The sequence below is a fragment of the Fundulus heteroclitus genome, chromosome 12 (genome assembly GCF_011125445.2).
Source record: "Fundulus heteroclitus isolate FHET01 chromosome 12, MU-UCD_Fhet_4.1, whole genome shotgun sequence".
NCBI lineage: Eukaryota > Metazoa > Chordata > Actinopteri > Cyprinodontiformes > Fundulidae > Fundulus > Fundulus heteroclitus.
The window spans coordinates 366,651-652,968 of NC_046372.1; the positions used below are offsets into that span (position 1 = coordinate 366,651).

Here is a 286,318-nt window from a genome sequence, read left to right on the forward strand (position 1 = left end):
ATTCAATGCCACTGACAATGTCAGCAAGCGCATGAAAAAGGGTTCTCTGCTCAGATGAGCTGAAAACTGAACTTTACGGCCTTCGTGCAAAAACACTGCGTGTGGCAGGAAACTAACGCTGCACACCACCCTGGACACACCATGCATAGAGACAGCATAGACAAAATGTCCTTTCTGAGCAGATAACAACAATATGACATTTTATTTGTATAGCACACTTTAAAATCTTGCGACTTCTCAAGGTGCTCCACAGTTCTAGAATAAACAAGGTTTAAAGCAATCTAGAGTAGCAAATCCTAAAACAACGAAGACTAAAAACATGTTAAATCTAAAATAATAGTATTAAAACATGGCCAACAATTGCACTTTAGAACAAGGAAATCATAGGGGAAGTCTTATTTGTTGAAGGCAGCATGAAACAAATGAGTATTCAGGCTGCTTTTGAAAGTCATCCTGACTGATTCAGGCAGCGGACTCCACAGCCGAGGCCCCAGGGAGGAGAAGACATGGTCACCCGTGGTTGATAGCCGAGTATGGGGGACAGTGAGGAGAATCTGGGTGCCAGATCTGAGTGACCGAGATGCAGACTGGAGGAAGGTTAGGTCAGTAGACCAGGAGAAACCTAAAAGTTATCCGCTGGTTGACAGGAAGCCAGAGGAGATCATATTAATAAAGAGTGCACCTAAATTTAACACTTATCCTGTTGCAGGGAACTCTTGTTTGAATCTTTCACATTTCCTCCAGTAGGTGGCGGCATAATTCAACTATATGAACGCCACTAAAGAAAACAGTGTTACACTTTTGAGTTTCACTCTACTCATCTAATCATGTAGTTTAGGTATGACAGTTCTTAAATTTAACGTAAGACAGTATAACCTTTAGATTACCGTATGTTTACTTTAAAATCTAGACTATTTTTAGGAAGCTGTTCCAAAAACCTCTTCCGAATTACATTTTTCCAATACATTTGGATATTTGTGGGTATACATACTTTAAAAGGAAAGTAATTACTGTGTGCCTGCTTTCCTACAAATTAGTGTGTGCAACACCCAATCAGCACAAAAAAAACAAGTCTGTGTTTTTTCAAAATTACAAAGAGCAATACATGTTGCTCACAATTTACGTGACTAGGTCCAAGTAATCTCAAAGATGAGGTCGTCGTATAAGTTACCAAGTTACGGTTGTGAAATGAAAGCACAGCATCACTTGGAAGAGAACATAACTTTTATTATACTGCATATGTTCAAAAGCAGCACAGACTGCAGAGCCTGTCTTTCCAGCGTCTCGCCGTCTTTACACAGGGATTCGTTTTGGCAAATGTCACATTTTCTCTTCTTCACACACTTTCAAACCGCTGAACACACCGCTCGGTCGTCCTCTGAATGCTTTCACGATAACGTTGACAGCTTTATTCTCCACGTACGTTTGACTACCTCCATGAAATGAATCAACACAACTTACGAGAGAGATACATTCACATTATTTCCCCAACAAACTGAAAATGTTGCCTTCGCCTTTCTGCCAGGAAAACCTTCACAGCAACAACAGAGAGGTCAAAACTAGTGAACCTTGGAGGGGGTCCTACAAACATGCAAGTTTTCATACACACTCACACACACACACACACACACACACACACACACACACACACACGTACAACAGAGATACGGGACAATAAAGGGACTATCACCAGGAGACACATTAATCAGAGGAAGCTTGCACACATTTAACTAAGAAGTTCACATATATTAGCTTTGATATGTACAGAATATTTACATTCATTCATCCATATGGAGACACAAACACTCCCACACAGACACAGTTTGCTCTGTTTCTGCCAGTCTTACGACACACACATCCATGTACATACGCGCAAATACAGTACATTTAGCTTTTACACCAAATACCTCAATCCAGGCAGGTAATAAATATATAATTCTTCCCAGTACATCCCATCCCATCGGCCTGCTCTGCCAGGGAGGTTTTGATATGGCCACAGCCTGGCAGGTCATCATGTCTCACGTCTATGCTACAGCTAGCAGTCAGCAGGGCTGGGCATTAGTGATTGCGTTTTATGTTGAGTTTTTTTGTCTGCTATACGCTTGGTTCAGCAACAGTTTCAAACAAGGGCTCAAAAAGCTATTGGCTGAGCAACAGCACTATACTTCATCATGTATGATCAACCCATTTTACAAAATAGAGAAAAATGTGAAAGGTGCACAAATAAAAGTTCACAAACAATAGTGTTTTTTTGTTTGTTTTTGTTTTTAAGTGGCCGTGAGTAAGCCAACTTCAGTGAAGGGCAGCCTACATCTAAAGCACAGATACCACAAAGACCAAGGAATGCTGGGAAAAAGAGGAATACAGAAAATAGAGCTCACAAGCACAAATTAAGACTTACACGTAGCAAATTAGGAGAAATATCCACGTACCTCACGATTAAAAGAAAAAAAACACGTGGAAGTTATACATTTGTGGAGTTTGAAACTATGAAAACATTTAGTTTTATTTATTCTCAATGTGTTACTTGTTTATATTTGTCTTCAACAGCGTAATGAAGGTGTTAGCATTGAATAAAAACAGGACAAAATAATGTAACGTAATGAGTTTTACAAGTTTGTTGCATTTTTAAAGGTACATAATGGAAACCGTCACAACAAGCTAGTTAAAAATGAACAAACATATAGATAAAATGTACAGTGCCTTGTAAAAATATTCATCATTGCAGCGTTATCTTTTTTCTTTTACATACCCAAACCTCACTGGGACCAACACAAAGTGGTGAATAATTATGAGGTGGAGAAGAAAAAAAAGGCTTTCAAACTAAACAAAATAAAAAAATCTGAAAAGTGTGGCATGCTTTTGTCTTCAGTCCCTCCTCCTCTGATACACATAAAATTACACACAATTAAACCTCTGCCCTCAAGAAGTCGCCTAATCTGACAATTGAAATTAGTCCACCTGTGTGTAACCTGAGGGGTTTGGTTTTTGTTCACACAGAAAACTCCAAGTGAACCAACCAGGCCAAAGCTAAAGAATCTGAATGAATCACACTGACCGTAAAAAAAAAAAAATGGCATCAAACATTGGGGGTGCTTTTCTTCAACAGGATGGATGGGGCTAATTAGAGAGCAATCCTTGAAAAAAAAGAAATCTTGCAAAAGACCTGAGACTGAGGTAGATGAGCAAAGCTGGTCGAGACACACCCTAAAAGACCTTTGCACCTGCAAAGAATTGATCTAGGTGGCTAAAAACATACAAATAACACACTTTTGCTTCTTTTTGTTTAAATAAAGCATCATTTCCTTTCCACTTCACAATTATGTGATATTTTGTGTCGGTCTAGCATAGAGAACTAACACTTCTGCAAGCCACTGTAAATAGAATAGAGTCTCCGAGTCAGATAAAATAAATAAATACATTGATAATTTAATAAATAAATACATTGATAAATAAAGTAGGAATAAGTGTAACTAGTAATATCAACATTTCAACAATAAGCACATTTTCAAACTCCATGGCACATATTTGATATGGGAAAAAGCTTGAGGATTCGTGCATCCATTTACTCTCAGGTATAATTTCTGTCCGTGTCCTGTAACCTTGGGACAGCACAGGACTACGGGCAGAATGCTCCTGTCAAGGAGAGGCACGTCTTAAAAAGGCCATTCAGTATTTTTTTTTTTTTTTTTAAGGAAATGACAGGAAAGGTCACAGAGAGAATCAGGATTCAACACAAAACGTAAATCAGAAAACGAGCTCGTCTTAGAGCCTTTTCTAAAGGGGTTTAAGGGCATTAAAAATACCAATATCTGGGGTAAACTATTTATCTTTTCACCATCGCACACCAGGAAATAAAGGCGTCACCCTCACATTTACATTACATTACCTACATTTAATGGTAGAAGAAAATATATTTTATACTATGGCCTTTTTTAAGTCTAAATTGAGTTCATGCAAATGGCTTGGTTTCCAAAACACATTATCCACTCTCAAAAGTCTGAGCATATACCATGTGACAAAATATTAAGTGACTCAGGTTGAGAGATGAATAAAAATCCATGTGAGTATGTCATATGTTTGTTCATCTTACACTGTTTTCAGCAACCTGTCCTGTAATCGGAGTGTGGGTCCTGTGGGTGAGCCAGCTGTCAATGAGTCCTCTCTGTCTGATCCTGAACTCCCACCGTAGTCACACAGCAGCTTGGTTTCGCTCATTACAGCTTGTTTTTCACTCTTCTCCCCATCTGGCCCGTCTTAATAAGACGGTATCAATATTGAAAGCCTCGAGCTTCTATCATGGGCTGTCTCTATGCATGGTTGCGACTGGAGCTGGCGGCTGCAATCAGCCCAAAAAAAAAAAAAACGTGAGCAAATGTTAACCTTAGAAATAAAATAAAAAATAAGTCTCCCAAAAGATGTGATTTAATGCTGAGTGGCTTTTAAAAAAGTAAAGCACCATGCAAAAGTACTATAAAGCCTTGAACCTTTTCAGATCTGGTCACATTCAGGGACCAGAACTAAGCAAGGGGACGCGTTTCGTTTCTATGCTCCTGTAATCTCCTATAATCTGGAACAAACTCCCTAAAAACCCGAGATGTGCAGAGACGGTAGATTCTTGGGTAGATGTGAAAGTTGCTTTTCAGACACTTTCCATTCAATCTGACTGAGTAGGAGCTGTTTGGCAGCCTCTAGATCTGCTAAGCTGGCAGAGGCATACCCAGTAAGACCTGCAACTGTAACTATAAGGACTGACCACACTTTTCAGATTTTCAGTCGCAAACACAATCCAGAACCATGAATCCCTGTCCTTCTACTTCACTAACATACTCAACTTTGTGTTGGTCACACAAGGTCCGATAAACAAATGAACAGTTGTTATGAGATGATGAAATATTTAAAACGGCGTGCAAACCCATTGTCAAGGCATTACTCATGAAATGTTGTTAAAGATACCATACTGAAGACAAACCAAGCCACTTGCACTCCTACTGAAAAGCTCTTTTTGGCCTTGTTGAGAACTCAAAGACTCGAAGATGGGGTTACATAAGGACATTTGCCCGAGTGTCGGGCAACCGCAGTCCGACCAGCCCTCCTCCAACAAGCACCGAGGAAGCCATGAGGATAGGGACAGCCTTGGTGATGCCGACAAGTGAGCCAAAGATCAGGTTCCCCAGGACAGCCGCCAGCTTACACAGGGCGTTACAGAAACCAAAGCCTGTTCCTCTGCAGAGACAAGCAGCAGGAAGGAGAGGTAAACAAATGTAAACTGGGAAAATGTCTTTGATCTATCTGGCTGTCCGTCATGGATGAACGCCGCCACTCACCTCCTGACCGTGGGGAAAGACTCTGTGGTGACGACATCAAGGGAGTTCCAGGCAGAAATGCTCAGACCGTTGTAAAGGCACAGCATGAAAATCATCATGGACTCACTGGTGCCAAACCACAAGAAGAAACAGCTGATGCCCGACAGGATCATGGAGCCGCCTGATAGACAGATCGGATAAAAGAGCTGGTTTAATGGCAGAAAGTAAAAAGTAGATTATATGCCCTATTATCCAGTGTATGTAAATATCTGGTTTCAGCTGCACCAAAAGAATGAGCAACCAACCATACATTCAACCCATGTTCCCACCTAACATGGACAAACGTCCAATTTTGTCCATTAGAAGAGCAGACACAATGTTTCCAGGAAGAACAGCCAGTGTTCCCAGAAAGTTGATGAAGTAAACCCAGTAGGCACTGTAGTCGTCATCGAATGTCATCTGGCAGCCCGTCTTGTTGTGGGTGAAAGTGCTGTTGATCATCTCAGTGCCTTCTATCAGCTTAGACTCGTCAATATCTGCAGAGAGAACGAAACACAGTCAAACTTGTTTCGCCACAGAAATGGCGAAGCAAGACAAAAGACCCATTCTTGTGCAAATGTTCATTTAAAAAAGTGCTGTCAGCTTGTCATTAACTGGATAGTTGTAGTTATAGCTGCTCAGACACGTTTCTGTGTTAAAAACTGTGTTAGTATAAATTTAATTCCATGATTTTTGTCATAAAACAACTTTTGGACTTGTTTTGTTGAGACATGCAAGACGTTTCCTGAGAGCGTCAACATCTAGAACACAAATTCTAATGCTCTAAAACTTTAAAGTTGAGCATTGATATGTGCAATTACCCGTGGCATTCGCAGTGGGGAGTGGTAGCTTTTACAAAGATGATCTATGTCCATTCATATATATTTGCATTTTGGAAGTATTGTGGTCTTTTTTATCCCAAAAACATACAACTAATGCAAAAAAGTCCAAAATCAGCATTTACTCCTGGCATGGCCCACTCCATGGTTTTAGACAACCGCCTTAACTTATAGCGTTTCAGAAAAGTGGGGCGTTAAGAAAAAGAGGGATCATTGACCATTCCCCTTTGTGTGGTTTCTATAGAATGTCTTTTCTTGCAATCTTTTCTTTATCTCCCTCCATTAGTTCAGGATTTCAGGATTTAGGTCTGGGTCCTGAAGTGGCCATGAATGAAGGTTGATTTTGTGTCTGCTGAACCATTTCTGGCTGCTTTGGCCACAGTTTTGTGGCAAATTCACTGCAGGGTCCAGTGGCGACGATACCATCCACTCCAACCAGGATCCCAGAGACGTTAGGGAGAAAATTAACCATGAGCATTCCAGACAACAATTACTTCACACCAAACCCACATGGAATAAAAACAGCTTTTTAGCAAACTCCAAATGTTTATATTTGTGATGCTAAGACAGGAAATGATTTTTTCTTGACAGGCCTCATTAAAACATTGCCCTTTAGGTGGCGTTTAATGGCTGCAATCAGGACTTGGTGACCCTAAAGTCCTTCTGCAGATCTCCAGCTAGGGAGAGTTTTCCTTATTACATTACTCACTGTTCAGGGTGGTACAATAAAAAATCGGAAAGCTCGACGCATATGTGCATCACAAGTATACCATGTTCACCTATCTTCCCAATTTTAAGGAGTGGTTGAGAAAAATAAACCTCTGTATTGCAGGAACAGTCATGGATTACTGATAAAAAGTCAAGCCAAACTCTCATCAACGTAAAATAGTGACGTATAGAATAAAAATATGCTTCAGTTAAACTTTTCTCATAGGTATTGGGAAGAATCGCAATTAGCGTGGGACCGTAAGAAAGAAAGAAAGAAAGAAAGAAAGAAAGAAAGAAAGATTTCTAATTTTATAATAGATGAACTGACTTAAATAATGAAAAGTTCTCACCTGTGTTGAAGAAGTATGTGTCGATAAATGTGCAGTTCTTGAACAAGGAGCCCACCGATGTGACGTCGTCAAAGTAACAGTGGAGAAATGTGGAGTCGATGAAGGTGACGGACTTAAGCTTCATATTGACGAACCTGAATAATAATAATATAATATATAATGAGCATGTTAATCTGCATTGATACAGTGCTTAACACATAACTTAGTTTACTGATGTGTACAGTGGTCATACAAGCCTTCCCATACACAAATAAAACTACTTCCTAAAGATTTTGCATGGAGTGCTCCTGTAGTTGCGTTGACATCTTACTGGTCATGAATGAATATGCCGTTTCTGTGGATCTGGTTCTCCAGGGTGAAGTTGAAGGTGAAGCCTTCAATGCGTTCGTTGTTGTGGATCTGCACCTTGGAGGCGTATTCATCCGCCTGAAGGTGTTTGATGACATCGGGGAACCAAACGGACAGACCATAATACCTGCAATCACAAAGACACCGCTTGTACAACACGCCAAGTTATCAGGTGAGGTTAGAATGAGGTCTGACGAAAACACAGACAGACCAACAGATCATATAAGGCTCTTTTTTTTTCTAAAGGTGAGTTTAGGGTTTTTATTTTTTACGTCTTTACGACTCTCCAATGGATCTTTATCGACCTGCAGCCTGTGATTGATCTCCAGGTCAGGCAACGTTTGCACAGCAGACAGATCAAGATGACAGAATTGTGATGTGGCCCTGTAGCTATTATCTGACCCCCCCAAAAAATAAAAAAATAAACAGTTGTGTGTTTTTTTTTTTTTTAACAAAGATCAGGTGAGAAGGACATTTTACCCGAAGGACAGCGTGAACCACACTATGGCCAGTCGCGTCATGTTTTCCTTCATAGGGTAGTTGAAGCACTTCATGAGGTTTACATATATCTAAAAGAAGTAAGAAAATAAAACAAGATTATGTTTTACATTCATATCGGGACAAAGGCATTAGAGAAGAGGCGGGTGAAATGCAAATATATTTACCCCGTGTATTTCAGATTTCATCCTGAAGAACATTTTGGAAACTGGATTTCCAGACCCCGATTCCATTTCCACCAATTCATCCAGCTGTCTAGGGATTTTTATCCTGTTCACCTGTTAAATTAGAAATACAAAGTAGCAGCAGTGGCAGTCGTAAAGATCTACAGTATCATAGTTAAGCCCGGGTTTGTACAATGGTCCTTGCATTTTTCACATCCCAAAAAGAAAAATATTTTGCAGTTTTATTATGAAGGCTGAAGAATTACAAGAACAATCACTATTTCCAAATGTTCTGATATAATTATGTCAAGTATAAATGTATTTGAATAGAACATATAAATAAAACAACCACGGTTGACCAAAGTGTTTTGCATAGTAAAAGGTCAACAGCTAAGCAGCAAAAGACAATCCAAATCAATACCACGACAAACACACAGATGTCCTGCTGAACTGGAGTTGAAAGCCGTTGTAAAGAACTGGGTTTTAGCCAGAGACTTCAACTGACCAGCAGCTGCTGCATTTTCTACAGTCTGCAGACGCATTAGCAACGCCTGATCGAAGCCAACATGCAGTGAGTTACAGTAATCCCAGTGAGACGTAATGAATTCATGGATTGCTGTCGCAAAGTGGTCTGGGGGGTATGCAGGCCCTTGATAATGTTGTTTCTGCACGTTTGTAAACCAAATGACTGCAGGGAGGACGGGGGTTAGATGAGAGTGTAACACAGGTCCACCATCATGGTTTGTAGTTCAGGGTTTGGGACGAATTCTTCTGCACAAACCTATTTGTTTGCCACAGATTCCACCGAGGTCTGGACTCTGACTGGGCCATTCTAACATATATGTATATTCCAATGTGAAACCATGAAAAAACATATTTAGGGTTGCTGTCCTGTTGGGAAGTGAGCCTCTACCCTAACTGTTTTTCTTCCAGCTCTTTATTTAGATCTGTGACTTCTGACCAGCATCCTTGTATCCTTATACAGTATCCTTATACAGAAAAACCCTATAACTAGATTTAGGTGTCACTTTATACATCTTGTATTAAATAATACTACAGTACATATTTTTCAGTGATGTTATCAAGGTGTTGGTTGTTTGTACCTGTGATACTTTTTTGGTTGGGTTTGCTTTTTATATCTCTCTCTGCAGGTGTAGAAACAGACTTCTAGGATGTTATTTTTTACTCTCTTTTTTCACTACTTCCTCTACTCTATCACCTTTTCTCACACAAAGGAAGAGCATTTCAAGGCATCTTCTGAAGGCTTGTTTGGTGTTTCACTATTTCAGGGTAAAGACAAATGTCTGCCACATTTTTATTAGTAGTAAAAATAAAAAAATCCTTTAACACTCATGTTTCATTTTCCTTCCTTAGCTATCCACTACCTTTTCTTAGTTTATCCCAGAAAATCAAAATAAGAAAAACCTAATTCTATGTTTGTAACAGGATTTTTGCAAAGCAGTTTACATTTCTCCCACTTTCTAACCTAGTTATTAGACAGCAGGCTGTTGGATATAGGTACAAATGTACCAATTACCAGATTTGTGAGATTCCCATACAGTAAATTTACTTGTATCCACGAGACTGAATTCAGAGCATCAGTGTAAAATATGCACGCGTAGTGCAGAATTAATTCAGGAAACTTGTCTTGACTAAGCAGCTTTCCCAAAGTGCAGCTCATGCAGCAAATAAGTCTGAATGACAAGAAACGGCTTTCAGACCCCGTCGTAATTCAGACATGATCCTGCTCGGTGAAAGAACTCAAACCTGTCCCTGCGGTGGCAGAAAATAAGCCTCTTTGCCTCCCTAAGCGTAGGCAAACCCAGCCGAGACTGTGAAACATCCGTAGCAAGCACTCACAGTGAAGACTTTCTCTGGCTGCCCACGTGCTCTCATGTTGGCGTCGTGGATCTGCTTGAGGATCATCCAGCCCTCGTCGTGCTTCCCGACCTGTCAGGGAGGAGAGAAAAAACGGGTGACGGGGAAGATAAAACACGTCTCGCAGCAACACACTTGACATCAGCAATTACTGTACATGAATGCGGTCCTTTGATATCTCGGCGATGGGAGTCACGACAGTGGTGACTCACTTTGCTTCAAAGGATAATGATCCTCATGCAGCCAACCTACTGTCACCGATCTCTATGCTTGTGTTTCCCCAAACACTCAGAAAGCCTTCTTCAACAGTTGTGCATGACTCACACTGTTTTAGTCTGATCAAATATCTCCCGGTACACGTACTCTTCGTGTGTCACCCACACTTAAAACATGTAAAAACATCATTTTAAACCATTGTGGACAGCACTGGTGTGGACATGACTAACACAGTACGCGCAGTGGAGCAGTGACAGGTTCAATACTTGTTAGTAATTCGGAGAAGGCTCGTTACCTCGAGGTAGAATCTGGGGCTTTCTGGCATGAAGGTTAGAGCCACCACAGCGCACACACACGGCAGGGCACAGACAACGACAAAAACCCTCCAGCTGTGAAACTGGTATGCTGAGCCCATGCTGAAGCTCCAACCTGCAAGTTGTAGAAAACAGTGACATTCCAAGTTCAGTTCAGTTCAATCATATCCAATTTCATCAAGTATGAGTGATCAGCACGGACAAACAAACAAAAACAACATGATGGACCGGTGACAGACTTAATCCTGTAAAATAACTAATATACGGTGAAATCAGAAGAAGTCTGATTTTGTCGTTTTCCCCATTTCCGGGGCTGCAACAGCAAGAGCACAGCCTCCTTTGAGCTTCCACTGTTTTTTAGGCAGAAAGAGGATGTGCCCAACAGCACATCTGGGAGAAAAAGGTGAATGCATCAGGATGCAGCAGCGCGGATAGGTAGGATGCGGCAAGACCCCGGAGAGCTTTTAAAATAATTAAAGAACTTTAAAATGGATCCTATACTGTATGGAGAGCCAGCTGAGTGAAGCTGAAATCTGCTCCTTTTTATGTGTGCCGGTTAAAAGACTTGAAACAGCATTCTGTACATTCTGTAGCTGAAGGAAAGCCTTCACATGAAGACCATCACAGTAATCTTGCCAAGTGGTGAAAAAAAGTGTGGATTAATGTCTCTAAATCTTTCAAGGAGAATTGGTTTTATTTTGACCAATCAACTCAACTAATCCAACATCTCCCCTGATCTGACTGTTGAATTTAGCCGCTGTATCCACCTTAACACCAAGGTTTGCAACTCTTGCCTTTGCACGCTGGGATATACATAATCCCCATTCGCTTGGCTTTACAAGACAACAGGCTGAATTCATATCCAGTTAAGTAGAAAAATAGTCAAATTGATCCAGTTCTCACCAGTCCAATCCAGTCATTAAGTTAGTAGCAATTTTCTTGAAGCCACTTCCTGCTTCATGCCATGTTCTCTTGTGCTTCCCATGTTGAAAAGGGGACTGGGTCTCTGTCTCTATTATAATTATATCCTAGGGAAATTTAAGGTTTTTATTGTGGTTTTTTCTTGTTTGTTTATTTTCTACATGTCGTGTCTATCAGTATGGCACTAAGAAAGAGAGACCAACAGATTTACTTTCACAACTGGAGCGTTACTGCTTTCGCCATGGGGCTCAGCTTCATGGAAAAAACTTTGTTGGATATTATTTTGGGATTATTTCAAATTCAATGGACACTGGAACAGAAAGGAAAAAGAGAAAGAAATGAAGAGAAAAAGATGAGGCAAGACATTAAATGGGAGAGAAGGTGACAAAAATAGAGCAGGTGAAAAAAAAGGGAATAAGATATGCTCCTTGGAGTCTGCTTCTACACCTGCAGAGAGAGATATAAAAAGAACCACAAAACAAAAAAAAGTATCACAGGTACAAACAATAATCGCCTTGATAAATACATTGTATTTAGTACAAGATGCATTTAGTAGCAGCCAAAGCTAATTACTTGGTTTATCTTTATACAAGCAAAGAAACGACTGTAGTTTCTGCGGAGGATGAGGAGAGCCCATCTGGCCCCGCTCAACCTCAAGATCTTCTACAGAAGCACCATAGAGAGCATTCTGACCAGCTGTCTCTCTGTGTGGTGTGGAGGCTGCAGTGCCGCAGACTGGAAGAACGTGAGGAGAGTGGTGAGGACAGCAGAATGGATCATCGGGACTCCTCTTCCCTCCATCAAGGACATCTCATCACAGCGCTGTGTGTCCCGAGCCCGTAACATCATCGGGGACCCCTCACACCCCCACCATGGACTGTTCTCCCTACTGCCTTCTGGGAAGAGGTTCCGCAGCTTCCGCTAGAGGTCCACCATGTTTTGCAAAAGCTTTTTCCTTGTTGCCATCAGACTGTTGAACTGCTAGTACTGCTGAAGCCATTTCAATTGTTTACACAAATCGCTGCTGCATCTTTATCCTGAAACTTGCTGCAATTAACTGTGATTTTTTTTCAAGCTGTATGCCAACAAAATTTCATTCAGTATGCACTTTGTGCATAGAAAATGACAATAAAGTTGTCTAAGTCTAAGTCTAATCTGTAAACACCAGGAGCCAAAGACCTACCCCACAAAGCGCCTAGGCAAACACCCGGGAAACCAGAACCCCAGACACTCGAAAGGGCCCCCAGAGCAAAGGAGCTCAAGAAGGACCAACACAGGGATAGACGCCTCCCCCGTCACAGGGAAGAGCAGAGGAGAGCCTCGGGGAAAAAAAACAGCAGCCACAGTGCAGAAGCCCCCCGGTGGCTGCAACAACGCCTCCACGGGCTGCACCGGCAGCCAGCTACGTCAGAGCGGATTCAGCCATGGGTTTAGAGACCCGAGCCGCGAGGGCACACTGCCCCCCGCGGGTCCCCAACAGGGCCTGGGAGCCCCGGCCCCACGAAGCAGCCGCCAGGAGTGAGCCAGCACACATCCGGACACCCAGCCCCAGACACCAAGAACCACCAACACACCAGTGGATCAAGGCACCAAGCACCAGCAGGTATCCTGATGGGGGGATGGGCTCTACACTTGGAGAGGGAGCAGTCCAAAACACACCCTGACAAAAAGACAAACAGAAAACCAGGTATACAGTCACAAACACACGATCCCACCCTAGTGCCCACGCATGCAGACACTTATAACCACACAGAAGAATAGACGCTGTACACACACTTGCACTCACCACACACATCGTATACCCCCATGTCCAGGCACCGATACCCCAGAGGGGCGTCCAGCCCCATGAAGCAGGAGGTGATCCCTAACACCAGGATGAAGGAGAGCAAATCGCCGCAGCCACAAGCCGAGACCAGGGCAGAGCACCGCCCCAACCTGGGCAAACCCGGTCCATGCCCCTACCCCAACAACCCCCGAACCAATCCATCCGGAGGCGGGGCCAACACAATTTGAACGAGCCAGCCAACAGGTGTCCGTGCCATGGTGGCATGACCAGCCGGATCATACAACCCCCACATGGCACAGCCCCCCAGTCAGGCCGCACACTGCCCAGCCCACCCCTCCATGGCAGAACCCAAAGATCTAGCTCCTAGCTACTCTGACCAACCTAAAACAAAGTTAAACAGAAATTTTAAAAATACAGGTTATTGCATTGCCATTACAGGTACATTTTCCAGAGAACATGGGATTTTTCCCTCACTGAATATGTTCTCAAATAAGACTCTGGATATTTAAAAAGTTAAATTGTTCTATGGCAGCAAAGAGAATACTTGTATGTGTCTTTGCAACAACAAAAAACTGTTATATATATATATATATATATATATATATATATATATATATATATATATATATATATATATATATATATATATATATATATATATAAATGTATTATTTTATTTTTGTGCTGATACCAAGCGTTACTTAAATGCCATCTCATGTACTGTGGATAACAATCTGTAGCTTCGCCGTTTGGAGTTAATCTAATACGGCAAAGACAAAAGGACTTGAAATAAAAATGCCACGCTTTGTGACTGAAGCAGAGTGATGGGAACACTCAGAGACGAATGACTCCGCAGGGTAAGCAGAGAAAAGTGAAAAAAACAAAAACAACAACACAGGGACAGGTTAATTGAATGTGTGGGGATAGAATAGTGTTTTCTGCTGAGTAAAATCTTGTTGCACCTGATCTCAGCCAACGGGCACTCTTTCAGACTCATTAATCATTGCAACATGCAGCGGGGAAAGCACACACACACACACACACACACACACATACACACTGGTGCGTGGAAAAGTGTGTGGGTTAACACTCTAGCAGAGAATAACAGCGCAGAAATAAATAATATGGAGAAGCATACAGAAATTATACTGACACACCATAACGGCATGTCAAGCCTCCACCAACAAAAATGCAAGTAATAATATATGGGAGTCATACATTGTGGGCTGTCAGGTTTTTGGGAAGCTTAAGACACCTATTTTTATTTGTACTGCGTAAACCGTTCTACAAAGAGTAGTAAATTACATAAAGCTAATTTACATTTGCATTTTTTTCCCAGTTTTGTGAAGATTCACACCTCTGTAAATGAAACACATGAAAGCTTTGAATTCATTTAATTTTGTAGATTTGCTGTTTTGTCAAACACTTTCAGTTGCATTTTTTTTTTTTTTACCATGGACCCTTAAATGTGAGATTAGGTGTAAAAACAGCCAGGATGAGCTCAAATATGAACAGTCTGCCACACGCTGAGTAATGCGAGTGCTCTTTGGGACTTCACTGTTTTAAAAAAAAATGTCAACAGGGTGCAGAAAAATGGGGGGGGGGGGCTTGCATTCTTGTCGTGACCTCCCACGTCTCTCCACAGATCGTGGCTCATGGAGATAGAGCTCCAAAGGGAATACAGAGCCATTATCCATCAACGGGCGTAGGAGGGGAGCCACGGGGTAGGGAGGGGGTTAATGCTATTGGTTCTGCCAGAAAAACGTCTGTTTGGCATGCTACAGCATGTTAAAATCCAGCTCTCATAGCAGCAAAAAAAAAACAACTTCTATCAAGGGTCGTGACACGACAAAGGCTAATGCCATGTCACATTGCTTTAAAGGCTAATATATTTAGTATTTGGCACAGAATGTACCTACATTTATGTTATATTATGTCATTGAAGTGCACATTTTTGCCCCATATCATAAGATACACATCATATAGCATCGAGTCCATGTTCACCCATTCGCAGAAGGGTTTTTTGAAGGTTATGCTAACAATTTAAAACGTGACTTTTTTTCACAGTTTTTTTGACACATACTTTACAATAGGACAGTTTCAAGTGGAAGTGACCCATCGCAGCAGAATATAAAAAGGTGGGATAAGGGGAAGCCCCTGCCTAAAGGAGACTGGAGATGGTGCAAGCAGTCTTGTTCTGACACCTCTATGCTTTCCTTACACAGGTAACATCTCAGCGAATTAGAAAATTCGTTCTGACAAGGCTTGCATGTCAGATTAAAACTCCCTTTTGAAAACAAAAACATTTAAGCAGGTATTAAATATGCTTTTCATGTGTTTTCATTAGTCGTAAGTGGCAGATCATAATTAGCACAAACAAAGCCCTGAAAACCTCTGTCTGTGTGTAACTAATCTATATGATGTGTTTCGCTTAGTGACCTGAGCTACTCAAATACGCAACATTTTTAATATTCTAATTTGGTGAGATGCAGCTTTAGCCCATGGAGACTTGCAAATAATGTTGATCTTAGCACAGAATGTATCTGGACATACAGTCAGTGGGTGCTGGAAATGCACCATAGTTAAACTGAATTGGGTTTGGTTTATTCACACATGACCAAAACAAAACCACAAATCTGAGCTCCCACACAAGCCAGAAAAGCAGCAGAAATCATGCAATTGTTTGTCTCCTGGAGCTGTGGAACCCTGCTGGTGGGCGTGGCGGACCGACAGCAATTACCCCTCATCTACTGCTGGGGATATAAGGAGCTGCAGAACTATCACTGTTCTCCTGATGATCAACCCATCTGGTAGAGTTGAGCCCTCTGTGTATTTTTCCAAAGCCAGTTTCTCGAGCTGTTTTGTAAGGAAGGTCAAGTTCTTCTTACCTTCTACTCAGTTTCCTTGTGCTTTTGTGCTCCCAGGTTGAGTCGCACCTCCATCCTGGATCTTCTCAATCACACTGACTGTGGCATGTTCTCACCTGAAACCTCACCCCTCCACAACAGTCCGCCGCTGCTCCTCGGCTCCTTCCTCCTCTGACCTGCCTGCTCTCCAGCCTCCAATCCATCTGCTCTCAGGCCTCAGGATTTCACCGGTCATCCTCCACAGAAGCTTCTCGGATTTCCTGGAATCATCTCTTCTTCTCACAATCCGAGGATCACCTCAATTCTCCTCCTCACTGTCTCCAGGCCCAAGAAAGCCGTAAGCCATTTATCACTCAGCCCTTCCTTTCAAACTGCCATCGGGGTCTTCATCGCCACTAACTCCTTTTCTTCCCATCCAGAGATCACTGGTTCTTTGCCTCTTAATGTCTTCACTTGACTTTTACAATCAGTTATCTTCCCGTGGGTTCGGAAACGACCTCAGATCATTTTGTTTTACAGATCGGTTGCTTGCGTCATCGCCAGGCTTTCACTCTGAGTGTGTTTTGCTGCACAACAAAATATCTAACTTGGATCTAGAGCATCCAATTAAAACCTAAGAAAGCCAAGCAAGAGCAATTTGCCCCGAAACAACATTTACTGCAACAAACTGCATTCAAAAGCTGCGTAATTGCTAAATGGTAAACCTTTGCATACTTTAATTTCAGCATAAATGCCAATGTTTTGTGAAGGCCTCAAGGGTTTGTTGGACAACATTGGTCTGGCAGGTCAGGGTAAACTTTTTGGAGACGTTTAAAGCAGGGTAATAAAATATGCTCTTAAGCTCTGAACATCTCACAGAGCACTGGTCAATCCTTCATCTTAAAAATGAAGAGTATAGCACAACTGTAAAACCTACCAAGGCACGACTGTGTATGTAAAATGACAAGCTGGGCGAGGACAGCATTAGTCAGAGAAGCAGCCAAGAAACACATTGTAACTCTGGGGCCACCACAGCCCAGGTAGGAAAGTCTATTGACAGCAACAACTAATTTGTCTTGCAGTCCACTAACCTGAACTTGATGGAAGAGAAGAAAGAAGACCATGAAAAGCCCTGTTTACAGTTTCCTGCAGATCATCTAGAGAGCAGAGCAAAGATATTGAAGCAGATCCTCGGGTCAGATTAGACCCATAACGGTGCACAGAACCCTGAATCCCCACGGTGAAACATGGTTCGATTTGGTTAGAACATTTTGATCCAAACAACTTTTGAGTGCATCCACAGACTTTGAGGCTGTTCAGGCTATGGATGATAATAAGTATGAGTTTTAGGCATGTGCCAGTCAAAAACAGTCTCCTTATAAGGTAGATTTAAGGAGATGTGGATTGGGGGATTGATGTTTTTTTTTTTTTTTTAAGTGAAAGACAATGCCTCAGCCAACAGCCATCTCCAGCAACTCCCCATCATCATTTCAGGCTCTTTAGTATTTATGTCTAGAATGATTCCGATATCTAAGAATAAAAAAGGAGTCTGCATTCAAAAGAGAAAGGAAGAGTTATTCAGCAGTAACTGCCTTTTCTCCTGAAATGTAGCATGACTTCCTGCCACAGACGGCTGGCGGTTCCCTCGTACTACTGTAAATCGAATTACAGGAATTAAGCACATAATTGTCTAAGAATGGCTGAGTCATCCATCTGAGGCCGAGATGGACAGATGAATTAAAGGTGAACGGAGGGATGGACAGATGGATCCAGTCTTTATCTACAGTCTCTGCCATAAACCGGCAAACAAATTTACGTCTTGAGGTTTTATGGGGAGAAGATAAAACGGGTTATACGTATTCCCTTATCTTTTTGACTCTTGCTGTCTTGTAAGAAAATAAAGACACATTTGGGAATTATTGGTCATTATCTGAGGTCATGTACATGTAAAACGGCAATATCTTGCTTTTCGTTAGTCTTGCAGTATGAGACCAAACTGCTCGGCCTTTTAGACAATCAGGAATCCATCCAGTGTATCCTGAGGGTAAGCACTCGCATCGGTGCAAACCTACGAGCTCCAAATGTCTGTAGAGCCAACAGCAGTCACATTAGATAACATACCCTGCAGGTGATGTGCACTTTGTTACCCAGTTCGAGCAGCACTGTGTATTGCTCTGACAGCTTTTAAATGTGATAAAAATTTTATATTCTCAAGCACAGAATAGAGTAATTAGTCATCCAGACAATCAACCCTTCGCTAGGGCTTTGGACTCAGGGCGGGGCTATTTATCCAGGGAACGCTGCAATGAGGGTCCCCAGGAATGTAAAGTTCTATGTTCTCCAATTTGCATTATGTATTGTCATTTCAGCTTTTAACTTTATGTTCTCTCTCTTTTTTTCTTCATAGTAGGTACAGCTGGTCTGACGTTCTGTTAACTGTGACATCATCCAGAGAAGAAAGATCACCCGCTACTACCATCTAATGTAGAACAGATTACTGGATCAATGTGTGCTTCTGTGCTTTTTTGTTTCTCTTGTTGTGTCTCTGTTCTGTCTTCTGTAACCCCAGTCGGTCGAGGCAGATGACCGTTCATACTGAGCCTGGTTCTGCTGGAGGTTTTTCCTTCCCGCTAAAAGGGAGTTTTCCTCTCCACTGTCGCTTCATGCTTGCTCAGCATGAGGGATTGCTGCAAAGCCATGGACAATGCAGACGACTCTCCCTGTAGCTCTACGCTTCTCCAGGAGTGAATGCTGCTTGTCGGGACTTTGATGCAATCTACTCGGTTTCCTTATATAGGAAATTCTTTTGACCAATCTGTATAATCTGATTGAATTTGACTTTGTAAAGTGCCTTGAGATGACATGCTTCATGAATTGGCGCTATATAAATAAAATTGAATTGAATTGAATTGAATTAAAGGAACTTTTTTTGTTCTGAATTTCTAATCAAATAATGTCATAATGAATATCAAGCTGGCTAAATCAAGTAGTTGAGGAAGGACATTTTCCAGCAACCGTAGTGGTGGATGCTGTCTAAACCATTCAGCAACCAATCAAGTTTCTCCCCAAGAAAGGAAAACAAGGTTACGAAAAACGAGAAGAAAGGAAGAATAAAAAAAACTCAAATTTCTTTGAGAGGTGAGCAGAGCACACACTTTGAGCTACGGTCAGCAGGAGTCATCTCAGAGCGAAGGCACCATGCTAGCATTTTGACAACATAGATTAATGATCAGCGTTATTACCACTAGTCATTTGACAATGATATTTGTGGAGGTCACTAACATTTTTGGTAACTTCCTAGTGATCAGTCATGAAACATTTAGTATCAATGGATCCTTTGTGAAACTTGAAAAAATAAACGCTACAAACATCAAAAACTGAAACACCAATAATTAATAGTCCACCATCGTTTTACAGAGGGTAAGAACTGGTCGAGTAAAACAGACGAGATAAATATTCTAACTTTAAGTCAGTAAAAGTGGGCAGACACTGATTATTACACGACCAACTGGTGGTGCATCTGAAACAGATTTAATGCCATAAAAAAACAGTTTGATCTTATAATTGTTACCTAAGTTCTTAATTCAAGGCATTAACCAAAAAGCAAATATTTTGAAGAAGTGCTATGCATCACCGAGGTTTCCACCCTGCATGAGGCCGTAACATACTGAGTAGAATAAATTCCCATAAGGACAGGAGATGCTGAATAAAGAATGACGTGTTCATCTTTATAAACATTGCCTACTAAATCGCTTAGTGCATAGCAAACATGTATATCATTTATGTACATATTAAAGGTTTGCAAGTGGTAGCTGAATTGCTTTTATTTTCTATTATAAAATAGTTTTTACGCTTTCAGGTAGCATTAGTTTTTAACATCCACTAAAAAAAAGAAAGATACAACCATCGACAGCAGGGCGACACCAGAGATCGGGATACAAGTGCAGTGTGATACCGATCTTTTTTTAAAATGCCTTGATCGGGAACTGGAGCTGAAACTTGAGATCCAATCTGGACACTTCTAAATGACCATGAGCATAATGACCCAAAACTGTGCAGAATGGTGCAGGGAGGTACAGAGAAAGTGTCACGTTGTCACGTGACAAGTTAAAAAGCAGGTGAGTAGCCAAGTATGGATGCAAGGCACGCAGCTTCTTCTGAAGAGAGAACGAAAAGCAAAGTAGCGGTGTTAAGAATCAGAGTGCAGTAAGGCGACTAGCATCCATTTGGTATGACAACAACAGATCTGACGACATAGTGACCTCCTAAAGACGCGTCGAGTACCGCTTTTGGAGGGTTATCCTGCTAGCGCTGTAGTATTGTGCTTGCGTCCATCCTTATGGGAAAATAAAAGTCTGCAGCAAAGCTCAGACGGTTGCATATAATAAAACAAGCCCTCAACTAAAGCTCTATCAGTGTCTCTCAGTGTGTGTGTGTGTGTGTGTGTGTGTGTGTGTGTGTGTGTGTGTGTGTGTGTGTGTGTGTGTGTGTGTGTGTGTGTGTGTGTGTGTGTGTGTGCGCGCCTGTCCGTGCATTCTAACTTGACTGACCTCTTCCAGTGTCAGATTTTATTTCTTTCAATCTTCCAAGAGGAAGACCTGTGTGTCTGCTACACTCATAAAATCTCATCCACGCAACGTGTAGCGGCGCATTCACACACAAGCACACACACACACACACACACACACACACACACACTGCGCTTCTGTCTGAATGACGTCACACGTTGGCTAAAGCATAGGCTGGTCATAAATCACTTCTAGATGTAGCTTTGTCCTATTAGAGCAAGGAGAAAAATCTAATTATACTTGATCAAGAAGAACACTCTGCAGAGACGGAGAGGAGAGGTACTAGAGGAAGGAGGGCGTTAGACAGGGAGCTGTGGAGGGAACAAAGCGAGAGGAGACAGCATCCAGTCAAAGGAAGGGACAGCAGGTTTAAAACCAGGCAGGAAATAAAAACAACGCGTGGCCGAGGGAGAGAGACAGGCCCTTTGTTCCAGCAACCTAAACATCTAAGTGGTTTTTCCCTCTCTTTCAACATATTCCAGATTGTTTGTCTTAGCTTTAGTATTAATTAAAATGACGGAAATCAGGAGGAGCAATATCTTTTGTAAAATCATGCAGTAGGAGTGTCCAAATCGTGCTCTACACAAGGACATGCCTGTAACATCCGTCAAAATGGACATGTGTCGTGCTATCGAAAAACTTAATTAACTTAAAATTGAATCCACAAATATTTTAACAATCCCAATGGGCAATTAAGCGTCGCTGTGATAGTTTCTTCAAAGAGTTGTAGCAGATATATTGACGGCTGGGTCTCCTGTTGTGGACACTTTCACAGCAGATCTGAAGTAGAGGTATTATTTGAGCTTTTGAAATGTTAATCAGGTGCCTTGTTGCCATGGTTATACATCACAACAACGGGCCAATAGCAAGAGAAAAAAAAAAGAAAAATCCTTCAAGCTGCGCCGCATCCTGCACCAGAGGAAATAATCATCCAAAAACAAGCAATGGTTCAGCCAGAAAAGCAGGAAGAAAAGTTTTTAAGAAGAATAAAGCCGGATAACGGTGACAGAGCTACTCTAGCATGTTTCCATCCTGAGCGCCGCAGTTCAACTTAGTATCTGTCCCAAACCTTATAAACTACAAGTCACCATGAAATTTAAAGGCTAAATAAAGATCTATCGAACCAAATCAAATCCATCAACTGAAGCTCGATTTGTAAGGAGAAATTAGTAAATCATATTAGGAATTAGAACAATTTGTGTATATTCCTTATCAGAGCTATGGGGCAACAGTCTGGCTTTGAAATACAAAATGCAAGGACCAGCTGTGTTGCATTAAACTGCAACAAAATGTTTTAAGGGATTTTATCAGGGTTGCACATTTGAAATAGGTCACAGAAACTCACCATGTATTTGACATAAAGAACACAGTAAAATGGATATGGGTGGCATTGTCTTCAGAACCAAGAGACAAATAAACCTGAATTCCCCCAGGTGTGTTGGGAATCAATAAGCCCAGTTTTATATCATCCTGGATTTTATGTTACCACTTTAAAAGCTGTCCTAAACGGTGATTACAAGGCCACTTTTAGACGTTTAAAAGCATCATGTTCTTCTCTGTCCTGTCACAATTTTCAGAAATTTCAACAGTTATTCAAGCTATTAAATTAAGCGTTGGTGAACTATTAACAGTAGCCACCAAGGTCGAGGGAAAAATGATCATAATCTGCGACAAACTTTTAAACTGGAGTCTAAAGCTATCACCCTGGTGGTAATAACCATGCATGTGTTACTCTCCTGACCTTTACCTTTCCCAGCGGGGTGACACCTTTGCTGGCAGAGAAAACAAACATCTCAAATAGTGATAATGGACAGAGCTGAGACAGTTTTGTAAGTGTGGTCACTTACCATAAAGTTAAATTAGGTACTGCTAAACTAAATCTTTGAAGTGTGGCTTTCCAACACATGACATGCAGCCTAATTCAGCTTCAGATTAAGCATTCATCATGTAGATCAAGGCTGTTAGCTATTAATCATCTGCTTGTCTTAAAGTGTTTTATACTGAGTTATTTTTATATGTATAAAATGCCTACTTCATCGGTGAACTTGTGAACTCACCATAGTGCGGTATGATGGCCCAAGCCATGGCGGATGCGTAGATCTCTCCGATCATCCAGAACATACACAACCAGCTGAGGTGTTCTCCTCTTTTCTCTCTGGACAACACCTCTGCAAAGAAGGAGAACACGATGGGCACGGCGCCTCCTATCCTGCAAGAATCAGAGAAATAAAAAAAAAATTCAGAGACACTGGAGCCGACATCACCCCCCGATCAGTAAAAGTAGGTCATCTTAAAATCCTTAGGCTTTACAGTGCAACTAGTATCCCTCTTTCATTTGGCTTTCAAACATGAGAACATGGTTATCTGGTCCTTACCAGGGTCATATAAGGAAGGTACGACCAAATAAAGGGCAGCACGTGGCGATATAGACAGAGTGCTCATACATTAGAATACAGCTGACTAATAATATTGAAGCAGAGTGAAGTAATAAACACATTCCTCAATTTAATACTTTAGCATCAGTGAAGTGAACAAATTTGTATCACTGTGATTTCCAGACAAGCCCAACTCAACTGGAGAAACTTGGGTCAAAGCTGAAAGTGAGACAGAGCCCATAATCCTTCTGCTTTTGTTTTTGGCTAAGAAGCTATTGTTGTAAAGCTGTTGATCATTGCTACAATTTGTATCCAAAGTGGAAGGTATAGGAATTGATTTAAAAACAGTAAAGACATGAGGTCAAAAGTAACAACAGACAAGTGTCAAGAAAATATCTTAGTCAGGCAGAAGGTGTGTCTCCCCTCTGTTGCTGGGTAGAATAACAGGGCATTTTATTGCCCCAGGGGTGTGTGTGTGTGTGTGTGTGTGTGTGTGTGTGTGTGTGTGTGTGTGGGGGGGGGGGGGGGGGGGGGGTAAGAAGGAATGGGGGTCAACTACCCTCCCCCTGAGCTTTGCAGGAAGAGCTCTAAAGTTGATAAAAAGAATGTTTTTCCAAAACTTACTTCAGACAGACTTCTCCATCGCGCAGTGAAATCATCTTGATTGGTATTGTAAACTCTGTCTCCATATTTAATTTCTATGAATTAAATATGCATATTACAATGTTTTACCTCTGATCAATGCTTTTCTCATTTATTGTCAAATCTGGAACCAGGATAAGATGGGTTTTCAATAGACATGTAGGAGCAGGCTGGTAAACCCATTCTTTAACACAAGCCATAGAGACTTTAGGTCAGAGTTAAGAATTCAGCAGTTCAAGTTCAAGCTGCTGCTCCGTGGCATCTAATGAAAAGACTGGAGGCGCAGTAGGTTGATCATCTATGAGGTTTTTTCACAGACAATGGATTCTGGAGAAGTTTGTAGGCCAGACTGAATGATGTCTGTGGTGATTTTATTGACTATATTCTATATCACAGAAGCCAGTGTTTAGCTGCCGGATAGATGGATGGACGGATGGTGATCAGCACTTTTGTTCTTTGGTTACATTTATCTAAGGCCTTTTACACACTTGGACATTTCGTATGTACGTCAAGCATAAAGCAGCCATCAGTGAGTTAGTCATGTGTTGTTCTTTATATGTAATTAGAGTTATCTAGACTTATTGTTTCTCATAATATTAATTCTGCAAAGAGTGAATATACTTTTAGAGATCTTTGTTTTCAATACGGTTTATCTCATTCTGTTTTTTCCTCTGCTTGTCAAATTAAAAAGGTCATTTCTGTTGTTTTCTTCTTTGACCTGTTTTCATACAACATCACAGAAAACAATACTGAAAGAGGATTCCTCGTGATTCAGGGACACGTCTCATTCTGGCCACTGCTCCAATTACTCTGAGAGTCTCTGCAGAGAACGATGTGGGTGCAATTACTGAATTAGCTCTTAAACGAACAGCAATATTGCCAACATAATAAATCACAGTCTGTGTCAAGTGTCTGATGCAAGTAGAAGACACGCTCGCTTCCTGAATGTGCCGGCTCAAAGGAGAAACAAGTATTTTTGTAAATATATAAATATTAAAGATGATACGCAGATACATAATGAAGCAAAGTTTCACAGGTTTAAAAATCCAAAATTAAAATACTTCCATTGAGAAGTGAAAGCATGACCAAAGGAAACTGGCCTTTGGTATTTTTTTTTATTGCAAAAACAAAGAGAAATGGGGAATCCCACTTTTAAAACATGTCCCACAGAGACTTAATCTCTGTGATCTCTAAATATCTCTTTTACCTCAGTGTTTCCAGCTATTTCACTGATGTAAAAGCAGCATTTCTTATTAAGTGTCGCTGGAGACTGCTTCATGACATTTCTCCTTGACCTGCACCTTATCAGACTTACCCGAAGCCAGCGACGACGCGGCAGAGAAGGAAGACTCCATATCCCTGGACGAAAGATGACAGGAAGGCAAAGAAGCCGTTGGTGGACATGCAAATGAGCAAGCACTGTCTGCGACCCACTTTGTCCGACATCCCTCCCCAGAAGAACGCTCCAACCATCATTCCCAGGTAAACGATGCTGCCTGGAGGGGAAAAGAAAGAAAAAATTAGAAATTAGACAATTTATATACAAGCAGACCAGCAGCTAAGTTTTATATTTATTAGTATAGCCTATGAAATATATATGGTTAAATAAGTTATACTTCTTCCTGCTCCTTTTCAAAAATATAAATTAAAATAGTATTGTTTCAATTTAGTTTTTTGGAATTCATTTGGTTGATTTCCTCTTCTCTACATGTTTGAAATAAAATGTCAGAATTGTGTTGTTTGGATCGGGGGCCATAATGCAGACAAGAACTGGGAAGCCACATCTTGAAGTGATTAATGATTTATTAAATTAAAAAAATACAAGGCTTTTAAACGGCTTTTCTCCGTAGTGTGTCTGGGCTCTCCCTTAGAGATAGGGTGAGGAGCTCAGTCATCCGGGGAGGACTCAGAGTAGAGCCGCTGCTCCTCCACGTCGAGAGGAGCCAGTTGAGGTGGCTCGGGCATCTGGTCAGGATGCCTCCTGGACGCCTCCCTGGTGAGTTGTTCCGGGCACGTCCCACCGGGAGGAGGCCCAGGGGAAGACCCAGGACACGCTGGAGGGACTATGTCTCCCGGCTGGCCTGGGAACACCTTGGGGTTCCTCCTGAGGAGCTGGCCCAAGTGGCCGGGGAGAGGGACGTCTGGGCCTCCCTACTGAAGCTGCTACCCCCGCGACCCGACCCCGGATAAACTGAAGAAGACGGACGGACGGGCGGGCTTTTAAAGGTTGCCAAAGAAAAAAAGGAACCAAGAACACGACTAAGTAGAGACCAGAACCGGAGTAGCATAGCAGAGGACCTGGCAATCAGTGCAACTGAACTGGCTGACTAAATATTACCTGACTCCGCCAGATAGATTTGCTCCGCATATCCATCTGGAAACCTTCCGTTGAAGTAATTTTGGGAAGGGGCGAAAATACTGGTTAGCTGATTGGCCTATGTTGGTGATAGACGGGCCAAATGAACCAATCAGATTCGTCGTCGCTCGTAACAGAGCGACGACGAAAACACAACCACAAGCCAAGCTACTCTTGCTGCTGCAGGTAAAGGCTCGTTAGCTCAGCAGAGAAATACTCTGTAATTCCGATAAAACTTGCTCGATAGCCACGCTAACGCTAGTTTCATCGGCTGAAGCCGCCATGTTGTTTAGACTGAACTGACGCGCTTCCCGTTGCGTCACACCTCAACCCGCCTCAAAGCCAACGCTGATTGGACGTTCGTTTGGTGAACGGCTCCAAATTTTCTTCAACGGAGAGTATCCAGACTGATCTGCGAGTGAAACCTTGAAAGCTCGCGAGATCAGGATGGTCTCACGAGGCTAGACTAAATAGGAGAGGAGAGGGAAGGGACAGCAGGTGGAGCAAATTAACACAGTGATGAGATTAAAGGGGTTTAGGTTAAAGGAGAGAGAGGGCAATGAGCTGCAGAGGTAGGATGAGAACAGAATCTAAGGTTACATTTACACTGCATGTCTTGATGCTCAGTTTAGATGTTTTGATGCAATCTGATATTTTTCTGGTTGGCGTTCTTACTGCTATTAAATGCGATCGCCATCATACCGCAGTCTGAATGGTTCAAGACAGCTAAGCGACGCATGCGCAGATACCAGAAGGAAACGTCGCACAGCAGCTCATTGTTTACAGGAGTAATGGTCACTGTAACTGTTTCTAAAAGTGTTCAATAAAGATTTGTTTAAAACAATACGCATACCGGCCGTCATCTTTCCTTGTTACTATTAGAAAGCTGTTGAGCAATAGCAGCCGACAATATTAGGATGACATCAAGATAAAGAAAGGTAAGAAGAAAGCAGCACAGATATGAATTCTCTTTTATGGAGCACTTACTGCTACTACTGTGTGTGAATGTGTAGTTGGAGCCAGGAGGGTTACATGACGGATAAAATGTGACATGACTGTGCAGACTGCAGACACATATCTGATACACATCTGAATTAGTACCACTTATGGAAGTGATACAAATCGGATTTTTTGGGGTTGAAAAGATCGGAAATGGGAAATATGAATGGGCCATTCATACTGCCATGAAAAAGATGGATATGGGGGGTATTTCCCTGCAGTGTGAACGTAGCCTAACAGGGATACCTGATGAATGACCAGACATGAAAAATAACCTAACTAACTAAACTGGGGATGGACAGGCAAGAAAATAGTAAAAAAAATAATAATAATAATAAACATGGATAAACTACAGAACACTAACTAGAGACAGAAACAACAATCTACAGGTAATAATTAATACTAAAAGGTGCAAACTTAAAACTAATCAAAGACCTGGGTAAACTGATATAAACTCCTTAAACTTTAATCTATTACATTAAAGATTAAATATAATACAAATATGTTCATATTTGTTGACCATTTATATTTTTTAACATTGCAACCACAAATTTCCTTTAACTCTGTTAGGATATAATGTGAAAGACCAACAAAAAGAATGGTACAAAACGGTGGAATAAATGGAAATGGATACAGTATGTGGGTTTTTACACTGTTGCAAATACAACAATGGAAGTGTTTTGTGGATTTGCATCCAGCCTTCTTAGGTCAATACTTTTGCAGCGATTAGTCTTCCAGGAATATCTCAAAACAGATCAAGCTCAGTTGGTTTGGATGAAGAGTGTCTCTGAACTGCAGTTTTAAGGAAATCTACTCTTATCATTTTCATTTAAAAAGAGGTCTGACAACCGCGCTCTTCCCGGCATTTATGAAATGCCGAATAGTTCAGAAATCCAAACGGGGGGGGTGGAGTATTTGTACGAGTGAGTATGTTGTTATGTAACAACGATGAGTAAACACAGAGCCAAGAGGGCAAAAAAAACAGGCTTTGAACGAGGAAGAGACGAATGTGAACTATAATCCAGGTTAATTTAACAAAAGAGCCCTCGGCTCTATTTTAATCTTAGTCATCCCCGACGGGATCAATGCTCCAACAACAACAGCATTGATTTCTTTCACTGATCATCGTAAATTTGCCCTGAAGAGAGAAGGCCGTAGCGCTGCTTCACTTTCTGTTGTGTGCGTGTGAGTTTGTGCGCAAATGGCTGCAAAGAGCAACACCAGCTGCATTCCTCTCAGTCATTGGATCGCTCGCTCATATACAACATGAGCAATGGTTTACATTCATGAACGACCGGTTATCTTCAGAGATCTGCTTTAGACCGGTTTATCTTTTGTTTACAAATCCATTGCAGTGGGTAACGCGAGCCTAGCTGCAGTCGTCCTGCATTGACTGATAGATTTGACTCAGACACGAGGACAGTGACTTTGTGCGATAATGCAAGGTATTCGTGCAGGACTAAACTCTGCTGTGAGCAGATACCTGTTAAATTGTTTTATTTAGCTGAGCAAGCTGCAAAATGTGCCCTCTTCCTGGTTCTCCATTAGAATCCCCCATTAATTCAATTTCAAATATAAAAGACCGTTTTACTTTGTGCAGTATTCACGTTTGCTTCATTGCCGAGATGATATCCCTCCTAGGCGCAGAGTAAAAAAGCTCTTTGGTAAACCATTCTGATCTATTTACAGTGAATCTCCCATCTAAACAACTGCTCATTCTGTGTCAGAATCCCATTCAGTCGGACCTTTTTTCTGGGCTACAGAGTGGCTAAGAAAACAAGATCTATTTCCTGCCACTTTAAGACCTTTGAGAGGGCCCCAAACAGTTAAGCTGTAAGTACATTGCTCACAGGACACTCAATTGCGTAATGAATTTATTGATGTTCTGTCCCAGTCTAGCTCCACGGTATCTTTCAGCGTGATGTCAGCAGTGCTGGCACCACCGAAGAGGAGACTACTGCACTGTAGCGTAATATAATCCAAAAATAGCACAGACATCCTTTCAGTACAATGCAGTTAGTGTGGAATACGACTGCTGCAAAGATATTCTGCACCATTTCCCCCTAAACCTACCCTACACTTTTATAAGGTTTTCTTGATTCATTTGAACTGTTACTTTTACTGGGTGAGCTGAAAATACAAACACGCCTTTAATGATTTTTGGAAGACAAGTATTTGGTGCACAAGTTCGAATGGATTGTATATATGATTTGAAAATAACAACCATTAAGCAAGTATTTAACCTACTTTTCATTAAGCCTAGATTTCGGTTTTAAAAATGCATTTTTTTTATTGGTTGGATGTAATATTGTAATCTTAAACATCGTGTTTTTATTATATGTAGGCAAAAAAATATAATCATTAACAGAAATAAGGGCATCAGTCTGCAAACATGTAATCTACATCATTTTTTTACCTTAGTTGTGTTACTGAAACAAATTTAGTTTATGATGATATTCAAATTTATCGAATGACTGTATTATATTTCACTTTAACTTTATTGCTATGTATCTTGTTGAGGAGGAATCACATGCTTTTTGAAGTATAATGTTTTGTGAACAACTGACCAGTTAGATGATAGAGTTAGATGATTAATCTCAGGACCTTTCCAGAAGCTCTATACTGACTAGTTTTATCGGCTCCAAGGCCACTTCAGATGTTTGTCTGGGATCTTTGTCCACCTGGAGCAAGCGGGTCAAGCCTTTAACCTTCAAGCTGTTGATTTGAGGTTAGGTTGGACCATTTTATTTTTATCTCCTCTCGTTTTATTCCACCCACTTGTGCAATGTATGAGTGCCACCGGTAACAAAACCATCCTTAGCCATGATGCCACCAAACCAGCTTGACACAACTTTGTTCTCATATTCCAAAGCCACGCCTTAATTCCTCGGATCATTTCTCTTTTCCTTAGGGCCTAAATAGGTCCATGTGTGTGACCTCTTATCATAAACCTTTCTTTAGAGGATCCCAGTCCTTGTTAATGTTAAGTCGCTTCCCCGTGGTGACGCTGGTGTCCTAGGAGCTTCCAGTTTATCATCAGATTGAGCTTTGGAGGTACCTGTGTTGTCCCTGAACATCCTGAGAAACTTCCTTTCATTTGTGAGGAGTGGTTTAAATCAAATGGTTGAAATCTGGACACAATTTAATGTTCCACTCCAGGACAACGATGCCTAACACACATCGAAACTGGTTAGGAAAGTTTAAATTTAACGGAAAAGAAAAGGCTTTTGCAAGCTTTGACTCAAACCCTGTTGGGAATTTACAGCCTGTGCTTTAGAATGAGGCCCACGGTAGGAAACCAACCAATTTAATCAGCTCTAAAAGGGCTTTTTAACAAACATTGGTGAGATTGAATGCATATGCTTAAGGATGTTCAGTGTTGGCCATGTGTGGATTGTTTTTATCAGTTCAACCAAGACCCAAAAATTAAAACCACACTCATTATCATGATAAGTGCATGAAACCAGAAGTCTGATGACACAGGACATGCATGTTTATTGGCGTCGTTTCGTAGGAGACAAGTTAGTAAGATTTATATAGATGAAAATCTCGATACCTCTGCATGGGAGCAGCTGCTTCTAAGATCTTATTAGATTGAGGAATACACCGAACTGTAGAGGTGGGGACACATGTAGTCTGTGAATGTCTGGAGACTTCTCCGTCAGGAAAAAAAATATGGACTATATTGAGATGCCAAAAATATTAATCTAACTCTAGATCTACAATTATAAAGCTGACAAAGCTAAACATCTGCAGATAAAGGACCAAATAGTAGATTTAATATATTGTATACTTAGAATTAAAAGTAAGACCATTTATGCTTGGTTCTTTGTTTTAACAAGGTTTTTTTATTGAGAGTGAGTTTAGTTATGGTGACACATTTGTAAGGAAAATGCTCTTACAAATTAGAGAGTAAATATAACAAGACGTTATAAGACTTATTATCAAGAAGCTTTGTCAAAACAACAGCAAAAAAATCTTTAAGATTTTCTAAACATCAAGGATGAATGTAAGTTAAATATGTTTTAGTCCAAAAGCAGTGAAAGAGTGTCAAAGAGGACAAAAAGGGCAATGGGGGTGCAGTAATTCCCCGTATGAAACAGACAGGAGGGGAGGAAGGGTGAGGGCGGACCCCGGGACGTTGTTTTCTGCCCTGTCACCAAGGAGTCCCCCCCCCCCCCCCCCCCCCTCGCACCGGGCTGCATCACGACCTCCTCTCTGATTTCATGCTTTGATGCTCTTCCCGTGTAGCACAGCAAACCGCTCTGGCATCGCACAAAACAGCCATCCTGTTTTATTCATACAGCAGCGTAGCGGGAGCACCCAGCGGCTTCGCCGTGCTACCTGTACCAGCCCGTCTTTCTCTATTATGTTCTCTTTTACTTATTTTTTTCCCCCTCTTTCTCTTCCACACAGCCTGCTTTCTCCAATTTGTCTTGCCATCTCCACCCAGTTTACATTCCTCTGATCTCCTCTCTGCTTTACAGTATTTGCTTTAGTTTTCCCTCGGCTCCGCCGTCGCCAGCTCCTTTATGCTGAGCAGCATGTAATCATATTTGTACTACATCGTGCCAGTTTGATGGGATTCATCCCTCTGCCTCCTGCCACCTCCGCAGAAAACAACGCCGGAGTGTTTCATGCAGTCGTTGCATAGGGGACCAAATAATGTAGAAAAATGTGGGAAAATGAAGCAGCTAGACATACATACACGTCCACGTTTGTTGGCACCCATAATAGAGATGTGTTAAAAAGCCTTAAACTGGGTTGATATTTCATTGAAGCAGCACAGTCCCACCCTGAACACTTTGTCAAGTCCATTCATTTGAGTTATCTTATTCGGTAAGGAAAACTGCTTGTTAAGAAATAATTGCTTTAAAAAAAACACTGGAACACCCCTGCTGTTCAATATTTGTACTTCTCAAAAATGATTTCTAAACCTCTGGCAGCTGGATAGCACTCGGTTTCTCCTAAAAACTTTGACACGCAATTTAAAGCGGTTCACAATGCTGTGGACTCTAAGAAGGTTACCAGGACCTTGGGAGGAGAAACAAGCCCACAGGATCACAGATTGTCTTTCCTTAAGCCGGGCATACACTGTACGAGTTTTTCAGTCGTGGTACTTATACACATCTCAAACTGTGCGACGGAACCGCAGGGTTTAAAGTTCACAGCTCACAATCTGTGTATGGCGCGGCGCTCGGACGCGACCGGAGTGCTCACACTGTACGTCCGAACGTAGACAGAAGAAGACGAAGACGACGAGGAAGGAGAAAAAGCAGAAAAAGAGGAAGCAGAAGAAGAAGAAGACGGAAGTGTCGATGGCTACTGTAAACATTACCGGAGAGAAACGCGCTGCTTTGGCAATATGTGCAATTTTGTGTGCAGAAAGCCCTAAAAAGAAAAGGCGACGACGTATTTGGACAAATATATAGCTGAGCAAACGTGACTACTACGGTCTGTCAGTTTTACAGAAAGAACTTGAGGTAAGCTGGCGGCCGTGCACATTTAACACCCCAGCCTTTTGCTCTTTGTTTATCAACAATGTCACGATAGTCAGTTAAATCTACTTGTTTGCGCGTGCGCACTGCGCGAGGCTGGGGGAAAAACGGCTCGTAAACTGTCGTAACTCTGCTTGAACAGCAGGATGCGCTCATGAAAACCTCACGACGGCCGACTGAATTTCAAACATGTTTGATTTCAACCGACCGTCCGACTCCTGATCGGCAGGTGGTCGTGAGAAGCCAATCGCCGCTCCTCCCCCCTCTACGATCAAGCTGAAATTCGGCCCGATTCAAAAAATGCTCGCACGACTGAAGAATCGGCCCGAAAAGGGCAAAAACTCATACAGTGTACGCCCGGCTTTATTTGCCATTGGGCGTTAGGTTCTATTCAAGATGTTTCATCTTTGTTTCCCAACAACCTTTGTTGGGAAACGAAAAACAACCTGTGCTTTGTTGCTGAAAAGCTTGATTTTTAGTCTCCTCTGACCAGTTCCTGTTAAAGGGCTGGTAAAACGAAGCAAACCCTCACGTTTACATCAGTGATGGTAGGACAGAAAAGCATCCCACCATGCCTCCCATACAACTGTGTTAGACCCGGTGACCCTAATAAGCTACTCTTAGCACCATTGTTTTGCTCTACTACAGATATGGGGGAGTTTAAGCAGACAACTATTTTACTGTAACCGTTTACTGACTCGTGAAGATTAATGCACATCATCCCTGGACATGTGCTCTTGTCTTGCCAATTTTGAGGAGTTTCTATCAGAATGAGTCCATATTATAGGCTCATTGGCAAGGCAAACCTTTGGCCCCAGAAAACAGAAATTCAGAGATTACCAATTGCAAGTATGTAAATAATTGAAGAATAAATTGTTGGATTTATATCAAAGAGGGGTAAGACATTTGCACCATTGGTGATTTTGACATTGAAAAGCAATTATTTCCTAAAGTGGAAGACTTTCTCTACCACATTTAAATATTTAGATGTTTTACGGTTTCTGTGTGAAGTGATGCTACTAAAATAAAACAGAACTTTATTTTTAAGGCTTTTCCCACATCTACACCAGGGGTGCCACCAAATGTATCCGTGTCTGAAGATCCTTCAGGAGACATTAGGTTTCTTCCACATTTGCACTTAATTACCACATTAAGTCCCTTCAAATACATCCTCTCTATGCCCAGCCCTCCAACCCTTCCAAGATGGAAAAAAATATATATATATATATTTCTTTGACTTTAATGCCATCCCCCTCTCCACACACACTCCCACCCAATCCAGACCTAGCTGCACTATTCAAGCAGTGTAATCTCTGCAGTGACGCTGGGATCTTACTGCAGTTTAGCCATGCTCAGCTGCACCAGGGCCACGCAACTCCACGCAGTCACCCAGCTGGCTTCACAGCCACAGAAGAGGAAAAAAGGAAGAAGAAGAAGAAAAAGTGGAAAATGGGTACAAGTGCTGCAGCAACAGAGCTGAAGAGTAAAGCCGTAGCACAAAAGGGTTGCGGAGGTCAGCTGACACAAGACAAAGTGAGGAGAAATGACAAGCTTTTGCGTTTATGAAACAAAACAAGATGAGGAGAGTTTCAGGAGGGAAAAGACGGCCTTACAACAAGCGATAAGTAATGATAGGGTGACATTTGTGTCTAAGATAATAGCTAAGCCTCTCCCTCACTGGGTCGGTGTTCAACGTACTACCAGTCTCCACCTCGTTGCTTCAGTCCGCCTACACCTCCTGCCCCGTTACTCCTCTCTGACTCGGTAATGTCTGCTCTTCACGGAGGTCCCTGTGCTCCCGCCCTCCCTGCTTTTCCGCGCGTCGCTCCGCAAACGCTTCTTCTTCCCTCGGGCTCCTTTCCTCAACCATAACTCTTTGCTTTTAAGGTATTTACAGCAACCACCCCCTGCAAACCCATCATGCCCCGACTCAGCCGTAGAGACTGTTGTAAATTATCCCGTCTAATTTTAGCGAACTCCACGTATGTGCTGGTGCATGGCTGTTTTTATGGGGAACAGAGCTTCACATGAAGCTAGCTCTGGGTGAGTCAACCAAAGCATTGCAAACACCCAAAATTCTGCATATTTTCAGTGTTTTAAATTCTTTTTGTCCAGGAAAGTGAACAATTTCCTTTGGAATACATTTGTATTCTGCTAAGCTGAGGGAAATCTTTTTTGCCCGCGGCTAACTCTCATGGGTCAATTACCTTTACAGCTAACCCACACACACACAGACATGCTCCCCCTCTCCAACACATGGCATTCCCATCTTCTTATTTTCATCCGCAATAGCGAAATGCGCTTCAAGAAAATGTTCCTCTACACGGTAAATTAATTACATGTAAAATTATTTGGAGTGATTCTAAAAGTATCGAGTGAAAAAGGCCATTATGGCCTGAGAAAGAGCACTTTATTATAGAATAGAAATGTCCTTTATTATCCCCCTGTGGGGAAATCCAGGAGCATCAAGAAGGTTTAAATAAATACAACCCTTTGCAAAAGCAGAACTATAAACACTAATGTACCCAGTATATTATATATACACTGGGCACATGAGGCATAGAGCTGTAAAGCGAGTGGGCAATTGTACATGGTTTTCAAATGTTTATCAATAAAATCTCAAAAGTGTGGACTGCATTTGCATTCAGCTCCTCCTGACTCAATAATGCAGAACCGTGTGTTGCAAACACAGTCGCAAGATTTTTGTGGTTGTGTTTAGAAGTAGCTCAAACTTAGGCAGCATCTGTGAACAACTATTTCTAGTACAAAGTTTTGACTTAGGCAAGGTAAATTTATTTCTATAGCACATTTCAGTGCAAAGACAATGCAAAGTGCTTTACATGATTAAAATGTAGGAAAATAAAAGCAAGTTGGAATAAAATGTAGAAAAATTGAAACAAAGAAACTAAAAGCAAACATTAAAAACAGTTGGACTACAAACATGAACTAATGATGTTTCAGTAAAACAGTTTAAAGTCAAAGGCAGTCCTAAACAAATGTGTTTTTAATCTTGATTTAAAGGAACTGAGGCTTTCAGCACTTTTACAGTTTTCTGGAAATTTGTTCCAGATAAGTGGAGCAAATATGCTTAGGGTTAGGGTTCCTATAGGAACTAAATGCTGCTTCTCCGTGTTTGGTTCGTGTTCTAGGTATGCAGAGCAGGCTGGAGCCAGAAGACCTGAGTGGTCTGGAGGGTTGATACACTGATAACAAGTCTGTGATGTATTTAGGAGCTAAGCCATTTAAGGATTTATAGACTAACAGAAGGATTTTGAAGTCTATTCTCTGAGATACAGGGAGCCAGTGTAAGGACTTTAGAAGTGGGGTGATGTGCTCTACTTTTAGTCTAGGTGAGGACAGGCTAGGCCATTTTAACACATGTAAAATACATTTGTCCAAATAATGTAATTGTAGCTCCTATTGTATGTTTCGGGTCACTGTCTCGTCAACAGGACTTTCTGAAGCTCTCTTTAATCCTCCTTCTTATCTTCCTCCTCTTCCACGTCAGCCATATTTGTAGAGCGCCCTATTCATAGTTGTCCTGTTAATAGATTATCCCACCTTAGCTGCAGATCTCTACAGTTCCTCCAGAGTAACCATGGGTGTTTGTTTTTTTGCCTCTTCTCTGATTAATGTCCTCCTCTCTCCGGCCTTTGGTTAAGCTGAACAGTCAGGTCTTGATAGGTTTGCAGTTATGCCATACTCCGCGCTGGAATGCCGGATTAATTGCTGTATTTTCACTAATGGTTTCTAACAAACCTCTAACTCTTACACCAAATGAAATTTAAATAGTAAAAAGTAGTATTTTTACTTATTATAATAAACAATATTTGAGGTTTTAACACAGCAAAATCTAAAAGAGGAGGGGGAGGGAGGGATGAATCCCCTTTGCTAGGCACTGCATGTGGGACATTGTCGCGATGTTGCGGTTTTACAGTAAACTGGCATATTTCTTAATTGATTTTTAACATTATGATAGATTTATCTGCTGTGGTTTGGATGCTGATCACTAAGTTCTGTTATCTGTGTGTTTTTACAACATCCCTCCGTGTCAATGTAACGTCCAGTCTGCCCTCAGTCACAGAGCAGGAAACACGGTGTTTTTCAAACACACGGTCAGTACTTCCAGCTCAATTAAATCAATGGTGACGGAGGGGAAGCCAAGGACTGAAACGGTCAACACGTTGATGGGAGAACAGACGTCCATGGAATAAAACAGTTTTTTTTTAACTTCTTTGCATTTTGCTTTCATCTTTTTCCAGTTTTCACAATCCGCCAAACTCAAAACGTTAAATCCACAAGACGTCGCATGGAAACCAAGCATCACTGTTTCATTGATGGAGTCTCCCGTTACTCTGCCGTCCTCTAAATCCTCCTCTTCCAGCCATTTTCCCTGAAAGTTTCTTTGCGGTTTATTTATGAAAACGTGCGGTTTGCCACAGACAGACTCTGCACTTGAGTCCTTAACCATAAAAAGGACCGGTTTCTGTTTCTGCTTCATGAAATCCATCCAAATGTGACCCCGTGGCATATCCATGGACAGATGTAACTAAGTAACTCGCTGCTTGTTTCAACGCTTAAACTGCAGCCAAAAAAAATAAAGCAAATGATATTTTATACTACACTCTAGGTACACTGAAATGTAATCACTAAATGGATAGCAACAAGGTCACGGCAATCATGTAAGCACACACACACACACACACACACCTACTGCGATCATCGCCAGAGGAGGGGCCTTGGGGGCAATCAGAGGGAAAAAGAGGAGAAGAATGGGGGAGAACAGGAGATGAAAAGGGAGGCACATTGAATGGAGGATAAGAGCAAAAGGACGGGGGATAAAGGAGCGAGGTACAAACAAGGGAAAGCGGGACAGAGAGGATGAATACCTGAAAGAATCATCTAGGCTGCAGAGGAAGAAAGGAGTTTACGTAGATACTTGAAATCATTTTTTGACGAAGTTGCTGCATAGACATGAAGCGAGACCCGCCTGTTTGTTCCTTCTTGAAATGCTGCACAGTCGTGTACAGTTTTCATCTCATAGTTTTTTTTTAAAAGCACACCAGAAATATGATGATGCATGCAAACGTTTCATAAAAAATGTTCAGGTTTTTTTTTTGCCGGTTGGTGTCTGAGGACCGCGAGTCCGATTTAATGTCCTCTCCACTCGGGCTCTGACACAGAGAGTCAACCTCAGTGCGCAGCTCTGCGGTGATGGATTATACACCTGCAGCTACCGATGGGCCACTGAAACTCCACTTCAGCTCGCAGCGCGCAGGGAATACCAGCTTCCCTCTCAACCACACACACACACACACACAGACACAGAGCAGTGGACCGAAACCCTGCAGGAGAAGCACTGAAAACCGACCATGTGATATTGAGGGTTTTAGCTAATATTTATACCTTCAGCTGTGGTGACATGTAACAGCACTGATCTTGTTTTAGTCAGACGCGTGAGCTCTGGCCACACGCAGCACATGTACCTGATCCAGTTCCAATTACAAACTTCTGTATAGCTTATTGGGTTCACATATGAGATACACTAACATGAATCAGTTTCAAATTGTGAAATGGAATAAAGATGATACAATGTTCTGAAAATGCTCTGCGTTTTGAAAGTCAGTGCTTTGTCCGCAGTTACGGCTGCTGGTATTTTCTATCAGCTTTACATATCTGGAGCCTGAGGTTTTCACCCATTACTGTTTTTTATTTTACCAAACACTCATGGCCAGTGAGACTGCTTGAGTCATTTTTAACTTTGCCACAGATTTTCTTTTAGATTTTTTGCCTGCCTTTGACTGGGTGATTCTAACATTAAGATAGGCTTAAGATAGGCTTTATTGATCTCACATTGGAGAAATTCACATGTCACATCGGCTCAGTAATCAGTAGTCATAGGAAAGAGGAGTCAAGTAGGACGAGGTGCATCAAATATATACAGTGTGTCCTCGTTATACCATGGATCAAAAGGAGTAGGTAAGAAAAAGCAAAAAAAAGAAAAATACAAAAGGAAATAAGGCAGAGGATGCCTTCTGTATATTCACTGTGGCTTATACGCGTGTGTATTGACATATATTCGGGTGTGGTAGCAGCAGAAGTCACTTCTTTCAGGATTATTGCACAGTGTATTAAATAGGATTGTACATTAGTTATTGCATGTTGGTTCTTACAGTTACCGTTACGTGTATTAAATAGAATTGCACATCAGATCTAACATGTTGATCTATCACTGTCTCCTTTGGGTTGCTGGACACCGGCCTTCAGCTGGCTCCGTATTTAGCTCCATCGATCTTAAAATCAACTCTGACCAGCTCCCCTGTCCGTGCAGAAGAAGCATCCCTCAGGGTAAGGCAGAGTGCTTGTTTTTCCACCTCAAATGCACCTGAGACTTTTCAGATTTCAAGCTAACAATGATCATTTTTGTGATAGTTATGTGAGAAAATGTGAGAAAGATCGAGTGGTGCGAATGCTTTTTAAGGCATTTGTCCTGTTAGTAACAGAGTGGGGACTGTTTGCCTGATCCAGGTAGGCTATCAGCAGAATTTACCTGTCAGGTACATCCATAATCAATCAGCAACATCTAAACACAAGCTGTGATCTTACCTAGCCATCCCGAGCTGGAGTTGGGGACACACATGTCTGTCTCTGCGCTGGGGAGGACAAACCCCACCACAAACACTTCCACGCCGTCCGACATGAGCGCCATTCCCAGCACAAAGAACAGCTGCCACTGGAACCTGCCGTGGCCGCACTCCTGCATGATCAGCTCGTACTGCTGGGCCAGCTCCTCTTCATCTGCCTCCCTCTCCTGCTCCAGCTCGCTGCGCTCCCTCGTGGCGTCGGACACCGGCTGTCCCAGCGCCACCTGGCCCTCCTTATGCTTCTTGTCCCCGGCCGAGGGGATCCCCTGGTACTCGCCCTCGTAGATCTCATCCTCGTCGTCGTGACCCTCTGTGGCATCGCTGGAGCCTTCCTCGTTGTCGCGGTATCCCTCTCCGTCGTGGCCTTTCTGGTTGTGGTAGAAATCCTCATCCTCTTCATCCTCATCCTGAAATCGCGTGTAGTTGCGATGAGATGTGTACTGATCGGCGGCGCGGTCCGCCGCCTTGTTGACTTTCTTCGCCGCATGCCGCTTGGCCTCCTTGACCATGACCTTGGCTCCCTTCACCAGAGAAGTCCTGTTATTGTAGGTGTCCTCCATCCTGTTGACCTTTACTGGTTAGTTAGAGGCGGCGAAGGGAAAGAGGGTCGTAGGCAGGAGGATGGAGAGTCGGTGCTATCAGAGGATCTGGAGATGATGCACTCTTGAGTCACCACAGGAGATAACCCTCAAAGTCTCCGGCAATCGCAATCATCAGACGGGCTAAAAGACACAAAGGAAAGATAAATAACAGACAAATTAGTACAAGAGAAGAACAGGGAAGGACAGATTAGAAACGACAGAGAAATAAAGTTAGATCTGCTGAGATTCCTGATAGATACCACCACCCCATCCATAACCGTCTGTCTCTAAAAGATTACTTCCAATAAAAAAAACTCTTAATCATCCACAGAATCTTCTCCATGGCTTTTAAATCATTTGGTTATATCTGAGGGAGTGTGGCCATTTTTATTTTTTTATTTGTACAGATCACTTTTTTTAAATTTCGATCTGGAGAGGCTTTCTCCCTGTTCTATATTTCATGAGCTGGCGTTGGTGCTGAGGAGGTGATTATTTCAAACAGAAGTGCTGAACCTGCTGACTCACAGTTGGGTCTGTGAAGAGAAATGATTAACAAGGTTATGTACGAATTTCAATGAACAGGGTGCAGTCACACGTTTGTAAAGCTTATCACTGAGACGGTATTATATTGTTGTCAAATGTTTCCATATGGGCGTCATAGGCATTCACTAAAGGCATATTTAACAACATTATGTAGAAATGCAGTTACGTCTGAACACGACGGGCTTAAAAAAGTTTGTTCTAGAAGAAGTTCAAGTGTTAATTTTTAGAAATGGTTACTGCAGTAACATGAATTCACACTAAATATATATTTCTTGTAAATCCAACTTTAATTTTAAAACATTTAATCAGTGGAAGGGAGGGAGTCCCACATTTCAAAACCATTTATAAAAGAGTCACCATTACCAAGCTGAAGCATTTCATCAAAACTTCTAACTATCGATCCATTATTCCTGTTTTACTACTGTATGAATATGATATAAGACAGAGGCCCGTTGCTTTTAGCCAGTGGTCAGTAAGCTGGACCAGGAGCCAGGAGCCACGTAAATCTTGTCAGAACACAGTTTGCAGGATAGTGAGAGAAATAATATAAAATAGCAGCGAAGTGTGGCATCTTGTATAACAACCATTAAATGTTAAAAACTGCTCTTCAGTAAGACACATTGCAGTTGGGTTTGGTGTTTGGGAAAGCACCTCACGCTCAATGTCATCGGTGTCATCATTGGCTCTTTCGGCTGTAGAAACCCTCCCTCTGTACGCGTCAGTCTTGAGAAATGTGATTGTCCAAAGGCCACCAAAAGATAGCAGAAGTGGCTGATATGACCAAATCCTACAAGTGGCAAGACCCCAGGTGCAGACCATGCACAGTGGCCCCAGAAAGCATCCAGTATAGCAGGGTGTAGGATTCTAGCAGGGAAGGAATACATGGAACCACCAAGTGGCTGCTATAGTGTACAGAAACATCTGTTCAGAATACCAGCTGTAGACTCTAAGGTCAAAATGGGAGTCAACCCCTAAAGTGGTGCAGAACGACAGAGCTAAGATCCTGTTGGGACATCCAGATACAAACAGACAAAATGGTAATGGCCCACCAACCGGACATTGTGATCATTGATAAGCAGCAGAGGGCAGCTGTTGTGATCAACGTGGCCATCCAGAGTGATGGAAACATCAGGAAAGAAAGAGCACGAGAAACTGGAGAAATACCAAGGGCTCAGGGAAGAACTAGAAAGAGCCTGGAAGGTGAAGACAACAGTAATACAACCCCCACTCTGGAGAAGTGGCTCCAACAGAAATCTGGAGAAACATCAGACATCTCAGTCCAGAAGAACGCAATCTTAGGAACAGCCAAGATCCTAAGAAGAACCTTAAAGCTCCCAGATCTTGGGTCTTTCTGTATGGAATTTGCATTTTCTCCCTGTGCATGTGTGGGTTCTCTCTGGTTACTCCAGCCTCCTCCCACAGTCCAAAAACACAAGTGTTACGTTCATTCTTTTCTCTAAATTACCCTTAGGTGTGAATGTGTGCGTGGTTGTTTGTCGCGTCCATATGATGGACCAGCGACCTGTCCAAGGTGTACCCTGCCTCTCTCCCAATGACCACTGCAGATAAGAACAATTGTCATATTTTGACAAGAACATGTATTCCAGTTCTTGCTACTGAAAACAGACCAAATTATTTCTGAAAATACGAAAGAGTTTGCTTACATCTGTAGGTTACATTATTCCTCATGGATGAAGAGTTCAGACCTCAAGCTATACAGGTGTCTGTGCTGGGAACTAAAAACCAAAGTCATGGCAAAGACTCCGAACATTAAACACTAACGAAGCCCGTTCCTATGCTTACTGGCCAGAAAGAATAGAATTTTATGTTAATATATTGAGACGGGTGTGTCCAAAGGGGTAAAAGTGCTCGTTTGGCCAAAACCATGACTGAATAACATAAACTGCCTATTTATGGGAAGGGTGGGGGGTGCTCAGCGCCGTCCGGTGTCTGCGGTTCCAGAGCGCCTAAGAGCTCCCAGAGCCTCTAATGAACATTGAAGCCCTGTCAGGAGGACACAAATCACAGGACCGTCTCCAGCTTCCATAATGTAATTTTAGTGGGCAAAATGACATTGCTCATTCAAGGTGACTTTGCTAATCTCTTTTGGCCCACAGAAGGGGTTCTGTAGTTACGACTACGCCGACGACTGAAGATCTCTGCATTGATGTTGGTCTTGCACGCTAACAATTGTTGCTTTTTTGCTATTTAAATAATTTTTTCCAAAAGCAAAACCACAGCGGATCAACTTAACAAAAATGCACACTGTTTATTTTTTTTTCTTCTCCTTAAGCAACCAAAGAAGTTTGCCTAAAGATTTTTTCTTTTTTTTTTTTTTTTTTTCTTTTCCCCAGTGTTCTGTCTAGCAATGTGGCAATAAAAATTGATATCTTAATGCCAAATAGAGCTCGACAGATTTTACTTTCACAAGTGGAGCAAACAGCTTTCGCCATAATGCTCCGCTTGATTTGTGCGTGTAAATAGCTTTATTGTGATTCCTGCAGGGAGAATTTCAAATTATATGGACACTACAATGGGAAAGTAGGAGAGTAAAAGAAAAACAAGAAGAGAAAAAAAAGAGAAAGAAGAGGTGAAAGAAAGAAGAGATAAAAGGAAGAGAATGATAAAACTTTCTAAAGATTTTTTCTAAATATTGCTCCATAATGTAGCTTGTTGCGGAAAATCTGATACATGTTGTATTCCTCTGACATCAGAACTTATCTACAATACATGTCAAAGCTCAGCGGTGTCACTGGACTGAAATGATCAATTGTTTTAGAATTAAGGCCTTTTTGCTTTAAAAAAAATAAACACGGCATGCGGTGGATCCTGGTGAACCCTGCCTTTCAGAGAATCAACCAAGTGTACGGTGAGACGTGCTGTCAGCTGTGATGAAGCTCTGAGGACACCCCGTAGGCGACCCGCCCTCACCTGACTGCAGCTGACGAGACCCCGGCATCTCAGACAGCGCCGAGCAATCACAATCAAGCTCTGTGACACCCAACACTGCCAAGCAAAGCAATCGCATTTCTGATTTTCTCTTTCACTCAAACTACATCCTGTTGCTCCTGCTTCTTACAACTTTTTCTCCGGGTTCATTTCCAGTAAATATCGAACGGCAAACCTTTGAGTTTTTAAACATAGCTGCCTCTCGCGTAGTTGTACACTATTGTTTTTTGCCTTAATGTAAGCTTTGTTTTGACTATGTCTATAGTTCTGTGGTCTCAAGCGTAAACCCTAGAGGGATTGGTGTTCAGCAGCTTTTAGATGTGTCCCCTTGCCCTACACGCCTGAATCGAAGGGCAAAACTGCCTCGCTAGCATGCAGCCAAGCTCTACAGAGATCTTTTTGGACAGAAGTCATAGGTTTTTTAAAAAAATAATAATAATAAAAGTGTTGCAGGACAGTGGTTCTGCTGTAAACTAAATGAGCTTGGCTGAATAAAAAAGGCCTAGATTGTAATGACCATCTGTTCAGTGAATGGATGCCCTGCTCTGTATGGGCATTTTATAAATATAAATATAGAAATAAAGAGAAACTTTAGTTCAAGTTTATCATGTGGATTAAACTTTTCTCTTTTGTGAACATTTAAGGCAAATGGTACGATTCTGATTTCGGAGGCTTAGTCATAAATGCCTGATATTTGAAACGGCTTTATTTGCTTCATAAAACTGATCTGTTTGAAAGTCTCTCAGTTGTTTCTTATAAAGATTTGTTCCAAAAATATATAGAAATACAAAATTACCTCACTTAATGTGTGATAGCATCAAGAAAAAGGAAGAAACAATCAGAACAGTGATGGTTGTCGATAAGTCCTTCATTCAGGTTGCCTCCATTTTCCCTACATGTGATAACTATGCCGCTGTAATTAACAGGATAATAGCCTGTTTTAGTTAATGTCCCTCTTTAAACAGGCATTCCTGAACCCTCAGTCAGATCTGATCTATCTTGGCTCTGTCCCTTACAAAGGCTTGTCGAAGTGCTGAGACTGGATGGGCTGCTTATTCCGCAAACATCAGAAAAACCAGATCAGTTGCCTAAGTGGGGAGGGCCGCACGTGATCCCATCGCCACAGAAAGCCTGCGAACCCATCTGGAAGGCGGAGGCAGCCTGGGACATCTTCAGTCAGAGGATTTCATCAAACGTTGACGCCGTTACTGACTCAAGCGAGGAAGGAGAGAGGACAACAATTGTGGAAAATAAAGAAACGTAGCACTGGATGTTCGACAGGAATCACCCAACCCTACTACGAACGAGAAGAGACTTAAATGATTTCAAGAAATATTCCATCATACAGGATATGGGGAGCTCCAGTTTAGGCTGATATTTGTCTTTCTAGAGTAAGATGTGTTACCACGAAATGTGTTTCCTGTCATTCCAGAACAACATTGAGAAATTATGCTTTGAAATCTCCTGATCTAAATCAAAGTTTTAAAAGAATTGAATTAAGAAAAGTAAGTTTCAGTTTTACATATAGATACTGAGTAAAAAAATATTTTTTCACAGCTTCATTTGGACCATCAAAGAGTGAATTGTGGTGACATTTTTAGTCCTTTAAGGGGAATGTATGTTTAACCTTTTCTAGTAATTACAATTATCTCCCTATAGCTTCCCATATTTCAGAGCTTGCACATCATAAAAGAAATATGAAATATAATGTGCTACCCCTATGGACAATATATATATATATATTACATTTTAAAAGACATATCAGTGTATTGATTTAATTGTGTCATCTTTTTTTGCTGTGCGAGAATTTAAAATAAGAAGGAAAGTTGTTTCTGCAGGTTCTCTGCCACTTGTACATTTTACACTGAATTACTGTTGGGGTTTAATACATTTAGGTTTGTTTTCAATATTTATGAGTATCTATTGTGTTGGGTTAACAGCTAAAAGACACTCAAAACATTTATTTAGTTCCATACAACATTTAAAACATACTTGAATAAGAAAATATTTTTAAAAACAAAAAGGTTTTCTCTGCTTAACTCAAACTGATTAATCAAATTACTCAAAAAGATTTCTACTTGTTCTGCTATATAAAACATAGTAACATCTAATGAATTAACTAAGTAAAAAGAAAGCATCTGCACAACTGAGAGTTTAAAAAAGATGACAGTATGCATGTAAAAATTAATCCAGACCGTCTTCCTAGATAGACATTTACAACCTTCCAGCTCAGATCAATCTGCACTAAAAAAGCCTGAGGTCCCAGCTTTACGGCTGCAGCCATTAATTACTTGTTCGTACATTAATTTGTTCAAACAAGTTTAAAGGATCAGGAGATCCTCTCCATCAAGTGAAAGTGGTCAACAACCACTTTCACTGCTTCTTTTATAAAATGGGGGCTTTCCTGTCAGTTAATAATGACAACAATTAAAAATGTGCTTGGGGCAAAACAAGTTCCTGAAATAGACATTCTTTGAAACTTATCCCTAGCTAGGCTCAATAGCAACGACTGCCTCAGAAGCTAAGCTAGCAAGCAAGCTGGCAATGACACGATCACTACAAACTCAAATAATTGCTCCAACACTTCAACTTGACCCTAGTCTTTCATCAGTTCTTACAGTTTAATAAGTTTACATTTATGCATAATACAACCCGGTTATATATTTGACAGCTTTAAGAGTCACTGCTGGACACGAGACGCTCAATGAAGGTGAATAATGGGCTGAACCAACGTCGGCTGTTAAAGTTCAGCCAAAACACTGAGGAAAAAATTCTCACCAAAACAAAGCTGTTGGTGTCTGATTTTAACTATTTAAATCATTATAATTGTTAATAATCCCATGGATAATAATATTCACATTGCTCCTTCTTTTTTATTTAGTTAGATGTGTTGGTGGCTGTGTGAAAGGTAACAACAGTGGCGGTCACAGGATGAAGGGCACCTTGGGTGAACCCTTCCTATGTCCCTCTTTCTTATTTTAATAAAGGTAGTGCATGTTTTACCAACCTCCCATCCACGCAGAGGGATTCATTGCAAGTATAACAAATCTGTATATTGTTATTTCCAGCCTTGACACAATTTAGAGTGACCCTAATGTTAAAAAAAAAAGCTTCAAATAAAGGTCTGTTTTATGTTTTCAGAAACAAGGTGATGTTTTAATAGCTCTTGAACACAATCTCTTTTGAATTAGATATGATCAAATGCTGTCTGAAAGAAACCCCATTCTGGCTAAATTCCTTTGATTTGGCCAGAACAAGAAGGCAGGAGGCTACATGGGGACACAGTTGCTAACACTGGGAGCTAGCAGCAAGAAGGCTTTTCAGGCTTTTCTGCTTGGAGTCTCCATGTTCTCCCCGTGCATGTGTAGACTCTCTCCGATATGCACAAAACTGATGGAAAAAGTATTTAGACTGATTTAATTATTTATTTATAATTATTTATTTTAGGCGCCTCCTAAAATGATGACTCCCTGTGTGGAAAGCCACACCGTCCATCACATAAAAACCACCACAGAGAAAGTAATCAATCAGTGGCCCTCCTGACAGAAAGGAAAATGAAAACTTAAATGAATGATGATTAGAGGACACAGTCTGCAGCTTACAATCACTTTACCCGAAGTTTTTTTTTTTTTTTTTTTTTTTTCATGCTTTCTTTCTTTCTTTGAGTGTTCCCATCAGCGTTAACCCAGCAGGGCTGCTACAGCAGCCACGGCGACGCAAACAAAGCACTTTGCCACAGATTTCCAGTTCACCGGCTGTGCGCCTGTCAATCGCTCTCTGCCTCTTGAGGTGCAATTCAGGGATGAGTCAGTCGCCTGCTCCCACATCCTCTCCTCTTTTGGGCGGCAGCGCAGAGTGCTTTAACCGCCTCGGGGCAGGTGGCTGCGCGGCACAAAAGGCAGGAACGATCCGCAGCCAGCTCCGCTCACGCCACGGATTACACTTCCAGTCTAGCGAGCTGCCGTGGCGAACTTAAAGACCTGGACCTCAGTGCGAGACGAGATATGTTTGCAACTATATAGGTGTTCAAATGGTTTAGTCAAGTAAACGGAGGGTGGAAGAAAAAGAGCATTGAGAGCAATTAAATAGGAAATGCGCTGGATTCTACAACGCGTAATTTCTTCTGATAACTCTTGTCTGCGTTCGTTTCTGTGCAGAAGTTGTGGCTTTGAAAAGCACAGGGAACAACTCAACTTCTAATAAATGTCACTTAAAAAAAACTTAGACTGTTTTCCTGTATCCTAATATTGCTATATTTGGGGGGAAGGAAACGCTGAAAAAAGTGCAAACGTGGACGCGCACCGCACACACCAACTCATGGTCTCTAGGCGCACCATTTGTATAGCTTTAAAAGAGGAAGTCTTTCCTTACCGGACTTATGGCGTGAAGAGTGGACTGAGCTGAAAGTATCCCATTGTAGCACATCCCGCTTTCGCTTTCTGGGAAATAGTTTACGATCTTTCTAGGTTGTTGTTGTTTTGCTATGTTTTTTTTCCCCTATAAGGAGCAGGACCGGAGGAAACTGTCAGCGCACGACAAGGTTTTGTTTTTTTTCCCCCCTGCGATGCAGTCCTATCTGGCTGCATGCAGCACTTCTGGAGAGGAGAGAGTGTGGTGGCAGGAGAGAGGCAGCCAGGGAGGGAGGGGGGGAGAGAGAGAGAGAGAGAGAGAGGAGAGGGCAGTGTAATCAATAATTGTGTTTCATTGAGTGATGCGGGTAATTCCGTCTGATGGAACAATCTAGTTAGGTGACTGACGTGAGAAGCTGCAGCGCATGAATACTGAACAGAAGAGAAAAGGTCTAATTCAGGGAGAGCTGCTGAATCTCTGCTACATATTAAACCAAAGCCCGGTGTTCTGGGGCTACTCTGGGGCGTCACTCTGACGCCAAACTGGAGTTTCTGACTCACGTGCAATGCGCGTCATGTGGTGAAAAAACTAGTTTCAAATCATCCCTGTGGTGGAGCATGGTGGCGGCAGCGTCATGCAGACAAGTGCTGGACAGAGAGGCTGGTCAAAGATGATAGAGATGAAGCTCTATCACGTATCAACCCGAAACACCCCAAAGATACGAGCGCACGCTTTTGTTTGAGAGAGAGAGAGAGGGGGGGGGGGGGGGTGATGGTAGTGGAGCTGCTAAAGGGAGGGGGTTATCCTCTGCCCGTGTGAGTTGCAGGAATAAAAATCAGACAGGAAAACTCTGTGAGTTGCATAAATAGTAGCATTTTGTCCGCATTCTGTAGTTTTCTAGGTCAACCTGAATCGTTTATGCTGAAATCTTATCTGGGGTTCACCTTGTGCTTCAGAAGTAGCTGCAGCTGTGGATCACTGTCCATGGTGCTGACCGACCAACACCTGCACGTTTTAACAGCTGCGGTGTTCAGCCACCACTTCGCTCAAACTCCAGCTGCACTGTTAAATGTTTCACCTGCATCTATAATATAAACGTTCTTTCAAACCAGCCTTTTTCTGAGTTTTGGATAATCTGCTGAATAATATAATGAAAAAAAAAGCAAAGGCATATCCAGTGGGGGAAACAGTCAGCACAATGTACACTGGAGAAAATGGCAAACAGCATAAACATACATTCTACTGATCTATAGTAAATACATATTTTTGTTACCATTCTAGTTGTTATTCTAGTTTTATATAATAGAACTTAGGATATTTTCTGGACAACTAATGACAGAAAAGTTCAACACAATACTGCCTTCAAGTTAGATTTAATTGTATTTCTGGAAGATTTAAATATGACATGTATAATTACCCTTTTATCTCCTGACGATTCACACAAATGTTGAACGGCTTGAGAAATGTGTTGCTCTTTTGAAAAACATAATCGACTTTCACATTACTAAATTTGGTCCCCTTCTTTGTGATTTTTAACAATTCATAAAACCAACATCACCTCTTATTGCTATGACTCTCCAAAAAGAAACTGTGTACTTATGGCTTCAGGCTTGGCTACAACAATTTCTTATTTTAGTAAAAAAAATCATGTTTTTTTCTAACTTCAGTCACTGGTCAAGTTCCCATGAGACACCATTATAAATTATACTCAACTGGATGAGAGCGAGAGAGAGTAAAACTATCTATTGTCACATAACAGAGGTTATACAATCCCTTTTTTTACTAATATTGCATAACCTACACTATACCACTCTCCAGAGATGAGCAGCCTCTTCAGCTGAAGTTAGAAACGGTAACTCCCTTTGTGCCCGGTAAGTCAGATCCTCATGCCTTGAAAACCAAAGAGTGACTCCCAAAGAGAGCCAAGGGAGGGAAATGAGGGAAATAGCTGACTGACGCAACAACCGGGACATCCAGCTCCACAGTATTCATATCATTAAAAGCTGGAAATTACACCAGCACAGCTAGAGACTCCACTGCATTGTCCACTGCAAAAATGTGTATCTGGTTGGGTTATTTCTTGTGCAAACACCAAGCTTGGGGAGAGAGATTGCTTATGCATCATTTTTACTTTAAAACAACACAGGATAGTAAAAAGGCACTGTGCATGGGAAAACACAAAAATGCATTGACCATCCAAAATGCAGCCATCCTATTCCTAAATTTGAACCAGGAAATAGTGATATCGTGTTCAAGACTGCTCTGCTTTTTTTTATTCTGATTGTTTCTGTTGTGAAACAAGCCCCCCTCCAGCCATGAGACTCCATTTACTTCTGCAGGAGCAGTGAGGAGCACTTAGCTTAATGTACACGACAGCAGAATGACTGTCACTCTCACACACACATTCCCATCAAGAGGCAGAGCGCTGCACATGAAAGAAACTGTTCTCTGTTATCTTGGTCACTAAAGCAAGCACACGCAGAAAAAGGATTTCCGGTATTACAATGAAAACACGATTCTAGCATGTATGAAACATAACTGATAAAAGTTTATATCCCAGTTCTACACAGGTTAAGAATTCCTTTATTGCATTTTCCATTATGGAGGGATGGAACTGTTGGAGCTGTGTGGTCTGCAGAGCTGGCCCAAGTCAATAGCAAACTAGGGCCCCTGGGCCAATACGGCGTACCATTATATTCTGTATGTTAGATCTTGTTTTGTCATTTTTTCCAGTGCAGCAAATCAAGAATGAACACCCCTTTTGAATTTAATGTTGCAGATACAAAAAAATAAGTAAATTATTTAAAATTATTCAACATCTAAGATTTAAAGGCATACTATGCAACATTTTTCAGATAATTAATGTGTTCCATACCGTTTTGGATGATTAAATGAGTCATTTCAGGTCGAACAAAGGTTTTCTCGGCCGCCCTGGGGGTCTGTGGGGGAAATACCGCACTTGCAATTGCAAGAGCTCTCGGCCCGCACACACAGAAGTCTCGCTTTACGGCGAGAACTCCATGTGTTTTTGCCCTGCCATTCACTATATGCACGCGCAAAAGCAACAACAAAGAACCGCGTGTTAACTTCAAATAAACATGCAAGTATATCGAGTTTTATTATTATTATTTTTTTTTTTTTATGTTGGCGAGACGCTACCGCGGCGGCCGCCGCCTCGCCGCGGCCGCCGCGGCGAGGCGGCGGCCGCGGCTTGGCGAGGCGGTGGTGTCTCACCAACATAAAAATAAATAAATAAATAATAATAATAATAATAATAATAAAACTGGCGAGGCGACCGCGGCTTGGCGAGGCGGCCGCCGCGGCTGCCTTGCCAAGATAGTGCTGCGAAAAGCCTGATGTTCATACCTTCACTGTGTTAGTCATTGTTTGTACTGCCGTTTTTTCCACTTTTCGTTGCGTTCGCCTGTCTGCTAAGCTCAAAACAACCGCGCCTGGATTGACGGAGAACCCAGAACAGCTGAGCATCTTTACGACAGTGCACTTTTACTTTCGCCCTCTGGGGGGAGCCTCGCTGGAAAATCAACCCCGGTTGCATAGTATACCTTTAAAGCAGCTGACAAACACAGAAGCGTGCAAAGTGACATTTGCAGATTTACTGTGATGTTGCTTGTTTTCTGAGCTGGAGTCACATTTCCTGCACACGGCAACTGTTTGCAAAAAACTTAACAAGTGTTGTACAATTCACAAAAACCGCCTGAAAGCACAACCACTTAGACATGACCATCCTTCCCAGTTCTACTGTGGCTATATATATATATATATATATATATATATATATATATATATATATATATATATATATATATATATATATATATATATATATGTATGTATATATATATATATATATATATATATATAATATATATATATATATATATATATATATATATATATATATATATATGTATATATATATATATGTGTGTGTGTGTGTGTGTGTGTGTGTGTGTGTGTATATTCGGCTGCGTGTCTGCTGCTGTCATTTTGATCCTTGGGAAGGTAGGTTCTAGATATCATGCAGTGTTTTGCTTGTTGACCAATAAAGTACAACTGATATCATCTGAGCACAGCACCTCCGACAATGTTTGTTGTGTCCTCTTCACAGCTTGTGGTAAACTGTAAATTGGACTACTTTTACTTTGTTAAGCAAAGGCTTTCTTCCTGTCATTCTTCAAAAAATGCCAGAATTTTTTAAGGCATTACCAATACTTGTTCTATCAACAGATTCTCCTACTTGAGCTATAAATAATGTGAGTTTTCGCCCAGGATAGTAGGCTAAAAATATTGTTTTTACAGTTAGTTCAATGGCTAGGAATAATCATCTTGTTCTAGCTTCCTATGCTTTTGCCTTTGGTTTAGCTGTTATGGATTGCAGCTTTTTACATCCGACTGAATTGCATCCCTCACTCTGAGGGTTTTCCAGCCTCTGACACATTTTCTTCCCAGGTTGACCGTGTACTTAGCTCATTGCATCAGTTTATCTGTCCCTGTTGGAGAAAACAATTCTCCATCAAGGCTGGTATATTCAGGTTTATGTGTGAGGTTCGTTAGTTTTGTCACACGTCCTGTTTTTCGTTGCAAAAAGATCAGTTTTGGTGTAATTTGTTTGCCCCCCACCTCTATATTATCAAATTAAATACCCAAAGAAAACACAGCAGTTTGTAGTTTTAATGTGACCAAATGTGAAACAAAAACTTAAAAAATACCTTTACAGGTCATTACCCAGACTGACTTACAGAAAATAGCCTTCCCTTATATATATAAAAAAACGTTCTTTGTCTTCTACCAGAAGCAAATGGCAGGTATTTGTAGTCTTGTCTCTGGTGTCATTTGGTCTGTCAGCGTGAAGCTGATCGCAAACTGGACGTAACGCTGCTTCTGCCTGCGATTGATTTTCAGTCAGACATATTCACAGACTGCCATAACTCCTCAGGACAACAACTAATGTGCTGTCATCAATCGTAACATCGTCAACCCATTTTTCTCACATATGAGACCATAATGACTCCTCTCTGAAAGACAGCGGAAGCAGAACATGTTGTAGAGTTATTCGTCGCCGCTTGCTGTTTTCAAATTAGTTTTCATTACTTGTTGATGTAGCAGGACTTCCCCCTTAGGACAGTCTAATCCATCACTTTATTTTTTTTTCTGCCAGTGACACCAATGTCCTTTATTTATAGCTGTTCTTTAAATTCATCATCGGTGATAAACACTGTGCTGTGTAGTCTGGACTTATTTTATACAGTATTGAACAGCAGATGAGCTAGAACCAGGCAGAATATTTCTTTCGTTACATGTGGGCGAGACTGATGAAACGAGATAAAGGGATCAGCCACGGGAGTTGTGTAAAGTGACGTTAACCACGGAGACCTCTTCTGTCAGCCTAAGCTTCTGCCTCCTCAAAGCAGGATTACTGCTGCCAGCTGGATCTGCAGCGTTTCATTCATGTTCTCTGTAAAGCTGTGGGTGCAGGTATCATATTCAGTTTGCATCTTTAGATTGTAGCGCATGCACGATGACGTGAAGGTCCAAGCTGTTGGCAGCATTGGTGCACTGAATCGGTGGGAGCATCCTTCATGTAGAAACCCACACAGACAGGTGAGTTCACTTTATGGCTGCCTGAATCTGGAGCTAATATCTAGAGCCAATCACAGTTTCTGACAGTCTGATTTTTAGAGAGAAACACATGCATCTGTACAGTGGGATCTGCAGTGTCAGCATTGTTAAAGGCAAGTTGATATTAATCAGATATAACACAGATCTGTTGTCCAGACTTGCTGTTAAGGTGGGCTAAGCTTGTATGTTCCTCACCTCTGTTACAGGCCGAGGAAGGTAGTTAACCAAATATGATAAACAATCATTTAAGATTTTTCCAAATGCTATGTTGGAAGTTGTATATTTTTTTACATTTGTTTATTAACCATGAAACTATTCCCCTGAATTTCTGAATGAATCAGAAAACTCTACAGGCACTTTGCTGGGCAAAGATGTTGGAAAACCAATGAGAGATTCTGGAGAAATCTCCTGATCAAAAGTCTACATTTTCTCATATATAACAAGATTTTTGTCTTTAAAGGTGGCAGAACTGATCTTAATTGACACCCACAGGCAAGGGTGTCTTACGACACTCCTACAATGCGGAGACCGGATGCGGCAACAGCGTTGTTTTAAGTTTTCTGAAGGATCCTGGCTATGGTTCAGAAAGTGATCAAAGCCGGAGGATCCAATGGGAGGGGGGGGGGCCACGAGGTACCACTTTACAATAAGACTCTCATTATTGATGAATAACAAATAGTCTATAGTTATGTAATTTATTAATCTGTAAACACTTTATAACTCATTCATAATTGTTTATTATGCAGTATTTAAGGGTGAGCAAGAAAGAGACAAAACGGACCGGTTTCTTGCCAAACAGTGAGCCTAATCTATTCAACTATAAATTCCACCAACAGTTGCTTATATCAAAGATTTCACACTAAGTTACTACCTTGTAAGCACAAACTGGTCAGTTTTGTCACTTACTCGCCCTTTATAAATGCAGATGAAAGACTTATGAATGAGTTATACATTTTTCACAAATTAATTCATAACTTATGTATAAACTATTTATCAACCATGTATAAGGGGAGCCTTATTTTAAAGCAGTACCTTTGGATATGTGAGAGAAGGGTTAATGAAGAAAAAAGTGCCTTAAAACTCTGCCTCCACTCCATTTGTGCTCTGTGAGGGAAAAGATGAAGGATAATTTTCCTCCGTGATGAGAAAAACAATTATCTGGATGGTCCTGACCATCAAGACAGGTAAATCCCATTGGAGATGTACACAGCAAAGAGGTGGAGGCTCCATCATGATCTGAATATATAATATGTACCTACATAGATGTGATAGAGAATTGGTGAACATCTGTTCTCAAGTCTTACCACAGGTTCACAGGATTTACTGTGCCGTGAAAAAGGGGTGGTCTTTTTACAAATTCCTGCTCTTTTTGGTGGGCCAGGCTGGTTTTGGATAGCATTTTTCCCTTAATGAATTTAATCATTTGCAAACTGATTTTTGTTTTTAATGTTTATAAAAGTCATTAACACAGATGATCTAAAACCGGTTTGGAGGTGTAAGTGCAGCAAAAGGTGGTTCCACAAAGGGGAGACACGCTTTTCTGTTTCATTTGTTGAAGAAAAAAAAATTTGATCGTTTCATATCCACGTCACAATTATTCACTACAAAATGTGAAAGAGTTCAGAAAGAGTATGAATACTTTGCATTCTCTGTTAAAAAATATACATTATTGCAAACTTCTCCTCCATCTACCTTTGCAAGGTCCTGTTCGGTGGCTATGTGGCTGAGCTAAAATACCGGAGGGAGGAAAGTTTAATGGATTGTGATTATTGTCCTGGAACAGATTGAACAGTCTATAAAGAAGAATGTGAGCTGAATACATTTCAAACACATAAGCCTAGATGCATTTCGTTTTCTGGGAGAAGGGTAACATTTAAAAAATGAGGTTTGAGGCAGTAATTTCACCTTCAATCTAACAACCTTCTAAACTACCCAATTACTGTTTGTCTACTGTCTGTGGGCATCGAACTGAAGGTGTTCTCTGCCATCTGTGTGTAATTGCAACTCAGATCCACGTTGTTGCTTTGCAGTTCACAAGTAGCCGTTCTACTCAGTTCAAATGATGCTGTGTTAGATACTAAATTAATTAAATCGGGATTCTTTTGTGTCAATTGAGGTAACTTGAAACGGATCACCGTTTCATTCCTAATTAATAAGATGTCATCGGCAGAAACAAAACACGAGTAAAACACAAATGTTGATTGCTTACCATATGATAAATAGAGCTGGCCTGGACGACTTGCCACAACTGATGGAATAATGAATTCTTATCATTAATGGGTTTTTTTATTTGATCTACCGGAAAATCCTGAAGGAGAATGTCCAAGCGTCAATTTGTGATTTTAATAGGCTCAAGATCACTTTTGCTATACAGCAGGACAAGGATTTGAAGTCCCCCTTTAAATGGCTGAGTTTCGATTGAGACGCTGTGGCGTGTACTTAAACAGATATTACTGTTTGCAAACCTTCAGTGAAGCTGAACTAAAGCTATTCCGCCAAGAAGAGGGGGCAAAACCCTCTCCACAGCGATGCAGACGATCCATAACCAGTCCTGACAGACCACCACGGGTGGCACAAGCAGGTTTGGGGGGAAGAGGTTACTTTTTCACAAAGAGCCAGGTTGGTTAGCACAGTTTTTGTAATCCCCTGACAAATGAAGTCATCAGCTGAAAATTGCATTGTGTATTTATTCTGGTTATCTGAGCATTTACATGTTGAAAAAAAAACACTAACGAATCTGTAAGGGGAACACTTTTCACAATGACGCAGAAGAAAATCTAGAAAGTATAAAGTTGTCAATATTGCAGTTATTAAAATAGAAACAATTATTTTAAAAAGAACGCTCCGACGTGTCCTGGTAATGTGATAGAAATATCCCTAAATGATAATTTTACCCAACCTACAGATGTGTGAACGTGTGCTTCCGAAAGGGAAATAAGTAATCTCTGGAAGTTATGGCTTTCTGTCATTCAACAAGAAACCTGCACTCCCCACAGAGCAGCTCGGATTATCCTCACAGTTATGCCTTCAGTTTACAGCCTGCTTCCGCTGTCAACATCAGCAGCAGCAAAAATGTGTTTGCTGAGCTCTACTTGCAAAAAGAAGAAATAAAAAAAAAAGGTTAATTCTGGTTATTCAACAGTGTTAGATTTAAGCAGAAGCTCGCCAGCCTTGGCCAGGTCTCTGCTCCTTGTTTACAGTCATTTTGCAGCTCTTGTACCAGCGCTGACAGGACACCCTCAGACAGTAACGTTCCCCCAGCCAGGTGGCGAGGAGGCTCAAGGCCAACAGCTCCTCTTCCTGCACTGCCGTAGCTGAGAGAGACCATATGTCTCCTCTGGCCGGGTATTCAGGCCTACGCCGCATATGCGCTGCGACGCTTTCAAGCACCTCTTTTGGCAAAAATTCATCAGTTGTAACAAAAAAAGAACTATGAACTGTGTTGCCTTTTTATTTATTTCTAAGTTCATCTTTTTTTCCAGTCATGTTGGGCTTTTCATGACCATGCATCTCCCTTATTTTTTTCACAGTTTCATAAGTTACAACCACTGAATCTTGTGACAAAATTTGAAATTTGAAAAGCTCCATTTGTGTTTAGCCCACTGGCAAGAACTGCACTTTGACCACAGTGAATTAGAGCTGCAAGTCTGTCGGGTGTGTCTCTCTACCCACTTTGCTCGCTTAAGGACAGAGAGCAGCTCTGAAGATCAGCATTCAAGCAACAGGTCCTGACATGAGTCTAAAAGGCTGCCTTAGAGGGGACCAATGCAACCACATGAATAGCTTTGATTTTACTGCAGCTCTGGGCACACGCTGAGGGTCGTTGTTCACCTGGAAGATGAACCTCTGTATTCTTGACAATACTGGTTGTCTTCCAGTATTGTCCTTTTTATTTTAGCTCCATCTCTCTTTGCATCCACTCTGAACATCTTCCTTGTGCAGCGTTAGTTTGTTATCTCACATAGCATCTTTCATGTAGACCAGAAGGTTTAATTGGCTCTCTGATCAGAGCACATTGTTCCACACTGTAAAAACGGAACTAAAAGTAAGTAAAATTTTCTTAAAATTTGTGTATTTGTCCTTGATTTGAGCAGGTAAATAAGATGATTTGCCAATGGAATAACATTTTTGCACTTAAAATAGGAACAACTCATCTCCATCATCTTATTTCAAGTGCAGGATATCTAATTATCTTATTTTAGGGGTCAAAATACTCATTCCATTGGCAGATAATCTTATTTACCTGCTCAAATCAAGGAGAAATACATTAACTTTAAGAACATTTTACTTATTTTTAGATCCGTTTTTGCAGTGCGCGCGTTTACTGTGTCCCCGACATGGATTACTCGCGTCATTCTTTCAACAATGGCATTCTGCTAGAAACTATTTCACCAATGTTATACTTGTGGAGTCCACGACTAATAGTTGTCCTATCATCCTCCCCTCCAGAGCTGTGAATCTCTGCAGCTCCTTCAGACTTATCCAGGGCCCCATGGCTGATTAATGCTCTCTGTATCGGGCCTGTGACACAGCCAAAAAGTGGAAGGGTTGCAGTTGTGCCACTTTCTGTCTGTTTTTAAATGAACATTGTGTGAAATATTCAAAGGTTGCAATATTGATAACCATCCTTTTAGGCTTCTCCAGAACACTCTGCCTGACCTTTCTGTTTGGTTCCTTGGTCCTCGGGATGCTGTATGTCCCCTAATGTTCTTCTTGACAGTACAGCTGGGTTTATACAGAGATTGAATGACACGCCAGTGGACTGTATTTACTCATAAAGCGACTTCTAAAGCCAACTGATTACACTGGGTTTTATTTAGTTATGGGTGTTGAATGCAATTCCTCTCCATAACCTCTAGATATGCAAGGCCAGTGTACCCCAAAAGATTTGCGGCTGCGACTCTGTTGAGAAACGAGGGCTGAACACCTGTGCATGTCAAACTTGTCCGATTTTATCTGTAAAAAAAAAAGAAAAAAGACAGAGAGAGTGAGAGAACAAAAGGAAATGTGTAATGTTGTTTCCTATTAGGGACAGAGCAGACTGTAGTTCTTGAGGAAGCTCAGATCCTTCAGGGTTTGCAGCAGATCTTTTATGAGTCTGTTGTGGAGAGTTGTGGAGAGTCCTGGGGACTCTTCCAGAACCTCTGGAGATTACTTTGCAAAGAAGGATTCTTGATAAAATGAAGAACATTATGGACAACCCCAAGGATCCTCTTCTTCAGACTGTTACACAACAACAGTGTCTTCAGTCTGAAGCTTCTCAAGATCTACTGTAAGACAGACCGCTACAGGAGATCCTTCCTGCCTGCAGCCATCAGTATCTACAACATCTCCACAAAGAAACCCCATAACATGAGTTACAAAAGCATTTAATTTCCCTTTGGGATTAGTAAAGTATTTTTGAATTTAATTAAACTAGGTAATATTGTTTTGGTCTATGAAAAATTTCAAGGGGAATTTTTGCAACATGGCGTACCTGACTGGGTACGATACACTAAGGTCAGACTCAGAATCATCTTTATTTGTCAAATTTATGCACACTGTAAATGAAGGGTTTGACTTGGTTTCCGTTTGACTTTCATGAAGACAAGCCCTTACCATTTTTTAACCATCATGACCATGTTAATACCTGAATCCTTCTGCTTCCATACAATCCTCATACTGGCAGCTAACAAAAAGCTAATCACTGGAGCTACTTTCTAGCAAACAGGATAGGGTTACTGAACATTTTTCCTTTTACGCAGCAGAAGCCGGCGTTGTTCCGCTTATGGTTGCCCTGGAAATGGTTGAGCGAACCAGAAGGGGGCTTGCAGGAGCTGCAGACATATCAGCCAATCAGGGATGCCGTTGTTTGGGAGTCGGTCTATTTGAAACGGCAGAGCAAGCACTTTCCAACTGTCGGCTCACATGAGAACACGGTAGAGGGTTTTAACTTGAATTTTCAATAAAACAAGCAGGGATTTCCGGTTGTAGCGTTATTAGCTAGGCTTGTTAGCCCGTGTTTGCTTGGGTTTTGGCAGAAGCTTTGACTTAGGCGGATTTAACGATAGCCACACGTTCTTCTTTAGCTAATTGTTTTGAAATCTGCTTTAAATCTAACGACTCGGATGTCTTTTGTTTTGGCTTCTGGGTCTTGCAGTAAATATTTCAGCTGGCATGACTTGAACCGCATATAAAGTACAAGTTAACTGTATGTTGTTCTTCTTTGTGTGTGTTAAATCATTTGTGATTTTTATGTTTAAAGTTAGTTCAGTTTCCCCCAGTTAGCTTTGTGCCGGGTTTTTTTAATCATCTGTTAGTTATCTGACCTTTTTGGGAGATTATTAAAAAAAACACAGCAGCTTTTCCCCAATTAAAGTTTAAAAGAAATGGTAAATGAAGTACCCCCTCAGACGTAGGAGTCAGTGTGACCAGCAGGAAGCTGGCCATGTGACGTCAGCAGAGATCTTGCTTCCTGTCAATATGCAACATTTACAACCCAAAGAGACATTTTTATCCTCAGTCCAGGGAAATAAAACTCGTTTAGAGCCGCAAATGTCACGCAACATAAGATGACTTATTCAAGCTAAACAGCTACAAAAAGAAAGAAAAAAAATCGTCATCTTTGGAAAAGAAACACACATCTTATTTGTATTTTTAGGTTTTAAAATTAAAGAAAATTAAACATTTGCAAAAAAAGAAGAAGAAGATGGTTACATTTTATTTTATGTGGTGTTATTATTTGTGGAAAATGACATTAAAACAGAGCATAGTTTGCAACCAATTGACTAGAAAAATAGATCTAATAAAATTAAGATTCAGGCATGTTTTACATGTTGAGTCAGTCATTAAGTCTGATGAATTTTAAGGTAAAATAGTGCCAAATATGAGCTAATTTTATCACAGCTAAAACTTTGGCTGAAACTGAATCTTGGCCAAAATTCCTCCACTGGGATCTGAGAGACTTATTAAGTCATATAAAGACTGTTCCCCAGGTTCTTACTGCTGAACATGGTTGACGGAGGTTTGAAATCACGGGTGCACTTAGTTTTTTTTGGACACAGCTCTTCTACCATGGCTTCCTCTTTGATGGTGAAGACAATAATGATAGTTTGTTTTGCACGCTTGAGATTTTAGTTAAAGACAAAAAAGAATCTGGTAAAAAAAAAAAATATATATATATATATATATATATATATATATAATAAAATAAAACGGGTGCTTTCCTTTGACTGTATACGTTGGTGTGTGCTGGACCTTTGCTTTGTCATTGGACAGACCTTTATGATTCTAGGTAGGAAGCATCTGTCCCAGGAGGTTTTGACAAAACAGCACTTCTGATGGATTTTCACCAGATACTAGCTCGTGATGTTTTATTAAATAAGTGTAATCGCCATTATTGTTTGTTCATTTTACCTAGATGTCATCAGATGAGGAGGAACCAACCAGTCCCGTTCTCCCCAAAGACTCCGACCGGGGCAGCTCTGTGTCTTCTGAGCTTCAGGTTGATCAAAAGAAACCTTTTGTTGTAGCGTTTTGCCAATATGAGCACATTTGGAAGGACACAGCACCATCACGTAGTGCATCTTCACAGCAGAGTTTATAGGACAGACAGTACAAGTTTCTATTCAGATCATGCCTGATTTAGACGTTTGTCTTTTGGACCACATGAAGTATTGTATCTTCCGCACATGGGGATGTTTTTTACGCCATTTACTGAACATATTTAGCAAGTAACTCTGCCGAACATTTAGCAAATATGTAATTGGATGCTGAGAGAACTACAAATATTTTGAACCCATTCCTTATGGCTCCCAGGGGCAAATTTTGTTTATTTCTGTCAAATGAAACGCTATTATTTAAAATTTAAAATAGGGCTTTACAGTCCATCATCCCTGTAGCCATTAGCATATAATGATCACATCGCAAAGCATGCGTGTCAGCTGTAAAAAACTAAGGTAGAGTCCCTCAAAAATTTACTTGAAACGTTTCTGTTATGAATTTGATATAAACTATGTAAAGAATGTTAGTTTTTCTTTCAACTTTTAGATGAACACATACTTTTTGCTGATCCCCCATGAGCAAGCAGCTGTTTTTTTTTTTTTTTTTGCCAAGTCTACTTTATGAACAAGAAAGTTTTAGTACCAGCATATATCTCGTGTGTGTGTTTGTCTCTGTTTTAACCAACAGGATGAGTATGAGGAACTCCTCCGCTATGCTGTTGTCACACCCAAATTTGAGACGCTTGCCAGCACTCAGTGGAAGGGTCCGGGTTCCCAGAGAAAAGATGAACCAAAGGTGCAGCATCTACCAGGTAAGCTCTGTATGTGGAAACCTTTCGCATACAACCATCTTTCTTTAAGTTTCCCTCAGTTTTTCCTGACAGAAACTAAACGTTAGCCACTCCCAACATGCCCCCCCCCCTATCAAACGATCAGCTTTCCAAATCGGGTTTCCCATTTGCGCATGTAGGAAACGGCTCGTGTTCTTCCCCTCTCTCTCCGGCTTGTGTTTCACGTTCCTTTTGTAAGTCTCTCCTCTATGATAGACCGTCTTAAGCAGTCCGCCGGTGCCCCTCCCCAGATCCAGCTCTCATTTAGTGCTTTAGCTGTCACCGAGCCTTGCACGGCACTGCAGCGAGCACAGAGGCTGATGGCTGCTGATCTCCTGGAGCTCTGCCCACTCTGATCTTTAGAGTGCAGGCTCTCTCTTCTCCCTGCTGCAGAATTTAATTAAGATATCGACATAAGTGCATTCTTGGACTGAGAGAGCCGTGCTCATCCTTTTTAGCGTCCACGGCGTCACATTTCCTGATCTTTAACGATCTTCTGTTTTTAGAATACAGCCCTCATCATTAGATCGATCATTTTAATAGGTTTTTTTTTTTTTTTTTTACTTTTTAATGAACAATAAATTTAGATCTGTTTTGCACTCGTCTCCAGATCCTGAAACGGAAGACGGGAGGCTCTCCAGCAGAAGTGTAAGATCGTCCCAGGCCTCCCCTGTGAACGTGGAGCCGTCCACACACTCAAAAGCTCCTCTAGGTAAAATGGGGGAAAAAAATAATAATAAACACGAAAACCACAATTATCTGTGATGAAGAGTTGCATCTGAATTTTCTTCACGTCTTGGATTTCTGCCCCCAGCTGAGAAGACAGCGGGGCAGTCGTCAAGCGGGGCCTCTTTGCTCTCCGATGCTCCGTCAGAGAATCCGCAGACAGCATCCAAGAGGTCGAGGTCAAACAGCCCGGCTTTCTCTGAGTCTTCTGTCACGGAGATGTTTATTTCTGAAGAGAATATTAGCAAAATGGAGAATATTCTTGACACGTGGAGCCTCAACCTGAAGGTTAGGAGTCTCTTCCCACAATCCATCACTCAATTCTGTTTGCATGAACTGAAATATTATGTCGGGTGGCTAAACGGAGGTTAAACGTGGCTCATTTGTAATTACTTTAGTCCAAGTGATAATTATTATCGATACAGACCTGGATGTGAGGGGAAAAACTGAAATTGTGACACTGAAGGGTTGTGTTTTGTGATGCAGCGAGGAATCAGAATCGGCTCATTTTCAGCATAAGGTCCTGACCCTTGACTAGACAGTCGAAAACTTAAAAAAAAATAAAAATTTACACTATTTCTATGTGTCACAACTACAGCTGGACAATATAGAAAAAAAGCATATTGATAAATTAGAAATCATATTGATCGATAATTATCAAAAAATTCAAAACATGTATTTTAAATGCAGCACTGGCCATTTTATGCTGTTGTGTAATGACTTATTTTTAGATAATGAACAAACACTGAATTCAACCTCCACCCTTTATTCAACCAACTTTTTTCCAAACTGCAAGTTAAAAAAAAAACAACAACGTATGCTCTCTGAACTCTTTGAAGGGGGCGGAGCTTGGGGGCGGAGCTTGGGGGCGGAGCGTTCCGTGTGTTTGTGATTGGTTGGTAGGATGCAATGACTGTAGTATTGACCAACATGATAGTCTAGAATGCAAAAGGAAGGAAAACTTTTTGGTGGCCAAGTGTTTTAATTTGGGAGATCAGCCACTTTCTGTATCGCTGATGTGTTTGAAGATGAAGGCCAGAGATGTAGGGAAGTCATCTCAAAGCCAGCTGTTTGTTTTTTTCTGCTGGCTGGTTATCTGGGTTGCTACTTATAGAGTGAGATTTCACCAGATAACAAGAGTAGAGCAATATCGCTCAGGTCTGTGTTCTTGACATTTCTTCGTCTTTCTAAGAACATTCTGGACTTGGAAATGTTGAATGCATTTCTGAAAACTCAGGATCTTCAGTCTTTAGGGAAAACACGTGGAGACTGTTGTTTACTCTTACTAATGCTAGTTGAGCTTTTGCTTAAAGGCAGGATAGAATATCAAGTTTGTGATCATCGAGCTCTATCTATTGAAAGTATTAATAAAACCTGGTTTAACAGAATCTGGTTTCTCTTTCACACGTGGTCACCACTGTTTCTAATATAAATGCTTAAATCATGTAATTAATGCTTATTTTCTATTTAATAATTTTAAAGGGGACCTAGTCATAGCATTTCAAGAACTCACATTAACAGTGTTAATGTATTTAGTAGATATTTAGACAATTTTAAAGCTTTATTAGAAGGGTGACCAAAGGTGTAAGTGAGAAAGACCATTTTAACAATCCTGAGCTTATGAAGGCCTTAATGATACTTTCTTAGAAGGATGACAGCTCCTTTCTTCTCCAAAGTGGTGATATTTTACCCGTACACGTGTCTGCTGGGGGGAGCTGTTTCAGATGAGCTGGGTGAGTTCATGCTGCCCTTTCCCTTGCCTGTTGTACAGCTCACTCACAGAGAGCCTGTGACAACCAATCAGCTGCTAATCAGGGCTGATAAAAGGGAGAGAGAACCCGCAGCCTGTAGGAGGGAATTTCTGGACTCTTTCTGATCTTGAGATTCATTAAATGGGTTCCTGGAGAGGCTCGGTAGTAAAAACGGTTATTTTCCTTTCGTGTAAACACGGCACGCTTACGTCGGCAGATGAAACCTCTGAACCTTGTTTGGGTGAGATCACGTTAGACGCATTTATCAGCGAAGCCAGTCCTGGTGTCGAGCAAAAGCCTCGGTATTGATTTAGGGTAAAGGGGAATTTAGTACAGTCCTCTAGAAGGAGATTCAGCGAGCCGCTGCCCTGTACATGAAGCTGAAAACATGCCCCTGTGTCCTCTTTTCAGTCCAATGTGCTGACCGAGCTCCAGAAGTGGAAGTATGCGTTCCTGGAGCGGCACAGGCTGGAGATGACGAAGGAGAGGGAACGGCACGCGGCCCAGGCGTCTGGCCTGAAGTCAGAGCTCCACAGCCTGAAGGAGCTGCTGCACACCTACGAGACGTCCAACCACAGGAAAGACCAGGTCGGTGTATTGATCGGCTTCCTTTAGGTGACGGCGCGTGAGGAATGGGTTGTGACCTGAAACAACAAAACACACTCCGCTCCAATAATGATGCAATTTACTGCACCGGGGATGACTCTCTGAGGCGGACACCTCCTCCCCAGACGTGGAAGGGAGCTTGTTACACTGAGCGCCTGATGAAAACTGAAGCGTTCCTCTTCTTCTTTTTTTTTCTTTCCGTTTCTCTTCCGTTCTTTTCATTTATTTGTTTCACCAACATGACCGAGTTACCACGATCATAAATGTCCAGTTACCACAGCGAACATTAACAAACCTGCTGGTTATGTTTTAGTAAACGGGTGAAAGAGCGTCTGTTCTTACTAACACAGTGTCTTTAACGCTTGCATCCTTTGCTAATGAGTGGGATGAGGGACATACGGGGGGGCTATTGAGACTGGCGTGCTTACTGTGATGGCGTATCCTCCTGCAGGTGATCAAGAATCTGAGTCAGGTGTTGGACAGACAGAAAGAGAAGCTGGAAAAGATGAGGACCTTCACGCACTGGAGACTGCAGCACGCTGAGGCCAAAGAAGAGGTGAAGATATCTGAGATTCTCACAAGTTTGAAACCTCTCTGCTGTTAGAGTCAGAGGGGTCTTCCTCCTCATCTGAGCCTGTTGTTAAAAAAAATCTCCTCCACACATCCTTCTATTATTAAAGGGTTTCTTTCCAGCAACACAAAGTGACAATAAAGCTCCAAATATTAAAGGATGGTTTCTAACGAGGCTGCATACAGTTGCTTTGCAAAAGCATTCAGTTTTTTCCAGGTTGGGCCACGTTAAAACTTAAACTTCCATGTTTTAGTTGAGATTGCTTGTGATGAGTCAAAACGCACAATTTTGAAGAAGGAAAAATGTTAAATGGCGGTCATTTTCTCCAAAAAAGAAATACTATAAATATCTTTGTAATCGACCTCCTATGTATGGTATGGCTTCATTTAGTCAGCGTTTTCCACAACTTCAGCTGCAACTCTTCTAGAGTATCTTCCTCCATCCTTTGACTGAGCATCTCTGCAGCTCTCCGGGCCTACAATAGACTTCTGGGCTGTTTCTTTGATTAATGCCTGGCCTGTCAGTTTAAGTGGACAGACATGCCTTGGTGGGTTTGCAGTTAGTCCAATACTCACAATTTTTAGATGTGAGATGTTCAGAGCTTCGGTCATTCTTTCATTGCCTAACTCTGCCATTACCTGCTGCACAGCTTCATCCTTAGATTGATGTGGTGCTCCTTGGTCCTAATGACGCTGTCTGTTCACTAATGGTGTCTAAGACACCTCTGAGGCTTTCACAGAACAGCAGAATATGTGCTGAGATTGAAACAGGACGTCTGCATTTACTACTGGGATGACTTCAGAAGGCAGCGGGTCCAACTAGATTTTATTTAGGGCTGAAATTAAGCCTGCAATTATTCACTTGTGAATATTTTACTTCCCTGTTCAGGCTCATGCTGCTCACGTGGCTCGGCAGCACCACCATTTGCAGCTGAAGAAGAAGGTGTGGCTGGCCTGGCGCAGTCTGGTCCAGAAACACTGGAAGGTCAAGGTGGAGCGAGCGTGCCGCTCCAGGGCTGAGGAGGTCTGCTCCCGCCTGTCCACAGAATATGAGGCCAAGCTGGCAGAGGTAAATAAAAGACCAAAGAATTTTCGGCCTGCACGGCTGAATGTATGGTAGATGTTAAAGGGGACATGTCATGCAATATTCAATATTTTAGCCCTTCAATACGTTTGATTGTGTACTTGGAGTCTCTGGGAGTGCAGAGAATATGAATTCAGTCCCTCCATGTACGGCGTAGGCATCTTTAGATTCTGTTTGGCTCATGCCTTTTCAGTTTTCTCTGTTCTCTACTACGTTTTTTGAACAATTGCATCACAGTATTTGCTTTAGAGTTGCTAAATAAGGTCATGAACTTTTGACTTACCGGTTGCGCTAATCTGCCATTTTCTTTTTTTGTTGTTGTTTTTTTCGCTGCGATTTTTGTAGTTCAAGATGAAGGATACCAAATCTACAAGTGGATTAGTGGAAATGTTCAGTTGTTGGGTGTATCACCCCACACAATTCATTACACCGTCCCCCAGGATGCCACAAAAATGGTGGAACGGGGTGGAGTGGAACGCCAGTAAAGTGCCTCTTTTAGATTTAAAGAGACGGCACCAAAACAAGTTGCTCTCAGACGGACCTCAGAACGGAGTTAAAAAAGGGGAAACGTGGCGGTAATTAAATGTTCAGACCAAAGCATTGCAGTTCCACTTCATATAGACCACAACTGGATGATTTTAATGTGAAAAGAAAGGCATTAAGAAACAGGATATATGCCCCTTTGGATCATTTTTTTTGTTGTTGTTTTTTTACAGAATTAAGCCATATAAAGCAAACTATTTTTTATTTCAAAATCTTTTTTAAATAGATCTTAAATGTGCATAGTGCAAGTTTTGAAGTTAAATATTAAAAGTTTTCCTCTATTTACCTCAGTTGCCTCTATTGGCTGGATTAGTCAGTTCATGAGAGAGAGATTCGGCCCGAGTTCCCCGGGCGAGCGAGTGGGTGTGACACGCTGCGCGCTCTCCTTCACCTGGCTACTTTGTTGGGTCTCTGCTGCAATTGACGCCATAGCGAGATAACACAGCCTACTTATAGCTTATAGCTTTCGTACCTCAGATGAAATTACGCCTCTGAAAAAAAAGAGGGAGCAGACATCTACAAAAATTCTGGAAATTGCTCTTTGCTCCTTTAAGATTTATAGAGTCCATTTTTTTGTATGTATTTATGTGTGTGTGCCCCATTTCAGCATCGGTGTGAAGAAAAAACCTACGCTACATTTTTTAGATGTGTTGTTTTTGTTTTTTTTCGTCTGAGCTGTGTAAAGTTGAGTTAAATCAGTGCTTCTTAAATAATGGGAAAGTACTGCAGGGGGTGCAAGAAAAGCCTTGCCCTCTTTTTTTTCCTCCAGAAAATACAGGCCTTTTAAGTTTGAAAACAGCACTCCATGCTGTTTGGTCTGTACCTGCGGTCAGTAATATGATAAATACTCTTAATAAGCTCCTAGAAAAAAATAAAAAATAAATTTAATGTAACTAAAGTTTATCTTTAATATTAATTCAATTTCAATTCAATTCAATTTTATTTATATAGCGCCAAATCATGAAACATGTCATCTCAAGGCACTTTACAAAGTCAAGTTCAATCATATTATACAGATTGGGTCAGATTATACAGATTGGTCAAAAATGTCCTATATAAGGAAACCAGTTGATAGCATCAAAGTCCCGACAAGCAGCATTCACTCCTGGGGAAGCGTAGAGCCACAGGAAGAGTCATCTGCATTGTACATGGCTTTGCTGCAATCCCTCATACTGAGCAAGCATGAAGCGACAGTGGGAAGAAAAACCACCCATTAACGGGAAGGAAAAACCTCCGGCAGAACCGGGCTCAGTATGAACGGTCATCTGCCTCGACCGACTGGGGTTACAGAAGACAGAACAGAGACACAACAAGAGAAACAAAAAAGCACAGAAGCACACATTGATCAATACATTGATATTACTGGCCTAATATTATTAAATAACTACTTAAAAGCTGACTACAGGTACCAGTTAGGTTAAAAACCTTTTATATTGATTTAACTATTATAGAGTTAAAAAGTGTGGTGATGTTGAAATATTATAGTTGTTAGAAACCATTGTTATGTTATAAATGAACCCCTATATGTTAGAAAATTTAATAGGAATTCTTGGTAATCTTCAGAACGACAGCTTTAACGCATAAAAGCGGAAAATGATAAAAGTAAAAATCTTGGCCCATTTTGTTGGGATGGGGGGGGGGGATGAGGATTTGAGAACCGCTGGCCTAAATGACAGAGAAATGATACTGTAGGAAATGTAGTAAATTAGTGTGAACAGCTCTGTCCTGCCATGCCCCATGGCTGAAAGTGGGACGTTAACTACAGGTAATATTCTCAGTATTCTCGTTAACTAATCACCTGCTGGTCTCCTCAGCACTGCGAGGCTTTAGAGAAGGCTCAGGCAGAGATTCGGAGACTACACGTAGAGCGAGAGCGCTACGAGGAGTCCATGAAGAAAGCCTTCATGAGGGGCGTCTGTGCTCTCAACATGGAGGCTCTCAGCATGTTCCACTCCACAGAAGGACGACCAGAGCAGCTACAAGTTCCCCAACCGCACGGTTTGTAGCAACATCGCCCCGACACATTTATAGCGGTCACACTGACCTTCTGAAGCGAGCGACACCTAAAAACGAGCCGACCGTTAGACGCATAGAAAGTACCTGCTAGGGGTGGCTAGCGGGGAATTCATCTTTTATTACAGCAGCATAACTACAGATGGAATAATTGAGAAAAATCTAAGCTCTAATTTAGGAACATTTATTTAGTTGATGGGGGGTGAAGAAGATCAAAAAGGTAAGAATTTGTTTTTGTGGACTTTGGCATGGTCTTCCCTTTTACTGTCTTCTCATCAGCTCATCGCACAGGTTTTCTACTGGGTTTAGGTTATGGTGCTGAGGTGGCAATGGAAGAATATTTATTTGGTGGTTGATGAGAACCCCTTTTTTGTTTTTGTTTTTTATGGATCACTATTTTGCTGAAAAAACCCGTCAAGAGCAAATTTCACTTTACTGGCAGAATCATCCAGTTTATTTCAAAGGTCCTGGTATTTCAAAGCGTTGGTGATGTCATGCTCCCTAACGAGAAATGGGCTCACAGCATCACAGATCCTCCACCATACCTAACTGTGGACATACGGGACTTTTTCCCCACGTAGGATGTTCAATCGAGTACGGTTCAATCTCACTCTCGTCTCACCAAAAGTCTCAACTGGTTTAGCAAACGCCTCATGTTTGCGTTTGTGATTGCCGGGCAGAGAGGTCTTTTTTTTTCTGGAGATACTCCAGAACAACCAGTTGGCATTTATTTTATTAGACCTTACTAAACACTCAGATAAACCTAAAACGGTATAGTGCAATTAAAAACAAAAGTCTTCATTGTCATTTGTTTTTTATTATTAGCGGCACCAACAATTATGCAACCACTGATTTCGTTGAAAACATTTATTTATTAATCAAGCACTTCTCAACTCCAAATAAACTGTAAGACTACGTTTTTATGTTCGTTTGCACATCTTTAAATAAATGTGGCCGTAAATGTGAAGTTTTGCATCTGCTCTAACGGGCCTTGTTGCATTCACTGCAAAAAAGGGAACTAAAAGTAAGTAAAATGTTCTTGAAATGAGTGCACTGGTCCTTGATTTGAGCAGTTAAACAAGATTATCTGCCAATGGAATGAGGATTTTGACCCCTAAAATAAGATAATAAGATATACTTCCCTTGAAATAAGATGATGGTGATGAGCTGTTCCTATTTTAAGTGCAAAAATTATATTCCATTCACAGATAGTTTTGTTTACCTGCTCAAATCAAGGCCCAATACACTAATTTCAGGAACTTTTAGTTCCCTTTTTGCAGTGTTGTTTCCTTTGCCCATATGATTGGCCGAAGGGGCCGGGGCATCTCCACTCTTCCTGAACTCATCTATCAGATGAAATAAGGCTGTGATTTATTAGTGGATGGGTTTGGGTCTTACTTAATGGTGATTTGCAGAAGGAGACAACCTAGATGTGACTCTGACAGATGGATCAGAGGAAGCTCATTACCTCTTGACAAACAACTGGAGGGTGTAAACTGTCCAGAATACCATGGACTAACCTCACTGACTCGGTCCAAAATCTGGTTTGATCCGGTGGAATCCGGTGCTTCACCACTTCCAATCCTGACGCCATGCTGGGACAAAACCGAGCAGGATTTACCAGATTAAGCACACGTTCCACTGAAACTCAAGGCTGCTGGAGGTGGACGTCAATACTATCAGCCCGTTCTAGCACGTTCCGCTGCTCATCCATCTGATCTCAGCTTTAATGAGTTTAGCAATCCATTATCTTACTGTCAGAGCAGGCTGTTAATTTAAAGCTCTGTTCTGATTCTTCGTAGTCTTAGTCAATAATGTGCCACTTTGGCCAACTACATAGGCCTTAAATAATTCACCTTTTGCAAAGCACATGTTTTAGAAATTGTAACTCCGGTAAATAATAATGAATATCCACCTTTTTAATTTGTCCACACAACAGATTTTATTTTATTGATGCCACAGGGAGCCGTTGATAATGTTCTTTTGTTTTTCCTGTAGATTTTCTGCCTCCCCAGGAGGAGCGCGGATCGGCTACGCTGGCTCACCTTCAACCGCTTCCCTCCTCCTTCAAAAGGTTTAGTCCGCTCCACTTTGACCGTTCTGATCCTTCGCAAAGGGAAGCCGACGATAGGGTGAGAGACCGATTATTGCCTGATATGATTTTTGGTACACCTATTTTGTTTAGGCCTTTATGGGTTTCTCTTCATATTTATCAGTTGGCTTCTGTTTTCTTTTCAATGTTCCTAGTGGATCAGCCGGTGTTTGCCCTTCAGAACCTTTTCTATGTGTTTAACACTATAGTTTAAAGCAATATGGTGCATAATTGTGAAGTGGAGGGAAAAACCATTGAAGGTTTTTGCAAACTTTTACAAACACAAAGCAGAAAAGGTAAGAGAAAAACTGAACTTTTTGGCCGACGTGATAGAAAGCTATGTGGCAGGAAAAAAAAACGTACTCTGTAAATTTACCATGACCAAAATGATACACAGATGTGGCGGCATCATGCTGTGGGTCTGTTTGGTCTAGCAGGGACATGGGAGCTTTGCAGAGTTTTGATGAGTGCAAGTGTTGCGAAATACAGGGCGGTCCTGGAAGAAAGCCTGTAGGACACTGGATGCTGGAGGGGAGGTTCACCTTCTAGCAGGAGAACAACACATATATATCACTTACAGATGGAGCTACAGTAGAATAGCTTAGATCAAATTGATTTATAGATATTCATGTGTAGGAATGGCCTAGTCAAAGTCCAGACCTAAATCTAATTAAGAACTGCATTAAGTCTTGAATTGATATTCACAGACTCTACTTTTTCCCAGTCTGACTGAGCTTAAGCTATTTTGCGAAGAAGAAGGAAAATAATGATGATGGGGTCAGAGCAACAGGACGGTAGTCACTGAGGCAGGTGATGGATGCCTGTTCCCAAACAACCAGCCATCTCCTGCGTCAGTGACTGCCGTCCTGTTGCTCTGACCCCATCATCATGTAGCTCTTCGAAAGGATCCTCCTGAAATACGTCAGAGATGGCATCCCTGCTGGCCTGGACAGCCTACAGGGAGAATCGCTCCACAGAGGATGCTGTCTCTTAGCGCTGCACTCAGCTCTGACTCATCTGCAGCATCCCTACACCTATGTTAGGATGCTTTTTGTGGACTTCAGCTCAGCCTTTAGCACTGTGCTGTCTGACATGCTGGCTCTGAAGCTCCACAGCCAGGGATTATCCACACCGCTCTGCTCCTGGATCAGCAAAGTTCCTCACCATCAGGACTCAGGTGGTGAGGATAGTGATACATACATCTGATCCACAACACAGGAACGCCGCAGGGCTGTGTCCTCAGCCCTGCTCTCTTCACCCATGACTGCTCTGCTGTCCACCCCACAAAAATGGTTGTGCCGTTTGTGGAAGACGCCACTGTGGTGGGTCTCATTTCCAACAATGATCAGACCCTGGAGGTCTACAATCTGACACAGTGGTGCTCCAGTAACATCCTGATCCTGAACATCAGTAAAGACCAAGGAGGTGATAATAGACTACAGGAGGTCCAGGAGGACAGAACATGCTCCTCTCTGCATACAGGGGGAGGTGGTTGAGCGTGTGGACAGCATAAAGTTCCTGGGCATTCACATCAAAAAACAAAATCACATCTAAAAAAAATGTCCCTCTGGTGACAATAAAGATTCTTGATTCTTAAAAATGTCAGTTTCTTGGTGTAGAAAGCTGGAGAGACGTAACCCAGCAGAGTTGCAGGTGTGATTACTGTTCATGGTAGTTCTACACAGTACCGACCCACCATGGCAGGCTTTCTAAGATTTTTAATTGTAGAACTACTTGATGGACACGACTCCATGTATGATTTTCCTTTTTCTTCCATAACTGTGTTCCAGCTCAGATTTGTCCAATGAAATGCTCTGAAGTTGACGTGAGAAGACTTGAAAGGGTGTGAATATTTACGCGTGCGCCGTATTCACACACAATAAATACAGAACATCTCATTTTATGTTTACTCTGTTTACAGCACTTAATTTTTTCTTTACAGCCCCTCATAAATGGCAGCGAGGAGGATATAGAATGTCAGGATCTGAAGGCAGCTACTTTCTCCTCTGGTGCATCTTTTCATCTCCAGTTTTTTTGTTTATTCCTTTTTTTCCCCAGCAGGTTGGCCCCAGGGGCCCCACATCCCAGGAAGAGATGCTTCCTTCCACTACAGTGGTGCACAGCTCTCTCCCACTCGGGGGCATTGCAAGCTCCCACAAACAGGTTAGTGCTGAACACACGACCCACTGGTCCTGGTCAGCAGGACCCGAGGTTTTCCTACAGTAGACCTGCACAGCAGCAACGATTCACCGCCTGATTCCACACCCTCCATGCTTCCTCCGTTCACGTCCGACCGACGGCGTAGCTACTTTATGTTAATTAATGAGAACGGTTCCACGTTATCAGCGTGACGTCACGATCGGCGGACCCGCTCTCCGTCGTCCACCGTCAAATCAAGGAACAACTCATATTTTCCGGACAACTGCTATTGTATCAAACATGAAAAAGAACGTCGACAACCTCCGGCTTTTCAAAGTTAAATAGTGTAATTAGAGATCGTTGGCCACAATTTAAATAAAATAAAAAATTATAGTCAGAATAAAATGAAGTGTTTTATTTAAATATCAGATTCAAACCACTCTTTTTGCACTAAATAAGGAAGCAGGTTTGTCTTTTCAACATTTAATTTGAAGCATGGTAATCCTCTCCTAATAGATTTGCATTCTGCTTGTGATGATGATGATGATGATGATGATGATGGTGATGGATAGACGGAGTCACCGGCGCTGTAGTAGGCTTCGCTTTTCACAGACTCAGAGGCGGTCTGGAACGGAGCGGAGGATCTGGAATTACTGGGTCAGGCATCTCACTGTGGGGAATTTAGTCTCTGTGTTTTCCAGGTCTGGATAAGTATTGACAAAGGAAATAAGTGGATTGAAAATTATTTGTGTCCAGATTTAATTTCTTTCCTTCTTCACTTGCATTTGTTTTTCTTCCTTATGCCTTTCCTCCTTCAATTTCTTTTTATGACATACCTTCCCTCCCTCCCTCATCTTGCCATTTTTTTGTCCCACTCTTTTCCTGTTCCATGCTTTACCTGTTTTTCCATTCTTTAGTGTCTCTTGCGTCCTTTTCCTCCCTTTCTTTTCTTCATTTGCTTCCATTGAGTCTCTGTTTTTATTCCCGGTACCATATTTAAGGCCTGGACAGTGTGGTGCACAATTAATATTTTATATTTTAGAATGGCTGTAAAGGACTAAAGTCTTTAAATGGGATATTCAGTCCTTTTTACATTAAAGATGTACGGAAAACCTTGAGAATATCTGATTAAATGAAACCAAAAATATTTTTTTTTCCTTGCCAACATGTACTAGCTGTCTCTTTGTTAAATTCATGAAAAAGTTATTCCTTTCCCCCCGTTTGTCTCTTTAATGCAGCTGTGCCTTCATGTCGTTTCAGTCTGGTGGTCGGTTTGTGACGGCAGGTCAACAAAAACCCTCAAAGACGGTGACGGCTCGCATCACGGCGCGGGCCGACGTCGGGAAGGTCCCCCACGGCGGCGGCCTCCAGGTGATGGGAGTGGCTCCGCCGATGAGCTCTGTGGTGGTGGAGCGCCATCATCCTGTCACACAGGTACGGGAGGTGGTGGAGGGCTTCGCTGGCGGCGCTTACCTCTCAGCTCCGTGAAGCTGTAAAAGTTCTGCTTTTGTTCTTTCAGCTGACTGTCGGACAGGCGATGGCTGCAAAGTTTCCTCGACCCTCGCAGCAGAGCCACGCCTCCACTGCAGGCAGGGGGGCCTCCCGAGGTCACAGCAGCTCCTGCAACGTCCACTCCATCAAAGTAGTGGACTGATCACACATGCAGCGTCTAATTTATTCTATGCAAACAGCCGTAGTTTTGAACATTCATGTGAAGCATCCTGCAACAGATTTACCTCTAACCTGGTGTTTTGTTTTAGTTGGCTTTGATTTTATGTAAAAAGCTCAACAGCTATTTTCTCAGGAAAGTAGTGCATCTGTTATTTTTATTTACATAATTCAGAGCTCTAAATGGACATTTACCTCATATCAAATGTTGGCTTTCAATTATGCTCCGCTGAAGGTGAATGTTGTTGTAGTTAGAAACAATCTAGCAGCACTGGTTGCTTACTTTCTTAAAGGAAAGCCATATTTTATCGATCAGCACATTGCTGTTTTCTAAATAAATAGTTTAAAACCTCTCACAGAAGTCCATGGTTGATGACGGGAGAAATAAAGTTCATAAGCGTCTCGGATCATGCAACGCTGCAACTCTTGCCGGTGTCCTCCGCCTCCAGCCGAATCTTATCTGTAAGATGGAACGATACGTGATCCAACGCTATCCACCGGCACCAAGCATGGTCTCTTTAATCGTCAGTATGTCGGTTTCTGTGAAAAAGAGGAGGAAGGTTACCTGCAGCCTTCCTGTTCCCGATGCGGACCAGCTCCTGGTAGAGCTGTTTAGAGGGACACCTCTGAGCGAGCTCCTCGCCGTGGAGCCAGATCAGCAGCATCCTGTGGCCGTGCTCTTTGTAGCTCTGCTGACCTGCAGGGGACCAGGAACGCCGGTCAATTTGGCCAGAAGCATTTTTTAATAAGAAGGTATTACGTAGTAACCTGACGCCGCCAGATAGATTTGCTTCGCATATCCATCTGGAAACCTTCCGTTGAAGTAATTTTGGGAAGGGGCGAAAATACTGGTTAGCTGATTGGCCTATGTTGGTGATAGGCGGGCCAAATAAACCAATCAGATCAACGAAGCATATGACGTACTCGTCAACATGTTTTCGTCGTCGCGACGACGAAAACACAACCACAAGCCAAGCTACTCTTGCTGCTGCAGGTAAAGGCTCGTTAGCTCAGCAAATAAATACTCTGTAATTCCGATAAAACTTGCTCGATAGCCACGCTAACGCTAGTTTCATCGGCTGAAGCCGCCATGTTCTTTAGACTGAACTGTCGCGCTTCCCGTTGCGTCACACCTCAACCCGCCTCAAAGCCAACGCTGATTGGACGTTCGTTTGGTGAACGGCTCCAAATTTTCTTTAACGGAAAGTAGCCAGACTGATCTGCGACTGAAACCTTGAAAGCTCGCGAGATCAGGATGGTCTCACGAGGCTAATTACGTAGGGCTGGACGATGATTCAATAACAATATATATCGATCCACAAACGTATATCGATGATACAACAAAGTTCAATGGAATAACAGTTTTCATTCCTTTTGCATTGTAGCCATGAAGGTCAATATTACAGTCATCATATCCTCCCAACCAATCACAAACGCAGACCCAGGAACTAAGCTCCACCCCCTTCAAAGAGTTCAGAGAGCACATGTTCTTTTTTTAAAACTTGCATCCATCAATATGATTTCTGTTTCATCGATATGCATTTATTTTCTATATCGTCCAGCCCTAGCATTACGACAGCAGACTTCCTGTGCCGTCTGGGATTTAGGTCTTATTCGGGAATGGAAAAAATAACGTTCGGATAGCAAACCGACTGTTCCCACTGCGGTGCGGTCGCCCTGACATCTGACCCATCCATTTGGGGGCCATCTTTTTTTTTGTTTCTTCCAGTCATTCCTTAATCTTAAACCAACTGGATTTCTTCTCTTGTTTCCTGAAGACGTTTCACCTCATCCTAAAGGCTTCTTCAGTTCTGATAATCCTCCGTCCGTCTTCCTCCTCACCCGTTTGTCCGTCATCCAGCCATCAGTTCGCCTCTCTACCCATCCATTCATCCATTTGTGTGTCCCTATCATCCGTCCGCCCACTCGGTCCTTACATTTTGAGTTTTCTGCTGCTTTTTATTTAAAGCCTAACCTCTGTATAAACATGAGTTATTTCTGATTTATGTCTATTTCTGCTAAAAACGACTGAGTCTGAAGACACTATGGGATCACGATGTGAAAAGTGCCGAGGAACCCTGTTATAGAATGTAACGAGCGGTAATTACATGAAGACTGTTTCCATTTTTAAAGCTTGTCCTGTGTGTGTGTGTGTGTTTTTTTGTGTGTGTGTGTCACCTGTCCATTGATCCTCTACAGCAGACACCTGCTCCTTGGTGAAAGCCCAGCTCTCCGCCAGTCTCTTCCAGTCTCGCGGCTTCAGGAGCTCGTACGCCAGGCGCCAGGCAGTCGAACGGAGTTGCTTGGTTTCAGTCCGGTGGTCCAGCTTAAACGTCAGCGGATGCTCACTGTGAACACTTTCATTAAGCTCGGGGTTGGCCTGAAAGGGCAATTAAATCACGTCAGGGGAGTGATAAAGGCTACCGGCCCCCTGAGAAAACAACGCTACGGGAAGAGATTATTGGCTAAGCCCCAAAACGCACGATTAGCAATATGAATGTCAGAGTTAAGCATTTTTGCAATCAATAATGTCAGGGAATCATGCATATCTTTAATTACATTTCTGGTAAATTGGCTGTCAAACGTTCTTGTTTTTTTTTTTTTTTGTACATGGGATCCTGCTAATGTTATTAAAGGGGATTCAGCTAATGGAGGATGTGTTGGTGCCAAATAAATCATTCCTGATGAATTTCAGGCCCTGAGGAGGGGGGGATACGGCTCATATAAATACTGCAAGCGGGTCGGCTAACATGCTACGTTGTACTGAGATTGTCAAACGTGTTGCATGTACAGCAACGTTTCTTGCTCACCTTTCTCCAGCTGTAGTATCTTTCTGCTTTGATGATCATGTCCACCACCATCACCTCATTCGCTCTGGCCGCCACGCCCAGAGCGGTTTTACCCTGCTGCTCCAGGTCCGGCACGCCACATGAGATCGATACGGTAAATTAGACTACAATAGCAATCCTTTTGAATAAAATGTGGATTTGCTGGTGTTACGGCAATGATGCGTCGTCTGTAGGCCGGCCTTTAGGGTGGGTTAGCCTAGCACACGTGCGTTCTTACTCGGTCCCGGAGGGCGAGATCCACGCCGGCTTTAAGAAGCATTTCCACCACTTCGGTCCTGCCGAGCTCCGCCGAAAGATGCAGAGCGGTCTGGAGTCTCTGTCGGGACACAATGTCCAGGATTATTCGTCACGCTACCTGCTGGCCTGGCATCACGGTTCACGCACTGGATAAGATATTTTCAGGGTGTGAATAAATACAGAAAGAAGTATAAAAAAAGATATTTTCTCTGCCGGTTCAGTTAAATGATGTATTAACAACCTGTATTACTGCTTTCCGTCCATTCACGTTTCTTCCTTTTTATTCTTTTAGCCATTCAGTTCCTTCATTCAAACCAACTGCCCGATTTCATATTTCTTCTCGTTTTTCTTCCCATCTTTGTTCCTTCCCTTTTTCTGTTCTTTCTTTCCTTCTTTCATTTCCTCTATTCCTTCTTGCTCTTTTCCATCCTTATTACTTTCCACGCTTTTTCTTGCATCTTTCTCTCCTTGTCCTTCCATCTGCCTTTTTCTACTTCCTTATCCCACTCTTTCCTTCTTTCCTTCATTTATCCCTCCATATTCTTTCTTTTCTCCTCTTTATTCCTTTCTTCCTTCCTTAGTTAACCCTGTGCTTTTCACTTCCTCCCTTTGTTCCTTCCTACTCTCTTTTTAATTTATCCATTCTTTCTTTCCCTTCCTGTTTTTTTTATTATTTTTCCTTTAAAATTGGCCATAGAAAACTTATATTGGTGTTAGAAAGTTTGTAATTTGGGCATATAACCCCTGTGTTATTGTTGTTGGGAGTTTGAACATACCGTGTTAGCTATGTTGACGTTGCAGCCCGCCACCACGAGACAATGGATGACGGGGATGTGACTGTTCTTCACTGCCAGGTGGAGAGGCGCCTCCAGCTGCTGAGAGCAAACACATTAATTAATGTTGCCAGGTAAGATGCAAAAATGCTGATGTGTGAGAGCGAGGAAGGGGGAAAACGGTACCGTTCCCAGCTGGTTCCTATTTTCTCACCTGGTTCTGAACATCCGTGTGGGCGTGGTGCTCCAAAAGCAGCTGGACAAGAGACACGTCTCCTCGTTCAGAGACCGGGTGGAGAGCGCTGCATTTGGTCTGCGGAGAACAGGAGTTTAGCTGCAGAGCCTCAATGTCCCAAAAAGCATTGAACAGGTCCATTGTTTTAAAAAACAAACAGTGTGAGCCGGATGGAGCTCATTGTTCACATCTGTCCGTGTACCTCTGTGAGGATGTTGGGGTCACAGCCAGCCTCCAGGAGGGCCAGAACACATTCTTCCTGACTGTTCTCTGCAGCCTGGTACAGAGCTGTCTCACCAACCTTTAACACAGCAGTTCAGATTCAACAACTAGTCTTTTAAGGTTTCTTGATCATAAGAATGATTATGAAATTGACATTTCCTACATTGAAGTTACTTGGACAGGTTATTATGCCATTATTTACTAAGAAGGGTGGCCTTGGGGACGTGATTTTACCTACATGCTGGATTACAGAATGTCTCGTTGCTTCAACAGAAAAATGTCCACTAGATCTTAATTAATCCCAAGTAGGACCACCGTGTAGCACCGGATTATCCACACAAACCATGAAAGAGAGGACTTTTACGCTGATTACCCACCGTGTTGACTTCATCCCGAGTATTAAAGCTCTGCAGCAGCAGTTGGACGGCGTCCAAGTGGCCGTTCCTGGCAGCTAAGTGCAGGGGCGTGTCCCCTCTCTGCCAGAAGGGAGGGAGGGAAACGGCTCGCATCAAAGAGGGTTTGACTTTGAGCTTCCTCGCAGGCGCGACACAAGAAATATGCATGCAGACAGTCGTGGGCATAAGCAGCCTCATCTATACGAGGAACAAGATGCACACACATCCTGCAGGAAGCAGAGACACTGACCTTGTTTGGCTTCATTGTGGCCATGTCGTACGGCTCCATCAGTGTTTTTAGCATTTCTACGCTCCCATGTTCTGCTGCCAGTGCAAATGGACGATGTCCTGACTGCAATACAAAGAATACAGCCATACATCTTTTGTTTTTGTGACAAAATCAATCAATTAAATCAAAAGGCATAAATAGTTTCAAAACATTTCCAAGTTCAATTTCTCATGTTCTATATAGCAACAAGGAAAATTTACTAAGGGAGGAAAGTAAAAAATAAAAAGGCTGCGATGACCTGGCTGCATAAATTTGCTCTGCCTTGCATGAATACCTTGACTAAACAATTTCTGACTCGGTTTCAAGCTTCAGTGCTCTTTGATAGCAATCTTTAGTTGTACATTTTAAGTCAAAACCAAGTACAACTGTCAGAATGTAATTAACCTTGACTAAAACCTCAGTTCTGTCTTAGGGATAACAACCTGAGATCATGACACCGCCGTTTGTGACGTTTAGTGTCTGTGTTGCAGTTTTACAACTTAGGTAAACAACGCAAATGCTGAGGATATTCTACTAGGACAGCTGAACTTCATTTTTCCGGCTCATCAGATTCACCAACGTAGAGCAGATCTAAAGTAAACAAGACTGAATGTTGGAACTGGATTAAATGTTCTTCAACAAAGTGTTGTTTTAGTGGTGTGAACCACCTAGTCAACCAGGCTATTGCAGCTTTTTTAATCAGTTTTCTTTATTTGAAAAGTGCAGGGTAAATGTAACATTAAAGTTTAAATAGATACGTATAAAGATTTATTGTTCTATTTATTTTTTTCCTTCTCAAAAAGCTTTTATTTTAACAGGGACTTAAACCTGTTTGAAATCCATCGTACAAATGGGCTGCGCTTCATAAAGAAGTTTTCTGATAATACTGCAAACATGTACCTGATCATCCTTGTCTAATTCTTTCATCTGCATGTCATTAACAATATACTCAATGATTTCGGTGTGGTTGTTGATGGCAGCGCAGTGCATGATGTTCAGTCCTTCCTGAGGAAGAAAAAAACAAACATTTAACATATTTATTTCTTTTTTCACTGCTATCCACTGTATTTAAATAGATAATTCTTCAAAAAACAGCTGTATGTGTGTATTCTGAGTTAAGCCTGGGAATCTCATCATAATTATTTACCTCATTTTCGACCTTCTGCTCAGCCCCAGCCTGCACCAGTAGCTTCAGCATCTCCAAACTGCCAAACCAGGCTGCTAGATGAATGGCCGCCATGCCATACTGCCACAACCAGAGCGCACAATCATGCTTGAATGTTGTAACCTGAGCCGTCGTTCTCTTTGAAAACGTTTCCAACCATCTCACCTTGTCTTTTTGATCCACTTTGACCCTGCGCTGCAGAAGGAACTGAGTTGCGTCCTTGTTTTTGCCAGCTACCGCGTAGTGAAGGGCCGTCCTGTGGTGCTGCGGTAGAATTGTGCGTTTATGGATCACATTATTGCTTTTTTTCTCTGGAAAGTTTATGTTAAGACTCTATTCCTCATGCTACTTTGTTTCCCTCAGAATCAAGAAGACAAACAGGAGCCGCGTGTAACCTAACAAAGGAGCCATTAAAATAATGCTGCGAGGTGCTACTTTTGTCTACCCACCACATTCTTCACGTTGACATTCAGACTCTTTCCAAGAATCTTCATGGTCTTCACGTCATTCCTCTTCGCCGCTTCCATGAACTGCTTCTCGTTGTCGAGCACTGTTCAACACGACGGGAGGTTTCACACAGAAATGTACATTATTTCACATAAGACAAGTAGTCACAGTAGTAAATTCCCCTGTTCCTCAGACTCAACCTTACATAAATACAATTTTAGGTAATAAAAAGTGTATAACGTCCATTCATTTATGTCGCAAAGGTTTAAAGTTTTGCCCAGGCTGTGCCAATCATATCCATCAATATGTTCTGGCTGTTCGCTCATCCACAACGTTAAGATGCGTGGAAACACAATGCTGTGAAGAAAGTACATGCACGACCGTGGGCATATGGGTAGGCCAGGTTGATTTTCACAGTATGGTGAAACTGTAAAAGTCAAGCAACAGAAATTAAACCATAAGAAACTGAAACATTTCTTTTTCTGTTAAAAGCGTAAAGGCCAGACTGAGGTTTGCCAGAGAGAGTGTGGAGAAGCACCAGGACTTGTGGAATAAAGCTCTGTGGACAAATGAGTCTAAAACTAAAGTATTTGACCACCAGAACAGGACAAATGTGGTGTAAACCACCTAGCATACAGCTAGAGAGCCTCACACCAACCGTGAAGCAGCAAGGTGGCGGTGTCTTGGTTTGGGATACATTTCTGCAGGAGGACATGGTCAGATTACCATCACCTAATCCACCGGGACCTACAGCCTTATATAACAAGGATATCTGAGGAAAATGTGAGACTGTCTGTAAAAACATCACCTTTTAAGCCCATGAGCCCTTTTTCAAAGGGGGCTTGAGCTCCTTAGCAACAATAATGCGCTTGTAGCTGACTAACTCTGAGACCGACACACCCTTATTATGTCCAGATCTTCAGCTGAGACTCCTCTACAAAAGTATCTATTTCATTCTAATATCCACTAACGACAGCTCAAACATTGCGTGAGATTAAAGCCAGTTAAAGACAAAGTTAGTGTTTTTGTGGGCCTGGTTTCGACACACATAGCAGCGCCAGACGATGCATTGCTAATGAAAGCCAACAAGACACTGAATCCATCGAAGTCAAACTCATTAGCATGACTCTGAAAACTTTCAGCTGACCTCTCAACAAAGCTTGGATGAGGGTACAAGGGTGTATATATAGCTTGTATATATAGTTTTAGTGTGTGTAGAGTGCTGAATGAAATTAAAATTGTGTTGCTATTTTGTGTTGGCACAGTTTGGTACAGTAGGGGATTTTATTCAATCTGAACATGTATAACTTCTCCCTTGCTTGTTGTGTGGACACCAAACTGGCTACAGATGTAGCCAAGATGTTGTAGTTTCCATGCATTGTGTTTATTATTAAAGGCGGGATTTATTTTCGGGGCATTTAAATCTTATTTATCAGGCCCAGAATAATTTACTCATATTTTCACATCCACATCATCCTCCAGGACCTTTACGTCTGCTTATAACAAGATTAGCAGTTTAGGCGTTGCACAAGTTGAGAGACAAAGCACTTTGCATTATCTCCGTACTGAATTGTGCTATACAAATAAATTTGCCTTGCCTTTGCGTTGAGAGATGCCTTATAAAAGTATGAGTATGCATTTTTTGGAAAATAGACCCTTGGGCTTAAGAGGTTAAAGTGAAATCGAACTAGGAAACATGACCATAATGGTAGTGGTAAATCCCTCAAGGTCTGGATGAGAATTAAGAAATGAGAGGTTGTGGGAACAGTGAAAGCCCAGATCCTCTATGAGATCCTGTTTGGCAACTTGAACGGGCTTTATGAGGACGAAACAAGTTAAACATGATTACAAGCTGTGTTCGACAAGTTGTTCCAACCAAAGGGGCTAGGACTAGCTTAGAGGTCTATATATTTTGTTTAATGAGGAAAGCAAAGTCAGTTTTTGGTGGTTATCTGTAGTTCTATTACTTTCTTTTCCAGAGATAAGTTTAGAAAAGAATAAAGATTTCTCCAAGATACCCATATTTATAACAAAACACTAGTAAAAAAAAAAAAAAAAAAAAAAGCGAAGCAACTGGACAGATATTTGTTTATATATACACAAACTCGATAAAACAAAAGTAAACATAAGTGCATAATCATGAAATTATAAATAAAACATCCCCCAACAGAAAGGTGAGCACAAAATCAGAAATAAAAATGTTTAATAAAAGGTTTTCTTGACCTGAAAATGAAATTTAACTTAATTGTTGACCAAGAATAAAATATTTAAACACAAATGCAAGAATAAAATCACATCTACTTTGGGCAAAGTTTATAACCCACTGTCACATTAACATACATTTCATTTAATAAGAGTGCTGAAAGTTTTTTGCTCTACCACTATGAAATATTTACTTAGATGTGATAAATGCATAGTAATGATGCCATAATTGTTCAAACCTGAAAAACACACTGTTGGTTCAGGAAACCCGTCACGCTATGGTGTGATCCGGCTCCGTTTTTCTTTCACAGGCTTTCACGCTTCTGCAACCTTCTAGTTGTTTAGTTTTCAAAACTGAAACTCCGTCAGCCAACCTTCCAGCGATGAGGGCCGAGGTGGTGAAGGGAGGCCCTGCAGTATGTTTTCCTTAATTAGATTACATCTAAAGTCCAACTGCAAGATGAACTGCATCTTCTGTAAATATGTTAAAATCTAAGACGTCTGATAGATAAAATGGACCGAGACAATCAAGGGCTTTGTGATTTATGTAAAAAGATATTAAATCCAAATTTAAGGCTCAGTATGTTATGGATGGGGATCATTTTGCCCTTGTAGGTGGAATATTTTCATTTCAGGCTGCAGACTGCTCCATCCCAGATGCACAAAGGAGCATTTCCAGAGGTGCTTCCTCCCAGCTGCTGCTCACAACAGACTCAACAACACGCTAATGGTTGCACGGGTTCTGGTCTGATCACGACTCATTTACACAGTCTCTCAGATGCTAATGTCCATTTGCACACACTTTGGCTACTCTGTGGTGTTTACTAGAACAACCACGCTTATTGCACAGTTCTTTTTTTCTCACGTGTAAATCGGCAGCCGTCTTCCTTTATCAACTTGAATATTGCATTTCTTTTGTTATGTGTCTGCGTCTTTCCCCTGAAATATGCTGTATTATCAGTTCATAATCGCACAACCCCCCCCCCCCCCCCCCTCCTCCCATGATAGGTTAATTCTCATTTGCTTTAGAACTTAAAATGAAATTGTTTTATTCATATAACTTAATCTAGTGTGTAATTCTGGTGTCTTCTGTTTGTTTTTGCCACTACCATACCTGAATTTCCCCAGTGTGGGACAATACAGGTATTTCTATTTTATTCTATTAATTCTATAGAGCATACAGTAAACACTGTAAACACAGTTCTAAGACAGGGTTGGCTCTCAGAGCTTTTCGTTTTCCTGTTTTTCTCAGTTTGCTGATGCATACTCACACATCTCGCTGGTGTCAAAACTGCCATCGGTCTCGTTGTCCGACGGCTTGTCGTGTCCCATCTTCTGAGTCCACTTTGGAAGGTTCAGATTTTCCTTCTTGGGACAGTGATCTTTAATCATGGTCCTCACTGCCAGAACTCTTCTCTCCATTTTAACTTCATGTAAATAAGTGCAAGGATCAGAGCGTTTTACCCAGCTATAGACACGGACCGACTCGGTTTGAGAAGTAAAGCAGCAAGACGTTGAACGGAAGCTCTCCTCTGTTTTCTGAAGGTTGATCCATGTTTGCTTTCCCCGTTCCCGCCCTCAAAAAGTCAGCTGATAATATTTAACATTACTTGCGTCGTCGGCTCAGCTGCATGTATGACTAGAGGGTGGCAGAACTATTTGCCGACTACTGAACGTCGTAACAGTAGCAGGATTTAAAAAGATAAACAAAATGCTCATTTTCACCAATGGTTCACATTTAATTAGACTGACATGTTAGTTTAGGTGCAGAATATCAATAAAATGTATTTCTGTTTTCTATTCAAAAAGCAACATCATATAGATACGTCACAAACAAAAGTGATCATTTTAAGGCATTTTATTTCTGTTAGTTTTGAGGATTATGGTGAACAGCTACTGAAAAAAAAAACTATTCTGACAGTGTATGTCTAAGTGCTCTATGGTTTATGAACTCAGTACACGGCTGGACCTCCTTTACCATGAATTACTGCACCAGTGCGGTGAGGTTTTCAGCCTGTGGTTCTGCTGCGGCCCAGATTGGTTTAACAGCGGCCTTCAGATCATCTGCCTTGTTGGTTCTGGTGTTGGTTCTGAGCAACGTTGTCTTTCTTTTCCCTGGTCCACGTAAAACACTTTGGATGTTGCCTCTGGTTTAAAAGAGGCAACATCATAAAAACAAGGAATGCGACACTGGAAGCCTGTGTCCAGTCGTGCTTCTGCTGACTAATGACCTCTTAAAGATCTCATCATCCATGCCGCTTGAGCACCTGGTTCTGATGTTTTCCTTCCACTCAACTTCCCATTACGGTTCATGGGAGACAGTTCACCCTCCTTGTGGAGGGAGTCAGTGACTATCTGCTGGACATTAGTCAAGTCAGCAGTCTTCTCCATCACTCTGTAGGCTATAGTGTACCATTTTTGGAATAAAACTTTTTTTTTTTTTTTTAAGTAATATTGTAGTTTTCTAAGAAACTGAATTTGGGGTTTTCGTCGGCTGTGAGCCATAATCGTTTAAATTACCAGAAATAAGCTTTTGAAATAAATATTTAAATAGAAAGGCTTCGCTTTATCAACTGAAAAAAATATGAAGTAATGGAGATGAGCAGGGATTTCAGCAGGGAGGTTTCACATTGAATATTTATTAAATATATTGTTCATTATTAGGAGCACATTGTAATATTGCAGAAAAAGATAAATAAAACAGGGAACGGCTGAAATTACAAGAGTGAAATAACTTAACAGATTTTAAAAAAATGCAGCAGATATCCTGATCTTTAATTTATCCTTAGGCTAAATAACGTTATCTTCATTGAGAAACAAAAAGTAGAATCTGGAATCAGCAAACTTCATCCTCATTTATAGATCCTTACTTTACTGCAGTTAAATCACTTCCTGTCACCTTTGCTTTTGCCTTTGGCTTAAAAGGAGTTAATCAGTGCAAGTGCTCGGCTTCTTCTGGCAGCAGGAAGCCAAATGTGCGTCCTTGTGTGGAGCAGCCCTGGTCCCGGCGTGAATAAAAACAGTCAACAGAAAACCTTGAGCCGGGGAGAGCTGGCGTGTCTCTTCTGGCCGCAGAAAACGTCTTCACATCGTCCGGAGGCGGACTGACCACCGTCACCTGAAGAACTTGTCGATGGTGTTGGAAAGCCCGAGGCTCTTGGCTTTTTTAGACGGAGGAGAGGAAGGCGTGTCTCGTCTAACACAAGAAATTAACACACAAAAAATAAATGTTTTTCACTGAGGCGGCCATGGAAGGAAATGAGGATCAGTGCCGCTCAACCACAAGGTTCAGTGCCTTGCAAAAGTATTCACACCCATTAAGGTTCTGACCAACAACTTTGATGTATTTTATTGACAGAGCAACACAAAGTAGCACATAATTATGATTAACTAACGAATATCTGAACTGGGTGGCATGTGTCTGTATTCAGTCTCATTTAAGTCTGTGGATCCTAAATAAAAGCCTCATGCAATCAGTCGCCATCAGAAGTTATTTAATAGGAGTCCTAAGTGTAATTTAATATTTTGGATACATAAATGCTCCACTTATCAGGAACAAACTTCCTGAAAGCCTGAGTTCCTTTAAATCCAGATTAAAAACACATTTCTATAGGATTGCCTTTGACTGTCCGGCTGTTTTTAATATTTGTTTTTAGTTTCCATTTTCCTGTGTTTTGTTTTGTTTCAATTTTCCTACATTTTATTCCAAAAGTTTTTTTTATCTATTATTCTGTTTCATTTTCCAGTATTTTAATAATTTAAAGCCTGTGACAGACTGGCGACCTGTCCAGGGTGTATCGCGCCTCTCGCCCATTTACTGCTGGAGATAGGCACCAGCACCCCTCGTGACCCCATGAGGGTTAGACGTGTTAAAAAATGGATGAATAATCATTTTGCGTTGTCCATGTACTGAAATGTGCTACACAGATAAGTCTGCCTTTCCTTGCCTATAAAGCTACTTCTAAAACAGGCGTCCAACTTAAACGGGCATCAGCTTCTGCAGGAACCAACTCATAAACCGTTTATTTTAAAATCGGGTGTTTTGAAGCGGGGTAGCATGTGAAACCTGCAGGATGACGGTTCTGCAGGGCCAGAGCCGACCAGCCTTGGTGCAGCTGAGTTCAACTGAGAATCAACGGCCAGACTTGAAGTCTCTCCATCTAATCTGACTGAAGTTGAGCTATTTTACGAAGAAGAACAGGACACAATTTGAGTCTCAAAAACTACAGAGCAGGCAGAGCTCTACAGCGAACGACATGAAGCTGTAATTGATCCAAATTATTTACACAGGCGGGCTGAATAGACATGTGAGCCACACTTCTCTGGGTTTCATTTAGTGGAAATGTTGAAAACCATGTACCCTTCTCCATTAAACAATGGATTTTGTTGGTCTGTTACATGTGTGGAGTTTGCATGTTCTCCCGTGTCTGCGTAGGTTTCCTCCGGGCGCTCTGGTTTCCCCTACAGCTAAAGACGTGACGGTCAGGTCGGCCATTAGTGGCTAAACCTCCATCTGATCTACGAAGTTTCGTTGTAGGTGCCTTGTATGTATAATGACAAATAAAGAACCTTACCTTATCTAAAAACCTAATTAATTGCATGCAAATGTGTATGTGAAACGACAAACTGCAAAAAAAAAAAAAAAAAAAAAGGTCTGAAATCTTTTGCAAGACAATGAATGGAGAGGATATAAAGGAAAACGTGGGCCGTCCTCACCGTTTGCTCTTGCCTTTACTTGCTTGCCTCGGCAGGAGACGTCCAGCGTCTGCAACAAGAGACAGAGACACACAAGCAGTCACATGGATTAGAGAAGGAAATCCTACGATCGCTTCAATGGACAGAGGCACAGAAGGAGGAGATACACGGCTGCAACATCTCTCCAGCAGCGTACAGACCACACTTCCAGTAGGAGTCCCATTCCACAGAAGAAGAAAAAGAAAAAAACAGCCTCCGGTTCATTGTTGGAGATAGAAAGGATAGAAAGTGATTTCGCCGTTTCAGGGGCCAGGGCCGGGGGAGGGGGGGCCCACGGGGTGAAATGAGATGTCCTTTCTCTGTCGGGATCAATAAGAGCTTCTCATCCAGCGCCGCCGTCAGTAAATAACAGGGTCACGAGGTCACTGGGAGCCCTTTGAAACAAGACAATGCTTCTGTTCGCGCCGCAGACGGGTTATGGGCATTTTTAACGTGCCCGTTCCTTTCCTGAGACTTAGGATCTATGAAGAAGCAAATGGCATACCTGGAGCCCCATTGTACACGTCGGCCGGTGGGCAAATGATTATCTGGCCGTTCAGAAGCAAACAGAACAAAACTCAGCCTTCGGTAGATATACAGGAGCATTTCTCTCTCTCTGCTTTTCAGTGCTAGCTTGTTTATTTTGTTTTGTTTTTACTTTTTCATAACATTTGTTAATCTTTTTTAGGGGATACGATTCTACTATGCCCGGTGTTCTGCTAACACTTTCACTTGCAGGTAGCTCTGTTTACTTTTGTGTTACATATTTAAATAGATATAAACACAAAGATTATTTTTACATTACTTTAAAATCTAAAAACACTGAGGCTCTTCGTGGATTTATCACAGATATTTTACGCTTTTAAAAAAAAAAATCACAGACTATAGAAAAAGGAAGACAAGAAACCAAAGACAACGGACATGTTGGAGCACACATCATTTTAGACAAATAGCAATAAAGTGTTAGAAAGTTTAAAGAAAACGGTCCGCTATTTTTCCCTTTTTCACCCTTATCCTGACCTGGAAAACTCTGAAATCAATGACCGCGCTGTTCCCGACTATTCAATGTTTCCTGTTTGTTGAGTAACAGAAGATGGACGCGTCTCCTTAGGTTATTTGCTGCCGCTTGTTGACACAATTATGCAACGGGAGAAATATTTGACTTTGCAGCTTTTGTGAGGCAAATCTACGACGGAGTATTAGGGCCACACATGAAGAGAAAAAATATTTTTGCCATGACGAGATTAAACTCGCCATGTCGACTTTAAACTCAACATTTCGAGAATAAGGGTGATATATATCGTGGCGACTTTATTCTCGACGTGTCGACTTTAAAGTCGACATTAAACTCGACATTTCGACAATAAAGTTGAAATCAGTTCAAAAATAGTTTGGAGAGAGACGACCGCTGCACAGGATACCTGCACTGAATCCAGAATCAGACAGTGGGCTGACGATTCAACATGCCTTGTGTAGATGATTTGGTCAAATTGTACTTCAGAATCGGGTTTAGCAATAAGGAAATCCTCGGTCTTTTAGGCCAGAACCACAGTGTGATTATTAGTGTAAGGACGCTGAAAGACTAGGAAACTAGGGAAAGACGTTACGTTATTGGTAGGCCACCGCTTCCAGTGATGATTATACAGTTGCAGCACGGCAAAGACTAACTTCATACTTAATTAAAACGCAGAGACTGCAGCTGTGGAGCGCGGTTGCTCTTTTCTCCAAACTTTGGAATGTCGAGATTAAAGTCGCCACGATATATCAACTTTATTCTCGAAATGGCGAGTTTAATGTCGTCATGGCAAAACTTTTTTTTTTTTTTTTTTTTTTTTCTTCATGTGTGGCCCTAATACTCCATCGTACAAATCTCTCGCGGCAGTGAGGGCCAGCCTCCGTGTTTTCCCACGCTGCTGGGTCCGGACGGACCGCTGTGACAGCTGGATCTCAAACTGGCCTTTATAACACTTCCCAAACTGATGGGCAGCAATCAGGGGCGGTTCTAGACAGGGGCCAACAGGGGCCCATGCCCCTGTAGAAATAGCCCCGGTCCCTGTTATGGCCCCTGTACTAAAAGCATGATGTTAAATAAACTTCTCATAATTATTTGCAATGGCAAAGAAACCATAACTGATTGGTCACTTTGACCAATATTATTTTTTTTACCTATACAGCTTTACTCTAAAAAGAATTTAAAACTTAAGATGTTTCACATTTAGCTTTAGCCGTATTGAGCAGGGGGCAAAGTTTTCAACTGCTGGATCACTTAATATTATTACACAGTTAAATATTGCCATTTTTATGTTTTTAATTTTTTTTGTTCTGTGCCCCTGTGAAAAAACACTGGCCCCACCTTGGCCCCCCAGGTAAATTTGGTCTAGAACCGCCCCTGGCAGCAATCATTTCCTCTCTAACCTCGTCGCTTACGTCTTTCCTTGGCGTTGCGCCAGCACCCAGCAGGACTATGACTTCCTGGAGGCGGTCACACCTGACAACGATCCTGTTATTGAAGTTTCCTCATAAATCCTAAATAAATGCCAGGGTTTCCTGTATTTGCCATTGTGCGTTTTGTACAGGTTACATCTGCGCGCCATTAGTTGATTACAATATTCTCCTACAAAGACTTGAGCATACTGTAGGGATTAAGGGAAAAGCATTAGGCTGGTTTAAATCTTATCTGTCGGACAGATTCCAGTTTGTTCATGTTAATAATAAATCTTCCTCAAACTCTAGGGTCACTTGTGGAGTACCACAGGGTTCAGTCCTTGGACCAATTCTATTTACTATATATATGCTTCTGATTGGCAAAATTATCAGACAGCATGGGATTAATTTCCACTGTTATGCTGATGACACTCAGCTATATTTATCCATAAATCCTGATGAATCCAATCAGTTACTTCCACTGCAGTCATGTCTTGATGACATCAAAAGCTGGATGACTTTAAATTTCCTGCATTTAAATTCTGACAAGACAGAAGTTGTAATCTTTGGGCCAGAGTCTTCAAAAAGTTTTTAATCAATCCCTTAATCTGGATGGCATTAACTTGGCCTCTGGTAATAAAGTTAAAAATCTTGGTGTTGTTTTCGACCAAGACATGTCATTTAAATCCCATATTAAACAGGTTTCCAGAGTTTCCTTTTTTCACCTCCGGAATATCGCCAAAATTAGAAACATTCTGTCCAGGAGTGATGCTGAAAAACTAGTCCATGCATTTGTTACTTCAAGGCTGGACTATTGTAATTCTTTACTATCAGGAAGTCCACAAAATGCAGTTCGAAGTCTTCAGCTGATCCAAAATGCTGCAGCAAGAGTTCTGATGAAAATCAACAAGAGGGATCATATTTCTCCAATTTTAGCTTCCCTTCATTGGCTTCCTGTTAAATCAAGAATAGAATTTAAAATTCTCCTTCTAACGTATAAAGCCCTTAATAATCAAGCTCCATCATATATCAGAGCTCTGATTACCCCGTATGTTCCTAACAGAGCTCTTCACTCTCAGACTGCAGGTCTGCTGGTGGTTCCTAGAGTCTCTAAAAGTAGAATGGGAGGCAGATCCTTTAGCTATCAGGCTCCTCTCCTGTGGAACCAACTCCCAGTTTTGGTCCGTGAGTCAGACACCCTGTCTACTTTTGAGACTAATGTTAAAACTTTCCTTTTTGACAAAGCTTATAGTTAGAGTGGCTCATACCCTAAGCTACCTCTATAGTTGTGCTGTGATAGGCCTAGTCTGCTGGTGGACATCAGGGTCTAATTTTCTCACTCTACTGATTTCTACTGTTCTTCAGTCTACTGTTCTCCAGTTTTGCATTGTATTACATTGAAATGACTGTTGTCATTTCAGCTTTTAACTTTTTGCTTTCTCTTTTTCCCTTCATAGTAGGTACACCTGGTCTGGCGTTCTGTTAACTGTGACATCATCCAGAGAAGACGGCTCACCCGCTACTACTATCTAATGTAGAACAGATTACTAGATCAATGTGTGCTTCTGTGCTTTTTTGTCTCTCTTGTTGTGTCTCTGTTCTGTCTTCTGTAACCCCCAGTCGGTCGAGGCAGATGACCGTTCATACTGAGCCTGGTTCTGCCGGAGGTTTTCCTTCCCGTTAATGGGTGGTTTTTCTTCCCACTGTCGCTTCATGCTTGCTCAGTATGAGGGATTGCAGCAAAGCCATGTACAATGCAGATGACTCTTCCTGTGGCTCTACGCTTCCCCAGGAGTGAATGCTGCTTGTTGGGACTTTGATGCAATCAACTGGTTTCCTTATATAGGACATTTTTGACCAATCTGTATAATCTGACCCAATCTGTATAATATGATTGAACTTGACTTTGTAAAGTGCCTTGAGATGACATGTTTCATGATTTGGCGCTATATAAATAAAATTGAATTGAATTGAATTGAATTAGAAGCGGGTAAAGAGCAGATCATTCGACAACGTGCTGATGTTCGGAGGATAACGCTGACATTAATGAGAAGTGAATGAAGGGACAGGCGCTCACCCGTGTCGCAGCTGTGTTTCACTGCAGGTGCTTCTCCAGAAAATGCCGCCTGGCCTCCGAGTTCGTGGAGGACCTCCTGGTTGAGGCAGAGGTCCACGTGGCGGTTGAAGACGGCGAGGTCGTCCGTGTCTTGGGTCCGCTGACACACGGGGCAAGTCAGGACGGGGCTTTTACCGTGGGGTGAGCGCCGCTGCCGGGCCGCAGGCTGCCTGTCGGCTTGAATCAGTGAAGCCGGATCGCTCCTCCAGGTTCCTTGGCCTTCTGGAGGCGATCCTCCGCACGACGGCTCCTTTTCCACAGCGCGCCACCTCCCCTGTTCGGGCACGGCTGCGGACTGCGGGTGGTCCGGCTCTGGATCCGGGCGGCACTCTGCGTCTGAGACGTGGTCTTCCCTCCCCGCGGCCTCGCTGAGGCAGGAGTCTATGTGCCGGTTGAAGGCGTCCAGGTCGGCCGTGTCCACGTTCCTGAAGCACACGGGACACGTGAGGCTTTCTGCGAGAGCCCGGCAGCCCGGCGAGGACGCGCGGCGCTCCACGGGCGAAGCCGGTTCGTCTTCAGGAAGATCTTGGACTGTGGGGTCGTTCGTGTCGGCTGGCTGCGATGACTCTGCTGTGATGACTGGGCTGGTTCTCTCGGCCTGGAGTTGCAGTCGTTTGGCATGAGCTCTTTGAAAGAAGGACTGCTGCGGCGGCTGCTCCTCGCCGCTGTGCCCTGGCTTACTCCTCCAACAAACCTTGTTTTGTGTCTGCCCGTTCTGCACCGGTGCATCGTGGGTAAGCTGTGAGCTTTGGATCGAGTGACCGCGAACGTCCCCTCCTTCCGGCGTTTCATGCAATATTTGGGGAGAGCGACCGCAGCCGGCCTTGCCTGGCTGAAGGAAGCTTATGATGCTTTTCTGCATCGGCGTTTTGTCATCGGAACTCACGAAGGCAGATATCCGAACACCTGCGTGTACAAAGACAAAGAAAACGTAAACAGAATACCAAGAAAAGAGCTTCGTGCACTTATTCAACCCCCCTGAGCCACATTATGCCACAACCACAAATGTCTTTTATTGGGATTTTATGCAACCAAGTAGTGCAGACTTATGATCAGAAAAGGCAAAGGATACGCAGATATCGAAATTTTCTTATGTGCATTTCTATTCACCACCCTGAGCCGGTATTTGGGAGTTTTAGAGAACGGGACTACCAGCTGTTGTGCCAACAGATTGTCCCACCTGAACGTTGGCTCTCCACAGCTCCTCCAGAGTTACCAGGAGCCTCATGGCTGCCTCTCTGATTAATGCTCCCTTTGCCCTGCCAGCCGGTTTAGATGGAGCACGTGTTGCTAGGTCTGCAGGTGTGCTGAGCTTTCAGATCATAGATAATAGCTGTTCAGATAATAGACGGCACAGCCCTTGGGATATTGTTTTATAACCTTACCCAGCGTTGAACCAATGGATTACACATGGCTGGACTCTATTTCATAACTAGGTGAGCTGTGGAGGCAACTGGTTCCAGTACACTGCAAAAAGGGAACTAAAAGTAAGTGAAATTTCCTTGAAATCAGTGTATGTTTCCTTGATTTGAGGAGCTAAATAAGATTATTTGCCAATGGAATGAGTATTTTTACCCCTAAAATAAGATAATTAGATATCCTGCACTGGAAATAAGATGATGGAGACGAGTTGTTCCAATTTTAAGTGTGAAAATCTCATTCCATTGGCAAATAGTCTTATTTACCTGCTGAAATCAAGGAAAAATACACTAATTTCAAGGAAATTTCACTTACTTTGAGTTCCCTTTTTGCAGTGTAGAATCAGAGTTCAGGGACTGAATACAAACGCATGCTTTACTTTTCAGACTTTTATTTTCTTTTTTAAATAAAAGTGGCAAAAACACGTTCAGGCCACTTCACAGTTCTGCACTACGTGTGTCACTCTCAATTAAAATTTGTGGTTTTAGGCTAAAGACGTTCAAGAGGTTTAAACACTTTTGCAAGGCACTGTGTGTTAGATTTAGTTTTTTTTTTTTTAAGCTTTTGCAGCTTGGGACAGATTATTTAGATGCATTAGTAACACGGTAATGGATGTGTCATTTGTGCTGTTGTTAAATGTAATTTAAATTACCCATGAGCCTCAGTCGGAGGGGCTGGGGGCTTTCACTTTCTATTTCCATCTTCAGTAAGTCTTTAGCGACAGCAAAGATGTCCTCCACCTGTGGCCACGGCGTAGGGCAGCGTCTGTGCCTTGGTTTTCACCTCAAAGTTCACATTCTTCAGCTTCAGAGTCACCGTCTTACCCTTAACAAACCAGAAGAAAAAAGAGGAAAACACAGTAAACAATCCAAGCCGTTTCATCCGTCATTTACCGATATAATAAATAGGACTGCTGGAAACAAAAGAGAGATGGAGATCTGTGTGACGTGGCATATCAGTGACTGATCATGTTGTCAGTTTTCACAGTAATGTGATCATCTCTGGGGCTGATAGTGGCCCCTGCTGTCTCGTTAATGGCCCTCCATTTTCTCCTGCTATCAAGGGAGTCGGACAGGGGGCTGATGGTCTTGCCAAGACCTTTACTTGCTCCTCCGTCGATTCAGAAGGACACAGGACAGGGTGAGGTGATTGCGTGAGATTCAGTTTGGAGTCAAGGTGATGCTTTGGAAGGCCAAGAACAGGACAGTGTTTTGTTTTCACGAACCTGTATTCCCTATGTGTCGAGTAACACTTCTACTTGTGTTTAAGCATCCCAGAGAGTCAGGAGATAATCAGGAGAGCAAGAGGTGATGCGGCCGTGCAGAGAAAAGAGTTCTTATATTATTATTGCCCTGCAATAACTTTGGATTTCTTCTTTTTTCCGGGGTGCAAGCATAGCGCGTCACAGAGGCCAGTTTCCCTGCACAAGTCACCATTAAGTTAGACGAGGACCCGAGTTTGCCCTGCCTAGAGCTGCAGGTCGGGTTACAATTGCCGTATCATCAATTTTTGCATCATCGCACAGATGCAGCATTTGGTTTGATATCAAAATGTATGCGCTGTGCGTGTTCTGCCTGTTTGATGGACTTTCACTCCCATCATGTCCAAACTTGAGATGCTGGAGTGCAAAAAGAATGGTAGGAACATTGTGATGGAGGAACAGAGAGACAAAAAGTCAGGAAACTGAGATGAGCATCATCAAAATCACAGCATTTTGTAACATTACATGTTTTTCTGACGTTGTACATCCCTTGCGATCTAATCTAAGTGAACAGTCTGGTAAGGTCGGTTAAAAAGCTGAGTTAGAAATCTGCAGCAAAGCGCGCCATCACTGGGTCAATATGACTAGAAAGTTCAGCTCATTCAGTTTTTTGTGTGCTACGGTGAGACGATCCCAAGATTTACTGCATAAGCAACAAAGACTCGAATGGGGTGAATATGTATAAAAGGACCCTAATGCCCACTTTTACATATGGTGGAGGATCAGTGATGCTGTGGGCCTTTTTTTTTCTTTTCCAAAGGGCATCCTTTGAAACTCCAGATTTTAAATAAAAATCTAATGGCCTCTGCTAGAAGACTGAAAATGGTTCATCCCAGAGTCTTCCGGCACAACAGTGATCCAAAAACAAGCAACCCAATCCACACAGAAACGGTTCAACGACTTTTTTTCATGCCCGTCTCAGTGCCTAGATCTAGCATGCTGGTCTAGCCCGTTGAAAAGAGAAACGAAGACTCAGGAGGATCTGGAGAGGGTGTGAAAACTGCTGCAGGAGACCAGGTGTTGTCTTAAAAGACAAAAGTGGGTCGCCCAAAGAGCCCTTTGGATTTTGTAAAAAGCGTAGTTACTAATTACGACTTGAATAGCCAGATTATTTTCCTGCGACTAAAGATTGACATTTCGCACATCTTTTCCAGGACCGTCCATCCCAGTGGAGGGCGCTGTAAATGAGCGCAGGAAGCCAAATCGCTTCTTCGCTACGCCAAAACTACAAAACCCAGCCTCCTGTCCCATACCTTCAGAGCTTCTTTCTTCAAGTCGTCCGCCAGATCCTCACACAGCTCCCTGCATAAAGAGAACTGCTCCTCGGGCTTGCTCAGTTCTTTAAATGTCCTGCCAACAAAAAAATCAGGGTTAAAAATCAAAGGAAGGGCGCAGCGTCGACAGATAAGGACGTCCACTTAAAAGCCAACCTTTCAGTGCTCATGCTTTTTCTTTCTTCGTGTCTGTGAGGAGACAGAGACGGGGAGGGTGAGCTCCTCTTGATTCTTTTCAAACGTTGTGTGTGTTTTTTTTTTTGTTTTTTTTTGGTCTTTTCTGTAGTGAATTGCATTAAATTACCTGGGTATATGCGTGGAGCTCAAACCCAGAGAAATCTGGAGGAAATGATGCCAGGACGTCTCGGAGAACAACAAGGACAGCAGCGCCATCCGCTGGCTGAGGTCTGAACAGGTGGTGATGCCCAGAGTGTTCAGCATTTTCTCGCTCACCTTCCCGATGCCGCAGACCTGAACAGACGCACAGCTTCACCGTGGATGCCGCTTTGCCCCCCAGCATTTTACTTTCAATGAGCCAGACTTCCTGAGTAAGCTTTTAAAACGGCCCGCGTCGACGGATCAGCGGGGAAATCTGCACAATCTGTGAGCCACAACTATCCCATTTAAAATCAAACAAAGGCCCTGTAACTCTTCGGTCTTTGACTCTGACCTTTTCCAGCCTCTGTGTTTCCACATTGAGAGCTAGATGATTAGATCTAGCATGTTGGATTTAGATGTGAAAACCTTCAGACTGCAGCTAAAAGCCTGGACTGGAAGACAGCGTTTACATCATAACCAGAAGCTTAACGTTTGTGGGGAGTTATGGTAGAGGACTTATCATCATATCTAAGGGCCGAAGAGATCATTTTACCATCAACCAACCCGATATGACAAAACATCTGATAAGCCAGGACATCCTGATATCATTAGAGAATGTGACATCTCTGTATACGCTGCATGTAAAGGGTCAGCACAGAAACACCTAAAGGTTTCTCTCACATCTGTCGCCATAAAACTCAGATCACAGCTGGCCGACTTGTTTTTTGGGCACATTTGTGCTTTACTTTGCGAACGGGAAGCTTCTGGGTGAAGTCCATGACCGCCTCTCTGGTGGGGGGCAGCCTGTACTGTCCGTTGGGCTTGTTCTTGTCGCTGCACACCTTGGCGAGCATCATGTTCGGCGCGATTCCTAAACGAGGCGACAGAGGATTTGTGAGTGAATAAAAATCCTCCACAATGTTGAAAACGGTTGAGAGAAATAGGGTTCCAACAACATCGCTGCATGCCAGGGCAACACCACCGGCTCCGTTTCTAATAAATACCAGTTCACAGCATTAACATTGTTTTCATAAAATCTGGAAGCGCTAAAACTGATCATTGTAAACTTTATCAAATATTGGATTCAGCTCAAAGTGTTTATTGTCAGATGTTCAAGTTTTCCTGTACACTGAAAATTCTTACTTTGCTGTCCACATCCAATGCCTACAATAAAAGTAAAATGGAATGCACTGTACTTATAGACAAAAATACAATAAAGATGCAATAAATACAGACATAGGATTGCATAGCTGTTGTTATAACGTGTATTTTTAACACCATCTAAATGGATTTAGGCACGGGTTAATTCCCACCATGTCATCACTGTGACTAAAAGTACCCCGATTTCAAGGTGTTTACACAAAAATTTAAATTCATGCAGAAATAGCGCCTACCTAACCATCTAAATGGATTTAGGCACGGGTTAATTCCCACCATGTCATCACTGTGACTAAAAGTACCCCGATTTCAAGGTGTTTACACAAAAATTTAAATTCATGCAGAAATAGCGCCTACCTAATATCGTCAAGTAGCACATATTCCCGCTGCCTGTACAAAAATAACATTAACTCTGGCTAGTGCTGCACTGATCAGGCTTTTCTTGGTCCTGCTGAAATGAAGATTCAGATTTTTCTCTCTCTGGACTTTAACAAAATAAAAAAGAGGAGTCAAAAAATGTGCTGTGGCTTTTTTTGATTGCAAAACAAACCAGTTGCAAGATAAATGATGCGTGCACCAAAGCATATAACCCATAGTTAACTTGTATTGAACTCAGAACAGTTCAGCTGGGAACCTGCAGTGGGCTGATGTGTTTTTACAGACTGAAAATGGGGCGAACTCGGAGCTTCGCTGCATTCAGTAAATAGGAAAAAAGAAACCGGGACGCCTGATGACAACTGATTAGACACAATTATGGGGGAAAAAAGGTCTGATTTTGACCTCTGGCTGACTACAAATTACCACAGTATTATCCATAACATTTATTTCTTGTTTTTTTTTTTTTTTCATCTTGATCCCCAAACTTAAGTAGAAACAGAAAATAAACACCTGCTAAATGTTTTTTGAAGTAAATGTGCTTGTTGAGCAGAATAATTGTTGGTCTTTATAGAATAACACTGGAAGAGTAACCCGCTGATATTAGCTGGTTTACTAGTCAAGCTGTCTGCGAGGGGAGCCCGCTTAACACATATACAACACATAATTCTGTCAATTGGAGTTTTAAAAACGGAGGTACCCTAATAAGAGTGATAGGTGGCACTACTGTGGTTTCCAAAAATCTAAATTTATCCTTATGGGAAAAAGAGAGTGTCTCCTTTCAGACAGCGGGACCAGCAGTTCGCAGCAACATGTGGGGGAGGGGTCATATTGTAGTCCAGAATACAGCCTGAGGAAACTTAGACCCACCAGGCACTTTCTCAAGCATCTCATTAAAAAGACTTTAAACAGTATGAGAAACACTTTTTCATATCCCCCCCACCCCCCAAAAAAAGTAACTTTTTAAAAGCCAGATAAATCAGCCCATTGAGCTCTCACCTGCGCTGGCAGTCAACGTGGTCTTCTGCTCGATGCGGAAGCGCATCTCTCTCACGGCCTCCTCTACAGACGTCCCAAACAGTTCAGAGGGACCGCCTGCATCTCCTCCAGATGAGCTCAGACTGTCAAACAGGACCGGGGAGAGGTCTGCCCCTTCCGCCGTCTCCGCTGTAAGTAAATAAAGGATAATAAGGTGAATTTCAGGTATATAAAAGATGTTACTCCTAAATTACTGTATATGTGCATCTCAATAAATCAGAATGTCAATGAGAAGTTGTTTTATTTCAGTAAATCATCTGAAAATGTGACATTTGTGTTTTAGATAAATAAAACATGATTATGGCTTACAACAAATGAAAATCCTGCATTTAGTTTTTCTGAAAATCTGAATATTACATCAGCGACAGAAAAAAAAAAGGATTTTAATTCAGAAATGTTAAGTTATGTCCTATAGATAATCAGGGGGAAGACTGCAGACTTGTCAGTTGTCCAAGAGACACCTGACAAGCAAATTGAGTGGGAAGTTAAGTGGAAGGAAAACATACGATAGAAAAAAAAAAGATACACAGGCAGCGGGGTTAACCAAAGCTTTAAGATGGGGGAGGGAGAGTCGCCTGATTGACCAATAAACTAGCTTGATTAAAACTCCAATAAGGATATATGGAGCCATAAAAATCAAAGATTACCAGCAAAAAAAAAACTTTAAAGTGTATTACTCTGTGTCTAATGGATCAATGTATAAGAACATATATGACTTTCACTTTTTGGATTGAATTACTTAAGTGATAATTACTTAAGTGCTATTCTAATTTACTGGGATACACGTATATCTCCTGAGTAATATTATGGAACAAGGTCATGCCTGGCGTGTTGCTCCTGGATCTGTAGCGGTGCGTTCGTAGGGACTCCGGCCAGCTCTGCCGCTGCTCCAGGTGATCTGTAAAATCTAAATAGGCTTCATCCAGGCTCATTGGCTGAAAGTTGGGACCGTATTCCGCAAAAATCTCCCTAACCTGAAAGATAAAAACTCATCAGCGCCTCCTCATGGGTAACAGAAACCCCCAGGGTGGAATCTGTTTCCATCTTACCTCCTCGCTCACAGCCCTGTATTTGTCAAAGTTAAGAGGAACGATGACCAGGCCGGGGCAGAGTCTCTTTGCAATGAAGCCAGGCATGGCTGCTCGGACTCCGTATTTCCTGGCGTGGTAATTAGACGTCGACTAAAAAAGAGAAGAAAAAATAAATAAATAAGAAGGTTTTTAACAGAAGTGTTTGCCGTCAGCCCTGTTTTCAGCCCTTCAACTCTGACCAGCCTCCCTCTTTCTGTCAGAGGAAAGCATCAGCATGATGAGCAGATGCAGAAGCTTTTGTAAGCCACTATACAATAATAGCTCTTCACCTTTGCGTTTGTACTTGTAAGCGCTATAATAGTTTATGACCCATCTCCGTCCTTTTTGACTTGCAAACCAGGTCAAAAACTCCAGAGAGAACTCAGAGTTTAGATGCTTCGCTCCACCTCTACTTGCAACAGGTTTGTTTCTGTGACATCCTAACCCACCAGCATGCTCATGGAGCCGACAGCCATGGGTTTGTCCTTCAGCTCTGGGCAGTCCCTCATCTCCACAGCCGCGTAGAAGGCATCCATGTCGACATGTACGATCGCCCTGCTCAGGTCGCGGCTTCTCTCGAGCTCAGACGCCATCTTCTCCACCTACACGGGGAAATTTGTTTTTTAATGGGCTAATTCAAGTGACTCTACACAGTTTAAACCCTGTGATACGTCTCACCTGTGCTTGCGCCCTCTGTAGCTGTTGCTCTGTGAGACGAGCCTTTTGCTGCATCATTTTCTCGATTCGCTGGTTCACCTGCTGCTCTTTCTTGAGCTCGTTCTCGTAGAATCTGGAGCCCTGCGAGAAGAAGACAACGTTAAGGTGGTGTTGTCTTGTCACACATCCCCCCCCCCCCCCCCCCTCCCCTCGAGTCAAAAGTCTATATTTTTCCAAACTAAAAATATATGATCCTCAGTACTTTTAAAATTTCTGAATTTGAACTTCAGTATGACTCTTTCTACAGCAGTCACGCTTTAGATATAAAAAGCCTGCAAAAGCCAGACAGAAGGAAATGTTGAGCCTTTTCTATATTCCATTTTTATTTAGACCTTGAAAATACTACAATAACATTCCCCACTCCTCCAGGTGTGGGAGCATGGTTTGTATTATACAAGTGATGTCTAAATAAAAAAACTGTGGCTTTCTACTTCAGTTTCTGTGACCCTAATCGAGACTGTCCACATCCTCTCAGGTGTGGAGCTGTCAGTGAGTGTGGATATTTGGAGGATCTCTGGTACCGGATGCGTGTCTGTCTGGGTCTCTATACCTTTGACGCCTCCATGATGATCCTGTTGATCTTGTCCCTGTCAAGTCCCTCCATCCCGGCCTTGTTGTCATTAAGCGCCATTCTGGAAAGGAGGTTCTCCTCCTTGGTCGATCCAACTCCATTCTCCATCCCGTTCTGTGTTTTTGAATCAATCTAACAGCGACTCGGGTTGTGCTAGCTTCTCGAGCTCTTGGTATACATATCAGCAGTCCATTCTGTATCCCTTTTGCTGCTTGATCCGAAAGAAAAGAAAATCAACGAGTTGTATAACCTCAAACCCAACACGATTTCTCTGCTCCAATAGCTGGAAATGCGATAACTTCTGCCGATCATGTCGCTACATGTTTTCAAAACCAAGGATCCGGGCGGTATTTGCGGCACTTCCGCGTACGTCATCGTCGACGATGACGGAAACGGAATTGTCATCCACCTGTTCAGAACGCTTGAGCTTTTTTCTCCTCATAAATATTATATCTGAAATAATGAAGACATTAAATACAAAAATAAGACATGTTTTTTTATAGAAAATGGTTTGATAGGGGAATATTACTTGTAAGCCAATTACTAAATCCAAATGGTTATTTATTGTCTTGTTCTGACTTTATGTTACTTTTCCAATTTCCTTTTACCCCCTAAAGAATATGCTGTTGTGTTTGACGCAATCCCTAGTGGGTCATTAAAGGTTTTATTATCTTCGCCTACACGTCAAATTCACTCATTGCCAAGTTTTGATCCAAATTCCATTTATATTGATTATGATTGTCCTTTTATAAGTAAGAAAACAACCAACAAAAGGTTAAGAAATATTCTACTACAAGATGTTTTTTTCACCAGCTTGTATATTTTACTTTTGGAAATATAAATGAGAGTGGACTTGGTTGCTCCTAACAAAAAATACTTCATAAACAATAAAGTGAATAAAGAGAAATTTCTTCTAAAATGATTCATAATGTTTATCCTGTTAAAGCATTTTTGATAAAAAGATAAATGGGATTTGGACCCGATGTGTACTTTTTGTAAAAAATAATGAAGAAAAGCTTATTTATCTTTTTTGGGATTGTAATTATACCAAAATATTCTGGAGAGTTATGTCAATTTTTGTTCATCAAAGAAATCTCAATATTACTTTAACAGATAAGGATGTTTTGTTTGGGATGGAGAAATGTGAACTTGTCAAAACAGAAGTTTTATATGTTGTTAATTTTTTTTATTATTATTTATGGTAAATATCATATTCACACCTCCAAATATTTACAATAAAAACCTATTTTCCAAATTTTATTATCTTCTATTAATATCTATATAGAATCCTTAAAATTCAGCTCAAATCCTAAAGCCATTCAAATCATAACTGCCCTTAAAGAATTGCAACCCTCGAGCACAGATTTGATTGACATTGTAAAATAATTGGTCTATGTTCAGTAAAGCCCTTTGATGTTGTATCTGTTTGTAATTATTAATGTTCTATGTTGTTATTGTATGGTCTTTTTTGCAATAAAAAAAGAACGCTTGAACTTCGTTTGGAGGATGTTTTTTTTGTTTTGTTTTGTTTTGTTTTATTAGATCAGCGCATTTGAAATTATTATTTTTTTATTACCTTGATTATATTGTGTGTCAAATATTGCATTCGAGAATGTACATGTTCTAAAACAGATGTCTGTTTCACAGAGAAATGAAAATGCACTTATAAACAATATGATCATCATTTATTTTAACCTCTGTGCTCAAAGTTGAAGGTTTTTTTTGTTGTTGTTGTCTTGTTAATACTTACTAATTTATGTTTAATGTCCTTAGATGTTATTTGTTTATATACTGTTCTATATTTTTCTTGTCTTGGCACTAAATAAAGTTTATTTAAAAAAAAGAATGAAAAAGGGCAAGTTTATTCAGAAAACTTGTTTTTTAGAATAAGGAATACATTTACAACGTACTTCTTCCTATTATAATCATTGTTGCTGTTAAATGGCCATGTAATTACTACTTAATATTGTATTCTGCTTTGTGATCTCTGGTAAAACTGTAACTAGGTTCACTTTATTTATCCCTTTGTTACTGCACCACTGTGCGTTCCCATTCTGGTATTGTCAATTAATACAATTACAAATAACTAGGAGTAAGGTTGGGATTTTGTCCTAGATACTTCACAGTTACGAGGTGTTTTTGTAACACCCTTGTTCACCAAGGATTATGACTTCAGCAAAACTTTTGTTTAATAAAAAATTTTGTTGAATAGAATAATCTTTTATTCGTCAGCACGTGGGAAAAGGCATCTCTGATTCAGCAGAAAAGTAAAGTATAAAACACGCAGATAGACAGAGTAAAACAGTAATGACAAAATAAAAAAAAAATGTAAAAGTTGGGAGTAATACAAAGAGAAAAATTATGCAGTTATGAATAAATAGAAAATTGCCAAACAGCAATTGTTGTTTTTTTCTAGTTTATGAAAGGCATGCTGGTTATCCAGCCCAACAGCTGCTGAGAAGAAAGCCTCTACACCTGGGCTGCTTCATGAATGCAATTCAAAGTTCACAAATTTAAAGTATCATCACTCGCTTTGTTCTTTGGAACTTCATATCTGTTTCCTTATGTCCAAAGTACACCATCTTGGTTAAGAATGTTGAATTTGAAACATTTACATCTAGAACCTTAAAAGAGAACAATTATTAAAAATAGCTTGGGTTAAAGAAATGTGCAGCTGAACAGGATAATTTAAAGGATCTACAAAATGTCCATGTGTATGTATCCATGTAAAATATGTGCACAAACTGCACTGTTTATGTTACTGAATGACATATAAGTAAACAAAATAAACCCAAGATCAACAAGATGGTCTGTCTCAAGGTATCGTGAAGGGGTTATAATTAATGTATTATTAATGTAAATGTTTTCACTTTCCCTGACACTACTGAGAAGATCTTTAAGGACCGCCGTAAACTCTCCAAACCTGGTTTAAACTCTCCAAAAATCACTGTAACAATTAAAGGAGGACATTGTGGCTCATACCAAGTGAACAAATGATATTGTTAAATATGGAATTGGTGCTTTATCTCCACCTTTCATTCTACACAATCACAGCAAATCACTTGTGTAAAAAGATTAACAATATGAATCAGTACTTGATGCATTTATTAGTATTTTATCAGGTCTATTTGAACCTCATGAAGAAAACTTTATGGCCTGAAATAAAAACGGCTATATCTTCTCTGATATGGGTGGACTTCATGGACCTTAGACTTGGCTGTCATCGTTGTGACTGCGGTACAAAGAATATGCAGACAGAATATACAGTATATACTAAATAAAGCTTAAAGAAAAACAAAAAAACTAGTGCTCTATTGAAATTAAACATCAATATAGTTTGATGAATGCTGATCTGAACACCTAGACAAATAATAAAACATCAACTTGAGTCAAAATAGCAACAAAAATAAACAAATAAAAATAAAATGACAGAAACATTGAAAAAGAGAAATAGGAAAGAAATATTTTACTGTAAACACCCCAATCAAATGCAAGTCAGTAAAAACAGATAATTAAGAGAATAAATTGCCAACATTTCTCAAAAGTCAATGTTATGGGCACCAAATTGTTGGTTCATATGTGCTAAAAGGAAGCAGGTTATGAACTAGCGAAGGAGATAACAATATAGGTTAATAATGTTACCATAGCATTTACTTGTTACTTTGATTCTGACATGTAAACCTGAGCAAAAACGTTGGTTCCTATCAGACATACGGCTAGTTGCTCGTAGTTCATGATCAGTGGTGAATCAGTGGTGAATGGCGCTTATTCAGTTTTCACATGATGACTGTGTTCTTTCTCAACCGGACATAATTTCAGACGTCCCTCTATTTGCACGGGAAAAGTGTATGAGCCAGCTGAAAAGGAGTGTGCGGTAACAAGTGGGGGAGGGACGGCCTTATTGTTCTCTACAGCGAGAACCTAAAAAGCAGCTTCCCAGCATACGACCCAGCAGCAGTTTGGAGGCACTTGAACCCCCTTTTCTAGCTACAGAGGCCCTTCTCCACATGCTGTAATGAGAGACTGCTGTTGAAGCAGTCGGGTGGGCAGATGATGCAGTCACCTTGGGTCCACACTTCCTCCTGCGCCATCTCGAACACCCAGGGACTTATCCCAGGGTCCTGTTTGTGGACTTCATCTCAACCTTCAACATCATAAACCCAGACATCATCCAACAGAAGCTCACCCAGCTCACAGTGCTGGACTCTACTTGTCAGTGGATCACCAGTTTCTTGACTCGCCGGCAGCGGAAAGTGAGGCTGGGGAACATCTTCTCACGCACAAGAACCATGAGCACCAGCAACCCCCCAAGGAACCACCATTTCCCGGGACCTGAGACGGTCCTTACACATAGACACTGTTAGGAAGGAGGCCCAAAGCCCAGCAGAGATTGTACTTCCTTAGACGTAGACTTAGACAAAGTGCGTACAGAACAAAGTTTCGTTGAATACAGATTGTAAATTGCAGTAAAAATTAAATTACAGTATAAGGTGCAGCAGTGATTTAAAAGTAAACAATTTAAATGTAGACAATGCAGGAGAAGTCACAGTGTACAGGTGAGTATTTTTTTAAAAACATTTGTATGTGCAACATTGATTGTGCAAGGGCATTTATGCAAGAATACAGCTTGTAATTTACAGTAGATTTAAAATACAGTATAAGGTGCAGCACTGATTTAAAAGTAAAGCAATTGAAATGTAAACAATACAGGAGAAAGTCACAGTGTACAGGTGAGTGTTTTTTTTTATTATTATTTGTATGTACAGAATTTGATTGTGCAAAGGGCATTTGTGAAAGAATGCATTTCCTGCAGCAACTCAGGAAGTACAACCTTCCACCAGGAGCTGGTGGTCATCTTCTACTCTGTCTTGTCTTGGTCCATCACTGAGGGGCTCATCCAGAAAACAGGACGTGTCCACACTGCAGTTAACAATTAACTCTGCACAGAGGGCTGACTTTCACTCCATCAGTCCAGATGGGATCAGGAAAGGGGCAGCTGGCATCTCTGCGGACCCCACACATCCTGGACACAAACTGTTTAGACATTTAGGTTGGTGCAACCTTGAGCGCTATTTATTTACACAAACCACCCGCCACAGAGACAGTTTCTTCCCCCGGGCTGTCACTTTGATAAACACAATCAACATCTTACAGCCTGAGTCAGCTACACTGCTGTCAAAACAAAATAAGCATTTTTCACAACCTCCCTTTTTTTTTCCTTAACACAAACGGTTGCACACACACATCCTGCCCCCTTTTATCCTTATGTTTATTCCCTCTAAAGTTTATTTATTTATACTTAATCTCTGCACACTGTAAGCTGTTAAAACTGAAATAAAATTGTTTGCGCATAAGAATTTGGCCAAATACAGTATCATTCTGGCTTAAGATGTCCTTTAGGAGTCAAAACTCAAATACCTTTCTCTGGTATCTCATTAAAAGCATTTAAAGTAGCAGGAACTGTATGATTTAAAAGTCTAGAAGTCGTAACGTTTGAAAACATTGTCCTACTGGTACTAGTAGTAGTATTAATCGGATCATATCTGAATTTAATTGAATTGATATCTTTATTTCGAACATGCAGGAGAAAGTATATACAAATAAAACTAAATGTTTAAAAACTAATGTTTAAAAACATTGGAGAGAAAACAATAAACAAGGTACCCTTCTTTCCTGAGTTAATATACCTCTATTACATGTGTGAAAAGGAGTAGGAAGAAGTAAAACTTATGTACTCCTACCCCTTTAATTCTTTTATTTCTTCAATATACAATATTTATAATTATGTTGCTATATATATATATATATATATATATATATATATATATATATATATATATATATATATATATATATATATATATATATATACACCTACCTAAACATATACATACATAATTACATGTACACATATACCCTCATACATGTATACAAATAACAAAACAAAAACACAAACAAAACTTTCTATCATACTTATCTATACCTTGTGAAAATAATTTCTTTGTAAATTTTTTTTTAAAAGGAATATGTTTGGGCATTGCTTTAGGTTCTCATTTGGTTTGTTCCACAATTTAACTCCGCAAATTGATAAACATAATCTTTTCCTTGTAGTTCTACATCTGTTAGTCTTAAAATTTCCCCTTCCCCTTAAATCGTACCCTCCCTCCCTTTCTAATATTTGTGTCGCTACTTTGATAGTATATAAAAGTATATAAAACTAGCATTTCTTATATTCATCTCAGTTCAAGCACACTCGATCAAAAAAAATTAAATAAAACACTTTAGATGACGCCCACAACTGAACGGGCGGCAGTTAAACGGCTTTCCCGCGCCGTCAACGTTGAAACGCTCTTAATTCGAAACGGCTGCGCTGTTTCCGGGGCGACCGTAACTCCGGTTACCTTGACGCCTTTGACAGGTACACACAGTAAAGCGTGGCCGCGGCTCCTCCCCCCTCGCAGCAGAGCTAGTAGTCAGAGCTTCGCTACTGCTAACCGAGCTGCGGAGCACGGCAGAGAGAGGCTGTTCTCGGTTCCTTACTAGTAGGTTGGAGTTGCAGTGTGGCGCTAACGCGAAGGCCCGTCTCTCTGAGCACGCTACCGACTACCGCTGCCACAGCTAAGGTGACCTGCTCCGGCTTGTTAGTCGTTTCAAGTTACTGTTAGCTAGTTGCGTCGTTTGCCAGCTAACTTAGTTAGCTAGGCTTATTTTGGTGTTCGACATCAGTTTCAAAACAAAGCCCGCAAAACCCAGCTGTCACTTTCCAGAGCAACTTTTTCTAAGGGAAGTCCAGCGGGTTGAGGAGAGATTGCATTATCAAGCTTCGGTTGTAGATGTTCTGCGTGCACGGGTTGCGCTTTGTTATCTTTTTTTTTATTATTATTTCGCTGACGTGCAGGGCTATAAATTTTTTTTTTAAAGAAGCGTCTGCGGGTTCGGCCGTGACGCTGTAGAACTGATAGCTAATCAAGCCTCTAACCTTGAGCTGCGCTGTTCTGTCGATTAAAAACCAGAGGCGGACTGTCTTCAAACTTGGATACCAATGTCCGAGAAGAGTTCGTCGTCCGGTTCGGACGAGGACGTGGACCCGGAATCCGGACAGCCCGTGGAGTTCGGGGGAGTTTTAAGCAAAGTAAGTTGTGGCGAATTAAAGAAGCCGATTCCCATGTGTTTTTGATAACAGCTCCAGCCGGTCTCAAAAAGAGTGTGGAAACATTGCTAACGAGACTCATCGGTCAAATGATGGGTGGATTTTGTTCATCTTAATTTATTAATTTGAAAAAATAAAATAATCCATTCGTCCATTGCCCATATCCGGGGTAGAAATTACAATACACATTACTAACCAGGAGCACCTCAGTCCATCTAAATGTGCCAGATTGAGACCTAGAGACTCATTTCAGCTGCAGGTTGATGATATAAAACAAGATTAGAAAGTTCAACGACAAGGTTTATTACATTAAAAACATGAAAAATGTCTCAGTATGAGCTGCCCTACATATATAAGCCAATTGGCCAAAGTTAGTAGTTCTTTGTGGAACTTTACAACCTGCTCTGATTTCAGCTCTCTTTATTTTTAACAGGTTTTAACTCATTTAAGAGATTTTTTATTTTTAAGGGATTGTGCACCCAGACCGTGCACGTCTAAAAGTAATTTTTACAAATCTCAGATTACTTAACCAAACCTTTTGCATTGGTTTGTCTTTTTGACATATGTTTTCAAGCTTTTGTACAGTTTCTCCACTGAATGCAGCCCACTTCTTCCCGTTTCTCTCAAGCATTAAAAGTAACGGCTTACATACGCATCTCTAATGTCTCAGCAGTCAGATTGTTCCTCACATGTCTTAAAAACAAACTAACCTAACTAAATTGAATTCTGATTATGCCTTTTTAATGTGTTTTTAATAAAAGTAGGTTTTGACTATTGTTACACCTAAACATGTACAATATTGTACCGCTGATCGTCTTGTCCCTATCAGTACAGCATCTGGATCTCTATTCATAGACATACAGACAATTTCATCCACTCTGAAGTGCAGACCTGCATTAGATAACCGTTACAGATGGCAATCCTCCATCCAGCTGCTTGTTTTTTAGCATGTAAATAGATATACAGCAATGTCCTCTGTATACGTCTAACAAGTAACATGACTTTAACGAACTTAGAGAAAGTCTTTAAATACATATCAAGAAGCACCAATGTTTCCATCAACCAGTTCAGAAAGCGTTTTTTCTTCTACAAATGTTCTATAACTTTGATATGAAGTCAGTATTTTCCTTGCACTTTCCTGAAAAGCAAATGTTACTTCATCGTGATGATTGCATTGTGGACCTAGATAACTGCGTGCTGCTCATTTCATGTGCCTTCAGTGGACGAACTATATACACGGCTGGCAGGACCGATGGGTTGTGCTGAAGAACAACACGCTGAGCTACTACAAGTCGGAGGATGAACGGGAGTACGGCTGCAGAGGTTCCCTGTGCCTCAGCAAGGCCGTCATCACAGTGAGTACTTACCCCAGAGGGAGGGAGGAAGTTTTTATATTGCGCCAAAACCAAAACGTAGCGCAACATGTCTGCTCCTTCCCCAGATGCGTAGGAGTGTGTTAGCAAAATAAAGTCCGAGTTGGATGTCGAAACAAACTCTTTCATCTAAAAGGGCATTAAAGCGGCTTTTAAATGATACCAAGACTGTTACAGATGGGATAGTGATTGAATTTAGAAAGCCAATATAACGGCGTAATGTATGCCCCTCGGTTTACATTGAAAGTTGGGAGATCCTGTGAACCACGGTAAAAAAAGATTGCAACGAATAGTCCTTGGTGGTTATTCTGCCTTTTAAGTAGCTGGAATAATTCAGTTGTAATAGTCCTTTGTTCAGCCAAAAAGGTCATGCTCCATCCCGCAGGACAACAGTTTCCCTGTTTTAAAAAAAGGCAACGGAGGGTTTTCTGCCTCCAAGCAAAAGATCTTCTGCTGTACCAACCTGTGCTCTTTAAACTGTAAAGCCACATAAAACTTTCTGAGGGGAACAGGGGAGTTAACTTTGCCTGCAAGATGAATTCTCATGGTAATTGTGTGTTCACACAAACGCACGAGGGTCCTTCATGTCCTGCTCCCACTTAAACAGTTTGTGTCCGAACCAGAAACGGTTCGGGCCAATCACGTTGCAGTATTGTTGTTTTAAGGCGGGACACACAGCTGAACCCAAAACAAACACGGCAACGCAAGAGGACGCACACGTAGCTGCCGCTGTCTGTTTTATAAGAATCCACAATTTCTTCTTTGATAGTAGAACAGCAAGAAGTGCCGTGACTAGCTTACTTTGTTCTGGTTTCTCATGGTGTGAGCTGCTGCCGTTTTAATTTGATATGATTATTGGCTAAAACCAACCTTTGGTAGGCGGGCACTAGGTGTCACTTCACCCAATCAGCTTGGACTGTTCTGCTCCTTTCCCCAAATGGTTTTGAAGGGAGCCGTCCCACACTGATGTGCAGAACGGAGAGTGCGACACATTATCAGTCAATTTGGTTCTGCTAAAGCAGCCCGTTGGATTTCATTAATGCAGGATCGTGGGGTTGGAGGCCTGTCTCCTTTTTTTACTTTTTTGTAATCCTCAAAACTGATGTTTTTGTTTTCTCTCTTGTTAAACTTAAACTTTGACCATACAATGTTGTGACTGACCTGCCGTCTTTCCTGGGCGACTCAGACGTGCTGAAATTCCACACTCTGGTTAAATATTCACTCCTGTTTGAGCTGCAGCCGAGTACGGCAGCCGAATAAATAGTTTTACTTTGATTTCTGCGTTTTCTTTTTGCTGTGGGATTGTTTGATTTGGATCCAGGTTAAAACGGCCAAATGAAAGCTCCCAGTGAGCTTTCTGTCTATAATAGAAGCCCCATCCAACTTAAGTTTGCTAAACTATAGGTTTTATTATAAATGCTCCTTAAGGATCAGTGTCTTGTCTCTAAATATTGTTGTGTGAGAAAGATACAAGGCTTAGGAATGCAGATTAAAATCAATTTTATATATTTAGTGTTTATATTTATGGAGGCAAACAGTAATCCATTAACAGGAGCGCTGATAAATGGGGGTTTGAGCGTTATTTAAGGTTTTGTTGAAAAGCACGGGCTACACAACCACGATGGCTAATTTGCCTCTGAGATAACAGCCGGGACAGTTAATGACCCAACAGCAAAGCCAAAGCCACTGTGACTGCACTTCATGATAGTTTGTCTGCTGCGTTTACTCAGGAATGGATGCCTTTTAGAAACCGTCATATTCCCGTCTGACTGTTTACCGTTTTAATGAGCAGACTTGTGCAGCCGGCCAATGCATTTCACTTTATCCTGCTGTGATGGCATCTAAATATGTAGATAATGTTAATGAATGCTAAAATTAGTCTCATAGAAAATACCTGCAATCAATAAATACCAGTGATTTCTAAGTTAAATTGAAATGGTTTTAGCTCTTTTTTTTTGGAGCTGTTCTCTCCAGGCAGATTTTTGCTTTATCTCCAGTTAAATCTATTTTTTTCTTTTTTCATTTGTGAATAGCTACATTTAATTTATGTCAAGCTGGATGTGTCACTTTATATTTTTTATTTCATACTTTAATGTGGCAACAAGCCTCACTGAAGAAAATAAACCAAAACGAATATCTATAATCTTTTCTTCCCTGTCCTTGGCGGATTAGCTGTCTAGAATAAAGGATGAAAAGAAGTTATTGAAAAGACGAATCGTTGACGGCAGCCCCTGTTAACAGAACGTGCTCAAACACTAGCTTACGACCTCCTGTGTGCTTAGAGGATTTTCAGTCCTGTACCTGTACGCAGGCTTTTTGTCCAGCAGCGCTTACGCCGTGTGGAAAAAGAAACGAACAAACCATAAAGCTGAGCGCAAAGCCGAGGTTTATGGTCCGTCTCTGATACGGCGCAGTAAGATAGAAGACAGACAGTCACGGCTTGATGCGCCTAATGTTGCCGCAGATTTATCTTCAGCTTCTAGTTGGAAACTGAGTAGTCCTCCTGATTTAATACCAGCCTGCAAAAAGAAGAACAAACCAGTTTTCTTCTTTTTATTCTGTGCTGAAAGCTAATCAGAAAAATCACCTTTTACCCAACCAGCGGTTACAGAGTCCAACTTGAGAAATGCGCCATCGACATGAAAGTGTCTCAAGCCGCGTTGCGTAAAGACCTGCCGGCTCGGACTTGGCGTTCAGGACTCGGAGGGATGCGACTGTTGTCAGCGGAAGCAAATAAGGCAGCACATGAGCGTCATTCAGCAAATTAAATGAAACCTGGCTGGCATGAGGTTGTCAGCTGACAGAGGAGCAGTATTCGTGTTGGTCCTGGAGGAAAACTAGCATATTCTGTGTGTTAGTCCTCCCTCGGACCCTTTGAGAAGTTCAGCTCGTCTCAGCTGAGCTCGGCGGTCAAATTCCAGCCTGAGAGGAAGCGGCTGAATTCTTCGCTGCACGTGTTTCGGGGGGGCCTAAGGCAGTCGGTGAGCGGAGCGGGGGAGCTTGATAGGTTGAAGGATTCCTCCCAGGAGAAAGCAAAAGTTGAAATGACCCAGCTTCTTCGTGTACCGATGCTTTGGGGTTTTGTTTCTTTGCACATCCCCGCTGCAGTCATTCAGGGCTGGGACAGCAGACGCGAGACACCGGTTTTCAATTAAAGTCTGTTTATCATGTGTGACATGTGGCTTTCTGTCACTGGTTTGAGTCCATGTGTTTCAGGAATGTGTCATTCCCCCCGGTCGGTTAGCTCTGCAGACAAAGAGCCCTTAAACCCGTACGTTGATGCTATTTCTCAGTTATTTCATCAAGGGGAAAGGGAAAACCTCGCTGAGTTTTGCATTTTGGCGTTTTTGTTTGTCACAGTCCTTCCTAACGCTAAGCTCGATTCATTATCCACGAGGCCTCCCCTCTCTCTCTCTCTCTCTCTCTCTGCGCAGCCTCACGAGTTTGACGAGTGCCGTTTTGACATCAGCGTGAATGACAGCGTTTGGTACCTCAGAGCGGAGGACCCCGAGCACAGGCTGCGCTGGATCGAGTCCATAGAACTGCACAAGGTGAGTGGTTTGGCCTCACTATCCGGGTCTGTGTTTCCTGATCACGCTCCATCTGTTTGCTTCTAGATCCAGATCCAGACTACGAATCAATTCACTGTCTCTAAATCCACTTCTTTGTCTGTTTTAGTGAACTGCGGAGGTCGGGTTTGGTCAAGAATCAAAACATGTTTTCTTACAATAAACTGAATAATATTTGTTCGCTATCAGATATTTGCCTTCTCTGCAGTATTCACATACTTCCAGTATTCAGGTTGAATCAGAGGTCAGCCCCTAATCCCCCCCCCCCCCCCCCTTTCAGAGCAGACATGGAGTTCTGTGTTTTCTGTTCTGTGAGCTGGGCGTGGCAGCCGAGGGATTGAAACACGCGCACAGAGTTTGGTGCTCTGGGAATGTGAAGAATCTTAGTGAGGTGTTGAGGGGGGGGGGGGGGGCGGGGGGGTTTCCCCGCTCTGATAGTGAGCTGCTGCTCCCTTCAGAGACATGTTCAGTGATGTTTAGCTTCCTAATAAAAGGCATGTAGGCCAAAGATTGAGTCAGTCTCAGGTTCTGTGTTAAAGTTAGCATTTGTCTGTTTGATGCATGGAGGCCGTTTCTGTAAAGCCCCCCCCCCCCCACTCCCTCTGAGGGTTCACTTGGCTGGAATCACATGTTTCGTGATGCGCTGCCTTTGCTGCAAACACAAGTAGATCACATGAAGATGTTTTTAGAGTACCAGAAGCAGTTGGCGGAGTTTCACCAGCGTTTGTACCAATTCCACCAGACAAATCACTCGCATCACTCCGTCAAAAGCAGATATTTACGTATAAACTATATATTTGTTGCTAATTGCCAGAGTAACACGTGAGATAATGTTATAAAGAATGTTTCTAACCTATTTAGGTAGATTTGCAGTTAAACTGTATGACTTGGATCAAACATTTTGGGGCTCCCTTCTCACAATAGTCTGCTGGAGTCAGGTAAAATTGAGGTCGGGGCTTTGTGAGTTTGTTGTCCTCAAGCCGTGTTGTTACTAGTTTGGTGGTATGCTTGCCTCGGGGCCATTTGTCTTTTTGGTAGAGCCATTTAAGCCCAAGCTTTGACTTCCTGATTGATGTCTTGAGATGCTTCAATATTTCAAAATAATGCTCCTTCCTCATGATGTCATCTGTTTTGGGAACTGCAGCAGGCTTTATTGCACAGCCTCTCAGCCCATGTTGGTATCGTTGGTACTCTCCTCCCTGTGGATGGTGGCACCTTAATACCAGCTTCAGGCACCAGCTTTACAAAGGCTCCATCTGAATACCCTTGATAATAGCTCTTGTTCCTTGACTTTTCATGTGGTCGACAGTAAGAACTTTATCGTGGTGGAGGAAAGGAGCTTTGGACCGCTGTGCCGATTTCGGACAGCCTTTGTCTCCGACATCATTACGTGACAGAAACGCATATGGATGATGTCTGTCTTTATGTTTTCGGGCCTACAGTCTTCTGAAAAGGAACAACAAGGTCTTCAGCCTTGTTGTTATCCACTAAAAGTCTCGCTCTCTCTTTAATTAGCTAGCTGAATGATTCCCAGACACGTTGTTAAAAATCTAGTTAATTCTTTATTGCTTCTTACCACTTTTGTGCTTCCTCAGCGTTGGGTTTTCAACCCCTCACTGCTTCTGTAAATGTCCGCGTTCGTACCGCAGGATGTTTTCGTTTTGGTGCGACTGCGTGTTTTTGATCTATTAGAGATGCAGTGTGAATTTTTCAGGGTCTCTCCTGAACTGTGACCTGCAGCGACCTCGGCGGGGTTAAAGTAGCGTTACTTTAGGTGTCTGTGCTGCTCCCAAATGGCCAAAGGAGGATTTGCTTTGTGCAAACTCCCACAGTCTCATTATTGTTTTAAACTTGGAAATGAAAGCAAAAAAAAATGGATTAGTGTATTTTTTGTTTTGCTATTTTGTGTAAGTATAGTCTTTGTCTATAGCTACATATTGTTTTGTTTTTTTTGCAATTTTATTTTTTATAAATGTTTTTGTACATCTTTAGAATAGAATAATAATAATAATAAGAAGAAATCTCTCTTTGTCATTGCAATTGTACGTTCCAATGAAATGTCTTCTGCATTTAACCCATCCCTTAGGGAGCAGTGGGCAGCTATCACAGCGCCTGGGAGCTATCTGGGGGTAAGGGTCTTGCTCAGGGACCCACAGTGGCAGTCTGCGGGGATCAAACCGCGTACTCGCAACCTTCTCAGAGTGCCATCAAATTTAAATAAATATAATAATAGAAGCTTTTAAGAAGGTGGTTGCATAGCTGTGCTTGTTTTCAAGTCCAGAAGGGCTATGTGTAAATATTGAGTGTGCACTTTGTGAGTTTAACCCGCTCACATATAGAACCGTGCAAGGATGAAGTGTGTGTGTATATATAATCTCAAATAAATGGATGGGCTGAAGTCACGCAGTAGTTGCCGCTTTTCAAAAGCAAGTCGCTGTCATTTTTAATATCAGTATTAGAGCTGTTTCTCTGCAAGTTAATTTGTGTTGTTATACGTGGGTGTGTTTGTGTTGGTGGTGAGAGAAGTGCTGCTGCTGAGTATTGTGATGGTAAGTGCAGCTCTCAGTGAATATTGAATGTTTTTTTTTTTTTTTTTTTTCACAAAGCGCATACTGATAAATATTACAGAGCGTTACATTTTTTCTTGAGTTGATTATGGGAGCTTTGTACAGCTGTAAATATAAATTAGATAAAAGTCGAGTCGGGTAGAAAGACTTAAAGTAAAGGGATCCAGACGAGCGTTGCTCCCTGCCTCCCACTCTTGCTCTCCGTCTCTCCCTTTTGCTGTGTCATAATATATAGTAGGCTGCTTCGCTCGCCCACCTTTTGGGTACTTGGTCGGCTTGTTACACAAACGGCTCCAGACAGCACTCGTCTTTTCTCTAATGCACGCACCCATCGTCTTCACTTCCACTCTCCCTTCCCTCGGAGCCAGAGCCTACAGCCGCAGACGCTCGCAGTGATGGACGCTGCTCAGAAATACTGGCCAGATGAGAGGGTCTCACATGTCAGGGTATGCGGTTTTTGATTGCATGCATATCGAAGAGGCGGAGTGCGTTTTTTATGAGCGTGCATTTGAAAGGCTTTGTGTGAAAGGAGGCAACTTGATTAGGAGCAGAACTATGAGCGATCCCTCACCCTGTTTCTTCTGCTTCAGTCTAACAAATGGCTACTTTTTTTGCTCCTCTCTTTCTCTGCTACTTCTTTCACCTGATGGGCTAAGAATGTCTCGGTGCCTCTTCTTCACCTCCTCTTCCTTTCTGTTTCATAGTGAGGTGTGTCCAGGGGAAACGGGGAAGCTGCCTTAAGTCATCTGCATTGTCAGTGTCGGGGTGGTTGGGGACCGCCTGGTCATGTTGGGGCCGGCAAGCCGTCAGGACTGCAGCGGCGCCCTGCTCTGCTTTGGCTGCTGGAATGACCGAATGGTGGGGCTTTTTAAAGCGTCTCTGCATGCTGCCTGCTCACCGTAACGCAACCCCATGCTCTGAAGTCTTCACCTAGTTTTGCTGCTGTTCTGACCCGGAGTCATTTCCCCGTGCCGTTTATTTGCATGCAGTTTTTTTTCGACACGAATGCAGGTTCTGCTGAACTTCGTCTCCGCCGTTAAGCTTATAGTGCATGGTGTCGCCCTTCCTCCTGCGCCGATCCACACGGCTCAGAAGTTGCTGTTGTCTGTGACTGTACGCTCTCCCAGATCGCTCATTTAACTTGTAAAACCACAAGATCCCATTTCAAGTGCCGTGCATGAATGGGCGTTCGGTTTGCATGGTTGCCACGCAGCCGAGCAGCATCATTAAAATGGCAGTCTGTGCTTTAGTCAAACCGTGTTTGTTGCTTTAGAGCCGTGCGGAAAAACCGACTCAGTTATCATTGAAATATAAATGTTTCCGATATCATATCCTCTCCAGTCGGATGCCGTATCTGGGTCTGTTAGATGGATTTTCACTTCCCTTGGTGCCTAAACCATGTACTTTGTCCTTTTTGTTTTATTTTACAATCCAGATTTGCAACGCTAGCGCAAAGTGAATTTTAAAACGCAATCTAGGACTTATCAACAGCCCCGTTACCCGCGTCACTGTTAGTAAGAGCAGTAATATTTACAAAGCGAGAATATGAAGAAAGCTTATTTCCTTTTGTATCCGACATGGAGCTGAAAGCTTAATTTCACACGCTGCAGTTTCAAGTTCTAACCATCCTCTGTCAAAAACACACAGACAAATTTGTTTGGTCTTCCTGGTACTGATGTGTGAACTGGCTTGTAAGAAAAGTTTTATTGCTTAGTCTCGTCTTACACAGAAGTAAAAAAGTAAAATCAAAATTTCAGTAAATTGACTTAATAGGCGTGGGTGGTCCACAAAAAAACATATTTTTCTTAACCGAATCACAGATAATAGCTCACTTACTGTCCATAAAACTTCCTACTGCTCTCTTTAGCCAGTAGGACAGCACTTAGTCTTCACAGCTTGGAGCCGAGGCTCTTTTATGATCATCCAGAGTCCGTCTGATTTGAGCATTAATTGTATTTAAACAAACGCTGGGAGGATTGCAAGGAGGAGCTCAGCCCTGTGGCGCGAGTGGAAAGCAACACTCCTTTAGTTCCTCAAGGCAACTGCATTCTCTGAAAACACAGTTTGCCTTGTATGGCGTGAAAATTACCCATAATGCTGGGCTTGTGGTTGTGCGTTTATGGTGGAACCGTGATCTAAAAGTGCTTAAGAGTTGACAATGTCGTACCTCTGAACATGTTCCCAGGATCTATGGAATAGAAACAGGCCCACAGCAACACCGATCTTCCACCATACGTGACATTAGCCATGAGCTACGTTTCCACATATTCTTTCTTTGTTTTACACCTAAACCGCCGGCAGGTTTTCCTGTTAAAAACCTCAATCTTGGTTTCATGTGATCAAAGCAGATGGCTCCAGTTAAATTCCCATTAGTTTAGCAAACTCCACGTTTTTTTTCCATTTCTGATGGTAGGACAATAAAGGCGTTTCCCTGTTTAAGGCGACAACATAAATAAAGGTCCTTGTCCAACCTAGTGGCCACTGGCTAAAGAAAAAAGGCCTCTGTGTTGCATCATATTTATACACCACAGAAACAAAGTCATTGATTAATAAATCCGTCCTGAAAACTCTGCTCAGCCTTAAAGCTGCTGTTGGGAGTTTTGAGAAAACCGTGAACTTAGCCTGAAAATTTGAACAAACACACCTTCCAGCTGCCTCCCTCTAGCTCAGCAGAGCCTGTCATGCTGCTCCGATGTTTGCCCTCAGTTTGTTTCAGGCTCGGTCTAATTCTTTCTTTTTGGCGTGCTTTCGTCATCGGTCTTCTTCTGCTTAACTGTCTTTGTCTTCTGAGCAGGTCCCACTCGACAAATTGGCAGTTTTCCTGTAAGGTTAAGTTGTTTCTCCACCATTATAGCACAGCTGCAGCACACCAGCAATCTTGAGCTTGAATGACGGTATGAACTGTGTGAGGGAGGTTTGAGCAGCACATAAACCAGCGTGGTCGACGCTAGACACTCCTCCTGGATCTGATTGGTTGTTTCCAACCGGGAGCGGTGTCGTTCTGCAGAAGGCAGTACGACCACTAGGAGGAGCCAGAGGAGCGGGGTTTTTTTTGTTGTTTTTTTTCCTCTCCACAGACCATCTGTCTCATATTCTATGTCAGGACATAGTGACAGTTTTAACAAATGTATAAAATAAAATTATACCTACCTACTGCAGCTTTAAAAAGTAAGGTGAAAATGCAGTTACTTCTCTTTTTTAAAGGGGTTGTTAGGAATGGTAATTGTACCACTAGTGACTCTTTTAAAGACAATTTCTTGTAAGGGGGGGTTTTCCTTCTCCTGCTGAACTAAACATACTCAAATTGAGTTTTCTAAATGTTCAAATGTTCTCAGATGATTCTTCTCTAATAAACCAAATTCATTTTAAGGCTTTTTACAAATCTACACCAAAGGTGCCAATAAATTAGTTTGCCACCGTATTTATATATCAGTACAAAACTGTAGAAAATATGACACAGAGCTATGATCATCAATGCCGTTGAAGCACAAAGGATCTTTTTTACTATTTACTTATTGATATCTGTGGAACGGGCGTGGCACCTTGCTGCTGGAACTGTTTGTGGACCACAGGTCAGGTTAACCTAACAATCACGACTTGCATTTGAAATGCAAACACTTCAGTCTTACAGCTGGTGGCTCTTTCACTCTTTGTTGCTCTAATGAAGAGTCTTTTTTTTTTTTTTTTTTTTTCTTTTATTATCTAAAGTGTTGCAAAAAATGAACACAGTACGTGGGTTGCTCACAGTCACTTGTGCTTTTCTGTGGATTCCACCCAACATGTATTATTAAGTCACTCTTTTTCTAGAGCAGTTTAAAAGTGGACTTGGTGTTTAAATGTTTAATGCGACTCTTTACTAAGAGCTGTAACTGTAGTTTGGTGGCTGTTGCAACGCTTGGACTGATCCAAGCATTGCAACAGCTTCTGGAAGGACCTGGTTTGTTCACGTTTCCTGTTTCTCTTTTTAAGAAATGCATTTGTTTCGGTTTCTCATCATCGTTCTGTTGTGACAGGAGAAGCTGCAGCTGAAGCCTGAGCATGTGGTGCCTCTCAGCATTGTCACCTGACTGCCTCTCAGTTCACTCCCTGGTCTCAAGAATTTCCCCTCCGCATTCCTATTGGCCAGCAGAAACAGCTTGCAGCCTCTTTTTAATTTTGTAATCGGGGGGGAATTGGACTCAAAGCCGTGACTAAATCCTGAGCAAATACCTTGAGACGGAAAACCAGCGTGTCTGCATCCTGATTCACAGCTTCAGCATTTCAGAAAATCACTGTCGGTGCTGCTTGTAGATCGGTTTCTGTTTGACACGTTGGAGTCGGATCGTGACATCACCGCCTCGTTTAACTCGCAGGGATACGTTTTACCAGCTGCTTGCAGGACTAACAGGAATAATTGACTTTGGTGTGTCTGTTAGGGTGTGGATGGAGAAGCACACACAATATCTGTGTCAAACGCCGGTCCCTCGGCTGAGCCGGCGGTGGCAGGCGTCGCCCGGTTCTGAGCTGGCCACTTAATGGGACAAATGCCCCCGCAGCCACTCCCGTATGACTGATCAGGGATTTGTTGTACAGCAGTACAGCAGTACTCTCTTGGCCTCCAGACTTCATGTCAATGCTTCTACCAACACGGCAGCAGTTTCCCCAGAAAACGTTAGCAGCAGCAAATCACTTTATAGCCTTTAGTTTAGATAATGGCACCTAATGGAGCAGATATCAGTGTGGATAGAGCACGGAGAAATAACATGTCTCCGCAGCTAAGATGCTGCGTAAAATGCCGCAATAGGAAGAGAAACTTATAGCTCTTTGTAAGATGTTTAATTAATGTGTAAAAAAGTAAACCTCGATGATGTTAATTGGCCAGTAATTAAGCTTTTATTATGTTTATGAAAATTTAACATTGGGGTTTGAATCACTTATAAAAATAATTTGGGTCACAATTGCTTGATTATTATGGCAGCAATTTGCTCATTGTTACTATATTATAAACTCATGTTTTTAATATTTAATAAACGGTTGATTTAAAGTTTCAGAAAGGCTGTGGAAATTTGATAACTGCTTTTTTTTTATACACCTACATTTTTAATACAGTCCAAGTTTTTTTTTATTTTATTTGTTTCTCTAGTTGAAATTTGTCGTTTTTCTGCATTGAATGAAAAGGAAACCATTCAGATTTTTCTGTTTGACTTGCTGAGAGCTGATCAAGGGGAAATTGTCTGATTCTCATCTCTGGTCGATTTGGCACCATAGCGACTGCTCTAGTTAATTAATACTACTCAGTGATCTGAACTGCTGCTTCCTTTCCCTCTTCTGCTGTTTTAGTGTCCATCAGTGTGTGTTGTTTTTGCAGACTGAGTAAAGCTTTATGCACACTTATTGTTTCCTTGTGTTTCACTCTTTCTCTGTTTCATGCTGGGCTCTCTGGTGTCGCAGGCTGAGTCTGGGTATGGATCAGAAACAAGTCTGAGGCGTCATGGTTCCATGTTGTCTCTCACCTCAGCTGCTAGTGCCTTGTCAGCAACGTCCACGTCCTCCTTCAAGGTAAAAAATATATATTTTTTTAACCGTCAAGTTGAAGCTTTACAGCATGAATTAAACTGCAGCATGTCTGCTGCAACAAGTAGTCAAAGTGAACTGAAGCGGCGCCCTGACGGCGGGTTGTTTAACGCCGTCCTCTCTCTGCTCAGAAGGGCCACAGGCTGCGGGAGAAGCTGGCAGAAATGGAAACCTTCCGGGACATTCTGTGCCGACAGGTGGACACCCTTCAGAAGTATTTCGACTCCTGCGCTGATGCGGTTTCCAAAGATGAATTTCAGAGAGACCGAGGTAATGCCACTACATCCTAAATGCTTCTGGATCTAATGGCAGCAAATATGGCTCGCTGAGAAAGGAATATTGAGATCTGCTTACAGGACGTTTTGTGGCCAGAACCTTGTTTATGTTCTTCAGAGCTCCTTTTTTCTATTAAACCTGCAGGGTGCAGCTAGAAATGTGTTGGAATAACAAATTTGTTAAGAGTGATTGTGAATTTAAAGAGATAACTTAATAATCATGTTAAACTTGAATGAAATGATTGTTTTGGTTTTCTCATCAGTAGTGGAGGAGGACGAGGACGAGTTTCTGACCACTTCCAGACCGGATGGTGAACCCAATCACAACAACAACGGCAGCAAAGAGAAACGTGAGTCTGCCTGCGTTTTTTTTATTTTCTTCCTTTAAATGACGGCTGCACTCGTTCTAAACAACAAGCCGCGTTTCTTTCACTTTCTTAAATGGGTAAAAGTTCCTCCTTTCTCGTTGGTCCAGTGTTTCCCCCTGCCAGTCCCAAAGGTATTAACGGGATTGACTTTAAGGGAGAAGCCATCACCTTCAAGGCCACCACGGCGGGCATCCTCTCCACCCTGTCCCACTGCATTGAGCTGATGGTCAAACGGGAAGACAGCTGGCAGAAGAGGCTGGACAAGGTACAGCGCCGGAGTCGCTCACGACAACGTCAGCTTAAACGCGCAGCAGCTTCCTGATTGGCCGTGCTGATCTCCACGGCGGCGGTACGCCTGTGGGGCCGTCTTTGTTAAAAAGCAGGTTCTGTTTTAAAGACGGGTCGACCAGGTGGTGGACTGGAAGGGAAGAAATGGCTAAATTAAAGAGAACCAGATTAAGATAAATTGCCTTTTAACTTGTATTCTTACTTTTGTTAATTTAGTCACATAAACAGGTCAATACAAAGCAGAGCGTATCTGTCAATAGGAAACAAAGGTCCATGTTTTTACAAGGAGAAATGTCCAACGTGCCGCTGAGTCGGTTCTTTGTAGAATCACTTTTTTGCTGCAGATGTTGCTGAATCTCCGTTGGGGTTATGTCGTTAGCAGCGTAGCTCATCTAGGGACTGAGTTTTGTTTCTTTGCCCCTTCCTTCTTCCAAAATAAAACTCAGATCAGATGGATTAGGTCAGGACTTTGACTGGGTCAGCCAAACACATGAATGTAATTTGACTTGATCCGCTCCATTGTAGCCCGGACTGCATGTTTGGGGTCATTCTCCTGCTGGAAGGCGAAGCTCCCCTTCAGTCTCTGCTGTTTTGCAGGTTTTCTTCCAGCGTTACCCGACATGTAGCTCCATCCGTCTTCCTAGCGGTTCTGAACAGCTTCTCTGTGAAGAGAGGCGTCCCCACAGCCTGATGCTGCCACCACCGTGTCTCACTGTGGCCAAAATGGATTCAGCGCGGTGTTCCCTTTTTCAACACATAAGCCAAATCATTCAGTTTTGGTCCAATCTGATCTCAGCGCCTTCTTGCTTCTTGTGTTTGTTGAGTTCTACACGGCTCTGTGTGGCTAATGGTAGTCCTCCCAGCTGATTCTCCGAGTTGAGCTGTTGATCTCTGCGGCTCTCTGATCAATGCTCCTCTTCCTCGTGTCTTGGTAGCTCTGTGGTTCTGCCGTTCTCGTTCCATTTTCAGGTGATGAGATCCTAACCTTTCTAACTTTTTCTAACCTTGGTAACTTTTATCTAAGATTCGTCTGCTGTTTTCTTTGGTCTTCCTAATGCAGTGTGTGTGTCAGCGTCATCTCCACCTCTCTGCATGCTGAGAATAAATGACCCACATCTTCATTAGGTGTTTTCTGAAGGCAATGTTAATCTTTTCAGATCTTCATGTGCTAAAAAGTGTTTCAACGATGGATCGTTTTCCTTCCACTTTGCACTTCTGCGTTACTTTGTGTTCTACAGCCACATAAAAGATAAGATAAGATAAGTCTTTATTGATCTCACATTGGAAAAATTCACTTGTCACATCAGCTCAATAGTCAGGCTGTAAAGTTAAAGTTTGTGGTTGTGACAAAAATCAAAAGGGTGTTAATACTTTTACGAGGGAGCGTAGATGTTGTGCATGTTTGTTATTGTGTGTGTGTGTGTGTGTGTGTGTGTGTGTGTGTGTGTTTTTCCCCGTCTAGCAAAGTGCTTTCAGATTCACTCAGAAATAGGATGGTTCTCAAAAAACAGCTTCCTGTTGGATTGCCTGATGTTGTAGGCGTAAATAATCAATTTTAGACCATTAGGTACTGCAACATAGACATTTATGTATTGCTGCCATGTTAGAAATATTAAAGTCTCATGGATAAGGGCTGTTTACTTATCCTAACGCTTGCTTTGTGATGCAATTTTAAACGGCACTCTGTGCCTTTAAGCGTACGCTCTCTAGAGCTCATTGCTTGTCAAACCAGTTTCCCCCCCCTCCGTTTAAAGGCGTGCCACCTAAAGCTACTACTCCAAAAGCCGGAAAGTGTTTCAGTTAAGCCACGGTCAGGTGAAACCAGCTCGAACGTCCGCTCGGTTATGAATTTGAGGGCTAGCTGACGGCCTGAACTCGGGAGAGAATTGGATACAAAGGAGAATTTAAGGGGGAAAATCACAAGTCGGACTCGTTCAGAGAGGGCTGTGAGAAAATGAGTTCGTTGACTTCTTGGTGGAGACATTCAAAGCAGCGGAGCACCGAGCTGCTCAAACACCAAACGCAAAGATGGATACCTTTACAGACATCCAGCATTACAGTAGGTTTCTCTCTTTCTGGTCGTTGTACAGAGCAGGATCAGCTGTTGTTTGTCTTGTGGCCAGTTTTGTGTGTCTACTCCTTCCTTTGCCCTCTGCCTGGCGTCAGCGGCCGGTCTCTTTTCTCCTCTTTGTTTTCTGAAAAGGCCGTTTTTATAACGTGTTTAAGTTTAGCTACGGTTGGATTCAGTGTTTAACCATTGCAACATGGATAAATGGCGCAGAGCTTAGTGCGTTTTTCCGCTTTATTGCAGCTCGTAAAGCGAACTCTTAAGTTCCCATGTTCATTTTAAGTAATGATTGAACAGCAGAGAGAAACGTTTCCCACCTTCCCTCTACTGTAGTCGAGGTCTTTTGGGAAGTCTCCCATGAAACCTGTTGGTGCGAGAACTCTGAGACAGACAGACCGTTATTTCCATCGGAATTTATCCCAGACTTCTCTCATCTGAAGAACTAAAGCAGAGCCGGGGATGAGACCGTCCTCGCTAACGCGTACCAAACACACTTTGCTACTCTGCTTGTGAGCAGGAGCTGGAGAAGAGGAGACGGGTGGAAGATGCCTACAAGTCTGCAATGAACGAACTGAAGAAGAAGTCCCACTACGGAGGCCCAGACTATGAGGTGACGCCATGAGATTACTGCAGTTGGAAATGGCTGAAAAAAATAAAATAAATGCCAGCGGAGAGCTGTATTTATGGCGGTGGGCCTTGCTTGGAGCTGTGCTCATGGCATATGTGTCCTCGTTGCAGGAGGGGCCCAACAGCTTGATCAACGAGGACGAGTTCTTTGACGCGGTGGAAGCCGAGCTGGACCGGCAAGATAAAATAGAAGAACAGGTGAGAGGAAGTTTAAAGTTTCATTCCCCTCTGTTTCCATCGTTAAAAATCAAACGTGTAAATGAAACTACAGCGTGCATGTAATGGTGGGTCTACTACTGAACTGAGATGTTGTTTTGGTGCAGAGCCAGTCTGACAAAGTCAGGACACCGCGGCCAAGTCCGGTTTCTCCCGCTGACGTCTTTTCCTCCATCGGTACTCACCGATTTGCCAACAAGGTAAGCAGCATATTTTTGTTTTATCTGTTGAATATTCTCTTGGTTTGGTCAGTCTTTTGTCTATATTCAATTCAGTTTATATACCGGCAATTCATGAAACATGTCATCTCAAGGCACTTTCCAAAGTCAAATTCAATCAGATTATACAGATTGGTCAAAAAAAACCTCCTATCTAAGGAGAGTCAAAGTCCCAACAAGCAGCTTTCACTCCTCCTGAAGAAGCGTAATAGTGGCCTGTGTGTCAATTTCTCACCTTTTTCTATATTAATTTATTCTAGTAATTCATAATTCAACTTTCTAGACTGAGTTACGTGTTGCATTTATTTCTCTAAGCTGGAACGATAATGGCTCACAGCGAATGAAAACCCCAAGTTCTGTCCTCAGAAAACACAAGTCACTGTTTGCAGAGTTGCTTCATCCAAGCGTGTAAAGTAAAGTGAAAGGTAAAATGTGATAGAAAAAAACTAAACGTCTGCCAGCCTCAGAGATGGCTGCTGCCTTGTGGGGATTGTGGAGCAAAGCTCACCCAAGAGTCTGGAGGAGATTGCCAAGGCGTGGGCTGCAGCTGGAGTCTGAGCTTCTAGAGGCCTGAAACACAGATGAGTCAAGGACACGGGATCCGACACATTCCTCGTGTTGAAGCGCTCCTGAACCACAGACGTCTTTACCAGGGTAGGGAGGAAAAAACGCCTTCAGATCAAACCTGCAGATTTGATTTGGAAATCAAGGTTCCAGACTCTGGAGGGACGGTGAAAAGTGACCCAAACTGCTTCTGATAAAGCGTGGACTTTATCAGGCTGGGTTTGATCAAGTCCAAAGTCAGCACATTTAATCCCACCCATAATTCCCTCTGCTGATGAGATGTATACCAGCAGAACGGGTACCTGCGCCTGGTCCAGCGACTAGGCGCTCCTGAAGCGCCGTAGGCTTCTTAAACTCTTCAGCGGCGCTGCAGGTCTCATCAGTGCAAGAACTCCTGCTACAGGAGTCCTGACCGAGTACTGGCGTGTACACTGTGTAGCACATGGACCTCAGTTTACTTTTATCATCTCTAATGTAACACTGTCTGTAAGCCATCATCATCAAAATGACCAGAAACATTTTATTTTTTTATTTTTTTTTTATTTTCACAGATCAAAATAGAAACTCAGAATACATCAATAGAATTAAAAATAAAAAATGTGATGGAGTGTGACAGAAACCCCTTAGGGCTTATACCAAAGGCCACACCCCTAAACCAACAAAACATCAGGCAGCTCACATTATGAAAGCCCTTTCATTCAAGAGAGAAAACAGAATAGACATGTACAGTAACATTATTTTTACATTTTAGCTTTCAGATTTCAGGGAGTCAATATTTGAAAAAAAAAAAATACTGTTATCCAAAAAAGACAGTGATGTATGATTTTTACAAAGACTTTCTACCATTTATTTCTGAAGATTCCAAATATTTTCCATATTCATTCCATAATTTTGCGCCACGATGCCGAAAAGAAAATTGCACTTGAGTTTTAATACTTAACGGTAAATGAAAAGACAAAGCTTGTCTAGTATTATAAGAATGCACTTGGCAGTTATTAACAAAATAATTCTTGAAAGTATCAGGAGACTGACTTTGTTTTATCATAAAAACAAAGGTACATGTTTGATAAATATTAATTTCAAAAATATTCATTTGCTGTAATTTGGAAAAAAGAGGAGCACTAGCTGCATCAACTTTAGAAAATGTTGCTAAGCGAACAAAAGCTTTTTGTAAAAGTAGTATTTTTTTTTTAAGATTACTAGGAAATGTACTTGCCCAAACAATATTACAGTATGACAGGTATGGATAGATTAATGAATAATATAGAGTTAACATCACTTTATTGTGAACAAAATTTCTAATCCTTCTCAAAATACCTAGAGATTTAGTGACTTTTTTTGCAGACTGTACCACATCACTCCAGACGAATCACAATATCGCTTTTTGAATTGAATTGCTTGAACGAGACAAATTTTCTAATGCTGGATGCACTTTTTCATGTTTCCATGTTTTTAATTGAAAGCTTGCCTCACCGTTTTCACCTGAACTTCTGCTTCTCCAGAATCTAAACGTGTCGCTGCCTTCGTCCTTTTTTCTCTTTCCATCCTCTCTCTCTGCCGAGCAGCCTCGTAGCTTTTCTTCCTCCGTGTCCTCCGTGGAGCTAGTCAGCGCCTCGGACGACGTTCACAGGTTCAGCTCTCAGGTACCGCGGCCCCGGGAAACTCCCAGCATCCTTAGGGTGACGCGGGTAGAGCATGACCGGCTAAGCATGAGAATGTTCTCTGACGACTCCGTCCAGGATGCCTGCAACGTTATCCGTGCCGTCAGGAGCGCACTGGAATAAATGTATTTACTTCAAAAAAAAAAAAAAAAAAAAAGAGCATTCCTGAAGCGAATGGCTTTCCTAAGCGCCTAACAGGCATTATTCCTGGAAGTTGTCCTAAAGCTGCATGACTGGAATCCAGAGAAACCTCATACTTTAGTGCCTTTTTTTTTTTTTTTTTTTATCCTCACATCTTTTTGTTTTCCGGCATGAGCATGCAGCCGTGCAGACGCAGAACGCACTCCTGGAAAGCATCGTTCTCAAACAGGATCCGTCGGCTGATTTTTTTTTTTTTTTAGTTTTTTTAATTTGGTTTCTGTTCAGTGGCAGCATTCCTCGAATCGTTTCCGTTCTCGTTCTGCTGAATGAAGTTGGCACGTCTTGTTTGCAAACGCAGACCCGCGCTATGCTGACTGCTCAAGAGTGAAACGTCTTAAGCCGCCTAAGCATAGGTTGAAACTTCCTGGTGAATCAGAGCCCAAAAATAGGCGGGTTATGTAGAATGGCGTCTAACCCTGGCTTTTATTAAATCCTTCTGCGTCTCAGGTGGAGGAGATGGTGCAGAACCACATGACTTATTCTCTTCAGGACGTGGGTGGAGATGCCAACTGGCAGCTGGTGATAGAAGAAGGAGAGATGAAGGTGGGTCCACAGGAGACGGCAGTCTGTGAATCATTTCCCCTGGTAGCAAGCTGAGACGTTTTTTAAAACCGCTGTTTTTGCATCGCTAATAGAAGCGTTCTCTAGGATCTGCTCCTTAATGTCGGGTATTTATGCAGCATTTAAAGAGAAATCTGTGTTTTAAAAAGGTGAAAGGAATCTTTTCGGCAGCGGGGAGCCCCCTTTTTTTTAGCGTTTCCGTTTCTGTAGTTTTGTCTTTGCCGCCAGGCTGTGGACGTATTTACAGCTCTCTCTCCACTTAACAGGTTTACAGGAGGGAAGTGGAGGAGAACGGCATCGTCCTGGATCCCCTTAAAGCCACTCACTCTGTCAAAGGAGTGACGGGCCACGAGGTCTGCCACTACTTCTGGGACACCAACGTTCGAAACGACTGGGAAAGTAAGTCGGCGGCCGGCTCCGCCTCTTTTCTCGGCTTCTCTTGTTTCAATGTCGTGACCTGACTGACCTGAGCTCTCCCTCCCTCAGCCACCATTGAAAATTTCAACGTTGTGGAAACACTTTCTGATAATGCCATCATTGTTTACCAAACGCACAAGGTAGGTTCGCTGTGGATCTCCCTGTGACGGGGTGGGTGGGCTTTCGACCCGGCGTTTTCTGCAGCTGCTTTTCTGCTTGTCGTTCCAGAGAGTGTGGCCGGCCTCTCAGAGGGACGTTCTCTACCTGTCGGCCATAAGGAAGATCCTGGCGACGAACGAGAACGATCCCGACACGTGGCTGGTGTGCAATTTCTCTGTGGACCATGACAGCGCTCCGGTAAGTGTTCATCCCAGCAGCCAAAACGCTCACGGCTATCCGTGGTGGTTGTTTGCGTTTTCTTCCGTTTGCCGCTTTTATTTCAAAACCAAACAAAGTGCAACAGTTTAAAAAAGTCAAAGGAAAATCGTAATATTTCATATTAATGTAAGTAAGTAATGCAAGATGATGTCAATGATAGATTTTATTTTAATTTCTGCTCATTTTGTCACGGGTTCACTTTAAAAAGAAGTAAAAGGAGGTAATCAGCGTGATAAACACACGCAAATGAAGGTTTATTAGTTTGAAGCGTCAATTAACACAAGATAATTTTTTTTTCATAGAGAGAATGAGACAGGTGTCCCCCAAAGATAAGTCGATGTCAATGGGGCATCATTTTAAAAGGTGTTGTTTTTTTGTTAGTTTTTTTTTTTGCATTTAACAAAGAAATTCCCTGCAGAAAAACGTCTGCAGCGGCGTTACAGGAATCAAGCCTTCCTCAAGTTTGCCTCATTGCCATCACCCTAATCTTTAGCTCTTTCCTCAGATCGTCAATCAGACTCCATTCAGATTACTTCCAGTTAGAAAAAAAATATTTTAATCAAAATTAAGAGATGGGAAGGCTGTAAATTCCCCGGTTCCAATCCCACAGTCTGCCACTCTGGGCCCAAGAGCTAGAGCTTTAGCCCCAGAATGGAGCATCGCTGCGAGGAGGAGGACATGAGGACCGCTGTGAGCTCAGAGACTTAACCGGGATTTAAAGCGTTCTGGGGCAACACCGGCCTCCTTACCTCTGAACACTGTAATAAAACAATGTTACTGTCAGCAGTGAAACTGTTACTTATTTCTGCTACCATAGCTTTTAGCACCAGAACAGTCCACTTTATATCAGCGAGCCATGCAGCGTCCGCATAAATGTACATTTTCAACCCATGATCACTTTTCATTGTTACAGTAATTTAAATGTCGTTCTGAGATTTATTTTAATCATGTGTATATTCTAGAGTAAGTTGGAGGTTGGTGCAGGTTTTAAAATGGTTCAAACTAGAAGTCTCTCTATAAGCCATCGCTGCACCCTCTGAAGTCTCTGTTGAATCGTCCTTCTATCTCGTGTTTTTGTGTAAGGGTGCCGTGCTTTTAGGCAGGTTTTTATTAAGCATATTTATAGATTTGATGGCAGGAAAGGTCCAGTAGTGTTCAGCCCACTAACCTAAAGCCTTCACAGGGCAGCCTGATAGCATGAGGACTGGAAGCATTTATGTGTTTTTGTTTTTACTTTCAGCCCACAAACCGGTGCGTCCGTGCCAAAATCAATGTGGCCATGATCTGCCAAACTCTGGTCAGCCCCCCAGAGGGAGATAAGGAGATAAGCAGGGACAACATCCTCTGTAAGATCACATACGTTGCCAACGGTAAGTGCCTCTCAAAGCCATCTGCTTTGGATCCCTGGATTGCACCAACAAAAGGAAACGTGCTCCTAATGTTCCTCTAAGCAAAACACGCTGTACGGCTCAGTTTGTCTGAGGCTTTGTAGGAGAAAATAACTCGAGTGAGACGTGATTGAAGATTGTTTCAGTATATTAAAAAGTAAAAAGGTGTTTTTTTTTATATATATATAGATGGATAGAATAAATTTTTCTCAGGAAATTTTAAACGACGTCAGATTTTCAGTCTGGATCTGTTGTTTCGGCGCCCCACAGTGTCTCTGTGAGGTTTAGATCAGGTGAGTTTGAAGTCAGTTCAGGTGCAGGCAAACCGTGGTCCCTGTGGGTTACATAGTTGATCTGGATCTGTTGAAATAAGGTTCTGTGAAGTTGTGACCTGTAATGGTTCCCTGACTTGTAGTAGAAAGATAACCCAAAGCTTGTTGAAAATGTAACGATGTTTTTAGAGTGGCAGAAGCCAACGGCCATCATTACTGGTTACAGCCTCCCAGGATCTGAACCAACGCTTTCACACCAGGAGGGCCTTATTTAACAGTGATGCTTTGTCCTTATTGTGCAGGTTGTTATTGAGCAGAATGGCCAAAACATCTCTGTACAAAAACAATCCTTATTATTGGTGTTTTTCCAAAATCAAGATTCTTCTGTGTGGGTAAATTTTGGGTTTTTTGTTAGCTGTCAGCTGTTATGATGATCTGCACAAAATGAAGCAGTGGACCACGTGGTTTCCACTTTTGAGGTATTTAAGTATAAAACCCCTTCAGCTATATTAATGCACTCCATATGGTGAAGTTTACAAATACAAGAACTGGATGTTTGTTTATATATATATATATATATATATATATATATATATATATATATATATATATATATATATATATATATATATATATATATATATATATATATATATATATATATATATATATATATATATATATATATATATCTCAGTCCAGACTTTCCCTCACTTCCTGTAGGCACTGTTGCAAAAATCTTCCTACTAGAGTCACTTATTACTTCAGGGGAGGATGTTTACCAAGATTAATAGCAGTTTTCCATCTCTGCACTAGAGGGCGCCCAACACCACTATCTCTGCGCCGATTTACTGTTGACAAATCTTAATTGGTCTTAAATGGTGAGGAATCCCAAAGCGAGCTGCTAACTCCTGCTAATTCTCCTCTGTGCGGCTGCAGTGAACCCTGGAGGCTGGGCCCCGGCTTCAGTCCTGAGAGCCGTAGCCAAGAGGGAGTATCCCAAGTTCCTCAAACGCTTCACCTCCTACGTTCAGGACAAAACAGCTGGGAACCCCATCCTTTTTTGAACACTAACAGGTAATCAGGAACAGCAGCTGCCCTTTATCTGCTATAGAACAATAAGCTCTTTTTTTTTTTTTTTTCCATGCCATTAATTATCTATTGCTCCCTAACGGTGTCAGGCTCCTCCACGGTAGGGATGATGCTCTTCATTCAGCACACTGTCAGAAATGTCACATGGCCCACTCACCTTTCACATACACGACCACCTCCAGCAGGACAGCATACGACCGGGACGTCCCACAGGACACCAGCCTGAGGACGAGAGAGCGCTTTAGCACCACAGCCGTTCCCACCGCAGCTGCACGCCACTGGCCGCCGCCATCCGCTGGCCATGAAAGTGCATTTACAGTCAGTTCAAGGGGTTTTTGAAGAAATCTTTGAAATGTTATTGATTAGTTCTGCTTTTTTTTGTAAATTTTTTTTGTAAATTTCTTATGATTACCTACTTCTGGATTTTTTTTTTTGTTTTTTGGGTGTGCTATAATCACTAGTATTACAGCTACTTGTTGTGCCGCTGCTAAAGTAAACGAGAGGAGCGTGGAAGCTCCCGGGAGCAGCTTCCCGCCTGTTTCCCCCCCCCCTCCTCCTTCTTGCCTTGTCCTGTCCTTCTAGTGACGACTCTTTACTGTTCGACGGGGGGCCAGAGCTTACAGCTTTGAAATCTTTATATTTCTAGATTGTTATAAACTAGTTTTTTCGGAGAGCACATAGACACAACGTATTGTACAGAGAGTAACTTTTTTCGGTTAGTTTACCAACATGACAAATGTGAATGGACTGTTAAACGCTTGAATCTGATGACAGCAATGAGCTGAAGGGCCGTGGGAGACTGAGAGGCTTTGCTTGTTAACTCTTCTTGGACCATAACTTTTTTTTTTTTTTTTTTTTTTTTATAAAAAAAGCTAAACTAATAATACGGCCAACCGTGGTATGAGGATGCTAAGTTGCGACGTCCGTCTTTAACCTCCGACTCAGTGTTTCAGATGGACATCTGCAAAAGATTGCAAGAGATAATTGGATCCACTTTTTGTACACCGGGTTTTTTTTTTTTTTGTTGTTGTTTGCGAGGGAGAAATGGAACAACCATTTGTATGTTTCAAGTTTGAAACCGAGATCTGCCATCGTGCAACAGACGTGAAACTGTTAGGAAGTAATATCGTTCATACCTTTCGCTCTCAGTTGTGCAAAATTGTACATTTCACACGCCACACTACGGTGCAGCGGCATCCCGCCCTTTGACTGATAAACGAACCGCCCCCAGAATGCCTTAGACACCAGGGTGAACCTTAAAACGTTCTAGATTTCTCTTCTTTCCAGCCACCGGACGTGCATTTATCAACGCTGCATTGAGACTGGGGGAGCGGTGGGTCGACATTTCACGTCATCGTACCTCATGACTTTTTAGATTGTGTTTTGACGCCGTCGAGCGTTGGGAGTTTTGCAATCAGCTGATCTGCGTGGCGACAAAGTGCGCCCGCGGCCCGAATAATCTCAGAGGTTTGTTCTGGATTATCGTTTTTGCTGATGACACAAGCTAGAGCAACGTGTTATGTCTTCTGAGGAATACAGTTAGTGTTTTTAATTGTATTTTGTCAGCGATCTACAGACTTTGTATATTTCTAAGTTGTACATCCAAAGTGTTATTATTTGCACTAAATGTATTTGCATTTGACAATGTTCTGTAAAGTAAAATTATTACACAAAAGACCTGAATAAAAGTGTACTGTTTATGCAAACTAACCACCTTTCACACTTACTGACCCCCAACTTGGTGAAGATCTGCGAATATCAGCAGTTATTGCAGTAGATTCATCTCACACTGAAATGTCTAACACACTTTTAGTTTTTCTACATTTGTTCAGGGGGTGAAATGTTACAAAATACTTTTCTTTTTTTTTCAACAAAGTAATTGTGGAGCATGTAGTCATCCCTAAATTAAAGGAAACAATTTTACAGTTTATTTCAAATATCTTTAAAGCAACTTTGAATGTTTGAACAGGATCAAGTTTAAGTATAAACTGTCTAGGGACGTGTAATAAATCTGATTCCTGTTTCTGTAGGGGACAATATTCACATAACGGACCAAAAGAACCTGATAAAAGGCTGTTGGTCCTTATAAGTTGGGGGAATTGCTGCAAAGCGTCCTCTTGGGGTCACCAATGCTCAAAGCAATCAGTGACCATTTACACACAGACTGGTTGGTTGGTTTTTCTCCCTACCATCACATATGTATATTATATATTATAGACTTGTTAATTGCTTCTGGTTCCAATTATTCCAAGTGGATCTGGCAAGAGTTAAAGGATCAAAATGTGGGAAAATCCTCTGTTTCTTACGGGGAAGGGTCTATGGTGCTGTGGGCCCATTTCTGTTTACCAGAAGTTCTGGGGAGCTTGTTATGAGCGCATCGTATCATGATTCTTTGAAATATTTTGACATTTTAAAGATTGTAAATCATAGCAGTTTGTCATTTGATCTCTCAAGAGGTTTATCATCTATATCCCTTAGCCAAATGAACATAAGTTTCAGTTCACCAGACACACAAAACCTCTTCAGAACTCGTCTCTGATTTAAAATGAACAGAATCTGTGGGGTGAGCTGAGAACATCGGCGCTGACCCGGGACTCTGGACGGTCTGTGATGTCCGTTTTGTCCTGCAGCTCATAATCAGCAAGTTGAAACTACTCTGCAACCACAAAAGTAAAACATTTTAAAATAATTTATCTGATAAACATACAATATGTTAATGTAATGAACAAGTGTGGTTTCTGTAAAACAAAACTTTAAATGATTGTAAACCTGGCACATGAAAAAGGGGCCTTAGTTTTTCAGATGCTTTTGATTTCTATTCTCTTGGTGTAGAAAATATTTCCATGCATTGGTGACTGATGAAAATCCAAATTACATTTTGGATTTTTCTGAAATTTTCAGATTTTGCTGCTGCAATAAAAGATCGACCTTTTACACATTTACAAAAAGGGGCATCAATCCGTTAGTTCTGACAATGTCTTAGATAATATTTCTGCTATATTCAGAATAATAATTTTCTTCAAACACATGAAGGTATTTTCAGCCCGATGCCACAAAATAAGCCCAACTCATGACACTTATTTTCAGTAATGCTGCCGTTACTAAAAACTGCACACAGTCAAACGCAGACCGATCATGTTAAAGTATTTAACTTTTAAGTTTTCTTTCGCCGTCACAAATGAGGCCATTCAGTGAATTTTAAAGGCGTTTATTTATAGGAAGCTTTTCTGTACATAAATATGCATTTTCTTTACATTCAGCAACTAAAGTGTTTATTTTAGCAGATGGTGAATTATTTCGAGTTCTGTCATAAATTATTCTCTCATCTGACTTGATTGTAGAGTTGAACGTTTATAGTTGGCCTGCAGTCATGATGAGGTATCAGACAGCGGTAAGCGTTGGCTGCACGTCTCGTCACTTCTTCAGGAGGACGTACTTGTTCCATTTCAAAAGTCCTGAGCAGAAGGGTCTCCAATCGTGAGGCCATAGTAGTTCCACGTCAAACATGATCTACAGTGTTCCTCTCTTTGTCTCTACACGTGATATCAACGATAAAACAGAGGTGTGCATTTGTAGAGTAAATGGGGAGTGCATTTCCACACGTCCAACTCTGTGCTTATTGTCTTGTGGACCACCAACCTAAGCAACGTCCTCAGAGAAAAGAACATAGTTCTTACAGTAATCATAACCAATGTCAAAAGTGCCATTTAAAAAAAAAAAGAAAAAAAAAAGAGCAGGTGCATCGTCAAAGGTCCGCTAACCGTCCTTTCTCACTCTGAGCATCAGGTTCCTCCCAGGCCTTAGAAATCGCCGCCTTTTTGGGAGCGTTTGGCCACGTCAAAGTCAGTGTTTGGCCTCAGGAGGCTCATAAGGAAGTGTGTCGGGGTGAGTCGGTCCTTCACAGAGCACCCTCCAGTCCTTAGACGCTACCATAAAGCCACTGTAAACATTTCTCATCAGCAGCTGACGCCGCGGCAAAGATTTAAGTCTTTCTGGCCGCCAGTAAAGAAATGTATCATGGGAATCTAGTATTTCCTTATGTGTCTATTTTCATATGTATACTATGCAATCTTACTGTGCACATTGAAGAAAAAAAAATATATCCATGTATAAAACTAAGTAGAGCTGCTTCCGTACATGCAGTAGAAAAGCAACCCCATCTGAAGTCCCGGCGCATTATAAAAGATGTCACACTGGTACTGTTCCAACTTTGTAGAGGTCCGTCAACCGGAGAGACATTCAAGCATTGTCCTTTGGAATTGGCAAACATCAAAATGGCATCGTGGACGTAGCAGAGCTCAGCGTGGAGACCGACTTCCAGCCTGGTGCATCCCATGGAGTGTGGAGATTGTTTTATGCGTGGTAGGAGGAAATGAGGGATGTAAAGATTTTACTGTAGAGGAGGGGGAAAAAAAAAAAAAAGTTATGGTTAAAATAAGCTTTACAGTCTCGGTGCACATATATATTTTAGAGGCAGAGAACAAAAAGTTACGACCTTGCCGTTATTTTTCAAAGTAGGAAACAAAATTGTGTCAAATCGACTAAAGCAGGAAGGCACTACCATATATGGATGATGTAGCATCTGCAATGGCATTGTCTGGAAATCTTTCAAGGTGATAATAGAACAGCTGTCTTTTGACCAAAAAAAAGTACTTTGCTTAAAGGCAATATGGATGTATGGTCACTTCACTTATTGGCAACGCAGAAAAGGAACGTATTGAGCTGTTTTACTAACAAAAAAGCTCTTCTACATCTCTACATAACAAATGGGTATTAGCTCCATGGAAGTAAACCCGCAAAGAGAACGTTTTCTTCCTCAGCCACAGAAAAACGAGTTTGAAACACTTTAAGGTCCAGAGATACAGAACAACCGAAGTCTTGGATTTAAGGGAAGGAAGGACCAAAAGCTAAGGGAAGAGGACACAACATGGTCCATGCTACGGCTAGGACAAACAGCTAGCTAGACCAAAGAGGTAACGGCAGCTATGTCTGAGCATAACGAATAATAAAAAGGTATTTTTGCAGCATTTCTATTTACTTTTTATGATTTTTTAGTATAAAAACATCTGCTGATGGCTGCAGATTGTGTCTAACAACCACTCTAAACGTTCCTCCTGTGTTTAACACGATAACCAGAGCTAGCTTGGAGTGTTTTTTTTTTCTTCTGTGTCTGAGCCAAATGAGTGGGAGCGTTCACTGTGGTTGTTGCCTGATTCTTTATCGGTGTTTTGCCTTCCCTTTAGTCCACTCCAGTTCTACCATTAGCTTGAAGCCACCATTCAGGACTAACTTAGTCTGACACTACAGTATATACTATCTCTAACTTTGTCAAAACCTGTGCATATCGGAGTAATAATGAACGGGAGCAGAATGGGACTATCTGATGCTCCCAGACTTTTTGTCACATATGATTATTCTTCACTGTGGATTTTTTAAATCTATTTATTTATTTTTTTGTCAGGCTATTTCTTGCCTCATAATACTTATATCTCTAAGTGGGGTGCTTGTTTGTTAGGTCTCCAAGATACTACTATCAGACAACATTCCTCCAGACTTTCTCCGCATCATAAGACAAAGTCAGCCTATAAATCTTGATTTTCTGTGTTTCGCATCTGTGTCAAAGTTTAGCTTTCTATATATAACGCCATCCCACCTCTGCAACTTTCTGCTTGGCTGCCTAATACTCACTTCTTTTGTTTGATTTTTTTTATAAATTTTCTATTGCACATTTTTCCAATTTTGGTCATAGAAGTTAATATACAATTATAAAATGATATAAAATTGAACACAGTTTGAAGTTGGAAAAAAATGACGGCACATACTCTTTAAACCCCAGAGTGATCAGAAATATAACTTACCAAGTACACATCAAGAATGGAGCCATCGTCCCGATCTATGTCCACATCTACGGTGCTCTGCTCTGAAGTGAGGCAGATGGCGCTGTCCTCCAGCGTGAACGTAGAGCTGGATGCAACATCATCCCTGCATCAGGACAAGACATTTAGAAGTGAGCTATTACTGAGAGTTCATTGTATAAACAGGGTCTCACAGCAGACAGAAACATAAAATACACTACAGAAATAATGAAATCCTATTGTTGATGCTTCCTGGTGAGGACTAATTTTAGCCTGGAAGAACACAGTTCTGGTCAGATGTTTATTTAAACTCATTAATGACACGAATGCCACTTTCATTCTGTGCTTTTAAGCTGTTCCTCTCTCGGGTTGAAAGTGTTATACTCCACGCATTATTTAAGTTCCTTTAAATATTTTCTGGCACCTTTTAGATGAGAGAAAGCTGGTTAGAATAATCACGAACGAGCCAGGGACATCCAAAGCTATAGCACATCATAAACTGAAAGCTGCTTTATTACAAGTGTCATCGTGCACAGTGAAGCAAGTTTAACATAACCATGAACAGAAAGTTCATGTTTTCTAGAGAAATGGTTTTTAAATGGTCAGATGAAGTAAAGATGGAGCTACTTTGCCAAAGTGACAAGAAGAACATTTGGAGGAACAACATTGAGGCTTCAGGTTCTAACATTCAAGCTCTTCACCCCAAATCAAAAGCTAGATAGCTAAAAACACGGACGCAAGCTGGTTGCTCAAACAGGCCAAAGACACACGTAGAGATCAAGAACGAGTAAAACAGATAATTGATATTTTTGGACTAAGCTTAAAAGCTGGGTCATTGCAATGAAACCAGACATTTAAAATGAGCTCTACCATCTCTGATAGGAAGAGCCGTCAAACATCCACAACAAACCATGAACGATGCTTGTTGAAGCCTACTGGCAGTTTCCCTCCACATTGCTAAGAGACCTTCTTGATGCTGTGTGGATTACAGAAAAGTCACAATCAACTCAAACTTGTGCGCCCAGCTGTTGTTTTTAAAGCGCTTTGAAGTGGCGTGTTACATAGTCGGATTATCTTGAAAAAGAATAATGGTTCAAATAAATCATTAAAGCCGGAACAGGGTAGAGTGCCTTCTCCGTGTCGGTGCCGGATGTGCTGCCCCAAGTGGAGGAGTTTAAGTAACTTGGGGTCTTGTTCACGAATGAGGGGAGGATGGAGCGGGAGATCGACAAGCGGATTGGTGCAGCGTCTGCTGTGAAGCGGGCGCTGTACCGATCCGTTGTGGTGAAGAGAGAGCTGAGCCAAAAGGCCAAGCTCTCGATTTACCGGTCGATCTACGTTCCTACCCTCATCTATGGTCACGAGCTTTGGGTCGTGACCGAAAGAACGAGATCCCGGATACAAGCGGCTGAAATGAGTTTTCTCCGTAGTGTGTCTGGGCTCTCCCTTAGAGATAGGGTGAGGAGCTCAGTCATCCGGGGAGGACTCAGAGTAGAGCCGCTGCTCCTCCACGTCGAGAGGAGCCAGTTGAGGTGGCTCGGGCATCTGGTCAGGATGCCTCCTGGACGCCTCCCTGGTGAGGTGTTCCGGGCACGTCCCACCGGGAGGAGGCCCAGGGGAAGACCCAGGACACGCTGGAGGGACTATGTCTCCCGGCTGGCCTGGGAACGCCTTGGGATTCCTCCTGAGGAGCTGGCCCAAGTGGCTGGGGAGAGGGACGTCTGGGCCTCCCTACTAAGGCTGCTGTCCCTGAGAAACGACTCCGGATAAGTGGAAGAAGATGGTTGGATGGACGGCTAAATCATTAAAGATTAATATCACATTAAAACTGATTATGACAGGTATGTGACCTTTGGATTAGAACTGCAAATATCTCATGAATCCTGTATTGAAATATTTAGGGGGGTAGGGCAACAAAGAGAGTCTAAATACTTTATTTTAAACTAGATTAGGAAGAAATCCTAAAATAGTAATAGAGAACAGTCTGGCCAACAAGACAGTCAAATGTTTCCTAAACAGAAAAAAACAATGTTTGTTGAAACCGCTTTCCCCACATGGGGTTTCTTTGACAGCATCGCTTCAACCACTAGGTGGCAACAAGAACACTGTTTTCGTAGCATGTGTGTATGTTCATCAGGTGACTAATTCAGGTTTTATGACAGATATATGATGAAGAGTTGTTCTGGTTCAAAGTGAAAATGAATTCCAGGTAGCGAGCTGTAAAAGTGTTTCTGTAGAAATTGTGTGAAAAACAGATTGACAGCCGTTACACGTACAACCTGGCTGCTACCGCGACAGGCCGACCGCTCGTCAGACGGAGGTCACCGGTTGTCACAGCCTTGGTGCGGTCCGACATCGCCGGGTTAAAAAACTGTATCAAAGCTGCCGTTTAAATATTTATGAAAACAGCCAGGAGAACAATACGAGGGCGGCAGCCGGTGACCGACCCGAGGGGCGAGTCCCACAACGGAGCCTCAGAGAGCACGGCTGAGCCAACGGCGCAAAAATATGGATTTCTAGGAAGAGGGGGTATTAACACGGCCTTCTGCCAGAGGTGATCAAGGTGTAACAAAACCTGTTAATGTAAAACCATCACTGGGATTATTCACCTGGTTTCTCAACATGAAGAGAGGCAATAGATTACTTGTAAATGTCTGCAGCAATCAGTTTCTCAATGGGAACTCTGCTCCAAGGTTTTATTAACACCAACGACGTCCACACACCCCAACGTCGCCCTCTCGTTGATAACAGAGTCCACCTGGAGCTCTGGAAGTGATTGTGTATCTGATAAATGTTGCGAGGGCGGCTAAAGCGCCTGCTCTTTAATGCATGATCAGGCCATGTAAGCTCAGAACACAAGCGACACTAACGAGCTAGTGTTTGACTTAGCCATGCCCGTCTGTATCGTGTTTAATTTAGGATGATGGGTACGCTAACCGTCCACTTCGTTAGGTACATGCAACTGAAAACAGAAAATCAGCCGATCTCATAGAGCTAAATCAGTGCATTTAGTCATCTACAACCAAACCGAGCATCAGAACGGGGATATGAAGGAACTTAAGCTACTTTGAACGCAACGTAAAGTAACTCATTGAAGTTTGATGTCAGTGGACAATGGGCAGACTGGTTTGGGTGATAGAAATCAAACCGTAGCTCAAATCCTCTTTCATGCCGCTATGACCACAGTGTACCCGTCCTCTGATGGCTACTTCCAGCAGGATAACACCAGGTCAGAAGCCCCGATCATCTCCAGCTGGTTTTCTTAGATGCCGTTGTGGCCATTTATGTTGAATTTTTGCAAATCATAAGTTCTATATATATATTTTTTTTCTCTAGACAGTTAGAATGTGCTTAAAGTTAGTTTGGAAATATAAAACTCCAGATTTTGGTTTCAATCGTTTAGATTACTTTGCTAATTTTTAGAGCCTCCCATTAATTTAAAAGATTAAGAACGCACCGGAGGGCGAGGTGGAGATGGCTTTTGTTTGTCAAATGTCCGGTGTGACGACGGAAGGTTGTTAAATTATTTTTTGATCGCTTTTTTGAGCTTCTAACAATAGATTAAGTTAACTTTTGTTTTTATCTAAACTGTAAGAGATTTTTATGTATTATTTTTCCGTTCATACTGAGCCTGGTTCTGCTGGAGGTTTTCCTTCCCGTTAATGGGGAGTTTTTCTTTCCACTGTCGCTTCATGCTTGCTCAGTATGAGGGATTGCTGCAAAGCCATGGACAATGCAGACGACTCTCCCTGTGGCTCTACGCTTCTCCAGGACTGAATGCTGCTTGTCGGGACTTTGAAGCAATCAACTGGTTCCCTTATATAGGAAATTTTTGACCAATCTGTATAATATGATTGAATTTGAATTTGTAAAGTGCCTTGAGATGACATGTTTCATGAATTGGCGCTATATAAATAAAATTGAATTGAATTGAATTTTTTTCCACATCTTTGTTGGAATTTACATATTTTTTTTCAAGCAATCAAGTCGGAAGTGTGTTCAAGAAACAAAAAAACACCCGTTGCCACCCACGGCCTTTTTTGGAATACGATGAGTTGTCGGTCCTCCTGTGGCCTCCACAGTCATCACATCTCAATCTAATTTAGCATGTGGTGAAATGGATGATTTGTATCAGGATTCACATCATCTACACGTTGCCACCATGTCAATATGGATCAGAATCTGTGAGGAACATTTCTGCCACCTCTGCTCCTGAGCTTTAGAGAGGATTAGAAGGGGGGGCAAAAAAAACAGAATATGGACATCACCTCTCTCCTATTTGGCTTTCCACATTTACATAGACGGAGGAAGAGGAGATGGTGCCCATAGAGGAGGCCTCGTAGAACGACGTGTTGGCAGGGACCAGATCAGGACGCCGAAATGAACCAAACACAGCTGAAGACAGGAAAGAATAACACACAAATCATTTAGTTTCAATATCATTTCCTTCATTTACAAGATCATTTATTTCTACAATGTGAAACCATCATCTAAAGCCCATCAGTAGATGATGAGCTGAGGTCACTTGGGGGGGTGATTAACTGTATTGATTAAGGACTCCAGGGGAGCCAAAAGTGTGGCATTTAGATAAAGAGGGATTTTGTTTAAAGCGCCTTCGTCTCCTTTGAGGACTGATCTGGAAACCATAAAGAACAAACCAGGAAGTGGAACAATTTAATTTCCACTGTTGTTTGTTGCGTCACAGCTGGGGATTCATGTGGGAGAGCCCCTCAGCTGCAAAATAAACAAACAGAGAAAAAAAAAAAAAGCATAGTGTAAGCACAACTCTGTGATTTCTCTCTCAGCACCACTCCCTTGTTTCTTCCGGCGACACGTTGCCCAACCGACTCCTTTAGACACAAAGGTCAGCTGCAGCCGCTGCACTTTGCTTTATCGCCCTTTGATTCGTCTAGCTCCTTGTCCTGGGGTCAGATCGCGGTCATAAGGGAGACAAGCGCACGACAGACGAGGAGAGCTGGAAAAATACACAGGGTCTTCTGTGCCTTTTCCATATACACGTACATCCGAGAGGATACGATTAACAAGGTGGGTTCTGCTTTCTTTCCTGCAACGCCAAACAAGAGTATTAATCTGTGAAAGCTTGGCCAGAGGCAGGGTGTTTTATGGCCGAACGAAGGGAGACGTTTTAATGGCCTCAACTATTTCTAAAAGGCCTCAGTTACAACGAAAACAAGGGGAACGTCACCAAAAGGTCGCAGAGATAATCTGGAAGCCGGCTTAGATGATGACAAGCAAAGCTTTTCCAAGGTGGCGTTAAAAAAGAGGCACTTCTATTAATATGCCTGAACGTTGCCAGGAAGCGATTAAAGGTAAACCATCACATGCTCTCTGTGTACCTTGTCCATCCAGACTGGCCAGGCTCCGTGCCCCTCCCAGTCTTTCCCTCCTCTCCGCCTCGTGCCTCTCATCCGCCTGCGATGAAAGGATCTCCTGTGAGCACGACTTCAGAGCAGGGATGCTGGAGCGGGTCCTCTTTGAGGGGGAGAATCGAATTGCTGCAGAGCAAAAAAAAAAGACAAAAAAAAGCCCATAGAAGTCAGAAAAAAAAATAAAACGGGGGATGGAAAATTAGAGATTCAAGGGAGGCAGAAGCAGGGGGAGGGGTGAGCGGAGGAGATAAGGGGAAAAGGCTGTGATGGATGAAGGGCTCGTACACCGTTAAACTCTTATTTTCCAGAAATTAGCCGAATTTAAACCGTTTAAAAAAAGGACATAAAAGTGTTTTTCAAATCCACACAAATTCTGATCCCCTAAAGCAGGAAATGAAAGGAAATCTGTTCCTGTCGCCTCCCTCTGGCAGGACTTAGTGATGTTTAAAAGCACAACCAAATCCTTAGATCAGTGGCTCGGCTTCCCAATTTCACCCCGACCCACGCTGTCACAATGAACAGACTTCATGCAGCAGCTCCAGGTCTTCATGGGACACAGAACAGAGAGTTTATGAGGCTGTCATACCTCAGACAGCTCTTCTTAACAACCTGACAGAGCAAACAACACGGCTGAAGTCGTATGTTGAGCCTCACCGTTTTAAATGTCAAAAATCATATTTCAAAGCCAGGAAAAACCTAGAAGTCTTAAAGTATAAAAACAGATAATAAATCACAATTGGCCTTTCCATTGTTTTGTTTTTCAAAAGAGATAAGCAATTATTAAATGACGGGATCTGGAGTCATTTCATAATTGGAGCAGTTCCAAAACAGGAACCATAGTGATGTTTGAACCACAGAATAAGCCTATATCTACCAGTAAAAAAAATAGTTGTCCTGACATCAAGACCTTACTAAAAGAACTATTGTACAGATCTCATGCTCATCACAGAAACAATGCTGGTCAGAAGTGGAGCAGAAATTATAACATATCTGAATGCTGCCAGAATTTGAGTTATATTAATCACATTAGTCCCAAGCTGATTGTTACCCCTTCTCTAGACAAATTGAGTGCTGACTTGGCTCTCTCTTTTAAAAGAGACCTTTTAAAACCATCGATAGGGTAGAACTCTGTTTGGTCTCCAAACTATTATTATTTTCCGACAGCATTTCTCCTGAGTTTCTCTCCCTCGCTGTTAAATCACCATAGAAATGTTCATCTTATAAATTAATGTTGGCGCTAAAGACAATGCTATCACGAGGCAGCCCTATTTTTCCCATAAAGGCTTCCGACAGAAACAGATCAGCCCTAAAATACACAGTAAAATCTGCTCCCGCATTCCCTGCTTTTTTTTATCAGGCCAGGATTTCCTGCTTCCCAGTCCTAGCTCCTTTCAGCAATTTCACACGTCATCTTGCATACTCACGCTGATTCTTCCTGAAGACCCGCGTGGTCATGAACTTGAGGAAGCGGCTGGCGTAAAACCCGGGCCGGTGGACAGAAACAGAATCCTAAAGGCAGGAGAAAAAAAAATTGCTGGTCTTTGCAGCCGAATAAAGGGTTCGTTCATAAAAGCAGTAATTTCAGATGCTTGCAGGGTGTCAACTTACACCATCGTACACCAGGGCTTTCCATGAATGTTCCAACTTCTTAATGAATCTGAAGAGAGACGACACAAGGAGAGGCATTGTCACAAAATTGGGATGTTTTGGGGGGTTTTCTTGAGGAAGCTCAAACTAAAGAGTATGAGATTAATTTTAGTCAAAAACAGTGGTTTCAATCGTCTGTTGTTGCTGTTCAAATATAACTTAGAACTAATGCCACCTTAGTAAACACTCGTCTCTCCAAGTTCCCCCACACCGAAAAGCATTTTAAAACATTAGTATACAGTTTGGCTGAAGGATATTAATCAACAGCGTCTTTCATTTCTACTTTCAAATCCAATTTTTCAAGCTTCAAGTTGGAAAGAAAACAACAGGAAGGGTCCCTAAAGTCTGAATTACAGTTGGCAAAGCTGGACATTTCTCACCAGTCCAGACCCTAAAATCTAATATGGCCGCCACATGCTTACAAACAGAGAGATACCAGCAGTTCATCGCACTTTTATTGATTTCTAACAATAGTTGTGCAAAAATCATAGAAGTATTCATAATAACTAAAGTAATTCTGTTAGTAAATGTGCAGCTACAGAGTTTGAAGACATAAAGAGGAAGAGAAATGCATCATTATAGCCTTGCTAGCAGTTAGCTTGGTCACATAGCTTAGCTGTTAGCAGGGATGTCAGTTCCAGGTCCAAGTTACAAATAAGGACGTGAATGAAAAACATTCCTCAGTAGCCATTGGAGCTTGTTCCTGGTTTACCGTCATTTATTCGGCTTCTATTGGAGGATCAACTACAGCGATATCAAAGAATCACTGCCGGTCATTGCAAACGCTGCCGCCGAGGGCAAAACCCATAAATAGGTTTGGGGGGAATTATTTTCTGACAGAGCCAGGGTGGTTTAGATAGTTCTTTTCCTCAAAAAGTTGAAGTAATGTTTTGATAATTGTATTTATTTAATCATACAGGCTTTGTCAGACATTCGAATGTATTTGCTTAACTGGAACATTTTAAATGTGATTCTAAAAATAAAACAACAACAACAAAAGGGGCAAATACTTTTTTCAAAGCATTATATCTACAAGTGAGGCAAATGGGGTGTATTCATCCTTTCCCATCCACTCTGTAGACATCAACCAGAGAGGCTGATGAAGATTTATGTTCTTTTTTTTATTTATACAGCTTTATAAAGCCATTGATCCAAAGGGCTTGCTCCTTTGTTACAAGACCTTTTTTGCTTCCAGGACAAAAAAAAAATAAATCAATAAGTAAACAGAAAAGACTGATGAACATCTGAGGACTTTTAAATCCTGATGGTTGGAGGTTTATGGTAAAGTGTCTTGTAGCTCTTCCCATCAGGGAAGGACAATAATTCAACACAGGAGGCCTGGCATCTATAAAAACTGTCAGGGTGAGTCATTATTGCAAATGGATGACATCTTGTGTATGAGAAAGGAAACACTGCAAATCACTAAACAAAATAAATAAAATAGCTTGATTACAGTAAATAAAATGGTAATAGAAGTTAATTTCATTAGCACTTGTACCTGTATGACTGCAGAATATCTATAATACCCAGGAAGATGAGCAGTTTCTCGTCTTTGTGCGTTTTGGCCGGGATGCCGCCCATCCTGAAACGGAGAAGAAAAGCGGTGAGAGAACGGCTACTGTTGCTCTCCGGGGCTCAAAGCCTTGTTCAAATAAAGCCAGTGTGCTGCCTCACTTTTACAAGTGTTTGTAAAAGGGGCCCTTACACTATTTACATTTGTGTGTGTGTTGCTGTAAATATGCAGAACAGAGGCAGTGTTTGTATTTTTGAGTAGCTATGGTTATGCGAGGGGCCAACTGTGCGTGTGCGCGCCAACGCGGTGCCCCCACGGGGCCGAGCCGTGAGCCTGGTTGTGCAACGCTGACTGCAGGGTGAAAAAAGTGCAGATCGAGACGCAGATGGAGACAGAGGGCCTGGATGTGTGTTCAAAAGGCAGCATCTGTGAGCGTGTCTTTCCCCCCACAGCTGAACAAACTCACGTGTCGTCCGTGGTGACGGCTTCGGCAGCCTTGCCGTCTCCTTGGATGGACTCCATGGCCGTGGAGTAAAGCACCCTCTGACCGACGTTCCTCCTGCCGTCTCCCCCCGTCTGGCCCTGCTCCACCCCCTCCCTGTGGTCCAGGACGTGCACACCCAGCAGCAGACTGTAGTCCATGATCTTGAAACTTTCCAGAACCTGTTGGAACATATATTTAAAAAAAAAAAACATTTTATATAACGAGAAGGCTCCTGACGTTCATCCAGAGACGTCATTAAAAGTTTTTATCCCCCCAACTCCGCCCCCCAAAAAAAAATACTTTAATCTCTTTTCTAAGAAAGAGGTCAGCAGAAGGAGGCCTCCATTTAAACCAGTTCTGAGCTAAACAAACAAGGTGTTTCTCCACAGCGAGCCAAGTGTTACACATTGACCTGTTTGAGGAGCTTTTTGCCCGGTTTCCCAGAGACCCCGTGACTTCAGAAAGGCAGTCCTATTGGGCGAGACGGGAGCCGAGACAGACGGGAATAGGATCAGGGTCACAGCCGTCTAGCCACGTCTGTTTTATGACCCACACTTGAGCACCTTACAGCAAGCTCCTTTAAACACTACAACTTTCTAAAGGTTTGCTTCCTTGCAAATGTATTTTCTCCCCTTGAACTTTTTTTAAATATATATTCTGTTAAACTACAACAAAATATTTCAATGTTTCCTACGTTGATTTTCTGTAACAGAAACAAGTACAGCATAACCGTGATTTGAAAAGAAAGGTTGGAACATTGTTCTAAAACATTTAAAATCAAAAGTTGCTTGCATTTGTAATAAAGCCCCCTTTTAATTAATACTATGTAGATGTTGTTACATTTACAGCTGCAGGTCTTTTCTATGGTGGATTAGTGTCTGGCCTTTGACTGGGCCACTCTAACAGATATACTTTGATCTAAACAATCCCATTGTAGCTCTGACTGTATGTTTGGGGTCCTAGTCCTGCCGGAAGGTGATCCTCGCCCCAATCTCAAGTCTTTAGCAGGTTTTAGCAGCTTCTCTTCTACGATTGTCCTGTATTTAGCTCCAAAAGCACTCTGGAAGCACATTGCTGCCACCACCACCATGTCTCACAGTGATGATGGTGTGTTCAGATGTGTTAGTTTTCCACAAATCGGCGTTTTTAAATGTAGGCCTAAATGATGAACTTTGATCTCGCCTGAGAAGAGCAGCTTGTTTCACTGCTTGGCTTATGGTAACCTGCAAAGGGGACTTCTCAATTGCTTTATTTAAAAAAAAAAACAGCTTCCATCTTCCCTGATTTGGGTGCTGAATGACTAATAAATAAAACCAGATTTTGCACCTGAGCAGTGGATCTCTGGAGTTCCTCCAAAGCTACAGGATCACGGGCCTCTTGCCTGCTTCTCCGATTAATGCTCTCCTTGCATTTCCGTTTAGGTGGACGGTCATGAAAGGTTTACAGGTGTACATCATACCCTTTCCACTTTCTGACGGTGGATTGAAGAGTTGTTCATGAGCTGTACTACAGTCACCCACCTCTGCTTTAAACACAACTTTCTCCCTGCCCTGTCTGCTGCGTTCCTTGTTCTTCGTGATGGTGTTTCTTCACTACTGTTGTCTAAAACATTTCTCAGCAGAAGTTATGTTTCATGTATTTACTACATTTGCATCAAAATGGCAAACACATCTCTACTTACTGACTGTGGGATCTCTGAGGGCAGTTTGCTGCATTTGGATTTTATTCAGGGATATCAGAGGAAAGGGGGATTAATATAAACCCGTGGCATAATATTTGGAACGCAATGAATCCTTTCACTCTAACTTCATTATTATGCGCTACTTTGCGATGGTCCATTACATCGAATGCCAATAAAACAGATGGACGTTTGTGGGTGTAACATGACAAATAACTGAAAAGTTCAAAGTATAATTACCTTTAAAGGGAACTACATAAGCTGTCTCTATCCGCATGCCTGCTCTGTGGTTTAACCTTTGAAAATGGTTGTGAGATAGTATTCAAAGGAAACACAGTGATAGGTGTAGAATGAATGTCTATGGTACTAATAAGAGCTGCACAGAGAGATGACTCAAGCAGTCCCGATTGGCTCTGAAAAACAGATGGCCAGCTCCTTCAGACCGAGCTCTGTTTCTGTAACAGCTCGGAAAGTGTGAAGGATGCCGAATGTCAACAAAATAAACCTTTGCTTGTTTTGGGCTCAACACTCATAAATAAACTTTGCTGCACAGAGTATGAAAAGAAAGTCGAAAGAAAACTGGAAAAGTGAGTGAGTCCAGACATAATAACTGACTGGAACAAAACACAGACTCTTTTGTCTGTACTTTGCCTTTTTCCGTATCAACAATTTGCATCCCTCACTAGAACTCCCACAGCCCATTCAAATGGCAGCCATGTTGAATAGAGCTGCCTACAGAAAGCCCGGCTTCAGCTTACCCAGCAAACATCCACACCATGACAACAGACCCAATGCTACAGAAAAAGGGACTGAGTTCCCAGCGATCGTTTTAAACGAAGCTCACTTTTCTTACAGTGAAAGTGTGTGTGTGTGTGTGTGTGTGTGGGGGGGGTAATTATACAGCAGCTAAATTCTCTGCCCGAATCCCTAATGCATCTCACATCCCCTCCCAGCACTCTACCGATCAATCTCTACACTAGAAATGGTGAATCCTCCCTGAGAGCTGCCTCTTGTGTCTCATTTTGGAGTGACATTAATACACTAAAAGCTTTCTCAAGTCTGAGTCTGCTTGTTCCAAATATACAACACACAAGCAGTTCTGCTCATTTCTGAAGCCAAAAAATTATGCTTTGATTCACAAAAAGCAGCGTAATAACGTCAGCTGTTTGCAACTATTTCTGCACGGGACACATGCACCCCCATACGCAGCCTTCAGGTTCTGGATAATTTGGGGAATTTGCAGCAGTTTTTCCTTTAGTTACCCCTAAAGAAGCAACGCTGTGGCTGTGTGAACAACACTCAAAGCTAACTATTTCTAGTAACATTAAGGTGTGAAATGTAAAAGGCTATTTCAAAAGGAAACTATTTCCTAACGAAGTGTTAAAATGCAGGTTTGTTTAGTCTGACCGACGGAGTAAGGCTTTCGGCTGATAACAGGGCAGCTTAGTATTTCACAGGTAAGTTACTTTGTGTTCTACTCTTGAGCTTTCTACCACCATCTGTCACAAAACATGCTGGATTTGGACATTTGGGCAAATTGTTTTAAAACCTCAAGAGCTACTTTTCTGCCTGATCGACGTTCTCTAGAATACACAGAGAAACTGCTATTTTCTTGATGCTAATTGCGCTATTCGCAGATAAATGCCAAGATGTAAACTTTAATCAATTTCTCTTTGCTTAAAATTTTTTAGTAGAGCCTTTTTTGCAGCAACTACTTCCTCTCACACAGTGTGACATCACCTCGGTTCCCAATATGGTCAATGACTGCTCACAGAAAGTAGGAATTCTAAAAAACTTCAATTGATTCATTATATAATGAAGTCATTATAGAAAAGAAAAAAATAACAAAAGTTTTTCATTATTTAAGAATGTTCTTACAATACTCTCAGGTGTTGTTCTCCCAGGATCACACGACTCAGAGGGGGGCCAAAAGATGGGGACGGTGTCAGGGATGCTGTGAGTGAAATCCCCTGAACACCTCGGTATCATGCTGTAATGCACTAGTTATAATTGCCATGACACCAGTAGTACCAACATAAACTCCCCCTGCCATTAGCTTTCTCTGTTTCGCTCTCTCTGCGAGTTCAACATTACTTATTAATGCCCTAATGCTGTTTTGGCATTTGTGGACCGTCAGGGGAGCTGCAGACTGATGGAAACTTAAAAAGGAGACAGCACAGCTGGAATTTTCCTACAAGTGTCCCGTGTTAAAGAAATGTGAATATGACATTTTCTTGTTATCGGTCTGGCTCCGGCTCAACTTTGACCTCCTGCATTACTTAGTTTAATATCTAAGCTCTGGAAGTATAGCTGGAATTGATCCTGATCTCTTATTAAAAAACCTCTTTGATTCCCTCCACGCCCTTCACCCCTCTGTTGCTCAGCTTCTGACAGGCCTTCCTCTGTGTGTAGGTCCCCTCTGGGGTGACGGGGTTAGCTGCTTACTCATGAAAATGGACTGAGATTCTGCTTAGAGGGCACTTTGCTTCCCGTTTAGGAGGCAAGCTCAGGAAACCCTGACAATAACACACTGCACAGAGCCAAGGCTCCAACAGTTCCTACTAAAAAACAAGCGACATGTTTGTACACTGTAAAAATTAACTGTGGAGAAATATTACTTGCTAAATTGAATTAAAATTTAAGTTAGCATAATTGTTAGTAAATCTAATGACCAATAATGGTTAAGTTGTAATTCAATTATCAACTGTATTTTGATTACAATTGCAATCTAAGACATTTAGATTAGAGCTGAACATGCTAATTCGATCAAATGTTATTCCCATTCATCATGTCTGGCAAAGAACTGGAAGACCGATAAATATGAGTTGCAACATAAATAAACATGTCGACTTAGTAAAAGCTTTAAAGTATTATAAAATTTGGATGGGGTGTGTACCGAGCTTTAGCTTGTTCAGCAACAGCGCTAAAACCACTAGCGAACTGAGCTTCTTTACCCTGAGGTAGTCACTGACAGTGAACGAAACATTTAGTTGTTTTCAGGAAAAAATACACATGCCATATTGCTTAATATAGATTCTAAAAGGCTGTATCTTGCTTTAACTAGTTCAGCCACAGCCAGCGCTAAGGACAGCAGCGCTCATGTTAAAGTCAAACCTGCTAGCAAGCTAACAAGCTAGCTTCATAACGCTGACGTTGTTGTTGTTAATGAATGACATAGCTCCTGTTGCCAGGTAAAGCTTTAGCATACCATATGATTAAAATGCAGCGAAAAAGGTTTTATACAGTTTTGTGACGGTTTTGCGTTAATCACAAACTAAATTGTTTGTTGAAGTTTGGGGCAAAGCACGTCTGCTTCTTTGTGCTGTTAGATTAAACATTAACAAAGCAATAACTGCAAAAGTGGAGGATGTAATTCTGGCCACAGCCTGCTTAAGAAAACATTCGAAAACAAAAACAGGGAACCTTCGGGAAATTCAGCATACAAGGCAGGAAGCGGCATAAAGGTTGTTTGAATCCACAGCAATCTCCCTCAACCTTGACATCACAAGACTCCAATAGCTTGTAAAAGGAGCCACTGTTGGAATTAAGAGGTGGGAAAGCAACAGTTGTTCAACCATTTCCAGGAAAACAATCTCTGACTGATCCAAAATGACAAAACAGTTTCAAAATAAAATCAGAGATCGGAGTTATGTAACCTTAAAACTGTTAGATTTTCTCATGCAGGACTGTCAAGTCAGGAGTGTCAAGATAGTCCAGCACTGCAAAAAATGCCAGGAAGTCTTTTTTCCTGGTCTTTGGCCACATTTACATACCCTGGCAACCAGGATATTACACCTTGTAGCCGTTTAAACAGTCTGACAAAGGACAAGAGTTAAAACTACTTAAATTGTTTACTGTATGCCATAACCATCATCCCCAATAAAGCTGTCCCAAGAAGCTATTTACTTTAGTGTAGGAATATCACAGCACAAAAACTAGAGACTTGTTGTTTTACAATATCTTTTCATTTTATTGCTATCATGGTCAAGAGGCATAAGCCCCTTTTCCACCGGCACTACTCAGTTTCTCCCACCCGGCTTTATTTGGAACGTGATGTTTTTCAACCGATCTAGAAATTTCTGAAGGAGAGAAACCCGGCCTTCAACCCCCCGTCCCACGTCTTGTTTGTGACATTATACACTTTAAAGAAATCTGCGAGAAAGGAATAAAAAAGGGAAAAAATCATTATAAATCAAGATGTAAATAAAGCAAACAATACGAATAATGTTTTTGTACTATTGCATATGGAAGAATGACTTGAATATTTTTAAAGATGAAATAATCCACTGGGATGAATATCTGGATCATACATCAGCTTGAACTAATAAAATAAGCCACAGGTGAGGGAGTGTGTGTCAGAAACAGTGGGAGACTAAACTGTCTGCTCCAAAGTTTGCCTTACAGGGTTAAAATTTAGGGCTTTATGAGGGGAGTTTTCGCCTCAGCCATGGTGGGAATGACAATAAGGACTTTTGATCGCAGTGAAATCATTTTTATAGGTTGGATATTAATTCAGTTTTCTGGCAGAGGACCGGTCCTTGATATTAATGTCGTCGCTCTTCTACAAACGCGCTGAGAAACCACCACCTACCCGACAGTCTCTCTGCAGGGTCTTCATCAGGTTGTTGTACGTCTCGGTGTCAAAGTAAAGCCCCTCCTCGTGCATGTCCTGAAAGTCCAGATCCTTGTACGTGGGCCGGGGTTTCTCCCTCTCCTTCCTAGACGCTCGCCTCTTGTAGGTGGAGCCCTTCAGGTCATATTTGTAGTGCATCTTGACAGAGCGAGGAAGCACGTTGTTCATCACCACCAGCCTGATGTTGAACCCCCCCGTCTGGATGCAGTATAAGCCATAAAACTTGGGCAGCAGCGTGCGTGGATTCTGGTTCAGGTTCTGTGGATTTAAACAGAGTGTGTGGTTCACATTCAAATCTAACATACATTTAGGAGACAAAGTGGGAAAATGTTGGCGCCTGCTCTATGGAAGCTTTATTACATTAAAAATCATATCAATAGATATAGCGCCTTCCAGTTTATTTTCATAGCATAAGATTTTCTTTGCTTTTTCAAGCGTGATATTTATTATGATACAGATCGGTTCTGCTTATTGTTGTGGTTTTGTTTTGGGCTTTTTTTTCCAGATCTTTTTTTTTTAGAGCTTTCAGGTGCTCAGGTAAGCCTACACATGGATTAAAAGCTTCCATCAAAACAAACGTGTCTTCAGTGCTTGCCTGCCTATGTGAGTTTAGTTTCATTATGGAAAATGTGCAGCCATGTTTTCTGATATGATCATAGTCTTTTTCAAAAATAAATTCATTTTTTTTATTTTATTTTAGGGATTGACATAGCATAATTATTCCACAGTGTATATAAGGTGTTTAAAAGGGGTGAAAAGGGAGGAAAATAGACAATAAGTACTTGAAAAATTGACTTTGTCACTATGGAAACACATGGATGTGTTGGCAAAAAAAAAATTTCTGCATTCCAGATATAAAACTGTGGAAAGGTCCCATCCTTCCAGGCCCTAAATAGAGTTCACCTGGTCATAGCAACCTCTGATGCCGCCAGTCTGCAAAACTCACCATCATCTCAACCCATTCATCGTAATCTCTGGAGCTCCTTACCAACCCTCTCTGTTTTACAATCAACATTTTTATTTTATTTATTTGAGACAATTCACCACAAATATGTATACTCGCTAAATCATATGGGGGGGGTAGGAGAGAGAGAGAGAGATGGAGAGAGAGAGGTAGACACAGAGTACATTATTATATATATATATATATATATATATATATATATATATATATATATATATATTTATTATTTTTTTTTTCTGTTTTTTTTTTTCTTTTTTTTTTTTTTTTTTTTTATTCACTTAAATGCTGTTACCAGGAAATAAATGGCATCCAAATAGTTACTTATATTTTATTTTGTTCCTGACTATTTATTATTTAAATCTTGGTAATTAGGGGATTATATCCCAGCGTAAAACAGATTAAAGAGCACTGTTCCTCACCATGTAGTATCCAGGTAGCAGCCTCTGCAGAAACTTGGCTTCTTTGTGCTGGACCGTTTTGATGATGAACTCATCATCGCTGGTCAGGTAGAAGAGCGAGCCGCTGGCGCCCGGGTTGGCCAGCTCAATCAGAGGCTCATTTACCAGTGAGTACTGAGGACGGGAAAAACAGAAACAGACCCATTTAACGTGTCACACGTAACAGGGAACAGCTTCGTCTCCAGTGTAATCACACTAGAGCCACTCTAAACAAGAAGACTAAACTCTCAGGAAAAAAAATGGAAACACTGTAAATGTTTATATGAAAATAAAAACTCAACGCTACACATGTATGTTTTTAAAAAAAATGAACAGTAATAAATCTTTTTTGATACTGAGCGTAACTAAATAATAGATTTTCATTTTATTTTTTTTCCTCTCAGTCAGACTCATTTAAATCTCCAATGTTCTCAGTAGCCACCGAACCAGTAACTCTCTCAGGGGCATCATCCATTACATAAACAGAAAGTCATGGAAAGAAAATGCTACAAATGTTTTTCATGCCTTCATTTTTTTCTCCCTTTACATAACACGACTGAGATCCAAAAACGATAACAGATGTAAAATCTCACTCAAAAGCATTCACAAAAAAATTCAATCTTCTTTAAAGGTGCGGAAAGCCTGGGTTGCTTTAAATCAAGATTAAAAACACATTTATTTAAGATTGCCTTCGACTGTTCTAGTTAACTGAATCACCACTTTTTTGTTCCTTTTTTTCTATCTACATTTTATTCCTACTTGCTTTTATTCTGTTTTATTTTTCTATATTTTAATCATGTAAAGCACTTTGCATTGTCTTTGTACTGAATTGTGCTATATAAATAAATTTGCCTTGCCTTGCCTTTTATGAATTGTAAAATAGACTTTTTGTACATTTTGCACACAAACACCTTAGATTTGACCTTTCATCTACAAAACCCCTTTTATCCAGATCCTTTCAAAATATCCTCATTGGAGCATAGGTGAAGGATCCTCTTACACTGCGCAGGTGGTGTCCCACAATTTCCCCGTCTTGCCACATTGTCACGTTTTGTCTGAGAGTCTACTTTAAAATAATTTAGTTTTATAATCTGAAATACACAACTAGTGCTTTGTTTACTCCACATTTTAAATTTTTTTCCAAAACAAATATTCACATAATGAAACTATTTTATTTGATTAGAAAAAACAAATAAATCATATATATATAATCATATGAGCAATCACACCCTTGTCTTCTGGTCTCTATAAGCTTGGCACGACTGTTTTGGGGTATTTTCTACCATCCTCATCTTCAGGTCCTGTCAAGATCAGTCAGGCTGGATTAGCAGCATTGGTAGACGGCCATTTTTTTAATCTCTCCAGACATGTTTAGTTGTGTTTAAGCCCAGGCTCTGGCTGGACCGCTGTATATCCTTCACTGCTCCTAAAGCCACGGCTTTGTTATCTGTTCTCTGGCTCATTCTTGTACTGGAAGATGAATCATTGTCATAGTTTGAGGTCCAGAGCATTCTGGCGAAATGCTACCTTAGAAAAAATCTCTTTATATTTGCCCTCTCTGCAGACTAGTCATCCAGCTCCTGCTACAGCGAGGTGGTGTTGAAGCTGCATGAGCCCAAGTCCAGGAGGGTTCAGTGTGCGAAATGGGGCCGTTATCTCAAAGTAAAGCACTCGATTCTTTGTTTAGCCACGGTTCTGCTGATGAAAGCTGATGGGTTCGGGTGGTTTTGGGGACCTTGACGTCACTCTGCTGTTTTTACTCCCCACTCTCTGATTACAGTAGAGACCAGAATCAAAATTAGGCTGTAAAAAAAAAAAAAATCTTTTCCCAGGAGAATGAAAACCTCTTGATAAATGTTAGATCTTTACCTAGGTAAGCTATTTAATCTGTGGGGTGCAAAGTAGCTTTACTCCTTGTTTAGGGTTTATCTTGCTTTTAGTCAGTAGGTATTCCTGCACAGTTTGATCAATAAAAGATTTTTATTTTATGATTACCAGGTGTTGATTTCTCTTAAAATCTTTAACTAAAGTGTTACTTTACGGCACAGGGGGGGGTTCTGAATACTTAACATACAGAAATTACCTCACGTCTCGTTTTATGTGAGAAAGTTTGCTGAAAGGAAAGTTAAAGAATCCATCCATCAGACCGATGAACCGTAAACTGATTTAGATTTGTATAATCTTGTACATGCAAAAAATAATTGTGAGTGGCAGTAACAACATTGTATGTTCCCTGAAAGTAACTATCACTGCATTGTAATGCTCTCACAAAATAAAAAATGTAAAAAAAAAAAAAAAAAAAAAGAACTGTATCTGTATGATATGATTGATTTTGACTTTGTAAAGTGCCTCGAGATGACATGTTTCATGAATTGGCGCTATATAAATAAAATCGAATTGAATTAAACTGAAAGAAACATAATCGTGCAGCAATTACAGCTTTTCAAAATTATGCTTAGTATAAAGACAGCAAACATGGATGCTATCTTTTCAGTCGGGTGTAATGAGACACATTTCATCCATCCATCCTCCATAATCCAGAAGTGAAGAAGTGAACGGCAGCCTGCGAGAGTGTTGGAAGGTAATCGGTGCGTTATGAGAGCAACATGTTCGGAGGAGATGAGAAACACACATCTGCTCCCTCTCCCCCCCAGAGACAGCCGACGACCGTCTGCGGTCACGTTGACTGGCTGGCACAGACCCGTCTGAAAGTTTATCGCATCTACACGCGCTCGTATTCTCCGCTTTAATTAGACTCCGCTGCGTAGCCTCGGCCTGAATTAATCCATCGCCACCTGAAGCCCCGGCTAACCGCGGCGGGCCTTCTCTCTCTCTCCGCGCCTTAATGAAGTCCTCGCTCTCTTGCCTTGAAGTTACGCTTCTTTTGTCTTTTGTCGCTGGCGCAGAAATAACGCCTGCAGTTCAAAAACAAGAATACAGCTGGCTGGGTTTATGGAAGGGCCTGGAGGCAGATGGGAAACAGGGAAACGGCGTCATAACAGGATAAAGTCATAACATCACACAAAATCTAATTTGGTTCTGAGAACAAAGCAGAAGGGAGCTCCAAAAACAGGAGGGGTTCTGCGGATTCTTGCTCCATTTCACACACGGACGGATTTTAGGGGCATAAACATGATTAAACTAACAAAACAGTTGCTGCCCAATATATTATGATGGTTTCCATTCTGCTCGGCTCATATGTTGTCAGTCTGTGAGGAAGAAAGATTTAAAGAAAGAGAGCCAAACGATGACTGTGTTGTTTCCCACCCGTCTATGAGATGCATCAGTGGTGGCATCACGGTTGGATCTGCTCTCAGCATCTGGCCTTCACATTATAATTAAAACAATGAATTCAGAATATTTCTCAAATACTGCAAAAGGAAAACGTCAAGATTTACTTTAAAGAGAAATCCCACCATTTGGGATTATGACTGAATTAACCAACGTCTGTGAGCGCTGAACTTATTTCAGCAAAATAAAGGTTCTGCTTTGCTGCGACTCGCATCCTAAGAGGAACGTCAGTGAGGCGTCCTGGTGGGGAACGCACAGAGAAGTGGGGTCCAGTGAAAATAGACAACAATGATAACATTTATCAGTAGCCAGCGCTGCACCTCAACATCTCATTTACTGCTGTCAAATAATCCCAATCTGTCTCCGTTTTGTGGACAATATCTATGAGCCTCTCTTTGGCACCTTTTAAAGAGAAAATCAGTTAATGTTGCAAAAATGGAGGACATTTAAAAAGGGTTCACAAAAGTTAAATCAATCGCCGTGTACGCTGAGACGGCACAGCGAGTCATTATTATTACTGAGTAACATTAATTCAATTGACACAATAGAAGAGATATTAAATGTGAGAAGACGTCCCACAAACAGAGAAAGTTTAGCTGTTTCAAAACCGATTTGGATGGAAACAGATGGACCAAAATCAGATTTAGACGAGAAGCCAGCAAAGCTGAAGGCTGCTTAAATGTGAAGTTTCTATAAAAGAAAACCAAACATGTGACAGAAAGTCAAACCTGATTAGTTTAGATAATACAATCTGAACTTTTATTCACATCAGCTAAAATATCCCTAGCTGCCCTAAGCAGCCAAAGTCCAGGTTCATAAAGCTCGGCTATAAAAAAAAAAAGTTTAACCGGTTTCTTTTGGTTTTACAGAGGTTATACAGCGCCTTGCAAATGTATTTGAACACTTGAACCCTTGAAACAGTTTTTCACGTGACAAAGCAACAACAACAACAAAAAATAGCCCAGTGGGAGGATTCTTTGTAAATAAAACAGTGCTATGGCTTTGCATTTAGCTCCATTTTACTCTCAAACTCCTTAGTTAAATCATTTGTAACCATCTGTCCACAGAAGTAACACAATTACCACCGCATTACTGTGAAACATGGTGGTGGCAGCATTATGATGTGGGGATGCTTTCAGGAAGATGAATGAAGCAAAATACAAAATTAAAGGAAAACCTGTCAGGAGCACCAAAAGAGTTGAGAGTGGGGAAAAGGTTCACGAGGGCCTGTAATTAAGTGGCCTTATCGCAGTCCTGACCTAAACCCATTCAATAATCTGTGGCAAGACTTGAAAAGCAATGTTCACAGGCGCTCTTCAATCCAATCGGGCTGAGCCTGCACTATTTTGCAAAGAAGAGCGGGTAAAATTGCCATTTCCTAAACGTGCAAAGCTGGTAGAGACCTAATTGGTCTACAAGGTTTTGACTGTATATAACGCACTTTTCTAATTTGGAGTTATAGGGGGGAAAAAAATGTAACCATCCCCCACTTTGCCTTGGTCCACCATATCTCTGAGAGATTTTGGGTCTTACCAGATAGTCGTCGGGTTTGATGCCAAAGAGGTCTCTGAAGTAGCGGAAAGCCAGCGGGGCGTAGGTCTTGAAGCGGAAGTCTGGATAGTGATGAGCAGGAGTCAAGTTGCTTCCCTCGCTGGAAGGTGGCGACGAAACCAGGTTCAGGAGGAGGGAAAAAAAGCAAAAGAAAGGTACTTAATATATATTATCCCTATAAAGTCACAATAAACGACAGTCTCATCCTTACGATCGGACATCTGGTATATCGACTGATAATCACATGGATTAAGTGGGCTGGAGCGGAGACGGCTAAAGCGGACTTGAGGAAGAAAGAGTTCGGTACAGCCGTCTACAACGACCTGGATTCAGCAGAGTTGGCGTGACAAAAAAAGGCCGGTGTGGAGTTGTTGGCCTGAAGGCTGAAGATGGCTCTGATTACCGGACCTAAACAACAATAAGCAGCGCACGCACCTTTCCCCAGAGCAGAAAGAAGGTCCTATAAAAAAAAAAAAAAAAAATCCCTAAAACAACACAATAACCTCCATTTTTTTTCAGCCTTGGCTGGACTGCGGGACATTCTCAGACAGGCTTTGACAAAGGCTGGCCCCGTTTGCTTCCCAAGCTCACTTTCATTCCAGGGGAGAGACCGCGACACAAGAACCAGCACGTCTGTACGGCGAGAGACGAGTCGAGGGAGACTCACTGGGACCGGTTTTGTAGATCCTAAGCGTGGAAGTAGGTTAATAAAGATTAAATTTTACAGACCCACTCTAAATCCAGGTTCTTAAACGACGAGCCGGGTAACAAGGCTATTGTTTTTTTTGTTTTTTTTTGTGGTGGGCTGGGGCAACGGTTGGGCCGGCGCCCTGAAACACAACTCCACGCAGTCATTTGACTGCTTTTGTTCGCCGCTGCAGGCCGGCGGCGTTCACCTGTCACGGAAAATTGGGCCGAGCAAACAGCACACGGAAACGTTCGATTGAATCTGATGGCAGAGAAGGAGAGTGGAGTCGGCGTGCGAGTGTGAAAACTAGACTGACAGGGCGAACGGCAGCAGATAAACCTCCAGAGAAAAACAGGAAGACGAGGAAGAGAGGGAGTGCTGACGGAGAGCGAGGCAGATAAAAGAAAAAAAGAGCAGATCCCTTAACCTTCCTCTCAGGATAATCTTTCAGAAACAAAAGAGTTGTTTCTATGTTTTCCCAAACAGGAACCGCTCAGAGAAAGCCAGAGAATAAAAAGAGAGCGATCAAGTCTGGGACTATAAGTAGAACAATCGATTCCCCCTTCTGCTGATTGCTTAGTTTATTGTGTCTTGTGTAATTGTCTTCCTTCCCAGCCTTTACATTTCAAAGAAAAGACAACTTTTTTTTCTTTTTTTTTTTTTTACTCAACCACGATGTTAGAGCGCACTGATGGTTTTATACTTGGGACTCCCAGCCAGATGCCGCTGCAGCAACAGGAGCAATGTTTGGCTGTTGCTCAGAAACAGGAGACGGGTGCGTGCCAGGAACAGGTTTGCATAGACCATAGTGAGTTTGCATATCCTGGTGTTGCATCAAGCCAAGACCGCAAAGTACTTCCTGATAGGACTCTCGCTCCCCTTCTGATACCTGGGGGGGTGGCAGACACAACCTCGGCTGACAAAAGTGTGCAACACACACACACACACACACACACACTGAGTACAGCTGATTTTGGCGTGGCTAATATGAATCTTCCACATTGACGACTAAAGAATAGCCTGCAACGCTATGATTCCTCCTTGGGGTATTTATTTCTCAGGCAGCTCTGACACTGAGCAGTGAGCACAGATTAGCTTTTGGACAGATTTAAAATTTAAAGTCCACTTTGAATGAAGGACAAAATTACTTTGCCGACTCAGGAAAACTAGGAATAAACAAGGAGCGCCTACCAGATGCCTAAACGAAAAGTAATAATCCTCTAACGAGCTATATATGGGTCAGAATAATATATATATCATAATGATATTGATATGTGCAACATTCATACGGCACAGGGCTGTTTAGAATGAAAAACCGACAAAGCGTTTTTGCTCTTTTTGTTTCCCAGCGAGATCTTTCAGATCACAGAGCAAAGTTTAAATCGGACAAAGACAGCCTCAGCAAATACAAAAAGACCTTTTTAAACGACAGCCGTCTGATCCGTACCATCAGGTAAGCACTTAAACAGAAGCCGCCTGACAACACGGAGAGAGGGAGAACGTCCTTGAGATGAAGAGCCCTTGAGTTACGCAGCGGGGACTACGATCCAAAGCACACCAGCAAGTCCACATCTGGGCGAGTCACGAAATGAGAGGAAAGCCTTGAAGGGTCCCAGAGCGTGACGACGGATGGGAAGATCCCAACTCCCAAAGAATTCCCGTTTGAGCTTCAGATCATCATCAAGTGGTTCTTTAAGCAGATGACGTATTTGTGAAGACAGCCTGAGAAGACGGAGAGGCCGCACGCTGAGGCCCGCAGAGCGCTGCGGCAGCAAGAGGCACGCGGTAAGCTGATTTCACAGGAAGGATAATCCACAGGAATAGTAACATCCCTGCATCATGACTCAGGCGAGGAGAGCTGCCTGCTGAGAAATGATGATGGAGAGGCTCTGGCTGCAGTTTCCCCATTGGCCAAGATTACTTCTTTATTGTTTGTCGCGTTGACCCAGACGAAAAAAAAAATCTATTATTAATAGAAAACACGGCACAACAAATCCGCAGACATTAGTGAACCGACACAGCCTGTTTCCACCTACATGTAATCTGTTTATTTATTTATCATTTTAACGAATCACGACCTCCCGCTGTGAAATAACCTTGATGTTTTATGAAACCTGTTATTCTGTAATCACCCGTTACACAAACAAGCGTACATTAGAAAGATGCGCCACTGACCTGGGCAGGAAGACGCTCTCCACCACGTAGAAGTCCTGCATAAGAACGTCTCTGTCCGGCTTGGAGGTGAGGTTGCCCACTGTGTAGCCGATGCCCAGCTGAATGGCTCCCTTCAAGGCCGACGACGTGGTCTTTGACGGGAAAATGGAGCGAGGGGAAACAGCACATTTATTTTGGGTTTAGAATGGCAGAATAGGATGGATTAAAAACATAACCCTGCTGCTGCTGCTGCTGCTGCTGCTGCCCTTCAGATATCTGCAGCACGCTCCAAATCTGCTGCCACGCTTGGTAAAGATGCATACAGAGCCTTAACATAAGTCAATCATTTTAGGAAATAATAAAGACCACTTGTGCTGCAGTTACTGGTATCCTCAGCAACTCCTTTAAAATCAATGTGACTAAAGGGTTTCATTGAGTGTAAACCTTTTATTAGCAATATATTTTAGATTTTAGAGTATAAATAGAAAAAAAAAACAGGCCACTTTCTCTTAGTTGCTCTTCAAAATGGGAAAGACAAGCGAGCGTGTCGTTAACGTCAGGTAGAGGTTTGTTGAGTCAGGGAAATAACTACAGCCCTAAGCTTTGCAGTGCTTACAGTAAGAGCAAGACCTCAAACACAGCAGCTTTAAATGTTGGAGGAAGGTTGGTAAAAAAAGCCAACTCTCCATAACAAACATTAAAAATATTACTATGCACTTCTATCCGATGAAAGTAACACTCAGCTTTACTGCAACAAAAACTTCAGGTGTGCTTGGAGTGAAACTAAGTATTAATAAGTGGGAAAAGCCCCTTATCCTCACTGTTACACTGTTTTTGGTCCCCTTTAGATGTTTTATTTTTATTTATATTCTTCTCTCTCTCTCTTTTAAAAAAGCTTTTTTTTATTTTTTATGCTTTTTTTTTTTACTTGTAGCACTTGGAGATCTTTTGATGGAAAATGCAGTATAAATTAAATGTATTATTATTATTATTATTATTATTATTATTATTATTATTATTATTACTGTTAAGTATGGTGGAGGATCTGAGATGCTCTGGGCCTATTCAGAGTTCATGCCATCAGGAACCTCATCACTTTTAGCAATTATCTACAATGATCAGAAACTGCTTTGCAAGTCACACAAAAATCGACCTTACTCCATGTCCTTCCCATTTCTCAGAGCTACAGTAAATACTACAGAAAACCTGCGTGGTGAGCGGAACAGGACCCGGCACTCTGCGTAATCCAGACAATAAACAAGGAAGGGTGAACGTTTCCTTTCAATCTTGGTAAATCGTGGAGGAAAAGGCAATCCGGTTTGCAAATGCTGGTTTTACAAAGCGTTAACAGCTGGAATTTAATAACGGATGTAAAAAAAAAAAAAAAAGAACATTTATAAGCGGTGCCCCTAAATTAGCCTGCATCCATTTATTCACCCCCTAATCATGCTACTTCCACCACAGTGATTCACAGATGAGATAATGTTCCCATGTATGGAGAACATTATGCTGTGTTATTAACGTGTATGTGCTATTAATTAACGTGGCTGTGTTATTAAATAGTTATTACTGTGTCACTGTTCTTTTTTAGTGTGAGACAGACTAAAGACGACCAAGACCAAATAATCCCTCATTTGTATGTGTGTGCTAAATTTGTGGATATAAATTGGATGTGTGTCTGTAACCTGCTTTTAGTCGGCCATTGTTGCAAAACCACCGCCATATAAATAAACTGAATTGAATAAAATGGTGTTGTAGTGCAACAAGAATATGCAAATAAATGTAAACAACGACAAATACGACTAAAATTAGCTCTTATGAGCTGAAAAAAGAATTATTCCCGTGTTCCTGTTAAGTGGGCGGTCACCATTAAAACATAAATTCAGCCTTTGAGTCCAAACCAAACCAAAGGTGGTTGGCGTGCTGCAGGAGACTTTATGGTTACGTCTTTATAAATGCTGCACATGTCGTGACGTCGACAGTTTAAACCAGGAAGAAAGAAAAAAAAAAAAGGAAGCAAAGAAAACAAGCGGGACCAGCACTTGACCGGTCTCTGGCAGCCGGCCCTAACAGGGGTCAGGACACTATGTCCTGCAGCAAAAGGACATTTTAACCCACTCAAGTTACTCAGACGTAGACCTGGTTTGGACTCGTTGACTCTAAAGCCGAGGGATTCACCAGAATAACCAGAATAACAAAATAAAACAAAACACAGCGAAAGATCTGGTTGACTTTACCTTCTTGTACGTTTTCTCTCGGCTGGTACTGTGAGGCCCATCCATCCTGCTTTCAGTCATGGTTGACATCTAAAAGAAAATAAAAATAAAGGACTCTAATCAAAAACTGTAACACTGCTTACAGAGGGTTGGTGCTTATTACATAGCCTCAAATAAGCAGAAAAAAACCCTTCCTGTAAGGTAAGGAGGTCAAGCTTACCTTGCTTAAAGATAAGCAGAGCTGGACCAACAGCAATCAGGACAACACCTCTTTATTATTAGGTTGAGCAATCATCAGGAGAGCCTCTGTGAGAGAACAGGAACACAGGGAGCGTTATGCAACAGAACCGGAGGCAAAGAACCCCTCATTGACTTACGGCACGGAAAAGCAAGGTGAAAGTTGTGATATAATAAGGTGAATGTTAGGCCGCTGTTTTGCGTAACCAGAGACGCGGCTTCTCCTTGACGTTCGACCGTTGCTCGGTTCTGTCTTTTTTTTTCTTAAGGCACCCAAAACAATCCTGCTTGTCAGCTTAACCGCTCCCAAATCAAAGGGTGCGCGCAACGTACTTCGTTGGAGAGCAGGGCTGCGGTTAATGAGTCAGAGCCGGGGGGGCGAAAGTTTTTACTCTCCTGACAGCACAAGCGACTTCTTACTAAAGCCGCAACGCTCCCATCTGCCTGCTGTTCCCCCGCCCTGAGCTACCCCCCACTCACCCCCCCACCAGCCAGTCTGCCTGTTTCACTTTGAATTTCCAAGGGAAAAAAAGCGACACGAGTTAATAGCGCCACACCTCAGAGTCTGCATCGCAGGCAAATCAGCCTGCGAGTTTGGAAGTGAAGAGCTTAAAGAGAAATCCTGGTTAGGTCTGGGCTTTGCCTTGACAGCGCCGTGTAATTTCTGCACTCGCCGCACCACCGGCATTTAAATGCACCTGCAGCTCCTGAAAACCTTGGACGACTTTCTGCCTCGTCAGCGTTTGACGGCACGTCCTCCGGCCAACTGTTCTGTGACCGGCGGTCCCCGTCACCTTCGGAGGCTCTGCACGTCTAAATGAAAACCCTTTTTTATGGCCCTCTGGCCCACCATAATCTTTAAGAACACTGCACCTCAACGTGGGCCAGACATCGAGGCATACTAAGGTTTTTAAGAAGGAGCAATTTCAGGACGAATAAAGTTGTGAGACAGGTCTACAGTTCCCTCAGGGTGCGAGAGAGAGAGAGCGAGACGTTGAGCAGATAACAGGAAGGCTAAATAAGTAAAGCCAAACCAACTGTGTTATCTTTAGAGTTTAACCTCCGTCTCTCATTAAAGATGCTGGATTTGGACATGAGGGCAGCCTTTTAGTAAAGGTAAAAATCCATTCTTCTGGGACTGCCGTTTAATTAATGCAATCTATGCTAATTGCTACATTTCAACTTAAGATGCTAAATATTTTTGTTTTAAATCCACTCCTCGATTACCTGTCGGTTTTAAAACGACAGTATAACCTTGTTTTAAAGGGACTGCTGTCCAGGATGCATGAATAATGAGCCTTTATGCCACAAAGGGTGGGATAAAAAAAAAACATTTTGAATACCGCTCTTGTTACTTCTTACACAATCATTCTTAAAAAGAGAAATCTGATCCGCTGGACTACATAAGGGCGGCTCAGCGAGTTACAAAACCCGCAGATCAGAAATCAACCGCCGCATTCTGATCGGGTCACCTCTGATAATTCAACCCGAAATAGGTTTCCTTCTTGGTTTTAAAATAGACCCCCATATATGCTGCTCACAAGCACCGATAAAAAAAGGAGACATAAAAAGAACACAGCCGGCACCACGGGCTCTCATCTCCAGATAAATACTTATCTACAGACCAGCTCCTCCGTTGCTATAAACACAACAACACATACTTTGGCCAGAAGCACAAAGCAATCCATCTCTGTTTGGGAACTTGAATCATTTCTATCCTCCCTTAAAAAAAAAAAAAAGTGAACAGAAACAGAAAAGACCAAATATTGTATTTACCACAAGGCAACATGCTGGCACCACATTTGCCAGTAGCAGGAGAAAACAGAACGGGATCCTGCTATCAATCATGAGCTGTGTCAACAGACGCAGATCTGGACAATGACGTGTTGAGTCATTATTCGCCCCGACCGGCCCGCCGCTCTGGAGCCGAGGAGCGTCGATGGGTCCGCCGACCTGAGCTCCGCACCCGTGTGGTAGGACCCCACACTCCCAGCCCACTCCCACAGCCCTCACCTGACCCCACGCAGCCCAGCTGGACGCTCCCGTACCTCGTTTCCAGAACGATCCATGAGAGGCCAGCAGCTGCAGGGAACAAACAGCAGGTCTCTTGTTCACCGCGGAACAAAAGGCCGGCGGGCGGGCAGGCGGGCGCGCGGACACGCTGATGTGAAAGGAACAGAGGGATGATCTTAACCAGCTGTGACTTAACTCCTGTCGTCCACACCATGAGCAAACACCACAGGCCACACTGGGAGACGACGAGGAGAGCAGGAACAACGTTGGACGTCGGTGAAACCGGACCTTTCAGGAGGTGTTGGTGGTCTGGAGCAGGGCTGGACCATTTAGAAAGACAGCATATCGATAAAATAGAAATCATATTGACTGACGGCGATAATTACCAAGGAATTGAAAACAGATATTTAAGTGGAGCCCTGGCCATTCTATGCTGTCGCTTAATTTAATACTGAATTTAACCAACTTTCTACTAAACTGCAAGTTTTAAAAAAGATGATGGGTCTGTGTTTGTGATTGGTTGGGAGGATTTAATGACTAGTATTAACCTACATGATGGGCTGGAATGCTAAAAGGAAGGAAAACTGCCCTTCTATTGAACTTCTTTTTTTGTAAATCGCACCAGACGTCTATCGATAGATATGTGTTGTCATTGAACCATCGTCAGGCTCTAGTCTGGAGGAGATCTTAACGAAGAAAAGGATCCAAAATGTGCCTAAACATAAAAACATAGCGTGGATTGCAGGGACTTTTCCACACGTTGTAACGCTCCGACCACAAACCTAAATGTATTCCATTGGGATTTTACCCAATAGGTCGACATAAAGGCATGTTTTAAAGGCGTAATTTAAAAACTGCGGTTTGCTTCGTATTCAGACACGATGCACCAATACCGTGTTGAAGCCATTCTTCCGCCGCCGCTGCAAGTCGTTTGGCGCGTGACTTTACAGGATTGAGCCGGCCAGTTCAGGGCGGACGATGTTGCTTGGGATATTGTTTTCTGACCCAGCCCTGCTTCAAACTTTTCTAAAACGTTCTCCCTGACCCGCCTGCTGCGTTCCTCGGTCTTCATGATGCTGTTTGTTCTCTAAAAAGCCTCTGAGGCCTTCACAGGACAGCCGGATTTACACGGAGATTAGATTGCGCACCGGGGGGACTCTATTTGCTAATTAGGTGACTTTTGACCATATTTGGGTTTTATTTAGAGGCATCAGAGGAAAGGGGGCAACCCACTTTGCAGAGTTTTATTTGTCAATAGCTATGAAAGCCATGTTTTGTTTTCCTTAAGCTATTTATTAACCAACTCTGTCCTCATCCAATATATAAAAATCCCAGTAAAATACATTAAAGTGTGAAATATGAGCGGCATATGAATACTTTAGCAAAGCGTTGTAGATCGTCTTTTGTGCTGCTATGATAGTCTTTGTGATGGGGTCTGATTCTCACACCGCAGTAAAAAGAAGCATCCCTCACAATGTGTGTCTGGAGGCGAAGGGAAAGAGGAAATGTACGTCGTGAACGGCCATCTTTAACAAACAGGACTCTACCTGGACAAAGACACCATGTTGTAAAAGGTGGAAATCGTTTTATGCTAACACAATTGGCCTTTTTAACGAGTCTGGGTCTTAATTAATGGGTCTGCTCTTGACGTTTGACGTAGTTTTCTTTTACACTTACAACATGATTTTGTGTGTTTTCCTCTTATCAGGTCTCTTAAAAAAAAAAACCTACAGGCTCGCTCCCTCCCCTGTGGACGTCTGTGCTCATAAACGGCTCCGCTACGACTCGTCCCACGCCCCTGTCCGAAATTCTTTCCCCTTACAAACAAGCCCCACTTGAGCGCGGATCAAACGCTCCTTCTCATGCCATATCTCCTCCACGGCTTCAAGGTTGCTGCCAAGGATGTCGCTCGGCCCCAGTGGAAGTCAGACAGCAGCGCCGTAGCCAAGCAGTCTGGGAGGGAAAAAAAATCTGATGCGGAGAGGAGACGAGAGCCGCCCGCTATGATGACGACGCAAAGCAAACAAAGTCTTATTATTATGAAGCGAAGCTTCGCGGACAGAGCGGCGTTTAAGCCGAGACCTGTTCAATCACAGAGGCCCCTGCAGTCACCGGGATACAAACAAACCCAAAGGGCTCTTCTTGCTCTGCTTTGTTTCACTCCCTGGATACGGCGATATCGGATTACTCCAGCAGACTGTAAACAAAATGGTGAATCAATATTAAGACAGCGAGGCAGAGCAGTCAGGGCCGGGCTGCTCGGCTGCCATGACCCCCGCAATCTCAAAGCGTAACATTAGACGAGCAAAGAGATCAGGGTTTGGGCGGAGAAGACCAAAGGAGACGCGCGCTGTCATCTTAGCTCATTCTCAACAGGAAATTGATTCCCGTTCTAATGAAAAATACTACATTTAAACTCCAAGTATACAAAAATAGTGTTTTCAGACTATGAGAAATATGATTATACGTAAAGACGAGCTGATCGGGCCTTCTTTTTTTTTTTTGCCTGACCTGTGATTACTGTCTTTCTTTCTAAAGATTTTAACTAATGTAACGTTATTTTGTCTTTTATCAAACAATTAAATGTAACAAATATCAACCATGAAAGGCAAAATGTGCTGTAGGTACCTTTTTGGAGGTAGGAGTTTTAAATCCAAAAAGGAAATGATTACTGGATAATCCCATTGATCCTACTTTATAACTCCAAGCACGTGTCCGTCTCCTTTATCTGATTTCTTAAACTAAAAAAAATATATATCAAGCATGTTTGGAAGCATTTAAAGACTTGAATAAACTGCGACTTTTGAGATTTGATGAATTTAATTAACAGGAAATAAAGAAATTTGACCCTTAAGTGCTATACCTACCTTTCCAGATCTAGGGAAAACAGCCAAATTTAAATTAATTGGCTGATTAGCTGTTGCACCACAAAGATAATTGGCAGAAATAGATTAATCAGATAAGGAAAACTAGAATATTCTAAAGAACAGGTTTTATCTTGGGATTTCTGACCCAAACTTTAGGAAGAAGATCCCATTAATGGCATCTCCTAATGATCAGTATCAGACTCTCTGAACTTGACTTCCAGTCCCTGGGGTCAGCTGCATGCCAGAAGGTCAAGCAGCCACATTTAAGCAAAATCGTGGCCTGTTTCTATTCTGTATAATAGGCTGTAAACATTTTGGCTGATCTAACAAATCTGGGTTTTCCCCATCAATCTAAATGAGTTTCGCCATTCACAGTGACAGAAAGACTGCGTTGGCTGTTGCAGCCTCCTTAACTGCATCATGTGACCCGCTTTGGGCACAGCGCCCAGAAAGCTGTGGGACAGAGACAAGCTCAAAGACCAGTCGTCACATTTATGACGTTCAGATTCAAGTCTGTAATGTAGTTTGTGTTCTTCACACACAATGAACTGGAACCTCATTGAGACAAAATATGTTTACAACCCGAATTATGAGCAAGTCAAAAACAGAGGAACCACACTAACAGTAGCTTCATTTTTATGTGATGTGCTGTAGGAACCTTACAGTAGCTTTAACTTATTTACCCCCTAGAGTTTCATATTTTTAGGCTGACCAGCAAAAACTCCTGTCGGGGCAAAAAATGCGACACGTATCGCAGAAACATCCAGAATGTGATTGGCGAGCGAGGTAAGTGGAGCACAGTCACAACGCAGCCTGTTACGAGCATACGTGCTATTTATGGGATTTACTGTAATTTAGTTTTGGACTCAGCATCCGTATACGCTAAAAAAAAAAAAAAAAATCTAATTACTCGGATCTGTATTTGGGAGGGAAAAAAATAAATAACTGGCACACGCTCTGAACACAGAAATCATTTTGTGTAATAAAAGCACATTCTTTGATTAATCCGGCCAAGAATGTGAAGTATTTGGGCATTTCGTCCTGCGGCCACAAAAACTTCTTAATAGAGGAGGCAGATACTGACTCAAGACGATGAATGCTGAAAGAGTGATTTAGTCAGGACTAAAAAGCAAACAAAAAAATGGAATACATCGTTTTTAAACCACAAATGTGTGATTTCTGTTTCAGCAGAAAACAAACATCCTCTCTTTGACGCACGCATCCTCTCCCGACAGCACACGAAACTGATCCGCTCATGTTTTACTACATTAGGAGGATTGTTTGTTTTCGTCCTCTCTGTGACGGACAGGCTGTGACGCAGCTTTCGGAGCAGACTCTGCCCACTAACAGCAGGCTCTATGCAGCACTGCGGAGCTTGGAGCCAAGTGTGTTTGTGTGTGCGAACGTGCTAAAAAAGTCCGAGGCAGCGCCGACAGAGGGCGAGGACGGCTGATCGGACACAACTTGTTCCTTCAGACAAATAAAAAACGTTAAGGAAAGGTAGTATGAGGGGAAAGTAAGTCTGAAGCTCGTGGGTAACAAAATGTTGCCTGAGCAGCTATATTATGATTTATACTTTTGGAAATTTAACTAAAATAAGGAATGGAACTAATACATTTGTGAAGTGACTAGAACACCAGTGTGGATGTAGATTAAATATTCTTGCATGTTTAAAAGCAACAACAAAAAGTGCCATTTGCCTTTATACGGTTTTGACCTTGGGTGCCATGCCGCTGCTAATCCACAGAGGTTTATTATGATGTCGCCCCACCCTTTGCTGCTACAACAGTAAACGCTGCTCAAGGTCAGACACTGATGCTGGACAACAAGGCCTGCACCTCAGACTCCTCTCTGATTCGTCCCAAAAGATGTTCCATCGGCTTTAAAGCAGGACCCTGAGCAGGCGAGTCTGGTTTTCCTACGACAAACTCACTCATCTGTGTTGTTGAGGATGGTTTTGTGCATCAGTGCACAAAAGTGCTCCAACCCATAATCCACTCAGCGCTAAACCTTACACTTGACACGATACATGCAGGCAAGTGTCATTCTCCTGGAAAGTGTTAAACCCAGACAGGTCTAGAATATGCCTCCACTGTTGGAGGGTGATGGGTTAAAAGCAGAGAACAAATTTTGTTGTAATGTATGTTTCAATGTATGTTTCAATGACAATAAAGATGATATTACTATTACTGTTGTAGAGTCCAGTAGCATTGTTTTTTTTTTTTTACATCACTGCATCTGATGCATTGAATCGCACATGGCAAGCCTGCTTATTTGGTCATTAAAGGGGACACATCTTGTTTTTCACTTCTTCCTTTTTGCATTGAAATCCTTCAGCTGCGGTCTGTATAAAGTGGAACTGCAAAGCTTCGGTCTGAATTCCTTGTTAATTTACCTCCTCGTTCCCCTTTTTAACAGAGGTGCGTCTGAGAGCAGCTCGTTTTGGTGCCGTCTCTTTAAATCTAAAGGAGGCACTTTACACAACGTCCTCTTCCAGAGCACAGAGCTTTCCACTCCACTCTGTTTGGCCAGTTTTTGGAGTATGCTGGGAGACTGTGTAATGAATTCAACTCAATTTAATTCTATTGTATTGATATAGCTGTTGTATTCACAACACGTCATCTCACGGCACTTTACAAAGTCAATTAAATCAAATCATCCAGACAGATCGCTCAAAAAGTTTCCTATCTAAGGAAAGCCAGCAGATCTCATGGAGTCTTGATAAGCAGCATTCACTCCTCCTGAAAGAGCGTGTAGCTCTTCACAACCGAACATTTTCACTTGTAACTTCATCATCCTTCAGCTTGAACTACAAAATCGCTTCGAGAAATAAAAACGGGGGATTCACGAGACTGGTAAGATGGAGATCAATGACCTTGTTTAGCCGTTCCTCAGAAAATAAAGTGACATTATTGTTCAAAAACCCTAAAACGTAACAGGGAGCAGAGAAAACTCAACATCTTGAAACACATGACCCAAAAAGAACATAAAGATATCCATGCAGCTCCTGGACTGACTACATTTAAATTTTCTGCATTCCAGGAGACTCCAAGTACACAAGAAAATGTATTTAGGGGCTAACAACATGGAAACGTTGCATGATATGTCCCCTTTAAAACCCAGCCCACGCCTCTCTCTACGTGCTGCTCTTCAACAAATCTGAAAGGCACATGAAGTTTGGAGGTGTGCAGCCACTAAGGCAGCAGAGCTGGCGACCGCTGTGCACTACGCACCACAGCGTCCGTTGTTTTCCGCTTGTGTTGTAATGCCGTGACACCGTGAAACTGTGGTATTTTTATTGGATGTTTTCATACTGTGACAATCCCATAAAGGCCCGTGCCTGTGTGTGTGTGTGTGTGTGCGTGTATATACTGGAGGGGAGGGGGATATGACCTTTCAAAAGTGACAAGACCAGGCAAAAAAAGACAAAAAAAGGAGTCTAATCAGAGGGTGGAAGTGAAAAACAGAATGAAAACTAGGATATGCAACACAAAGGATGTGTAGTCAGAGGGAACTCCTTATGACTAATGCATCACCTCCTAAGCTGAGTAACATGTTAATCTAATGTCATTGTTACAGAAGGGAAAATTAAAGAAAGATCTATTTTTATTTTACAAGCCCTGCGACTTCAGGCTGTGTTTATGAAATTCACCAGACGTTTCACTCAAGTCCCCCTCTGCATGGGAAGCAGCAAGGATCGCCCTCCATGTCCGCAGAGTCACATGATTCAGCCCAGGGAACGGAGATGGAGGGGGGGGAGATGAGAATACATGGCGAGGAGGGGGGGGGAACAATGATCCCTAAAGATACAGAAGCAGACAAAAGAAGCTCCAACGAGCGTGATAAAGAACAACACCCCACTCTGAAAAGCACCCCCCCCCCCCAGACACCAGTCATATCTGTCACCAGGCATCCAGCGGAGCCTCGTGTCCAAACGTCACGGTCCAGGGAACACAAGCAGCACAGAGACAATAAGAGACAGGGTTTCCCAGCTCAGACAGGCCCTTCCAGACTCCAAAAGTCCACTTACCACCCTCAGTGAACCCTCCATGGAGATAGAGAGTTTATTATCTGGAGCTATCGCGGCAAAAACAGAACTGGCCTCATTATTCTAAGCAAAGGTTAATAAAATCATTGAGAAATGAGACACGAGCTGCAACAGATAAAGAGACGAGGACTCCTCCTCCTGTCCCGGCCGTGTTTTTTAACGTTGGGATCTTTCCTTCCTACTTTCTCCCTCTAGCGCCACGGGGATCCCTGAGCGGGCCTCTGCGAACTTCGTCATTATCAGGGAGGCGGGAGGGAAGGAGGGAGCGCAGGGGCCACTCAGCAGGGCTACAACAACAACAACAACAACAACAAACATCATAACCCCTGAATAATATACCGTCCTGTCAGGCTGCCAGCCTGTTGCTCTGCCAGCAGCCTTCAGGCCAACCAACCGGCTGGGATGCAGTGCAATTAGGAGCTAAACGGCCCTGCAGGCCCCCCCCCCCCCTCCCTCCGACCCGTGTTCCTTCACCGTCTCAGAGCCGATGCCCACGAGTCGATTGGCCGGGCCAGGCGAGCCGAGGCCATTAAGATCTGACTGATAGCTTTGAAGTAAATAATGAGGATTTTAAACAGAGCCGGGCGACGCGCTGCTGTTCGTGGCCCGGCTTCAGAAGACTGAACTTTCCTGTTTGTACACATGTGAGAAATTCGGAGGGGGTTCTGGTGTTTTTCGCCGCACCTTTGAAGTTCTGGTGGTTTTGTACCCGGCTTGTTGGAGTATGAAAAGGAGCCGTCTCCCGGGGGGGGGGGGGGTGTTTCAGGCCGTCTACGCATCAGATCAGGGTTGTTTCCCTCTCGTGGTCTGAGGCGGCTTTCTATGCTCTGCTCAAAGTCTACCGTAAGATAACGTGGTTCTGCGACTCGGGTCAATAACAAGCAGACCTAATCTTGTTTGTTTAGGGGTCGTAATCTAAAGAAAGTTGGCTGGACCAAACGGATCAGAACCATACGTAGGTGGAAAGAGGGCGTGATTAGGGCTGGGCGACAAATCGATTTAATCAATTAATCTGATGTGGTATAATAAAAGCAGAGATCTTATTTTTAAGCCATATCGCCCAGCATAGGTGTACATCTAATCATCTTTATATCTCGTTAAAGATTCATGTATTCCTAAAAATACACCAAAAACTGATCAACGGCGGCAATAAAATGGTTTGTTTTTAATGAAAACAACAGACGGTGCTGTGGCTGCTGGGCTTTACGACTCCTGCCAATAAAAGATTCTTTGGGAGATTTTGTGTCTTTAGTTTCAACAGACCAGCAGCACATGCTTCATTTTGGGTTTAAACCATAAATACCTTCAGATGAGAGGGGAAACTGTGACTGCATGTCAGGTTTATCATGTTTGCATCATATTCTTTTATACGAATGCTTTAAAGAATTGATTTTGCTTCAGCTAGTTAACGCTTTTCTCTGGATATTACAAATATGAAGGTATGAGGCAAAAGAAGGAAATGTTTTGTGCATTGGTTCAATAGTTTGACCGAGGTCTTATTTCAACACCGATGTTAGCAGGAAAAACACATAGAAAGGGGCGATTTAACAAAAGACACGGGCAGGTATGAGATTTTCAAAATACGACAACCTTGACTGAAAAATACCACGATTTCACAGCATCATTGTATTTACAACAAAACATAAAACTAAAGTATATATTATGACCTCATTTATTTTATTCAGCCGATATTAGCTTGTTAGTCGGTCACGCCGTCTGCTCAGGAAGCTAGCCTGCGTTCAACTACTTTACGAACATAGTGCAAGCTTCCCAAGTGTAAAATAGCTTCACCTTAATATACAGCGATGGGCCTTTACCTTCCACACCACGATTGTCTGTCCGTGTTTATTTACGATCAAACTAATTTTTTTTAACTGTCAAATCTGTCTTTCTTACAGGCAATGGAAAAGGTTAGGTGCCTTATTTTAGCTTGCTGAACGATGCGCAGCAACAAGTGGGGAAGGGGCAGCTCAGTGTGACACCGTGCTTCACACAGTCAGAGAAAACTCCACTCACTCTGACACTTTTTCTGCCATAAAATAACTTCAGACTGCAGGAAAGATCTGACGGACATGCCTATTTTGCGGAACAGTCTGTTTTATTCCCAGGTTCTTGCTAATTTGCTGCACCATATTAAACATTGCAGGCTTTTAAGGAGGAAATTCACGGACGTAGCCGTACGGAGAGGCAGATAATTGGAGGGTAGAGCAGTCTGTTTTTGCTGGGCCTCAAGAGCAGCCGTTGATTTATAAAGTTTAATCTCTCACAGCCACGAGCAGCCCTCATGTATTCAGAGGTAAAAAGCAGTGTATCCAAAAAAAAAAAAAAAGGTCAGTGAGAGATGGATATGTGGACATAATGCAAAAAATGTTTTAGTAATGGGAGCTTGTGCTCATTTTAGAGCTCCTAAGATAAGAGTTATCCAAAGCTTTTAGAGGGTGAACCCAGAGACGGTTCTTCTGACAATCTGATAAATTAATCTGCAATAACTAACTTTTAAATAATTGACTTGACATGTTTCCTCTTCAGAGAGGAAGAGGAAACATGAGGGCATAAACGTTGAATGACTGACTGGAAAGATGATTGGTAATGCAAGTTCCTACCCCCCAACATCTTCAGCATTTCATTTTTGTCAGTTTCGCCATAAAAAGCAAGATTTTAGGTTATTTGACAGCCTAGCACACCAAGTTATCATAAACACAGACATTTAAAAAAACCTGCACATTATTTGGGCTTGTTTTGGTTTTGTCCGTGACTTGGATAGAGTTTGCGCGCATTCCTGAGCAAGATGCCAAACTCCAGATTCGACGGGGGCCGGTCAACTTTTCTAACAGCCCCACCAATAAAAAGTAACTTCATTACAGAGTCGTGACTCCTGGCTGAGTGCTAACGGCAGCCCGAGCCGTATGAGGTATGTGCTGACATGAGCGGAGGCTGGCCAACGGGTGAAGACAATAAAGCAGATAACAGAGGGACAGAACAGCTCACGCTGTGCTTAAACGGAGCGCTGCGCAGCACAGAGGTGGAGGACCAAGACGCCATCGGGTCTCTGGAGGAACTGGGCCAGCGTCAACGTGAATCTGGGCCGACGTAGCACCTTGGTCCACCTTTTCCAGCAATTATTACGACCCAGCCTGTAGCATGTGACAATTCTGACCAATGCTGTTTGACAGAAATGGTTTTAGCGCACACGCGGCGTGAATATAGTATATTTACAAATGATTCTGGCCACCACAGAGCTTGCTCTATTTGCATATCTCGCCCATAAAGTATCCCGAGCAACAGTTCTTTAGTTAATAAATACCAGGCAGTATCCTGTAATCCACATACTGTAAAACAGAGCAGCAGTAACTCATACAGAACACCTGATAGGCTTTAACAGGTCAAAACTGCATAAAGACAATCTCTACCAGCTACGGCGATGAATTAAAGCCATTTTTAAAGTTTATGTTGAGGGGGGGGTGGGGGGGGTGGGGGCAGAGAACCCGGCTTTATTTTCAGCGAGGACAGAGCTCATCATCACCGGCTCTAACCGAGCGGAGGCCTCGGCACGCTCCGACAGCAGTTATATGACCTTGGTTTTTAACTAGACCGCACACAAAACACGGTGGAATTTCCCTCTGGCCTTTTCCTCGGAGCGTAATGAATGTGACACACATACTTTATGCGTGTGCGTCCACGCAGCGCAGTGGTCACGCAGTCAAGCTGTTATCAGGAATGTCAGCAGGAGAGTTGGTGGGTTATATAACAGGTCTCGTGCCGTTGGTTGTCCTGGACCCATCGCCGCTGAGCTCCATGGTACCGTACAGCTCTTGGACCTAAAAAATCACGAGATCACTGATGGACGTGCAGAAAGCTAATTGTTACGCCGCTGCACAGGAAGCTCCTTCACAAGGCTATACGTGTGGTTATGGCTACTGAGGAGCACACGCAGTTCAACTTGTTCTGAAAACATCAGATTCATAACAGAAAATATGCCAGTAAATATGCCATTTCTGCCACTAATCATGTGAGCAACCACTCCATCTTCCCTTTAACTCTGACCAGCGTCCCTTTCCCCTGGGAAGAAACGCATCCCCACAGCATGATGCTGCCACCGCCATGCAGCATAGATGGAACGGTGTGCTCTGGGCGATGCGCTGAGCAGCTTTTCCTCCACCTAAAGCCTTTTGAATTTCTAATTTGGTCTCCTCTGACCCCAGCACCTTCTTCCTCATGTTCAACATCAAATGGGACCCTCTAATGGTCTTCTTCTTGCCACCCTTCCATAAAGGTGGGACTGTGTAGCGCACGACTAACACGTGTCCTCCTGCTGTCACCAGATGTTCCCACCTGGGCTGTTATTCTCTGCAGCTCCTCCAGGGCGACCAAGGACCTCCGAGCTGCTTCTCTCATGTACAAACTTCTTCTAAATGGTTGCCACTCGGTAGATTTGCAGCTGTTTCGTACCCTTAAATGTTGGATTGAACAGTTCTCTGTGTGAACCGCTTTAAACTTCTCCACAGCTTCCTCCCTGACCCGTCTGCTGTGCTCCTCCGTCCACACAATGCTCTCTAATCCTCTCTAACACGCCTCATAAGGCCTTCACAGAACAGCTGAGGGCTAGAAACACCCAGGGGGGACTCTAGCTACTAATAAAGTAACTCCATCTACTAATAAAGGGGGCCGAATCCTTGTGCAAGCCAAACGAAACTGAAAAACGACATTTTCCTTCAGCCCTGCTATTACGCAACACTTTGCATTAAACTATTACATGAAAGCCGAACCAAATAGGAACCTGTGCAGCGAGGAAAGTGCAGCGAGCAGCACAGGTGTTTCACCTCAGGGGCCGACGGGCGATTTCCATAAGTTGCTTTCCCATCCAAACGCTGTGGGCATCAAGCTGTGCTGCCTCTCAGTCAAATTACCAAGATACGGCAGTTTCATAGAGATAAAGACACAGACTTCTGTCCCTGCGTAGCACTCGGTCCTACGCAGCCTGGCTGAGCGCAACCTGACGTGTGTTTTACAATCCTGAGTACTTCGAATGTGTACGTGGACACTGCATTTTCATGTCACTGTTAAACACATGCTGCTTTTTAGCATGTCTTATTCACCATTTTAGGCCCGTGGCAGCGCAAAACAAGGGATAATATCTGAAAAAAATGGATCATAAACATTAACTCAAGAAAAGTAAACAAAGCACACAGATCAAACAGATCATTCCACGACTTATTTTAAATTTAGGAAACTCTAAGGGCCCATTTATTATACTTACTAATAAAAGATCCTTAGATGAACGCAGCAAAAGCTAATAACATTCCTCTGTGCTGGGGGGAAAACAAAACCCAACTTGAACCAAGAATTGAGTAAACAACATATAATAGACTTAAGCAGAGCCACTGTAAGGAATCAATGTGTGTGTTTAGACCAGAACCTGCTGTATCTCTGCTCAGAGCTGTCTGTCTGCCAGTAGTGAGTCTTTCCCTGGTGCTTAAGGGGGGGGGCAGAGATGTGAAGAGCCCAGCATCCAGTCAGTCACCGGCAGAGAAATTTAACACTTTAACGCAAAGAGCAGTGATGATGGGAGGAGATGCATTCTGAGGTTGACCAGTGATGCACACAGAAAGATCCCTGCGTGACCCTGGAGCCCGGCGGGGTTCACCACCACCACCAGCAGCAGCAGCAGCAGCAGCAGCAGCAGCAGGGGGCTGCGCACAGGCGACTGCAGCGCACTGCCGGTATGCATGAAATTAATACGATTATTCCGCATTTTGGTGGATTTGCTACAAAAACAAAAAAGACTAGTTGCACAAGTCAAGACTTGCGTAATGTTCACAGTAAAAAAAAAAAAGAAAAGAAGCCATTTCACTGTGAAGCAGGCAAAAACAATTTGTTATAATGGGAAGAGATACGCAGCAGATTGTGGGGGAGCCCAGCCTCCACGGGAACACGCTGCTCATTTAAAAACTATTTGTTTAAAACCCAGCTCTCTTCTTTTAGTCTCACCGAGGACCTGTGTCCACTTTAGGAGGAGAACGCCTTGGGTCGGAGCGGAATCAGATGTCTCTGGTTTAAACACACCTGCGGGTTTTTTTTTTTTTTTCTCCACCTGAGATCCGACGCGTCACGGAGCGGCGCTGCGCTGCGCTGCGCCCGTCGCACCAACTTACGCCAAACTTTGAGGGAGAACAAGCACAGACACATCCTACCTCCAGCGGGCTTCCCTGATGAAGCAAGCAGAAATGCTCTTCTTGTCGTTGATCCTGCAGAAATATTTCCCAAAGGGAGGCTGCTGCAGTCCTCACGCAGAGCCTCCTTCTCCTCCTTCAAGCAGAGGATCTCCAGCGGATAAATGGAGGCGCTTCAGCGGGAAGGACTGTTTGCTGTGCTTCCCTCCACAGCAGACTGGCAGCACTGTTCCGCTGTAGAGTTACCCAGCCTGTGTGACTCTCCTGTCTGCTCCTGCCCTTTTTGCTGTTTTTTTTTTCCTTCCCCTCAGTGCGCCACAGAATGAGAGGAAAAATCGACTCAACACCTCCCCCTGCAGGCCAGGCTGCGAATTTACACATTTCATACTTATGCTCCTGCCAGATTTAGATTCACTACTAGAATGCTATTTTTAATCAATCAAAAAGTGTTTACGATATAAACAAGACGTGCATGTTCCAAAATAACCAAAGGTAAAATATTCATTTTGAAGAAAGAAAAAATTATTTACATTTTATAAAAAATGTCTTGCTGAAAATTAGTTATACCCTTCTCAGTACTAAGTAGAAAAGTATGTAATATATACGTATATTGGCATTACAGCAATTAAACCTTTTTTATTTTATAAATGCTGCTCATCTATTTTTGTATATTACCTCAGCTATGTTTATCTGTAGTAATGCGCTCCAGTCTTTGAGATTGGAAGACCTCTTTGCCATCACCCTAATCTTTTAACGCCCTCCACAGGTTCTTTGTCAGATTCAAGTCGGGACGCTGGCTGGGACGCTTCAAAGATAGTAATATTTTAATTCCAGTCAGAAAAAACATTGTGGTTCTTCTTGATATGAACATAATTGAGCTTAACATTACCCAGACTGAAATATATAGATTTTTATATTTTTAGTCACATTCTGATTTAAAACATGAAAAGCCAGGTGTTCTGTTCCCTGCCTTTAAAAAAAAAAAACCAGATCCTCCTACAGAGAATGTAATGAGAGCCAGATACACAGCTCTAATAATCCTTGGGTGGTGCAACACAACCAAAGGGCATAAAAGAATTTCTAAAGCCTTTTTCAGGTATGTTGCTTTGGCAGAACTTCAAATTAAGGTCGGATTTCAATAAAAAAAAAGATTTGACCTTCCTAAGCGTTTGTTTAAACAACTGAACAGTCTGTAAGTTGATATATTTTTATACAGTGGAAATCAGATATTTACAAATGCTGTGTAATAAATACAACTTTTTTACCTGACATTAACACAACTTAAAGTCTTCCCATTTTAGGTAAATTACAATTACCAAAATGATTTCTATTTCCAAAGCAACAGAATGATGATCTAAGTATTTTTATTACTTCCTCCAAATTCAGAGGTTTACCAACTCTATTATTATTTTTATGCTTTCAAATATCTCTATGGTGATGAGGCCATGGCTTTGTAGACATTCAACAGGTTAATTCACATGGGAGATGAAACAAAGAGGCACACACGTGTCCAGTGGTGTGGAAAAATGTCTGCCCTAACCTGACTTCTTCTTTTTTTGAACGTTTGTCACACTTGGGTGTTTCAGAACAAACAAATGTAAATATTAGGTATAGGTCATACTAAGACCAGAGGAGGGTAATCCAGGTCCAGAAGGTTAAAAGCCTGTATAGAGATTAGTTCAACCATTTCCAGCTCCAGCTCCACCTGGAGGTGGAAATTTAAAAGTGGTTTCAAACTCCAGTCCTCAAGGACCGGTGTTCTGGAACTTTTAGATGCACTTGACTCCAATCTGAACTCATTAGCAGAGCTCTGCAGAACTTGGCTGCCTGCTTTGAAGCTAGTTTAGCCATTTTAATCTGATTACTGCCTCACCTCCTCTCAATCAGGAAATCAATTAAATAGAACCTCACGGGCAGAGTGAAGCACATCAAAAGATTCTCAAAAGCCAGACATCATGCCTTTATGGTAGAGGTCCAGGACCAAAAAGAGGTCCAGAGCAAAAAGAATAATATATAATATCATCTTTATTGTCATCGAAACTTACATTACAACAAAATTTGTTCTCTGCTTTTAACCCATCACCCTTGGGGAGCAGTGGGCTGCCATGTGCGGCGCAATCTGGGGTTAAGGGTCTTGCTCAGGGACCCAGAGTGCGGGCCCTGGGGATTGAACCGGGTACTTGCATCCTTCTCTGAGTGCAAGCAATCTGCTTACACCAAGACGCAGCTCGGTAGGCAATTTGGGGTTAAGTGCCTTGCAGGGGCACATCGACATGAGGCATAGGGAAGCTGGAATCGAACCCACAACCTTCTGATTGCCAGACAACTACTCAACCCATCAAGCCACGGTCGCCCAATATTTAAGCTTGTCTTAATTTTTCCAGAACACACCTTAGGGCAAGGCAAGGCAAGGCAAGGCAAGGCAAGGCAAGGCAAGGCAAGGCAAATTTATTTATATAGAACAATTCAGTACAGAGACAATGCAAAGTGCATCTAGGTCTTAAGGAGCTCCAAGACTTCTGGGAAAATATTCAGTGGACTGATGAGACAAAAGTTGAACTTTTCAGGAGGTGTGTGTCCCGTTACAGAAAAATAAAATCTTACCAACAGTAAAACATGGTGGTGGTGGTGTGATGATCTTTGGCTGTTTTGCTGCTGCAGGGCCTTGAAGACATGCTCTGATAAATGGACTCATGAATTCTGCTGTCTACCAAAAAGTCCTGAAGGACAACGTCCGGCCATCTGTGACCTCAAACTGAGAACAACTTGGGTTCTGCAGCAGGACAATGGTCCAAAACACACCAGCAAGTCCACCTCTGAAAGACTGAGGAAAAACAAAATGGAGACTTTGGAGTGGCCTAGTCAAAGTCCTGACTCGAATCCAATTCAGATGCAGTGGCGTAAGCTTAAAAAAAGCCGTCCATGGTGGAAAATCCTTTAATGGTTCTGAATTGCATAGAACAAGCATAGAACAAAAGCAAAATACATGAATAAAAATTAAAAGCTGTTTTGGTCTGGATTTTTCCCCCCTGTTATTTTTCAGTTCCTCCTCCTCTTACTCAGCTCACCCTCCACTCCTTAGCAATCAGTCACACCTGTTAGGCACTAATTAGTCAGAACTCACTCCACCTGCCAGCCTCCCTACATAAGCCTCCCTCAGTCTTCTCTTCCCCGCTGGCTCGTCTTCAGTCTCTACCAAAACCACGCCTGTCTAGTCCTGTTCTCATCAGTCTCCACTCACTCCACGTCCGTCAGCCTGGTTTGTTCCCTGCTTTGTTGCTGGATTTCCTGCCTCCTCTGTGCCTCAAGTAAAGCCAGTGCTCCAGGTTTGCTCTCTGCTCTGTTGCTGGACTGCCTGCTTCCCTGTGCTCCAGCAGTCCTACACCCCAATAACTGTCTCACTCTGCACCTCTGGTCTGACAGCAGCCCAGCACCTCCTAGCACTCTCTCCAGTCTCTTCCAGTCAGCCTGCTCCTGCACCCATCATCTCCAGTCCGGTTACTAACTCTGGTCATCATCATCCTACTCATTACTTTCAATAAACTGCAATAGAACAAACTCTGTGTGTGCGTGTTCTGTCCGGGTTCACATAGACAAATCATGACAAAAGCACAATACAGAAAAAAGAATAAATAAGTGGAAGAATGAGCGAAGGTGCCCCTGAAGCTCCTCAGATTGACCTATTTTAGGAAAGCCTTCATGTTTTCTGCAATATAATTTCTTTGACCGCGTGTTTAGGGTTTCACTACAATAAGCTGAATGAGACTAAGCCAGTAAGTTTGTCTACATGATGAGATTATTATTGATTGATTTCAATTGAATTCTGACTAAATTGGATCCTGTATCTTGGAGTTAATGTCCATGTCCTCGTTGAGGTATGGTATCATCATCCACTGAGACGGCAGCTTCAACATCCCTAAAGTCACGAAACATGACATTTTATCAGTAATATTTACATCAATGTAATTTATTTGTGTGGCTGTCTAAATTTTTTACTGACCTCTCATTAGCCTCTCCCAAGAGTTGGAGCTCTGTGACTTGTTGACGCACATCAGGGCCCCTGAAATGAGTTTGTATTAACATCAACTAGTACCATTTTGTTCCCACATTACAATGATCTTATATCTTAGTACCTGTTTGGCTGCTGGTTTGGTCCTCTACGTCTCTTCCAAAGATAAAGAGCAATGCCTCCCACAAGTGCAACAACTGCAATGCTACCTAGTGTGGAATTAAAGAATAAATATTTAGGATATTGCAACATTTACTAATAGAAGAGAGAAAATTTCAGATCTCACCTTACTGCCAGGCTTTTTAAGGATATTTTGGCCAAAAGCGAAGCAAGTGGACAGATCATGGCAAAAAAAGATCGGTTAGTAGTTGAAAAAACAATTAACCCAAAACGCATATTGGACTGTGGGGGGAAGCCTGAGTACCCGGAGAGAACCCAAACATGCACAGAGAGAACATGCAAACTGCATGCAGAAAGACCTCAGGCCAGGATTTACACCCAGGACAGAAAGTTAATATAACAAGTGTCACTAAATAAAGGTGTTAACGAGATTTTAGAGCAATTCCCTGCTGGTTTTGATGTTGTGCCACTCTGTCCTGTTGTTGTTTCATTCTGACACAATATATGGTGGAGTGCAACTTTCTCAACATCACTTTCGATAATCTGTGACTACAAATAAGCAGTTTCTACTGCCAGTCATTTTTGATTGGCAACACTGCCATCTACTGCTTGTTCCAGGTATTAAGGGAAGTTTACACCTGTTCATGTTGTACAGGCAGCTTGTAAAGCATGTTTGTTGTTTTTCAGTGATGTGTTCAGCCCAGTGGACAGGTTATTGCCCTTTGGGTCTGATTTTGCTGCCCTTTGGGTCTGTTTTAGCTGCTAAATGTTATATAAGCAAGATTTATATAGATAAGTCATAGAGCATCCTTGTTATGTGTAAGGCAGTTGTTCATTTTGGCCTCCAACGTGAAAGAAGAGATCCAGTATTTATATTAAGACATAAACATAAAGCTGCACTGAAGGCACAATATCTGAATGTAAATCTATGTATCATATGCATATTTCACCATCTATGAAATACAAGCACTTCTTCCTCTTTTTGTCGTAGTGCTCTGTACACACAAAATCTGAACAGCACACAAAAACAGAAGGAACAACCCGTTGCTTATCCTTTACCTGCTTTTGATCTAAATTTATGATCAAAATCAAAATTAACGTCTTTGTCAGCACAAAGTTATTTGGTTGTAAAACCATTTTCCCATTTAGAGTTGAAAGAGATGATGGACATGTTTTTGGACCTTATTCTTCCACATTTCCCTCCAGTCAGGCGCGTGTGAAAAACAAACAACAGGACAAATATTGCTGAGACACAGCGTTCATTTGCAAGTTGTTGACCAGATATATACTTCCATGCAGTATAATTTCAAAAGTTGTATTAATGAATCAAAGTTTTATTAACAATGGTTAGCTAGCAGGTGCTCTTTCAGGTAGCTAGCTAGCTAGATCCAGTAGGTTAGACTTTTGTTTTTAAACTTGCGCCATCTACTGTCGGGACTCAGGAGTGGGTATTAATTTACTTTAACCGCTTTGAGCAGAAAATGTAATAAAACTCTTTAAATACAAACAACAAAATTGCTTTACAAATGTGAAGGACACAAGACATGTATTAATATCAATTTTGAAAAATCCATCATATTCAGGGGTTGAAGCAAAAACAATCAATTTGACTGAAAACATTTTCTAGTCAGCCCATATATTCCTGGGCCGTGGACGTCATGCCACCTTAGTAACCTCGTTTGCTTATTGTAACAAGTCCACTTTAACCAAATCTGACAGTTCCATTGACAATTCCTGTCTCTCTCCCACTTTCCAGCTTCAGAGCCTTGACGCCATCAAGGACAGCCCTCTGCATAATCTCCTTCACTTTCCACATCCATAACATCACCTGGTTAACTTTCATATTTACAGCATCAAGCAAGTTCTTCCTTCACACTTTTGACAAACTGGTTTACAGTCCACTCACCTTTCCACTTTACAATTTCAAAACCCTCCATAAACTGCAGCTAATTCAAAAGACAGCAGCTTGCATTATTACATCATCTTCTTCACACCTGTACATTAACTCTACTGTAACATTCAGTATAAATCAATCCTATATACTCTGTGTCCCCACCTCTTGCTCATTGACTGCTGGAGATGGTCAACAGCCCCTCCACGACCTTCTTTGTTACAGAAAAGCGCAGGTGGAATTATATTTATGATCTTTTTTTACTTTTTCCGAATCCGACCCAGTCAAACCGGGACATCGTTTCACATTCCGACCCTCCTTCTTCTTCTTCTTAAAAAAAAGCGCGTCATGCTAAATTAGCCGAGCTACAGCGCTACTCTTTCAGTTTTAAATAAAACATAACAGCGACAGACACACTTACCGAGGGAAGTTGTTGTCAGCTGTTTTATGCACTGAACTTTCTGACCTGCTGGTTTACATAAATCCAAAGAAAACCTTTGACTACCGCTACTTTCATTCATGCATCTGTGGTCAGTTTGAGAATTTCTTTTAAAAGTTAAAATGATTAAACACCGATAAACCTCAGACTGGTAGATTTCCGCTTTTCAAAGACCCGCCCTACTCTCCTTCTGATTGGCTAATGTCCTAGCTCTGCCAGATTTCATTGGTTAAGCGCAGCTTCTGTTTAAAATCTTGAATAAAAAGTCTACACGGAGCATTTTGCGCTCATTTTCCAAATGACGAAAGTCCCTCACAGCGACGGAGAACATTAAACCACTGATAATATTACTTATTCAGATCAGAAGGGGGAGGAATGTTAACCTGACAACAGCCAGCTGCATGTATCGCTCCGCCTAGCTCCACTCACATACATCTGGGACACGGCTCATTGAAAATGATTTCCCCAACCAAATTTTTGGTCTGGCCAATCAGGACGCAGGGCGGGTGTTTCATGGATGTGACGTAGTGGAGACGCCACCGTGAGATTCCAACAACAATGGCGGCTCGCATCGAGGAAGCAAGCGTTAGCATTGATGCTGCTATTTCTTCCGTGTTGTCCAATCTACCTAATATTGTTTCATTAAAAGAACATCAGAGAACGGCTCGGGCGGTCGGCCCGGGATCGACTCCGACCCGCGGCGCTTTGCCGCCTGTCTTCCCCCCTCTTCTTAGCTTCGGTGTGACCACTACAGTGTTTCCCGCAGGAATTTGCTTCTGCGAGGCGGACCGGCTCGCGGAGCGGGGGGTGGGGGGTGTTTTGGGGTGGACGACATGTTTTCCGCGGACCGGCTCGCGGAGCGGGGGGGGGGTGACGACACGTTTTCCGCGGCCGCCTCGCCAAGATAGCGCTGCGGGAAACCCTGCACTAGAGCCGCGTCTGTCTCATCAGCGTCACGGGTTAGCTTCGGTGTGACTGGTTGAAATAGCACGTCCATAAAGATGACAGACAAGTGGCTTATCCAATCATATGCAAGGAGTTTTGATAAGGCCCAGCCTTCAGTAAAGGCAATGCCTATGGCCGTGTCCCAGATGTATGTGAGTGGAGCTAGGCGGAGTGATACATGCAGCTGGCTGTTGTCAGGTTAGAGGAATGTATCCCCCCCAGAGATAAAACACGAATGACCAGAGGGGGGGACGTCACAACCAGATGTGGGGAAAATCCCCCCCCATGCCCCCCAGCAAATTCCACCCTGCTTCCATCTATCCAGCCGCTTGTCTACACCTGATCCTTGCAGGGTAAATGCTGGTGCCTCTCTCCAGTGGTCACTGGGGTACAACCCTGGGGAGGTCAAAGGTCCTTCACAGGGAACCAAGCACACACACACCTAAGGTGACCTACAAATATAGCAGTTGTGTTCTTAGACTGGGAGGAAGCAAGAGAGAAAACACAGGCATGCACAGGGAGAACAAACTCCATGCAGAGAGTAGCCATTCCAGCTGGGATCTGAAGCCAGGCCCTCAGTACAAAGCAGATGAATCCCATCAGTCTCCCATCATCGGGGGTGAAGCACGCTCTGAAACAAGCTCCACCCAAGGAGGACAGGGTGTCCCCGACACGCACGGTCATTGCTTTGACTGGAAAGGCTACTAGACAGAAGTAGCAGCAGGGACTGAAGCAGAGTCTGCAGCAGAGAGGGAGGGCAGAGCTGACTGAGCAGGTGAAACGGCACACTGAGGTGTTGGAGACGGGCGCAAGTAGGAGGAGAGAAGATTTGTGCCTGAAGCATTGAATCTGAACGCAGAGCGTCACAGCTAGATGAAGACTGGAACTCACAGATGACTGCTAAGGCAATGAGTCCTGGACTGTTACCCTCTGCTTCCTTCTCTTTGTTGGAAGTGGTTGGTGATGGGGAAGAAACTGAAACACAGGATAAAAACTCTAGTTAATGTGCAGAGAAAACAGGAAAGGTTAAAGACGTTCATCTCTAACCAATACTTACCAGAAAACCAAAGGCAGTTGGGGTCAGTGCCTTGTGAAAAGAAGTGAAAGCAAAAGAAAGTGTTACTTGATCAATGGAATCAGAAAAGGCACATCACCATATACTAAACGTAGCCACCTCACAATGTAATTGAAGATATCTTGAATTATTATTCTTCCTAGTAAGAATGTAAATAAAGATATCTTAAATTACCATTCCGGATAGTCAAAATGTAGTTTTGTCTAGTCAAAATGCAATTTAAGATATCTGGAATGTAATTACGGATAGCCAGACGAAACCGAATTTATGTTAAAACGGCTTGCCATAGACCGTGTTCTGTCGCTGAAGCATTGATTTATTGAGACAGGCTACACGTGACGTGACAGCGACGGCAGCGTTTCAAATGAGTAGTAGTGTTTCAAGTCGCGCTGTTGACTGCTTGTTTCCCAGAAATTTGATTGTTTATGAAATTAGAGGTTCCTCTGTATTTTTAAAGCGGGTCGAAGATGACAAGTCGGGAGATATTTGAGGAAATGACGGAAATCTTGCTTTCACGTTTACTCTATGAAAGAAAAACACAACCAGGTCCGTTCTATATTACAGAGATCAGTCACGGCTGATCCAGATGGTTGTAGTCTGGGTGCGATTTGCTGGGGGGGATTCCCCCCCTCTTTGCGATGTGTCCCCCCCCCCCCCCCCCCCCCCCCCCCCCCCCCCCCCCCCTCTGGTAATTCATGTTTTATCCCTGGGGGGGGATACATTTTTATACAAATTTATATTAATACATGTCTTGTGTCCTTCACGTTTGTAAATTTTATTTTTTGTTTGTTTTTAAAGAGTATTATTACGTTTTCTGCTCAAAGCGGTTAAAGTAAACTAATACCCACTCCCGAGTCCCCACAGTAGATGGCGCAAGTTTAAAAAGAAAAGTCTAACCTACTAGATCTAGTTAGCCATAGACATAATATAAGAGTAGACGCGTCGTTGGGCGGGTTCTGCCTATAGTGCGATGCGTCAGAGCGTCCGCCATCTTAAATGTGGCAAATCGGCAGTTACTCAGTCACTTAAACAGTATCAGAGGGACTTTAATCTCTGAATATACTTTGTATTCGTAGTATTTTTGTTTTTGCACTATTACAAGTTTATTTTCGTATCCCTTTAGCTTCATTCTCCTGAATTTATCCTCGTAAGGAATAAAAATAATTAAAATAATCTAACCTGGCCCTATTACTCCAGGAGTGAAATAATTCTGCAAACTGTGAACATTCTGGAAATGTTGCCTCTTAATTCTCATAATTTGACGTTTTTCTCATAACATTACCACTTTTATGTTGTTAATGTTACTTTATTGTCCTAGGTCTTTTTTTTCTCTTATTAGTAATTTTACCTCTTTAATACTCCCCCAAAAGGTCTGTTCCTGAAGGTTCACATGTGACATGGTTTTATGAAATAATGAAGACCACAATGTTTAGATTTAACAAATTTATCCTTATAACACATACATATACATTATATATAAATATATATATATATAAAAATATATATAATAAATATATATAAAATATGTAATATGTAAATATATATACACTGCTTCCTTAAAGCCTTATCTTTGGGAAACCTGCAGAGTATAAATGATTTAAGTACTTTAGTCATGTGAATTGAAGAAATATTGTTTCTTGCTAGCTGATTTGCCCGCTGGATAATCGTTATGCTGCGCGGGAATTCCCAGTATTTCTCACAAAGTAATGATTTTATCGCGGGCAAACAATATCGTACGGATTTGTTTGATTCTTACCTGTGAAAGGAAATGCCAGCAGATCTTGTTTGTTCTGTAAAACGGTTGGTACATTTCCACGCGGCACAAGAATGAGGCATCTTTTCTGATTCAACAACAGAACTCAACTTTTTTTCTGCCACATACAATATGGCGGTGACGTTGACGTGCGATCCTGCGCCCTATGACGCGTCTACGTATATATTATGTCTATGTAGCTAGCTACCTGAAAGAGCACCTGCTAGCTAATCATTAATAAAACTTTTATTCACTAATAAAACTTTTGAAATGAACCCCCCCACCCCTCTGTTTTTTTTTTTTTTTTTTTTTTTTTTTTTTTTTTTTTTTTTTTTTTCAAATCGCACACTGGTTTTCAACTTTCTTGTGCGTGCACGTTCACCTATAGGAGGTTGACATTTCACACGCGCGGATTTCGCCGGTTGCTGTCATGGAGGAGTTGTTACCTCGTCGCTCATAAGAAATGAATGGAGAGGGAGCGACGTCTCTCCCCGTGTGTCACCGAGCGCATCAAACGGAACGCTGCGCTGCAGCCTTCCGCCCCATAATATTCACATTCCAGGCGCCTTAACTTAACGATCAAGTTTACAGAAAATTTCTTCCTTTAACTTTCAAGAAAACCTATGAGTTATAGCTACATTTTTCACCTGAATGTTACAATGTTACAAATTCCTACCTGGACACTTGGTCTCCTCGGTCAAAAGCAAGTAATCCCTTGCATTTCTCTACTGAAGTCTGGCTGTCAGATTGTGTTTTAACGTCAGGACAGGACGTCTGTCGTTTCCGCCCACTGTGTCAAAATAAAAACACCAGGCATGCACTTCGTTTACCTCCACTGGCAGCTGCCACAGCCACCGTCGCACTGCTGTTGCTGCTTTTGGGCAAACGATGTGTTATAGATGCCTGTTGACCTGTAGTTACTTTTAAATCATCCTGTTTTTTTTTTTTTTTCCCAATAAAAGCTTGTGGCACTTCCGACAGCCGACTGCCACAAGGTGGCACCTTCACTGGCAGTCCACCTGCCACGGCCGCTGTCACAATCCTGTTGCTGTTTTTGGGCAAACGGTTTGTCATAGGGGTTATTTAATACCTGTTCTACAATTACTTTCAATTAATGAAGTACTAAATACAGTGCCCCCCCCCCCCTTCCGACATGTGCAAAAAAACAAAAACAAGTAAACAAACGTTTACCAAACAAGCAGCGTATCATATCAAAGCAAATAGGTATACTTTCAAATACAAGTTAGACCTGAAACTGATCAACTTTTTCAGCCTATTAGCTAGAAGATGTCAAAAACCCTTGATTTGGACTGTAATCCTCGGAGGTTTCATATGATTCAATGCAAACATCTATTATCAACACAGCCCTGCACCTGTACCTGTCAATGTTTTGTAGGTGGTTCTTACTCCTCCTCCTCCTCCTGGGTCACTTTATCTTCTCTCCCTCCTCACCTGTCTACTCCTCCTCCTCGTGTGACTGGCATTATTCTGTCTTTCTGCATCAGTTCCACGACTGAAACTGGCCTCCTCAGCAACAACTAATAACAGCAACAATAATGAACATTATGGAATGTACATTGTTAGAACACAAATAATGTTAAAAAACAAGGAAAGTGCTAAGCACACAAACACAGTAAGGGAATTACTCAACTTATTTCTATTTGTCTTGGGCTTGTAAAAAATTGTTAATGTGGAAACACAACAGGAAAACAGGACATAGCCTATTAAAATATTAACCTTTGAACTCAGACTCTCGTTTTAATTGATTACACTTAAACTTACTGCTGTTGATGCAGGGAGCTGCCATGTTGGATCCGACAATTGACCTTATACCATTTCTCTGACTTTCAGAGGAGAGAGTTATAGTTGATCTTGACATGGAGGCCATTTGCAACAGACTTTTTCTTAGCGAATTATGAACAAGAACCAAGCACCAAGTGAGATCTGCAGTTCTTTTGATGTTCAGAGTTCTTTTGTGACCTCCTGGATGAGTTGTTGATGAACAACATCAGTTATTCTGGTGCTCCGCTCACTCATGGGAGGGTTCCCCACTATGATTCACAATTAAGGGATAACGGCTTTTTGCTGTGGTTCTCTGGAGTCCCACAGCCACAGAAACAGCTTTTAAAACCCTTTCCAGACTAATAGATGTCCACATGTGTCATCAGTTCTTGAAACCTTTATGATGAGGCCTTGGCTTGTTGTTATTTTTTTAGATCTTTTAACTGACTTCATGTTGTTAGACATGTTCTATGAAAGATCGGGCAGGAATCTGCTCTAGTGTTAGCGGGTCAATTTGAACTCAGCATTCTGAAATGTTATCCGTCTCTCATGATTTAAGGGGGAGCTATTAGTTTTCCCAAGTTGGACCAGAATTTTTTTTCTTAAATTAAATCATGTGAATTTTTTATGTTTGTTTAATCGGGTTATCTTTGTCTGATATTAAATTGTTTAATGGAGCCAAATATTTAAGTAGCAAATTGCACAACAAAAAAGAATCACAGCCCTGAAGATGCTATTTATTTGATATGCATTGAAACAGATGTGAAACTTAAAATACTTAAAATAAAAAAAAAAGACAAAGCCCGGTTGCCAATCAGCACAATCAGCACTTCACCAACCACACAAACTCACGCAAGTGTAAGAAAAGAAGCTGCACTGGAAAACTGTTTCTCTGTACGCCACTTAAAAAACATATTCCTAGAAAAACGATACCGTTGTATTTTGGAGGGTTCGTATTTAAATATTTATCAACAGATTGATGAATTCTTGAATACTATTTGAATAAAAAATCCCTTTTCAACAAAGGAAATAATAATATGTCGGGAACTAAAATGTCCTTTGCTGTAGTTTGGGCTGTTTTCGGCCGCTTAGGAAGGACTGGTGAAGGGTTTGATGAGGCCCAGATCCATGGCCCTGACCAGACATGTGCGCGCCACGTCGATGGGATTCTGCCTCTTGGGATTGTCCTCTGCTTTGCCGATCACACTAAGGATTTCCAGCATTTCGCTCTCGATCAGCTTCTTGGCCAGCTCGGCGTCGTCAGAGTTGAGCATGTTGTAGACGATCACCAGGCCGCGGTGCTGGATACTGGGGTTGGTTGTGTTGAGCAATTATACACTGTTTTAAAGTTATTTAATGTTTAATAAATAACTCTCTGTCTGTTAAGTATTGTCTGGTGATGATCAGCTCTTAAGCTGATATCAGGACAATAGTTGAAAGGAATGAATTTGAGCACTGGCGATCTTTTAACAGCAAACTCTGCACACACATAGAATAAAGGAGTGGCAATTTCTCTTCCAGTTCAAGAATTTAATAACAGAAATAAAATGAACATCCTAAGAACATCACTATAGAATGCTGTTTATCTGAATTAACACTATATTCCAATCAATAAATCCTCTGTACTAGGCTAGTGAAACTTAACTAAAGCTACTAAGCAAAATGAAGATAAAAGAAGCTAAGCTAAGGAACTATGTACATGCAAAAACAGAAGACAACATAAAAATGGTGATCATCAGACTAATTCAGTGAATCCTGGTTCACTGCAGATCTGACTTAAAGAACATGGAATGAGCTTAAATTATTTTAACTAATTTAGAACAACATTTGGCATGTTTTCAACCCATTCACAATGCAAATCCTGAGTTAAACAAAACATTATTTGATGAAATAACATTTTGTTTGAGTTAAAAAACCAAAGTTCACCTTTGTGTTTAAAAACACCATGTACACATTACACCAAGACTTTCCACACAAACTGTGTGACTCTCCCTGGCGCACGGCAGGCACTCTGCCGAGAGAGGCCGTCCCAGCCTGAAACTCTCTTTCTCACAACCCCCTTGTGAGTTGTCCTCCGGCTACATGGTCAGAATTCACTCTGACATCAATTATTTCATCATGGCTTTAATTTCATGGCACAACAGTTGTAAAGCGTGTTAAGAGGAAATGTACACTTCCAGTCAAATGTCCAGACTCACCTTTGTCATTCAGTGGCTTTTCCTTATTTTTATAACTTTTGACACTGAAGATACATGATGAAGACATCAAAAGTATATAGAACTAGGTATCAAACACTAAATCGTGAAATAACTCATAGCATCTTGAATATTTTAGTTTTTCCAAAATATTTTCCTAAAACAAGACAAACCATTGAATGAGGAGGTGAGTAAATGTTTGACTGGTAGTGTAGATGAGATAAATATGATAAATGAGGTGAAATGAGTTAATCTCCATGTCCTCGTTGAGGTGTGGCATCATCATCCACTGGAACAGCAGCTTCAACATCCCTAAAGTCACGAAACATGACATTTTATCAGTAATATTTACATCCATGTAATTTATTTGTGTGGCTATCCAAATTTTTTACTGACCTCTCATTAGCCTCTCCCAAGGGTTGGAGCTCTGTGACTTGTTGACGCACATCAGGGCCACTGAAATGAGTTTGTATTAACATCAACTAGTACCATTTTGTTCCCACATTACAATGATCTTATAGCTTAGTACCTGTTTGGCTGCTGGTTTGGTCCTCTACGTCTCTTCCAAAGGCAAAGAGCAATGCCTCCCACAAGTGCAACAACTGCAATGCCACCTAGTGTGGAATTAAAGAATGAATATTTAGGACATTGAAACATTTACTAATAGAAGAGAGAAAATTTCATATCTCACCTTACTGCCAGGCTCTTTAAGGATATTTTGGCCAAAAGCAAAGCAAGTGGACAGATCATGGCAAAAAAGATTGGTTAGTAGTTGAGCATCCTTGTTGTGTGTAAGGCAGTTGTTCATTTTGGCCTCCAACGTGAAAGAAGAGATCCAGTATTTATTCTAAGACATAAACATAAAGCTGCACTGAAGGCACAATATCTGAATGTAAATCTATGTATCATATGCATATTTCACAATCTATGAAATATAAGCACTTCTTCCTCTTTTTGTCGTAGTGCTCTGTACACACAAAATCTGAACGGCACACAAAAACAGAAGGAACAACCCGTTGCTTATCCTTTACCTGCTTTTGATCTAAATTTATGATCAAAATCAAAATTAACATCTTTGTCAGCACAAAGTTATTTGGTTGTAAAACCATTTTCCCATTTAGAGTTGAAAGAGATGATGGACATGTTTTTGGACCTTATTCTTCTATATTTACTGCCAGTCAGGTGTGTGTGAAAAACAAACAACAGGACAAATATCGCTGAGACACAGCGTTCATTTGCAAGTTGTTTACTAGATAAATATTTCCATCTATCCAGCCGCTTGTCTACACCTGATCCTTGCAGGGTAAATGCTGGTGCCTCTCTTTAGTGGTCACTGGGGTACAACCCTGGGGAGGTCAAAGGTCCTTCACAGGGAACCAAACATACACACACCTAAGGTGACCTACAAATATAACAGTTGTGTTCTTAGACTGTGGGAGGAAGCAAGAGAGAAAACACAGGCATGCACAGGGAGAACAAACTCCATGCAGAGAGTAGCCATTCCAGCTGGGATCTGAAGCCAGGCCCTCAGTACAAAGCAGATGAATCCAATCAGTCTCCCATCATCGGGGGTGAAGCACGCTCTGAAACAAGCTCCACCCAATGAGGACAGGGTTTCCCCGACACACACGGTCATTGCTTTGACTGGAAAGGCTACTAGACAGAAGTAGCAGCAGGGACTGAAGCAGAGTCTGCAGCAGAGAGGGAGGGCAGAGCTGACTGAGCAGGTGAAACGGCACACTGAGGTGTTGGAGACGGGCGCAAGTAGGAGGAGAGAAGATTTGTGCCTGAAGCATTGAATCTGAACGCAGAGCGTCGCAGCTAGATGAAGACTGGAACTCACAGATGACTGCTAAGGCAATGTATCCTGGACTGATACCCTCTGCTTTCTTCTCTTTGTTGGAAGTGGTTGGTGATGGGGAAGAAACTGAAACACAGGATAAAAACTCTAGTTAATGTTCAGAGAAAACAGGAAAGGTTAAAATACGTTCATCCTCAACCAATACTTACCAGAAATCCAAAGGCAGTTGGGGTCAGTGCCTTGTGAAAAGAAATGAAAGCAAAAGAAAGTGTTACTTGATCAATGGAATCAGAAAAGGTACATCACCATATACTAAACGTAGCCACCTCCTTTATTTTCAATGGAGAACAATCGTAAACTTTTAGTGTGAAGTCAGTAGAAAGGTTTTAGGAAAGCTTTCAGAAAATCATTTTGATTCAACATCAAGTTTGTTTAAACTCTCCTCTAGCCGATCAAGTAATGTTTAAGCTGAAAAGATCAAATTTAGCGTGAACAGTTTTTCCCTGGAGTCATCTTTACTAAACAGTGCGTCCCTCTGGCACATGAAGAAAATATACAGAACCATTCAATGACACATTTAAGTGACTCGATTCACTAAGAGAAATGCGTTATATAGATCGATTACATAGAGCTCGATGTTTTCTAGACTTTATTTTGTTTATGATGATTTTCTGTGGACAACTAAAAAAACACTAGTAGATCTGGTAGAGCATTATTGTGAAGTAGAAAGAATTTAATGCATTGTTGTTTTTTGGCAGAAACACGGGGTTAGGTTAGAAAATCATTAAAGGCTGCTCTTTGTCCAACCTGACTGAGCTTGAGCTATTTTGGAAAGAAGATCGAACAAGAAATTCAGCCTTTAGATGTGCAGGTCTGGTAGAGAAACACCAAAAAGACTTGCAGCTATAATCACTACAAAACCAGGACTATAAATTATTAACTCAGGAGAGCTGACTTCAATTTTTAATTAGTGAATTTTCTTTAAATGATAAAAAAAATGTAATTCTGCTTCACCAAAATGCTCTGCTTTGTTTTGGAGTACGACGGAAAAATACCATAAACATGAAAAAATGACAGCAACGTCTGTGAGGTGTAACAAGGCACACGTAACCAAGATTATTAGGCATGAATACGTTTCCCTACATTTCTCTACATTTCATTTGTAGTGTCCAAATATTAAGGAAGGTATAGAATTGCAATTAACTTTAAATGGAAAATACCTGTACATTCTTCTTTGGGAATGTTTTCCCCACCCCCTTCAAACTGACAGCGAGTCCCTGCTGGGCTGGAAACAAAAGCGCGACCATCACGTTGGCACGCTGTGTGGCGCAGCAGCGGTGCTGAGCAGTCTGGGAGGAGACCATGTTGAACCGCTGAATCATTACAGAACACTACCGTCACATCGGCAGCACATCCTGCAGCCTTGCAGTAGAACACTGGATCTGAGCCCCCAGCACCTGTAGCATGACGGAGAAAACGTGTCACATAGACATGTTGACGTTTTCTCATTAGTCTGAGTAAGAGAAGACATTTCTGACCAGTAGAGACTGGAGGGTGCAGAGTCTCTCCAAAAGGAAGCTGCAAAAGCACGCTCATCACTACGGAAACTAAAATATGAAGATAAATCAAGGTTCTCTACTGGTGACTAGTAGTGCAGGTTAAAGCTGACTAGTTCTTAGATACCTACCATGGATGACAAATGCTGCAGATTTCTGGATGGAAAAACACATTCTGGTTTTTCTCCACAGTTGATCCCACGAGAAATATTTTGTTCCCCCTGAAAGACAAGATCTGTTCTTACACAAATGTAATAATACCACACATTATAGACTTTTACATTACAAGTTTACAAACAAATAGCGTTTCACTCTAAATCTATTCCATCAGGTTGAGGTCAGGCACAATGCAGTCAGACAAGTACCGTTCCCCTGGCAACTGCCACACCCAGTCTCATCATCCACCAGATTGCCAGATGGAGAAGCGTGATTCGTCACCTCAGAGAAAGTGCCTCCTCTGCTCTTGAGTCCTGGGCCAACGTGTTTTATACCGCAGCATCCGATGCTTTGCTTCACAGTTGGTGATGTAGGGCTTGGATGCAGCTGCTCGGCCATGGAAACCCACGCCATGAAGCGCTCTACGCACTGTTCTTGAGCTAATCTGAAGGCCACGTGATGTCTGGAGGTCTGAATTAATTGAATGCACAAAGTCGCAGACCTCTGCACCCCTCAGCATCTCCTGCCTCCGCTCCGTCATGTTACATGACCTCAAGGGGAGCTGGGGTGAACATGGGACCATAAAACAGACCAAGCCCACGTAGGCACCCAGCTGGGCCCGCTGACATCATAATGTTTCTCTATAGGGACCAATACACTCACGGCCCTTCAGCTTTCTGCGACCCATCATCATCCACCAGAAAGTTAAACTCCTTATGCAATCTGCCTAAACCTCTTAACGTGAGGGAACTTCAGTCATTCTGCCTGAAGTGCACCTTAAAACCTTTGAGTGGTACTAAATATATAGGTCATGTATAGTGACCTATAGTGGAGAGGAGATTTCTTTTTTTTTTTTTTTTTTGCATGTGAAGATAACATTAGGACTAACAGTGCAAACCACATTACCACAGACAAACCAGATTACTTTGTGTGGTTAACATAGCGGAAGTCTTGCACCGTCAACAACATCCAGATCCAGATCCAGAAATAACAATAAACGCTTTAACTGAACTGCCTGCCTCTGTAGTTGCTCTCATTCAGTGTCTTCCTTCTTCAATCATAACACTGTGTCACACTTGCTGAAGTTGTGGTGACCACCACACGGTACACACTGCCGCTATGTTAACTCTGAATGCTGGAATGCTGTCTATATAGCATTAAAGAGTCACAGACTCCAAGCTATATAGACTATACATGACCTATCTATTTAGTAACACTCAAAGGTTTTAAGGTCTTGCTGAAGTGTGACACGGTGCACACTTCAGTCTTTCTGACTTTCTGACATAAGTGTCGAACCAGCAACCGGCTAATTGCAGTGTGCCAATGGACACAGCCTGGAGAATATATTCATTGTACAGGCGCACTTCACGCTGATCCAGATCAAAGGCTGCGGTGTAAAGTTGGGGCGGATTTTCACCTTTCTTTTTGTCTTCGAACGCATCAGACGGAGCCGCTCCGCTGCGCCGCAGCCTTTCCCCTCCTCCCCATTCACATTCTTTGCGCCTAACTTAACGACCAACTATATAGAAAATTACTTCCTTTCTATCTTTCACGTAAACTCCTGAGGTAGGCTACTACATCTTTGACCTAAATATTACAATGGTACAAATCCCCTACCTGGGCAGCCTCCTCCGTCCAAAGCAGGTATCACTGAAGTGTCGCAGCAGGTTGTGACAAGCAAATGAACTGCTTAACGAGGTGGAGGAAGCACGAGGAACAGGCGGAGTGATGCCAGTGAAGGTTGAGAGCTGGTTGAGGATGATAAATAGAGAGGGAGCAAAAACGAAGTTGCCGTAAAAATCAAACGGACTGAAACCACACTGACAGCAGTCAGACTTCGTGATGACACTCCAGGAGATTCCCTTTATCTGCACGCCGCTGTTGTACAGCAGCAGTCCGACAGAGAGCACGCACCGCGCCCACTATCCACGGACGTAATACACGTAATAACGCCGCCTTTCGTTTGACTCGGAAAACCAAAACAGGAGGAGGATTTTGCAATGAACATGGCTGAGTTTACTGCAGTCATGCCAGCCCTCAATTGGTTTTGTAGATCATGCGATCAACATGCATTACGGTAGTAATGCCTGAGACTACTTTCCAAAATATATAAAGCAATGTGTGACGCGTATCCACCTATTTTATTCTTTGTTGTTTTTTTTTTACACATATCGACTTAAGTTAGTTGAAATACTTTCTTACAGCTTTATGTATTTTTTTATTATTCAGGTCTGCTGCTGAATATGGAAATATATATTTTGGTCAGAGTCACTTTTTATCCTGAATAACTACTAAAAAAATACCTACCTACTGTTGCCTTGCAGCAAGAAGGTCCTGGGTTAGTGTCCTGGGTCTTTCTGGAAGGAGTTTGTATGCGTGGGTTCTCTCTGGGAACTCCGGCTTCCTCCCACATACCAAAAACATGACTGTTTGGTTAATTGGTCTCTTTAAATTGTCCTTAGGTGTGTGTGTGAATGGTTGTTTGTCTTGTCTGGAGATAGACACCAGCACCCCTTGTGACCCCATGATGTATAAAGCGAGTAAAAAAATGGATATACATGATGTGAAATTTCTAAATTAAAGCCCTCCAAAATCTCTATGTTAAGTAAATTTTACCTAAGTTGCTGACAATGTTGCCACTGAACGGTACATTTTCAGGGGATACTGTCACTTCAGCCTGATAGTAGAACACATCCAGATGTTGCTCAACAAATTTCATCCCCATCGGATGTGGAATTTCAAAGTAAAAGCCAGTCAAAATCTCTATATATTCACTTTGACCTAAGTTGCTGACAATGTTGCTACTAACCCTTACAGTTTAAGTGAATTTTTTAATTCAGCATGACTCAAAAAGCTCCTTAAGATTTGATGTGGAATTTCAAAATAAAAGACTGTTCCAACATAAATATATACGCTATATTGCAAAAAGTATTTTCTCAGCCATCCAAATTATTGGAATTAGGTGTTCCAATCACTTCTGTGGTCATAGTATAAAACCTATGCATGCAGACTGTCTTCACAAACATTTGTGAACGAATGGGTTGCTCTCAGGAGCTCAGTGAATTCCAGCGTGAAGCTGTGTCAGGATGCCACCTGTGCAACAAATTCCATTCGTCAACTTTCCTCGCTCCTAAATATTCCTCAGTCAACTGCCGTATCATAAGAAAATGGAGGTGTTTGGGAACGACAGCAACTCAGCCAAGAAGTCTTAGGCCACGTACACTGTCGGAGCGGGGTCAGTGGATGCTGAAGCACATAGAGCGTAGAGGTTGCCAAATTTCTCCAGAGTCAAACACTACACGCCTCTAAACTTCATGTGGCCTTCAGATTAGCTCAAGAATAGCGCAGAGAGCTTCATGGAATGGGTTTCCATTCTTGAGCAGCTATGCGAAGCGTTGGAGACACGTTCTTTGGAGTGACAAATCATGCTTCTCAAAACTGGAAGTCTGATGGAGGAGTCTGGGTTTGGCGGTTGCCAGGAGAACGGTGCTTGTCTGACTTCATTGTGCCAAGTGTAAAGTTTGGCAGAGGGGGAATTATGGTGTGGGGCTGATTTTCAGGAGCTGGGCTTGGCCCCTTAGTTCCAGTGAAAGGAGCTGTGAATGTTTCAACAGACCAACACATCTTGGACAATTCCCCGCTCTCAACTTTGTGGGAACAGTTTGGAGCTGGCGCCTGCCTCTCCAACATGATTATGCACCAGATGATGCATTAATGTGGTGTACATTGCCATTTGTGGGATGGACATAAAAACAGGCTCTTCCGGGGTGACGGTGATGGAACCGCTTACAGCCTTGTTTTTCAGGAAAGCAGGATGTCCAAGAAACAGCAAGGGTAAGCAGGCCTACGTCTTTATGATACAACAGTTAGATTCTGTTACTTATTTTCAATATGAGAAGCCATATCATAAAGGATGAGCAAAGATTTATGAATACCGGGCTTCTTGAACTGCAACATATGGGCATTATTGAGCTTTTTTGTATATTTGTCAAAGCACTAGTGCTAACCTCCCCTCCCTTTGAAAGGCACGTTTTACAATGATTGTATTCTTCTTCAACAATAGCTGCATGCTACCCACTCAGAATATTAACAGTGACAACAAAGGAAAAAAGTCATGTTCATTAATAAATGGAGGGTCAACACAGTTAGGTTGAAAGAATTATGACCCAATAACTAATAATAATACTTTTACATAGATGTTTATGTTATGTTAATCTGTAATATACAAACACTTACTGTTATTTTTCCTTATGTTCTCTAAAAATATGAAATTATTTTGGGGAAGTTACCTTTTGTGGCAACAATTATAAAATTTGTTTGTTATTATATTTTAAATTTGTATTGCACTGATAGTACTCCACTACTGTTCCCTTAGAGTTTTACGGTTCTGGCTGTTTGGGGTTAGTACAAAACATAGTTTTTGCTCTTTATTGAAAATGTTACATCTTTTTAAGACTGACCAACATTTTCTTACAGCAAACTGTTATTAGTCTGTTCTACAGATCAAAGAAAAACATAACCATACAGGAAATCGTATTGCAGACAGAGAAACATCTGAGAAAATGACGATGAAAAGGTCTTTTACTACAATAGCTTTTGGTCAAAGGTGTGTGCTGCAGTCAACATCCCTGGTGTTGCAAGTCATCGCTACAGGCTTCTCCGATGTTGCTGGTTATATAAGGTAAGTATCAATTAGGGATGGACTATTAATTGCATTTGAAGTATAATTGCAATTTTTAAGAAACACAATTTCCAAACTGCAGAGGCCTGCTTTAGCCTGTAGTCCGGCGCCTTCTTTAGCCTGTAGTCCGGCTCCTCCCTTAGCCTGTAGTCCGGCGCCTTCTTTAGCCTGTAGTCCGGCGCCTTCTTTAGCCTGTAGTCCGGCTCCTCCCTTAGCCTGTAGTCCAGCGCCTCCCTTAGCCTGTAGTCCGGCGCCTCCCTTAGCCTGAGCCAACTCATTGTCCCCCTAATGTGTTTCTTATGTAACTTGTGCAGATACAGAGTGACACATTTAGCAGATGGTTCCATGAGCAGTGCCAAGGTTAAGATCAAGATGTCTTGAAAGCTATGAGGGAATCCAACTGGAACTGTCCTTTGTTTTGTTTGTTGAAAACAAAGTTCTGTGTCAGCAAACAATGTAAATATTATTAATATTTTTGAACATTTTATGGTTACCTTTTTCCATTTCAGTTTTTTCTGGACCTTGTTTTATTTTGCGTGTGTAATTTGGTATGTACATAGTGTGAAAATGTAAACCTCAGCAATTTGGATAAAGAGAATTGTAAAATCTTATGTTGAGTTGCTTTTTTCAATTGTCACTGAAAACATAAGGGTTAGTAGCAACATTGACAGCAACTCAGGTAAAAGTGACTATATAGAGAGATTTTGAAGGGCCTTTATTTTGAAATTCCATATCAGATGTGGATAAAATTTGTTGAGCATCATCTGGAGATGTTCTACTGTCAGTCTGAAGTGACAGTATCCCCTGAACACGTACCGTTTAGTATCAACATTGACAGTAACTTAAGTCAAATTTACTTAATGTAGAGATGGATTTTGATGAGTAAGATCTCGAGATCTAAATCTGACGTCTGTAAGGGAAAGTGGTCACTTGGAAAAACAAATTGTTTGTGTATGCCTGTGCAAATTCTCAGTTATCCGGGTCATCGCAACAGCAAGCCTGTTTAAGGCTGTTTATTTTTTTATTCAGGCTAAAAAGTGACTCTGACCAAAATATATATATCCATATTCAGCAGCAGATCTGAATAATATAAAAAAATACATAAAGCTGTAAGAAATTATTTCAACTAAATTAAGTCGATATGTGTAAAAAAACAAAGAATAAAATAGGTGGATACACGTCACACATTGCTTTTATTTTGGAAAGTAGTCTCAGGCATTACTACCGTAATGCATGTTGATCGCATGACTGCAGTAAACTCAGCCATGTTCATTGCAAAATCGCCTCTCTTTTCTTGCGGAATATCCTCTTGCTCCCCCTCTCACCTGATGTTCAGAGTTCTTTTGTGACCTCCTGGATGAGTTGTTGATGAACAACATCAGTTATTCTGGTGCTCCGCTCACTCCTGGGAGGGTTCCCCACTATGATTCACAATTAAGGGATAACGGCTTTTTGCTGTGGTTCTCTGGAGTCCAAAGCCACAGAAACAGTTCTTAAAACCCTTTCCAGACTAATAGATGTCCACCTTTGTTTGTCATCAGTTCTTGAAACTTTTTAAATCAGGCCTTGGCATGTTGTTATTTTTTTTTAGATCTTTTAGCTGACTTCATGTTGTTAGACATGTTCTATTAAAGATCGGCAGGAATCTGCTCTAGTGTTAGCGAGTCAATTTGAACTCAGCATTCTGAAATTTTATCAGTCACTCATAATTTAAGTGGGAGCTATTACTTTTCCCTAGTTGGACCAGATTTTTTTTTCTTAGTGAATTAAATCATGTGAATTTTATGTTTGATTAGTCGGGTTATCTTTGTCTGATATTAAATTGTTTGTACTAGTGGTGACACCTCTGAGCCACTGTAAGCGAATATTTAAGTAGCAAATTGCAACAACAACAAAAATAATCACAGCCCTGAAGATGCTGTTTATTTGATATGCATTGAAACAGATTTGAAACTTAAAATACAAACAGTCAGTTTAAAAAAAAAAAAAGGGACAAAGCCCAGTTGCAAATCAGCACAATCAGCACTTCACCAACCACACAAATTCACACAAGTGTAAGAAAAGAAGCTGCACTGGAAAACTGTTTCTCTGTACGCCACTTAAAAAAAATATTCTTAGAAAAAAATACCGTTGTATTTTGGAGGGATTGTATTTAAATATTTAGCAACAGATTGCTGAATTCTTAAATACTATTGGAATAAAAAATCCCCTTTCAACAAAGGAAATAATAATATGTCGGGAACTAAAATGTCCTTTGCTGTAGTTTGGGCCGCTTAGGAAGGACTGGTGAAGGGTTTGATGAGGCCCAGATCCATGGCTCTGACCAGACATGTGCGCGCCACGTCGATGGGATTCTGCCTCTTGGGATTGTCCTCTGCTTTGCCGATCACACTAAGGATTTCCAGCATTTCGCTCTCGATCAGCTTCTTGGCCAGCTCGGCGTCGTCAGAGTTGAGACTGTTGTAGACGATCACCAGGCCGCGGTGCTGGATACTGGGGTTGGTTGTGTTGTTTTAAAGTTATTTAATGTTTAATAAATAACTCTGTTAAGTATTGTCTGGTGATGATCTGCTCCTAAGCTGATATCAGGACAATAGTTGAAAGGAATGAATTTGAGCACTGGCGATCTTTTAACAGCAAACTCTGCACATGCATAGAATAAAGGAGTGACAATTTCTCTTCCAGTTCAAGAATTTAATAACAGAAATAAAATGAACATCCTAAGAACATCACTATAGAATGCTGTTTATCTGAATTAACACTATATTCCAATCAATAAATCCTCTGTACTAGGCTAGTGAAACTTAACTAAAGCTACTAAGCAAAATGAAGATAAAAGAAGCTAAGCTAAGGAACTATGTACATGCAAAACGACAAAAGACAACATAAAAATGGTTATCAGACTAATTCAGTGAATCCTGGTTTACTGCAGATCTGACTTAAAGAACATGGAATGAGCTTAAATTATTTTAACTAATTTAGAACAACATTTGGCATGTTTTCAACCCATTCACAATGCAAATCCTGAGTTAAACAAAACATTATTTGATGAAATAACATTTTGTTTGAGTTAAAGAACCAAAGTTCACCTTTGTGTTTAAAAACACCATGTACGCATTACACCAAGACTTTCCAAACAAACTGTGTGACTCTCCCTGGCGCACGGCAGGCACTCTGCCGAGAGAGGCCGTCCCAGCCTGAAACTCTTTCTCACAACCCCCTTGTGAGTTGTCCTCCGGCTATATGGTCAGAATTCACTCTGACATCAATTATTTCATCATGGCTTTAATTTCATGGCACAACAGTTGTAAAGCGTGTTAAAAAGAAATGTACACTACCAGTCAAACGTCCAGACTCACCTTTGTCATTCAGTGGCTTTTCCTTATTTTTATAACTTTTGACACTGAAGATACATGATGAAGACATCAAAAGTATATAGAACTAGGTATCAAACACTAAATTGTGAAAAAAACTCATAGCATCTTGAATATTTTAGTTTTTCCAAAATATTTTCCTAAAACAAGACAAACCATTGAATGAGGAGGTGAGTAAATGTTTGACTGGTAGTGCAGATGAGATAAATATGATAAAAGAGGTGAAATGAGTTAATCTCCATGTCCTCGTTGAGGTGTGGCATCATCATCCACTGGAACAGCAGCTTCAACATCCCTAAAGTCGCGAAACATGACCTTTTATCAGTAATATTTACATCCATGTAATTTATTTGTGTGGCTATCCAAATTTTTTACTGACCTCTCATTAGCCTCTCCCAAGAGTTGGAGCTCTGTGACTTGTTGACGCACATCAGGGCCACTGAAATTAGTTTGTATTAACATCAACTAGTACCATTTTGTTCCCACATTACAATGATCTTATATCTTAGTACCTGTTTGGCTGCTGGTTTGGTCCTCTACGTCTCTTCCAAAGATAAAGAGCAATGCCTCCTACAAGTGCAACGCCACCTACTGTGAAATTAAAGAATGAATATTTAGGACATTGAAACGTTTACTAATAGAAGAGAGAAAATTTCATATCTCACCTTACTGCCAGGCTTTGTAAGGATATTTTGGCCAAAAGCGAAGCAAGTGGACAGATCAAGGCAAAAAAGATTGTTTAGTAGTTGAGCATCCTTGTTGTGTGTAAGGCAGTTGTTCATTTTGGCCTCCAACGTGAAAGAAGAGATCCAGTATTTATTCTAAAACATAAACATAAAGCTGCACTGGAGGCACAATATCTGAATGTAAATCTATGTATCATATGCATATTTCTCCATCTATGAAATTACAAGCACTTCTTCCTCTTTTTGTCGTAGTGCTCTGTACACACAAAATCAGAACAGCACACAAAAACAGAAGGAACAACCCGTTGCTTATCCTTTACCTGCTTTTGATCTAAATTTATGATCAAAATTAACGTCTTTGTCAGCACAAAGTTATTTGGTTGTAAAACCATTTTCCCATTTAGAGTTGAAAGAGATGATGGACATGTTTTTGGACCTTATTCTTCCATATTTCCCTCCAGTCAGGCACGTGTGAAAAACAAACAACAGGACAAATATCGCTGCGTTAATTTGCAAGTTGTTGACCAGATAAATATTTCCATCTATCCAGCCGCTTGTCTACACCTGATCCTTGCAGGGTAAATGCTGGTGCCTCTCTCCAGTGGTCACTGGGGTACAACCCTGGGGAGGTCAAAGGTCCTTCACAGGGAACCAAGCACACACACACACACACCTAAGGTGACCTACAAATATAACAGTCGTGTTCTTAGACTGTGGGAGGAAGCAAGAGAGAAAACAAAGGCATGCACAGGGAGAACAAACTCCATGCAGAGAGTAGCCATTCCAGCCGGGATCTGAAGCCAGGCCCTCAGTACAAAGCAGATGAATCCAATCAGTCTCCCATCATCGGGGGTGAAGCACGCTCTGAAACAAGCTCCACCCAAGGAGGACAGGGTGTCCCCGACACACACGGTCATTGCTTTGACTGGAAAGGCTACTAGACAGAAGTAGCAGCAGGGACTGAAGCAGAGTCTGCAGCAGAGAGGGAGGGCAGAGCTGACTGAGCCGGTGAAACGGCACACTGAGGTGTTGGAGATGGGCGCAAGTAGGAGGAGAGAAGATTTGTGCCTGAAGCATTGAATCTGAACGCAGAGCGTCACAGCTAGATGAAGACTTGAACTCACTGATGACTGCTAAGACAATGTATCCTGGACTGATACCCTCTGCTTTCTTCTCTTTGTTGGAAGTGGTTGGTGATGGGGAAGAAACTGAAACACAGGATAAAAACTCTAGTTAATGTTCAGAGAAAACAGGAAAGGTTAAAGACGTTCATCCTCAACCAATACTTACCAGAAAACCAAAGGCAGTTGGGGTCAGTGCCTTGTGAAAAGAAATGAAAGCAAAAGAAAGTGTTACTGGATCAATGGAATCAGAAAAGGCACATCACCATATACTAAACGTAGCCACTTTCTTTATTTTCAATGGAGAACAATCGTAAACCTTTAGTGTGAAGTCAGTAGAAAAGTTTTAGGAAAGCTTTCAGAAAATCATTTTGATTCAACATCAAGTTTGTCTAAACTCTCCTCTAGCCAATCAAGTAATGTTTAAGCTGAAAAGATCAAATTTAGCGTGAACAGTTTTTCACTGGGGTCATCTTTACTAAACAGTGCGTCCCTCTGACACATGAAGAAAATATACAGAACCATTCAATGACACATTTAAGTGACTTGATTCACTAAGTGAAACGCGTAATATAGATCGATTACACACAGCTTAATTTTTTCTAGACTTTATTTTGTTTATGATGATTTTCTGTGGACAACTAAAAAAACACTAGTAGATCTGGTAGAGCATTATTGTGAAGTAGAAAGAATTTAATGCATTGTTGTTTTTTGGCAGAAACATGGGGTTAGGTTATAAAATCATTAAAAGTTGCTCTTTGTCCAACCTGACTGAGCTTCAGTTATTTTGGAAAGAAGAACGGACAAGAAATTCAGCCTTTAGATGTGCAGGTCTGGTAGAGAAACACCAAAAAGACTTGCAGCTATAATCACTACAAAACCAGGACTATAAATTATTAACTCAGGAGGGCTGACTTCAAATTTTAATTAGTGAATTTTCTTTAAATGATAAAAAAAATTTAATTCTGCTTCACCAAAATGCTCTGCTTTGTTTTGGAGTATGACGGAAAAATACCATAAACATGAAAAAATTACAGCAACGTCTGTGAGGTGTAACATGGCACACGTAACCAAGATTATTAGGCATGAATACGTTTCCCTACATTTCATTTGTAGTGTCCAAATATTAACAAAGGTATAGAATTGCAATTAACTTTAAGGGGGAAATACCTGTACATCTTTCTGTGGTAATGTATCCCCCATCCCCCTCAAACTGACAGCCAGTCCCTGCTGGGCTGGAAACAAAAGCGCGACCATCACGTTGACACGCTGTGTGGCGCAGCAGCGGTGCTGAGCAGTCTGGGAGGAGGCCATGTGGAACCAGTGAATCATTACAGAAGACTACCGTCACATCAGCAGCACATCCTGCAGCCTTGCAGTAGAACACTGGATCTGAGCCCCCAGCACCTGTAGCATGACGGAGAAAAGGTGTCACATAGACATGTTGATGTTTTATCATTAGTCTGAGTTAGAAAAGACATTTCTGACCTGTAGAGACTGGAGGACGCAGAGTCGTTCCAAAAGCATGCTGCAAAAGCACGCTCATCACTACGGAAACAAAAATATGAAGATAAATCAAGGTTCTCTACTGTGACTAGTAATGCAGGTTAAAGCTGGCTAATTGTCAGATACCTACCATGGATGACAAATGTTGCAGATTTCTGGATGGAAAAACGCATTCTGGTTTTTCTCCACAGTGGATCCAACGAGAAATATTTTGTTCCCCCTGAAAGACAAGATCTGTTCTTACACAAATGTAATAATACCACACATTATAGACTTTTACATTACAAGTTTACAAACAAATAGTGTTTCACTCTAAATCTATTCCATCAGGTTGAGGTCAGGACTCTGTGCAGGTCAGTCTGGGTCATCCACACCAAACTCTCTCATCCACGTCTTCATAGACCTTCATCTGTGCTCTGATGCTCAATCATGCTGGAAGAGGAAGGGATCGTCTCCAAACTGGTCCCACAGAGTTGGGAGCGTGGAGTTGTCCAAAATGTCCTCGTATGCTGAAGCATTCAGAGTTCCTTTCACTGAAACTGAGGGGCCAAGCCCAGCTCCTGAACACAACACCTCTCCTGAAATCCCCTCCACCAAACATCACAACTTGGCACAATGCACTCAGACAAGTTACCGTTCCCCTGGCAACTGCCACACCCAGTCTCATCATCCATCAGATTGCCGGATGGAGAAGCGTGATGCGTCACCTCAGAGAAAGTGCCTCCTCTGCTCTTGAGTCCTGGGCCAACGTGTTTTATACAGCAGCATCTGGTATGGCTTGGATGCAGCAGCTCGGCCATGGAAACCCACGCCATGAAACGCTCCACGCACTGTTCTTGAGCTAATCTGAAGGCCACATAAAGTCGCAGACCTCTGCGCTCCTCAGCATCTACTGCCTCCACTCCGTCAGGTTACATGAACTCAAGGGGAGCTGGGGTGAACATGGGACCATAAAACTATTGTCCCAGACTATTGTTGTATAACAAGACCCTCCGCAGAGTTAGAGCAGCATATTTTTCATCATTAATTGAAGAGAATAAAAATAATCCTAGATTTCTCTTTAGTACAGTTGCCAAACTTACCCAGAGCCACAGCTCTGTTGATCCATCCATTCCCTTAGCTCTCAGTAGTAATGATTTTATGGGATTCTTCATAAATAAAATTGATGCCATTAAAAATAAAATAATTGGCATCCTCCCAAACATGATTACCTCGTCCTCAGTAAGTGAGGCAGCATTGGAGGAATCTTTAGAATCTGCGCAGTGTTTGAACTGTTTAGAAGCAGTAGAGCTTTCTGAGCTATCTAAAATTTTAGCTTCATCTAAACCTTCTACCTGTATGTTAGACCCAATCCCAACCAAGTTGTTTAAGGACATATTCCCTTTGATCAGTGGCACTATTTTAGACATGATTAATCTATCCTTAGTAAATGGATATGTACCACAGGTTTTGAAAGTAGCTGTTATTAAACCTTTACTTAAGAAACCTTCTCTTGATCAAGATGAGTTAGTAAATTACAGACCTATATCTAATCTTCTTTTCTTATCTAAAATTCTTGAGAAAGTAGTTGCTAATCAACTTTGTGAACATTTACAAAGTAATGACCTACTTGAGGAGTTTCAGTCAGGCTTCAGAGCTCATCATAGCACTGAAACAGCTCTGGTGAAGGTCACTAATGATATTCTCATGGCCTCAGATAATGGACTTGTGTCTATACTTATCCTGTTAGATCTCAGTGCTGCGTTTGATACAGTTGATCACAATATTCTCCTACAAAGACTTGAACATACTGTAGGGATTAAGGGGAAAGCATTAGGCTGGTTTAAATCTTATCTGTCAGACAGATTCCAATTTGTTCATGTTAATAATAAATCTTCCTCAAACTCTAGGGTCACCTGTGGGGTACCACAGGGTTCAGTCCTTGGACCAATTCTCTTTACTATATATATGCTTCCGATAGGCAAAATTATCAGACAGCATGGGATTAATTTCCACTGTTATGCTGATGATACTCAGCTATATTTATCCATAAATCCTGATGAATCCAATCAATTACTTCGACTGCAGTCATGTCTTGATGACATCAAAAGCTGGATGACTTTAAATTTCCTGCATCTAAATTCTGACAAGACCGAAGTTTTAATCTTTGGGCCAGAGTCCTCAAAAAATAAACTTCTTAACCAATCACTTAATCTGGGTGGCATTAAACTGGCCTCTGGTAATAAAGTAAAAAATCTTGGTGTTATTTTTGACCAAGACATGTCATTTAAATCCCATATTAAACAGGTTTCCAGAGTTTCCTTTTTTCACCTCCGGAATATCGCCAAAATTAGAAACATTCTGTCCAGGAGTGATGCTGAAAAACTGGTCCATGCATTTGTTACTTCAAGGCTGGACTATTGTAATTCTTTACTATCAGGAATTCCACAAAATGCAGTTCAAAGCCTTCAGCTGATCCAAAATGCTGCAGCAAGAGTTCTGATGAAAATCAACAAGAGGGATCATATTTCTCCAATTTTAGCTTCCCTTCATTGGCTTCCTGTTAAATCAAGAATAGAATTTAAAATTCTTCTTCTAACGTATAAAGCCCTTAATAATCAAACTCCATCATATATCAGAGCTCTGATTACCCCGTATGTTCCTAACAGAGCACTTCGCTCTCAGACCGCAGGTCTGCTGGTGGTTCCTAGAGTCTCTAAAAGTAGAATGGGAGGCAGATCCTTTAGCTATCAGGCTCCTCTCCTGTGGAACCAACTCCCAGTTTTGGTCCGTGAGGCAGACACCCTGTCTACTTTTAAGACTAGGCTTAAAAACTTTTCTTTTTGACAAAAATTATAACTAGTGACTCATGTTACTCTCAGCTACCTTTATAGTTTTACTGCTATAGGCTTAGGTTACTGGAGTATATCAGGATCTAATTTTCTCACTATATTGAGTTCTACTGTTCTTCAATTATGCATTATGTGTTGTCATTTCTGCTTTAACTTTCTGTTCTCTCTCTTTTCTCTTCATAGTAGGTACACCTGGTCTGGCGTTCTGTTAACTGTGACATCATCCAGAGAAGACGGCTCACCCGCTACTACCATCTAATGTAGAACAGATTACTAGATCAATGTGTGCTTCTGTGCTTTTTGTTTCTCTTGTTGTGTCTCTGTTCTGTCTTCTGTAACCCCAGTCGGTCGAGGCAGATGACCGTTCATACTGAGCCCGGTTCTGCCGGAGGTTTTTTTTTCCCGTTAATGGGTGGTTTTTCTTCCCACTGTCGCTTCATGCTTGCTCAGTATGAGGGATTGCAGCAAAGCCATGTACAATGCAGATGACTCTTCCTGTGGCTCTACGGTTCCCCAGGAGTGAATGCTGCTTGTCGGGACTTTGATGCAATCAACTGGTTTCCTTATATAGGACATTTTTGACCAATCTGTATAATCTGACCCAATCTGTATAATATGATTGAACTTGACTTTGTAAAGTGCCTTGAGATGACATGTTTCATGATTTGGCGCTATATAAATAAAATTGAATTGAATTGAATTGAAAACGGACCAAGCCCACGTAGGCACCCAGCTGGGCCCGCTGACATCATAATGTTTCTCTATAGGAACCAATACACCCACGGCGACCCATCATCATCCACCAGAAAGTTAAACTCCTTATGCAATCTACCTAAACCTCTTAACGTGAGGGAACTCCAGTCATTCTGCCTGAAGTGCACCTTAAAACCTTTGAGTGGTACTAAATATATAGGTCATGTATAGTGACCTATAGTGGAGAGGAGATTTCTTTATTTTTATTTATTTTATTTTTTTTGCATGTGAAGATAACATTAGGACTAACAGTGCAAACCACATTACCACAGACAAACCAGATTACTTTGTGTGGTTAACATAGCGGAAGTCTTGCACCGTCAACAACATCCAGATCCAGATCCACAAATAACCACAAATAACAATAAACGCTTTAACTGAATTGCCTGCCTCTGTACTTGCTCTCATTCAGTGTCTTCCTTCTTCAATCATAACACTGTGTCACTTCAGCTGAAGTTGTGGTGACCACCACACGGTACACACTGCCGCTATGTTAACTCTGAATGCTGGAATGCTGTCTATATAGCATTAAAGAGTCACAGACTCCAAGCTATATAGACTATACATGACCTATCTATTTAGTAACACTCAAAGGTTTTAAGGTCTTGCTGAAGTGTGACACGGTGCACACTTCAGTCTTTCTGACTTTCTGACATAAGTGTCGAACCAGCAACCGGCTAATGGCATACCATTGTGTGCCACTGTAGCCCCAGAGAGACAAGGACACAGCCTGGAGAATATATTCATTGTAAGGGCGCACTTCACGCTGATCCAGATCAAAGGCTGCGGTGTAAAGTTGGGGCGGATTTTCACCTTTCTTTTTGTCTTCGAACGCATCAGACGGAGCCGCTCCGCTGCGCCGCAGCCTTTCCCCTCCTCCCCATTCACATTCTTTGCGCCTAACTTAACGACCAACTATATAGAAAATTACTTCCTTTCTATCTTTCACGTAAACTCCTGAGGTAGGCTACTACATCTTTGACCTAAATATTACAATGGTACAAATCCCCTACCTGGGCAGCCTCCTCCGTCCAAAGCAGGTATCACTGAAGTGTCGCAGCAGGTTGTGACAAGAAAATCAACTGCTTAACGAGGTGGAGGAAGCACGAGGAACAGGCGGAGTGATGCCAGTGAAGGTTGAGAGCTGGTTGAGGATGATAAATAGAGAGGGAGCAAAAACGAAGTTGCCGTAAAAATCAAACGGACTGAAACCACACTGACAGCAGTCAGACTTCGTGATGACACTCCAGGAGATTTCCTTTATCTGCACGCCGCTGTTGTACAGCAGCAGTCCGACAGAGAGCCCGCACCGCGCCCACTATCCACGGACGTAATACACGTAATAACGCCGCCTTTCGTTTGACTCGGAAAACCAAAACAGGAGGAGGATTTTGCAATGAACATGGCTGGGTTTACTGCCGTCATGCGATCAACATGCATTACGGTAGTAATGCCTGAGACTACTTTCCTAAATAAAAGCAATGTGTGACGTGTATCCACCTATTTTATTCTTTGTTGTTTTTTTTTTACACATATCGACTTAAGTTAGTTGAAATACTTTCCTACAGCTTTATGTATTTTTTTATTATTCAGGTCTGCTGCTGAATATGGAAATATATATTTTGGTCAGAGTCACTTTTTATCCTGAATAACTACTAAAAAAATACCTACCTACTGTTGCCTTGCAGCAAGAAGGTCCTGGGTTAGTGTCCTGGGTCTTTCTGGAAGGAGTTTGTATGTGTGGGTTCTCTCTGGGAACTCCGGCTTCCTCCCACATACCAAAAACATGACTGTTTGGTTAATTGGTCTCTTTAAATTGTCCTTAGGTGTGTGTGTGAATGGTTGTTTGTCTTGTCTGGAGATAGACACCAGCACCCCTTGTGACCCCATGATGTATAAAGCGAGTAAAAAAATGGATATACATGATGTGGAATTTCTAAATTAAAGCCCTCCAAAATCTCTATGTTAAGTAAATTTTACCTAAGTTGCTGACAATGTTGCCACTGAACGGTACATTTTCAGGGGATACTGTCACTTCAACCTGATAGTAGAACACATTCAGATGTTGCTCAACAAATTTCATCCCCATCAGATGTGGAATTTCAAAGTAAAAGCCAATCAAAATCTCTATATATTCACTTTGACCTAAGTTGCTGACAATGTTGCTACTAACCCTTACAGTTTAAGTGAATTTTTTTAATTCAGCATGACTCAACAAAGCTCCTTAAGATTTGATGTGGAATTTCAAAATAAAAGACTGTTCCAACATAAATATATACGCTATATTGCAAAAAGTATTTTCTCAGCCATCCAAATGATTGGAATTAGGTGTTCCAATCACTTCCGTGGTCATAGTATAAAACCTATGCATGCAGACTGTTTTCACAAACATTTGTGAACGAATGGGTTGCTCTCAGGAGCTCAGTGAATTCCAGCGTGAAGCTGTGTCAGGATGCCACCTGTGCAACAAATTCCGTTCGTCAACTTTCCTCGCTCCTAAATATTCCTCAGTCAACTGCCGTATCATAAGAAAATGGAGGTGTTTGGGAACGACAGCAACTCAGCCAAGAAGTCTTAGGCCACGTACACTGTCGGAGCGGGGTCAGTGGATGCTGAAGCACATAGAGCGTAGAGGTTGCCAAATTTCTCCAGAGTCAAACACTACACACCTCCAAACTTCATGTGGCCTTCAGATTAGCTCAAGAATAGCGCAGAGAGCTTCATGGAATGGGTTTCCATTCTTGAGCAGCTATGCGAAGCGTTGGAGACACGTTCTTTGGAGTGACAAATCATGCTTCTCAAAACTGGAAGTCTGATGGAGGAGTCTGGGTTTGGCGGTTGCCAGGAGAACGGTGCTTGTCTGACTTCATTGTGCCAAGTGTAAAGTTTGGCAGAGGGGGAATTATGGTGTGGGGCTGATTTTCAGGAGCTGGGCTTGGCCCCTTAGTTCCAGTGAAAGGAGTTGTGAATGTTTCAACAGACCAACACATCTTGGACAATTCCCCGCTCTCAACTTTGTGGGAACAGTTTGGAGCTGGCGCCTGCCTCTCCAACATGATTATGCACCAGATGATGCATTAATGTGGTGTACATTGCCATTTGTGGGATGGACATAAAAACAGGCTCTTCCGGGGTGACGGTGATGGAACCGCTTACAGCCTTGTTTTTCAGGAAAGCAGGATGTCCAAGAAACAGCAAGGGTAAGCAGGCCTACGTCTTTATGATACAACAGTTAGATTCTGTTACTTATTTTCAATATGAGAAGCCATATCATAAAGGATGAGCAAAGATTTATGAATACCGGGCTTCTTGAACTGCAACATATGGGCATTATTGAGCTTTTTTGTATATTTGTCAAAGCACTAGTGCTAACCTCCCCTCCCTTTGAAAGGCGCGTTTTACAATGATCGTATTCTTCTTCAACAATAGCTGCATGCTACCCACTCAGAATATTAACAGTGACAACAAAGGAAAAAAGTCATGTTCATTAATAAATGGAGGGTCAACACAGTTAGGTTGAAAGAATTATGACCCAATAACTAATAATAATACTTTTACATAGATGTTTATGTTATGTTAATCTGTAATATACAAACACTTACTGTTATTTTTCCTTATGTTCTCTAAAAATATGAAATTATTTTGGGGAAGTTACCTTTTGTGGCAACAATTATAAAATTTGTTTGTTATTATATTTTAAATTTGTATTGCACTGATAGTACTCCACTACTGTTCCCTTAGAGTTTTATGGTTCTGGCTGTTTGGGGTTAGTACAAAACATAGTCTTTGCTCTTTATTGAAAATGTTACATCTTTTTAAGACTGACCAACATTTTCTTACAGCAAACTGTTATTAGTCTGTTCTACAGATCAAAGAAAAACATAACCATACAGGAAATCGTATTGCAGACAGAGAAACATCTGAGAAAATGACGATGAAAAGGTCTTTTACTACAATAGCTTTTGGTCAAAGGTGTGTGCTGCAGTCAACATCCCTGGTGTTGCAAGTCATCGCTACAGGCTTCTCCGATGTTGCTGGTTATATAAGGTAAGTATCAATTAGGGATGGACTATTAATTGCATTTGAAGTATAATTGCAATTTTTAAGAAACACAATTTCCAAACTGCAGAGGCCTGCTTTAGCCTGTAGTCCGGCGCCTCCCTTAGCCTGTAGTTAGGCTCCTCCCTTAGCCTGTAGTCCGGCGCCTCCCTTAGCCTGTAGTCCGGTGCCTTCTTTAGCCTGTAGTCCGGCTCCTCCCTTAGCCTGTAGTCCGGCGCCTTCTTTAGCCTGTAGTCCGGCTCCTTCTTTAGCCTGTAGTCCGGCGCCTTCTTTAGCCTGTAGTCCGGCGCCTTCTTTAGCCTGTAGTCCGGCGCCTTCTTTAGCCTGTAGTCCGGCTCCTCCCTTAGCCTGTAGTCCGGCGCCTTCTTTAGCCTGTAGTCCGGCGCCTCCCTTAGCCTGTAGTCCGGCGCCTTCTTTAGCCTGTAGTCCGGCGCCTTCTTTAGCCTGTAGTCCGGCGCCTTCTTTAGCCTGTAGTCCGGCTCCTCCCTTAGCCTGTAGTCCGGCGCCTCCCTTAGCCTGTAGTCCGGCTCCTCCCTTAGCCTGTAGTCCGGCGCCTCCCTTAGCCTGTAGTCCGGCGCCTTCTTTAGCCTGTAGTCCGGCTCCTCCCTTAGCCTGTAGTCCGGCGCCTTCTTTAGCCTGTAGTCCGGCTCCTTCTTTAGCCTGTAGTCCGGCGCCTCCCTTAGCCTGTAGTCCGGCGCCTCCCTTAGCCTGTAGTCCGGCTCCTCCCTTAGCCTGTAGTCCGGCTCCTCCCTTAGCCTGTAGTCCGGCTCCTCCCTTAGCCTGTAGTCCGGCGCCTTCTTTAGCCTGTAGTCCGGCTCCTTCTTTAGCCTGTAGTCCGGCGCCTCCCTTAGCCTGTAGTCCGGCTCCTCCCTTAGCCTGTAGTCCGGCTCCTCCCTTAGCCTGTAGTCCGGCGCCTTCTTTAGCCTGTAGTCCGGCGCCTTCTTTAGCCTGTAGTCCGGCGCCTCCCTTAGCCTGTAGTCCGGCGCCTTCTTTAGCCTGTAGTCCGGCGCCTCCCTTAGCCTGTAGTCCGGCGCCTCCCTTAGCCTGTAGTCCGGCTCCTCCCTTAGCCTGTAGTCCGGCGCCTTCTTTAGCCTGTAGTCCGGCGCCTTCTTTAGCCTGTAGTCCGGCGCCTTCTTTAGCCTGTAGTCCGGCGCCTTCTTTAGCCTGTAGTCCGGCTCCTCCCTTAGCCTGTAGTCCGGCGCCTTCTTTAGCCTGTAGTCCGGCGCCTCCCTTAGCCTGTAGTCCGGCGCCTCCTTTAGCCTGTAGTCCGGCGCCTTCTTTAGCCTGTAGTCCGGCGCCTTCTTTAGCCTGTAGTCCGGCGCCTCCCTTAGCCTGTAGTCCGGCGCCTCCCTTAGCCTGTAGTCCGGCGCCTCCCTTAGCCTGTAGTCCGGCGCCTTCTTTAGCCTGTAGTCCGGCTCCTCCCTTAGCCTGTAGTCCGGCGCCTCCCTTAGCCTGTAGTCCGGCGCCTTCTTTAGCCTGTAGTCCGGCTCCTCCCTTAGCCTGTAGTCTGGCTCCTCCCTTAGCCTGTAGTCTGGCTCCTCCCTTAGCCTGTAGTCCGGCTCCTCCCTTAGCCTGTAGTCCGGCGCCTTCTTTAGCCTGTAGTCCGGCGCCTCCCTTAGCCTGTAGTCCGGCGCCTTCTTTAGCCTGTAGTCCGGCGCCTTCTTTAGCCTGTAGTCCGGCGCCTCCCTTAGCCTGTAGTCCGGCGCCTCCCTTAGCCTGTAGTCCGGCTCCTCCCTTAGCCTGTAGTCCGGCGCCTCCCTTAGCCTGTAGTCCGGCTCCTCCCTTAGCCTGTAGTCCGGCTCCTCCCTTAGCCTGTAGTCCGGCTCCTCCCTTAGCCTGTAGTCCGGCGCCTTCTTTAGCCTGTAGTCCGGCGCCTTCTTTAGCCTGTAGTCCGGCTCCTTCTTTAGCCTGTAGTCCGGCGCCTCCCTTAGCCTGTAGTCCGGCTCCTCCCTTAGCCTGTAGTCCGGCGCCTTCTTTAGCCTGTAGTCCGGCGCCTTCTTTAGCCTGTAGTCCGGCGCCTCCCTTCCTGTAGTCCGGCGCCTTCTTTAGCCTGTAGTCCGGCGCCTCCCTTAGCCTGTAGTCCGGCGCCTCCCTTAGCCTGTAGTCCGGCGCCTCCCTTAGCCTGTAGTCCGGCTCCTCCCTTAGCCTGTAGTCCGGCGCCTTCTTTAGCCTGTAGTCCGGCGCCTTCTTTAGCCTGTAGTCCGGCGCCTTCTTTAGCCTGTAGTCCGGCGCCTTCTTTAGCCTGTAGTCCGGCGCCTTCTTTAGCCTGTAGTCCGGCTCCTCCCTTAGCCTGTAGTCCGGCGCCTTCTTTAGCCTGTAGTCCGGCGCCTCCCTTAGCCTGTAGTCCGGCGCCTCCTTTAGCCTGTAGTCCGGCGCCTTCTTTAGCCTGTAGTCCGGCGCCTTCTTTAGCCTGTAGTCCGGCGCCTTCTTTAGCCTGTAGTCCGGCGCCTCCCTTAGCCTGTAGTCCGGCGCCTCCCTTAGCCTGTAGTCCGGCGCCTCCCTTAGCCTGTAGTCCGGCGCCTTCTTTAGCCTGTAGTCCGGCTCCTCCCTTAGCCTGTAGTCCGGCGCCTCCCTTAGCCTGTAGTCCGGCGCCTTCTTTAGCCTGTAGTCCGGCTCCTCCCTTAGCCTGTAGTCCGGCTCCTCCCTTAGCCTGTAGTCTGGCTCCTCCCTTAGCCTGTAGTCCGGCTCCTCCCTTAGCCTGTAGTCCGGCGCCTTCTTTAGCCTGTAGTCCGGCGCCTCCCTTAGCCTGTAGTCCGGCGCCTTCTTTAGCCTGTAGTCCGGCGCCTCCCTTAGCCTGTAGTCCGGCGCCTTCTTTAGCCTGTAGTCCGGCGCCTTCTTTAGCCTGTAGTCCGGCTCCTTCTTTAGCCTGTAGTCCGGCGCCTTCTTTAGCCTGTAGTCCGGCTCCTCCCTTAGCCTGTAGTCCGGCGCCTTCTTTAGCCTGTAGTCCGGCGCCTTCTTTAGCCTGTAGTCCGGCTCCTCCCTTAGCCTGTAGTCCAGCGCCTCCCTTAGCCTGTAGTCCGGCGCCTCCCTTAGCCTGAGCCAACTCATTGTCCCCCTAATGTGTTTATCATGTAACTTGTGCAGATACAGAGTGACACATTTAGCAGATGGTTCCATGAGCAGTGCCAAGGTTAAGATCAAGATGTCTTGAAAGCTATGAGGGAATCCAACTGGAACTGTCCTTTGTTTTGTTTGTTGAAAACAAAGTTCTGTGTCAGCAAACAATGTAAATATTATTAATATTTTTGAACATTTTATGGTTACCTTTTTCCATTTCAGTTTTTTCTGGACCTTGTTTTATTTTGCGTGTGTAATTTGGTATGTACATAGTGTGAAAATGTAAACCTCAGCAATTTGGATAAAGAGAATTGTAAAATCTTATGTTGAGTTGCTTTTTTCAATTGTCACTGAAAACATAAGGGTTAGTAGCAACATTGACAGCAACTCAGGTAAAAGTGACTATATAGAGAGATTTTGAAGGGCCTTTATTTTGAAATTCCATATCAGATGTGGATAAAATTTGTTGAGCATCATCTGGAGATGTTCTACTGTCAGCCTGAAGTGACAGTATCCCCTGAACACGTACCGTTTAGTAGCAACATTGACAGTAACTTAAGTCAAATTGACTTAATGTAGAGATGGATTTTGATGAGTAAGATCTCGAGATCTAAATCTGACGTCTGTAAGGGAAAGTGGTCACTTGGAAAAACAAATTGTTTGTGTATGCCTGTGCAAATTCTCAGTTATCCGGGTCATCGCAACAGCAAGCCTGTTTAAGGCTGTTAATTTTTTAGTAGCTATTCAGGCTAAAAATAGGCCATAGGCTGAAGCTCAAAATGAGGCTAGAAATAGGATTTCGCTCCACTAACCTGGGGACTACTTTTCGACAGCAGTTTTCCAATCTTAAATATGTACTCGAGCTGGGGAAAAAAGTTCTCCATGGGATTCCTGCCAGTATTTGAGAAAATGGGTGCCAAAGGTGGCAGTTTACCCAAAAAAGTGACAAATTTGGGTCTTCTACCATTTTCAAACCCTTGTAACTTTTTTATTATTCAGGCGATCGGACTCAAAATTATGATTCCTACAGACATTCATACTTACTCAGAGCTTATAAAGCGGCAATGTTCTGCGTGCTTTAAGTAAGGAATTATTCTAAATGAAAAAATACACTTTTTAACAATTTCACAATTGCCCATAATATATCTTTATTGCACATGAAAACTGCAATTCTTTGAATTTTCAATTGAAAAACTCTAATAACAAGATCTCCTTTTGTGTCTGGTTAACTAATAACTATGAAAAGTGGTGTGAATTTTATCACCTAGCACAGTGATTCCCAACCTGGGGTCCGCGCCCCCCTAGGGGGGGCGCCAGAGATCACAGGAGGGGCGCAGAGCTTTCTCTGCTTTGAGGTGATGAAAATTATGGTTAAAAAAAAGAAAAGAAAATTATGGTTGTGATCATAATTAAAAAATCTGCACACCCAAATCGATTTTACAATATTTATAAATTGTATTAAATATTTTGGTCCAAGGTTGAATAATTTTTGGTTCACGCATGTCAGTGCAACATCCGGGTCCCGCGGATAGGCAAAAACAGTACTGTTCTTGTCTACTACATGACAAAACGGGTGATTTAGAGTGTACTTTTAGTTAGTTTTGGAATCTAAACAATGCCTACGACTTGTTGTGCTCCCGGTCGCACAGAGAGGCATTCCAAATCATTGGATGTACGTTTCTTTCGTTTACCGAAGGAGGAAGGACGAAGAAAGAAATGGATATTTTCAATGAAAAGAGCGCAGGCAGACCCTCCCAATGGACTGGGGGAGCCATCATACTACGACAGAATTTGCAGTCTACACTTCATCTGCGGAAAATACAACTTAATTCTGCTCTAGTCATTGTTCTGCTTAAATAGCGGCGGAGGGGAGGTGGCGATCGCTAGAAGGGGCCGGGAGAAGCGGAGTCGATGCGCTGCAGCCGCTGTCTGCTGCTCCAGATAGCGGCTCCATTACGCCCCCTGTTCACGCGCGCTAGTACGTCTGTGTTTACGTTGCAATGTCGCCCACACACCCACCCATTTTAACAAGACAAAAACACCAAAATAATCCTTTGTATATGTCGCGGTACGGAACCCTTGGCCAGCATTTCACAGACTCGCTCCGTCCCTTCAGGCTTTTGCTGTGTGGATCTGGCAATCTGATACCATCAACCATCAACTTACTCTTAAAACCATCTTGTGATACGTTATCTAAAAAAGAAAAATACGTGGAGAACTCGTCAGCGACACACTATCAACTGTAGTTAAAGTTGTAAACTTCATCAAAGCTCGCCCTTCTAATAAAATACTTTTTGCCCAGCTGTGTGAGGACGAAGCTCATCAAACACTGCTGCTACACACCGAGGTGAGGTGGTTGTCGCGTGGACTCGTGCTTGTGCGTTTTATTGAGCTACAAGAAAAAATAAAAGAATTCATCCAAGATCACAATCGGCCACTCTTTGAACAACTGACTGACGCGTTTTGGATCAAAGCGGCTTATCTGGCAGACACATTCACTTTGTTCAACGAAACAAACAAGCGGATGCAGGGGCCAGAATCGAACATCATGCTTTGCAAAAACGCCCTGGACGCTTTTGTGCGCAAACTGGAATACAGAGTCACTAAAATGTCAAAGGGGGACTTGCAGCATTTCCCGCTGCTGCTGAAACAGTCTGGTGGCGCCGTGCGTGCGTCTTTGCGCACAGAGTTTACGCGGCACATGAACCTTCTCCGCGATGAGATTCAGAGCCGCTTTGCCGACATGGACCAGTATTTATCCAGAGAATCGTGGGTGTTGGAACCCTACGTTTCCACCCCGAAGGACGTAGAATACATCGGCTGTGAAGATGAGCTTTGTGACCTTCAAGCTGATTCCGTGTCCAAAAGATATTTCCAGGAAAAAGGATTTCAAAAGTTCTGGATTGCCAAAAGACACGCTGTAGCTCCCACACTGGCCAAACACACAACAACCAGGGTTATTCTCCCATTTAGCACTACATGCCTGTCTGAAGCAGCTTTCAGCGCGCTATTAACAATAAAAACTAAAGTCAGAAACAGACTCGATGTTCACTAGGACTTTAGACTAGCTATCACAACAATCAAACCTGACATCGCATCCCTGGTCAAAAATATGCAAGCTCAAGGTACCCATTAGTAACTGAACAAATAAGAAGTAAAAAAAGTTTTAAGTTTAGTACTGGTTTCTGAAACTGTTGTATAATTTTATTTTTTAAGCCAGTAGTTGAGTGTGTATAATCACATGGGACTGTTTTTTTTTTTTTTTTTTTAGTTTATACTTTATGCATGTTTGTAAATTAGAACTGGAAAATATATTGAAAATGTGGACATGCTCATGAAAGTTAAGCTTAGGTTTGAAGTTTATATGTTAGGTCTCTTTTTTGGAGTTTGTAGTTAATTTCTGTGCACTGTACACCCGTTGACATAAAAAATACATTATTAATCAAAAATAATAAGAACAAAATTACATAGCTGCCATTTATTCTTTATTTTTCAAATAAATAAATGTTCATTACAAATCACTTTAATCTTTTAATACGTTTGTGCGGGCCTGTGTAAGGCTTGGGGGTGCTTGGCTTGTCTTGGACTTCAGCAGGGGGGGCTTTAAGAAATAAAGGTTGGGAACCACTGACCTAGCAGACCAGTTACAATATTGGAAGCAAAATTTTACACAGCTAAAATTTGAACAGTGAAAACTAGGCACGAAGACATTTCTGTTTTTAAACAATGACTTTTGTTGGACCCAGCAAGAGATGTTAAACTTTTTAGGATCACTTCAGGTTGTTACGACTTCAGAATTACAATAGAAAATAGTGTGATGGGTGGTACCCTTCCCTGACGATGTTTCCTCTCCAAAATCTACATTGTCCCACACTAGAACAATAAAGTTATTACTGGCAAACCCTTGTGGGAGATCCAAACCTCTGGACAACTGAAGCTGAGCAAGACTTGTCTCAAAACCTACAACAGATTCCCAAGATACACAGTGACCAAGTTTACTCACCATATTTACAACCTGAAATGACCCTGTCAAGTAGTGCAGAGTTAAACCAAGTGTTAGAGATTTTGGGGTTTGATTTCTACCTTTTGAGGATAAATAAATAATATCTTGGCAGATTGACAGTAAACGAAGATCAACCTCCTCCGATACATTAACCATGTTAGATAATGTCAACTCATCACTTACACCTATGCACCAAGCAAGTAAATTATACAGTTCAATTGGCACAATCTTTCTAGCTGAGGAAATATTTAGATCCTCAGATGTAGGAGGCCAATTGGCACTCATTTTAGGGGCACTCTTAACTGCTTGTTTAAGAATTATACCTGCACTATCAATGGTTCTGGTATGGTCTCGTTGTGCTGCATATGTACGACCTTCCTGAACTGTCTCTCCACCACTCGACAAAGTATCTTGCGATCCTGATGACTCAGTTTCAGTTGATGAACCCTTGTTGAGAAGTCCTGTAGCTTCTGTAAAAACCATTTCACTCAGGTTTTTCCTCAGAGGCTTGTAGAAATTTAGTTGGGGAAAGTCTTGCCTCAGTCTTTTCTTCAGAAGATCTGATCTGTGAAAAAGTTACAAGGAATAATAAATATATGTTGATGTGAATAATATCAAAATCTATTAATGAATCATAATTCTATTAATGAATCATAATTACCTGTAACTTCCATGACCATGGTGTTCTCGTATCATTTTCTGGAACAGGGAAGAGAGCTTTTTCATCCTGAAGATTTCCTGTTTTTTAATCAACTGTGCCCGAATTATTTTGTCACAAAATTCTGTGTACAGTGGCATACTCCCAGACTTTTGGCATCCTGTGTGAAACAATGCAAAATACAGATTAGTTAAAATGCTTACTCAATCTTAAAATTAACAATGATAGAATATCTCATTCAATAAAATTTTATGGTTAAAATGTTTTATGTAAAACTGCATCCAAATGTTTATTCTACATTATTTACTACAATATAATTTCTCTATAAACTGGGCTTCATTTGTAAGAATAATCAACTTTCAAAAACGTTTAACCCCAGAATGTAACCCTACCATCAATATAAGGTTCACTCTCAAGTATTTGTATTTCACATATATTCTACTTGAATTATCTGAAATTCACCTTTCATCACTTGTAGCCACCAGAAATCTTGTACATTCTTTGTAGCACCGTTTGTGGTACCGCACTTCAATTGCGACACAATCTTTTCCACGTACATCCTTGAGGATGGATTCGTCCATTTTCAGTTCAGCTGCTTTAACCAAACTCCCTAGCAAAGAGAGAGTTAAAAAAAAGTTTAATCATAAACCAGCTGCCAACAAATAATATAAAATACCTTTTCTCTGTTTTATGAGACTGAACTGGTAGTTGGGTGACAAATTTAAAATCTAACCATTATTTGACAAATGAATGAATTGCCTATCATCACTTCAAGTTCATAATAATGCCTTTTATTATTATTGAGGCCCTACACATAGCCTTCATACGCCTTTTTCATAATGATATGAGCAGGCTTGGGCTGGCACCAATTACACATGCATTTTTTTTTATTACTTTTGCTTTTGGTTATAAGCCACAAACAAAGATGCAGTCTGCAAATTATCTACTCACCAGCATTTATAGTTTCTGCTTGGACCAATTTATCTTTCTTTGTCATGTGTCCTTCTTTCACAAAGCGGTCAAGCCTCTTGCAAATTATACAGATAGCAGGAAGTACATTGCCAGACCTCGATGATTTAGTCGTGGATCTTAACCGTTTTGGCGATGGTGGCCGGCTAGTCGTGGACGTGATTGTGGAAGATTCGTGATCAGAATCAGAACCATTGTTGTCACCACCAGATGCTCCCCGTTTTTCTGCTAGTTTTTCAGCACTGGCAATTCGTTTCTTATGGATGAAACGTCTATAACAAGTTGGATGAAAACCAAGTTTGTGTACCTCCATGAAGCCAGGGTTGACGTGGAATCATCATCGTTGTTATTTTTGGCGAACTCGTCATCGTGTACACATACAACCTCCGCTAACGTGCGGTCGATTCTGTCAATTTGTAGCCACTTACGGGCACATACAACCAGCTTCTTCCAACGAACAACTGTTAGTGGCTGTGTCCGTTCTTTGTCCACCGATGATATGTGTGTGATGCATATATAATCCTCATTTTTCTGGCGTTTTTTGTCTGACCCAACGGGAATACGCTGTTCCACGGGAGAGGCCATGTTTGTTGTTGTTGTTTTCTTTCCGCTCGAAGTGCGAGAGCGTACCTGAATGACGCGCTCTGATTGGCTAACGGCTAGGCGGCTTGATTCGAGTGTAGATTAGCGGTGTGATTACGGTGTGATCAGGCTACCGATATAGTTACACTTTTAAGTAATTACTGTAAAAATACTGGCGCAAAGCGATTGGAGAACTTTTGGTTATGGGCTCAAAATTCACTTAGGATTTTATTGTAGGTGTCATTTAGTAGTCCCTAAATAGGTAGAGCGAACCTGAACGATACAGGCTTCAGCCTATGGCCTAAAAGTGACTCTGACCAAAATATATATATCCATATTCAGCAGCAGATCTGAATAATATAAAAACATAAAGCTGTAAGAAATTATTTCAACTAACTTAAGTCGATATGTGTAAAAAAACAAAGAATAAAATAGGTGGATACACGTCACACATTGCTTTTATTTTGGAAAGTAGTCTCAGGCATTACTACCGTAATGCATGTTGATCGCATGATCTACAAAACCAATTGAGGGCTGGCATGACTGCAGTAAACTCAGCCATATTCATTGCAAAATCGCCTCACTTTTCTTGCGGAATATCCTCTTGCTCCCCCTCTCACCTGATGTTCAGAGTTCTTTTGTGACCTCCTGGATGAGTTGTTGATGAACAACATCAGTTATTCTGGTGCTCCGCTCACTCCTGGGAGGGTTCTCCACTATGATTCACAATTAAGGGATAACAGCTTTTTGCTGTGGTTCTCTGGAGTCCAAAGCCACAGAAACAGCTTTTAAAACCCTTTCCAGACTAATAGATGTCCACCTTTGTGTCATCAGTTCTTGAAACTTTTTAAATCAGGCCTTGGCATGTTGTTATTTTTTTTTAGATCTTTTAGCTGACTTCATGTTGTTAGACATGTTCTATTAAAGATCGGCAGGAATCTGCTCTAGTGGTGGCGAGTCAATTTGAACTCAGCATTCTGAAATTTTATCAGTCACTCATGATTTAAGTGGGAGCTATTACTTTTCCCTAGCTGGACCAGATTTTTTTTTCTTAGTGAATTAAATCATGTGAATTTTATGTTTGATTAGTCGGGTTATCTTGGTCTGATATTAAATTGTTTGTACTAGTGGTGACACCTCTGAGCCACCGTAAGCGAATATTTAAGTAGCAAATTGCAACAACAACAAAAATAATCACAGCCCTGAAGATGCTGTTTATTTGATATGGTGACTGAGGCACCCTGCCGAGAGAGGCCGTCCCAGCCTGAAACTCTCTTTCTCACAACCCCCTTGTGAGTTGTCCTCCGGCTGCATGGTCAGAATTCACTCTGACATCAATTATTTCATCATGGCTTTAATTTCATGGCACAACAGTTGTAAAGCGTGTTAAGAGGAAATGTACACTTCCAGTCAAATGTCCAGACTCACCTTTGTCATTCAGTGGTTTTTCCTTATTTTTTTATAACTTTTGACACTGAAGATACAAGATGAAGACATCAAAAGTATCTAGAATAGGTATCAAACACTAAATCGTGAAATAACTCATAGCATCTTGAATATTTTAGTTTTTCCAAAATATTTTCCTAAAACAAGACAAACCATTGAATGAGGAGGTGAGTAAATGTTTGACTGGTAGTGCAGATGAGATAAATATGATAAATGAGGTGAAATGAGTTAATGTCCATGTCCTAGTTGAGGTATGGCATCATCATCCACTGGAACAGCAGCTTCAACATCCCTAAAGTCACGAAACATGACATTTTATCAGTAAGATTTACATCACTTTACATCAGGGCCACTGAAATGAGTTTGTATTAACATCAACTAGTACCATTTTTTGTTCCCACATTACAATGATCTTATATCTTAGTACCTGTTTGGCTGCTGGTTTGGTCCTCTACGTCTCTTCCAAAGATAAAGAGCAAGTGCAACAAGGGCAATGCTACCTACTGTGGAATTAAAGAATAAATATTTAGGAAATTGCCACATTTACTAATAGAAGAGACAAATTTCAGATCTCACCTTACTGCCAGGCTTTGTAAGGATATTTTGGCCAAAAGCGAAGCAAGTGGACGGATAATGGCAAAAAAGATCGTTTAGTAGTTGAGCATCGTTGTTATGTGTAAGGCAGTTGTTCATTTTGGCCTCCAATGTGAAAGAAGAGATCCAGTATTTATTCTAATACATAAACATAAAGCTGCACTGGAGGCACAATATCTGAATGTAAATCTATGTATCATATGCATATTTCACCATCTATGAAATATAAGCACTTCTTCCTCTTTTTGTCGTAGTGCTCTGTACACACAAAATCAGAACAGCACACAAAAACAGAAGGAACAACCCGTTGCTTATCCTTTACCTGCTTTTGATCTAAATTTATGATCAAAATCTAAATTAACGTCTTTGTCAGCACAAAGTTATTTGGTTGTAAAACCATTTTCCCATTTAGAGTTGAAAGAGATGATGGACATGTTTTTGGACCTTATTCTTCCATATTTCCCTCCAGTCAGGCACGTGTGAAAAACAAACAACAGGACAAATATCGCTGAGACACAGCGTTAATTTGCAAGTTGTTGACCAGATAAATATTTCCATCTATGCAGCCACTTGTCTACACCTGATCCTTGCAGGGTAAATGCTGGTGCCTCTCTCCAGTGGTCACTGGGGTACAACCCTGGGGAGGTCAAAGGTCCTTCACAGGGAACCAAGCACACACACACACCTAAGGTGACCTACAAATATAACAGTCGTGTTCTTGGACTGTGGGAGGAAGCAAGAGAGAAAACACAGGCATGCACAGGGAGAACAAACTCCATGCAGAGAGTAGCCATTCCTGCTGGGATCTGAAGCCAGGCCCTCAGTACAAAGCAGATGAATCCAATCAGTCTCCCATCATCAGGGGTGAAGCACGCTCTGAAACAAGCTCCACCCAAGGAGGACAGGGTGTCCCCGACACACACGGTCATTGCTTTGACTGGAAAGGCTACTAGACAGAAGTAGCAGCAGGGACTGAAGCAGAGTCTGCAGCAGAGAGGGAGGGCAGAGCTGACTGAGCAGGTGAAACGGCACACTGAGGTGTTGGAGACGGGCGCAAGTAGGAGGAGAGAAGATTTGTGCCTGAAGCATTGAATCTGAACGCAGAGCGTCACAGCTAGATGAAGACTGGAACTCACAGATGACTGCTAAGGCAATGTATCCTGGACTGATACCCTCTGCTTTCTTCTCTTTGTTGGAAGTGGTTGGTGATGGGGAAGAAACTGAAACACAGGAAAAAACTCTAGTTAATGTTCAGAGAAAACAGGAAAGGTTAAAGACGTTCATCTTTAACCAATACTTACCAGAAATCCAAAGGCAGTTGGGGTCAGTGCCTTGTGAAAAGAAATGAAAGCACAAGAAAGTGTTACTTGATCAATAGAATCAGAAAAGGTACATCACCATATACTAAACGTAGCCACCTCCATTATTTTCAATGGAGAACTATCGTAAACTTTTAGTGTGAAGTCAGTAGAAAAATTTTAGGAAAGCTTTCAGAAAATCATTTTGATTCAACATCAAGTTTGTCTAAACTCTCCTCTAGCTGATCAAGTAATGTTTAAGCTGAAAAGATCAAATTTAGCGTGAACAGTTTTTCCCTGGAGTCATCTTTACTAAACAGTGCGTCCCTCTGGCACATGAAGAAAATATACAGACCCATTCAATGACACATTTAAGTGACTCGATTCACTAAGTGAAACGCGTTATAAAGATCGATTACACACAGCTTAATTTTTTCTAGACTTTATTTTGTTTATGATGATTTTCTGTGGACAACTAAAAAAAAAACTAGTAGATCTGGTAGAGCATTATTGTGAAGTAGAAAGAATTTGATGCATTGTTGTTGTTTTTTGGCATTGATTTGTATCCAGTTTCTTTTACTGAGATACCGCTGTGTTTACACCACTTCAGGACGTGACAGACCACATTTTCCATGATCTAATGCGGTCAAAATGGCCACCAACTCCCATCATGCAACACGGTCAAAATGGCCAACAGCCATAACAACAACGAGACAACAACGAGATAACATTGCTATGATAAAGGTATTTAACGCAGCCGCGCACTGCGTTCTTTCTTCTTTACTTGGCACTCCGCCAGACTGGGAAGACATACACACAGCTGTTCACTCCGTGGGATTCCCGCCCCCCCCCCCACACACACACACGTGCTTGATTTCTTGCTGGATCAAGAATCTCCGAAGCAACTTCATCCCTGCACTGCCGATGCAGGAGGTAGACTTTAAAAAGTGCTTTTGAATCCACTTCGATCAAAGACTGAGAGCCGTTCATCTCCCAGTGATCGTCGAACCTCGCTTTTGTCTGGCCGACAAAGCGTCTGAAAAGCCCAGAGAGACGAAGGGGTTCTCCTCCCGTTCCTCGCTGACGGACGGACCGGCACCGCCGAAACTGAGACCAGCTTTGCGGACCCGAGACCAGAACACCCGCTGAGGCAACGTCAGAGTAAAGAAAAGATTCCCCTCTTTCTTTTATTTCTCTTTTCACCCATAAAGGTGATATATATTTTGTGCCTGGGCAGAACCTATCAGGATTTAGTTTAATGCTTAATTACTCCAAGACGGAGTTTATTTTACCTGCTGGATATTTCTGATGTATGTCCATGCATTTTGTAAGTGATTTTGGCTGTGTTTTGGTTTGTGGTCCTTATAAGTGGCTCGCCGAGAGCCGATTTTTCAATCTTTTTCCATTTTTCTTTCCTTCTTCTTATCTCCAGTTCAATTGCTTTGTCTGAATTTTCAGTCCGTGCTCTTTCTTTGAATTCCTCATTCAGACCACCTCCCTAGTCAAGGCACACTCCACATGAGCGTGGGCGCTGATTACGTCATTAAGACCTTCCCCTTTACGCATCACGCAAGGTTGCAAGCTACGTGTCGTCACAGTTGCCATCTTTGGACAGGGCAGCGTAGCTAAGCTATTAGCTAGCTTGTTGGAAAACAGGGAAGCGTCCATCCCGTTCTCAGAGCTATTTCTGTCTTTCAATGCTGCTACCTCAAATGCCAACATCTTGAATGTGATGTTCAAACAACTGTGAATTGAACTGAGATTGCTACCTCTTACCATTGCTATCTCTTATTCATTTTTGACTTGTTTATTTTCATATATTTTTGCATGTTTATTTTAGTAGTGAGTGAGTTTCCTCGGTTGTTGAATTAGAATAATTACTATAACAGGGAATTGCTTTTGGTTCAATAAATAACAATGTGTGGAATAATAACTGTTTGTTTATTTCGATCCAGAGTTGCATGTTTTTTCAGAATACAGAGTTACCTCTTTTTGAGTTAACGTCTGAGATTAATACAGAGACATTTACATTGGATGGTGATAATGGAGTAAGGATTAAACTCTAACTGCAGTTATAATTTGGGTTATCAACGCTTGCTGGATAAATCTCATCGGTCAGAAACCGATCAGACCTCCTGTTCCAGCATAAATGAGTTCATAACAGCTAATTAATAAGTGCATTATTGGTATTAATCATTACAAGCTTATAGCCCTGGGATCACCACCATCTGAACCATATTTGTTATAGCTACCATTTGAGTTTGAATGACCTTTTATTAAAATTATAATAACAAATTATAATTAATAATAAAAAAGGACAGCAAAGTCTGTGAGGTGTAACATGGCACACGTATCCAAGATTATTAGGTATGAATACGTTTCCCTACATTTCTCTACATTTCATATGTAGTCTCCAGCTAGAGAATTGCAATTAACTTTAAATGGGAAATACCTGTACATTCTTCTGCGTGAATGTTTCCCCCATCCCCCTCAAATTGACAGCCAGTTCCTGCTGGGCTGGAAGCAAAAGCACGACCATCACGTTGGCACGCTGTGTGGAGCAGCAGCGGTGCTGAGCAGTCTGGGAGGAGGCCATGTTGAACCAGTTTATCATTACAGAACACTACCGTCACATCAGCAGCACATCCTGCAGCCTTGCAGTAGAACACTGGATCTGAGCCCCCAGCACCTGTAGCATGACAGAGAAAACGTGTCACATAGACATGTTGACGTTTTCTCATTAGTCTGAGTAAGAGAAGACATTTCTGACCTGTAGAGACTGGAGGGTGCAGAGTCTGTCCAAAAGGAAGCTGCAAAAGCACGCTTATCCCTACGGAAACAAAAATATGAAGATAAATCAAGGTTCTCTACTGGTGACTAGTAGTGCAGGATAAAGCTGGCTAGTTCTTAGATACCTACCATGGATGATAAATGCTGCAGATTTCTGGATGGAAAAACGCATCCTGGTTTTTCTCCACAGTGGATCCCACGAGAAATATTGTATTACCCCTGAAAGATGAGATCTGTAAGAATACCACACATTATAGACTTTTACATTACAAGTTTTACAAACTTTGTAACAAATAGTGTTTCACTCTAAAACGGTTCTCACAACTGAGTGGTAAAGCATCCGTCCAGCACAGATGCAAAGGTTACACTGTTTATATGCTAACTGGTCCATAGTCCCGATTGAAACATATCATCCACCACAACAAACATGGTGCCCCTCTAGTACACAGACTCCATATGCAATCTACCTAAACCTCTTAACGTGAGGGCGCTCCAGTCATTCCGCCTGAACTGCACCTTAAAAATAAGCTGTAGTTTTCAAATTTTATTGAGATCACTTTAATCCTTGTGAGCAAGTTAAACTGCACACGTACTTCTATTGCCTTTATTTTTTTTTATCAAATTTATTATAAACAAGCAGAGCCCTTGGAGTCGCAGAAAATTGTGTAACACCTGCGTTGAATAACCAGGGGGATCATGCCGATGGAGAGGAAGGGCTAAACTCTCCACAGAAGGACTCTCAGCAGTTCGTTGCGGACACTCTGGGGAACATGCCTGTCGGGTTTAAACTGAGATTATGACTAACGGAGGAGCGCGTCCTCAACAGCAGCCACCTGGAGTCAAGCTTCTCCGAGCTCATCCACCACAGGATGTTTGAACACGTAATCTGCTGACACGTGCAAATCGTGCGTTCTTCAACTATCCCTTTGTAATAAAACTTTTTTTTTTCTTATTTTAAATGAGCATAGCGTAAATTCCAGCATGTGCACAACGTCTGCCCTCTCTGGCGACAAGTTGAAATGTCGCCAGAGGGTCGACATTGTGCACACGCACGGGAGAGGAGGAAACACATCTGCCGCTGCTACTGCAGAGGTCTGTGGTTTAGAAGCGTGATGTCTTCTGATGTAAGAAAGCTATATATATCTATCTATATACATATATAAGTTAGGCCGTGTTCTGTCGCTGAGGCATTAATTACTTATTGAGAGAAGCTACACGTGACGCGGCAGCGACGGTTGACTTTCAAATGAATAGGACGCGTTTCAAGTCGCGCTGTTGACTCACTTTTTTCCCCCAGAAAATGTATTGGTTATGAAATTAGAGGTAGCTCAGTATTTTTAAAACGGCCCGTGGCTGACGAGGATGACAAGTCGGGAGATATTTGAGGAATTGACTGAAATCTTGCTTTCACGTTTACTCTACAAAAGAAAAACACAATCAGGTCCGTCCTATATTACAGAGACACTGAAACAACACTGTAAGGGGCGCAAGTCGCGGCTGATCCAGACCAATGGTTGTAGGTATAGTGCAAATTTGCGGCGGCACTTTTCAACTTTCTTGTGCGTCGCAAACCAGCGTGTCCACGTTCACATGGAGCAGGTTTATTGCATCGGCTTGCCATACAGGTTAGGATTTCACACGCGCGGATTTCGCCGGTCGCTTAGCTGGAGGAGTTCAGGCGATGGTTGCCTCATCGCACAAATCCCATAGGAAATAGATGGAGAGGGAGCTACGTCGCTCCCCGTGTGTCGTCGTGCCCATCAAGCGGAACGCTGCAGCCTCCCGCCCCATAATATTGACATTCCAAGCGCCTTAACTGAACAATCAAGTTTACAGAAAATTTCTTCCTTTCTATCTTTCACGAAAACCTGTGAGTTATAGCTACATTTTTGACCTGAATATTAGCCTACAATGTTACAAATTCCCCTACCTGGACACTTGAGCAGCCTCCAAAGCAAGCAGGTCCAAAGCAGGTATGACTGAAGTCTCGCTGTCAGATTGTTTAACGACTGACGGCAGGACAGGACTTCAAAATAAAAGCACCAGGCAGGTACTACGTAAAGCACTTTTACGACAGAACTGGGTAAACCTGTATGGAGGACCAAGTCTTCCATATCTAAAAATAAATACAGAAATAAATAAATGCTCAATAAATAAATAAGCATACAATTAATTGCCACCAAATTAATAAATGTAGGTAGAAATTAAATTATACAGTGAGACATAAATGTATATATCTCTTTTAATTAGCTTATTTATTTATTTGCCTTTGTAATAATTACCTTATTTATTTATTGTACGTTATAATCTTCAACTTTATTTATTAATTACTTATATTTTTTAAGTATTTATTTATGTGCATGTTATAATATTTTTGTCTGTTTTATTCTTCCTTTGTATTTTTTTACCCTATATATTTCTGTGATGCTATTTATTTCTGCCTGTCCTTTTTACATTTCTGCCTGTCCTTTTTACATTTCTGTATGCATTTCTGCCTCATTATGCAAATGAGGAGGGGCTGTGTCTTAAGGGCTCAGCTTCTTCCCATTGGTTGGTTAGCATTTTACTGCATCGGTCAAATCTACATGGATTTTCCCCGCACTAAAGCATTGTTAAGTAATGTCAAACTCATCAGGCAGACGTTCAGTGTCCGACCTCTTAAGGAAAGCTGCTAATAGACTGGAAGAATTAGAACGCTGTACATTTGGGATCTGAATGTTTTTTATGGTTTCAGATTCGGTTTTTCCAGATCAACAACTCATCGGCGGATGATTTATTCTACAAAACAGACACCTCTCCGCAACCACAGCAAGGCAGACACTGAGCTACAACCATAGTTTCCTCAAAACGAGTCTCCCATCGCGCTGGGTGAATTACATTGGACCCTATGCAGAGCTCGCTTGATAAGAAAATACTGTCGTTGATTATAAAAGGCACAATATGAATTATCAGATTCACATCCAGGCAATAAAAAGCACTACAGATTATCATTATTCTATCAGTGTTGGTCTAATTTGTGAAGGAGGCGGAGTTTCATCAAGCCGATCCAACATTTCCCCTCAGCTGCAACACTTGGGGTTCATGCTGCGTCTTTAAGCATGATCCAGCACCGCGGTGAAGTTGGTTTGAATTTGGATATTGGACATTCAAGCTCCACGGAGTCAGCGGGATCTAGCTCATGGTTAATCCGATTGAGGAACTCCGATTTCGGCCAGCGTCTCTTAGCTGCTCCCTCCTCCCACACGCGGTGGTGCAGTTAGAGACTGTCAAAAAACTTTTGAACCAAGCACTCTCGGTGCAAATTAGACCAACACTGATAGAATAATGATAATCTGTAGTGTTTTTTATTGCCTGGATGTGAATCTGATAATTCATATTGTGCCTTTTATAATCAACGACAGTATTTTCTTATCAAGCGAGCTCTGCATAGGGTCCAATGTAATTCACCCAGCGCGATGGGAGACTCGTTTTGAGGAAACTATGGTTGTAGCTCAGTGTCTGCCTTGCTGAGGTTGCGGAGAGGTGTCTGTTTTGTAGAATAAATCATCCGCCGATGAGTTATTGATCTGTAAAAGCCGAATCTGAAACCATAAAAAACATTCAGATCCCAAATGTACAGCGTTCTAATTCTTCCAGTCTATTAGCAGCTTTCCTTAAGAGGTCGGACACTGAACGTCTGCCTGCTGAGTTTGACATTACTTAACAATGCTTTAGTGCGGGGAAAAGCCATGTAGATTTGACCGATGCAGTAAAATGCTAACCAACCAATGGGAAGAAGCTGAGCCCTTAAGACACAGCCCCTCCTCATTTGCATAATGAGGCAGAAATGCATACAGAAATGTAAAAAGGACAGGCAGAAATGTAAAAAGGACAGGCAGAAATAAATAGCATCACAGAAATATATAGGGTAAAAAATACAAAGGAAGAATAAAACAGACAAAAATATTATAACATGCACATAAATAAATACTTAAAAAATATAAGTAATTAATAAATAAAGTTGAAGATTATAACGTACAATAAATAAATAAGGTAATTATTACAAAGGCAAATAAATAAATAAGCTAATTAAAAGAGATATATACATTTATGTCTCACTGTATAATTTAATTTCTACCTACATTTATTAATTTGGTGGCAATTAATTGTATGCTTATTTATTTATTGAGCATTTATTTATTTCTGTATTTATTTTTAGATATGGAAGACTTGGTCCTCCATAAACCTGCGAAGTGGACACGGAAATAAACAGCTTAAACGAGACAGAGAAAGCACGAGGAACAGACGGAGTGATGATGACAATTAAAACACAAACGAGAGCTGTGAAGGTTGAGAGCTGGGGGACAACAGCGAGAAAACAGGAACAAAAAATATTCGAGGTCACTGACCGCAGTCAGTCAGTGACGTCACGCACAGCCAACAGCCTGCGGGAGACAGGCTGCCGTCGTCTAACCTTTTGTTGTCAATTGAAAACATTCTCACAGGTTGGTTGATTAGATTCCCAAATGCATTTATAGTGTTAGGAGGCGATTTTAACATTATTCTAGACGGGTCTATTGATAAAACTCCCCCTTCAATTCATAATAGCTCAGACTCATACTTGACTGACTTCATAAGAAGATTTAAACTCAAAGATATATGGAGAGAGAAGAATCCTAATAGCAGATTTTACACCTGGAGCAATAAATCAGGCTCTAGGCAATCACGACTCGACTATTGGCTCATATCTGACAGTTTAAATAAGGATTATGTTGTTAGTATCTGCCCTACTCCCTTAACTGATCATAAAGCCATATGCATATCTATTAATACTTCAGCTGGTTATACTTCAGCCACACGCTCAAGCTATTGGAAGCTTAATTGTTCTGCACTGCAGAATGAGGTAGTCCAATAAAAGTTTAGGGACATGATTTCACTTTATTGGTCTAAAGCAAATAAAGAAAACTGTTTTGGTATCAATTGGGATCTGCTCAAACATAAGATAGGAAAGTATTTAAGAAAGTTTGGTGCTGAAACAGTCAAAGCCGGGAAAGCGGAAGAATTAAAGATTATCTCTATTATAACAAAATTATCCTGCAAAGATTTTGACTCCCTGACAAAGGAGGAAAAAGAACAGTTATCCTACTCACAAATCAAACTTGATGAAATGTATCAGCAAAAAGCAAAGGGTGCCTTTATCAGGTCTCGCTCTAAGTGGTTAGAAGAAGGAGAACAAAACTCTCGTTATTTTTTTAGTCTAGAGAAATCTCGTTCCACCAACAACAGTATTAGTAAGTTAAATATTAATAGAGTCATCACTGAAGATCATCGCAAAATCTCAGTTTTGTTCAAAATTTTATAAGGACTTATATAGCTCTCAATTTAGCCCCACGGCGTCTGATAATTTTTTTAAACTCCCTGTCAGTGAAGATGATAAGCGAAACTGATAGAGAGCAATGTGACATGCCTATATCACTTGAAGAAGTACAGCAAGCAATAAACTAACTAAAAAATAACAAATCGCCGTGGTGTGATGGGCTATCCTCAGAATTTTATAAATCTTTTATTACTGAACTGTCCCCTTTCTTATTGAAAGTCTTCATAGAATCCATTGAAAACAAATGCCTTCCCACCTCTCTGACCCAGGGAATAACAGTTCTAATTCCTAAACCAAACAAGGATAAATTATTTCTAGTTAACATGGAGCCCAATCTGTTTACTCAACAACGACTATAAAATTTTAGCTCTCATATTGGCTAAAAGATTATGTTCTGTCTTGGACTCCATCATAGATGAAACAAAATCAGGATCCATGAACAAAAGGCATATAGGAAATAACATTAGGCTCATTTTAGATATTTTGGATTACCCAGAATTGGTTGAGGATGGTGGGCTCATGCTGTTTGTAGATTTTTACAAAGCATTTGACACCGTTGAACTTCCATTTATTTTACAGTCCCTTAAAAAATTCGGATTTGGTGACTTTTTTTCCTCAGTGATTATAAGTCTATATAACAATAGTAATAGCTCAATCAGACTATCAGGTGGTATGTCTTCCAGGTTCAACGTCTCTAGAGGCATCCGACAAGGGTGCCCGGCTTCCCCTTACCTCTTTCTGTTGGTAGCCCAGCTTTTATCTGATCATATTAAATCGAGTGAGATAAACGGCATCGATATATTAGGTAGAGAGCTTATTATATCTCAACTGGCGGACGATACCACTCTCTTTCTTGATGAAAGATGAAAAGCAAGTCTCTATTGCAATAAATACCATGGAAAATTTTTCTATGGCCTCTGGATTAAGGCTGAATATTAATAAATGTGAAATCATGTCTACAAAGGACTGCATGAAATCTTCCATTTGTAATATCCCAGTTAAAAGTGAACTTGTTCACTTAGGTATCACAATTACTAAGGACCAAAAAAAAAAAAAGAACTTCATTGAATTTTGACCCCAAAATTAAAAAAAAAACCAGAAAAAAGCTGAACCAGTGGCTTTTACGGGATCTCTCCCTCAGAGGCAGAACCCTGCTGTCTAAGGCAGAAGGTTTATCACGATTAACGTATCCAGCTCTTTCTCTCCATGTGGACAAAAAACATATTACTGAGATTGACAAGCTCCTAATTCATTTCTTATGGAAAAATAGAACTCATCATGTAAAAAAGTCTGTTCTTGCAAATCCCTATGAAAAGGGTGGATTAACTTTATTGATTTCTGTACTCTCAATAATACCTTTAAAATAAATTGGTTGAAACACTTCTTTAAAAACCTAACTCTATTTGGAATGTCATACCATGTCACTTGCTGTCAAAACTGGGTGGTTTGAGCTTTTTCTTAACCTGTAATTATAATATCGATAAAGTCCCGATAAAAACGTCAGCCTTTCACCGCCAGGCCTTCCTTTCATGGTATCTTATTTTCAAACACAACTTTTCACCCAACAAATATTTCATTTGGAACAACAAAGACATATTGTTTAAACACAAATCTTTATTTATTGATTACTGGTTTAATAATAAGATTATTTTTGTTGACCAATTATTTAACAAGGAGGGTCTTCTTTACTCTTATAAAGAGTTTCTAGAAGAATACAAAATTCCTGTGTCTCCTGCAGATTATGCAAAAGTCTTTGGAGCAATTTCTTTAGGTGTTTGCATGTTATATAGAACTCAACCAAGATTGGACTCACAACAATTAACCTTATCATTACTGACTGACACTCCAGTTGGTAAGATTTGTTTTTCTCATAACAATGGTAAGAACAATAAATTAATTGGATCTCTGTTTAAAACAGATTCTATTACAGTCCCATATGTAGTTCCATACTGGAATAAATTTGTGCAAAACATTGACTGGAGGAAGGTCTGGATCTTACCCAACCGATATTTGCTGACCAATAAAATTAAAGAAATATCATTTAAAATAATTCATAAGTTTTACCCATCTAAGGATCATATTGTCAAAAAATTTAAAAAAGACATTGATGTTATGTGCACTTTCTGTTCTATGAGTGTTGAAACAGTAACACATTTGTTTTGGCATTGCCCTTTTGTCCAAAATCTCTGGTCTGACATTTGTAATTTTATTGCAGAAAAAATTTAGAAAGATTTCAAGTTATTTTGGAAGGATGTCCTTTTTGGTTTTTATGACCTCAACAGAACTAGGCCAAATGAAACTTTCATTATTAATTTGATTATTCTCTTGGCAAAGTTTTACATTCATAAATGTAAGTTTGCGCATTCCAAAACATCTTTTATTGCTTTTAACAATGAGGTCAAGCAATATGTCAACACGATTAAGTATTCTCTTAATCAAAAGGCAATAAAAACTGTGAATGTGTGTAAACAATTTAATATATTTTTGTAAACTTGTACCTCCCCTGGCAAAATGTGATGATGTAAATCTTCATTTATGTTTTTTGCTAAAACACCCGCAATGGTGGAAACTGCACATTGTATTATTTTTTCAATGGAAAGGAATGTTCATGTAAACTGTGCAATTGTTGAATAAAAAAAAAAAGACAGGCTGCCGTCTCCCGCAACGTAGGACAACGCTCTGTCGTCGGGTGCAGGCGTGCCGACAGAGCGGCCATCTTAGGTCAGACCAAGCTGCGCTCAGAGAGAATACAAGGTGCTTTATGTTTTCAGTCACTCTGAATCCGGTGAATCCTGGACAGCCCTCTCCATCCTCTTCCTCACTTTCCACATCCATAACATCATCTGGTTAACTTTTATATTTGCAGCATCAAGCAAGTCCTTCCTTCACACTTTTGCCAAACTGGTCCACAGTCCACTCACCTTTCCACTTTACAATTTCTAAACCCTCCATAAACTGCAGCTAATTCAAAAGACAGCTGCTTGCATCATTACATCTTCTTCTTCACACCTGTACATTAACGCTACTGTAACATTCAGTATAAATCAATCCTATATACTCTGTGTCCCCACCTCTCGCTCATTGACTGCTGGAGATGCTCAACAGCCCCTCCACGACCTTCTTTGTTACAGGAAAGCGCAGGTGGAATAATATTTATGATTTTCAGACCCAGTCAAACCGGGACATCGTTTCACATTCCGACCCTCCTTCTTCTTCTTAAAAAAAAAGCGCGTCATGCTAAATTAGCCGAGCTAGAGCGTTACTCTTTCAGTTTTAAATAAAACATAACAGCGACAGACACACTTACCGAGGGAAGTTGTTGTCAGCTGTTTTTATGCACTGAACTTTCTGACCTGCTGGTTTACATAAATCCAAAGAAAACCTTTGACTACCGCTACTTTCATTCATAGCATCTGTGGTCAGTTTGAGATTTTCTTTTAAAAGTTAAAATGATTGAACACAGATCAGCCTCAGACTGGTAGATTTCCGCTTTGCAAAGACCCGCCCTACTCTCCTTCTGATTGGCTAATGTCCTAGCTCTGCCAGATTTCATTGGTTCAGCGCAGCTTCTGTTTAAAATCTTGAGGGCATGGGCGACTATGGCTTGATGGGTTGAGTAGTTGTCTTGCAATCAGAAGGTTGTGGGTTCGATTCCAGCTTCCCCTTGCCACATGTCGATGTGCCCCTGGGCAAGGCACTTAACCCCAAGTTGCCTACCGAGCTGTGTCTCGTGTATAAATGTGTGCGTGTTAGAGAGAGCGACTGGGTGAATGTGGCTATAGTGTACAGCGCTTTGGGTGGTCAGCATGACTGGAAAAGCGCTATATAAGTTCAGTCCATTTACCATTTGAATAAAAAGTCTACACGGAACATTTTGCGCTCATTTTCCAAATGACGAAAGTCCCTCACAGCGATGGAGAACATTAAACCCCTGATAATATTACTTATTCAGATCAGAAGGGGGAGGAATGTATCCCCCCCAGGGATAAAACATGAATGACCAGTGGGGGGGGGGGGGGGGGGGGGACATCACAATCAGAGAGAGACATCACATCCCCCCCAGCAAATCGCACCCAGTATATATATATATAATTGCAGATGCAATTTTGGAGAGACTAAGTCACAAAGCATTCTCTCTTCCTAATATTACAAAAATCACATTCTAATCAAAAATATAACCAATATCTTTGCAGTGCTGAGGCATCATTAGTGTGTTCAGCTTGAATCAGCATGTTATGGTAGCAGGTCAACCGCCCCAAGATGGCGACCGTAATTCCTGCACCGCGACAGTCAATGTGGGGTCTGCTCTTTTATTATGTCTATGACTGTAACTGTTTTACAGTTACGGTTGACAACCATAGACATCATATACGAATGAATGGGTATATGAATAGATCAGACATTGGCGTATTGTTATTTTTTTTAGATCTTTTAGCTGACTTCATGTTGTTAGACATGTTGTATGAAAGATCGGCAGGAATCTGCTCTAGTGGCGGCGAGTCAATTTGAGCTCAGCATTCTGAAATTTTATCAGTCACTCATGATTTAAGGGGGAGCTATTACTTTTCCCTAGTTGGACTAGATTTATTTTCTTGTTAAGTTAAATCATGTGAATTTTTTAGTTTGTTTAGTTGGGTTATTAAATTGTTTAATGCAGGCAAATTGCAACAACAACAGAAAAAGAATCACAGACCTGAAGATGCTGTTTATTTCATATGCGCTGAAACAGATGTGAAACTTAAAATATAAAATAAATTAAAAAAAAGACAAAAGCCCAGTTGCAAATCAGCACAATCAGCACTTCACCAACCACAAATTCACACAAGTGTAAGAAAAGAAGCTGCACTGGAAAACTGTTTCTCTGTACGCCACTTAAAAAAAATATTCCTAGAAAAACAATACCGTTGTATTTTGGAGGGATCGTATTTAAATATTTATCAACAGATTGATGAATTCTTGAATACTATTTGAATAAAAAAATCCCTTTTCAACAAAGGAAATAATAATATGTCGGGAACTAAAATGTCCTTTGCTGTAGTTTGGGCTGTTTTCGGCCGCTTAGGAAGGACTGGTGAAGGGTTTGATGAGGCCCAGATCCATGGCCTTGACCAGACATGTGCGCGCCACGTCGATGGGATTCTGCCTCTTGGGATTGTCCTCTGCTTTGCCGATCACACTAAGGATTTCCAGCATTTCGCTCTCGATCAGCTTCTTGGCCAGCTCGGCGTCGTCAGAGTTGAGCATGTTGTAGACGATCACCAGGCCGCGGTGCTGGATACTGGGGTTGGTGTGGAGACACAACCTCTGCAGGATCTCCAGCCACTGTGCTGTCTGTTTGAGAGGAAATGGGCAGCGAGTCAGTGTCTGACACGTCAATTGTTCGATAAATCAGACCAAAAAAATAAAAGTTGTACGTACCACACGGGTCATTTTGGTGCAAAGCTTTTTCTCAGAAGCAGTGATCATGGCCAGACCTCCGGCTGCAGCTATCTGAAGTTTTTCATCATCTTCTCCGCAAAGCAGTATCAGCAACTTTAGCTTATCGTTGCCGTCCTCAAGGTAACGAGCTTGTACCTACAGCACACAGGATTGAGTTTTTTATCGCCCCCCAAACTGTTGTTCGTCCACATTTTGCCATCTATGAATAGATTCACAGTGTTTTGTTATCTGTTCTCACCTCTTTGCATGTTACAAGGTTGCACATGCATTCAGTGGCAGCCAGTCGGATCCTTTCATTCTCTTCAAACATGTGGTTCTCGATCTCCGGCAAAGCTTTCTCTTTCACCATTTTTGTCCTTCAATTTTAGCATTAGAAAATATACTTGAGTCACTTTTGCTAAGTGATTGATTTCTTAATCTCGTCTTTATGTGATGCAACCACAAATTAACAGGACATTTGAAATGTTACCTGAGTTTTTCACTGAATCCAGCCAAGTTGGTGAGGCCTCTGAGAGCCTCGTAGTTTTCTGCTCCCTCTTTGTCTGTGTGCAGCAGGCTGACTAAAGGTCGTATCACTTCATATACCTGTCAGCAAGAAGAGTCAAAGATCAAACTAGCCGTACAAATGAGAACCGCTTCTACTGTGCAGATGAAATTCATCAAGATGAAGAAAAACAGGGTAAATGATTACAATGATAAGCAAATCAACTAAACTCTTTCCCTATGAAATAAAAAAAAAACAATGAGAGGGTATGAGAGAGAAGGAGGAATGGACTTGGTGACAATAAAGAAATTATCCATAGTTTGGATCAGGGGTGTCCAAAGTGTGGCCTGGGGGCCATTTGTGGCCCCGGCGCTGATTTTGTGTGGCCCTCCAACTGAATTTCAAGAAAAATTTGGCCGACCAGCGCTGGTGGCTTTTTGCAGATGGACACTATTTATTTTTTATTAGAGTAAATCCATTATAGACAAGTTCAAATCTTAGAATTGAATGTTTGGTACAAAACAAAACATTTGTCTTTTAATAAGCACACAATTTACTCAAACGCAGACTTTTGTCCATTAAAATCTGATTAGAATACATTTAATAAAATAGGCTAAATACAATTTAATATCTTTTCTTAAAATGATCACATTTTGTTGGCCAGTGTTATTAATTTTGGTTATTTATTTTTATTCCTTTTCTGGCCCTCAAGTGCTTTCAGTGTAACAGTTTCCCCCCAATAGCCGAAATGTTTGGACACCACTGGTTTAGAGTCTTACCCTCTCTCCAGGGAAGGCAATCTCTGGGTTGGAGACGGATGCTATTTTGGCGAGAGCGTAGCTTGCTTTCACTTTTCCCTTTTCTGTACCTTCAAGGGCAAGAGGTATCAGAGCCTGGGGGTCATGAGACGTTAAAATGAATAAATGCTCAAGAGCAACAACAAGTAAGAGACCCTTAGTGGTTTTGCAAATAATAATGAGAAAAAAAAAAGATTTGCATGAGCAAAAGCAGTTTCACATGTTTATGTACGGAAATGTACATAACACAAACGCCCTTTGTGAACGTTTGCTCATCTCATCTGTGGTGAGCATATGACTCACCTTCCCCCCTCCCTGGGCCACTATCGTACCACGATCTTTGGGATCCTCTGCCAGCGCCAAGAAAACCCTACAGATTTAGTGAGAAAATAAATTCATAGTTAAACATTCATGGAGGTGCCTTGTAAAAGTCCCCACATTACCTCTTTACAGACAACTTCAGTTGACTTTATATTAGAAAATGAACACAAAGTAGTGCATGGTTGTGAAGTAAAAGAAAAATGACACATGGTTAAAATAAATGTGGCAAATAAACATCTGAAAAGTGTGGTGTGCAAACGACGTATTCAGCTCTTGACTTCCAAACACCTTAAGAAAAATCAATGATCTGGACACCTAGTACATTAGTAATGCACAGAGCCAACTAATACTGCATATCTTCCCCAGAGTGAAACATAGCAGCAGCACCATTGTGCTGTGAGGACAGGCGGGGACAGGGAAGATGGACAGATTTAAGGGGGAGATGGATGGAGCTAAATACGGGGAAATCACACTGAAGGGCCCGAAGCCTCACTAGACTGGGGTAGAGGTCCATCTTATGGCAAGACAACATCCCTAAACATACAGCCAGAGCTGCGAGCGGATGGTTCAGATCAAAGCAAAGTCATATGTCAGAATGGCCTAGTCAAAGGCCAATCCTAAATTCAGTTGTGAATCTGTGGCAAGACTTGTTATTGTCCACAGATGTTCTCCATCCAATCAGATTGAGCCTGAGGTATTTCTCAAAGAGGAATGGGGAAATGTTCCAGTAGATGGTGTCGCTGTAATGGAAACAAAATGTGGTTCTATAAAGTATCGCCCAATGAGGGCTGAGTATAAATGCGTGCTAAGATTTGTCCCATTTTTATTTCTTTGTCTGAAGAATTTCTTCACAGGGTGTACGTATCTACTGCTCCTGCTTTCCTCATTCCTCTGTCATATGCAGTTAGAATAAAATCCTCTAGTGCATTGCACGACAGTCTGTGGACAAGTTCAGCATGTATCTGTACGTTAACAAAGGAGTGCAGCAGTGCAACTAGAAATGGTCAAAAAAATAGTGGGAGGATGAGAGATAAGGGAAGGAGGGGTATAGGCAGGATGTGCAGATGGGGTTTTTCTTTGAGTAAAATAAAGCTTCAAAAAGGCATTACATGTTTGCTTCCTACCTTGCCAACATCTCCTTGGTCTGATCGGTCAAGATGGCGGTGTCTGCTTTGACCATGACAGCAAGAGCTGAAGTGACACCAGCCTTCAGCAGCCTTTTTACTCTCTTCTCAATAAAGTCTTTCTTGTCCTGAAGAAAGATCGTGTTTTCAAACTTAGCACATGCATGTAAGGTTGCAGATGATGGTTTTTTTTGCTAAATGAGTCACGACCAGCGGTCTGAGTTTCCTGCGAAGGGTTTACCTTGGGGTGTTGCTCGGGGACATGCTGCTTGGAGAACTTGGCCAGCTGAACCAGCTCGGGGATGATTTCCTTCTTATCGTAGCTGTTGGTGCAGTTTACCAGAGTGCAAGCAACTGCATACAAGATCGTCTTGTCCCTAGACTAAAAATCAGAGGGAGAAAATGCAGAGGAAAGGATTCTGTGAGAATAGGTTTTGTTTGTAGCTACCCTTCTGAACTGGGTCAAAATAAAGCCACCCACATACATGAACAACTCACTTTGTACTTTGTGGAAAATTCTGGGCAGGCTTATGTAATTATTACAAAGTTTAACAGAGGAAGTGTGCATACATTGTAAGCAAGCATTTGTCACATGCCAAAAAAAAAAAAAAAAATCATACTGTCAAATCATTGTGATGACAGATAATTTGACGTCTAAACACCTGAACTTAAAAGATCACGTTTAATTTTCACCAAGCTACACTGGAAACGCATGAAAAAAAGTGCAACATAATGACACGTCAGTGGTTTAGAAACAGGATGTATCAGTCCACAGCTGTACCTTTGCCAGCTCAAACATGGCTTTCATTGCGAACTCATCTTCCACAAAGTCATCTTTGACATCTGCATCGTTTGTCAGATACGCGAGACCCTCAATGGCCCACTTTCTTGTTTTGGAATCAATCTGGGGATTACAAAGCCACCTGGCAAAGCAGAAAACATGGAAGGGAGTCATGCTTACAGTTGTTGCAATACAACACCTGGTTTCTAAAGACCAATTCTGAGACCTAATGTGTTAAATCTGCGGGCGAGTACTGACTTTCTGCACTGCTTGGCCAGCTTCTCTGTGGAGCCCTCAGCAAACTGTCTCAAGCTGTAATCGTCACCTCCAGCTGAACCCAGTTTACAGAGACCCTGTAGGGGAGATGGATAAACAGATAAACAGTTGAGAAGACAGAAATCAGATAAAGAAAATTGAGATGAGAAAAGACGAGATAACGAATCATGCTCTAAGATTTTGAAAGTGGTGCCTTAAATCACTTTTTGCCTGTAAAGAAGTGTATTCTACGGAGCCCCTAAAGGGACATGGAGGGAAAAAAAACTATTGCGAGATCTCGTAATGTTTTTGCGAGATCTCGCAAAAGGTTTTCCTACGTCATATATATATATATATATATATATATATATATATATATATATATATATATATATATATATATATATAATATATTCAATATATATATATATATATATATTTTGAATAATATATTCATTGGTGAATATATTATTCACCAATGTCTCAAGGTCTGATGCCTTCACGGAGTAGATGCAAGTTTGGAGAGACTAAGTCACAAAAACTTGGACGTGTAGACCTGTATCTCTCTGTCTTAGAAAAATAACATTATAATATAAACGATATCTTTTAATCTTACTTGTGAAAAGTTAGCCCTCGAGCCCTGATGTCAATAGTCCGTCGATTTAAACAAAAATACGCCGCCCAGTGCTGAGGTATCATTAGTGTGTTCAACTTGAATCAGCAGGTTAGGGTAGCAGGTCGACTGCCCCAAGATGGCGGCCGTAATTCCTACACCGCAACAGTCAGTGCGGGGTCTACTCTTATATCATGTCTATGGTTTTATCCTTTTTACTTTGCACCTCCGCTGTTGTGTGTCTGTTTTACGTCCGGTTCACCGACGTAGGAAAACTTTTTCTTTTAATCTTTTAAAATGTCTCTCACTAATGTCAAGTCCATGTCTGCAGCCAAGTACGGATTTAATGTCTTTATATGTCAGGCCAGTACTAAAATAGAAATCAATAAACTTCTCCCATGGATGACGTGTTTCGCCTCCATTGTTTTGTGTCTGTTTACAACTTCTTTTTCTATTTAATAGCGATTGGCAAACAACTATGTGGTGACTAACCAGTAATGAGTGTGGATCAGGTCATTTGTTTTACTTCTGGTTCGCTGACGTAGGAAAACCTTTTGCGAGATCTCGCAATAGTTTTTTTTCCCTCCATGTCCCTTTGGGGGCTCCGTAGTATTCCCCACATGGATCGAGGCAAATTGAAAAGTAAAGCCACAAGAAGTAAAACTTTCTACCTTCCACTCTTCCAGAAAGGGGACATTTGTAGCGTGAACAAGTAGTATTTCAGCCCTTTTGAACACTTTTCAGTTGTAAAAAAAAATGAAAAATGAAATAAATGCATCACTTTTCCTTTGACTTCACAAATAAGGGTTTTGTGTTTTCCCCCATTACATAAATTCCTATTACCCTGCCATTTGTGGTTGTAAAGTGCCAAGGCTCTGTAAAAGTTGACCCTACTCTGATCTCCGTGCACTCACCACCAGGGCACGGATTTTAATCTTCTCGTTCTTCGTCTTCTTGTAGATGTCCTTAAGCAGCGAGACGCCGTTGGTGATGAAGAAGCTGGCGCGGCTCATCTTGGTGGAGGCGTGGATCAGAGCCTCGACGGCCACCATCTGGTCCACGTCCCGCTCGGAGCTGCACAGTGCCACCATCATCTCCATGACGCCCTGCTGTCCCACCAGAGAGTTGCCCACATCGAAGGGACCCTGCAGCAGTCCTGAGATGGCGTTGATGGCGTGGAGGGTCTTGTCCATGTTGTTGGGATCAATCTTAGATCTGTGGCGGAGAATGTGAGAAATCGAACGCGATGAAAAAATATGAACTGGACTGTCTGTTTTTTTTAAAAAATGTCTTCATGAGTATCCTTGTGGTTGTGGTGAGTCATCTTAAAACAATAATTGATTTTATGGCAAACACGAACCTGTGGAGTTTGCTGAACTCTACTGGGACTTCAACCGGAACCATGTTCTTGGTCATTTGAGTGTAAGATTGAACTTTTCAGCAGCAGACAAACAAACAAGGTGGGTTTGGTGTAAAAACGACAGACGAATGTGTGGAATAGAAATTTTGTGTCCACTGTTAAGTAAAGTGGAGGACCTGTGATGCTGTGGGCCTGTTTTCCTCCCCAATGTCTTGCATCATAACCTCTTTGGAGATTTTAAATAGCAATTAGGCGGTATGAGTACACTGAACCCTGCCTCTCGCCCATTGAACGCCTGGAGATAGGCGAGTCAGAAGATGGATGGATGAGTACACTGAAAGTAGGTGTATAAAGTTGCCATTTGGCTAAATTGACACAAAAATTGCTCAGAAGACACTAAATCCTGTATTTTCCACAGCCATCTCAGGCTTTAGGCCTGGATCCTGTAAAAAACCTTTGGGATGAGTGGAAAAGTAGAAAGCATAACAGATAATGAAGAAGTCAATCTGGAGAGAATGTGGAAGGGTAAATGGTCCCAGATCCCTCTCTGTGTATTCTGACAATGTAAACTGTGTTAGGCGACAACTAAGCGCTAACCTATTGATTAAAGGCAGTAGCAGCAGGGCTACAGGAGACGTTCTGTAAAAAGCACCAATAGGATCCCCTTCACCAAATCGAATAAGTAGTTGGATTTTCTTTTATTTTCCAGTGTGAGATTACACTTTTGCTACAAAAGCCGAATGTATTTGAATGCTTTTTGCACCTAACCTGACTCCGCCAGATGTATGTCGTTCCGCCTAGCTCCACTCACATACATCTGGGACATCTCCATAGGAATTGCCTTTTTTGAAGGCTGGGCCTTATCAAAAATCCTTGCATATGATTGGATAAGCCACTTGTCTGTCATCTTTATCGACGTGCTATTTCAACCACTCACACCGAAGACAACCCGTGACGCTGATGAGAGCGACGCAGGAAAAAACTAAACTTTTTTTTTTTATGTGTTTGCGGCTCTAGTGGCATGCGTTTTATTGACAGTGAGCTGACAGGAAAGAGGGTGGAAGACAGGCGGCAAAGCGCCGCGGGGCGGAGTCGATCCAAGGCCAACCGCGTCGAGGACTAAAGGCCTCCTAATATGGTTCGTGCTAACCGCTAACCGCTCCGGGGCGCATCCGCGTCCGCTGTGGACGCGCCCCGGAAAACAAAACTTGCCAAATCCGGTCGGGAGAAGGGCGAAAACATCGTTTCCACCAACAAAAGCCTTCATAGCCGTTCTCTGATGTTCTTTTAATGAAACAATATTAGGTAGATTGGACAACACGGAAGAAATAGCAGCATCAATGTTAACGCTTGCTTCCTCGACGAGCCGCCATTGCTATCAAAACAGTCTCACGTCAAGGTCGCGTCTCCACTACGTCACATCTATGAAACTCCAGCCCTGCGTCCTGATTGGCCAGACCATAAAATTGGTTGGAGAAATCACTTTCTATGGGCGATGTCACAGATGTATGTGAGTGAAGCTAGGCGGAACGAAATACATCTGGCGGAGTCAGGTTATTTTGCACCAACTTGGCCCAACATCGTGACACATACTTGATGTACTCGTCGCAAATCTCCCTGAAGTTGGCTCTCTCCGGGTCACACTTCAGGTCGTCGTAGAGCTTGTTGAGCAGCACGCTGGCGATCAGCTGGGAGTTCTCTGTCAGAGGGAGCTGGTCCGGCAGCTCAGAAACCTGACCACACACCTTCAGGATCTTCTTCAGCCCTGGAGGACAAAGGCGCGCGTGGCATCAAGAAACCTGAGCTGCGGTCAGAGGACTCGGAGGATGAGGCTGGGAGCGAGCTGGCTCACCGTGATCGATGGTGAAGAGGGTCTTGGAGTGGTCCTTCTCCTTCTTGTCTTTGCGAGGGACGTTCCTGGTCAGGAGGTTCAGGGCCTGGTCTCTGCCGTGGCCTGACACCTTCTTGCTGGCTATCATCTCCAGGAGGGCAAGGAGGATGGTTTTCAAATCTTTAGATGCATCTGTAGGAGAAGTAAAAAATATTATTTGCGTTCAAAAAAAAAGTTAACTATAGCACGGCCATCGTTGGCTGTCAGATATTTGAGATGTAGATTAAGAAAGTGTTTGATGTGAATGTTGTAACTTTTTGGCTTACCCAGAAACACTTTTTCTTACCTAAAACTAAAGATGCTTCCTTCCCATAATCTCTTGAGTCTCCACCAGTGAGGGAGTCGTTGATGCACTGGAAGAGGTTGCACGCTCCCAGTGCAATTTCCTCGTTGTCCAGCGCCATGATGCTGCATATCTTATCTACACCCACCATGTTGAGAATGGCCATGGCCTGTTAAGAAGACAGAACGGCGGATTCATTGCACTCCAGCTTCTCGTGTAATTCTTTTTTCCCCCTCCCCTCCTTTTAGCTTGACGTACCCGAGCTTTGTGTCCGGTGCACATTCCCGACAGCGTCCAGACTGCAGCCAGGATCATTTCTGGTTTACCCGTCTCGACCATGTTCAGTAGCAGAGGCACCCCGTTGTTCTCGAAGATTCTCTCTGCTCCTGCGTCCTCCCTCGACAACACAATCAAGTTGTTGGCGGCCTGGGAGTAAAACGGGAACAACAGATCAAGCGAAACGTCAAACGAACTACTCACCCAGAGGCTAGAAATGCGTGGGCGAGTTGTTTATGTTCCCCTTCCTGCAAAATACCCTGAAAGTGCCTACTTTTTCCTTCTTTTCTTTGTCCATCTCCTCGTCGAGAAGGATGTCAAACATGTTCTGGACTCTCGAATCCGTGGAAAATGTTGTCTTGAGCTGAAGAGACAACATTAATCTTTGAGTAGAATTGGAACAGATCTGCATGTACCCTACACACTGTCTTGCAAACGTATGCATGCCTTTTTTGTTGTTGTGTAACATCACAACTAGAAACCTCTGAGCATTTTCTTTCCATTACTATACTTTTATTTCAATCTTCTTGCTAAATAGTACAAGCTCAATGAACCTGGGTGGACAGGTTTAGATTTGGATTAGGTTTGGACTTTGACTAGGCCGTTCCACATGTGAGAATGTTTTGCTCTAAACCAGCTCTAGCTCTGGCTGTGTGCTTAGTGGCCGCTGTAAAATGACTCCACATTCAGTACAGAGGGTGTAAATCCCTCTGTACTGAATAGTGAGCCTATCTGGAGCATCCCCACCATAGACATACGTAGAAGCCTCATTACGTGCTGGAGCGCGCCCTGCGTCGGCGCCATGTTGGATGGGTCTTTCCTACTCTAGGCCGGCATAGAAGCCGATGGGAGGAAACACAGAGGGAGTAACTTCGCCCTATTTTCTGCAGCTCATTGTTGCAAAAGCCAGCAATAACCACTGAAAATCTCATGGTGCAGATCACCGTTTTGGGCTGAGATTTGGTCTGACGATCACTTTTTAGTTGGTGAGAACAATGCAGAAATCCAACAGATGGACAATAATTTTATGCTTTTTAATTTGCTGTTGCTGTATCACACAAATTATGGCTAAATCACATTGCCATATTAAGTATCCTGGAGTTAACAGAGTACCAAACACATGCAAGAAGCTGTGGATAACAGTTGTTTTCAAGGGTCTTAAGCTCCAGCCCTAGTTGCAAGCAGGGTAGTGTGAGACACTGGAAGGACCTGGAAACTTTAAAGAACACTTTTCAAGGCCTTTAAAAAAGTGTGTATGCACGTGTTAAAATATAGAATGTATTAATTTATAAATATGTAATACCAAAGAAAATATTTAAGTATGAAATCACATATTTATACATTAATATACCATATTCCTGTCTGTTAAAGAGCATAAAACAATGTATTTCAGCATGAAATCATATTTTTTATGTGTAACGTTGTTCTAGATGATAACCACATCTCTGCCTTTTGTAACAGACCAAACAGTGTGAAAATCCGGTAAATTCAGGGAGTTATGATTTATTTTAGTTGGGCAAGCAGCTTCATCTGTATAAATAAAGGCACCGTGGTCGTATGAGAGACCCATCAAAGATGGCGGCCACGCTGAAACGTCAGCTCTAATAGGCAGCGCCAGTCCATGGGGCGTCTGCCCATATAATGTCTATGATCCCCCACAGCATGATGCAGCTATCACCATATTTACCAGGGGGTGATGTGTGGTTGGGGTGATCTGCAGTGTCAGTTTTCAGTGTTAGTGGGCCAAAAAGTTACATTTTAGTCTCATCTCGCCAGAGCTTCTTCTTGAAGCCCACACATTGGGACTTGTGAGCTTCAGTTATTTTTCTTACAAAAAATATAAATGTTTCTGAGGGTATAAATACATTTGCAAGGCCTTTTTAGGTTATGTGTTGGTTTATTGCAAGCATGTGTTCTTTTCTTCTCTGTGTGCACAACAAAGTGATATACCTTGGCCTGGATTTCTCCTCCCAGCCTGCGGAGAGTCTCAAGGAAGGTCTTGTTCTTTGGTTCCAAGGTGGCACATCGCTGCACATCTTTGAAGGCCATGTCCAGTTTTCCCAGCTTCTCCAGAGCTTGACAGCGGCGATACAGGGCTTTAATATCAGATGCATTCTCATCAATCGCTGTGAAGCAGAAGGATAAAAAGTAAATGCCAAGTCTCGAACAAGTAGCTCGCGCTGAGATGTTGTCCTGAATGCCTCATGAATGCTCCGTCAACGTCTCTGTTTATGGATTTACCTTTAGACGCGTCAGACACTGCGTTGGCATAGCTTTCCTGTAACAATTAGAACAATTAGAATAAAAGATCCCAACATTTTCATTGAAGTTTATTCAATTCCCTCTTTTTGCGCTCGTGTTTTCTCCAACGGCGTACCTTTTTCAGGTAGCATGCAGATCGGTTCCTGTAAATCACAGCCTGCACTTTTTTGTCCGTGCACTCTTTGAGGGCGTTGGTGTAGCACTCGATGGCCTTGTCGATGTCGCCAGACTGGAAGTATTTGTTTCCCTCATCTTTTAACTGGTTTGGATCCCCCATCTGACAAGCAATCATAGTTAAGAAAAAGAACAAATCATGTGAGGTTTTGTCGGGTTTTGAGGCTGGAGGAGTCACATAATTCCTTTATTGGCATTTTAACAACTTCTGTCAATAAAATGTAACAAATCAAAGCTTATTTCCTAAAACGTCCACCTTTTAAGAGCTAAATTAGTTAAATCACATGTACATATTTTACACGATTTTATTTAAAATGTGTTGATCATATCAATACTAAGTGACTGAATCTGTGCAATACTTATCCAAGACTCATTCAGTAGCTGACCACATATGAACCTAAAGGTCTGATAATCACTATCTCTCCTCTTGACAATATTTAATGCATGTGTCGTATTTTTCTTACCGTTGCAAAGCACTGTCCTGACCTGAGGACCCAGGAGCAAATGGCCACACACGTGCCACCTCCAACTTTAATGGCCTCCCTTCAAGCCTTATTTGGGCATCATCATAAACCACCACTTTGAGCCTAACAATCAACGCTGGCTCCTAACTGAAAGACATAATCCTCATTTTCTAAAGCTCTCACCACCCTGAGGACCCTCCGTTTACATGACGCGCCAGTCCAAAGCACCCAAAGTCTTTGCAGATGCTACTGTACCTTCAACTTGTGCTTCTTGGTTTAATCTTCTCCTCCGTTTCTAGGGTCTTTTTAATCCAACGTAGACGATATAAACCTGTATTCTTCAGTAGTTTTATCAGCTTTTTTTTCTGTCTTTTCAAACCTAACCAATACCTATGCCTCAGTTTATATTTATATTGTATCTCAGTGAGGGGGGACAGAGCCAAGGTGGACCACCCACAACACAGAGGGGTCCTTTCTCAAACATACAACACCTTATGGAGAACTGCTTTGTATTCCAGGTCGGTATGAATGATAACCTCTAAAACTGCATGAAATGTCCTGTTGGAAGCTGTGCTTTATTTATGCTTTAATGAGAAAAAACGTTCTGAAGCACAGTAATGCAGGTTTGTGTGACCCCTTAACGTTGGTCTGCTCCTGATAAGGTTCTATTTAGGGAGCAGACAGCTGAGAACTCACCAGCAAATGCTTGATGGGCTTGGAGGGGGGGTTCCAGAGTGGGTAGGGGGAGACGCTGGAGGGGGGATTGACAGTTGTGGCTCTGGGGGAGACTGGTAGCTTCTGGAAAGAACACGATCTCACCACAGCGCCAGCTGGAGTTAAACCATAAATGTATGATTAGGAGAAGGAAGGGGCTGTAAGTTAGGCCTAAAGTTGGGTCTTCAAAGTCTCTACTTCCAATTTGGTAAATTTCATTGAAATATGCTGATACTCTGAAAGTGGTGGCCCAATGGTTAAAGCACGTTCCCTGGTTTGAATCCCACAGATTGCCACCCTGGGCTTAAATAGAGAAGACAGATTTATTTGGAATGTAAGAATGTTGCAGTGGTAAATAAAGATGATTATTAATTTTTAACTTTGGTTTTTAAAAGTCTTATATTTAATTGATATTCTATAAGTAGAAAATTGTAGCAGGGTTTTAGTGTGAGATCACTTATTTTACAGCAGTAAGGTCACTTCTGTCAGTCTGCCCCAGGGCAGCTGTGTCTACTATCAGAATCAGGATCAGAAATACTTAGTAATAATCCCAGAGGGAAATTGTTGTTTCAGTACAATCGCTATAACAAACATCACAAACATTTCAGGGGGAGACGATTTACTGAGGCCTTGCTGCCAAGGAACTGCCTTACACGGTGCCCACATGGCGCTGCCATTACTCTGTGAAAAGATAGAGGCCACAAAAAAGGAAGGTGGGAGGGAAAAAAACATAACTCATACTTTATCCTATAACATGATACAGTTTGAATAATTATTGACATAGCTCACCAACATCAGGGCGTGAATGTGAGCGTGAATAGGTGAATGATTTACTGTAGTTTAAAGCGCTTTGGGTTTGGGTTTTGTCCGTCTTGTGTTGTCCTTGTCGGACATCTCGTCGCCTCTATGTTTTCTGGACACACCTGGACTGTTTCGCAACCACCAACCCTGCCACACCCCAACGGTTCTGTCTGCACATCATCTGTCTGTTTGTTAATGACCAAAGCCAGGCAGCCTCACGGACCTGTCTCAATCTGAGTGCTGTCCTGCCTGTCATCTCCTGCCGTGAGCAGCCTTCATCAGCTCAGTCAGAATCTGCTCACTTCTGCTTGTGGTTAACCTTTGCCAGATTCAGTTTACTGATAAGGATTTTAAAGTCAAACACTGTGTCTGACTCACATATCGGGGTTTCTGTCTTGTCTAGCATCATCTCCACCTGATTGCTATTACCCGTTTTGCCATGCCTTTCTCCACACTCTGCACAGAAGCGCTCTGGTTATCCTAGCTCATTGGTGCTTTCTTCTGATTTCTTCTTGTGGTCCGTTCTCTGTTCATGCTCATCGTGCTGTTATCCTCATGTCTGCTGTATTTTGATTTTTACTTTAATATTAAAATGTTTGTATTCATTATGTGATATCCGAGTTCAGGTCTGTTGTTTGGTGCTGCTTGAACCTCACCTCGTGTGACAGAAACTTAACGATCACTCCAATAGTGTGTCGGGTCTCTACAACTTGCTAAGTGGCAATTAAACATTTGTGGGGGTGTCTGTGCAAATTTGAGCGTGTGTGTATAACAGTGACACATTCTGGGACAGAGAAAATTTGCATTCACACTTGTACCTAGTTATTGCTTTATAAAGCTTTTGCAGTGACATGTTGGGTCATCATTCAGCCCTGGGGAAATAATGATTCAAACCCATCATTAAAAGTCCAGAGTTAACATCACATTCATGCCCATGATGCATGTATGTAACCCTCTGATGGCCGTATGTTGGACTTAGACTACTTTCATTATGTTCAACCTCAGCCTCTCTCATGACAAAGTGAAAATCATGAAGTCAGACCAGAACAAAACAAATGTTTGAGATTTTTTTTATATCTCATAATTTAAAGTCGTCGTTTCAAGCGGTCATGAAAACTTTTAAAGTAGGCATTTAATTTCCCCTGTGTTGGTTTGACTCACTGTGTGACAGACAGCGGAGAAATACACTTATAGTCTTTGGTGCTGTGGATGTCTTGTTTATTTGTTTGGTCGTTTTTTTGTTTTTTTTTTACTCTGACAAATGAAGCTGCTATACCATTGAGTCACCACAAGAGGGTGTCAATATCCATCCCCTCTTGTCGCATGCGTTCAAGACTGACGTCATTGTCTTGAACAATTGTGAACTGTAAAATAATTTACTTCATTCGGTAATTTCTCCTTATTCTCCCTTATTTAGTCACACGTTGGCTGTTTTTACTCCTTTACAGCCCTATGGAGGACGAGGAAATGTCAAGAAGAGGTTTCACGTCTGAGTTTATAACCAATTACGGGCACCCGTGTAATCAAAATATGGCTGAAATTTTGTAAGCAAGAATGGGGGTAGAAGACTGCTCTCCACCGAGAAGCCTGCAAATGTTACTGCCTGTGTCTGCCCAGAGGCTCCAACAAGATGGACCGGACGTGAGGGTTTGTGGGGCCCATCCCAGGAGTCACAGGGTGTAGTCACCTGTCTATCCATGGGCCATGTGTAAACACGCACAGCTAAGGGAAGGCCTTCAAAAATCCTGGAGGACTATCACCTGAGAACAGTTTTTATAATTTACATAAAACATATTTGCTTCTTTGGAAGCAACGTTGGATCAGGGACTCAATTGTTTTCACAGGGTACCTCTGAACACCGCAGGCGTGGTCGTCTTGGCTTTAGTCATCGACTGTTGTGTGTGTTCCTCAAACAGCTTAAAGGAGAGCTCATATTTAAGAAACTGAGAGTTTACACTTTGGCCAAAGAGCATACAAGCCATCGTGAATCTATTTCATCTCCTGAGACCCTTTGCAATCCCAAACCCAGAACTCATCAGAGGTGGAAAGAGGACCAAAAATGATGTACTCAAGTAAAAGTACAGTAACTTTAATAAAAGTTGTACTTAAATACAAGTAAAATTACCAGTTTAAAATGTTACTCAAGTAAAAGTAAAAAGCGCCTCAAAAAATCTTTACTTTAAGTAAAAGTTACTTAGTTACTTCTTTATAAGCAGAAGAAAAGTCTCTAGTGCATTTCACAAAGGAAAAGAGGAGCTATTGGTCTCAAACTGTTTTATAGTTAAAGGAGCTCCTTTATTAATGAAAATGCTAAATAAAGATACAAATGTCAACACATGACATGAATATTCTGGAGGTAAAGCAGATATTTACATTAACTGTTAAAATATAATTTAGCATGTTTACATGGTCATAGCCATCAACATAAACCAGATCCTGTTCACTTATTGAGTCTTAGATGTGCAATTAGATGACACCTGGTTAGTGATAATGATGCTTTACTTAGCTTTAGATTACATCTGGTTAAAAAAGAAAAAAAAAGCATGAGCATGTCAAGTACCCAGACTGGCAACCTGTCCAGCGCCTCTCGCCCATTAAATGCTGGAGATAGGCACCAGCACCCCTCACCACCCCACAGGGATAAAGCATATAGGAAGATAGATTGATGGATGTCAAGTACCACTGTTCAAGAAAAATTAGCATAGATTTACACTAGACTCTGAAACCTTTTCTTCTCACCTTCACATGCTTGCTTAGGATTGATGTTGAGTTTTACATGCAGATATTGCATAAATGCAGAGATTGCATTATAAAGCTGTTGCCTTGTTTGAACTCAATGTTAAATGGGCCTCTTAAGTATGGCCATGGGTTTTCTTCTTTGTCTTAGTGGTCAACTTCAGCTGTAGTTGATGTGTTTTTGGTAGCATCAATAAGGTCTGATTGATGTGCCTTCCATGTTGAGATCTGATAACTCTGACCACAAACACAGCCGGTGGATCATTGTTGTTGTTTCCAGTGTTTTTTTGTGTCTATTTTTATTTATTTTTTTACTTTTTTTTACTCAGTAACTGATTTCAAATAAAAACTGAGTAAAATAGTTAAATCAAATAATGCTCAGACAGTACACAGAAACTGTACTTAATTATGAACCGCTCATCTGACTCACACACCCACCCAGTGAGCTGAGAGCAATCGCTCTCATCAAAGGTCCTGATGAGGTGTCCCCCTCTCAAGCATCTTTCCCCCTGACTCCACCGACTCCCCCAACGCTCAGTAACACAGGAAAGTTCAAGAGACCGGGCACATTTTTCTAGTTTCACTTTGTAAACATCACAGCCACCTAAAAGGACTGCACAGTGACACTCGTAAAACAAAGACAACCACTTAAACGGTAGATGACAAGTTTTACTTGTTTTGGTTAGAAGAAGAACCAAGCAAATACTTTAGCAGAAACTTCCCTAACGTCTATTAAATGATTCTCTGAACTTGTTTCTAAATCCATAAGCTGAAAGTGAAATTCTCCCATGCTCCGTTCACTTCCAGGTTGCTTTTATTTCCTCCGCGTTTAATAGTATACAGCCAAAACTAATAAAACTACATTTACCCAGGTCAAAGGAGTGCAACTGTTGGCAATGTTTTGTAGAAGTTATTGAAAGTTTTCAAACTTGTGGACAGAAAGAGAAGCAGTCAGTCTCCAGATGACTCATAAGCTCAGCTGGAGCCTTGAACTAAAGGTCTGAAATGTTTCAGATGAAGCTCTGTTGCTCCTCTGCGCTGCTCCTGCATTTCCCTAATGCCGCTGCATCTTTGATAATGTTCTGCCCCTTTAACAGATTAAAATCTTTGCTACCTGAATGTAAGGAAGGATGTACAGAGCCTACAGGATGAATAAAGTGCAGGGCTTTGAACTGATCGAGCTCCAGAACCATCCGGACACTGTTGTCTGTGTAGCTGCCACGGAGGCGTTATCTAAGACATTTACATTTCTGCCAATGCTTTCTATTTTTCATGTATTGTCGGATTAGTGATATTACCTCCTGCAACTATATCAGTAGTCTCCAAAGCCGGTCCTTAATGGCCGGTATCCGGTGTGTTTTAGATGTTACCCTGGTTCAGCACGTCTAAATCAAATGAATGCTGCACAGCTTGATTACACACTGATGAGCTAGTACAGCTTTTCGGCCATGTTAGAGGAACATATTTAACAGATGCTGGCCCCTGGACCCCTGAGCCAGAAAAACAGCGGTCAGTCAGACCATGCGTCGCTGGTGAGCATCGACTCAGCTGATGTCGACCAGCAGCAGCAGTTCAAGCAGGCTCTGGAGGCCAAGGTGCTGAACTGCAGTCCAGGGCATGTGCTGACTGTGTTGTTGAATACCGGACTGATGGGTGGGATCAGAGTCTACAAACTAGTGTAGAAGCTGCAGAAATTAACTCAAAGCGAAGTGCGCTTTACTCGTTGATATTGCGGTCACATGAGCCAGTGGTGCTGGTTTACATGATACATACAGCTGGTAGGGAGCTGACAGACATGCCAATCTTAAAGATATGTATCTTCAAAAAGACCTTATGAAGCCATGGGAGAGAAAAAAACACACCTTGTTTGTTGAAGAAAGTCCTGAATGCTGTCGATGGAGAAATTTAACTATACCCCAAAGAAGCAAAACCTATTGCTTTAAATTCCCCAAAAGTGTCATTGCACAGATGCATGCCAACATTTGGACTCCACATTGACTTGCCACTTATCTTATCTATGATAAGATAAGATAGTCTTTATTGATCTCACAATGGATAAATTCACTCGTCACATCGGCTCATACAAGGAGGTGCAGAGTAGGGAAGGTGCATTCAGTTATATACAGTGAATCTTCATATATACAATGGATCAAAAAGAATACCAAAAAATACAAAAAAAGGAAATAGGAATGGGCAAATGGTGTCTTATTTACATTCATAGTGGTCTATATATATATATAAACATATATACATACTTATATCTATCTATCTATCTATCTATCTATCTATCTATCTATCTATCTATCTATCTATCTATCTATCTATTGTGTATGTATATATCTATACAAATAAACGTCAAACTTCAGGGGGAGAGACTAAACTTCATTAATGCAGAGGCCAACTGTGCTGCGAGTTTTATTTTGAAAGTCCCAGCCGGAAATAGCTACGTAATGCTCCCTCTGCTGCTAACCCTGCATCTTCCTCCCAAACCCAAAACAGCCAAAGGCGCTGCTTTTGCCCGGCTTGAATCAAGTCTCTAGTCTTGTGTTTGTTATTTTTTAAGGGATGTAGAATGGCGTCGACCTTTGGGAAGATAGTCGTCGGTACTTATGTGGAGATTAAGCGGAGTGATGGTAAGTTCCCACCCTGGCCACTCTTTTTTTTTCTTCTTCTTCTTGTCGGACTTATTTGTTTGGAGATCTTTGTCGCTGCGGGTCTGTTGAATATAGCAACCGTTGTTCCCCCAGCCCCGGCCGCGGAGCCTAACGTTCGCGTTAGCATTAGCATTAGCAGCGTCCAGACGGGAAACATAAGCCGCCAGGACAGGGCAGGACAGCCTGGCAGCGGCGACTTTCAAGCCCGGCCTTGGCATTTGGATGGAGGAGGCTTATCTTTGTTAGCAAACGTCTGGGTCGATTTAGGACATTATTACCGGCATTAGTAAATTGCAATGGTTCGATTAAAAAAACAAACAAATGCACACAATTAAAACAGTTACAAAATGGCAATATCGTCATAATTAAATTAAAATTTTCTTAGCGTCATAATAACTTCATTGACCGATATGTTTATATATTTTATTTCCAACAAGCTAGGCTAGCTAACTTGTTACCGTTGCTGAGAGCGGCATTAGCTGACGGTTAGCTTAACGGCTAACCGGACTGTTTCCCGGCTTCATCCGCAGTTGCTGTGGGTTCAAACTGAAGCTTTTATTTTACAGCGGCTTCTCCTGTTTTCGACCGTCATATTTATTCATTTGGGTCAGAAAAGGTGTAAGCACAGGAGTTCGTTGTTAGGGCGAACGTTACTGGGCTTATAGCGTTTTATTCATTTTCCCTAAACGTTGTCATGTCATTTTAGGCACTGACTAGACAATAGACAGGCGTTCACCCCTGGACACACCTGCGTTTCACATGTAGATCAAAGGTGACGACAGGGCCTGTTTTTTTTTTTTAAACTAAGTTGCGTCTGGCAAGATGTCTCTTCAAAACCAGGAGGGCGAAATGTTGCATGAACACCACGGTAAAATAAAACCAAAACCTGCATGCAATGAATGGGAGGACTCCAGCAAACTTTTTGTTCTCAGCGTTCAAGTGTTGCACAGAGTGGTTGGTATGGTTCTCAGGACCACACGTCCTGGATTTCCCCATTCAGCCAAGACACTTTCTCATGGCAGAGAGAGAGGGGAGTACATTTGTCTCCTTTCTGCTTGTAGCTGTCTGGGTCCAGGACAGGGATTGCCCTCCCTTTCTCTCTCTGAGGGTTCGTGGCAGGGCTGGTCCAGACTCCAGCCAGATTCAGGCTATTAGCCTCCACCCCATCTGTTCCTCTCTCTGCCAGGACTCTCGCTTATCCACCCCTGCTTTATTTTCCATTTCACGAGGATTCCTCTTATAAAGCAAGGCTGGGGGGAAAAAACAGCAGGTACCAAAGAAACAGCTGACAGTTTATCAGTGTTTATTGGTTTGCCTACGTGATTAAAAAATAATAATATATATATATATATATATATATATATATATATATATATATATATATATATATATATATATATATATATATATATATATATATATATATTAATGTGAGAAGTAACCAATCATTTGGCCAGAGATCAGCATCTTCCAATTTTCCCTTGAAACTAAACGATCAGATTAACTTTTTCCTATTCAATAGATACGTAAATTATAAGGGGGTGGGAGAAAACCCTGAATGGGACAGGCCTACTTAATATATAGTTAATATATAACTTAATAAACGATTCAAATCAACCTATGGAGTAAATCTGCATGTTGTTAATTCAGATGTAAGAGGTAAAACAAGGCAGCAGAATTTAACACTGAATGACAGTAAACACGATACCATACCATACCAACTTTATTTATGAAGCACTTTATACACCGACAGGACCAAAGTGCTGTACACAATCATAAAATACAATGTAATTATAAAATAGAAAGGATCGAATATAAAATACATATTAATATATATGATGGCGGCAAGTGACTTTGCAAATTCCAACACAGAGAGTGATGCACTGTTTTGTGGTCTGTTGTTAATCCTCCTTGAGAAACTGTGCGGGTGAAGACGATCAGACCGAGAGTTTGATGTATAGAGGGTTCAACATTACTTGTTCAGGTCATTTTGACTTTGACGATCACAAAGTAATGATTAAAATTGTTAGAATTGGCAAAGCTATGCCAAAAACTATAACAAGGGTTGTCTTTGTACCTTAAATTTGTATAGACCCGTTTATATTGTTTGAAGCGTTGCAGTTGATCTCTGCAAAATGTTCACTACATGAAAATGCCATATTTTGGTACTTATGTGACACGCCAGACCAAATGTTGTCATGATACTAAAATTTCCACAATACCAAAACAAAAACCGTATTCAATACCGTTGCAACATTGTTTGAAGACACTGAAGTCTTTCCAGTTGAGGGCAAAACATTATGATTGGTTAGATAATGACAATATGTTAACTTCCTCAAATAGGGCAAAACCAATAAGTAGGGAGCATTTCAGCCTTTGTTTAGAAAAATTTATAATTTAATTGTCACTTCCCTGTTTGGCAAAGCAGTAGACAAGATTCCACTCAGTAAAAGTGTTAATATCCTTGCCTGTATATTTGCTTTTGGTACAAGTACATTTTACACCTGAGGGACAAATAAAGGATCATTCTATACTAACATGTCTGTGTTTTAAAACAGACATCGATCTGGGGCATAAAAATAATTTTTTTACAGTATAAACAAAGATCTTTTCCTTGCAAATATATTCAGCAGCAGTCCTGCACAATTTCTCTCTTTGCGGTAATTTTGCATAATATTTTCTTTACATCAACTACAGCAGCAGATTAGGGAGCTATGGGTTCCTACTTTTTTCTTCTCCAATTGTCATCTTCAGTCTGGCTTCACCATAACCTGTGTTATTATCGCCCACATTAGCCTCCACTAGCTCTACAGCTAAACAGAACAATGGACAGCAGCGCACTGGTTTGTTTCGTTACTTCACCATTTATTAGCCGACTGACCTGAAGTAAATCGTACAGAAGTAGAACGAACCATTTGAAGGATTTAGAACGCTGCGCTATCTAAAGCTTTGGACCTGGGAAGTGCAACTTGATGGGGGAGCTCAGACCGACAGAACCTCACCACTGGACCGTCTGTGTCTGTGAAGCTAATATTTGAACAGCTAGCATTAGCTTATGTCGTCCAAGACTTTTACTACTGCACTGTAGCAGATACAGGAGCTTTACTGACTTTTTATGTTGCTATCAAACATCAGTGAGGAATGTTATCTTGTAGCGTTAGCATAGCTAGCTTGTGGTATTCTTCAGCATTTAGCGCTGTTCCTGTCTGTCTGCTTCAAAGGCAGAGGTGGGTTGAGTAACATTCTACTCAAGTATGGGTAGCGATACTGTTACTCAAGTACAATAAAAGGTGCAGTTCAGTAAAACTACTCCTAAAAGTAAAATTTGTTAAAAGAAACAGTCAAGTAAATGCAACTAGCTGGTACCCACCTCTGCTTATAAGGAAAGTACCTCATAAGCGACACATTTTCGTGTTTGTCTTGTCAACTAAAGAGGATTGCTTTTTTTTTTTCTCCTGGATGTACTCGCCATGTTGGCCAGGTTTAAAACTTCCAGCAGCGGCTCAGTGTTTGGGTCGGGGTGAGCGGCTGCAGGGAATCAGGGACTGATGTGAGGGGGTCAGTTTTAAAAATGATTTTTATGCAAATGAGTGTCTTTGAATAAGGAGTTTTTAAGTATTGATTATATATAAACATCAATTTTTGACAACTCTAGACACGCCAGTGCAGTGGTATTGCAAGCAGTGTAGGATAAACGCATAAATCCAACGATATACAAAACTGACAGAATCACTTTGTGTGCAAATGAGTCCGGGTCAACCCCGGAGTCGTACCTGCAGAGTTTACCTGAGGGACTTTTCTCTGTCTGGCTACAGAGTGACGTGGTCCGAGTCTCTGCTGCAGACTGGAGGGAGTAGTGCAGGTGCCTTCATGGCCGGGGCTAACCGGGAGCGCCGGGCCCTTCAGAAGCCTGTCTGCCTGGCAGTGGTGCCTGGGGGAAGTCTTGTTGTTTCCATCCCAGCTTCATAGCAGAACATCCACTAAACCATGTGATTTTTATCTTCAATTTTTCTTTTTTAAAAATAACAACCTTGTTTATCGTTGCCAAACTCTGAAAATCCATGTCATGTTGTTAGAGCTTAGGATGTTTTTGCAGCGGCTGCACAGAATACAAAGAAAAGCACTATTAAACAACGGACTGGATTAAGAAACACGTGAATGAAGAGAAAAATGATAAATGCAAATGGATTTGCTCAGTAACTTATCAGCTTTATGTGAAATCAAGAGGCATGTGCTCATGAATGTAGAGCCGGTTCCAAATAAAGGGTCATTTACTGCAAGATAGCTAAGCTAATTATCTGGCACTTCTAAGCTGTTTGTTAGCCCCAAACAATGCATCTAAAATGTTGGATGATTTCCATAAAACTCTGGCTTTTAGCTTTAAGAGAAACGGCTTTAAAAGCCGTAATGTGCTGCTTCCCCGCGGCGCGTCTGTCTGGAGCGTGGAGGTGTAACCGTGTCGGTCAGAGAGCAACAGATGCTGAGCGCTTGAAACCTGTTGGAGGCTCTGTTCACATGGTGACCAGATGAATTATAAAGCAGTACGCTACACAATCAGATCACAAAGGTGGGAAAACTACTTCACCCACTAATTAGGTTTATACTGGCTGCTTTTTTGGTTGGGTGATTTGTTTATCTTTTTGTCTAGCTAAAAGAAAATACATGAAAGTCTTAAAAACAAACACGCACGCCACATAGTTGGGGATGTAAATATGTTTAAAATACGTTCTTGCAGCCCAGAGAGAACCTGTGTCTCTGCTCTTGGGGAGCAAGGATTGGGCTGAAGTCGCATAAACAGAGAGTTCAGACTCGACTGAGACTCAGATCGCTGCCCACAGACTCTAGTCCTTATAACAATTATTTATCTGGCTCAATAAGTTACAGAGAACGACTTTGACAAACGTAAAGAAGTAAGATCTGGGGGAGTGTTTTTCATCCTGGCATCAAAGACCAGCCATTTCTCTGGGATTGGAGTAGCATCCAGGTTAGAAGTGACCGTCAATGTGGGCTTTATTGATAAAGATCTTTATACAAATAAAAGGAGCACAGCCAAGAGCCGTGAAATGCATTTAACAATCAAAACCTCCATCTGTAAACCAGCCTAACCTGGCAGTGAATAAAATGCTGATTTGAGCTTCGGCCGAGTCAGAGTACAGGTTGTTGTCGGAGCTCACCAGCGGTCTGGATCTCAGAACATCTAAAACCTCGAGCTGTAAAAGATCCCGCAGATCAGCTGGAGCCAGACACTGAGGAACCTTTTCAAAACGGCAATAAAAACCCCATCAAGCCCGTGGCGGACAGGAAGCCGGTGGAGTGAGGCCACGCCGGGCTTCTACGGCCCCGTTTCCTGGTTCCTGTGAGCTGCAGACGCTGGAAACGCGACCGATCAATGCGTCTCCAGAGAGAATGGCTGTCGTCTGAGCCTGCTGTGGTGAAGGCATGAGGCGGCTCTCTGGACATCACTAGCAGGTCTTTTCTCCCTGCTGGACGTGATGACGCCGCGTCAGAGAACAGCTTCCCAGCAGAGGCAGAAAGCAACAACACAACCAGAAAATATAATCGGCCCAGTTTTATCAGATCTTAAAGAAAACAATATAGGATTAGTGGTTTTTAGAGAGCCTAATTCTAGTCCCCAGTACACGGAGACGGGAGATTACAAGTGGATCCTGTTTTTCTTGTGTTGGAGAAACCGGCGTTTCTTTGCTGGCCTCTGAGCTTTATGTGGATGATGAAGCCCGGAGCAGGGGGGCGGCACACAGTAGGGCTGTGCATAAAAATCGATATAAAGGTTAATATCGATATTTTTAAAAACGATTTAATATCGATATTCTGGCTTTCAATATCGATATACCTCCCAACCTCTAGGGGGCGTTTTTTTTTTTTTTTTTTTTTTTTTTTTCCCAGTGTCCTGTCTAGCAATATGGCAATAGGAATTGATGTCTCAATGCCAGATAGAGCTCGACAGATTTTGCTTTTACAAGTGGAGCAATCGGCTTTCGCCATAGTGCTCCACTTGATTTATGCTTGTAAATAGCTTTATTATGATTCCTGCAAGGAGAATTTCAAATTATATGGACATGACAATGGGAGAGTAAAGGAAGAACAAAAAGTGAAAGAAAAGAAAAAAAAGAGTAGAGGTGAAAGAAAGAGGAGATAAAAGGGAGAGAATGATAAAACCTTCTTTGTCTGCTCCATCACCTGGAAAGAGACACAAAAAGAACAGCACAACCAACAGACATAAAGCAACAGATACACTCGAATAACACCTAGATGCCATTGCTAAAACATATATATTATTATGTAAGCTGACATGTGTAATGTGATATTTGAAAAAAGAAAGTGAAAGAACATAAATAAATAAATAAATAAATTACAAGATTACTGTATATAAGTGAACACTTAATACCTGGGACCCAGCACCTGTGGGAGATGTGAAAGTGCACTAGTTTAGGTGAACATTATCCAGAAATAGCTTGATAGTGATTGTGGAGAACCGAAGACCCTAGGGGGCGTTATTACAGCGCAACCATTACAGTTCACAGTGAAGGAGAGCGAGTGAGACGAATTTGTGGAACGGCCGACAGGATTTTAGAAGCTCCTTTGACCCTAAAATTAGATGTTTGGGCACATTTTTGGTTTCTGTGACACGTTAAATGCATTGAAGCAAATGCACTTTATTTTCCGGTTAATATGTCTGTGATCAATAAATAGAACATAAACATAATATTTGGCTGATTTTGGTGATTGAATCACTGAGCATTAATTCAAAGTAATAAATATCGATATTGGAATCAAATCAAGCTGAGCTATGTATCGAGAATCGTATCGTATCGTGAGCTGTGTATCGAGAATCGTATCGAATCGGCTCATCCTAGATGATACCCAGCCCTAGCACACAGCGTGCCGTCGGATCCAGAGGCGAGGGCCGGAGCGGCTCTTGTTTCAGCGCAGGGCGGAGGGAGGCCCGGCAGCAGCTGTGCTCGTCTCTCCTCCTCCGTGACTCTAATTGTTGTTAATCAGACCTCAGAAAGCTGAAAGAACTGAAATTAGCCCCAGCTAGTTTTCCTGCTCTCCCACATGACCGTGGCTCCCGCATAAAAGTCACCCCACCGTCTGCTATCTGGTGAAAACTCATTATTGTTAAACGATTAACCCAAGAGGTGGTCCGCAGCGTCATCTTTACCTCTAATTTAAAACCCAAATACATATTTTACCCTAAAAGTTTGTTTGCTTGCTTCGTTTTATAGCAATAATAGGAAAAAGTGGAGAGTTTGTCCGTTTATCGATCAGGTTATTCATCAGTACGCTGAAAATGTCCCCTGTAAATGTGTTGAACATGTTCTGGATCTAAAACAGCAAACCGGGCTTAATCTTTAGAGCTGCTCTCCAAATCAGGGTTAAACCTGACTTCACCCCGTCTGCTTTCCGTTTTTCCACACAGGGCGTATACATCAGGCGATGGTGACGTCCATGAATGAGGACAACGAGAGCGTCACTGTGGAATGGATAGAAAACGGGGACACCAAAGGGAAGGAGGTAAAAACGCGTTTATGGCCTCTCAGAGCAGCGGCGTGTGCTGCAGCTTTCCTTGGCCATGAATAATGCATCCTGAGGCGATCCGGCGCTGCCGCCGTTATGAAAGGCGCTCGCATGTCCCTGAAGTCCCAGCAGACTTCCACCGTCTGTGCGCAAAGCTGCGTAGCTTGTTTTATTTCTAAATGAGAATCTGTTTCTAACGAGAAGCTCGTTCTCTCCTCGGCATTTATGTTTATCACAAAAGAAGAGATTTCTAGTGCGTGGTGAGATTGTTGTTTGGTTATTCTTAGTAAACTTCACCACTTTATTGTGCTGGACTCTCTTTTTTTTCCCGTTCATGATCAGCAGAACTCTGGAAATAGTTAAGTCATATCAATACATGCAAATAAAGGAGATGAACATGTTAGTTTCTGCCGTCTTTTCATGTTGTCTGTATTTTGCAATATCTCCAAACACATCAGATCTTCTGCTTTTTCAGTCCTAAGACTTTCAATCACACTGAGGTCCACTTCTCATTGTTGCCTTTTTGTATTGTATTCCTTGTTTCCTTGTGAACTGCTAAACGGTAAATAAGATCATAGTTTTGTATTCTCTGAGGTTAAATATCTGTTTTGTTCTACAGATCGATTTGGAGAGTATTTTTGCACTTAATCCAGACGTATCACCAGATGAGGAGATTGCCCCTAGCCCAGAGACTCCACCTCCGCCCACACCCACGTCTGTGAAAGTCAGCAAAATTGCAAAGGTGAGTATCGTAACGGTAACTATTAAAAAAAAAAAAAAAAAAAAAAAAGAGTAAAAACTAACAAAGAACTTGAAAGTATGGTCTGCTCCAGGTCCTTTGGTTACATTTACTATATGAACTGAACAGCGGGTTAGGCTGGTATTGCCTAGTAGACTTAGACTTTCTTTATTGTCATTTTGTAAGCATAGAGTGAACTGAATACAGAACGAAATTTCGTTTTCATACAGCTCAGAAAAATTGCAGTAACTCTACAGGATACGTTGCTGTGAATTTACAGTACAGGATTAAAATGCAGTAATTAATTGCAGTAATTTACAGGATAAATTCCAATTGATTTCTGGATAAAGTGCAGCAGTGATTTAACAGTAGACAGTTGCAATGTAAACAAAAATATGCAGTAAGTGCCAATCCTTTATATATTGTAGGAATTTCTTAGAAGTTACACAAATAAGCTGTACTATTTAATTTTATACTGTAAGAGCTTGTTTTAGTTGCTGCAGAAAGACCACACCAGCCAGCTATCTGGGCTCTGCTGGAGCAAAGGCAGACGTTTCACTTAAACTTTCCAGACTGACTAAATATGATAGTTACAAGGTTTTATACTTTTTGTAATCGAACTGATTCACTTTATAAGCAAACCATTCTGAGTAATATCCGACTCACGAGAAGTATGTTGTTGTTTTTTTGTTCTGTGGGCAAGAAAGACGGCTGGGCAGTCGAGGTAAAAGCCGACTCCCGGGGTCTCAGAACCAGAGCAGCATCTGCTGCCGCTCTGATTGGTCACTGCTCAGTTTGAGGTCCAGATTTACACGTAGACTCAAGAGTCAGACACAGCTGAGTTTTACACACAGACCTATGCCCACACCAGCCTCAAATTCCCACATATTTTATTTTACAGTGTTACAATACTCGAGGCACAAGTAAAAAAAAAATATACTCTAATAAAATACCCCCTTTATGAGATCACTGTTGCCTGACAGCACTTTGCTGCTGTGGGTGTCCAAATTGTGTTTGGATCATTTTGTATAATCTTGTTTGGGATCACAGTGAACGCTCTGCCAGATGAATCAGATTGATGCTTTATTCAAATCCAAACTAATACTGACGATACATTCGTTGCTGAATTACATCCAAGTTGTTCTCCAGTTAGTTGCACTGAGCTTTTCTGTGACTGCAGTGCTGTCAGTCACGTCTGCCAGGAGAACAGGCCGCTGGATTCTAAGCCCATCCACCGCATGGAGACCAAAAACCCAGTTCCAACATAAAAGCAGAGCCTGGTTTCTCAGTATCTCATGTAGCTAATTTTGTTTTTCCTCCTCTTTCTTTTTTTTTTTACCTACAGAACCGACGGACGATAGCACCTCCCAAAAATGATACTCCATCAAAGGACAACAGAGGTTCGCTTCAAATTATGTTAATGGTGTTCGCTGCATACTTACGGAGGCGGTTCTTGTTCTGACTGCCACCCCTGACAAATATTCCCAAGAGGTCCTATTTTGTGTTTATTATAGATAATTTTGCAGGAGACTGTTTTAAAACACAATGCACAGTTTCTAAAACGTTTTTACTAAGTGTGCTCCTACCAGTGTTAGCGTTTTTAGATTTCAGCTAGAAGTTATCAGATGCTCCCCTAATTCTTTCAAAATGCTGAAGTAGCATGGGAACAGTTTTAACTCATCCCCTCCAGTAGGTGGCGCACTCGCGCTCGGCCGCTCTCCTTCCAGCCCTCAACTGTACTGTTTGCCAGCTGGCTGCGAGGTCTGGTAGCATTAGCATAATGGTTAGCGTTAGCAAATATTTAGCTTAGCTGTCCAGGAGGGAACCGGCAACCTCGGCGTGGCGTCTCAGCCCCTCTGCTTCCTTAACGCTCAAAAGCTCGGGTGATGTTCACCCTCATTTTGCTTCTTTTTTTGGTTTACTTGAATCGGAGAAATGTAGCGCAGAGAAGAAGCCATTTCTCAGCGCTAATGCGGAGCTACTGCGATCTCGCGGGATTTGGGCCCACTGTTCCTATTGGTGCAGAATCCTTCGCTGTCGACCCTGGCATCCAACCAGAACTAAATATTTATAGATTTACCGTCAACATTTCTAAAACAATCATCTATATGCTGTATGTTTATTTTTCAGTAAAATGAATACTTTGGCTCAGCACCACTCTAGTCGTTTTGTGGGTGTGTCGTTTTTGAAAAAATGAATCGTTTTGAGGAAATAGTTTTAGCTGTAGCCTGTAAGTAAAGCGTCCAATCAGAAGCTGCAGATTAGATGGACAGCCTCAGTGAGCCGCGGTGTACGCTCGCATTTTCCTTCATTCACTCAACACCCAGAGAAAAAGTAGAAAAACCTGATTCAGGGTTTCCCTTAAGGCTGTGCCCCCCTGGGGAAGAGCCGTAGTGCCTACAATCAAAACCTCTGCTCTGTATAACACACAGAAATGTGGAAGTAGAATTTTAAGAACAACTTTGGTCGCAGCATTTACATTTGGGATTGAAATTCTTCTGTTTCCACTTTTTTTTTTTTTTTTTTTTTTTTTATAAATACAGTAGAACTATATGTGCATTTTTGTGACTTTGTGCTCTTAGCGATTCCAATCCGAGCCAGACCTCTACAGCCTCAGCAGCCAGAACCGGCTCCGCCTCCTCCGGTCCAGCAGCCTACCCAGTTTCAGACACAGCAGCAGCAACAGAACGGTAAACGGACCACAGCCACGTGTTCTCATCCAGCACTGCTGCGATCAGCAGCAAATAAGCATTTCCACTTAGTTTCTTTTTGCCAAAAGCGTAAACCTGTTGTATGTATCAGCTGTAACGATGTTCTCTGGTTGATTTTTTTGGACAAAGCGAATGAAAATGGCTTAATTTGTCCATGTTTTGTTGATCACGTTCATCACAGAATCCGCCCTTCAGCTGATCTCCAGAAAGGAGTCTGGACAGCTTTGTATGTATGGCCTGCTTGTTCCCCCTGACCTCAGTGCTTCATGGTGATTGTCTTAGATCTCCCCCTATAGAGCGTGAGAGCCCTAGACTCGCTACACCGCTGTGGTGCGGAGACGAAGCAGCCCAACCCGAGCCACGCGCCAGTTAAGCTTCCCGGGTATTAGGGAGCAAATCGAGGACATCAGCGCTGCTGTTTGGCCGCGCTCTGATTTCTGCTGAGTCACACACGGAGAAGCTGCATGTAGCGCTCTGTGTTAGCCACACAGCAGCGGCTGCCGCAGTGAAAGGCACTTCCTGTCACCTGATGGACAAGGAGGAAGACGGGAACCTCCCCCCCTCCTGTCTTTTTGCTTCTATACCCATAAGTCCCCCCATCCTACCCTGTATTGGTCTGGAAAACTGGCCCAGGGTTGGCGCTGCATTCCTCTCCAGCTTTCTTGTTCTGGTTCTGACCCAGCTCATCATCTCCTCCCAGATTAGAGCAGATTATTAATCCTCCTGCTCCGCTAGTCTAAGTTCTGAGGGACTGGCGACAGCAGGAGGCCAGGGCCAACCGGATGATCGCAGATTTTTTCCCCCCCAGAAATCCAAAGTGGTTTTCACTCACATTTCTCTAACCTTTTATTCTGCTGTGGTTACTAATGATTTCTGATCTGAACCAACACTAACCAGCGGGGGGTGCTGTGGGGTTTAACTCCGGGGTCGGCCACTGGTTTATCGGCACCATCTCGCTCAGCTGAAGTTATTCTAAAGGAACGAGGAGCGATTTAAAAACAAGACTTTGATGTTGTTCCCAGTCCTGTTGCGTCTGATGGAGCAGATTAAAGGCAGGCGTAATAAGAGCGGCCTTTACAAACGCTCTAAAGGCCTTTTGTTGCCCGTGAAGAGAAAGCGGCCAGTGTTCAATGGTGCCAGCCTCTGCATTATTGCTGCTCGGCTGCTGAGGGTTCCCCCTTTTTTGTTTTGGGAGCGGCCGGCAGTACCGGAGAAAGCGAAGCAAAGAATTAAAACGAGCTGCCGGTACATGCTTTTAAAACTGCGTGCATTGCTGCTCCTGCTTTCTCGGTGGCAGCGAGGAGGAAGTCGAACTGCGTGAAGGAGGTGGAGAAGCTGCAGGAGAAAAGAGAGCGGCGCCGACTTCAGCAGCAGGAGCTCCGGGAGAAAAGAGCTCAGGTACAGCGGCGTCCGCTCAGCGGCTCCACGTCGAGATCAAAGGTTTTTAGGTTTTAAATGCTGGTTCTAATTGATCAGGAGGTGGACACCACCGTCCCCAACTACGAGATCCTGTACATGATCCGCGACTTCAGGGCCAGTCTGGATTACCGGCCCCTGACCACAGCTGACGTGGTGAGTAGGAGCTCCTCCTCCTTTCTTTTGTTTAAAGATGGCCGACTGGCGATAAACCTCACAGTCTGTCTGTTGTTGCTCGTTTTAGATCGAAGAGCACAGAATATGTGTTTGTGTGAGGAAACGACCACTCAACAAGAAAGGTGAGGCGTTCAAACGCGGGGAACCTCTCTGCACTTTGTTCACGCTGCAGTTACCAACTTCACCTTGTGTTTGTGAAGCAGAATCACAACGAGACCAAGCTTTTATAAAATAATAATAACCATCTTTCCTTCTGGCAGCGGTGAAGTGCTTTAGAGCAAAGCATATGCAGGATGGCCAAAATCCAGAGCTTAAGCCAAGGCAGGACGAATAAAAATATTTGCTGCCTTTTACAATGTTTTTATTGACATTTTTAGCTCCAAATTCACACTTTTGAACTCCAGATTCCAACAAAGTATTCTTAAAAGTGCGGCTCCTACTTGAATAAAAGTGAAAGGGGTCCTGCGTGTACGGATACTCCCGCCACAGGCGCCGTTTCTGTTATTTTCTGCCAACCGAGTCGGTCCTCCTCTCGGTTCCAGAGCTGACCATGAAGGATCTGGACGTGATCACCATCCCCAGCAAAGACGTGGTGATGGTGCACGAGCCGAAGCAGAAGGTGGACCTCACCCGCTACCTGGAGAACCAGACGTTCCGCTTCGACTACGCCTTCGACGACAGCTCCAGCAACGAGATGGTTTACAGGTCGGTGAGGCCGCGGGGCTCTTTGCGTGCGGCTCGCCTCGGCCGACGAGCTCACGGTTCTGTGTCGCCTCTCGCCCTCCAGGTTTACCGCCAGGCCTTTGGTGGAGACCATTTTCGAACGGGGCATGGCCACCTGCTTTGCTTACGGCCAGACGGGCAGCGGTAAAACACACGTGAGTTCAGCACGGCAGGCAAACTGGGGAGGAATCAAATATTCACAAGAACACGGATGTGATATTTATGAGACGTTTGCTCCCGATTTATGCGTCTTGAAATGTTTCCTGTGTTTTAGACTATGGGAGGAGACTTCTCTGGGAAGAACCAAGACTGCTCCAAAGGAATTTACGCGCTGGCGGGTAAACATGGGGCCTCATTTCTGCACTCAGTCTAACCTTTTTGGTTCATTAAAACAGAGAAAACTCTGGAACTGCTTCGATGAAGCAACGATTTTAAATTGCAGACGTTGCTTTTCCTTCTGTGCAGCCCGGGACGTGTTCCTCATGCTGAAGAAGCCCAACTACAAGAAGTTAGAGCTGCAAGTGTACGCCACCTTTTTTGAAATCTACAGCGGAAAAGTAAGGGGGAGACGCGCGGCGGCGGCTTGCTGGACCGTCCTGAAGTCGGCGCTGCGCAGAGCCTGACTGTGTGGCGCTTGTGTCCGCAGGTGTTCGACCTGCTGAACTGTAAAGCTAAGCTGAGGGTTCTGGAGGACGGGAAGCAGCAGGTGCAGGTGGTGGGCCTCCAGGAGAAGCAGGTCAAATGCACAGAAGATGTCCTGAAACTCATCGAAGTGGGGAACAGCTGCAGGTAGGACTGAGCTGGGCTGTTGGAGGCGGAGGCCAATGTCCCTGCAGCTCATCCAGAGCAAAACACTGAAGCTTTTTTTCACATTCACTTTAAAACCACAAACTTCAGCGCATTTTATTGGATTTAATGTGATAGACCAACACAGGATAAGTCAGAATTTTGAAGTGGAAGTATGGCGGTATACAGGTATAAAATCAGATATATGTACGCACTTTGGGTAAACCTTTATAAATGGCTAATGAATAGTTTATAGATGTGTTATTAAGCAGTAAACACTTTATAATTCTTTCATAATTAAGCCTGTGAGCTCCCTCTCAAGGGGACTTGAGCAACAATAACACTCTTGTAGCTGACGAGGCCGACACTTATCATATGTCCAGATCTTCATCTGAGATTCCTCTACAAATGTATCTACCAAATGTATAACAGCATCCCACTTCTTCAATTTCAAGAATAAGTTCCAAATTTCAAAGATTGTGCGAAAAAAACATGGGTTCTCCCTGGATATTTTTTTTATTTATTTTTTATCTGAACATCTTCTCCCTTGCTTGTTGCGTAGACACCAAACTGGCTACAGATGTAGCCAAGATGTTGTAATTACAATGTATTGTGTTCATTTCCTTCTTTACAGCAAAAGTAAGAAGTTTTGTATGTAAACAACAGTTTTTTTCTTTTCTTTTTTTTGTTAGGCGGAATTTATTTTTGGGGCATTTAAATCTCATTTATCAGGCCCAGAATAATTTACTCTCATATTTTCACATCCACATCATCCTCCAGGACCTCAATGTTAGCTGATAACAAGATTAGCAGTTTAGGCTTTGCACAAGTTGAGAAATGCCTTATAAAATGCGGGTTTTATAAGGCATTATTTTATTTTTTGGAAAATAGATCCTTAGGGTCAATATGCTTTAATTAAGAGAAAGCAAGACAAGACGGACCGCTTTCTTTCCAAATAGTGAGCCTAATCTGTTATATGTTTAATCTAGGGTTGCTTATATTAAGCAGTTCAGAATAAGTTACTACATTGTAAGCATAAACTGACCCAAATCAAATCTAATTCAACCGCTTGCCTTGAGAAGTCAGCTGATTCGGAGGGGAGAAGTTATAACTGGGAGATGCACTAAAACACCCAAGCTTTGGACTCGAGAATACAAATCTGGACTTTCTGGACTATAGATAGAGGAGCAGGTGAGAAGAAAGTTAAAACGGCACATTGTTAAAACAGTCTATCAAATAAAAACCCAATCAAACATATTGATTACAATGTGAGGAGAGTGGATAGAAACAAGACACTGTAGCAGAAATGGTCCATGGTCCATTCCTGGTTTATGTCCCAGCAGCCGCTCTGGACTTTATCCCCACATCCGTCCTCCTCTTTCCTCCTAGAACATCTGGGCAGACATCAGCCAACGCTCACTCCTCGCGGAGCCACGCCGTATTCCAGATCATCCTTCGCAAGAAGGGGAAGATGCACGGCAAGTTCTCCCTCATCGACCTCGCGGGGAACGAAAGAGGCGCCGACACGTCGAGCGCCGACCGACAGACTCGTCTGGAAGGAGCCGAGATAAACAAGAGCCTGCTGGCCCTGAAGGTCTGAGGAGGAAACCCCGGTTTGGTGGCGCGGTCGGCGGTCCGAACTATTCCCAGCTCTGTTTGTCTTCCAGGAATGTATCCGGGCTCTGGGTCGGAACAAGCCCCACACGCCTTTCCGAGCCAGCAAGCTGACGCAGGTCCTCCGGGACTCCTTCATCGGGGAGAACTCGCGCACGTGCATGGTCAGTTTATCATCCGCATATCGACTCTGAAACCACGGTGATGTTGCTCCGCTTAAAGCCCGCTGATCTGAACGGACCCAATTTAATCCCAGATCGCGACCATCTCTCCTGGAATGACGTCCTGCGAGAACACGCTGAACACGCTGCGCTACGCCAACAGGTGGGAGGATCGTAGCCGCAGCGCTCCCCCTAGGATCGCTTTATTTACTCTGTGCTGCCTCTGCTTTAGACGGATGTTCTCTGCACCGTTGGTGCTCCTGTCAGTCTGATCTGCTCACTGACCTCCGACTCTCTCTCTCTCTGCACCTTCTTATTCTTTCCCGCTCTCTTTCTCTCCTTCCCGCCTCCCTCGCTCCGCTCCTTGGGGCGCTGCCACTCAGGGTGAAGGAGTTCGGCATTAGTCCGTCAGACATCCCCTTCTCCCAGGGCGGTCAGGGGAGTCGCCCCGAGCATTCGCCCACCAATACCTTTGAGTTCGATGACTTTGCTGCGACCTCTCCCAGCAGGTCAAACACCGCACGCTAACCCCTCCCCCCCCCCCCCCCCCCCCCATCATCCACCTATCAGCTCCTCATCTGTTGCCTCACCTGTGTGTCACCCTCTTGATTTTCCTCGGTTTCTTTTCTTTTCTTACAGTTCCACACTTTCACCTTCGCCATCATCTTATTTTCAGTGACCCGCGCGTCCATCTGCTCCTTCCTGTCATGTTTTCTGGAGTGTGTTGTAGCGGGTAGTTGTGCCGTCTGCATGTCCCATGGGTCAAAGCTTGGTTTCTAGCTGTTTTTACTGTAAAAACCGATCTAAAAATAAGTAAAATGTTCTTAAAATGTGTGTTTTTGTCCTAGATTTGAGCAGGTAAATAATATCTGCCAATGGAATGAGTATTTTGACCCCTAAAATAAGATAATTAGACATCCTGCTCTTGAAATTAGATGATGGAGATGAATTGTTCCCATTTTAAGTGCAAAAGTCTTATTCCATTGGCAGATCATCTTGTACCTGTTCAAATCAAGCACAGATACATTAATTTTAAGAAAATATTACTTATTTTTAGTTACGTTTTTGCAGTGCAGGAGGAGCTTTTGTGTTAGCCAGCTCTCCGCAGGTAATCCCTTTTTGTCAGTCGTGGTTAATTAGCTGTGGGTTTATCAGTCAGGGACACGGCCGTAATCCCTCATTACCTCCATGATGCCTCGACGGACACTAAATCTGTCCATTAAGACTTTTATTAGCTTTATAACTCATGTTCTGATGATTGAGACTTTTTTTATTTATTTTTTTACTCCCTGCACGGCTTTGCTGTTATGATCCCATTATTAATGTGCAAATAATAAACGCTTCTGACCCCTGGTATAACGACCTCCATATAAACCAGAAGCTGTCCTCCAGAGTACAGCTGAGCAGCGCTGCACCCCATGACCGTCGTCTCTTTTTATTTATTTATTTTTTTATGCCCCACAGGGTGAAGGAGCTGACCGTGGACCCCAACCAGGTGATGGAGGGAGGAAGAGCCAACAACCACGCCGTCAACCAGCTGGACGTCTCAGACGAGGAGTGGCTGAGCATCTCGCCGCAGAGAGACGACCTCAAACTGCTCTGTGAGCAGAATGTGAGTCACCTGAAGAGGAGATGACGGGGACGCGTTGGTTTAGTTTGTAGTCGCACAAACAGTCGTGAGAGTATATTTCACTCGTTTTGTTCCTGAGAACATTGGTGTTAAACGGACAGAGCACTGGGTCCTACAGCGCCCTGCATAGTCCGTCAACTCAGTGCCACCTTGGTGAGTTTTCTGCAGTTCAAAGCCGTGTGAGGTTCTAAAATGTTCCCAGCGTTGGAAATTTCACCGAGCATGGTCTGAGAATGGAGTACGGCACGGCGGCAAACTTAACCCAGACGGCTGGAGAAGTTAACAGACGGGTCCATGGCAGCCCTGGGGGAGCTGTGGAGGTCCACGGCTCAGGTGGGAGAATCTGAGCCGTTTTATGGATGCCGTCACGGCGCAAATTTAGCCTTTAATGGAAGACGGCCGTCATCCAGATAAAGCCAAACAAAGTTGTGATTTTTTTTATGTAGGGAACACAATATGGAAGAAAATCCAACACTGAACTTTTTCCCAGCATGTGAAACTGAAAAGAACCACTTCACCTTGAACTCACCCTGCCCACAGTGACACGTGGCGGCGGCAGCGTCGGTCTGCGGTACAACGCCGTGGTTTAAGCTTCGTTCACACAGCAGGCAAATGCGGCCCAAACCCGTTTGCCCATTAGTGACCCATATCTGAATTATTCATGGCAAGGTGAACGGCCCAATTCCCATCTTTTCAGCCCACCCAAAAAAAAAAAAAATATTTATGCCACCTCCATGTGTGGTACTAATTTGGACATTTTTCCATTTCCTTCGCATTTCGTCCATCTTTTCCGTCACCGTCCCGGATCTCACCGCGTCCACACAGACTTCTCTACAGCCGTCACTAACAGCAGGGCTGTTTTATTCTCACCTTTCTTTGTCTGATGATGTGGTCTTAATGTGGCCGACTCCCATTGCTCAACAGCTGCAATAACACGGAGATGCAGGTGTCCATTGCTCCTGTTCTTTCTTTTTTTTTTATGAAGCTTTGTTGAAAACCTCGGGTAACAATTGCATCCGTTACTACTTCCGTAAACGGTCCACTGCTGCGTGACTCTGTCCACTGAGACCCGGCTGTTAAAGTAAAAGCCTGCATGGTTTCCCATCTGATTTAAAATGACGCACTCCTTCGTGTCGCTCCGTCCCATGAAGCATTGTAGTTGGTGGCTGTGATGTGGGCGGATGGGAGCGCGTTTAAAGGCGTGTATACTTTAGCCGCGTTCACCGCGTCGTCTGTGGTGACTGGAAGAGTAACTCAGCTCCATTAACTCAGTTATTAATAAGTCGTTCTTATTATAACTTATTATTCTCCAGGAGGAGGAGGTGTCTCCGCAGCTCTTCACGTTCCACGAGGCCGTGTCCCAGCTGGTGGAGATGGAGGAGCAGGTTCTGGAGGACCACAGAGCCGTGTTCCAGGTGAGAACGTCGGGCGCGGTGGGATTCTGCTCCCCCCCCCCCCCTTGTGCCACAGCTCTCCTAAGACTCCCGCCGTGTTCCTCCGCCTCTGAGCAGGAGTCCATCCGGTGGCTGGAGGACGAGAAGGTGCTGCTGGAGATGACGGAGGAGGTGGACTACGACGTGGAGTCGTACGCCACGCAGCTGGAGCAGATCCTGGACCAGAAAATAGACATCCTGACGGAGCTCAGAGGTACGACCGCAGCGTAGGACGCAGCTCGCTTTGAGCGCCCACTGACCCCGTCTTTTCCTCCTCTGCCACACAGATAAGGTGAAGTCGTTCCGCTCCACGCTGCAGGAGGAGGAGCAAGCCAGCAAGCAGATCAACCCCAAGAGGCCGCGGGCTCTTTAGGCAGCCCGGCCAGGTTCCCCGGAGCGAGCCGTTCAGAAGCAGAACCACTAGAACCTCAGCACCACTCTGGCTGCTGGGGGAGGAAAAACCCGATAAAAGGACATTTAACACGGCAACGGGCTCCGAAAAGTCGTATTTGTTCTCCTAACAGAAGCCACTGCGCTCTCACTCTATGGTTAGCTGTTTTAGGAGGGGGGACTGACTTTCCTTCCATCTTTAGGTGCCCCCCCCCCCCCCCCCCCCCCCGAATGTTTAGTTTCATTCTGTGTCCGTAAATTATTTGTTTTCTTTTCTACTTCTTTCTACTTGGAGCTGAATTCTTTTGACTGGATTTATGAAGAGGGTTCTAGTTGAGCTCATTTCAAAGCTGAACGCGCCGCCGCTGTCCGTCGGCCTCCTGCTCGTCTGCATGTGAGCTCCACCGCAGCTCCTCGTTCAGTCGCTCCTCTCCTCCCTCGCGTCCCGACACGCCGCGACGCCGACCTTTTCCACCCGTTTGTAACTGTTTACAAAAACAAAAAAGAAAGGAACCGAGAAGAACTGTTAATAAGTGTATAGTGAAGACCACTGACCTCCCCCCCCACCTCCGGTTCATGTTTCTCAGAGTTTGCACTGGATGTTATGCTGGAGGGAGTTTAAAAGAAGAAGAAGAAAAAAATGCTGTTTAATTTGAATGACTTGTGTGACATGTTCTCTAAATAAACTGAGCATCTTCCATTGTACTAAAACGGACCCTGTGAAGGTGGTCCGCTCTCCTGGTCCCTTTGGTACATTTTTTATTGGAGTTTTGCCAAAGCTGCATGGGGGGAGAAGAAATAAAAAACAGGAAACACGTTTTATGGCAAATTATAATAAAACATTGTTTTTGGTTCAAATCTTATTCAGGTGCCTGTTTTCCAGAATTTCTAAATAGAATAAAAATATTTTTAACACTCCATCCATGGTCAAAATGAAATGGAGAGAAAAACGGGATGTGGGCTTTTATTTTGTACTGAACTAACTGAGACCAGCGTTCATGACGGTCTGTCGCCCTCTACTGTCCACTTTAGGTACACACGCTCATCAACTTGATGCAGGAGGATCTTTTGTTCAGTTTCATAGCTGTGGCAACTATTTATTTTGGAGATCAACCTGGAGAAGTATTTAGAAGGATTGGATGGAAAAAAAAAATAGTTTTCTATATTTCCTATATTATGTGTAGTTCCCTCTTCCGTGATCTGAGTGCATCATTCTGTATTATCCACCCATTCAACTTTAATTTTTCTTCAGATTCCACATTTAAAGCCTGACCTGTAAAAATATCTGTTACAATTTCTTGCTGAATTGTCATTCATTTAGAATGTGGGGGAAAAAACAGCTGAAATCTCCAGATATTTTGATCTTTTTACCAGTTTGGACAATAAACTGGAGTGACTGCATTGTTCAATCCGTCTGCCTGGTTGGATTGACTGTATTTCTGGTTTAAATAGTTTCTTGCAAAGGGCCTAGAGACATTTGTTGTGAATTGTAGCTGTATAAATGAAAACTGAATTGGGTTTAAAGAAACGGACAGATTAATTAAAATTAAGAGTAAATTGGAAGATAAAAAACTGCTTTTTCCAGCCGGGGTGTCATTCAATGAGCCCCATTATATCCTAAAGTAACTTGGAGGAATTGCTGCTCTTTTAAAATCTCACCTGGATACTGGAATGCCGTCTTCTTGGTGTTAGTCTGGAGTTGAGTTGTTCCCATTTTAAGTGCAAAAGTCTTATTCCATTGGCAGATCATCTTATTTACCTGTTCAAAACCGCTGCTGCTCGGCTTTCAACTGGTCCAAGAAGACATGCACATTTCTTCTATCTTTGTTACGCCGTTCATTACTGAACGTGTAAAATGGTTTCATTTATTACCCCTAATCTCACTCCCTACTGGACCAGTGTGTTTCCTCAGACCAGATCTTTTTGGTGGTTTTCGCTTCAATTCCCATATATTGGGACGCTTTAGCGTTGAACCTCAGGAATGCTCCTTTAGGTTTTAGGATTTTTACCGAACAGCACTTAGCAAGGCCTTGCTGTTGGTTTTAAGATGTTTTTTAACAAAATCAACATGTTAAGCTTAGTAGGAAACTCATGCAGTGGATATACACTATATTACCAAAACTATTCAATCCCCTGCCTTGATTTGCATATGAACGAAGGGGACAGCCCCTCCTTAATCCTCAGTTTCATGTGACGACCCTTCAGCTCCTCTGGGAAGGCGGTCCACCAGGTTCTGGAGCACATGTGAGGTCAGACACTGATGTTGGACGAGAAGGTTCTCCATCTCCACTCTAAATCATCCCAAAGCTGTTCCGTCAGGTTGAGGTCTGGACTCCGTGCAGACCAGTCAAGGTCATCCTCAGAACACGTCTGCTCCGCTTCAGAGTCCAGCATCGCAGCAGCTGACGCTTTGCGTTCCTTTGAATGGCCTGGATGCAGCTGCTCGGCCATAAAACCCACCCAATGACGCACAGAACTGTTCTTGAGCTAGACTTGAACTTACCTGACTCCGCCAGATAGATTTGCTCCGCATATCCATCTGGAAACCTTCCGTTGAAGTAACTTTGGGAAGGGGCGAAAATACTGGTTAGCTGATTGGCCTATGTTGGTGATAGACGGGCCAAATAAACCAATCAGATTCGTCGTCGCTCGTAACAGCGACGACGAAAACAACCACAAGCCAAGCTACTCTTGCTGCTGCAGGTAAAGGCTCGTTAGCTCAGCAGAGAAATACTCTGTAATTCCGATAAAACTTGCTCGATAGCCACGCTAACGCTAGTTTCATCGGCTGAAGCCGCCATGTTCTTTAGACTGAACTGTCGCGCTTCCCGTTGCGTCACACCTCAACCCGCCTCAAAGCCAACGCTGATTGGACGTTCGTTTGGTGAACGGCTCCAAATTTTCTTTAACGGAGAGTAGCCAGACTGATCTGCGAGTGAAACCTTGAAAGCTCGCGAGATCAGGATGGTCTCACGAGGCTAGACTTGAACCCCAGAAGGAAAATTATCTAAAGGCGAACGAGTCCGGTGAAATAGCCTATCTTTATTTTTGAATGACAGCGTTTATCCGTTGTGACTCAGGAACCCCAGCAGTTAGTGAGCGGGGCATAAAAATCCTACTAAATTTGGACACATTTGGATTTTTATAAATCTGATAAAAAGTAAAAAGATTAACTTCTGAAACCACAGCTAGTTTCAGTGCTTGATTTTCATTTTTCCATACTAATCCAGTCAGCCGACAGCCATCCAATCAACCTGCGTACTTATCAGGAACCCTGCATATGTCTGATTGTTTTCTCCTTCATAATAATGCAGCACCTTAAAGCACGATCACTCCTGGGAGCATGAAATAAGGAGCAGTTTCATTAAAGTTTTATGGATGCAGAATTTATTTGGAGAATTCAGTGAGGTCCATAAGGAGGGAGACATGTGGACTCCATTACTCCATCAGTATACATCCATCTTAAAACGGGCTCAATATGAGCCGTTTAACTGCACCAGGTTTTCATCCTCCGTTCACCATTACATGGAAATTCATGTCTGCAGCAGGAGAAGTAAGATGAGTCGGCCCTTTTGTTTCATGTGGTTTCCGGTTCTGTCTCACCGGCTCCTCATGAAAAGTGGATTCCTGCAGAGTTGAACGCGTGCAGCAGCCTGAGGACGGAGAAAACAAGATGAAACATTCATCTTGCAGCAGACATTAAAAACGACTCCTGTTATTCTGCTTACACCATGAAGTCATCGATATCCATGGACCGGGCCCTCTTCTCGTTGAACTGAGCCTCCTGCAGAACGCCGTCGATCTTCTTGCTGATGCTGAAGTCAGCCGGGACTTCCTGTTAGGGCGGAGGGGGGGCGGAGCCTGAGATTAAACCAGACGGTGGAGTGGACCGCCATAATTTCCCCCGGTTTGTCCACTCACCACATTGTGTACTGAGCAGTGTATTCTGTAGTTCTTCTCCAGAAGCTGCTCCACCGCGGTGGACCTGGTGAAACCAAGACACGCGTCAGGCGGTCCGCTTTGGTCCGGCTTTACGTTTAAAGCAGAACGGCGGCTCACTTAAAAGCTGCACTGAGGGTTTTGTTCTTCCTCACGAAGGCGATCCTCACCAGACCGTCCCACTCCTGCAACAGACGAGAGAAACGCTGACCTCCACGCCCAAAGCCTTCCTCCAATGGATCTAGACCCGCAGCGGCGGCGGCTCACCTGAAAATTAACCGGCGGAGGAGGATTCTTCGGCTCGATCCTGACCACGCTCGACTCCACTTTAGGCGGAGGTCGGAAGTTGTTTTTGCCCACCTGGGAGGGGGAGGAGAGAGGATCAGAGATTCTTCCACCGCCGTGAACATCGAATAAGCGAAGACGCCTCTCGGACCTTCATGAGGTGGTCGACGCGAGCCAGCAGCTGCGTGTTGATGGAGAGCCTGCAGTACAGCTTGTCTCCGGGCGGGGCCACCAGGCGCATGGCAAACTCCCTCTGGAACATCAGCACGGCGCACCTGAGCACAACCACACAGGGGGAGGGGGGGGGGGGCGTTTAAGTCTCAGCCAGGAGGACGCAGCTACGCGCGGCCGCTGAGCTTCCTGTCCTGACCTGAAGAACGGCCGGTGAAGCAGGAGTTTGAAGACGAACGGCGACGAAATCTGCACAGGCAGGTGAAGAAAGTCAGAAAAAGGCAATAATAATAATAATAATCAAAGACAGATGGAAGGAATGAAGCGCCTTTACCTGGTAAGGCAAGTTGGCCACGCAGACGTCGAAGAAAGGCAGGTCTGTTTTTAAGACGTCGCCGACTAAAATCTGAAGTTTGTTCTGCAGAGGCCTGTGGAGGGAAAAGCATCAGAGCGTCCTTTAAGGCTCCCCTGCATCCGGCACAGACTGCAGGCCTCACTCACGTGCACTGCACTCTCTTCTGAAGCTCAGCCACCAGTCTGCAGTCCAGCTCACAGGCCACCACCTGCACAGGAAGGACGGCAGCGTTTGATTTTATGGGGGAAACGTCTAATGTCGCGTTTAACTGATTCATTTTTACCCCAAACTGAGTGAAGGGGGGGAAAAAAAACAAACCTCACCTTCTTTGCTTTTTCCAGCAGTTTTACCGTCATGTTGCCGGTACCGGGTCCCACCTCCAGAACCACGTCTGTCGGCCTGAGAGCGGCCTGTAAAATAAATTCAATCACAGATCACCTGCAGCCACTCAGCTAGCTCCTCTGTGGTTTGGGCTCTGGACCGACAGGCGCAGAAGTCGCGGGGAAAAGACACGGTGCTGCTCATTTTGGCTGCTGCTAAGAGCCGATTAATCTCCTGGTTCT

General features: G+C 42.2%; 11 protein-coding genes and 2 long non-coding RNA genes across 35 annotated transcripts in view; 4 read left to right on the plus strand and 9 right to left on the minus strand.

Moving 5' to 3' along the window:
- Nucleotides 1–2,780: 2,780 nt before the first annotated feature.
- Nucleotides 2,781–47,971, minus strand: sv2ca (synaptic vesicle glycoprotein 2Ca). Of its 2 annotated transcripts, XM_012861289.3 has the most exons (13): nt 47,740–47,971; nt 39,258–40,017; nt 25,114–25,294; nt 22,839–22,990; nt 10,642–10,775; nt 10,113–10,202; nt 8,256–8,366; nt 8,071–8,159; nt 7,553–7,717; nt 7,243–7,376; nt 5,636–5,842; nt 5,328–5,487; nt 5,043–5,226 (listed from the first exon to the last, which is right to left on the minus strand). In XM_012861289.3, exons 2-13 carry the CDS (start codon nt 39,853–39,855, stop codon nt 5,043–5,045), a joined length of 2,205 nt encoding a protein of 734 aa, XP_012716743.2. In that variant the 5' UTR covers nt 39,856–40,017; nt 47,740–47,971. The 2 variants fall into 2 exon arrangements, with proteins under 2 accessions (XP_021171451.2, XP_012716743.2); XM_021315776.2 differs by lacking the exon at nt 47,740–47,971 and having other exon boundaries at nt 2,781–5,226; nt 39,258–39,855.
- LOC110368452 lies at nt 24,227–25,193 on the plus strand. Its single transcript, XR_002428078.2, has 3 exons — nt 24,227–24,327; nt 24,555–24,632; nt 25,108–25,193. It is a non-coding gene; the product is annotated as an uncharacterized LOC110368452 (long non-coding RNA).
- Nucleotides 47,972–59,185: 11,214 nt separating the features above from the next.
- On the plus strand, nt 59,186–75,214 carry poc5 (POC5 centriolar protein homolog (Chlamydomonas)). 2 transcript variants are annotated; one of them, XM_012861364.3, is made up of 13 exons: nt 59,186–59,276; nt 60,758–60,841; nt 61,528–61,651; nt 62,280–62,381; nt 62,484–62,683; nt 64,558–64,734; nt 65,204–65,308; nt 66,212–66,391; nt 68,764–68,947; nt 70,961–71,094; nt 73,113–73,217; nt 74,454–74,627; nt 74,713–75,214. In XM_012861364.3, exons 2-13 carry the CDS (start codon nt 60,758–60,760, stop codon nt 74,845–74,847), a joined length of 1,704 nt encoding a protein of 567 aa, XP_012716818.2. In that variant the 5' UTR covers nt 59,186–59,276; the 3' UTR covers nt 74,848–75,214. The 2 variants fall into 2 exon arrangements, with proteins under 2 accessions (XP_012716818.2, XP_021171496.2); XM_021315821.2 differs by lacking the exon at nt 59,186–59,276 and having other exon boundaries at nt 73,116–73,217; nt 74,713–74,847.
- ankdd1b (ankyrin repeat and death domain containing 1B) lies at nt 75,001–85,190 on the minus strand. 3 transcript variants are annotated; one of them, XM_012861365.3, is made up of 15 exons: nt 84,926–85,190; nt 81,455–81,555; nt 81,171–81,269; nt 80,988–81,086; nt 80,741–80,845; nt 79,823–79,924; nt 79,555–79,653; nt 79,158–79,256; nt 78,935–79,033; nt 78,724–78,822; nt 77,928–78,026; nt 77,672–77,767; nt 77,040–77,241; nt 75,427–75,558; nt 75,001–75,321 (listed from the first exon to the last, which is right to left on the minus strand). In XM_012861365.3, the coding sequence occupies exons 1-15, from the start codon at nt 85,074–85,076 to the stop codon at nt 75,269–75,271; spliced, it is 1,635 nt and encodes a 544-aa protein (XP_012716819.2). In that variant the 5' UTR covers nt 85,077–85,190; the 3' UTR covers nt 75,001–75,268. The 3 variants fall into 3 exon arrangements, with proteins under 3 accessions (XP_012716819.2, XP_035999496.1, XP_035999495.1); XM_036143603.1 differs by having other exon boundaries at nt 78,724–78,819; nt 80,988–81,269; XM_036143602.1 differs by having other exon boundaries at nt 80,988–81,269.
- Nucleotides 85,191–86,263: 1,073 nt separating this feature from the next.
- polk (polymerase (DNA directed) kappa) lies at nt 86,264–102,500 on the minus strand. The gene is given in 15 exon segments (XM_036143590.1): nt 86,264–86,850; nt 88,371–88,419; nt 92,890–93,834; nt 95,000–95,090; nt 95,092–95,172; nt 96,862–96,958; nt 97,039–97,071; nt 97,187–97,353; nt 97,947–98,071; nt 99,733–99,900; nt 100,595–100,745; nt 100,821–100,952; nt 101,291–101,443; nt 101,520–101,639; nt 102,109–102,500. Coding segments are annotated over 15 exon segments (2,523 nt in total). The 5' UTR covers nt 102,238–102,500; the 3' UTR covers nt 86,264–86,768.
- Nucleotides 102,501–108,519: 6,019 nt separating this feature from the next.
- Nucleotides 108,520–133,788, plus strand: cert1 (ceramide transporter 1). 8 transcript variants are annotated; one of them, XM_036143599.1, is made up of 19 exons: nt 108,520–108,752; nt 109,143–109,261; nt 110,500–110,634; nt 114,087–114,203; nt 122,219–122,326; nt 122,476–122,611; nt 122,880–122,966; nt 123,092–123,249; nt 125,858–125,950; nt 126,079–126,165; nt 126,291–126,383; nt 128,528–128,608; nt 129,275–129,370; nt 129,655–129,787; nt 129,875–129,945; nt 130,034–130,162; nt 131,424–131,553; nt 132,783–132,920; nt 133,025–133,788. In XM_036143599.1, the coding sequence occupies exons 2-18, from the start codon at nt 109,172–109,174 to the stop codon at nt 132,908–132,910; spliced, it is 1,872 nt and encodes a 623-aa protein (XP_035999492.1). In that variant the 5' UTR covers nt 108,520–108,752; nt 109,143–109,171; the 3' UTR covers nt 132,911–132,920; nt 133,025–133,788. The 8 variants fall into 8 exon arrangements, with proteins under 8 accessions (XP_035999492.1, XP_035999490.1, XP_021171476.2 ...); XM_036143597.1 differs by having other exon boundaries at nt 108,522–108,752; nt 122,473–122,611; XM_021315801.2 differs by having other exon boundaries at nt 108,522–108,752; nt 122,473–122,611; nt 128,531–128,608.
- A 2,339-nt stretch (nt 133,789–136,127) lies between these two features.
- pip5k1bb (phosphatidylinositol-4-phosphate 5-kinase, type I, beta b) lies at nt 136,128–181,053 on the minus strand. The gene is made up of 15 exons (XM_012861351.3): nt 180,793–181,053; nt 165,657–165,742; nt 165,458–165,526; nt 163,242–163,372; nt 160,361–160,478; nt 155,519–155,671; nt 154,094–154,393; nt 147,807–148,003; nt 147,326–147,409; nt 145,789–145,837; nt 145,605–145,689; nt 144,148–144,306; nt 143,059–143,185; nt 138,794–138,917; nt 136,128–137,328 (listed from the first exon to the last, which is right to left on the minus strand). The coding sequence occupies exons 3-15, from the start codon at nt 165,524–165,526 to the stop codon at nt 137,326–137,328; spliced, it is 1,599 nt and encodes a 532-aa protein (XP_012716805.2). The 5' UTR covers nt 165,657–165,742; nt 180,793–181,053; the 3' UTR covers nt 136,128–137,325.
- A 2,816-nt stretch (nt 181,054–183,869) lies between these two features.
- Nucleotides 183,870–209,903, minus strand: LOC105925480. Of its 5 annotated transcripts, XR_004932011.1 has the most exons (10): nt 200,111–200,528; nt 198,469–198,558; nt 198,320–198,379; nt 198,002–198,238; nt 196,991–197,020; nt 196,824–196,907; nt 195,672–195,683; nt 184,905–184,989; nt 184,772–184,831; nt 183,870–184,687 (listed from the first exon to the last, which is right to left on the minus strand). XR_004932011.1 is itself a non-coding variant. In XM_036143634.1 (9 exons), exons 2-9 carry the CDS (start codon nt 198,509–198,511, stop codon nt 195,229–195,231), a joined length of 672 nt encoding a protein of 223 aa, XP_035999527.1. In that variant the 5' UTR covers nt 198,512–198,558; nt 200,111–200,528; the 3' UTR covers nt 194,678–195,228. The 5 variants fall into 5 exon arrangements, 1 of the variants encoding a protein (XP_035999527.1); XR_004932013.1 differs by lacking the exon at nt 184,905–184,989 and adding an exon at nt 195,510–195,594 and having other exon boundaries at nt 195,672–196,907; nt 198,320–198,388; XM_036143634.1 differs by lacking the exons at nt 183,870–184,687; nt 184,772–184,831; nt 184,905–184,989; nt 195,672–195,683 and adding exons at nt 194,678–195,292; nt 195,377–195,436; nt 195,510–195,594 and having other exon boundaries at nt 198,320–198,388.
- A 93-nt stretch (nt 209,904–209,996) lies between these two features.
- On the minus strand, nt 209,997–232,942 carry LOC110368456. Of its 2 annotated transcripts, XR_004932018.1 has the most exons (8): nt 232,882–232,942; nt 232,564–232,800; nt 230,115–230,144; nt 229,950–230,033; nt 228,796–228,807; nt 228,647–228,722; nt 214,459–214,589; nt 209,997–210,081 (listed from the first exon to the last, which is right to left on the minus strand). It is a non-coding gene; the product is annotated as an uncharacterized LOC110368456 (long non-coding RNA). The 2 variants fall into 2 exon arrangements; XR_004932017.1 differs by lacking the exons at nt 209,997–210,081; nt 214,459–214,589 and adding an exon at nt 227,527–228,511.
- LOC118564744 lies at nt 221,320–225,372 on the minus strand. 2 transcript variants are annotated; one of them, XR_004932010.1, is made up of 3 exons: nt 225,226–225,372; nt 224,194–225,129; nt 221,320–221,825 (listed from the first exon to the last, which is right to left on the minus strand). XR_004932010.1 is itself a non-coding variant. In XM_036143630.1 (2 exons), exons 1-2 carry the CDS (start codon nt 225,360–225,362, stop codon nt 224,337–224,339), a joined length of 930 nt encoding a protein of 309 aa, XP_035999523.1. In that variant the 5' UTR covers nt 225,363–225,372; the 3' UTR covers nt 224,103–224,336. The 2 variants fall into 2 exon arrangements, 1 of the variants encoding a protein (XP_035999523.1); XM_036143630.1 differs by lacking the exon at nt 221,320–221,825 and having other exon boundaries at nt 224,103–225,129.
- Nucleotides 232,943–242,942: 10,000 nt separating the features above from the next.
- On the minus strand, nt 242,943–255,184 carry unc45b (unc-45 myosin chaperone B). 3 transcript variants are annotated; one of them, XM_021315797.2, is made up of 20 exons: nt 255,037–255,184; nt 254,259–254,420; nt 254,123–254,159; nt 253,832–254,007; nt 252,156–252,245; nt 251,864–252,031; nt 251,609–251,774; nt 251,284–251,454; nt 251,025–251,196; nt 248,986–249,286; nt 247,462–247,556; nt 247,204–247,345; nt 246,664–246,804; nt 246,423–246,550; nt 245,281–245,347; nt 244,960–245,073; nt 244,166–244,281; nt 243,935–244,052; nt 243,676–243,831; nt 242,943–243,588 (listed from the first exon to the last, which is right to left on the minus strand). In XM_021315797.2, the coding sequence occupies exons 2-20, from the start codon at nt 254,418–254,420 to the stop codon at nt 243,316–243,318; spliced, it is 2,793 nt and encodes a 930-aa protein (XP_021171472.2). In that variant the 5' UTR covers nt 255,037–255,184; the 3' UTR covers nt 242,943–243,315. The 3 variants fall into 3 exon arrangements, with proteins under 3 accessions (XP_021171472.2, XP_012716791.2, XP_035999482.1); XM_012861337.3 differs by lacking the exon at nt 255,037–255,184 and adding an exon at nt 254,782–255,021; XM_036143589.1 differs by lacking the exon at nt 255,037–255,184 and having other exon boundaries at nt 254,259–254,450.
- Nucleotides 255,185–261,476: 6,292 nt separating this feature from the next.
- LOC105925471 (kinesin-like protein KIF2A) lies at nt 261,477–281,921 on the plus strand. Of its 4 annotated transcripts, XM_012861341.3 has the most exons (22): nt 261,477–261,665; nt 269,128–269,222; nt 269,845–269,967; nt 271,310–271,364; nt 272,547–272,654; nt 272,857–272,901; nt 273,973–274,073; nt 274,152–274,247; nt 274,336–274,390; nt 274,811–274,973; nt 275,056–275,146; nt 275,266–275,329; nt 275,457–275,548; nt 275,638–275,780; nt 277,167–277,371; nt 277,445–277,555; nt 277,648–277,715; nt 277,936–278,061; nt 279,017–279,164; nt 280,496–280,597; nt 280,694–280,829; nt 280,903–281,921. In XM_012861341.3, exons 1-22 carry the CDS (start codon nt 261,605–261,607, stop codon nt 280,986–280,988), a joined length of 2,274 nt encoding a protein of 757 aa, XP_012716795.2. In that variant the 5' UTR covers nt 261,477–261,604; the 3' UTR covers nt 280,989–281,921. The 4 variants fall into 4 exon arrangements, with proteins under 4 accessions (XP_012716795.2, XP_012716792.2, XP_021171479.1 ...); XM_012861338.3 differs by lacking the exon at nt 277,936–278,061 and having other exon boundaries at nt 261,478–261,665; XM_021315804.2 differs by lacking the exon at nt 272,857–272,901 and having other exon boundaries at nt 261,478–261,665.
- A 2,448-nt stretch (nt 281,922–284,369) lies between these two features.
- Nucleotides 284,370–286,318, minus strand: part of dimt1l (DIM1 dimethyladenosine transferase 1-like (S. cerevisiae)) — a 4,431-nt gene continuing 2,482 nt past the window's right edge. The window contains exons 3-12 of the mRNA XM_012861369.3: nt 286,079–286,165; nt 285,902–285,963; nt 285,735–285,828; nt 285,600–285,649; nt 285,381–285,504; nt 285,212–285,304; nt 285,065–285,129; nt 284,927–284,990; nt 284,734–284,840; nt 284,370–284,658 (exon numbers count right to left, since the gene is read on the minus strand). Of these exons, the coding sequence (XP_012716823.2) occupies nt 284,616–284,658; nt 284,734–284,840; nt 284,927–284,990; nt 285,065–285,129; nt 285,212–285,304; nt 285,381–285,504; nt 285,600–285,649; nt 285,735–285,828; nt 285,902–285,963; nt 286,079–286,165 (789 nt within the window). The 3' untranslated portion in view covers nt 284,370–284,615. The remainder of the gene's footprint in view (nt 284,659–284,733; nt 284,841–284,926; nt 284,991–285,064; nt 285,130–285,211; nt 285,305–285,380; nt 285,505–285,599; nt 285,650–285,734; nt 285,829–285,901; nt 285,964–286,078; nt 286,166–286,318) is intronic.

Coding starts and splice junctions, on each gene's coding strand:
- sv2ca (XM_021315776.2), bottom strand. CDS start 39,855: ATGGAGGACACCTACAATAACAGGACTTCTCTGGTGAAGGGAGCCAAG. Junction 10,776..22,838: donor GGCCATCATACCGCACTATG/GTGAGTTCACAA, acceptor TACAACTTGCAG/GTTGGAGCTTCAGCATGGGC. Junction 5,843..7,242: donor CACATACTTCTTCAACACAG/GTGAGAACTTTT, acceptor TTCTCTCTGCAG/ATATTGACGAGTCTAAGCTG.
- poc5 (XM_012861364.3), top strand. CDS start 60,758: ATGTCATCAGATGAGGAGGAACCAACCAGTCCCGTTCTCCCCAAAGAC. Junction 61,652..62,279: donor AAAGGTGCAGCATCTACCAG/GTAAGCTCTGTA, acceptor ACTCGTCTCCAG/ATCCTGAAACGGAAGACGGG. Junction 64,735..65,203: donor CCAACCACAGGAAAGACCAG/GTCGGTGTATTG, acceptor ATCCTCCTGCAG/GTGATCAAGAATCTGAGTCA.
- ankdd1b (XM_036143602.1), bottom strand. CDS start 85,076: ATGGAGAGAAGAGTTCTGGCAGTGAGGACCATGATTAAAGATCACTGT. Junction 79,257..79,554: donor CTCGGGATGAAGTCAACACG/GTGGGTAATCAG, acceptor GCTGTGTTAAAG/GTTGGTGAGACAGCTCTGTA. Junction 75,322..75,426: donor CGGGAACAGGAAGGCTGCAG/GTAACCTTCCTC, acceptor TCCATCTTACAG/ATAAGATTCGGCTGGAGGCG.
- cert1 (XM_036143597.1), top strand. CDS start 109,172: ATGTCCGAGAAGAGTTCGTCGTCCGGTTCGGACGAGGACGTGGACCCG. Junction 129,371..129,654: donor TAGAAGAAGGAGAGATGAAG/GTGGGTCCACAG, acceptor TCCACTTAACAG/GTTTACAGGAGGGAAGTGGA. Junction 130,163..131,423: donor TGGACCATGACAGCGCTCCG/GTAAGTGTTCAT, acceptor TTTTACTTTCAG/CCCACAAACCGGTGCGTCCG.
- pip5k1bb (XM_012861351.3), bottom strand. CDS start 165,526: ATGTCAACCATGACTGAAAGCAGGATGGATGGGCCTCACAGTACCAGC. Junction 145,690..145,788: donor AAGCCCTGGTGTACGATGGT/GTAAGTTGACAC, acceptor TCCTGCCTTTAG/GATTCTGTTTCTGTCCACCG. Junction 144,307..145,604: donor GGTCTTCAGGAAGAATCAGC/GTGAGTATGCAA, acceptor TTTGCTCTGCAG/CAATTCGATTCTCCCCCTCA.
- LOC105925480 (XM_036143634.1), bottom strand. CDS start 198,511: ATGTGTTTTTCCATCCAGAAATCTGCAGCATTTGTCATCCATG. Junction 197,021..198,001: donor TCCCAAAGAAGAATGTACAG/GTATTTTCCATT, acceptor TCTTTTCACAAG/GCACTGACCCCAACTGCCTT. Junction 195,595..196,823: donor CATTGCCTTAGCAGTCATCT/GTGAGTTCCAGT, acceptor ATTCCACACTAG/GTGGCATTGCAGTTGTTGCA.
- LOC118564744 (XM_036143630.1), bottom strand. CDS start 225,362: ATGCCACTGTACACAGAATTTTGTGACAAAATAATTCGGGCACAGTTG. Junction 225,130..225,225: donor CATGGTCATGGAAGTTACAG/GTAATTATGATT, acceptor ACTTTTTCACAG/ATCAGATCTTCTGAAGAAAA.
- unc45b (XM_036143589.1), bottom strand. CDS start 254,435: ATGATTGCTTGTCAGATGGGGGATCCAAACCAGTTAAAAGATGAGGGA. Junction 254,160..254,258: donor CTGCATGCTACCTGAAAAAG/GTACGCCGTTGG, acceptor TAATTGTTACAG/GAAAGCTATGCCAACGCAGT. Junction 246,805..247,203: donor CCATGTTTGAGCTGGCAAAG/GTACAGCTGTGG, acceptor TCTGATTTTTAG/TCTAGGGACAAGACGATCTT.
- LOC105925471 (XM_012861341.3), top strand. CDS start 261,605: ATGGCGTCGACCTTTGGGAAGATAGTCGTCGGTACTTATGTGGAGATT. Junction 261,666..269,127: donor GGAGATTAAGCGGAGTGATG/GTAAGTTCCCAC, acceptor TTTTCCACACAG/GGCGTATACATCAGGCGATG. Junction 269,223..269,844: donor GGGACACCAAAGGGAAGGAG/GTAAAAACGCGT, acceptor TTTGTTCTACAG/ATCGATTTGGAGAGTATTTT.